This window comes from Vidua macroura, chromosome Z (assembly GCF_024509145.1).
Source record: "Vidua macroura isolate BioBank_ID:100142 chromosome Z, ASM2450914v1, whole genome shotgun sequence".
Classification (NCBI taxonomy): domain Eukaryota; kingdom Metazoa; phylum Chordata; class Aves; order Passeriformes; family Viduidae; genus Vidua; species Vidua macroura.
Genome location: NC_071611.1, coordinates 26,496,001 through 26,775,653, shown reverse-complemented (window position 1 = coordinate 26,775,653; position 279,653 = coordinate 26,496,001). Strand labels below are relative to the sequence as shown.

The 279,653-nt window shown below is 40.5% G+C and overlaps 6 protein-coding genes across 10 annotated transcripts; 1 reads left to right on the top strand and 5 right to left on the bottom strand.

The window, feature by feature from the left end:
- Positions 1-40,037: 40,037 nt before the first annotated feature.
- Positions 40,038-52,778, bottom strand: CRHBP (corticotropin releasing hormone binding protein). Its single transcript, XM_054002569.1, has 9 exons — positions 52,616-52,778; positions 49,499-49,622; positions 48,974-49,159; positions 48,449-48,542; positions 47,681-47,838; positions 45,561-45,771; positions 43,643-43,791; positions 42,184-42,301; positions 40,038-40,768 (listed from the first exon to the last, which is right to left on the bottom strand). Exons 3-9 carry the CDS (start codon positions 49,052-49,054, stop codon positions 40,611-40,613), a joined length of 969 nt encoding a protein of 322 aa, XP_053858544.1. The 5' UTR covers positions 49,055-49,159; positions 49,499-49,622; positions 52,616-52,778; the 3' UTR covers positions 40,038-40,610.
- Positions 52,779-58,714: 5,936 nt separating this feature from the next.
- S100Z (S100 calcium binding protein Z) lies at positions 58,715-87,450 on the bottom strand. The gene is made up of 3 exons (XM_054002570.1): positions 87,381-87,450; positions 61,188-61,345; positions 58,715-60,042 (listed from the first exon to the last, which is right to left on the bottom strand). The coding sequence occupies exons 2-3, from the start codon at positions 61,326-61,328 to the stop codon at positions 59,869-59,871; spliced, it is 315 nt and encodes a 104-aa protein (XP_053858545.1). The 5' UTR covers positions 61,329-61,345; positions 87,381-87,450; the 3' UTR covers positions 58,715-59,868.
- Positions 81,084-87,165, bottom strand: F2RL1 (F2R like trypsin receptor 1). The gene is made up of 2 exons (XM_054002567.1): positions 86,988-87,165; positions 81,084-82,958 (listed from the first exon to the last, which is right to left on the bottom strand). Exons 1-2 carry the CDS (start codon positions 87,055-87,057, stop codon positions 81,856-81,858), a joined length of 1,173 nt encoding a protein of 390 aa, XP_053858542.1. The 5' UTR covers positions 87,058-87,165; the 3' UTR covers positions 81,084-81,855.
- Positions 87,451-117,655: 30,205 nt separating the features above from the next.
- F2R (coagulation factor II thrombin receptor) lies at positions 117,656-126,230 on the bottom strand. Its single transcript, XM_054003172.1, has 2 exons — positions 125,939-126,230; positions 117,656-119,126 (listed from the first exon to the last, which is right to left on the bottom strand). The coding sequence occupies exons 1-2, from the start codon at positions 125,997-125,999 to the stop codon at positions 117,925-117,927; spliced, it is 1,263 nt and encodes a 420-aa protein (XP_053859147.1). The 5' UTR covers positions 126,000-126,230; the 3' UTR covers positions 117,656-117,924.
- A 4,247-nt stretch (positions 126,231-130,477) lies between these two features.
- Positions 130,478-253,568, bottom strand: IQGAP2 (IQ motif containing GTPase activating protein 2). 4 transcript variants are annotated; one of them, XM_054003012.1, is made up of 38 exons: positions 253,534-253,568; positions 231,555-231,654; positions 188,474-188,630; positions 187,257-187,334; positions 185,444-185,520; positions 180,815-180,882; positions 180,207-180,320; positions 175,743-175,921; positions 175,228-175,315; positions 174,503-174,666; positions 173,910-173,997; positions 171,344-171,507; positions 170,629-170,789; positions 168,195-168,319; positions 165,993-166,156; positions 157,610-157,700; positions 153,468-153,629; positions 152,149-152,291; positions 151,053-151,223; positions 149,504-149,587; positions 148,728-148,799; positions 148,496-148,565; positions 147,983-148,191; positions 147,080-147,229; positions 146,137-146,300; positions 145,454-145,678; positions 144,717-144,857; positions 144,290-144,374; positions 142,635-142,867; positions 140,461-140,593; positions 138,923-139,025; positions 137,894-138,035; positions 136,121-136,208; positions 134,988-135,200; positions 134,018-134,178; positions 133,056-133,199; positions 131,941-132,049; positions 130,478-131,471 (listed from the first exon to the last, which is right to left on the bottom strand). In XM_054003012.1, the coding sequence occupies exons 2-38, from the start codon at positions 231,617-231,619 to the stop codon at positions 131,358-131,360; spliced, it is 4,899 nt and encodes a 1,632-aa protein (XP_053858987.1). In that variant the 5' UTR covers positions 231,620-231,654; positions 253,534-253,568; the 3' UTR covers positions 130,478-131,357. The 4 variants fall into 4 exon arrangements, with proteins under 4 accessions (XP_053858987.1, XP_053858984.1, XP_053858985.1 ...); XM_054003009.1 differs by lacking the exons at positions 173,910-173,997; positions 174,503-174,666; XM_054003010.1 differs by lacking the exons at positions 168,195-168,319; positions 170,629-170,789; positions 171,344-171,507; positions 173,910-173,997; positions 174,503-174,666 and having other exon boundaries at positions 253,534-253,567.
- On the top strand, positions 159,696-169,534 carry F2RL2 (coagulation factor II thrombin receptor like 2). 2 transcript variants are annotated; one of them, XM_054003014.1, is made up of 3 exons: positions 159,696-159,910; positions 161,638-162,472; positions 169,398-169,534. In XM_054003014.1, coding segments are annotated over exons 1-3 (894 nt in total). In that variant the 5' UTR covers positions 159,696-159,852; the 3' UTR covers positions 169,399-169,534. The 2 variants fall into 2 exon arrangements, with proteins under 2 accessions (XP_053858989.1, XP_053858988.1); XM_054003013.1 differs by lacking the exon at positions 169,398-169,534 and having other exon boundaries at positions 161,638-163,699.
- Positions 253,569-279,653: the final 26,085 nt, after the last annotated feature.

The window sequence follows — 279,653 nt, the reverse complement described above, 5'->3', positions numbered from 1 at the left end:
ATAGTCCAAAGACACCTAAGTTTGAAAACCATGGTACCTGGCAGTGCTATTTTAACAAGAATGCTACTGTTCTCTGTGAAGACATGCAGTCATATGCTGTGCATTAAGTACTGTTCTGACTGGAAACCACCAGAATCAAATGACTGATCTCTATAAGATGGGCTACATGAGCAGGCAAGAAGCAAATCTACATCTGTCCTTATCCTAACTCAAAGAAAATAGGAAAAAAAACCCATGTATTTTGTCTTCTTTAATGCATTTTATGAATGCAACTGTAGACTGGAGTTCCTAAGAGATACAAAAATAACTAACAGAGTTTCAGACCTCAGTTTTTCTCCTCTGTAATTTCTCATTGGAAAGGTATGCCTCATCAGTTGAGAATTAGTGTATTGTCTCTATCAAAAAGTGTTTTATTTTAGGTAATGGCTTTTGTTTGCATCAGGATAGTTTCACTTAATGTGTATAAATAAACACACCTGAGCTGGAGGGAGATACTTCCTGAAAGAGCAGATTTCATTCACTGCTCTGTGTTAAATTGCATGAACTTTAGGGAATGGCACTATCTTCTTTTTAAAAGACTGGCCTTTGATTTCTAAGTTAAATATTCTATTGTAAAAGTAATGGATATTGCAGTTTAGGCAGTGAAAAGATGAAGAGTGATGCCAGCTCTCCAAACAGTGCCTATTCCTAAAGGTTTGCAGCAGACAAAAATTGAAAGGGTGGAGGTTACATGCATCCCTGCCACCAATCTGTCAGTGCTTCTCAATATGCCACTTTCCAAACCATGCTCTTAGTGGGCCCTTGACATGGACTGATGAACTGCTGTTGCCGCCACCCTGTCTGTACTCCTCCTTCGTCCTCTGGGACTGAGTAGTTACGCTTGGAAATATAGGTGGCATCTGAATCCAGCTAGACAGGAAACAGATGCTTAGCTCCTGCACCTTGTGTATTAACAGGAGGTGAGGACTTTGGTCACAGGGGCATTTGCCACCAAAGGACAGAGGACTGTGGAATAAAGATGAAGTGGCTTGTAGGAAGCAGGGACAGCAAGGCTGCTGGAACACAAACTGTCTGTCCAAGGGCATTATCTCCAAAAGAGCTTTTCTCACCAAAAAGCCCAGACCTACATGAAAGAAAATGCCACAGTGCATGCTGCCTGCACAAACAAAATTCAGGAGCCCAACTCTGTCAGGGCCTGGAGGTGAAGGAAAGGTGAAGACACAGACCTCTGTTGCTGCTTGTTCTTTCTATACTGATGCTATACTGATGCTATGCAGGAACAACCAAGAGTTGCAGGAACATTGGCCAGCCCAGCTTGCATGGCTGGCTACAGGATTGCTCTCTCTGTTTCCTCATTCCCCTACCCCAGTGGAGGATGTGTTCCTCATCTATTCCTTTTTGCAGGTTTCTTCTTCTAAGGGGAGTGCAAAGAGGCGGACGAGTGCTTGAAGCCATTGTTGCTGTCAAGGCATTGCCCCACCTATGAGATGGTAAAGGGTTCTATGAATATGATTACTTGTGTTTTCTCTTGCAAAAATGAGCTTAAACGTAGTGATTCCAAATTCCTTAACATTTGTAAGTTTGGTGCTCATAGTTCTGTATTCTTGTCTTGTCTTCTCTTTCTCCATGTGGGTATCAATCCCACTGCACTTCAGGGTTTTAGGTAAACCTCTGGCTGTTCTTTTCTGCTTTGAGGTTTCTTAGGGAGTGGTGATAATGGGCTTGGCAGACACGTGTTTTTAGCCTTGCAATGACATGGAGATTCTGAAAAAGTTCTTCAGGTGATGATAGCATACCTTGAGATATGGATTTTCACAGCAAAATTCTCAAAAATCTTCCTGGAACTTAATGGTTCTTTCATCAGCATATCACATTTGATGAGGGAATGACAAATGCAAAGTTCAGTGCCCTAACATCTTACTTAAAGTAATAGTAGCACTACTGCATCTTGTATTGTATTTTTATCTCTTTGTAACAGTCCTGTAATGGTTTGCCCCTTCACCCACCATTGTCTCCCAGTGGTTACACCCTGAGTTTCCCGCCCTTCCCTCAATGCCAATCTCCCTGACAATGCTCAGTCACTCCCCTGTCCCCTCCCTGGTACCCTGTCCATCACTTGGCTCCTCATCCCGCTCTCCCAGAATCTTCCACCTTGGGCATCGAGTGAGTGGACGAGGGCCAGGGGTCCCTCCCTTGAACTTCCCCCATTGGTTTGTGTGTCTGTCTGTCCCTCTGCCTTCCACTCCCCCAAATTCCCCCATAAGGTGGTGGGCATCCCTTCCCTCTTGTCACCGCCCCGGTATTTAAGATGATTGTGAGAGCCTCGAGGCCACTTTTGGCCACCGGGACAATGGCATTTGGAGCTCCTCGGAGCTTGCATTAAACCGGAGACTTTTTCCCTGGCCTTGAGTCGACTCCCTCGTTCCCTCCTCGGATGCCGCCTCTCCTCCATACAAGGCAGACAGCGAAGCGCTCTGTCTTAGCCGCTCCCCGAATCTCCTCGAGAAACGGGGGAGTGTCCCCCGCTGCTGACCGTGCCTCAGCCGGGCAGGTGAAGCCAGGGGGCTTCAGGGTAGCCACGGCGGCAACTGCACACATCACAACCTAAACTTACATCATTAAGAAAAATCAGCTACAGGGAAATGAAAGGGAAAACCAGCTGAATCAAGAAAACCTGTATATCAAGCTGCAGATCCTTTCAGCAGGGAATCCAGAGATTTTCTTCCCTGTCAGCATTCTCCTTTTCTTATGGATATACATTATTTGAAAAATAGATGCTTCTAAACTTGATCTAAGCTCTCTGGAGTGGTCCTAAGCTTTTTTAAGGTGAGAACATTGTCTAGAGTGGCACTTCCCAGAGAACAAATTCTTTAGTGCATCCACTGGAGTCACATGGTCTACCTCTTGCCATGGTGCTGCTTTAAAGAAGGCAGATTGCCTATGAGTGGATTAAGGGCTCCTTTTCTGTGATGTGGAGTCAAAACTACAGGAGAGTACAATGTGTCAAGCCAGAGAACTTCATGCAGTTCCTCAGAATTTGGGAAGATCACTGGCTTGGCTTTGCTCTTATCTTTGGTACCAGCTGATTACTGATCAGGGGTCCCAGCAGCATCTTCTCAGAGACATGAGGAGTATTTCTGCAGAAAAGCAGGCCCAGAACATTATGTATCCAAACAGAAGACAACTGGTCAGCGACCTCTGTTCTGATAGGTACTGAGGATATGGCACAGGGGTTTTGTCAAGGACCAGGATGTGTTTGTGAAAGGCTGCAGGTACCAGCAAAAAGTCAGTAATTTGAGCTGGAATTCATGCTATATAGGCTGTTTCAGCCAGTGTTGACAGCTTGTTTTGCGATGCACAGAGATTTTAAATAGAATCAGAGAACTACTTGCTACAATCTTGCTGTAACAACTTTGAACCAGTTTTAAGACACCAGTATTAATAAGGATTTAAAATTTCTGTATGTGAGATTCCTTTTGTGCCTGCACCATGGGTGGCTGTCTCCCTTCACAGCATCTTAAGGCTTCTAGGTTTCCACAGACACCAACTGCATGTAGTAGACCTACCCATTGTCCTACAGCAAGGACAGGCTCCCCAGTTTGCAGCTGGGGATATTGCTCCCATATTGAGGCATTTGAAAGTGAGACTTCACAGCACACAGCGCTGCAGAGCTTGAGGTCTATGAACATATTTCCAATATTCCTAGAACTTCTGACCTTGAGACATTCAAGGGTAAGAATGTGAAGTGAACTCAGAAAATCCAAACAGGTCTAACCATGACTTCATGCAGTGGTCCTTTTCTACTTGTGTTTCCCTGTAAAGCAGAGATGTTAAAAGAAATAGCTTTTACCACTAGGTGGCATTTAGAGATTGGGTTTGGTTTTTTTTGTGTTTTTGTTGGTGTGGTTTTTCTTCTTTTTTCCCCCTCTTTTAATTTTTTTTTTTTTATTTAATACTCTGAAATACAGTATTGGAAATTGCCTAACTAGGCCAAAGGGATTGCTAACCTAATTTTCTCCCTCCCTCCAGCTGCTGGAGACAGTCACTGAAATTGGCTTGTGGCTGTTCCTTGAGATGATCTAAGGGCTGCCAGCAGAGTAAAGGAGCAAGACTTGCCTATTGTGTCTATAGGAATTGGTACCCTAGAGAGAGTGAATAATCTGCTTCTAAGGGACAGCTTCTTTCTACCCTTCTCCTTAGGAATGCCGCTGCTGGGAGATACCTGTATCCTTAGTGCTGTAGGGTGAACAGATACCTTAGCACAGACATCTGAGCTGCTCCAAAACGGGAATGTTCTTTTCTGGACTTATTGTTAATGCAGAAGAGTAAATATGGATACACCTTTCTTGCTGTACAAGAGATAACACTGCATGAATTTTATCATTACCCCCTGAGGAGCTTGTCTCAAACAGTACATGCACATTCCAAGCATGTGTGGCTCACCATTCACCTACCAGCAGGGACAGGTCACAAGGACAGTATCAACCTAAACTCTTTGGCTTTGATGCTAACTTTGCTTACATGTTTTATAAAGGCTATTAAATACATTTTTTTCAGTGGCATAAAGCTTCCAAATATCTGAAATCTTTGCTTAGCAATTGTGAATAAACTCCAACAACTTTGCCGAGTTGCAAAGGCAAAAATAGATTAATGCTGGAAAGATTCAAAGTGATAAATAAAGGCTGGTCTCTGAAGACAACAGAGTTCAATATCTGGGGCTCAGGCTGAAGAACCCAGAAAAAAACCAACATGCGATGCTAATGATACCAAAATAGTTGTAGGTAACCCTCTTTGCAATGCTACATCCCCATCACAGAAGGATCCCACTGGCCTGACAATGATGCCAATCATGGTGGATTTATTAGCTTGTGTCATGCATGCCCCTTTGTCAGCAGCAGGTGAGATCTTACTTTTCTTTGGGGTGTAGTGCTGTGGTGTCCAGTGCCTGTCATGTGCTTGCATCCAAGGAGCATGCCTTCCCACTGTGCTCTTTCCAAGTACTCGTGTGCAAACCTACTTTATCCACTCCATCTACACTTCTGCACCAGCCCTGCTGACATTTCTCTTGCTCTTCACCCTGGCCTCTGCCAAATCATAGGCTAACAATGGCCAGGCAACGGCAAAGAAGTGTGTGGTTTGCCTGCACACTGCCTACAGGGCCTTTCTCTGCCTGTAGCATGCCCCAGAATCAAAGATGACAGTGCTTGTTACAGGAAGAGAAACAGTCACACAGGTCAATTAAAAGCAGATGGCTAAGACCAAGAAAACTGCCTGTGTGAGTTTTTTTATCATGTAATAGCAGGGCAGAAAGTGTGCCCATCTCTCCATGGCCCATCACGCAGTAAGAGCATGCGAATTTTACACCTGTTTGATCAGCAATTGTTAAACATTACTAATTGCTACTAATAATATTATAATACTTATAGTATTAATTATTACACATATTTTTGGGAGTTGCAGTATTCCCACTTCCTCTCATTGTGCTACAGGTTGCATAATTTTCAAGTTCTAGTTTTAGTAAAGAATCAAAAGGAACACAGACTGCATGATGTACAGGTATGAATTTGAAGCACTTTTAAAAAATGGCTGACAATTAAAAAACTCTCTTTACAGGATTTTTTCTTGCAAATGCAGAACTTTTCCACCTGGGTAGCTGTGGGGAAAATGAAAAAAAAAAAAAAAAGAGATAGTTTTGTGAGGGGAAACAGGAAGCAAAGGACGCAAACTCATCACTGGGTTAATTAAACTGTCAGGTTTCTTCAGCTGACTCATATTTAATGAGAAACTCTATAGGTGTATTATCTGTTAAAAAGTAGCTGGAGTAGTGATCCCAAAACTGCTGCAGACATTTATAGCCTTGGACAGATGCATTTAACTATTCATATTGCAATGCTATTATGTAGAGGCTCTAATTAAGAACAAATCAGGTATGACATGTTTTAATACATATGCCATATGAATTACCTGACATTCTGCTGGAAGCCTGATGAGTTAAAATGATCTTAATAGGTTTATTGTCTGAATTGGAGTCAAATGGAATTTAATCTCATTAAAACAACAAAAAAGTCAAATTTTAATATTAATTATTAGATAATTAAATGAGAACCAAATGCAGCTCAATGTCCAGACTATCCACAGTTTTGATATGAAGACAAATTTTTAATTTTTACATGTTTTTGGATTGACATAGGCAATACATCTGATTTTTATCTAGTATATAGGGAGTTTTTCCTGCAAAAATTACCATATTTTCTAGTCTACGATAAAGTAACATTTAAGATTGTGGAATTTTTCACAAAGCTTTTTTCATTCTCGGCAGCCTCTTGAGTCTGATTCATTCCTCACATCCAGAACAACTTCCATCCCTATGGAATGGAACAAAAGTTGTGTCAGATAAGCAATGTTCAACATTATATCCTGTTCCCAATTATACCCCTATGATTTTCCTGTGGTTTCTCCTTCTGGGGGCCCATTTGTCCTGAAACAGAACACTCAGGCTGTAGTAGTTTCAGTTTGCCATGTGAAACAGGTCTTTCAATATAAAATTTAAAAAGGTATTTGTGAATCTACTGTCAGAATTTGTATCTGCATTTAACTTGTACTTTCATGTCACACACACACACATACAGACACACAAAGAACCAAAGAGGGTTTAGAGCTTTTATCATGAAAAATACAGGGTTTTTTGAGTCACTCAAATAGAGTGGTTTAAAGGGGCATACCTTATTCCCCCCACATAATCCTTTTCAGAAATTTTTTTATCATTTTCCCAATATATTCCATCAAGTCCTGAACCAGATCAGGAATAGTATTTACTGCAAGGAAAACACAGTGCAAAACTAGGAAGGTTGTGCTCTCAAAGGGACATGCTGTACTTTGGGTCAATAGCTGAGGTTCAGCTCAACTCCAAAAACACTGCTGACAAGCCAAAGTAGGGAGATGTAGATATGCTTTAGAGGGTTCTCTCTGCATGATGGTGAAACTTGTGGTGTCTTTCTTTTCTCACCACTCTGCTTAGCTGGCTTCCCAAACATCAGTAAATCACAAAATCTGGTGTTTTTTTAGTATGAGCTCTGAAAAAGTTATTTTCCTGCTGTGTGTTAGAAAAGTGCAGCAAGTAAGCAGGAATGCATCTGTGTTTTGAAAACAGGAAGGTGAGCCATGAAAATTCCACCAAGACCATGGTCTCAAAGCAGTCCTCAGTTTGTATGGCTTTTTGTTTTCCCCAGAAGCTATTACAATGGTTTCTTTCCACATGGAGATTCTTCTTAGAAATCATCTGCTTTGAAACCTTTAGATTTACCAGGCACTTCTTTTTAACTGGCACCTCAGGGCGAGTGTGTAAAGAGCCATGTATGAGAATGTTGTTCCTCAGGTGGCAATGGCTACTTTTCTCTCTTTGCCAGCACAAATACACTAAATTCCTTTGTTAGAATTTCTTTGATTCTGACTATCCTTTACTGTTTGTTTGCCACTGTATAATTCCCTTAAATTTCTGTTGAGATTTACATGTGCAAATACACAAATCACCACAAAATTTCTGTCTAGATCTCCATCAGCTGCAGAGCATAACAGCTGCCTCTTGTTATTAATCACACAAAACCTGACTATTTGGACTTCTCACTCCAGAGTGCCAGTTTGCCTGTTCAGTTTTTGAAGAGTATGAGACTGGCTACAAGTGAGACTAACAGGAAGCCAAACTTCTCACTGTTACTACAGTTTTTGATATCTGATCCAGCTACTGAGTTAGTGATGACAAACAAACTGTGAAATAGTAGAAAACTGAGTGAAAGCCTAAACTATATATGAGGCTGCTAGCTTTTTCCCCTTCTCTTTCTCTCCTCTTCCTTGCTGCTAGTGTTGCCTGTGCCAAGTCATTTAGCAGTCCTCTTTTTCACTGCAGATGGAGCACAAACACTTCTAGAGTCTCTATTCATGCCCACAATGATATTCAGAACTCAGCTACTCATGTCAGATGGAGCACAAACACTTCTAGAGTCTCTATTCATGCCCACAATGATATTCAGAACTCAGCTACTCATGTCAGGAATAACGTAGTATTGAAGTCTAATGCTACTCACCATTGTGCCTCTGTTCAAATGACTTCTTGACCAGTAATCAGTCCCAGCATCATAATTCTGCTGCAAACATCTATATTTTTCCTCTTCATAATGAGAGGGTTAAGGAGAGAATTTTATTACTACATTGCCACTTTAAACTAATCACTTCTACTCTGAGAAACATACTAATAGCTTTTCAGATGAGAGGGGTAAAAATCTGCTCTGTGCCAGCTATATTTATCAGTATACTTTAATAGCAATTAATTTATCTTTTGCCAAAGTAGCCACGAGGGACAGAGAGATAAAAATAATGGTCAATTTTGATGTGAAACTGGACAAGAATTAAGAATTTATTTCAACAGCTACGATGTACTGAGAAATAAATATATTGTCAAGCCATTAAAAGTCTCAGAGGGGCCTGATGGCTGCTGGTGACAAAGGTCTGTGAGTTTGATACGTGCACCCTTGTCCAACAGCTCTTCAGAGAAAACTGGGAAATTTCACAATGCAAACATTCTTCCTTATAATCAAGCATCTCAGATCACTTTGTTCCATGGGATAGTGAAGTTTCCCCCTGACCACTTTGATCCTTTCTCTCTTTCCAGTCTTTCTGATACCCTACAAGGTTATGTGAAGGAGCTGGTGAGCTAGACTGCCAGGCCTGACGACAGGTGGTTACAGCTAATGGAAAAGCTCTTTTCTGCAAGGCTGAGGTCTCATACCTGGGGCCAGGGGCTAGCTTGTTCAAAAGCCATCAGCAGCTGCTGGGAATCTGGGCCCTCAAGCCTGGATTTGCTGAACAAAAACTGCAAGGAAAGTCAGTCCCTCTCACAGGAGTAGAGAACTGACAGAGAATGCAATGGCCACAGCTGCAGCAGTGGCTGCATCCTACATGGCCCCAGCCCTCAGCTGCTGCACAGTTCTGTGAGTGCCTCTGACATATGCAGAAATTGAATGGGGAAGGGCAAAGCATGTCCTTGGTGGTTCTGCGCTCCTCATGCTCTCATCTTGGCCATAGCCAGAGCCAAGAGGCACTGGCTCCTCTGCCAGCTGCCCACCACCCCAGGACAAGGGTGGCTGGTAGGGTCCTTCCTTCCTGTGCAGGAGCAGTGGGGCCAGGTACAGCCAGTGTGACATACAAGTGTGCTGTCCTGGGGAATTGTGCTCAGGACTGTCCCGGTATGTGCTTGAATTTCTTAGTAGCAATGCAGCTGTGGTGTATCACTATTCAGCCCCACAAGGTTCTCCTCAGCTTCTGGAGTTACACAAGCAAGCCTAGTGCTTCCCTGCCCTCACATAGCTGTATGCAAATACTGAACATATGTGAGAGGACTCTTCAAGACTCTTGTGTCTCTCCCTTCCTGAGACTTGTTTTCTTGAGATGTTGTGGTCAAAATTTGAGATTAATGAGGTTTTTTTCAGGGATTTCTAGCAAAATTTGTAGGGAGGGAGTATTTGAGTATTCATGTGGGCTGCTGAGATGTTTTGTCTCAGAGAAAAGTGTATTGCTCCTTACAGCTGCAAAATCTTATCATTAGGGTGATGTGCAGGATCTGGTGGCCATGAAGAATTGCAGCTCAGACCTGAGCAAAGCATGGTTTTGTGTTTGGACTCAAAAAATATCTGTCACTCTGCTTCCTCCATCATCTGTGACTAGCCACAACTTTCACGTACAGAACAGGAGACCTCCCTAACTTTTTAACCTCAAAACATTGCAGACAAACCAGGGACTAACTTGCTTTAGACAATTAGCATATTCTTGTATGCATCCATTCCAGGTCTTCACTCAAGGAAAACCAACACATTACCTGTAGCTGGAATTCAAATCCTTTAGTGGCAGATTTAAGGTAGAACTAGCTCTTGTTGGTGCCTTTAATGTACTGGATCTGGTCTATGCCCAGAAATGTAATTTAACTTGGGCAGGTATCACAGTAGCACAGCTGAACCACTCCCAGAACTGGTAAGAGACACTACCAGGGCTAGCACTATGCTTTGTAAATAAACCTGCTTGCTAGCAACCACTCGCTAATGCAAGACACACTGTAAGGCACAGATAAAGCTTCAGAGGCAGATCTCATAAAGCATCCAGCACACACAAGGAACAGCTGTGATATCCCTTCAGTTGCTTCCCTAACCAGATTAGAAAGCCAGTACCAAAGAATTGAAGACATGTGACAGACTGTCTGTCTTCTGCCTTCACTTACTAGTTTAAGCACATTGTGAAAAGTTTTGCATACTTCTCTTCAAAACAGCAAATGAAGCATGAAGTTACATATATGTATCTTATTTCCTTAAGTTACCCCTACACAAAATTGATAAATAAATGTGGTGATATTCACAAAGGATTGGCATTCAGAGTTGTTCTGTAAATGAAATAGAAACTTATTTTGTATGTAAGTATATGGTGATTCTTAAGATACCTCAGAGATACCTGACTACAGTGGTTGAAAATATAGTTGTTCTACTCTATTCAGAAAAACCTTTTGATCCTGTTAGGTGCTGGTTGACTGCAGTGCAAGCACATGCTATTGACAGCATGGCTTTCCAAGGTGATATGAGCTTCATTTCACCCCTATGGGTGAGCCCCAGCCCCTGGCCTGTGAGCACAAATGGAATTGCAGCAGTTCTAATGGGCTTGTACTTTCTATCATAGCCTGAAAATCTGCCAGTCACTGACTGAAAGAGGAAGAGAGAAGGCTGGCCCGGGATTTGCAGGGAAAAGGAAGTTCCTATTTGTATGATAAGTGGCCTTTGGTCCACAAAAATCTTCCAAAGATCTTCCCAAAGATCTTCCAGGTTACAAGAAATGAGAAGGAACAGTTCCCCTGAAATGCCCCACAGATGCAGAAGATTGGCAGAAACCCATCACAATAAGATGTGGAAGGACACATCAGTACTGGGTGAAGGTGTCTCTAGCTAAGAGAAGGCATGCTCTACACATGTAGGGCATGAGCAATCATTGCACACTTTATACAAGCCCACACGAGCCAATGCACACAGTTCTGTATGTTCCAAGTTTACTGAAAACATTTGTCTCTATTATGTAAGATTTCAGCTCCAGACTGTTTGGGTTTTTTTCCAAATAAAATGGTTGGGCAGCTTTAAATCAATCTTAGCTATAATAAGTTGCAGAACTTTAATGTCCAGTACTCCATGCAGATGTTATCAGTGCCTGTAACTCATCTTTTCAGTCACCATGGTGATGGGTCATGGTAATGCCCCACAAGTTATATATGTTTCCCTATAGCCAAAAAGTAACTATGCTAATAAGATGCTTCTTCCTGGAAAATCTGATCAAGTAATTGTCTTTCCCTACAGTGATTGCTCTATGAAATCCTTTGAAATAAAAATTTTTCAAAATTAGAGGCTTGTAGAGTTCTTTAGGTGATGTTTCTCTCTGGAATCCACTAAGGCAGCATCTGCATTTTTCTGAGAAGATTTTTGGGTGAATTGAACCATAAGATTGCTCCGAAGCAAACATTCATCTCTAGCTAGAAATGGCCTCATTACTCAGCAGGTTGTACATTCATTACTGGTTCTCGTCTGGAAATCTTGCAGAGTCACCTGGAGCCTCGTCTAAGTGTTTTAGCATTGGTGAAAATGGGTATTAATGATTGGACCTAATAGGGCCACATTGTAAGATTTGATTTGAATGCCACTGAGTAACTGGGCCACCTGGAGCTGACCTGCCTGAAAATGTCAGCACAGCATGTGACTATTGAGAGGGTTAGGTACTGCTGTTTTGATTAGTCATTTTATGACTCTGTCCCTAAATCCATCCATTCAGCCTTTTTTGGGCCAAAGCCAACCCCAGCTGTTCAGGCTGGGAACTGCCTTCTCTTAGGAACACCAAAGGAAATTATTTGTGCTGTGTCTATTTGAATCAAAGATCAGCAGGGGAGACTTTCTTCCTGACACAAGTGAGTTCAAGGCTGTGGGTGACAGGTAGGCCACCACTGTAGCTTATAATGACTCCAGTTAAAACCCCAACCGCATAATTTAGCTGCAAGTTAAATTAGGATATTGTACAAAGAGGGTTCCAGATGTAGGTGTCTTGCTTTCTTAAAATAATCTTTAAAAAGCAGTCACATGCCTAAATCTCTATGATGTGGTAAAACTTTTCTGTCAAGCCATGACAGGTACCAATGGGCTATGCTGCATCTGAATGCAAATCTGACTCCAATTCTAACACTTAAGAGATGCTGTCTTTTGAGATAGCCATCTCTGGAGTCATCCTGCTTATAAAGTGGAGTTACACATTAAATATAGAGATTAAAATTATAAATGAAGTGAATTTTTTTTAATTGCATGAATTGTGGTGACTATTTTCAGGAAAATGTAGTGATCTCCACTTTTCAGCAATACTATCCATACAGTCTGTGTCTGATTATAGGATTGAAGGATAATTCAAGTCATAAGGGACCTTCAGAAGTCCTTAAAGCAAATTCCTGCCCAGAACAGTCAGGAATGAGGTCAAACCAGATTATACAGGATTTGTCATGTTACTTCAATGTCCATCAGTCTTTGCAAGAGTTTTGATCCTTGCCCTTACCTTCTTTCCTCCTGCACAATCTGAGGATCACATTCAGCAAGGTGGTTGGACTTGATTATCTTGGAGGTCTTTCCCAACCTTAATGATTCTATGATTATATGAGAGTCTCCCAAGTTTGCGCCAAATAATGTGACTATATTTTTAATATATATATGTTAGGAATGGAGTGAGAGCTTAGACAAGTCCTAGCTTAGGCTCAGATTTCTAGCAGTAGCTTTATTTGAGGCAACCTGCACACCAAACTGCTCTCACTCACAAGTTCTTAAGGATGGCCAATTAGGTCTATTATAAAATGAATTATGTATTGAATACACAAGATTAACCGATAAAAGATTTTAACAGACTATTAACTACACAGGATAAACAAAAGAACTACTAGTACATACATAAACAGTGCATGATAAAGGTACCTATAGTACAGCTAGCAAAGAAATAGCATAGATTTAGGAAATCAGTGTAACTTACCACTGAATTGATGATGGAGCACATGACTTTCCTTTCACTCAGTTCCCAGAAAAGTAACTCAAGACAGATGTCCTCATTTTGGGGACAGGTCCCCACACATTTCCAGGGAATGTGCAGAAGACTTCTGCTTTGTGAAAGTTTTGTGTATCTTTTATAATTTGTAAAGTGAAGTGTTGGTCAGAAATGCAAGGCTTACCTCCCTTCAATTTGCTCATGAGAGATAACTCATGACTGAAGAGCTGTCCAGCCTCGATTATCTTACCAGTTAGCAGATTCATGTGAGAGGGAAAACACCCTGAGTTATTGCACCAGCTGATAGACAAAACAGATAAGCTCTTCTGTGATAGAGGGGAAGTTCTGCTGCAATATATTAGAAAAATACCAGAAAATGGAACCCAAAGTGCCTCTTTACTTGTTCACACCTTATTAAATTGGTTCAGTTCATCCTTAGTTTTAATTCTTGTGTGGCCATCTTTCTTCAGCATTAAACAGGATCTCACAGAGTAATGTTCAATTTCTGCATTAAAAACATTTTTAAAATGTGCCAAATTTTTGCCACATAGCTGTCACTATAATAGGAATGTCTCAAAAAATCATTATTTTATACACAGCAGAATTGTATTTCTGAGTTGCACACTAGTCACAGGTTTGTTTCAATTGGCTTACCAGCTCCTTCACATATGTCTTTTTCATGTTCACAAATACACACTTCCTTTTTTTGGTGTGTGATAAAAGATATCTTTTGTTGATATTACAGTCCAGCTTGTCAGTTGATTACAAGGTTGTATGAATTTGCTACTGTATTCCAGTACACCATGAATTTTCCTTGGAAAGATCTTAAACAGATGATCTTACTCTTTTAGGCACTTTGGAGAGATATCTCCATTTATTAATCTGTGAATGATATACCTTTAATGAAATACCAGCAGAAACATTTCCAAATCATCATCACTCCTTCCTGTCTGTGCAGGAGTTGATCTTTGACCAAAATGGAGAATGAGCTCCAAACTGAAGCAGACTGGGTGCTCTCTCCTCCTACTTCAAAGATGCCTTCAAAGACTTGGCTTCCAGATGCTTGCAAATAAGTAGTGTTAATGCTGAAAGTTACCAGTGCTGGAAGTTAGGAGAAAGCAGTCACACAACTTCTTTTGCCAATGCTTCAGATTCTATTTACCAAGCAAACTCTCATCTTGGGCTGAAAGCATGACTCAGACCTATGTGAAAAAGTATTTCAAGAAGCTCATGAGTCTTAATCATTATCCTCCACCAGATGTCAGGGAGCTCTTAAAGATTTTCAGAGACAAAACTTCAGTTCTTATCCATCTGCTCAGGACTAATTAAAATATGGTCTGGACAAGACAAAAACGTATGTTGATAACTTAGTACAGAAAAAAAAAGAAGCAAGAACAACTTCTGTGAAACAATTAGCACTCTGCAGGCCACAAACACTCAGAGGTGTTGTTGCCCATCCTTTTGCACAGTAATGTTAACAGGCAATCTTTTTATCTCTGTGCTTATGAGGAATGACTATAAATTGTCCCATTACTTTTAATATCTATCTACAGGCCCCAAAAATCCATTTTGGACAACCAAGGCTGAGCTGATCTGTGTTGGTGACTTTTGCATAACTTTGCTGCATTGTGGTGCAGGTTGGTGTGGAGAAGTGTTGTAGGTTTGTCACAGTGCAAAAGAAGGTGGTGTTTGTCATCATTGCCTAAAGGCAGGAAATGTAGAAACAGCATTCAGAAAAAAAGGAACAATTGTGGAAACAATTAATCTAGAGGAATTCCATTCAAAAACAGAATAATGGAGGGTTAGTTTTTCTTTAATATGAGTTAAAGAAGAGGCTTTTGTCCTTAATTGTTAGCGATAAATAAAAAAAATATGTTTTTATGAATACCTGAGAGAGCAAGTAGTCATAATAGAAATCTTTGCATAAAATCCAGCTTCTAAGTGTAGAAATATAAAAAGTTGTTTAGCCTGGAGAAAAGGAGGCTCACAGGACACTTTATCAGTCTCTTCAGCTATCTGAAAGAAGATTGTAGCCAGGTGGGTGGTGGCTTTCTCCTAAGTAAGAAGTAATAGGATGAGAAAGAGTTGTAAAATATAGAAACAGGCTTTCCAGGGAAGTGGTGGAGTCAATACTTCTCTGGAAGTATTTAAAAGACATATAGATGTGGCACTTGGTGTGTGATTTAATGGTAGACTTGGCCATGCTGGGCTAATGATTGAATTTCATGATCTTAAAGGTCTTTTTCAACCTGAACAATTCTATGATTCCATGGTCCTAAATAACTATTCAAAGTTAAAACAATCTGTATTATTCCATACAGTCAGCTAAAAAAAGAAATATAAATCATAGGGGATTCATGCTGAAATTTCATTCCATGACTCAGATACTTGTTTCTAGAAGAAACCCCATACATAAAATGTATGATAAGAGAAATAAATGAATCATTTTTAAAACCTGTAAATTGTAGAGACTCATTTTCCTCTCCTCCCCTTATCTGCTTCACCAATGCCATCACAAAGCTATCACCCAGCAAGCAGAGAAGGTAGCACTGCAGAAAATATGTGCAAGGAATTGGGAAGCAGGTACTATGAAAAAATGTCTTAATGCTGTATAAAAATATATTTCTTTTGGGACATTCATATTAAAGTGACAGCTGCATCCTAAGAAATACAGGTTATTTTTCTAAAATGTGGAAGTTAAAAGTTTCTCTGCAAGATTCTATCTAAACCTGAAAAAAACAGGCTTGATTTCTAGACTAGCTAATGAACATAGTAGTAGTTTTTAAATTTGTTTTATGGAATAGTAAGACTTTGGCATAAAAGAGCAAAAATGGAAGATGAATTTGGTAGGTGTTGGGAAAATCTGGTGTGAGGGTGAAAAAAGCAAAATGAAGGAAAAGCTCTGCATTCCTGATGTGAGCTCTGGGCCTTTTTATTTGGACTCTGACTGATGAGGTTTCATACTTTCTACACGATCTTTCTCCTTAAGGTACAAATTGTTAAACCTAAAGGATTCAAAAGGCAAAAAATGATGTCTTCCACTGTATAACTGTTGTGACATATTTAATTATGTGAAGTTACAGCCTTAGCTAATTAGTTGACAAAAATACAATTTTTAGAGCTTTTCCTTTGGATTTTTTCATGGAACTAAGGATGTTTGTTTTTTTCTTTAGTTGCCTAATAAGAAAAGGCTTCAGGAGATGTTCATCAAGAGAACAATGACTATTTGGAATATGCATTTTTCTTTTGAATCATCTTTTCAAGGGAAACTTACATATATCTTGCCAAAACACTTCTCATGATTTCCCATGGGGAAAGGTTCACAGCTGCATGTGCTGCCTCTACAAAATTGCTTGTGTTCAGCTCTTTAGGGAACTAAAACTGAATAGATCAATTTCAAGGACACCTTGATGACTGGTAATATGTGAATATCAATAAATATTGTTCTGATTTAGGGGTTTTGTCTGCTGAGAAAAACAGCAGATATATAAAAATCCAAACACTATGAACTCATAAACATTTAGTCTCAGAAACATTTGAGTGAATTCAAGAGAAAACATTGGAGAAGTGGGCTTATATCATACTTGCAGGCTTTTATTTCATTTCAGTCCTCATCTGTTCTTGATTCTTCAGAGAATCCAAAGACATCAGCTTGGATCTGTGGGCTTTGTCATACCTACAGCTAAGTGATTAATTTGAAATTTGGAAGGACTTTCGGGTTGAGTCATAACCTCCAAAGGCACCTCTTCTGCAATGCCAACAAGCATTTCCACCTTCAGCATGCAGCCACATAATACCATAACACTGTGAACCTCCGGTTTGAGTCTGTCCAACATTTTCTGGCAACAGCTAGGGAAAAAAAAAAAAAAAAAAAAAAAAAAAAAGAGGCACTTTTATTCTGCCTCATTTTCCTGTTCTGCTGTACAATGTTGCCTCTGTGTCACTGGGTAGTGGGAAGTAGCCAGGTGAGATCTCCAGTATGTCATCCCAGGTGAAACACTCAGTCAAGCCCTTCCCTAGCAGAAAAGATGGATTTCAAAATGTTTTTCCCTAACAGCTGCTTCTGCTGTGATGCAGCCAGGCAGGACCTTAGATAGGTGTCTGGACCAGTTACCAGCGCCAAGTGTTGCAAGAAGTCCCAACATATGCCTATGCCCCCCAGGAGGGGACTTGTGTTTACAGCCATAGGCGCGTAGGAGGCAGGTGCAGGTGCAGTGGCTCTCAGCTTGGGGGACCATGCTGTTTGTGATGTGACTGGAGCCAAGAGCCTGCCTCGCTTGCCAAGGGTAACCAGAAAACTCCCATGGACCTGGAGAGGCTGGGAAGAAGCTGGGAAGTGAAGTTATTCTCAGCTCTCAGCAGCTGCCTCCACCATCCCTAATTTCTTCAGCCTTGACTGTCTGTTTATTAAGCCAATTTAATTTAGCCTTAAAGTGTAACTAATATTAAGATGCGTTTCCTGTGTGGAAGGTAGCAGGTCCCAGAAGTTATCTTACTTGGAGAAGCATGATTCTGGAGCCAAAACACCTCTCCATCACCATGGGCTTCTTGCAACATGCAAAGTCTGGTTTGCAACTCAGGAGGGTGAGGTGATGCCATCCTTGCTCCAAGAATGACACAAGAACAGACGAGAGACTGAATTGCAAGAGGAGAAAAAGAAGCTTTAATACAAAGGATTCTCTGGTTCATATAGACCAATATGATACATTCTATTTGATTGTTTAATTAATAAAAACATCTTTCTCACACACCTCCTTGAGAGGAACAGAAAAGCAAGGTGGAAAAACACCACCTGCAGATTGTTTAGACTAACAAGTTATCACATTCCTACAACTCCCTAAAAATTCTCACAAGCCACTGTGAGAAACTATTGCCGTTTCTCTCTCCCTGACCAGGTTGGCATCCACAAGGTGTTGGTTAGAAAGAGGATAAAATGGCTGTTTTCCCATCACTAATGTCAAGGTCATGGCTAACATTTCCTTCTCCAAGAATATGGCTTACTTGTCTTCAATTTCTTTCCTCGGTCTGCTCTAGAACTATTATAATGGTGATTTCTGTTACTTTATTAGTGACTCAGTGGCTTTAAAATGGGACTTTTACAATGATGTTATACTAATATCTAATGGAAATGTTTTAGTTGAAACCTGAATCGTGTTGACATTTTAACTTCACCTCTGACTCAAATAATTAATACATTAAATGGGCACTGAAATATCATGAACAGCCAGTTTTGAAGTAAAGTATCTTAAATTGAAAAAAAAATTCAAGCTAATTGAACATGACATATCTTTCAGAAATTTGGAGTAACAGCTCAGATGCACTGAATACCACCCCCCTTCCTCCTCCCGAGCACAAAAAGTATTTGTTTCTTTTAAACATCAAAATGTCATGAATGTGCCTTTCAACCACATTTGTTAAGAAATCCACTGAGCAGTGGTTAGAAGTAAACATGAGTTTTAAATGTTCTTAATTGTTTATCCTGCCCATTGTACAGTCTTGGAGCTTATTCACCCCAAATGAGAAAACAAGCAACAGCTATTTCCATGACTCACCAGCACTCAGAAAAAAAAAAAAATGGAGTGTTTAGATATTAATCTGAGATTTTCTTGCTCCTTGAAGTAAAAACATATTCATAGCCAGTAAAAAACACTTTAGTCAGCTCTGGTCATAAAGGACTAATAGTAATTGCATTCAAGAGTTCAGAATGTTGGTGCTGCTGTTGGCTCTCTCTGTTCTTGTACCCTAGTCTTGGTCTTTGCCATGTAATGGGTAAGACATAATCAAGTTTTTCAGTAAGAGAAATAGATTGCTCTCCTCCTTTGACAGTTAAATAAGATTTAGGGGATGGAATAGAGATCTTTACTGGCTTTGTAATTTGAAAACAATTGCTATTAATGAACAGCTTTCTTACAAAACACACAAGCTACTTTTCATTCCCATTCCTATACTACCAATGCAGTAAAAGGCATCTGAAATGTCAAGAATGTTTTTAATTTAATCAGCGTTAATATTTATTCATCAGTTGAGGGATTTATTAAGGAACTGTCTCTAAAGGAAAGATGAGGAGTGCAGCTGATGCATCCTTTTGACTGCGAAGCCTTAGAAAAGACAAACATGCAGAGACCATGAGAGGAACAACAGCAAAGACAGAAACCCCAGTTCCATTTCTGGCATCTCTTATTCTTAGCTTCATTGCAACCAAAATTCAGGTGTAAAACACTTAAACCTGTTTTTCTGACTTTCTCTGGTATCGCAGGGTCATCTGGAACTTTTCAGTTCACCCATCTTATGGATTTCTGGGTCAAAAGCTCAGCTCACTGGCAAAAGATACAGACTAGGGCATGCTCAGAAGAACAATAAAGTCAACTAATGCAATAAAGAAAAAGGATTTGTGATGAGAGAGGACACTCAGATCTCCCACCCCATTGAGGACAGCTGTCTCTACAGGAGCTGGCAGCATCTTGCTGAACACAGTGGCCAGTTCTGGATAGTTTCCCTATGGTCACTGAGGCCACCCCAGTCTGGGAACACCCAGGCCATCTGGGCCTCTAGGTCCTGGGGCTCAGTGACCTCTCCAGAGTATATGTGGTACCCCCCAGCACATTTGAATATATGCTCCAGCATGTGACATCAGCTTCTGCAGCATTCTCAGCAAGCCTGGTGTAAAGGGAGCAGCAGAGGTCGGGCAGCATGGAGGTAGCACCCTTTGTTGACCTCAGCTGGATGACATCTTCCAGCCATATGTTTGTTGTCTATTTTAATATTGGAAACGTTAATTTGACCCACAGTCATAACGTGGTTTTACAACTCTTGTCCCTTGTGTTCTACTGGTGTGTGATTTTTGGCAGAGTAAGTTAGTCACATGCAGGCCGATCCATGCTGCCTGGAAGAAACTGCTCTCTGAAACATGCCTTATCAATGTCCAGGTTTTGTACGGAAGAGATCTGGTACAGAACAGAAGCTGGCAGCAGGTCTACACTTGACCAGACTGATGGTTCATCAGCCCTTTTTGATTGGTGGCACCCTCTGGTAAAATGAAATAAATATTTTCAGTGAATCTCAAGAATTAACATCCAGGATAACAAATCTGTGCTATTCCATTTACATATCCTCCTGCTTTATGAACTGAACTGACAAAAAAAAAAAAAAAAAGAGGAAATTACTTCTCTGTGTTTTGATCTCCCCAAAACAGCTGTATTTCAGCATACAATTTTGACCCATAGATTTTCTCAAATTTCAATTACCTTATTTGATGCATGCAAGCTCAAGTTGTGGCTTAGAATAATTCTATATTATCTACTTGAAGCCTCTTCGCTATTAAAGTCCTGTACCACTTCCAGTTCCTATACAAAAAGTACTATCTCCTTCTATTTTATTCAAGTATCAGTAAAAATAAATGGACAGAAAGACGTAATGTCACTACAGCTAAAACATGATCTCAGTATGTATCCCTGCAATCATTCTCTCCACCAGCATGGAGGGAAGAAGGGTGAGGGATTTTGGATCCTTGCCAGGATCCCTATTAAAGGCTAATTTATTCTTCATTATTTAATAGACAATGTTGAAAACACAAATATCAGTGGGATAAAAAATGGTTTATGTAAGTAGCAGTGGGAAAACTCTGTGGTAAACCAAAGGTGAGACTAATCCCCTAACAGAGAGGAGTGAGCACAGCTGAGTCAGACAGAGCAAGGTTTCACTGGGTGCTGAGTGCATCCATGAAGAGCTGAGCATTTCTGTTCCTGTGACAGTGGTCACTACAGGAGAGGTACAACCTATGTGAGCACCACAACAATTTGGAGAAGACAAGTGAAAGGGCTGCTTGAATTTCTAGTGAAACTGGACCAAGTGGCTTTTTACTATCTGTGTAATGAGAATTACCACTGAGCAATTTGTTACTGGAGGTAAAAATGCTCCATGTCAGTCCTGCAAAAAAAAAATTGAAAAAGAATCATTACTATGCATTTCTTTAAAAAGGCCAGATAACCTTTTCAAGAGTGCTATTAAGCCAGGAACAGCACGATCTAGAACAAGGGATGTATTTCCAATGCTCAGCTAAGATTGTGCCACTTTATAGCTCTTGTTAAAGGTGTGCAACATCAGGAGAGAATTTAGTATGCCATTTCTCGGGGGAGCCATTTGCCTTATGGTATTTGCAGCTTGCATAAATAGAGGATGAGAGGGATGTTGATTCTGATTTTTCCTAAGTATTAATACTGAAGAAAACAAAACAGGTGGGTGGCTAGGCCCCGGAGGGTGCTCGGAAGATTGCAAAGGGAAATTGTCTCTTTTAACATATCCATTTGCAAACTTCTGTCTAATGGGTTGTCCCTGGAAAGCAAAGGTGTGTTCCAAAGCAATATCAGATCCTTAGCTAGCTGTTGTCTCAACAAACTGGGAAGTCTCAGGCTGTTCCAGCAACCTGTCACTGCCAAAAAGGGGAGATTGTGTTTCCACCCTCTCCCAGCCTCAGTTACTCATGCCTGGCCCCGAATCACAGTGGCTCACTGAGTCCTTTGCTAAGCTGCACTGTCTCACTGGTTTTGCAGGGAATAATGTGACAGGTTCTTCAGGTGAGTGGCACAGGGGAAGGTCAGACACACTGGAGAAGCCAGAAGGAAGAGGAGGACATAAGCGGTGTGACTCCAGCCTCACACACTAGCATCCTCTGACATCTCAGCAGAGCAGACAAAATCTACTCTTTTCTGGCTTCTTTTATTTTTAAAGAAGTAAACAGCTTTAGACCTTCCCTTCTCCCTGTCTCCACCATCATGAGGGATGATGATGATATGAACACAACTTACCTGCTGGCTTCATTTGCTGGTGTGTCTGTGTAGGCTTCTAGCACCTCCCCTTGGATAGTTTGAGGTCTGTGTGCTCCCTGGCAGAGTTGTGGTGCTCGTTTACCTTCATGGCTCTTGAGGCTTATCTAGTCTTGAAAAAGCAAAAGGGTGAAAATAAATCATGCTACAGATTTCAGTCAGATGTTCACTTCTAAACACAAGCTTAACAAATAATGCTCTATCAGTATCAATGCACATCAGTGACCATATTGTTCAGTCTTGCATTTGGGAATGCTTTACAATTAAAAGCAAATCACTGAAAGAGACTTTCAAATTTGTTTCATTGAAGAAGAAGAAATGAAGGGAAGCTACTTGAGATCTGACAATAGCTGGAGTGATTTGTAAGCATGAAGCATGCAAGATAACATTTAATTAACAGTGGCAAAAATAGAACATCACTTTGAATTTACGTAAGTTCTCTTGTTCTACATATGAGCAATGCTCTTTCTTTAAGTTCCTCTTTTCAGAAAAATGTATTAACCCTCCATTCCTGTAGATGATACACCACTCACAGGTTGAGCAGCATTTCCCCTCCCTTTTTTAAAGATTTCAATACTCACATGTAGGTTATCCAGACAGTATGTTTCAAAAAAATCTCAATCAAATAATTTTCCCTAAAGCAGTGCAAATGACTGTTTATAAAGTAGAAGTTACAAATAAATCCTTGTATCGAACTGTGCAGAGACTTGTTTATTAGCTGCTGCATGAATTTGAAGCATCTCTGTGGCTTAATCAAGTATTATGTCCAGAGCATAAGGAGAAGCTGGGATGCCTGCAACTCAGGTGACAATCCTGACCCTCTGATCAGCAGACCCAAACAAACAGGGGTTTGGTGCCAGTTGCCTGATCCATTTTGGATGCCTGCTCTTCCCAGGCACTGGGTTTGTCACTGCTGACCAGTGAGAGGTCCTGACACAGTGGATGACTCCAATTACTCAGAGAGACAGATCTTGAAAGAGTCTTGGCTCAGAGCATACCTGCCAGCCCCATTATTACTCCCTTGATTCTTTTGAATGGGATCCCACAGCCTCTACTCAGCATACAGTGTGACAGTGTTGCTGTCTGCATCCAATTTCCATCCTGCATCAGTATGTCAGTGTTGAGACACTGAAATGGTCATTAGGTTTGCTCCAAAACCCTCTCCAACCCCTCTGGCCTGCTGCATCTCCCTTTTCAGTGAAGCTGGGCAAGTTGCCTCTAAGGACACTGTTCTTGTCCACCAGCTTTGAGAGTCTGTGATGGTAGGCTGGTGACAGAACAGCAGCTATTTAGTAGGACCCATGGTGCTGGACAGTGTGTCTACCTAATTCACTGCTTCTCACAATTCCCTTGTGATGGGGAGTGTGTTTTAGACCTAGAATACAATTAGAGGGACCATATAATGCTCAGTAGCCAGGTTATGGCCTCCATGTCCATTGAGAACTGCTGAGTCCTCTTCCAGAAAGAACATCTCTGAGGGGCTGGGCACTGCAGTGAGCACATGGCTCACTGGCATTTGAACACACTAGGTTTTACTCCACTTTTGAGTTTTGCAAGTTTACTGCATACTATACTACACCTCTGTAAATTAGAAAAAATCAAAGAAACCATATCTCAATATGAAAACCATCAGGAGTTAGTAGTAATAGTAAGCTGTACAGGAATTAGTAGTTAACCCACTAATAATAAATAACTAATAATTATGCATGGCAATTAATAAAATCTACAAGAAGTATGAGTGTAAGTATGAAAGATCTACAAGAAAAATCGACAAGAAATATAAGCATGAGTTCTATTTCTGTGATCTTATTATTCAGAATTAAGCTGTACTCCATTTTTTGTGACAGTTGTTTTGAAGCTGCTGGCATAACTGATGGCTTTTCAATGATGGTGTCTCCTAATTGTACCCCTGGGTTATGATGAACAAGCTTGGTCTTTTCCAAATGATTTTCCTTTTTGCATTTGATGCAATGCAGGCTCCAAAATCTACTTGACTTTGATGTGTCCTCTATAAAGTATGCAAATACATGTGTTGTATTGTGTTTTTATATTTCTGTAACAGTTCTGTAATGTTTTGCCCCTTCACCCCCCATTTTCTCCTGGTGGTTCCACCCCGAGCTTTCCCACCTTTCCCTCAATGCCAATCTCCCTGAAAATGCTCAGTCATTCCCCTGTCCCCTCCCTGGTACCCTGTCCATCACTTGGCTCCTCATCCCACTCTCCCAGAATCTTCCACCTTGGGCATCGAGTGAGTGGACGAGGGCCAGAGGTCCCTCCCTTGAACTTCCCCCATTGGTTTGTGTGTCTGTCTGTCCCTCTGCCTTCCACTCCCCCAAATCCCCAGTGGTGAATGGGCGTCCCCTCCCCCTTGTTACCACCCCGGTATTTGAGCTTTTCCAAAAGCCTTGGGGGTACTTTCGGCTGTCGGATACTATGGCGCTTGGAGCTCCTCGGAGCTTGCATTAAACCTGAGACTGTTTTCCCAGCCTTGACTCGGCTCCCTTATTGCCTCCTCAGACGCCGCCTCTCCTCCATACAAGGCAGACAGCGAAGCGCTCTGTCTTAGCCGCTCTCCGAATCTCTTCGAGACACAGAGGAGTGTCCCCTGCAGCTGACTGTACCTCTGCCCGGCAGGCAAAGCCAGGGAGCTTCAGGGTGGGCACAGCAGCATACATGCTTGTCAGAACTTTCCCCTCCTGCTCCACTTTTCATTAATAAAATGGTAAGAACAAATGTCCAAATCGGACAAGAGATGGGAACACACTCTGATAGATCATTGTTCTGGTTTGAAAGCAAAACTAGTGAGAGACTCTAAGTCAGAAATACAATTTATTGGGAAAAGGAAAAAATAAAAAAAGACAAAAATACATGCAATGATACAAAAGGAAGACCACTGACAAAGTCAGAATACAACCTGACACCCGCTTTGGCCAGCATGCTGGTAGCAGTCCAAATTGGAGTGGCTGCAGTCCTCCTGCAGTGGTTGCTGTGTCTTCTTGGAAACCTATGGAAAGGCTGCCTTTCTGTCTAGAAATTCCTGGATTTATCCAGGTGGGAATGCCTAGCTTCTCCCCCTGGGCAGAGCATCTCACAATGGGCTGATGTTATCTTGAGTCACGAGGTGTGTCTTTAATCACCTGTTAAACAGAACTGGCTCTTGGAGAGTGTTATCTCTGAGTCATGGGGCAAGACATTGATGGGCCCATTAACAGGAGATAAGGAAAACTGCCCAGATGCAACTGCTACTCGGATGGTAATAGGAAACATCTTGGTGCTCAGTCTTGGACATTATCCACCCCTTTTCCTATTTTCATCTGCATCATGATGAAACCTTACACATAGTTCTCACTTAAGACTAAGTTTCCTTGTGGTACACAATGGGTTTCCCCATCCTTCTGCATTACCCACCAAGTATAACCGGGTCCTTGAGCAAAAACAACCCCACGGAGGGGTTTGTCTTTGCCTGAGGTGGGATTAATCTAAACAGTCTTTCCTAAAATACTTTTCATATGTACCACAGGGACTTTATCTCCATCCACTGTGTGCAAGGGTTCAGATTGGGCAGGACCAGCTCGATTGATGGACCCTCGAGTGTTGACCATCCAGGTAGTTTTTGCCAAGTTCAATTCCCAGTTCTTGAAGTTTCCCTTACCGAGTGCTTTCAGGGTGGTCTTAAGCAGTCTATTGCATTGTTCAACTTTCCCAGCAGCTGGTGCATGATAGGGGATATGATATATCCACTCAATGCCATGTTCTCTGGCCCAGGTGTTGATAAGGCTGTTCTTGAAATGGGTCCCATTGTCCGACTCAATTCTTTCCGGGGTGCCATGTCTCTACAAGACCTGCTTTTCTAGGACTAAGATGGTGTTCCGGGCAGTGGCATGAGGCACAGGGTAGGTTTCTAACCATCTTGTGGTTGCTTCTACCATGGTCAATACATAGCGCTTGCCTTGGCAGGTTTGGGGAAGCATGATATAGTCAATTTGCCAGGCTTCCCCATACCTGTATTTCAGCCATCGCCAACCGTATCACAGAGGCTTCATCCGCTTGGCCTGTAGCTTGTGCCACTTGTGTGGGGCTCCACACTGCAGCTTTCCATTTCCGACTAGTGCCTATGATTCGGCAGGAACCATCCGTAAAAAGGGCATATTGTCTTTCAGTTTCCTGTAGCTCATTATATGGTGGGGCATCCTCGGTGCGTGCTACTTGCTCCTCTTCTTCAGAAGACAATCCAAAAGTCTCTCCCTCAGGCCAGTTTGTTATAATTTCCAGAATCCCAGGGCGATTCGGATTTCCAATATGGGCACGCTGAGTGATGAGGGCAATCCATTTACTCCATGTGGTGTCTGTGGCATGATGTGTGGAAGGAACCTTTCCTTTAAACATCCACCCCAGCACTGGTAGCCAGGGTGCCAGAAGCAGCTGCATTTCAGTGCCAATTACTCCTGAGGCAGCTTAAATTCTTTCATAGGCAGCCAAGATTTCCTTCTCTGTGGGAGTGTAGTTTGCTTCAGAGCCTTTGTAGCTCCGGCTCCAGAATCCCAGTGGTCGACCCCGAGTCTCCCCAGGCACTTTCTGCCAAAGGCTCTTGGACAAACTATTGTTCCCGGCTGCAGAGTAGAGCACGTTCTTTACCTTTGGTCCTGTCCTGACTGGGCCAAGGGCTACCACATGAGCGATTTCCTCCTTGAGCTGGGTGAAAGCTTGTTGCTGCTCAGGGCCCCAGTGGAAATCATTCTTCTTGCGGGTGACCAGGTAGAGAGGGCTCACAATCTGGCTATACTTGGGAATGTGCATCCTCCAAAAGCCTATGGCACCTAGGAAAGCTTGTGTCTCCTTCTTGTTGGTAGGTGGAGACATAGCGGTGATCTTGTCGATTACTTCTGTCGAGATCTGACGACGTCTATCTTGCCACTTGACTCTTAGAAACTGAATTTCTTGAGTTGGTCCCTTAACTTTGCTTCGCTTAATGGTAAAACCAGCTTTTAGCAGAATCTGGATAATTTTTTCTCCTTTTTCGAAAACTTCCTTTGTTGTGCTCCCCCACACAATGATGTCATCAATATACTGTAGATGTTCGGGAGCCTCATTCTTTTCCAGTGCAGCCTGGATCAGTCCATGGAAGATGGTGGGACTGTGCTTCCGCCCCTGGGGCAGTTGGTTCCAGGTGTACTGCACTCCCTTCCAGATGAAGGCAAACTGAGGTCTGAATTCTGCTGCCAAAGGAATGGAGAAGAAGGCATTCGCAATATCGATGGTCGCATACCACTTTGCGGCCTTGGACTCCAGCTCGTACTGAAGCTCCAACATGTCTGCCACGGCAGCGCTCAGTGGTGGTGTGACCTCATTCAGGCCACGGTAATCCACCATCAGTCTCCATTCCCCACTGGACTTGCGCACTGGCCATATAGGGATGTTGAAAGGTGAATGGGCCTTGCTGACCACCCCTTGGCTCTCGAGTTTACAAATCATCTCGTGGATGGGGATCACAGAGTCTCTGCTGGTACGATATTGCCGACGGTGTACTGTTGCTGTGGCAATTGGTACATGTTGTTCTTCAACTTTCAGCAGTCCCACAGCAGAGGGGTCGTCTGAGAGACAGGGTAAAGTATTCAGCTTCCTGATGTCTTCTGCCTCTACAGCAGCTATTCTGAAAGCCCAGCGATGTCCTTTTGGGTCTTTGAAATATCTATTTCTGAGATAGTCTATGCCAAGGATGCATGGGGCCTCTGGGCCAGTCACAATGGGGTGTTTCTGCCACCCATTCCCAGTTAAACTCACTTCAGCCTCCAATACAGTAAGCTGCTGGGATCCTCCTGTTACCTCAGAAATAGAAATGGATTCTGCTCCTACATATCTTGATGGCATCAGGGTACATTGGGCACCGGTGTCAACCAAAGCTGTATATTTTTGTGGTTCAGACATGCCAGGCCATCGAATCCACACAGTCCAATAGATCCGATTGTCCCTGTCCTCTACCTGGCTAGAGGCAGGGCCCCTCTATTCCTGGTCATGGTACACATTGCTCTCTTCCTGTAAATAAGTTCTTGAGGTTCTTTCAAGAGGATCAGTTATATCATCATTCCTGTATTGTCTGGAATTCTGTGTGTGAGAGACTGGAGCAGCATTGACTCTAGATGAGCTTTTTGTGTTAGGTGTTCTTTTTAGTTCACATACTCGGGCTGCTAAGGAAGAGGTGGGTTTTCCATCCCACTTCCTCATGTCTTCTCCATGCTCCTGAAGAAAAAACTAGAGGTTTCCTTGTGGAGTGTATCCTTTCTCCTTGGCTTGGGAACGCTGGCTCCTAATGGCAGAGACTCTTGTTGGTTCTGGTGAAATATGGTAGACTTCTTCCTTAAGTTCCTTTTTTAGTTTCTGATGACTCTCTTCAATCAAGTCCCAGACTTGCTCAGCCAACCTTGTTTCCACAGACGAGACATGGGTACGAAATGGGGCGGTGACATTATCCTCGTAAATTCTTAATTTATTGGCTAAGACGTCCACCCTGTCCTCACCTTCCTTCCACTGCAGTGTTGCCAGGTAACGGGAGTACATCTCTGGTCCAAGCTGTGCAAATCTCAACCACATTTGCGATGTGCACTGGACACAGTCTGGACTCTTAGGAAATCTCTCGTCTTCTGAGAAAATTATCTCCAACACAGCCAATTCCCTCAAGCATCAGATACCTTATTCCATGGTGTTCCATTTTCTTTGGTGCACCTGGAGGTCTTCTTTACAAAGGTATCTGTCCTTCACACTTGCGAGCAGTCGCCACCAGAGGCTGAGAGTTTCTTGGGTTCTCCCGATCCCCTGGCCGATGACCCCATACTGGGACAGTGATCCCAGTTGCCTGGCCTCACTTCCACCCAGAATGGTGTCATTGGCTGCAGCATCCCAGATGCGGAGCAGCCAGGTCAGGATGGACTCGTTTGTCTGGCGGGTGAATTCCCTCCGCAGGTCACGCAGCTCACCCAGGGATAGAGAGTGAGTGATGATCTCTGGTTCTGTTTCTTCTGCTGGGTGCGAAGGTCCTGCAGCGTCCTCATCAGTCACTATGCGGACTGATTTGCTTCTTGATTTCTTCTTCTGAACGGGGGCAACTACTATTGGTTCAGGCTGCTCTGGTTTGGTGATGGTTTGTGTGGAGATGCTGATGGCGCTTTCAGTTCCTTACTCCTCTGTGTCGGTCTGTGTAGACATAGACACCCTTGCTTTGCTTTTGGTTTCCTCCTCCGTGACAGTCTGTGTAGACACGGACACTGTTGTTTTGTTTTTGCTTCCTTCCTCCTCTGTGACAGTCTGCGTCAACATGGATGCTGTTGTGGCATTTTGTACGGACACAGACACTGCTGCTTTGCTCCTTGTTTCTTCTTCCTCAAGAAGACGCTGCATCACACTATGTATGTTTTGCTGCATCACACTATGTAGTGTTTTGTTTCTAAGCATGTTGCAGACTGTCCAGAGAAGACAAAGCAGAACTAACAACAACATTATGCTGTCCTTGGCATCTAGAGGGAACTTAACATTTTCAAAAACTGCTGTGTCAAGCCTGAAAGGTTGGAAAAAATCAATCTTTACCCCTCCCCCCAGGGGCTGGGTGTGGTTGTTGAGGCCCCAGACGTAGCAGCCTAGATTAGGACAAGCAAACAGAATTGAGTACATATTCCAAATCATGTTCATTGCCTCAGAGGTTATAATGCAATAGACATAATAGATCAATAAAGCAATTCTCATACCATACTCTGGTTTACACATGAGCATTACAACTGCCAGATAATTCCCCGTGTTCGGGAAAATACAGAGAGCTAGGTATAAGACCCAAAAAAGCATGTTAAGCATCATAATGAATAGGTACCCTCTACAATACAAAATTGTAATTCTGGCTTCTCTCAGTACCTCCTTGCCGCACGCTGGGCGCCAAAAATATGTTCTGGTTTGAAAGCAAAACTAGTGAGAGACTCTAAGTCAGAAATACAATTTATTGGGAAAAGGAAAAAAAAAATAGACAAAAATACATGCAATGATACAAAAGGAAGACCACTGACAAAGTCAGAATACAACCTGACACCCCTTTGGCCAGCGTGCTGGTAGCAGTCCAAATTGGAGTGGCAGATGTGGTTGCTGTGTCTTCTTGGAAACCTATGGAAAGGCTGCCTTTCTGTCTAGAAATTCCTGGATTTATCCAGGTGGGAATGCCTAGCTTCTCCCCCTGGGCAGAGCATCTCACAATGGGCTGATGTTATCTTGAGTCACGAGGTGTGTCTTTAATCACCTGTTAAACAGAACTGGCTCTTGGAGAGTGTTATCTCTGAGTCATGGGGCAAGACATTGATGGGCCCATTAACAGGAGATAAGGAAAACTGTCCAGATGCAACTGCTACTCGGATGGTAATAGGAAACATCTTGGTGCTCAGTCTTGGACAATCATGCTCCTCAATTAGGCTGGGTTTGTATAAGAGCAAGCCACAACCACTGGGACAAATCTCCCAGGATTCCGACTAGTTCATTCTTCATTTTTGATTAGATCTTCTGAACACCATTGCCACAGTATCCTCACCTCCCCACAAAATGGTACCATTCACTGCCTGCAGAGATTGACAGCTCAGATGGGCTGGAAATGAGCAGGTTTCTTATTTTTGTAATCCCTGTTATCTGTGTTCAATCTAACCAGATTATGATAGCACACATAGAGCAATTTCCAAGTTTTGTGAAGAATCTCTTTCTAACATGAAAAATAGTGTATTTGGACAGGTAGGGCTGATATAGCTGTAGTGACAAATAGATCAGTCAAAAGCAATCTCCTTCCAAAAATAGCTACATATTTAGATGTAATGAGATGATAAATGTGGGTGTCAACTGCATTAAGAATGGACTTTATTATGCAGGGATGGCTCTGTGAACCTTTCCAGATTTACTTCTTTTCTGCCTCTTATTTTGAGGATCCGATTCTTCCTGCTTTTAAGCAGGTCTTTTTTATTTTTTGTCATCTCATCTACTTAAAGGAATGTACTTGAACAGGAGTCTTTTTTCACCAGTTACACTAGTAATATTGCTTCTTCCCAAAGCTTCAGCTCAGCCCTGGAGCTTGCAGCAGCATGAAGACAAAGGATTTTTAGTACAATAACAAACTGCCTACACAGTCCCAAAGATAAGGTTGGAGCTTTACTGATTAAATAGGCAGACACACTGGTTGGTTACCACTTCATTTGGGATACTTCATTTTTGGCTTCCAATTGATTGTTGTATTTGGCAGGACTGAAGGAGGATTTACTATAACTCAAATTCAATGATGGCAGTGTAAGAAACATGCCTTATCAATCTCATTCACCTTGCAAACTGGCCAAATTTCCAAACTGAAATATTTTTAAGAGAAAGCAAAAACTTGGGTCTCCTTTGAAAGGTGTTTGGACCTCCTTTGAAAGGTACCCAGTTTAATGCTCAGTTTACCACAATACCTGAATTTGAGCAGGAATGAGACCAACAGCCACTTAGAGATATTCTTGATTTTGTCATGTCTTGTATCCTCACAGAAGAGACAATGAAGTGCTTTGAACCTGCTTGTTGTCCTGTCCAAAGAACTCATCAGAAGAGAATTTTTCCCTTGTAAATATAAACTTCTTAATTCAAAAGGTAGTGAAATCTTTCCAGAGAGGTTAGGTTTTGACTGGACTCCTATACACCTAGCTCCATATTGAAAGGCTTTCTGGGACCTGCAAAATCCACATGCACATAGTTCTGATATCAAGAGGTGCCTGGTTTGGGTTGCAGTAGGTGACAGGTGTAGGTCATGAAGCTGCATGTGTCCAGCTCCTGCTGATCCACTCACCTTGAGTGACTTCTCACCACCAAAGGGGTTTTGGTCTGGGAAAAAGCAAGGTAGGATCAGTTGAGACTCTCAGCAAGTATCCCCATCACTGTAATCGAGCTTCTGACATCTGAACAGAAGAAGTCATCACCATCCAGGTTCTTTGAGATCTACTGTGCTGTACATATCTGCTGGTATCTGTCAGTTAATTAAAGCGGAGTTTTCCAAAGACAGTGATTGTTCTTCAGACAAATTATTATGATTTTTTATCATCTGCCATTATGACAATGCTGTAATTTTTTTTAATGTGACAAGTACTCAGTCATCCCCTCTACTATTGCCTCGTATTGTTTTAATAACTGAGCTTTATATAATGTTTTATTTAAAATTTATTTAAAATTTATTGCATGTCAGTGCCTGCCTTTATCTGCACATGTCCAAGGTATGTGCAGTGGTCAGTGGGCCCTGATGATGGTCAGACTGAATGATAGTGTAGCTTCTGCTGCTCTCCTCCACAAAAAAGATCCCTCCCTAAGCACCTCCTCACCACCAGCAGTGGGAAGCATCCCAGAGTAGGAGAAATCCTCTGGGAGAGGATCCTTAGGGAGAAGAGCCAAGATTATCCTCAATTGACAAGTGAGAGCCAGGCATGGCACTGGGGCAAAGAAGGAGAGCTGGGGTGCTGTGCCTGTGACCTTAAAGATCAGAAGATGTTTCTCCTCCAGCTTTGGGGCATGTGGGTTCCTGGCAGAAGCAATAAGGCATTCCTCATATGCCTTCTCCTCTAGGCCCTTTCCCTTCTTCATAGCCCTCCTCTGGATGCTCTCTAATAGTGTTATATTTTTCTTACACTGCGGAACCCAGAACTACCCCCAGCACTCGAGGTGAGGCTGCCCCAGCTCAGAGCAGAGCAGGACAATCCCCTCCCTTGCCCAGCTGGCCATGCTGTCCCTGATGCCCCACAGGACACGGCTGGCCGTCTTGACTACCAGGGCACAGTGGATGCCAAGTGGTGGGACACCCATGAGAAATGTGCCCTTCTGTGAAACAAGCATCATGTGCTTGACTTGAAGGACATGCTAGGGGCTCTTCAAAATGCTGTGTGAGTCCTGATGAGGGATACTAAGCACCAGTATATAGATGGAAGGCAAATTTTGGTTTTAAATCTGCTTGCTTTCCTGTTGAGGGGCAAAGTTATAAAAAAACTATTAGTCAACACTGTAATTGATGGTTTGATGGCAATTTGCAGCAACACGGTACCATGAATATCAATTTTATTCAAAAGAACAGATAATGAAAACTTTTCATTTTGTACTGACTCACGTGTAATATACTGCATTTCCTTTAATAGGAAATGATGTGTGTACAAAATCCATAGTTGCTATGATTAGTTGTTGCTGATCTTTAAAGATAAGAAGCAAAGTGGGGGGAAAAAATTGAAAACTGTGTCAATTTATCTACAAGAAAGTTACTCAGATACCATAAGTAATGAGTCTGAATAAAAATGACTATAATGAATCACTTCCTTGAAGTATAATTTAGCTGTGTTTAGAACTGAATAAGTACAGCTTTGAGGTCCTAAGAAGAGAGCATTTAATGAAGGCAAGTGAAATTTCTTAGAGCCATTAAAAATTAGCTTGATCTCTGTAACATATTTGGTGCTACATATATTCCAGTGAAGGATAATGGAATCTAGAGCTTTTTGAACCCTATGTGAAAGAAATAATGTAGTCCCTGCAGATACATAAAATCTAATTGGCATGTGAGGCCAGTGCAGTGTGATGGCACAGGAGATGCATTTAAAATTTGCAGAAGCAGACATTGGGTGGGAAGGAGATTATATAGTCAAGTAGTTAATATGTTCTGCAAATCTACTTTCCTTACTTTTCAGCTTTTGTGAAACTCCTCCTTGACTGTTGGTTGAAACTTCACCACAGAGAAAGCAGGGCATGATTTCAGAGACTCAATGTCAGAGAGATATTTAGGAGATGTTTTAGAAGTTGCTTAGACTGCCATTCAGAAAGACCAGACATGTCTTGCTCTGAGTGCTTATTTTCATTGTCAGTTGAGAAAGATAAAAATCAACATAATTTTAGCAGCAAAACTTCAACTTTAAAAAAATATTGTTCATTGTTACACATTACTGCCAGTAGCACATTACTGCCAATAAATTTACGATTTTTTTATTGCTGCTTTATGAAGAAAAAATCTAATTCTAGGAACATATGGCCACTTCCCAAAGCAAAAAGTCATTGTAATATCTCACTGTTGCTGGTCTTTCTAAGTTACAATTATTCTTCTGAGTTTTCACCACCGAAGACAGAAATCAATGGAATTGAAGAATCATAAAATATCCTGAGTTGGAAAGAAGGCACAAGAATCAAAGTACATGTCCTGGCCCTGCACAGAACATCCCTGTGAATCCCAGCATGTGCCTGAGAGCATTGTCCAAATAATTCTTGATCTCTGTTTGGCTCGGCGCTGGAGAGCCTGTTCCAGTGCCCAGCCACCCTCTGGGTAACAAAACTTTTTCCGACATCCAACCTAAACCTTCCCTGTTAAACATTCAGGCCATCCTCTTGGGTCGTGTCACTGGTCACCACAGAGAAGAGATCAGTGCCTGTCCATCCTCTTCCCCTCACAAGAAGAAGATGTAGATTGCAATGAGGTTGTAGGCCACCCTGGACCTTGGTCCTGCAGGGGGGCCTACTGCTGGCTGGTCAACAGGAGCCCAGATAGCGTACTTGTACAATCCACCAAGAGACGGGAGGACACTCAGAGGGCTGCAGTTCACGTAGGTTTATTGAAGATTCAACAAGGACTGAAGGAAGCAGGATGAGGTAGGAAAAGAGCGGGGAGACAACCTCACGCAAGGGAAGCTGACTCTGAGAGCCCCCTCCAGAGGAGGGGTTAGGGATTATAACAGGAGAAAGAAAGGTGGGGTCAGGGTACAGAGGGACCAATGGGGAAGAAGCTCCTGGGAGGAGCAGGGATGAGGTAACATTAAACAGAACCAATGCAGGCGAGAGGAAGGAGTCATTTAGTGAGGAAACCAATGGGTGAACACAGAACAGTGAACTTTCCAGAACAAAGGGTGTTACAACTGGTGATAGGCATTACCTGGGGAGGGTGTGACACTTGATGGACATATCCTTATTTACATGGGGAAGGCAGGAATCCTAGGACACTACTTTTCCTTACACTACTGTAGTGTCCCAGGGCATTCCTGAATGATCCTCCCCAGGGCCACCTCCCACATGAGGTCTCTCCTCTGTCCTCCAGGCTGAACAGACCAGGTGACCTCAGCTGCTCCTCATACAGCTTCCCCTCACGGCCTTTCACCATCCTCATGGCCCTCCTTTGGACACTCTCTAGCCTTACATTAGGCTATTGTGGTACCCAGAACTGCCCCAGCACTCGAGGTGAGGCTGCCCCAGAGCAGAGCACAGCAGGACAATCCCCTCCCTTGCCTGGCTGATGCCCCCAGGACATGACTGGCCCTTCTGGCAGCCAGAGCACTGCTGACTCATGTTCAACTTGCCATCAACCAGGACCCCCAGGTCCTTTTCTGTGTTGCTGCTCTCCAGCCTCTCATTCGCCAGTCTGTCTGTCCATACATCCAGGCTTGCCCTATCCCAGTGCAGAATCTGTTTCTTGCCCTTGTTAAACTTCACATGGTTGGTGATTGTCCATCTCTCTAATTTGTTGAGGTCTCTCTGTGGGGCCTCTCTGCCTTTAAGGGAGTCAATAGCTCCTCCCAGTTTAGTGTGATCAGGACAACTTTGGAATTTCTAATACACCTTACTTATTGAAAATAACTCTTAATTTCTAAGTGTTAATTTCTAAGTGGTTTTTTTTTGTTTTAAAAATCCCAAACAGTTTGAACAAATTTGTATCTGTTCCTGTATCAAATCCTATTTTATAAGGCTCTTGCTGAGATTCTCTCTGTTAGAACACAGAGCAAATAACACCAGGATTGTGGCTTTGATCCCAGTATGGAGACCATTCACTAAAGAGCTGGACTTCATGATCCTTGTGAGTCCCTTTCAACTCAGAATATTCTATGATCTGTGATTGCTCCGTGTTGGTGGGTCCCACAACACTGTTCCCCTTTCCACTGCCAAAAAATTCATGACAAACCTTTTTCAGTTGGCTGATTCTTTCAAACACCTGGAGTCATTTCTCTAGGGAGAGATCTCTTCTGAATAATTTTGACAACAAAGATTCTGCACTCTCCATTAAATCTCTGCATTATAATTCACATATTTCATTTATACCTGGTATAGATGGAAAGAAAACCCCCAACAATTCAGCTGAAGAGTTATTGCATGGTTTTAAGTAAAAGAGTTTTCACTGTCAAATCTCAGTGGATTTGAGATTTTTAAGGTGGGAAATTCAACTTCCCTCTGGGCACTGTATTATTTTTTCTGAACAGCCACCCTGAATTTAACATTGTTTCATGTCCTGTATCCTTCTGTCTTTGAACAGTTTTTTTGCAGTTAGAATTGTTGAGTACTTCCTTTCCCCCTTTCCCTGCAGACAACAATTCTTGACAGTAGGCTCTTCAGTAGCTTTTGTGTTGCTGAAGAATTTTTCAGTCACTGCTTAAGTGTTGGCTCACTTACCAGTTCAAGGCTTGTTTTTTTCTTTCCAAGCTTAGCACAGTGCTCTTGTGCCATGTGCTGTTGTGGTATCATGACCGCTTTTATATCACTTCCCTAAAAAAAAAGTCAGTGGTGATGCCAAGTGAAAAAGATGAAGAAAACTGGCTTATTCTTAGATATCAGAGTCTGCACTAATGCTACCACTCACACCTTTCCCCAAGGATTTTCTAGGTTTTAGCATTAATTGTGAGATTTGATGATTTTGCCTGCAGTGATGGATGACAGGGTGTCTAAATACTGGACATACAGTTTGTTATCAAAGCCAACATTTCAAAACAATTCCTCTTAGAAGACTTTTATTACATTTTTATTGTTAGGGGCTTGATTTCTTTCTTTATTCTTAGGAGGCTTTCCATTTCTTGTCATCGTCCAGGCTACAATCTTGTTAATTGATAAGTGCTTTCATTGTTTCTTTCGAGAGATGTTCAAGTTATTAAAATTATTCAACTATTTCTAATCCTGCTTTGTTTTCACTCATTTGCAAAATTTCCAGTTGTCTTTTATTTTTCTTTTTGCAGTGCTTTTATTGTCTTTTTAATTTTTTTTTCACTTATGAGGATACTTATTTCCTTATTTCTCCAGTACTAAACCCTTGAGGCTTCATGCCATTTGACATCTAAGAGCTGACTTCTTGTGACTGAAGTTCTGCAGCTCCTGAAATGATGAGGGCCTCCAAAAATACACATACACAGATTGAAGTGATTTGATTTTCTGCATGAGGTAGGTGTTAAAGCATAGACCAGAGAATGCCTGGTTGTCTGGGACCCAGGTTTGTCTAAGACAGGCATCAGAGAGGAGTGATACCATTGACGGTGCTGCCTAAATTTATGTTGATTAAAAGACAGCCAGTTCTAAGAAAACCACTATGTACTGGAGTACTTCACATGAAACACTGTCTTTTTCATTTTCCTTTATCTATAAGTTTTCTTACTAATAAAGTCCACTTCTGTACAATATGGAAGGTGAAATCTCAAATCTCTTAGCATTAAGAATCTTTTCTACAAGGCCTTGGTATTTTGGAGGTATTTAAGCCATGTTAGCATTGGAAAAAAAGTACCACGGGAAGCTGAAAGGTGGAAAATCCCACTATGAAACTACATGAAGCAAAAGACTCTGAGTTTACCTTCACCAGTGATGACTTAGTCCTCAGCTATTGGATCTGAAATATGTTGTTGAAGTTTCAACTCCTCTGTTTCCTAGTGACAAAGGTGTAGTGTTTTAAAGACCTCTACCTCTCCCCAGTTTGAAGGGAGGCATATGAATGGGAACAGTCTGACATAAGAGTTTATTCCCAAATGGCGCAATGCAGAAACTGCCCTGGTTCACTGAAGGGTGCTTGGAAACCTTCTAGTGGGACTACTCGCTGTTAGGGCTACCCTGATAGTTACAGACACCCAGAAAGGATGAACTGAGCAAGATGTCTGGGGACAGAGATGCTCTGTCACTTCAGGTTTTCTCAGGAAAAAAGCTTTTTCATTGAGCCCTGGTTTTTCTTTCCCTGACTGACCAAATCAGTGGCCTTCTATGATGGAGCGACTATATCAGTGGACAAGGGAAGGGTTACTGATGCTATTTATCTGGTCTTCTGTAAAGCCTTTGACACAATCTCCCACAACGTCCTTCTCTCTAAATTGGAGAGAAGGATTTTATGGGTGGATTGTTAGGTAGATCAGGATTGGCTTGATAGTCGCATCCAGAGTGTAGAGTCAATGGCTCAGAGTCCCAGTATACAACAGTGACAGGTGGTGTCCCTCAGGGGCCTGTACTGGGAACAGCATGATTTAATATTTTCATTAATGTCACAGATGAGGGGATCAAGTGCACCCTCAGCAAATTTGCAGATGACACAAAGCAGAATGCACCTGATACCATCCAAAAGGACCTGGACAAGCTCTAGGAGAGGATCCATGGGAATCTCATGAGGTTTAACAAGGTCATGTGCAAGGTGCTACACCTGGGTCAGAGCAACCCTGGTACCAGCACAGGCTGAGGATGGGCAGATCACAGCAGCCCTGCCCAGAAGGACTTGGGGGTGCTGGGGGATGAGAGGCTGGACCTGACCCAGCCATGGGCATTCACAGCCCAGAAAGCCACACGTGTCCTGGGCTGCATCCAGAGCAGTGTGGGCAGCAGGGCCAGGGAGGGGATTCTGCCCCTCTGCTCTGCTCTGCTCTGCTGAGACCCCACCTGCAGTGCTGCATCAGCTCTGGGGTCCCAGCACAGGAAGGACATGGACCTGCTGGAGGGAGTCCAGAGGAGGCCACAGAGATGATCAGAGGGATGGAACACCTCTCCTATCAGGAAGGGCTGAGACAACTGGACTTTTTCAGCATGGAAAGGAGAAGTTTTAGGAGTGATCTAATTTTGGCCTCCAGTACCTGAAGGGAACCTACAAGAAAGATGGAGAGAGACTTTTCACAACAGCATGTAGTGACAGGAATAGGGACATGGATTCAAACTGAAAGAAGATAGGTTTAGATTAGGTATTAGGAAGGAGTTCTGTTCTGTGAGGGTGGTAAGACACTGGAACAGGTTGCTCAAGGAAGTTGTGGATGCCCCATCCCTGGAAGCATTCAAGGCCAGGCTGGATGGAGCTCTAGGCAACCTGGTCTAGTGAAAGGTGCTCCTGCCCACAGCAGGAGGGTTAGAACTACATGATGTTTAAGGTCCCTTCAAACTCAGGCCATTCTGTGATTTTATGATTATAGGATGTGATGTTTCTGATGTTGGATGGTGACACCATCACTGCCAGCACTTCAGCACGGCTTGGAAAGCCCACAGTGGTTTGCATGAGGCTGGAGCAGGGATGTAGTGGCCAAGAACCCCCCAGTCAGAGACCCAAGTTAGGGTTGCTAGATGTTGTGGAGTAGCCATCAATACTTCTGTTTTTCTTAGAATGAAATTAAACATTTCCACAATCCCCACTTTTTCCATAAACTCAGCCCTGCAGGGGTGGATACACTCACCTGAGTCTGACCAGTCTGCCAAAGACATTCATCTGTTCATGAGTCAATCACAAAAACAGGGCTTCCAAAACCAAAAGAGGGAGTCTGAGGCATCCTGTGGTTTTCATCCCCTTCAGTCATGGAGCTTAACTGCAGAGCTGCTGAAAAGTCAAGACACTTGATTTTGGATGAATGACTGTGAGATTAAGAGCCATAATTTAGAGTGAAAGATTTCAGGAATGCAGCTGGATTCATTAGGTTTCATCATTAATTGAGCCCTGGAGGAGGAACAGTTTACTCTTGTTGCTGGCAGGTACCACTCTCAGAAAACATACCAATCAGACCTTGCTCTCAAAGCTAGGACACAGCTCTGGTCCTGTACTGTATATGTCCTTCCCAGAGTTCTTCAAGGCTGACACTCCTTTCCTGGGAAGACCTGGAAAAAAGAAATCTATATTTTTGTATCCTTGCCTTCACAGGCCAGCAGGACACCTAACCAAAAAATCTGAAAGAGGGAAGGTACCAGTAAGTGTACTTCTGAAACTTATTCTGTGTGGAGGGAAAACCAACATAGAGAAACTAAATTTTTGCTCATAATAGTTCACAGTTTTTCAGCAACATGCATTCAAAATTTTCATTTCCAGAAAACTGCACAGGAAGTTTAATCAGTATGTTAAAAGATGTCTTCAGGAAAAATACAAGATAAGAACTCTTTGCCAACTCTTTGAATGTATTTATTTATGTTTGGATTTGTGTAAGGAAGTCTCATGCTATAAATTTTTATTAAAAACATGTCATTAGAAATAAATAGTACATTTATAGTCATAAGTAAAACAGTAGTTTTTATGCACATGAATGTTTGGCTTCCTCTTACAAAACAGGAATTGTATTTCACCTTTTTTTTTTTTTTGTTTATTTGTTTATACTTGATATAAAAGGATAAAGCTGTTGCATTAAGTTTATATTTATTGTGGGCTTGATATATCCCCAGACTAGGGTTTTTGTCTATTTTCCTAATAATATTTATACAGGAAAAGTACCCTTCTATTCTTGCTATTGATTTTTGATATGGTAAATGCGCTTAAACATTGGAGAAAGAATATAATGATAATAACAAAGAGTAATACATTTGTTGCTTTTTCCTGCTTGCTGATGGGAATGAGTAATTTGTATGAGAAAAGAATTATGTTTATAGAAAGGCTCAACATCACCACCTAACTAAAGGAAAAAATACATTATAGAACTTTATTTTCATTTGCTATGTGAAGATGCATGTCCTGGTTTCTCAGATACTAGGAAAGCAGAATTCCTCAATGCTGTTCTCCTTTCTTGTTTCTGTTTCCTGCAGATCCAGTTGATGATACTCAAATGTCACACGGTTGATGTGTTTGCCACTGGAGACCATTCGCAGCACAGTGTTGTCACAGCCAATCTTCATTTGGGCTATTTAGGGAAAAGAGATATAAAGACACATTTGTATGAGAGAAAGTGAGGGAAAAGAGATATATAATGATGGGAATTATGAAGCACCAATACATGCAATTTTGGAAATAAAGCAAATCCATGTGTCATGATGACTTGCTGATGTTGATATTGCTGATTAACTTTTGTGTTTGTTAGTTTTGCTTTACAATGCTTGGGTATTTAATCAAGTATCCTTCCCTCATCCAAATGCTACTCCATGTCTATGTGCTACTGTTAAATAGCATGAGTGATGGGTAAGGGTAATAGCACTCTATCCTGGAGATAGCCAAAATTAGCAACATCAAAATGTTTCCCATTAGAGGGATGAGTGGATTTGTGTGTAAGGACAATCTTCATAAGAACAAAGGCATGTGAGAGTCCCATCAAGACAAAGTCAAAGGGTAGTGCCCAGCATATGGTCCTACTCTGAGGGAAATAGAGTGTCACTAACTGCTGCTTTAGGCAAGCCATTTGAGTGGAGGCTTGGCAAAGCCTTTTTGTCTGGGGAACCTGGGGGAACTTCCTCACTTGAGGAGAAATCTGGTGTGTCACCAGGAGAGCAGGAGCTGCTGAGATGGATTTTCACTTCCTTCACACCACCAGGAAAACACATTTTAATCTCATTCCATTGCTCTGTATTATCATTCAACAGCAGCACTTACCAGTTAAATCTTTGAAAAGTGCCTGGACTGTTAAGTTGTGGTGTGATGAAAGCAAGAGAGACCCATGGGCCAGGCACGTTCCTGCCCTGCAACTCTGTGGAAATGCCACTTCTCCAGTGCCCTGTTTGTACTCCTGAGATATGACAAGTGTGCCACAGGGGTTAGTCTGTCATATCACTGCCACACTTTGGAGTCTGCTATTGAATATTAGGGAAACTGGAAGTTCTTATTTTTATGGGGAGAAAGAAGGCACTGGATCAGCATGACAATGAAACAGATTCAGACCCCCAACAGGTTCAAAGTATAGAATGGGAACTTTGAGGCTTTTGGGGCATGTGTTACACCTGCAGCAGGAAAGGTCTTGGGAACACTGAGTAAATGAGAGAAAAGCTCTTCAACTGAAAATGTAACAATCTGCCTTTGTTTTTTGTGAATTTCCAGACCTTTTTATGTGCTGACATTCTAATATTTATTTTTGTCATAGGACAAGAATTTTTAAAATATGTCTAATTCAGCCTTGTCATAATGATTACTAAAGGGGCAAATGAAGGTGGTCATGGGTGTGCTGTGACACATAGCCAAACCACAGGCTTGAATAGCTTTAGTGCTCATGTTCTGCTAAATGTGAAGTTCACCTATCTAGCAGGAAGTCCAGATGTGTGTGGGGGTCTCTGCATGTCTTATTATGGTTAATTATCTTATTATGTGGAGGTAATTGGAAGAAGTTCTTACCAGACCCATGAAAGGAGTGACAGAGGTCAGCTAGTGGAAACATCTTGGATGGGTCTAAGCCAGCTCCTCCAAGAAGCTCTACAAAATCTCCCACTCCTGCACAGCTTGCGGATGGTTTCTTAAAAAGGCAGAGGCCAAAAGTTATTTACCATTCATCTTCAAAATGTAGTCGTTCTGCAGACATTATTGGAGGTAACAATAGGTTTTAGAAATCCCCTGTGCTTAAAGCTCTGTAAAATCCGTTTCTCATCCTGAGCAGTACTACCTTGATTTGACATTAGTAAGTTAATCTTCTTAAGGCATTCCAAAGAAAGACCTAAGTAGAATCTGAAAATTACTGACAAGTAGAAAAGGTGTTGATTCAACTGCTTTTAATACAGATAAGTAATCTGGTTCTGGATGCTTAAACATGTAATCAAATGAATGCAGGCATGGGTTGTATGTATGCCAATATTCAGTTGGCAGGCAGGAACTTCAGTTCCACTATATCATACTCATTCCTAAAAAAATGCTAAAATGCATAATTGTGGCAAAGTTCAACTAAGGTAGAAATTAACAAAAAGAGTAGTTTTTTTTCTGAAAGCAATGGCTTACTGTATATTAAACACACAATTTTCCTGAAATTATTGCTGTTTGCCAAAAATATCTTGCATGGACACCTTGAGCAACTGTCATCCTGACATAGGCTGTCATCCCTATGCTGCTGTTTAAGTGCCTGGTTTCTTTACCTTCCTTTGCTGTTGTCCTTTTCTGCTCACCACTGAATAAGTCAACTTGAATAAGTCAACACTTGCCCATCTCTCAAAACCTGGCTTGTTCAGACACTGGCAATCTCCTTGAAGAACTCAGGCTGTCAGACTGACTGGCAGGAGTAAACAAATTCCCTTGCTCTATTTTTCTGAATATTTTGGAATTGGCACCTTCTTACACCTCCCAGGCACAGGTATCACCAATAGCTCCTGTCCTTTTCTCGTGGTTTGTCACTAAGCACCAAATACCCTAGATCAGAGTAGAGAATGCTCAGAATATGGAGCAAGCAATGAGTTGTGAGCATGTTTGTATTTTGTCTGTGATAATACCTCGCTATCTAGTGGCTCCTTTCTCTCTTCAGAGCATTTGCTGCTTTCATTAATTTAAATGCAGACAGACAGCTCTCAGAGAGAGTGCTCCTTTCTTTATAATGAAATCCTACCCTTTGTTATGGCAAGCAATTGTTATATTCATTAATGGTATTTTGCATAATTTAGCTGCCATTGCAATATTACAGAGACAATGGTGACGAGGCAGCCTTAGCTCTCCTCTCTGGGAGAAACCAGAGCTCTCAGCGTGCACACAAGAGGTCCGGAACACCCATGCCTGAGCAGCCAGCACCACAGCCTATCCATTCTTCACCCCTTCCCTTTTCTGTGCCCACAGAAATTGCACATGCTAATATCTTCTTAGGAAATAAAGATCCCACCTTTAAAAATAGACCATTTAAATGTCCCAGGATAAGATCAGATATTTTTATCACCACTGGGTAGATTATGGAGAAGCTGCAGTTTCTGTGCTGGTGAGGAATGACCATGGTAAACCTTCCTGAGGGGGTCTGAGAGATGACATTGCAAGCTGGGACACAGGAAAAGGTACAAGAGTTAGTTGTCTAGTCATCACTGCATGTAGCAAAACTACATAATTAAAGCACCAAAAAAAGCAGAGATAATTTAATTACTGGGAGTTACAACCAAATGCTGAAAAAAAAAAATGTGGCATTTTCTGAGCTTCTTGCAAAGCATTTGTTCTTTAAAAATTCCCTCCCTGTTTTTTACTATATAGCATGAAGTCTGGCAGAACCTGAGGGTGAAGCAGTCAATAGAAGAGCTAACACCTAAAATCTGTACATCAGGGTCTCATGCTATGAAGGGCTCATACAGTTTGTCAGTTTGAAGGAGGCTAAACATGGGTGGAGGGAGAGATTGTGTTTAGTCTTGACAGCTTATTGCCTGACATTGCCAGCAGCCCCCTAAATCCTATTCTGCTCCTCTGAACTGGAGTTCTTTACACTGCAAAATATCTCACTGAAATGAGGGCGTGATTTTATCTTCAAGTTCAAACTTAAGAATTCAGGTAAAGGAGTAACTTATCTTCTATGTGAATAACCCAAGGGATTCTTGACATAGATCTGGAGTCCTGCAGTTGCTTTAGCAGGACAGTGAAAGACACCAGCCACCTCCAGCAGTTGAATGTGATAATAACATCCATGGGCAGGAAGCCATACCAGAGTGGGGACCTAACTTGTGGGCCCAAGTCTGAATAACTCAGAGTAAAGACGTAGCAGACATACTGTCACTGTTTTCTGGTTTTGGGGGCTTTTTTTTTGGTTGGTGGTGGGTGATTTTTTTTTTTGTTTGTTTTTTTGTTTTTTTGTTTTTTTTTTTTTTTTTTTTTTTTTTTTTTGTTTTTGTTTTTGTTTTTGTTTTTGTTTTTGTTTTTTCTTTTTTAATTATTATTTTTTATTTTGTTTTTTGGGAGGGGGTTTGTTTGTTGTTTGGGTGGAGGTTTTTGTTTGTTTGATTTTTGTTTTGTTTGTTCTGTTTTTGTTTTGTTTGGTCACTGAGCAGTTAGGAGATAAATCAGACTGGCCTGAACAATAATTGTTAAATGTCCTGTCCTCTCTGGAAAACACAATTCAAGTGAAGTACTGGACAGGTTGCCCAGTCAAGTTGTGAGTGCCCAACTGCTGGAAGAGTTCACTACCAAGTTGGATAAGACCCTGGATAACCTGGTCTAGTATGTGGCATTCCTGGCCATGGTGGAGGGCGGTGTGGGGGGTGGGTTGAAACGAGATGACCTTTATGATCTCTTTCAACCCAAGGCATTCCATGATTCTATGATAATTTGTGCCTTGCCAGCTCAGAGGCTTAGGCAAAGAACTTGCAGATCGATCTCTGTGATCATAACTACATCTCTCATAACTACCACATATCCATTCAATACACTGATTTTACTGTTTAACTTTTTCAAATATTTTTTTCCTCATTGTTCACTCAGATCTATAAAATGCTGAGATTGAAGTTGCTCAATTAACACTATTTGTTCTAGCTAAATGTGTTGAAACATGCCAACGTTAGATTGGGAAGGATCTTATTTGAAAGAAAGAGCCTTATGGTCTTGCATATTGAAGCCTGTGTGATCTCTTAAGCTCCTTTTTTTCCTTAGGGCACACACTGAGCCTGAATCAAGCCTGCAGGCATGCACATGCACATGGCTCCACCAACCTTACCACAGCCATGTCAGTGCATATAATCACAGTGAGAAAACTCAGTGCAAAGCAGCACATTCTCTTTGCTTCCTGCCCCAAATTCAAGCCCCTTTGGTGGTATGAAATGCAGACTTACGGAAGAGATTGCTGTTTTTCTTGACTGTGACACTAAATCCATTGCCTGGTAGCTGAATCCTGAAGAAGATCATTGCCACATTCTGTGATGATCTGATGCTCCTCTGAATATTCCCACTTTCACAGAAGTCTACATATCTTTGAGAAGTGGTGAGTGGATGGTCCAAGGAACTGGGAAATTTCTCTCCCTTGAGTATCCATCCATCAAACACCTACAGAGGTTCAATAATATAAAACCAGATTTTGCTTAATACTCTGTTAGCAGAGAACAGAAACATGAAGTATAACAGACACTCTTGACACCATATAACCTGTTCAAAGCCACAAACTGAAAACAAAAATTTGTTGTATTTATTGATTTCCTAACATTTAACTAATTATTCATGCTTTAATGGATGTTTAGGAAAGGGATACTTATAACTTTTAATGTTGTTTTTATCTCCTTCAGGTGACAATTTTGTAATCTAATTTTTGTTTTGAGGGAAGTATCCCTTTTTTCTTCATCATCATCACATTCTTTTTGGTTTTTTTTTTTTTTTTTTTTGAAATTGCATTGTCACTATGAGAAGTTTTTGACCAGCTGGATTTGGATGCTTTGCAGCTTGTCATTAATGGTCCCAGTGGTCTTGCAGAGATATTGGAATACAAAAAACTTTGGGGAGGAATTATTGGCAGAGGTATTGCTCTCACTTGTGTCAGCTATTTTACTTCATTCTAACCACCAGAAAATAAAACAAGTCCTGTTTTTAATCTGGATCTTAAGCATCAGCTTCTACAAATCTTTCCTTCATAACAAAAAAGCAACAATCTTCCCCCACCATCTTCAGATCAGAAGTAGAAATACGTATTAGCTCTAGCATAGATACTCAGCTGCCTGGCTTGCTGTTTCAATTCCCTCCTAGCTGCTCTCACATGGTAATTCCTTGAACACTTCAGTCAATACCCCCAAAATTCAAGGACCAGGTTCAGCCATCACCTCAGTCAGTAAGTCTGATGTGAGACTTCCTGATGAAAAAAACATCAGGATCTGTCTCTGGATTTGCCAGAACTGTAAGTTTCTGAAGTAATGGGATGCAGGTGCTCAAATTACATGAGGGAAAAGCTGCTTATATATATACATAGCGATATAATAGAAAAGTTTGGGACACCATTACCAAAGAAAGGAAAGCTCAATAAAACAAAAAGGTATCAAGCATTTTTCTAGCCTCCATGAGTGACCATAAGTGCAGGTACAAAAGCCTTAGCCCCACAAGAGACTGAAATTAGTCTCCCTGTAGCCACGTGGGGAGACATCTCAGTCAAGATATGGAATGAAAGGACAGAATTCTGAGCAGGAGACAAGGAAAGGGCTGAAGGGCAGCTTTTCTCCTTCTCCCTGTTCCTGGACCTCAGCTTGCCACTAAATGGGATGTGGTCTGTTCTGTGCCTTGCCAGTTCAGCACAAAGGGCAAAGTGCAAAGCCAAGGGAGCCAGAGACCATCGAGCCTCCCCTTCTCTCCTTGACCAAGTTCAGATCTTGGTGAATGCTCCTGCCTGCCAGAGAAATGTGCTGGTAAAGTCTTTTAACACTGGAATATAAATGGCTCTGAGACATGAGCCTCTTTCTGTTCAGAGCCAATGTCCTGAAAAATTCTAGCAGGGAAATGTTAAAGAAAGCCTGCAATGGTCCAGTCACTATTAATATGATGCTAAGTGACCTGAGAGCAGAGGTCCCAGAGCAGTAACAGTGATCCAGAGATCTATATCATCATCTGCAGGGCTCATGTGATTCACAGTGCAATAAGTAAATCCTACTGACCAAATTTTCAGCCGTCCACCCAGGTATGGACACTCCATAGAGGCGCTTCTGGAAAAGTTCAGAAGAGCCAGTACTGTAGGCTGGAGAGGGATCCTCATCCTGCGTCTGACTTTGCTTTAGAGGAGTGGTGATGGGGGAGGACACATACTCAGAGTGCCTCAGGAAGGAGAAGGAGCCATCCCGGAGGGGCTTGCTTTGTGAAAGCCTGTTTTTTACGCACAAACACACACAACACACAGATGTGCACATGCACTCGCCTGCTCCTTGCACACACAGCAAACACCTCACAAGTCAGAGGAGAGCAGAGACTTGCAGCTTTTTACCTTCAGGAAGTCCCCCCCTTGGCAGTCGATGTTTACAAAGTCGTAGTGTATTGTGATGAGCTCCTCGGGCTCCCCGATGAAGAAGGTTGCGCAGTGCAGTTGTGGTTGGTCTGCGGTGAAGGTGAACTGCCCCTCTATACTCAGCATGTCAATGCACCCTGGAGAAGCAGGGACAAAGGGCTGCTGCCTCTGCCTGTTCTGAAGGAAGACCCCGTGCCAGCTCCCACTGTGCAAGGAAGGAGGGGGATAGGAGAGACCCCCCCGCACTGGGATCCGGCTGGCAGCGAAGACAGGGAGAGCCAGCTGAAGCAATTAGGAGCCTGCTGAGCATCAGAGGATAAATAGTAACTGGCAGGTGTGAGCACAAACATGCGACGGGGGGGGGGGGGGGATGGTGTGTCAATGCATCTCTGAGCAGAAAACTCGGTGTGTACACGTGCACAAGTGCGCAAACACTCTATTCTTTCAGATTTCGCTCCAGTCACAGCTGCTACACCTGCCCCACCCCTTAGCAATGTGACCCTGCCTAGGGACATGGGTGGGGAATCCCCATCCTACTCCAGTTATTTGGGACCATTAACTATGAACCCCACCCTCTGCCTTAAACCACAGGTTTCTGCGGGTTTAATGCTTTGTCTTTCTTCTCCCTAGTCTTACAAAAAGCTCCTGCAGCTCTGTTACTCCCAATTAGCCCCTTCCCCTCCCTGAAGTATGCCCAGGATTCTCCCACCTGCCAGTACTCCCTACCAGAGCACCAAAGAAACTCACGGAGCGACCGCCGGTAGATCTGTCCTGCAGACAGCTCTCGCTTCAGATCTTCACTGAGTAGTAGGAAGGGGTCATCTTCACCAGCATCCCTCACCTGGTTAAAGATGTAGGGCAAGAAGAGTCTGGGGCAAAGTGAAATGCAGCTCTGTCCCTGCACCTCTCAAGAACAGGCACAGCATATTATGTCCCCCCTCCAGAAACAGTGCAGCTGTGGAAGAGCTCAGGCAGAAAGCTGCCAACCTGCAAGAGAGGGGAAATAAACCTGGGATCTAAGAGGTGAGCCCGGCAGCTAAGTGCACTGAGAGTTTCTTAAATCCTCAGAATTGCTGAGCATAAATAAATAGAGGGGTAGTACAGAATACATGGGATTGTTGCATTAATGTTACCCAGGTGTAAGTTTAATGCAGAAGAGGGAATAGGAAAGGGAGAGAGAATAAAGCACAATGCTCGAAAGGTGAGAGCACAAGTTAGAAGACAGCAGCTAAAAGCACAGTGAGATGTTTAATCATCAGCCCTATTGCTCACCTCTAAGTATCTGGTTTCTCCTTTGGAGGCTGCCAGGAAGATGAGAACGAGGTGGCATTGAAACTGGAAAGCAGACGGCATGCTGACACCTCCTTTGGCAGCCGTCCCCCCGTGGCCAAGTTTCTCAGGGATTGTGCTGGTATGCAGAAGCCGCCAGGGTGTCTTGGAGCGACTCTTTTTATAGAGCTGTTGGGAGGGGAGGCACTTGGTCCCCGTACTGATAGGGTAACCCATGGTAACTGAATTCCTCTCACAGTGACACAGTACGTGGGCATGACAAGGGTCCAAATTGCAGCCACAAATTTTCAAGACAGTTGAATTCCCCTCTGTGGCAGATGTCTTTCCTCCTAATCTGTCTGGTGAAATAGCTGAAAACCTCTGGGAGAGAGAGCCCATCCCTGTGCACATGGGGCACTTATGCACTGTGTTTATTTCCAGTTATTCCAAAGCAAGCAATGAGGAGCATCCCTCCCTCCTCCTGGGGCAGTCATGGGGTATTTCAGACCTGCAGGACTTTCTGCTTACCTTCTGCCTACCTCTGCTGCACTGCAGCTCTCTGTAGTGCCTGTGCTTCCTGCTGGCCAGGCCTGGGTGGTGACCCTTGTGTCCCAGGCAGGTTTGCAGCCTGTGCCAGCATCCCTCCAGGGCTCTGCAGCAAACACACAGGCAAAACCAGACAGCTCTTCCCACCAAAACCAGCTTTCATACAGAAATTATGAAAACTTGGTCTTCCCAAGGGCATATTCATCAAAGAACTCCTGATACTGCTTCAGCCTTGATCCTCAAGTGAAACCTGAGAAGACCTTTAAAAGTTTGTGAGTGAAAATTTGTAACTCTGCGGAGTACTACAAATCAGGAACTCAGCAGAGGTATTAGATGTAGAACCTGAAATCCATTGAGGTTCCTTGGGAATTACAAGTTTTGTTGGAAAACTGCAGGGTTTAGTCCCAGTTTGGATTAGAGGATGGCTGGAACATTAATCAGGAAGGTGAGATGTGCCTTGGAGACCATGAGGATCAGAAGGGGCAGAGGAGCCCAGCCTTACTTGCTATTTTTTTCCTCACTCTCTAAAGAGACTGATAAGGTTAAAATTAGAGCTTGACCCCTCCAATCCCAAATTCTGGCTGCAGTGTCCCGGTTTGCCCTGACAGTCCCCAGCCTATACGTCAGACACTGAGTGTTGAGGAATGCAACAGTGCAGGGAGCTGGGTGTGCAGCTGCAGTGAGAGCTGCAGATGGAGGTCTGGGGGGCAGGAGTCCGAGCCCAAAGTAAGAGGCTGTGAACTGCTGACCTTTTGAATTCCAGAAAGCCCAGGGATCCAGACACTAGGAGATACAGCAAGAGTCAAGGACTCAGCTGGAAGATCACAGACCTTCATATACATAGACTGTGGGGGTGTAAAAGCCCAGGCATTCCTTTGTTCAGGGTCCCTCTCTGGAGGTAGTAGCTCAAGGTTTCTATTCTGTTGCTGCACCATTATAAAATTACCTAAAGGAGACAGAGGTCTGAGGCTCTGCTGTGGGAAATCTGGGCTTGAACTGGTGAGGAAAGCTGATCTGCCTGAGTGAGTGTGGGATGTGTAGGGAGTTTAGTGGGGACCCGTCAGCTCACTGGAGCTGCCCGCTATAAAGGGGCTTGGATCCAGCAGTTACAGGCTCTCGTGATGGGAGTGTGACTGCCTGAGTGCCTCCTGAATGGTCAGACAGGGACATTATCTTGCTGTGAGTCCTTCAAGATCTTTAGTGGAGGACAATATGTTTGATTGTGTGTGAATTTGTTACTGAAGATTTCAAATTTCAGAATTCAACTCCAAAAATTAGTGAAGGACACATGGCACTGCAGCTAAAATATTATGACTCTGTTAAACCAGATGTGAGGTGATCTACTCAGAATGAAATATACAGCAGTGATGTCACCATAGTTTAAACTCTTGTCTATGAATAGCTGAAATCTGGGCTTAGCACAACATTCACCAGTGGAAGAAAAGCGGGAAGTGCCTCAGTCTGAAGGACATCCTGGCAGATGAAGTGAGGGTACTGTCCTTCTCCAATAAACAAGGTGGTGGGAGGGACAATATATGCCACCTCCATATCTGCTGTAATTTATTGCTCACACAGGGCCTATAGTGACTTTGAAATTCCTATGCAACACCTTGGAATTTGTTACGAATATACAGATATTCTGTGTAACATTGGTGCAAAAGCTGAACTCAGATACCCTTTGCTGTTGATGTGGAAATTAATTTTAACAGAGGTGCCAAGTTGGTTTTCTCCCCCCCCCCACTTTTCAGCTCTGGGCTCAACAGGAGCTGATGAAGCCTGATGACATCCTGAACAGCCTCATCACAAAGCCCCCCAGTGCCTGGGGTAACTCTCTATGTCTTCAAACACAGGGCTGTCCTCAGCCCCCAGTCTCATATGCCTTTTTTTATGCAGCTCTAATGCTTGGGGAAGGCAAGTGTTTGGGATGGAAAATGGAATCACACGCAAAGAGATGCAGCTGCTGCTGCTGGCTGGGGCTCTGCTGCCTCAGGTGGAGCTCCAGCAGATAGATCCCCAAAAGGGACCACTCAAAGGGAAAAGAGGAGGTTCATCTCCTAGCCATGCATCCCAACTGCCAGAGGGTGAGAGAGGATGTGAGGTCATTTTCTCACTCAGCTCTGCTTCCTCCTTAGTGTATCACAAGTCCCCTTCCCCTCTACCCTCCCTTTACCTGCTGCAGCACTGCTTTTGTTAAAAGTCACTTGCAGAAACAGAGATTTTCAGGAGATGAGAATGTGACTAGCAAAGTAAAGAAAAATCATTTTGAATTGAGTTCAAAACACCCTGCAGCATTTCAGAAGGGAAAAGCACCTTCAGTGTGATACAAACCCTTGGTGAATTGAGGAGAGTGTCATTTTTCTTTCATGGAATTGAGTCATAATAAGACTCTGAAGGACAACATTTTTTGTTAATATCAAATTGTTTAGCACAGTAAAATGCCTTCCCAGTGACATCCTGTCACAAGTTAAATAATCCAGTTGATTGGCATCTTGATCTGCTAACAATTGTAAATTACTCTGGGAGCAGCCCCTTTCCCTGGCAGAAATGATGAAAAGCCATGGTGCTGGTTAGAGTCTGGGCTGAGTGCAGGGCTTCACTCACTCTGCTCTGGTGCAGCTCAGGATGCTATTGTTTAGGCACCCCAGCCTTTGCAGAGCCTTGGGCTGTTGAAGCAGTGCTCATGGATGAGCTTTTCAGGAATGTGCTTTGGAGGACCTGCCTTCCCCACTCGTGCTCAAAGCTTGTAGGTGTCTTGTCAAATATTATAGCAAAGAAGAAATCCCAGCTATAGTAAGAAGTGGAGAAAATAAAGCTGAATAAAGACAGTAGTGAAACAAACTCCATTTACCCTCCCCCAAGGTGATCAAATCATGCTCTGTCCTATCATACAGATGGTAAATGCAGCTTCTTCTCATAAAAAGTAAAAGTAGTTGTCACAGGAAGGATATACATGAAGTGTTCAGCAGTGAGATTTCTTAGTGAGAAGTGCTTGAGGTACAGGCAATCCTTAGAGATCCCCCCATATAGCAAAGAGGGGCCAGGTGTTATGAACCCTTTCTGCTTTCAAAAAGTATCCCATGGATGCCCATCTCTTCTTACCTCAGCTGCAGCCTGACTTCTTGCACAAGCGGCTCAAGCAGACCAAACCCCTCACTAGCATCAGGATCTTAAATATGCATTCATATTTTCTGCATAGACACAGTTCCAAGCAGCTTCACACCACAGGGATCAGCCTGGCTTCTGCATGTCCCATGGGGGCTCCTCTGCTTATGGTTTCTTGAACTGAGAGGAGCAGCAGTGAGACTGCAGTACAACTGCTCCAGGGAAGAGGAGCAGTCCGGCACGCTGTCCTCAGCTGTTCATGCTGATTTCTCACTGCTGCTCAGTGCTGGCTGAAGAGATGCCATGTGGGGTCATGCACAGTGTGAGACATCTGACTGGATTTTAAACTTCAGATTGTGTCAGCTGCTAAACATTGTGCTGATCTACATTTATTTCCCTTATGCTTTTTCCCACTGTAACTGAGAATTCATTCAGGGGGTAGCTTTTCATTTCCTTCATGGTGTCTGTGAGACGTAGTGCTAGTCATTCCTGTCTTGTTATCATGTGGCTGCAGGTCTCATACCAATATCAGTGGCTTTGAAGAGGAGGAGATTGCTGCACATCACTTCTAGTTTATTATACATGTTCAACTCCTTGTGAATCCTTCAGTATAATGTTTCTGAACAATGGGATCAGTTAGCCCAGATTAAAGTGAGAAGAAAATCTAGTGCCTCTATAGTGTCACAACTGCTACAGTGAAGGCTAAATTTTTTGTCCCATCTTTGCTAAATCACAATCAGTCACTGCTTTGAAATAACACCACAGAAAAGAAAGCAAGGGGAAGACTGTACAGCAAGTCACAGTCCTGAAAGCCATAAGGAAACCACATATTTGATACAGACATATACAAGATTTTGCTTCAAACTCTGTCTGAGCTAAAGACAAATGTGTAAGAAGCTTCTGTTCCTGGCTCAGTTTAAGCACTGGGACTATGGACATAAAATAGGAAAGACAGAATTCACCATGGCTAAAGTAAATTGGCCCTGTCAATGGTTTGAAGATATGTTCTTTCTGTAAAAATAACAATCAGAGTTACAATGACAGCTGAAGGAGAGCATTTCCAGCTGCAGAAACACAAAGTCTGAGATCACATTTTGTGCTTCAATCCTTTACTCTTGTGTTTGTTTCAGTATCAGGCAGGTGTCCCAACAGTCCATGGTCCAACCTGAGCCCAGGACTCCTCCCTCTGTAATCACTCTGCATCTCCATCACTGATTTCTGTTGCTGCCTGTCTGCCTCAGCTTTGTGCTGGGTATGACACGCCTATTCCAAACCTCACCACACATCTCTCTGTAACACTACTTCTATTACTTCTCTGTTTGTGTCTACATTTGCTTTAAATAGAGCTGAACTTTCCATAAGGTGAAGTAAGAGTGACTTGTTAACTCTGGGCAGTTTGACACGAGACATGGTGTGATTTGTCACATTAAGTGGCTTAGAGGGATGACAAACACATGTGATTTATGCACTGAAAGCCTATCAGCATCATGCAGGCTTGTCGATAAGTGTTGTATTAACTCTGTTTATGGCATTGGCTAAAAGCAAAGATTGTGAAACTCGCAGTTTACCGGGTTACAAATAATCAAGCAAACATTACATTCAGACACTGAGATTACCCTGATGGCGGTTATCTCTACCAGCTCTGCCTGTGAGTCAACCAGCATCTACACAAAGCAGTCAGGGCGAAGAAGTGGGAGAAAAGTTTTTTCTCAGGAAGGAGAAAAGAGATATGAGAATGGGTGACTGGAAAAACCACATGCCATTGCTCTGGTGTTAGGAGAGGTGCCGGATGTTTGTTGAGCTGTTTAATTTTAGCATGGACTTTCCTCCTCTGTGGATCTTTTAAACAGAATCTCTCCCCTCAAGGGTTGCTGTGAGAAGCCTCAACACCAGAGCTGCACACAGGTGTCAGCATGGCCCCCCGGCAGCCTCTTCGAGCCCATCATATTTGCCTTTGCCAGCTGCAGCAGCTACTCTGATCAGTACCAGTGCCCTTGCAGAAGAACAGTCTCCTTTCCAAAACATGGCACAGTTACTGCATCTAGACTTTGCTTGGAAGTGTAACCCTCATGGCCCAGGTCACATCCTGTTCTAGATCTTTCCCATGGCTGCAGTGACCCTCCCCAAAGCAACAGCCCCTGTTCCTTCTCTCCAAATTTCCTGTTCAGCTTGGGGCTACTAGACCATCTATCACTGTTTCAACACTGAACCAGTTTATTACACAGAATACAATCTCAGATGTGTTGAGAAATCCCTGTATTTCCACATATCATGTTTTAAAATTTGTTTAATCTCTGAAGTATAAACTTTACCTTTGACAAAGCACCACTTTCATAAGTGATATTTTAAGATATTTTGGGTTTTTTTATCCAAGAAGGACAAGTATTTCTTAGCTGAAGTGACTCTCCCTGAGGAGAATCATTCTTATTCAGAAAAAATCTGTAATTCAACACAATTCTGGTAGTCTTAGACATTGCAGTAATGGACCCAACTTCAGAAACACTGTGAACTGTTATACGATTCAGGCAGTCAGTATGAGTCAGATGAGAGATGTCAGCATACCCAACAATGGCATATTTATCCTTTCAACTCCTCCCTCTGTGTAGTCCTTTGTTTTTCATGTGTGTGATTCTTTACCAGTCATCCCCAGTACTGTGCAGTCTGTGGTGCCAATTTGATCAGTTAGGCTCCAAATGCTTTCAGGGGAAAGTACAGGAATATCTTGTGTTAGTGTAAAAATCACATATGTTGAAGGACCTTGGCTCACCTGGTCAGCATTTTTCCACCTCCTGAAGTCTAAAGGCAGTTTCACCTTTGCTAGCAATGTCACAGAGCATCTAGCTCAAGTGCAGAAATGGGCTTTTTAATTTCAAACATAAACTATTCTCCTTCTTGTAATACTACTCCTAGGGCACAAAAAATGACCCAAAAAAAACCCCTCCCCGAGCAATAGGTTTTTTCTAAAATTGCAGAATTAGGTCATTAGTGCAAGGGCAAAACCAGTTTCGTTTTCATCTACCAAAGGCATCAATAGCTCAATGGGTTGGAACTCTCCAGCCCTGTGTCTCATCTAGACACATCACTCAGCCACAGGGATCTGTTTGCTACTGTCACTTGATGTCCCCAGCCAGAGCTGAGGAATTTACATCTTTCTGCAACATTCTCAACTTCTTGCCATTTTTCTACTCTGAAAAAACAATCTTAAGTAGTGCTCCAGGTGGTTCAGTTGCTTTTCTGCCCTTTATAACTTGTTTTACACACAGATCTTTTTCCTGCCATTTTTATTCTGTAGTGCTTTCCTCAGTTCATGCAACTACTGGGAATGTAAAATCAAAGCAATACTAGGAGTTTTAAGGCAGAGTCCACTGACAGATATTTGAAAGCTATACTCTGATGATTGCTCTGCACCCCATGCAGTCAAACAGGATTTGAGAGGGCAGCTTAGAATTTAAAGCAAATGTGTAATAGGAACATTTTCCACTGATTTTCCCCCAAAGACCTGGACTCTGAGAAACTACTTCTTCTGTCTTCCTCTTTGCTGTCTTGTTGCAATATTTGCAGTTTTATAGACATGTCCTTATTTAGCCAACCAGCTTACAGAAACACAACTTTCTTGAAGGCTAATTTAGAGTCTCAAGCACATGTTCTCAGCTGCTGCAAAATTATGCCACTGAGTGCTATAGGCTCTGTCATTTTACATCAGCTGAGAATCTGCTTGCAAGGGCAAAATAAGTGGATGCAGCTGCAGTTCTCTTCCTTGGGAGTTGCCCCTTATACACAACTGATAGCAGGTGGCTGAGAGCTGGTATTTAAAAATTACAAGTTTTTTGGTGTTTCTTTTTTTTTAAATATTTTTGCTGAAGTTCATTCATGTGTTCTCTTTGATGGCTGCCCAGTACCTATAGCCACCATCCTCCAACTCAGAGGGAAGAATGTGGACAGAATTCATTTTGAAAACAGATTTCCAGATCATAAATTAAACATTCTCTCTCATGCCATATCATGTGGCAGAAGAAAGATAAAATTGAAAATGTTACCCCTTTTTTCTTCAAATAATACAGCACTATTCAACGGACGTAATTATCCCTAAAGACACATGCAATAATTGATGGCCTGTCAATCAAAGCCCTTATTAGACATGCACATGATGTCACATCACAGTCTAAATCTTAATCTAAATCTAAATCTTCCTGCCAGTCAAAAACCTTTATATAGATTAATCTGAGTTCAGAAACAAGTTTTGTGTGCGACCTTTTACCCAACCTTTTCAAGGCTGTGATCAGAGAGGAGCTGGATCTTTTATCTGTGCTGTTGAGCTTGTATGATGGACTCTGGGCTGTCCCTGAGAGTTTTTTGCCTGGCCCCACCCTGCTTTGTGCTCCAGCATGGAGCATGGAAAAAGGACCTGCCTTGGGTGGCTGAGGGACCTGGGGTGGACCTGCTCCGCTACAATTGGTGGATGGCAGTAACTAACATTACTGGCTACTGGAAACATCATCTTGAAGTCAGCAGGAAAATAACAGTAAACAATGAGAAAAAATATCATGCCTTCAGGTTTGAAAGAGAGACTGAAAACCCAAAAGGTTCACATCTGCCAGGTATCGTGTTCATAGTGAGGCTGGCCTTGAATGTACCCTCTTGCATAGCCAATGTCAGTGGTTTCAATGCCATTTTGAACAGAGGATTGCTCACAGTTTTGTTCTGGCTCAGAGGCAATTCAAAACTTTCAGATGATCCTCATATATCTTTCTTAGAAGCAATGTCTACTGGAACAACTAATGTTCTAATGGAACATTAGTTGGTTCCTGTGGGAGAGGGGTGAGAGAGGGCCACTGGTACAGTGGGTCAGCCCATAGGTAGCCCAAGAATAGGACGGCTAGTCTTACCCCAGGGCCTCATATTGTGTGAAGACTTTGTGGGTTTGAGCTTTTGAATGTGTTTTGTGCATTTTCTTACTTTTCTGCTTGGTTTTTAGTCTTTGTACAAAGTGGTTTCTTCTGACAGAACAGAGTTTAACATTTGTCCTTGCAGTTAAAACAGCAACAAAGAAACACCTAACAGGACAAGCCAATACCAGTGATTTAAGAGGTTTTATGAAACTTTGTTGGAAAAAAGATAATTTGAGTCATTCTTCTTTGATTCATCTCATCCACGACTCATCCACAAGTAAGCCCCTTCCACAGAGCAGTTAGGATGCACACAATCCCTAGTAAATTAAGCTGATAAAATGGCTCCACTGGCCCTCTCCACCGCAGCAACGACTCTTGCTGCCTGACTCCAGGGCAAATTGTTGCTGCCAGCTGTGACCCAGCATAATTCTGCTATGCACATGGGCTGCTACATGTACAAGAGTTCATCAGGGATGGGCAGAGGGTTTATGAAATTTCTGGAGCTTCTTTCCAGAAAGATTCTTGTTCAAATTTTTTAAAGAAGGAGCTGTTTTTTACTGGGATAATCTTACTCCTTTTAGCTTGGAGTTGAAGCTTTAAACAGCTCTTCTTTCACTTCTCCTTGGAGGACAGGGAAAGGCTTAGAGGCTAGCAATGGTCTGGGACCCATAAGAAACCATAGAAACGGTCTTATGTTTTCTGGCTGATGCTTTTGCCATCCTGGTCCAACGCTTGCAATGATATTGAGCTACATGACATTAAAGGGGACAAAAACTTGTCCAGTTGTTGCCAGTTTTACTTTTGTACTTTTTGTTGTGTTGGTCTAGAGGATATTTTGTGAATCCTGTATAACTTCGTCACTGCAGGGTTAAAGCATGCTGTGGCACTGTCACCATTGCAAAGTTTGCTTTTCTTCTGGGATAACACTATTTGGTGATGACCCTGTTCTTAGGATGATGTCTGCCCCTTGTTACATTTATTACACCCTGCAAAATCCCCCACTTATAATAATTTACATATTCTTAATCATATACATATTCATACAAATGTACACTTTACTAAATGATGTTTGGATGCCTGGGAAGGAGAGACAAGTGAACTACATTCCTCAAATGTTGCCCAGCAGGGCACACCTTCATTGAAGAGTGTTTTTTTAATAACGTCTTACACAAACAGCAAATCTTAATTTAATTCAGATGCCCTTTATTAGAGTTTGAAGTTACCAGAAAATAACAAGGAAATAAGAGAGCTCTCCATGCAGGAAAAAAAGCCACAATATTCTGCCACTGAGAATTTGCAGGGCTTCAGAAGTATGCTTAATTCAAACAGGAGTGTTTAAATACTCTTAATTCAAACCAAGAGCAAGATAACACTGGAAGGGGTTGGCCTACTCTCTCTTTGCCTGGCCATGGAACCCCTGCTTCCATACAGGGTGGGGATCAGTGTAAGATGAAATAATAGTTTTTCCATAAAACTTACATTTCCATAAAATTCACATTTCCATAAAAACTCACATTACGAAGTTGTACCCTGGAATTTCATCATTAAATCTTCCACAAGTGGTCCTAAAAGGCCTCCTTTTAACCATGCCGAAGTAGTGAAAGCAGAAGTCATTTACACATTTCCCCCAAAGACCCAGTCCTTCCATCAGCCCTCCCTCCAAGCAATTTGCTGACTAAATCTTCTATGTACTTGAATAATTTATGATATGAATAAATTCATTTATGCCAAGTGAAGAGGTTGACTACTGGGATGCAGCAATGTCAACAGAACAAAACTGAAGCTGGAGACATGTGGGAAATGAACCCGTAACAATGGCAAGCGGTATTGTATGCTCCAGCAGCAAGAGACAGTTGTGACCACATCTGAAATATGAGTGTGGGGAGCAGCAGCTAACAAAGGTTTTAGAATAAGCAGAACTGAGCTAAAAAGAACCTGCTGATTTTGAGCTGCAAAATAAGATTATTATAAAATGATTGGAAACTAACTTGCAAATGTTATGTCTCATTCAAAATTTTTTCCATTCAGAAAGTATATAAGTAACATTCCTGTGCCTTTTACTTTCCACTGACATTGAAGAAATGGAAGTCTCAATTCATGCCAAATGATCTGTCACCCCAAGCCCTTGACCTGGGCAACTGATGAAGGCATGTTACAGATGCATGGACTGCAAAGACTGGAAATATTACACATCTCAAGTAGTGTAAGCTGGCTGTGGTCCAGCTTACACCAGCTGCTGATTAGCTCCATAAATGTCTTAGAGCAGTAACAGTTGGAGGAATTATGGTTTGCATTCACTAAACACCAAGGAGGGCTACCTAACTAGGCATGCTTTGCTTGCATTTGTGGCCAGGAGATTGATTACACCAAGGATTTTAAAAATTCTTCTTTCTTTAGCTGTTCTTCAAAGAAATCATTATATGCCACAGTCAAAGCAGCAACCAGAATTACAAATTCATTAAAATCCACTTCATCGTCCTTATTGGAGTCCAGGTCATTCATAATTTTATCAACCAGGAGAGGGTCCTTTTGGCCCTAGAGAGAAAGAAAAGTGACTTAGCTGTGCAAATCTTGAATGTGCAGTTCTGACACACCTGGCACCACTATGTTATGAGGCTGGTATTGTTAAAGGGCTGCATTAAATATGAACCTGAACAGTAATACATGTCTAGTCACTATAACATCAGAAACTAAAGACAGTGCAGCCCTTATAAGGACTAAATAAGGACTGAAATGAATCAAACAGATTTTAGGAGATACTGAACATTGATCCCTTTTGTCAAAATGGATCTCTAAAGTGCATTTCTCTGTATCTTCCCATGACAAATAGTACTTAGGTTTCCAACAGAATACTCATAAATGGTCATATTATATATCCATTCATCAAATTCAGAAGACCTCTGGTTGGCAAACAACCATCCTATTCAGTGGGAGCAAGACCACTGAATCTCATAATAATAAATCAATAGCCAAGATTAAAAGAAAATCCAATTCAAGGAAATGGATGCAACATAAAGAAAATCCTGGTGGTGGTCAAGAGTCCACAATAATTTTTACAATTAAGAGGATACATAAAATTGTTATTTTTAAAGCTTATGATTCCATACAAGCATCTATGCTGTGTAATGTAGAAGATAACAAGCACAGAAAGAGATATTCAAATTAGCAGCTTATCATTGAAAGGATTTTTTAGCACCTCTTTGCAGGGCACACAAGCAGCAGTACTGTGTGGCCAGTGTGCACAAGCTACTTTCCTGTCTCATGACAACTGGTTGCTGCATGTAATCCTTCAATGGACTTATCTATTCCCTATTATTAAAAACAAACAAACAAAGAAACAAACAAACTAATTGATAATTTTTTAGCATTGATCTTACTACTGCTTCTACGCTGGCCTAGCCCTCCTGCTCAAAAGCACTGTGGAGTTTGCAGAGCACCAGTACCCATCTCTGCTGTCAGTGGTACATGGGACGGTACTGGGGCTTGACCACCCTCAGAAAACATACTTCTCAAATGGGAAATGTGATGTCATATTCTTCTGTACAGCTCCACAAGGAACTGTTATCTGAGAGACTGTGACAGGGTGGGCCTTGCACAAGGAGGTGCTATTCCTATCCAAGCACTTGCATAGCTGCTTAACCCACTCATAATACTCAGGAGGTTCAACAGCTGCATCTTACTGAAAGGAAGTCAGTGAGCTCTCTGGTGAGGAGCTCCTTGAGTTCTCCTTTACTGAGCTTGTATCTGTCTCCTTCTTTGCCCGAGTAGTGATGGAAAATCCTGATCAAGGTGTCCATTGCATCTTCCAGTGGAGTGGTCATAGCAGTGAGCAGGAGAGCTGTGGGATAAAGATATGGTGACTGACATTGCACAAACCAAAGGCCAGTGTCTGGGAAGGCAAGGAGGGCCAGATGAAGACAGATATTGTTAGGCTACAAGTTAGGCTTTCAGTTGATCCATCCTATTAGCTGAGTGTGAGCAAGGATGGACTGTAATAAAAAAAACCCCATTGTTCTGAACTCATAAGCAATTGCTTCAAAAAGGCAAACAGAAATAAAGGATTTTTATTTAAGAAAATTATCTACTGGTATCCATTTTATAAAGCTGCTGTAAAAGGAAATCTTTTGTGCCCATACCTGAAAATACAGGAAAAATGAAGGCATACCTTCCTACCTGCTAATTTTAAAATTTTCTCAAGAAAATGTCTTCAAAAAGTTCCATCTGTGAAAGTGAAAGTCCATTTAGATAGAAAGCTCCACATCAGTTTAAAGGTGGCCAGAGGAAGATCACCTGTAATAAGTATCATCTGTCACTTTATTTGGTTATGTTTGCTTGGGCTGAGCCTTTTTCCTATAAATTGCCTGCAGTAAACAGGTGTGAGCTGGTCATCCCCAAGGTTTGCTTCATTGAGCATACAATAAGAAGGTACACAGGGAAGCAACAACAACAACAACAACAACAAAAATCCAGATCGAAGTGTAATTACTTGCAAAATAGTGGACTCCAAAAGTAACTGAAAGTAGAAATCAAGTGTAAGTGAAACATGTTGAATAAGCCCTGGAGAAAGATTAAAAAGCCGGAATGCACTTCAGGGTAGGACTGGAGTACTGAACAACATTGTCATGCAGAGGTTAAGACTTACCTTCTTTACAGGCTAGTGGAGGTGTACGCAGCAAAATACCCAGATCGCAGAAGGTGATGGTCACCTTCCTTTCAAAACCCATGCACAGGCTCTTGTTTATCAGGCTGAGGGGGTGGATTACACAAATAGAGACAGACGTATAATTGTCACAGGGATGATGGGTCTTCTGTTTCTCTCTGCATTTGCCTACTCTGTTCAATAAAAGCCTCTTGCTGTAACTGGGTCACTAAAATATTCACCAGGCAGAGTAAAGGCTGCATTTGGAACACATGGGATACTTTTTATTATTTGACCTTTTACAAATACTCCCATTCAGGGCCTTGAAGGTCAAAATTAGAAAATGCTAACAATCACCAAGTCGATATAAAACAACTTTCCACCATTTCTAAAAGAACACTTTCTATTCTGTCTTTCAGCATTTCTACAGTCTAAGTGCCTCTGTGCTGCCAGCCAGCATTCAAAGGTACCTGGGTACCTGGGGGTAGGCTTCTATGTGAGTTTGCCACATATCCCTTGAGATGTCTGTTTTAATTGTCAGATATCTCCATACACCTAAAACATTATCTCTTGATGAATTAAATTCTTGTGTAGTAAATGAGTCCTCAGGAGGAAATCAGGGAACTAGTTTCAGTGGAAGGCATGCCTGGAATTACAGTGTACACTGAACAAGTGTACAACAAGTGTCTTGGCTTCATTTTTACAGTCATGCACAAAAACTGTAGTCCATCATCTTTCTCTGAATAAATGACCTGGCCTCAGAAGGGCAATAAGCGTCTTCTGTCCCAACTCCAGGAACTTGTTGATGCTGGGAATGATGGCTGAGGGATGCAGGAAACAGCAGCTTCACCATGGTAGGGCTTACCAACCCAAATAACAAATAGCCAGGGTTTTCATGACAGAGACTCGAAACAGAAAACTGCTTGTGAGTTTGCTTGAGGGTTTAGTTTCCCTTAATAAAGCCTTGTACCAGCTGCACACATTTGTCCAGCAAGCACAACTGTGCAGGTGAACAGGGCACGGAGCTGCAGCTCCTTCTTTGTTTCATTCCAGCCAGAGGGAAAGAGGATTAGATGGCCATTGTTTTTAGTTCTGAAATCCTCCAAGCACTCCTAATTTTGACTACTACCATATATCTCAGCCCACACCCTTGCCTGCCTCCTGTGCCTTCAGACATGTTTCTTCTGCCTGTGCTGTTGTGACAAGTCTCCACAACCTGGGGGGTCTTGTGTGGGCCTTTGGGGAAAAAGGGAGGGAAGAAGAGGGGGTGGAACTCATAAAAATACTGAATCCCAGTGATAAGGGAAGTGACTGTGTAAAGTGCCATTTCCAAAATAGGCAGGCCCTTCTGGCTAGAGGTCCCTGTGGGCAGGCATGGTACTGTGTGCAGGGCATGCACCTGCAACTGCCATCCCTGTGGCCAGAAGTACTCCCCAGGGAAGAGCAAGCCAGCACTCAGGGAATTATTATAAAAGGTTACGGTAGAAACCAGAGGAACAAGAGGAACATATCTCTTCTGGAGTCAGAGGAAGGTGAAGAGGAGAGCTGCTCTCTATACCTCTTCTGCATTTGGGGAAAGCTCTTGGGTGCCTGATTTTGTGCAGGAGTTATCCCTTTGCTTCTGTCCTCCTATCAACACTGGGATCTAGCTGGATCATATAGAGCATATGAGAGAAGAACATGAGTGGTATCAGGCACAGCAAATCTCTCCCACTCAGTTCTGGGAATCCTCTGTGTCTGCAGATGAGAAGGAAAAGCATGGAGCTCCTAATGTAGCTACAGTCACAGTGTTCTGTCTTGCCTGTGATTCACTAATGATTATAACTATTGCACAGAAATATTATACAGATAAACATGAAAATACTTGGTTGTTTTTTGTTGTTAGGTTTATGTGGGTTTTTGCCATTTATTCAGCAGCAGCTTCACCCACAACCAGAAAAAAAAACCACAGGTGACTCAATATATAAGCATGAAATCCTTCTGTTTGTCTATATATTATTACACTGATCCTCTGGCTAATGAATATTGCAAATTAATTATCTAAGCAGAGTCTACAGGAGGTACAACTTCCAGGAAGCAGGTGTAAACTTTCAGAGTTGCCATCCTTAGGACAGAAGAAAGAAAGGGTTTACTCTATTATCTCCAGAACATCAGGTCAATAATTTATACAGTGATATAATATGTGCAGATTCTTTCTACAGATACTTTCACTCCAGCTAATTGTGCAAGGAACCTTCTTTTCTATCTACTAGTGGGTGACATACACAGGGAACAGATGATACATTGAGCTTGTTTGTCAAGGGATCCATGCAATTTGCTGTGTCCAGTCCTTTCCTCCCTGGCTAGTGAAATCCTGCCAGTGGCTCCAGTGACAGCAGATGTCTCACAACTTCTATGAAGGCAAGTCCTAGTACTGTCTACTCAAAATTCAAGATTATCCATCAACTGTTATATGTTTCCTCATCAAACACTCCAGCACAATCTGTTTTAGTATAATATCTAGTTGGCACTGAAGATAATTAAAGTCAGCACAGACTGCAAAGCAGTTCAGTATCAGGTCAAGACCTGACTGTAACAACAAACACCATTCTCCCATCAGTCCTCACCCTGCACTCTGGTTTCCAGCAGGTTAAGCACAGGAGCAGCACCAGATGTGGTTGACAGAGAATGTAGGACTGCCTGTAGACACAATGAAGGATGGTGTCTTCCTCATTCATACCTTTGTCAATCAGAGCCTGCCAAATAACAGCAGTGTTGGTGGGAAAGAACTTCTGGAGATGCTTAGTCCACTGCCTGCTCAAAGCTGGATAATCTTCAGCATTAGACTAGACAGACACAGTTTTGTTAGGTAAACACTAAACACCTCCAAAGATGGAGATTTCACAAGTTCTTGGGTATCCTGCTCAGGTGTTGCACTATCTCCCTGGGGAAGATGGCTGCCCTAACATCCAGTCTGAGCATCCCAAAGTACAGTTGTGAGCACTGGCCCTTTTTGCATCACCTACCACTACCACAAATACTTTGACTTTATAAATTACCTTCAAATAGTGTTGACTCTTCACTTAAACTCGAAAAGAAATTTGGAAGCAGTCTATCTGTCTAGCAGTCTACCTTGACTTACCCAATCTATTTCCATGTTTTACTGTCCTTTTCATGTTATGTCCTTGACCCTTATATACTTTCCCAATGAGTATTTCAACATTAAAGTTCCATATTGCACTGTGGAAGCGATGGCTGTCAGAAGGGGAAGGGGTAAGAGTCTCCACCTGGCCCAGCACAAGTAGTCTACAAGTTGAATTCTGCCATCTTTTCTCAAGCAAGTGATAGACTTAGGCTAGCTAGGCTTACATAATGAGTCAGTCACCATGACTTCCAGAAGATGATCAGAGGGATGGAGTACCTCTTGTGTGAGGACTTGAGGTTGTTCAGCCTGGAGAAGAGAAAGCTCTGGGATGATCCCAAAGTTGAAAAAGGTGAGATAGGAGGCAAAACTGCAAGGCTCATAAGGACATTTATACTACACAATAAAAATCCTGTATTGGATTAGAGCTTAGATTAGACTAGAGCGTACTAAATAGATTAAGGAGTTTATGAGACTTACATTTCAGTTAGAAGTTCTTGTTAAATTATAATGAACATTTTCTCATTTTAGGGTTGTCAGCATTTTCATTGGTGGTTTGTTTCCATATCTGGTGGCTGATTGATCTATTCATTTACATAAGGAATGTCTCCCCCCCCCCCCCCGCCAGGTTCCAGCTCACATCTTCAAAGCTGTTTTAACTGCTGTAATCCCATAGGCAGCAAAATAGCAAAGAACAGTTAAATGTCTTGCTAGTAGCTTTTACCACCTAGATTTGGTGGTTTACTCTCTAGGTATCTTTTTTAATGGGTTACACTTCAAGGGCTGCCCAACTGAAGTGGGTCCTTATATTCTCTGTTGAGAATATGTTTTGAACAAGTTACACACCTCTTTTCCAAAATACGTGACTTTTTCACTGAACTGTCCGGATCATTGAACCCTGCTTGTTCCCACAGTGGTCATTCCTCTTGTGATACCCACTTAGCACAGAAATTGTAGCATTGTCAGTATTTGAGGTACTGACTTCAGTTACCACTTACTGCTTTCTTCTCCTCCTCATAGAAAATTGCTCACCTCTGTGAGCAACGATCCATTACTAGCCTGTGAAGGCAACATCTATTGTATATGAATGTACTGTTATCTGTAAAATATGTAGAAAACTTCCATTAACCTTAACCTGGAGTTTAGAAATATTTCTGGCTACAGTTCTTTCTTCCTCTTATGCCTCTGAAGCAGATGGATCTGTCCAGCTGTGTATCAGCCAATAAATTTATGAATTTAATGTTGTCTATCTACGCCCAGGAAGGGTGCCAAAATAGCATAAAATATCTTGGTGTAGATGGAGAATCTGAGCCATTTGTGCCCCAGGTAGTGGCAGAGGGTCCTGTTACAGAGCAGCCTGGTAATCAGAGACCACACACACAGTGCCAGCTGGCTGTGGCAGCTCACATTACAGCTAGAACTTGGCAATACATCACCATCTGAACAAAGCCAGGATACTCATTTGCCTTATATTAGATCTGCTTACCAGTAGGGCAAACCCATCCCTTGGAGATATGGTGGCTCTGACTGGCTCATGCAAAAAAGCATGATTCAAACTTATACTAACATGCAGCAGTCTTCATTCTGATTCACTCCAATGTCTGGTTCCTTCCACAAAGGTTTTGCAGCTAGGTTCAGGTTATGTTTCATAACTATTGGGATCTCTCCTTGCAGTTAGTGGTTCTGTGTCCCAGGATGGTGAGCAGGGCACCTACTAAGTTGTAGTGGTAACAAAATCTTACACAGATTTTCCATGGTCTTAGGTAGGTTGTTGATTTATTCGTGCCTCAGTTCCTCCTTCCTGGTTTCAAAGAATTCATACAGCAGCTGCTATTTTGGGAATGGGACTCCAGGGCCTTGTGTGACTAGCTTTCTGTTGCCAAGGAGCATCTCTGAGCAGTGAGGGCTTCTGACCCATGCAACTACCCAATGGTACATGTGCTTGGCCATGCTGTGGTGTGTGAGGTGGCCACCATAGCTCCAGATGCAGAGCTCACCACGTTTTTTCATCTTCTCTATCCTCCGTTTGAGCTCAAGTGGTCCCTTTTGCAGATGACTGGCAAATAAACTCACACCTTCTTCATCACCAGTGCCAAACAAAATAGTAAAAATACAACAGGGAAAAAAAAAACATTCCAGATGAACTTGATTCAGTATTTCTGGGCACTACTGATGTTAAATCAGTATATAGATTTTTCTAAATATAGAAAAATGAGGAAAATATACTGTTCTCTTAATTCGTGTGTATAAAAAAAAGTAGGAATATTCCTTTGGTCTGGAGCTGCCCCTTAGTGTCCTGCTGAAGAACTGCTTCTTCCAGATCTCAAGCTAGCAACAACTGCCAAAGCTGCGGGAACCAAGGGAGAGAAACTCCCTCCTCTCTGCTCCAAGGTACACACAGGTGTTTTACTACTGCTTTACTACAGTAAGCCCTGTACAGGGGGCAGCATTGTCAACAGCACACCAATCAAGAAGCATTATCATTAAAAATTACAGAGGAAAAAAATGACCATTGCACAGCCCTGTTAGCTAGAGGTATAAACTCTGCAGAGAATTTAAGTACTTAATATAGGTCAGTGTTAGAATAATGGAATTTAGGCACATGATTTACTGAAGTCAGGCTTTGTATTCCACTATTGGCCCTTAACAACTCATCCCAAACTTACCAAATGCAGAGGGAAAAAGAAAGTTCAGAAGCACTTAAGGTCAATGCTCCTATTTGGAGGGTAAATGTAGGAAAAGCCTAGAGTAGTGTAATGCTCTCCAGAAATGTTACAGGAGCATTCTGCAAACAGCCACGAATTCTTGTCCAAGTGCAATGGGATCAAGAAACCTCAAGAGGCATCGAGAGCCAGTAGATGGTGAAGGTATAGAAGGAAGGCTTTAAAAAAAAAGATAAGGACATGGCTGAAAGCCTAAGTAAGTATTTTGCATGTGTTTTTACTGTACTGGAGCTTGGAGATGTTCCCAGAGGATAGAGAAAGAGATATGTTGAAGGATCTGTCTTAGTCTGAAGTGAAGGTAGAACATGTTATAGGACAGATCCTCAAAACAAGAGGTAATGAGCCGGGACAGGATGGAATCCAGCCTGGACCTCTAGAAGAACTTGAGGTAGATGAACAATGGAAGCCTTTGGCTCAGGACCCCAGCAAGGAAAACTGACTGGTACAATGCCAAGTACTATCCAGAGAGTTGGTGAACATTAGGTCTGCTGTCATGTTGGATAAAGAGGTAGAGACCCACCTGAAAACCAGAAGGGTGGGAACATGACTAAACACAGTACACTGGGGGAAAGTAAGGAAGAGTCACAATGTAAATCTGCAGGCACTCCCTGAAGAAGTTTGTGATGACTGACCTCCCTGATTACTGCCCTCCTTGTTCCCAGAAAGCATTCCTCACTCTTAAGGAAATTAGGTTGCCATGGGATACAATGAAAAGAATCACACAGGAAATGTCTAACTGGAAGATAGGTAATTAAGAATAAATTATTGGGTTTTACAAGGGAACTGAACAAGCAATAGGGTCTCACAGGCACATGTTCTGGAGGCAGTGCTAATCAATATGGTCATTGGTGATTTCAGAAAGGGAAGGAGAATGAACAGATACTTTTTTGTTGTTGATACAAGTTACACAGAGACAGAAATTAAAGTTTAAAACATCCTTGCGCTGTGAAGGATGCAAGAGGACCTCATGAAATTAAGTGATACATAAATATAATAAATATATAGTCAGATAAATTCAACACAGATTAAACACAAAGTGTCATGGGGACATTATAAGCTCTGACTTGATTATGATAATTCATGAGAGAGATCTTGGGTTTACTGCAAGTGAACATGTTGGTTCAGCAAGAACCTGACAACAAACAAGGCTAGGAAAGAAATAGAACACAAAAAATGGAAGTGTTTTTATGCCAATGAGTTCAAGGGAAGCCTATTTATTCAACATCATGGCAGTCTTCCCACCTTCATTTTACACTCAGTACAGCAGAATTATAAGAGCAGCAAAGAAACAGCTTCTATGTTAGAAAGAGCTAAATACACAACATATCTCAGCCTGCAGAAGTATGTAACTGGGAATGTCAAAAAATTATATGTATTCAACAGTGGCACAGAGAAGGTAAGAAGTAATTATACATTATGCTTACAGTATGCTCTGGATGTTCTTACAGCTATTACAGCTGCAGTTGCTCTGAGGGATCTGCTCCAGAAAAGTGAATTTCTGATAATACTAGGAAAGAAGCTGATCCAACCCTACAGGAGCAATGCATGTCTCAGCAGGAGCCAGTCTGAGCATTAGAGGCTGATGTGAATTAGGAGGCAGAGGCAGAGGTAGCTAACGTACAATTTATTTAATTGTCTTTAAAAAACAAGGAAATTAGTTTTTCTTGGTTTAATGAGCACCATAAATGGCCCAGAGATATTTTGCATGCATGTGAAAATCAAGACTAGCTGAGATGGCGGAAGTAACAGAGAAAGTCAACAGGCATAATTTCCTCTTCACACCTTAGAATGTGGGGCTGCATGTTTTCTCTGCATTTGGAGGAGAAATTGATAATACACTGTGGTATGTACACCATCTGTTGTGCCTCTATCCCTCCCTTTGCAGGGCAGTAGCAGGAGCTCCTGGCTCCTAAAGCCCTGGCAGGTACCACGTGCAAGCTGTACCTCATGCAAACCATACCTGGCCAGTCAGGGAGCTCCTTCCTGTCAAACAATGTGATGGTCTCTGGGGTTCCTGTTGGTCTCCTGGCTCACACCCTGGCCACACACTGTCAATCTCATACCACAGCCCTGTGCCACCTGACACATCTGGTGCCAAGAGGCTAGATATAAGCCCAGCATGCACTTGCACTTGTGTATCCCTGGAAACAGCACAAACACATTCTCAAGCCTTTGCCAGCACTTGCTGGGTACTGCTGTTCTGATTCCTCTGTTTCACTTCTTGCTGTTTTTATCCTTGCTTCTGCACCTCCCATGAATAACACTTGAAGCTTTTCAGCCCCTGCATTTGCAAAGGGCTCCCCTGGCTCTAGTAGCCTTCATTCCATCTCAGTCTGCAGCATGAGTTTCTTACAAAAAGAAACTTATCATTTCCCATCATCCTGCTACAGGAAGCCTGTTTTCTGTAGCTGATCAGTTAGCTCACTTTCAAGTCTGCTACATTAGAGGCACAAAATTAGCATGAACGGAAAAAAAATTAGTGTTTCAGCAAAAACCTTCAGTGCATAAAACCAAAGACACAGATGTTAGAAGAGACAAAGCTAACACAGGTGATTGCAGAACTATTGCTCAACCAATACACATCATGTTTAAAATACATAATCAAAATTTGGAAAAAAAGGGAAATAAAATCACCAAAGTGAGTTAAAATGGGTGAGTAAGAGTTTTGAAGGATAGAAAGCCTACAAAGCAATTACACTGAAATGTGCACTATGTCTTACTAAAATAAGTCATCATGTCTGCTGTAGAAAACAGAGCAGTCATCCACAAATCCTTTGCTCTATTGCCTTCTAAAAGGACATTTTGTTTTATTGCTCTTGCTCCATTTCCCAAGTACTTCTATAACAAAGCCTTGAAAAAGCATGAGTTATGTTCACAGCCTCCTCCTCATCTCCTCCCTGCCATGCTGAACAGTATTACACCTTCTATCAGAGTGTCTTCTCTTTACTTCGAAGACTGACATAATACTGTTTAAACTCTTTCTTAACCACAGGACATTGTACAGGTTGCATTCAAACTCTCTGCAGTGAGTTCTCCAAACTGTTATACCTGAGAGTTTAATAACATTAAAATATTGTACCTTCTAAGAAGCATATATCACTCTGAACAGAAATTCCTTCATAATCAGATTCACATGAATTTCTGTTATTTACTTTTCAGATATTTGAAAATATCAGAGTCCCTGAGCTATGAAAAGGAGAACATCAGTGACTAATATAATGTGCAACATTTTAAAATTTATGCTTTTACTTCCCCTGCAAGTTTTTTTGTTTTTTTTTTTTTTATTTCGTTTTTTTGGTTTTTTTTTTTTTGTTTTTTTTGTTTGTTTTTTTTTGTGATTTTTTTTTTCTTTTTTTTTTTTTTCTTTTTTTTTTTTTTTCTTTTTTTTCTTTTTTTGATTTTAGAGTGACATTAGATTTTACCTGTATGGAAAGTCTTTTCCAAACTAACTTTTTTGTCATCATTTAAAGGTTGTTTTAAATTCATTGTCACTCCATTATTTCCAGTGAAAGCAGGACAACTGACACATATGCAAAGACTGGTGCTAAATGAGGTTTTAGGTGTACTTTTGGTGACACAAAGTACTACCATCCCTGAATTAAAAAGCTTAATGTATCACCATCCCTACTTGTTCTCTTTTTCTAGAATATTCTGGTTTCTTGGGGTAGTTGTCAGATATAAGAGGCTGGTGGGTTTGCAGGAGCAAGTTTATGCTACTATTGTCTTTCTATTGTGTTGAGTTGGATATTTAAATATGTTCCTTTTGGTACAAAAGTGAAATTATCCTTATTTTCAGATAAAAAGAAGCAATCTCAAATAACTGAGGCTGTTAAGACTCTTTAGAGGCATCCTCTGGCAGACATATGTCAGAAACTAGTATTATATCATTAGTGACTGCTGCCTTAATTGTACAGCCCTCTAGTTATGGTACATTTATTAATTACACATGTTGCATCTTCCAGTGGTCATTGAAAAATAACAGGCATTGTTGTCTTTTATTGTAGGGATCATCTATGTAAAATTATGCCACTCACGGAACTTTCCAACTTACTGATGTTGCTGATCTGTGGAAAGTTACTAAATTATATAACAAAGTATGTATTTCTTTTGTCAGGCAGCTGAGTGCAGGCATTCCCCATCCTTCATTCTTCAGGTTACTGTCAAGAAAAGTCTGCAGTACAAGGAAAAGCAGATGCTCTCATTTCTTCTAATGCAATCCCACTAATGGGACAGGTCCAGCACTCTCAGTTGTTCCTGACTCACCTACACAATAGGTTGCAGCTCAAGAAAGGCATCCCAGCCCACGTTCTGCCTGTGATATCAAAGAAATGAGGACTTGCAGCATCTTGCAAGAGTATTACAATTCCTCATTGAGGAATCACAGAATCACACAGAATCATAGCATCACTAGGTTGGAAGAGACCTTCAAGATCATCGAGTCCAACCCATGCCCTAACACCTCAACTAAACCAGGGCAGCAAGTGCCACATCCAGTCTTTTTTTAAAATACATCCAGGGATGGCGACTCCACCACCTCCCTGGGCAGGCCATTCCAGTACTTTATCACCCTTTCAGTAAAAAACTTTTTCCTAATATCCAACAATATTGGATAGATGAAGGTCTGGAAAAAAACCAGGATATATCAAGCTCTGCTTTTGCTCAAAGATTGATTTCTTACTTAAGAAGTAATATTTTTTCTTGAGTCCACTCTTGTGAAGCAGCCTCAGCCACCACCTTCAGCAACACAAAGTTACTTGTAACTTCAATGGCCATGGTAAATATGCATTAAGTTACAGGGAGAAGTTGAAGCAACATTTCCACAATAGAAAGCTTCGCATGGGCTCAGATGCTCTGGAAATAAAGACAGAAATTAACTATCACTGACAATAAACTTTTTGCATGTCATACTATTCCAGAAATCTGGATTACAAGACTTAGACAGCAATACTTCTTCTTGCTCAGATAAGCTTATGCTTTGAAGATTTGTTTTTGTCAGTGTTTCAAATCCAAGAAAAAATAAAGGAGATTGAAAGATATTGTGAGAATATTCTGCTTTGAAAGTTACACTCCAGGAGCCCATATCTCCCCAGCAATCTGCTTCCCCGATCCCAAACCCAGCAGGGATATTTAATATCACCTGTTAAGTCCTTCTTCTTCTCTTACATCAGATATGAATGTGTATTTTGAAATGGGGAATTACAAAACAAAGCACAGCACACGGAAACCAGATTGTCTTTCACGCTTGTGATTGTTAAAGTGTGCAATAACAGTTAGAAACAGAAGAGGGAGCCTTTAATCACTGTATCAGCTCTGTTCTTAGATACTCAGAAAATTAAACAAAGCATGATCCTGTATGCAACGTTCTTTCCCCAGATGATCGACAGAGTCTTCAGCTAGTTCCTGAATACCACCGACCTCCTTAGGCTTAGACTGATAGCTTAGTTGGCATGTGACACATACCTCTCCCCATTCGCTGAGAAGCCGTGGTGCTGCACCATGCCGTGTCCCTTTTGTCTGCTCAGACGGCACCATTTCCCAGCACTGCAAGCCTCCTTAAGCTAGGAGGCTGATACTCAACAGTATAGGTGTGATCTCAAGGGAGGCTGTGTACTCCACGGAAACATCAAGAACCAAAGATCTTGCATCTCTGACTTTAGTACACTGGCTTTGGCTCCTCATGGGGAAGCGGGTGCTCTGGGGGGGAGGAAAGAGGCTGCCAGGCAAGATGAACTACCTTCTGCAGGTGTCTGTCTATTCATTTAAGATGCTTAGATACCAAAGCAGAGATGTGTGCCTTGAGCTGACTTCTGATTACAAACAGTGAGGAACTCTCACTTTGAAAAAGGAATTAATTGCTCAGCAAAGAGGTACCATGAGTTTATGCTAAGGGAAACTCTGCATCAGCTGGCATAAGATGTGTGCCATGTGCACAGAGTGACACCACTACCTGAACAAAAACACAAATGGTCCTCAAGCCACAGTGCCCTGTGGAGCCCTTGTTCTTCCCAATCACATCTGACAGGTCTGGTTCAGTGTCTTTGGGTGCTGCAACCAGCAGTGATTGTAGGGTCGGTGTTCATGCCAAACATTGTTTAAACTTAAACCACACATAGAAGATAAAAGACTGTTGAAACAAGAGGGCTGCTTTCTAAAGCCTGCTATCTTGATTTGAGGTCCAAGTAGTGGAAGCCATGACTTTAGCAGCAAAGTCAGGCACCGCCATTTCCCCATGTCTGGCAGAGGTGTCTCCACTCTGTGCTATCCCATGTCCTAGAGATACCTTCTGTATCCAGCTGTCCGTACAATTACCAGAGTGGAGATAGCTGGCAGTGGACTCTCTCTCTCACCTCTCTCTTGCCATCTCCTTCTTGGCTCAAACTGCTGAATTTGATTACACAGAGCTCACTGTGGGCTGACTTTTGCTGATGCCTGAGCCAGCTCCACATCCTTCAATAACAAACCTGAACAAAGGCACCTGCATTCTTCAGAGACATCAGACCAAACAGACCCTTGACAAACAGTGCACCAGCCATCACCTTTAGAGATTTCCTTTGTTGTCTCCATTGCTGACCCTGCTAACCAAAATGCCATGCTTGCTGGGAGTGCTGCAAGGCTCCTCAGCCTTGTGCTCACCCAGGGTCTGGCAGTCACTCAGACATTTACTGAGGATCATCTTACTGGCTATTGTTGTAGTATTCATGTCTCCGCCTATTTAGTCATAGTGACACAGGGAGCTTCCAGGCAACCAGCCTAATACACACAACAGAGTGTGTGTATTAGGTCATAAATGATGACAGAGCAGTTCCATAAGTTCCTTTCAGCATTTCATTTCACCATCAAATCACTCTTAATAGCAATAGCACACTTCACTCCAGCTCACAAATAATATCACTACAATACAGCCACCCCAAGCATTTCCAGCTGTGCTCCTGAAATTAATAGAGACACATTAGTGACTTCAAACCAAAGCAGGCATCTTTATTTGAATGGGATACAGCACCACTTGCCTCCAACATGTCCTGAATTAGTGCTAGAGGCTTGTCCTAGATACTTTTACATTTTGAACCATGTTGTTCAGCTCATCCACTCACAGAAAGCCAGACAGGTTTGCCAGACTGGGATTTGAAGATGAAATGTCAAGGGTCGTGTTGTGTCAATCTGAAAGTATGCTGCTAGTCCCGAGTCACCGCCAGCTAAATCCAGGAACACCAGAGTGTGGCGCTCCTTCCCGAGATAATGTCATTTTGGCTCATCCACTGCTTCTTGTATTGTCTTTATATCCTCCTGGGTTTTGTAAATGCATGACACAGGACACTCTTCAGTACATTAGGGAAACTCCTTCTATCCATCACATTTTATCTTTTAATTTATGTTCTTCAAGTTAATTATTTCATTTATTTCCTCTTATTTAGTGGGTTAGCCTCTCCAAAGCAGCAGCATATCCCCTTGTTTTACCCACCTAAATTACTTATTTTCCCAAAGTGCTTACTTATGCAGACACAGGCTCCATAGAAATGAGCTCTACCTCTCCACTTGCTGCAGTACACAGGATTATGTGATAGAGCAGTCCCCATTGCAGTCATTCAGCTGGGGAATCATGGACCCAGCTGCTAAACCACAACACTATGAGTACATACTGTCTTGAACTCAGACTCTGTGGAGAAAGCATGAATATTGATGGTGTTCTACACTGTTACACTGCCATAATATAATTGAAGGCAGCATAGCTCAAATGTTCAAGACGTCCCTGAACTAAGCCCTTACTAAGCAACAGGAACTATATATGTACCATGAACTGTGGAAGAGTATTAATCTCCTCTCCAAGACATCACATGGACATTAAAAGCCTGGTAAATGCTATTAATTGGACAAGGGAGGGGAAAAGGGATTATCAAATAAACAGCACTTCAGACTCAAACATACTGAACTCTGTCCCCAGCAGTTTGCTTCTTGAAGGTGAGGCACAAAGCTGGAGTGCAGTTGCGGAACCAAATGTAGTTGATAACTGCAACAGAGATATTCACTCATCCCATTCATGTTTGTTCTGATAGAGGACTCACCACTTGATGTATGCTTGACAATTAAAATCCTACCAGCCTTAAGAATTACTATACATTGATTTTTAGAAGTATTTTAAAATAGAGACACCCCTCCTGCCCATTGTTTCACCAGAGATCTCTGCACCAACTGACATCTGAGAGTTATTATCGGGGCATTTCTCAAGTTCCACATGTAGACTGGTCAAATTTAGGCTTTTCTTCTCCTCCCACATTTTGTTGCCTTGCTTCACTATACGAGTGCTCATTCATGCTCTTTACTGCATATTACTAACACTTTTGAAACAAAGGATTGAGGCTTAGTCCATGTGTGGTACCTGCAGACCATGTTGTCGACATGCAGAACTCCAAATACAGACCTAACTTTAGCAGCAGGACTCTGCTTTACAATACACATAATAATCCCATGGAGACCAAGTGTAGCAAGTTCCACCACAAAGGTGCAGTCTCTAGGTTACAGCTACATTAGGGCTTTAGCTATGGGTCAGGTGATCAGAGATTGCACTCGTTCTCTTCTGTGGACACTCCTATGCTCTGGCAAAAAGCAATATCCAGGTGAGCACCACATAGACACAAGTTGCACATAGCATTCAACAGCTATGTGGCAGGGAAGCAGAGTACCCAGAGACATGGGAGTGGACACACTAGCTATCTCTGCACTTGGAATGCTGCATCTATATTGAGGCACAGACACTGGAGATTGACTCTGACAGGATTTAGTCACAAATACCAGGCAGTCCTTGGTACTACTGACCTGACTCTGTACCACAGGTGCAATCACAGGTTCTTTATGAACTCCAGAGTAGCTGTGAACCTACCCATCTCCATGTTCACACAAATACGCCTTTTTTCCCTTTTCCTGGCCTCCAAAGAGCTGGCCAGACCATCAGGGAAGCTGGTTGTAGACACACTTCAATGACAGAAAAGTCCAAGTCACAAAAGTTAGCATTGGATCAGTGAGTCCTCATGGATTGAGAGAAGTTGTCACAGTGTTTCTGCACAGCATTCCATGCATCCTTCACAATCTCTAGTCTTTTTTCCATTATCTGAAGCATCTCCACCACCCTTGGCCTGGATGACAGAGAGCTGACTATGTAGCCAGCCTGTTGTACTGGTCCTGCTAGCAAACAGTGCCTGGAGAATGTTTACCTGCAAATCTAAAGAAGGTTATCACTCCTGAGACAAAACATGTAGGTAATACATACCCTCCTGCCTATTGTTGAATCAAAATTATGATGACTCCTGTGCTTATGCTGTATTTAAGAGTGATGCTGTTTATTAATCATGTTCAAAGAGCCTATGACAGATCAAATACATCGCTAATGAAACTTAGGTCCCAAATGACTGTTATTGTAAGTAGGCATTATGCTGCTTGATTCCCAGGGCAGTTACAAAATAATATTCTAAATATCTTCAGTCATCATACCACAGTCAGACAAACTGAATGCTAAACTTGGTGGGCACAGGTGGTATTCATTGAGGAGTTATGAAAAAACTTAGACAAAATAGCTGAATTACTAACTGAAGTGTGTTATCTCTTGCCAGAATTATACCTGACTACTGGGAGTCAATGCTGTAATCAATAAAAGGTTCTGACATGTCAAGGAAAATATAGCTCCATGAGCTCAATATATGTACTGAGCAGACAGTGAAGAGTCTAAGAAGGGACATCACTATGGAACTTCTTGACCTTTCTGGTAAAAGTCGCCACTGTTTTTGTTAAAAGAATTCTGAACCTAAAAGCTTTATGGAGTTCTTGGAAGAGGCCAAGCACAAGTGGAGATAAGGGTGATCCAGCATATCCAGTCTACCTGGATTTCCAAAAGACTTTTTGGCAAAATTTCTGATCAAAGACTTTCAAATAACGTAGTCAGCCATGGAATAAGAGGGAAGGTTGTTTTAGAATAAGTGATTGTAAAGAAAGAAATGGCAGCAGAAAAAGAGTCAGTCTTCACTATGCCAGTACCTCACCAGTGTGGTGCCAGACCTGTACTGTTCTGAACGTTTATAAATGGTCTGAAGAGGGTAAAGCACTGAGGAACAAAAGTTTGCTGCTAACATTCTAACTTGGCATACAGAACTATGGCTTGTGAAATGACTGTAACCAGTCAGGAGAGAGATGTAATTACAGGCAGCTGTATGTACATGCCAGCTCATTGCTAAGGAGCAGGAGAAAAAATAAAATAAAACCAACATTGAATAGCAGGGGCTATTGGAAAAGCAACAGTGCAAAACAGAAGTCATCACTGTACCATCCATAGCTCGAATACTATGTGTCATTTAGAGACTCTGTATGGAAATGTGAAGGTCTCAGAGAAAGGAAACAAGACTGATGTTGAGAGTGGATGACTGGGAAGGAACTGGCTATGACACCTCAATGTGCAAAGTACCTAACAAGGAATATGATAGTGGCTTACAAAATTTCAAGTGGATGGACAAGACAGTTAGGGACTTATTCACATTATCTTCTCCTTTAGGAATGAGGGAACATCCAATGAAGACTATGGGTCCTGATTCAAAGTGAATGAGGTTGACAACATAACACTCAAATGAGGCCAGCCAAATTAGACTTAAGGAAATTCTAATGCTGAAGGTAGCAGGATGTTGAGACAGTGTGATGCAGGATGTGATTCTCGGCTGTGCTGGTTTCACTCCTACCTGAGTATCTGCCTCTAACTTCTTTCAGTTGCTGTTATACATGTTCTCTAGTCAGATAGTCCTGCTTGGCAGCAGCTTTCCTCACAGCTGGCAAGGACCTTAGCTGCCCCAGCCTTTCTCTCTTTTTTTTTTTTTCTGAACTTCAGAGCACATTTCAACTATACTCCAAAGTGCAGTACACAAGTGGTGCTGGCCACATCTTCTGTGCATCTAGTATGTTGGCCAGGTGCCTTGTGCAGCAGTCCTGCTGTTTTCTTGACATGTCCCTTGATGCCTTGCTGTCTTGTTGACCTCCAGAGGAACACATGGGAAGATTACTCTGGCAGAGCTGGACGTACCCTGAGCCAGAATGAGCAGAGCCATTCCTATGGTCATGGGTAGAGGCTTGCTCCCTGCTGCCTGGGAGGCTAGGCAGCTACTGTGCTTTGACTTGCCTTGCAGTTGCACAGTGGAAGCATGCTGGTGGTGAGACAGTCTGAGCCTCTCTCTTGTTCTGAACAAAGAGCTCATATAGCAAAACAACCAAATACTGTTCCAAGCCAAAAGTAAACTTTTCACCATCCTCCTGGTTTAACTTTAACCCAGAACTGATCCAGTCCATCCCAAGGTCACACTCGCTTGTGACAGAATGAGGAAACACTGTGATCACACAGCTGGGTTAAGGGAAACGCTAATCTACTTCTCAGGTGTGGCATAAGCTTGAGCTTGTGAAAGCTTGACACGGTGCACATAAAATACACTGATTTTCAACTTCCTGATGCTTTCATGAATGTTGCACTGATTATTTTTTTAGCATCTAAACCTTTAATCAGTAATAGTAGGGAGAGTTTTTGGTTCTCTTACTTAGTGTTTGAATTGCAAAGCTGGCACTGTTTAGGAATGCATTTATTTTAAGCTGAAGACAATCTCCTTTATACCAACCAACCCTACCCAAGAATACAGCCTCCCCTTGTCCACTACCCCCCAAAAAAAGATTTAAGCAACCACCTCCACCCTCCTAGGCTATATGTTCTTACCCTGCCACTACCTGGCTGCACAGGCACAAAACTGCCAATTCAAGGAACTGAATCAAATTGAATGAACAACCAGCCTAGTCTAACTGCTTTGTTAATTGAAGCAAACTAATTCATGCTAAATTAAGGATTTGTAATATGACTACACAGAGGGAAAGCTTCACTTAAATGACTATGAGCTCTATGAATAGTATTCTCCAAAATCTGGCACACATCATAGAGCCCCATTTTAAAAAGAAACCATTCTATTTATTAGAACTTCTTTCTCAAGAAGCTTTCAACACACTGCAGTACCATCTAATTCTTAGTCATGCCATTGGCAGACCTCCACTATTGCCACAGGTAAGAAAGATCCTTCATTGCAGCCTGCTTTGCCAACCTGCAGGTGAAGGCTAGAAGGGAGAAATGGTCAAGAGGATCAGCACTTTCCTTCACGTGACCTGGAATAGAGTTGTCTAATTATTTGACAGGAATGACAGGAAAGAAACAATGAAGAGAGTATAGATATACAAACAGTGCTTAGTGCACTTCTGATTAAATAATGATAAGAAATAAATCTTGTTCCCCAAAAGATAGGCTATATTAAGCATGTCGTATTTTAGACATTTAACAGTCATCTGTGAATCATGAGCAGTCTCTTTGTGGTATTATACAGACACACACTGACAATTTATCATCTTTACAACATATAAGCTATAACCTTTGTACTTCTGACAGAGCACAGGTAGGTCTGTAAGTACATGAACTGGATACCCTTTCTTCATATGACTCACTACTGCATATAGAGCAGGAACCATACTGCTTAGCAAGATAAAGGGAACAGGCTACAGAAAGAGTTCAGACAGCCTTTGTGAAGACAGTGTAACTCTCTTAATTTCAAATTCTTCAGTGAACTGTGTGGCCTCTTATGTACATTTATTTTCCAGTAAGGGTGCTAACACCTTCAGTTCAGTAATAAATATGCAATTATTTCCCTGCATTTGTCAAGAAACAGAAAGAGAAAACTGTTTATGTCCGAGAAACATTTGTGTCCCATCTCATCTAGAGCTGGAGTAAACTCTCCACTCCTTAATGAGACATATGTTAATATACATTGCTATTTTAGCTTGGTCCTCTGAAATACTATCACAAAACATCCTACTTTCATTGCTCTCCAAACAAATGTGTCATTAGGTAAATTTTACTCTACCCATTGAGACATTACAGCTACAGTTGTCATGCTTATAATTAATTCTTAGGAATATCATCTTTATTATGTGAAGCCAGGCAAGTTGAACTATCAAGATGAACTACTTTTGTAAGTGCATGTAATTTTTAAAACTACTTTTAAAAGTGCATGCAAAAAAAAAGCACTCAACTCAAATGTGTTATAAAAAAAAATCTTATTTAGATGTCTTAAAAAATACAAGGCACATTTTATAAAATCAAATAGCTATCCATCAAAACTTTGTTGTATATCCCCATACAAGATCGTGTACTGGCAAATGTTAAGTAACAGTGGATAATCGCAACTACATTTTATCCCAACACTAACTGATAAGATCAGCTTGTCAACTCAAACAGGATAACATTATAGGTTTTTGCTATGTTAGTATTTACAGCACAGTAACTTGGAAAACAATACATAAATTATATTATACCAAAGATAATAAGCAGTCTAATCCAAGAGGGTGAAATGGATTCTCCTCTACTTCTCTCTACAGCTTCAAATGATGTTCAGTGTAAGCAGGTACACAGAGCAAGGTCCTATACACAAAACCTGTTCAGATGCTTAATACATTACAGTTGCTGTTAAACAAAAAAGATTTTTCTGGTAATTAAAAATACTAAAAAAACTGCACAACATTTCAGAGAAATTTTGCTTTTTAGCAACTTTTATATTCAACAAGAATGTCTTCAGCCTCACTTCTAGGTCAGCAGCATTTTTGCACAACATCTGAAATGTCTTCTTTTTTTTCCCCAGGAAGATTTATCTGCTTATGATTTCTACACAGAACAACTGTCAGTTCCAAATTCCAGACTTCGATATAATTAAAATGCAAAAGTGTTTCTTCAGACTCTCTTGTACAAAATAAGTCTATTGTCACTCATATCCTTTCACCAGTAATAACAAAAGTTCATTTTCCTAAGATTAAACTCAGTAGGTTGATTTATTGGTCCTACTTGAGTTTGAAGAATAAGAATTTGATTTCTTCGGGTACCTGCTTGATGAGAGAGACACTTGCATCCTCTGTGTAGTTCGCACACTTCGGCAAAGAAGAGCGTATTTAAGGTTGTCTCTGAAGTCTTTTGAAATATAATAATAGATGAATGGATCAATACAACTATTCAAAATGGAAAGACACAGTGCAGTTATGTACCACACATACAGATGGCTCTGGCTGTAGGCTTTGAGGAGTGAATAGTGCACAATAATCAGCACATTGCTAGGTGTAAAACAGATGAGATACATGGACAGGACAACAATAATGAGTTTGACTGCTCTTTTTCGTTTCTTCCCAGTGCTTACATCTATGATGGAAGCACTCAGGGTCTTAATCATTAGAATGTATGCAACAGCAGTGATGATAGCTGGGATTAAGAAGAGTCCAGTTGCAAGTGAGAGGAAGTAACTGAACATGTCATGAGCCGAAACATTTTCAGGCAACACATCATGGCAGGTTGTGATGTTAAGATTTGAAATATATGCTGTCTGATTAACAAGATACAATGGTATGGTGCCCAACAAAATCAGTATCCAGATAGCAATGGAGATGCCCAAAGCAATTTCTGATTTCTTTTTTGAATGCACTATGGGGTTCACTACAACCCAATACCGTTGTACACTGAGACATGTCATGAAGAGGATGGAACAGTACATATTTCCATAGAAAAAGCCAACAAATACTTTACAGAGACCTTCACCAAATAGCCAGTTATTGCCATTTAGATGGTATGAAATCTTCAGTGGGAACCAGACAACAAAAAGAAGGTCTGCCAATGCCAAGTTAACCATATAAATCACAGCCGGATGTTTCTTCTTTGTTCGGAAAAAAAAGACCCAGAGGGCCAAGGCATTGCTTGGCAAACCAATTATAAAGACAAATATATAAACAATGGGAATAAAAACTGTAGTCAGCTTTCCTGTGAGGACTTCTGCTACAAATTCATCCACCTCGTACAACTCTTCAGAATTATTTGCATTTTGAACCTTATGGCCAATGAAACTTCTTCCTTTTGGTTTGCTGGAGCGATCATTCTCTAAAATTAAAAAAAAAAATGTTGTTACTGTTGTTGAAGTACAGACTTTTTGCTCTTTATAAATAAACTAGATACAGCGATTTGCTCTGAACATTTACAGACAGCCTTATCAACAGAAAAATTAAGACTGATGTTCAAACACTTATTTAGCTTCCCTTTCTTTTAAATTTATTATCCAAAAGACAACCTTTATCCCTTCAAGAATTCAAGGATTCTACCACAAACAAAAACACTTCTCCATGTCACCAGTGATATTAAAAATGCCTTGTTAGAAGTGCCTTTTTAAAACGAGCTGTTGGGTGCTCCTACCACCTGAACAGTTACAGTAGAAACTGCTTCAACTACCCCAGGGCACCATTTTCACACACCAGTGCCAGATCACCTGAGTGCTGGGACTTAGAGAACTTCACAGCAGGCTAATTTAATTGCAGTAGAAGCTTTGCCAGTTTAGATGGCCCAAAAATCAGGTGTGCAGTAAAAAAAGAACATACTACCTTCAGTCATGGTAAAACTGAGAGTCAGAATGCCATGTCCAAAGCCATGCACAAATAATCTCCAGGGCACGCCACACATTACAGCATATCTGAACAGAAATTTGAACACACTAACTCTGTGCATGAAATTGCAATACAGTCCTCACCTGGGACCTCCTTCAGAAGAGTTGCTCCCTGTGGTTTCTACTCGAAGTATCAGGTGGTAGAGCTGACATCTAAGGCTGCTTCATACACAAACTGCTGTCACTACAAGCCTTGCTCTGCCTCTTCAAATGCTGTGGGAGCTTACAAACCATATGGGTGAGGCAGGTGCTCCTAAATTGAGTCCTGGAGGATGGACTTTGAACAGCCCAGTTCATGACCCCTGCACTCACAGCACAGTCCTCCTCTGCTAACAGGCTAAACTTTACAAACTATGTCCTGGAATGCACACCATTCTGAAAAGTCAGACATTCATCTACAGACATCCAGCTAAACTGTATGGACATGGTAGCTGACTGGTTTAGGGAGGATTATTTCTAAACTTTCTATCAATATTTGTGGATTTATTTAGCCAAAGCCTCCCAACTGTAATATAAAAAGAGTCTTTTTGAGTACCTGAACAGTGAGCAGCCATGAACAATGTTGAAGCATGGCCCGCCCCTTTGTTAAAAAATAATTAATACAGTTCCAAATGAAAAACTGCTTCCACCTTCCACATTTTAAAGAGTTCTTACACAATAAATATGTAAATACAAAAGTGTGCATTTCTCAGTACAGACTCCACAAAGCAGCCCACTTTAGATAGCTGCTCCTTTCAAATTCTAACTGCAAAAGTCTGATGTACAGCATTAGATTCCTGTCTAGATTCTGCAACCTTCTGAAATTGTATACAGAAATACTGACAGTCATCAGTTTTGAATTAAGTTAACTTAGATTCACTTGAGCACTTAAAAATCTCCAGGTCGAGGGAGCCTTCACTGGAAAACTGAGGTGCAAGAAAACTTTTTGCCTGTACAATAACATGGACAAATCTTTGCAGCAGATTGCATGAAGACAGAGGCTTAAATTATACTAACAAAACCAGCACCCTAAAGAAAATTAATTCAAATGCCAAATAGTCATTTTTGTCTACATGTGGTGTATTTATTACAATCAAAGCAGAATTATAAAAAATAATCCGTTCAGACATTCAAGCCCCATGATCACATCAGGAATACTGTTCAAGACTGCAAAATTTAATTATAATGCAGCAATCCTAGTTCCCTAAGATGAGCTGCGAATAGGAGAACCCATAAAAAGGGTTCTCCCTAAGGACACAGCTTACAGATACCAGATACTCAAGTGATAATGAGCTAAGCAATGTTGATTTTTTTTCTTAGGCTCACAGCTTAGCTGAGAAAGATCCTGGAGATGCTTGGAAGCAGACCCTACAGACTAAGTTGATAGCAGTGATCAGGATACAGTAATAAAATGCATCATATAGTGCAATGTTAAGCACCTGTCCATCAGAAAGTGGTCGATACTATCAAATTGAAGTCATGCTATTTTCATTCCACTCCTAAGACTCAAATTATTGTACAGAACTAGAAGAGTAAATACTACCACTTTGTTATTACTGAAGTTTTGTGATCAGATATAAAACAATTATTTGCAATTGAAGTTCAGAGGTTAGGTAGAAAAAAAAAAAAAGCCTCATCCAAAAGTCCTAGAGCGCTAGTATGAGACACTACAGTAAGAGGTACACTAAAGTGGATGCACAGATACCTGAATCACAGACAGGACTTTGTACTGCTAGAGTGTCAGAATAGAGACAAAGGTTTGCTCTATTCTACTTTGTAAGACAAGTCTTGTTTTTATGCAGACTTTAATTCGAGCCTCAAAATATACTGAGCAGCTTTTTTTCAGTGCAACTAGCAACCTACACATATAAGGAGACAGTGTCCTGTTTCCCTGCAGTTAACACTCCCTCACTGAGCAACGATCCTTTGCTAGGTATGTGCATTTCTACATCCCTTCCTTACTCATTCACCACTTGCCGTTTTCCATAACAATCGGGCTCTTTTCCAAGCCGAGTTTCACCCTGCTTGACTCACATACAGAGAATGCAGTTGACTTGCTAATCTGCCCACGGGAAAAGCGTACTCTCTCCTCCCACAAAAGACTGTTTCAACACCTTTGCCATTTGTCCAGAAGATATAACCCACTACATACCAAACACAGGATTATGCCTACCCTGCAGACACAAAAGTGACAGCAGCACGGAGTATCCAGAAGTTAACCAGTTTACTCATGGCAGTAATACTACCAACAGGACTAAATTGTTTTTTTGATCTGTAACCTCCCTCGTCCCCGAGAATTCCAAATTCCTCACTCCGTCCAGGCCAGAAAATTAGGCTATTAAATGGTAGCTTAATTTCAGGAACTCTGGTCTGAAGAACACAATTTGCAGCTACCTAGCATCTATCCCTTGAGAAAATATGACATATGTTTGGCTTCAATACGTATACAACATATATCCTATGCTTAGCTTCAATATTTACACAGTCTTTACGTGTATTATTTTATTAGGTAAATAAGCCCGGTAAATGAAATATGTAAGGACACAGTGAAAAGGTATGCACAGATATGGCAATGAGGTTTATTATAAAATGTGGCGAAAAATTAACTTCATGCAGTGAAGTTTTAATATGAATGACTGTTTAGGTTTTTTTTCCTCAAACTTCACTTACATTCAACAAGCAATAGCACAGACTAAAAATTTAAAAAGAATCCTAGCTTTTTAGATCAGGGGAAAAAAAAACCAAGAACATGGTCTTTAAAGTTTTTTTCATGTTTATCACAAGGGGAGGTGGGAAGGAGACTACAAGAAGGTTGGAGAGGGGCGTTTTACAAGGCCACTAAGTGACAGGACCAGACGGAATGGTTTTTAATGGAAAGAGAGTAGATTTAGACTAGACAGTAGGAATAAACTCTTTATGTAAGGGTGGTGAGGCGCTGCAACAGGTTGCCTAGAAAAGTTGTAGATGCCCCGTCCGCGGCAGTGTTCAAGGCCAGGCTAGACCGGACTCTTAAGCAACCTGGTCTAGTGGAAGCTGTCCCTCCCTGCCCGTGGCGGGGGGGGGGGGGGGCGGGGGAGGGAGGGGGGGGTGGAATTAGAGAGGAGTTTTACGGTCCCTTCCAAGCCAGACCATTCCACGGTTCTCTACAAGGCGGGTGAAGCCAAGCCTCACGCGTCCCACAAGCCCTGAGAGGGCTGCTCGCCACGCCCGCCTGCTCGTCGTGAAGCGCTTTCCCTCCCGGCCGGGGAGCCCTGCCCGCGGGTCCCGGCAGCCACACTGCCATCCGCACGAGCTTTCCGACCCCCTCGGCTCCGCGGAACCCCGCCCCGTCCACTCCGGGCTCCCCAAATCCCAGCCAGGCCAGACACCTGCCCCACCGAGCGCCCCGCCGTGCCCCCGCCCGCGGCTGAGGGGCGGCCGAGCCCGCCGGGCGTGCCGCGCTGGCCGCCCCGCTGATCCCAGCCAAGCTGGCAGGCCCACGCCGCTCCGCTCACCTTCAGCAGCGGCGGCAGCTCCCAGCAGCGCATAGAACAGCAGCAGGCACAACCCACGGCGTGCAACCATCTCACCACGCTCCAGCCGCCGCCACTCCGTCCACACTCACGACCCGTTCCACCTGATTACCTGAGAGGGGCGGGGCGAGGGGCGCGGCCGGGCCCAGGACCAGCCCCAGCCCCAGCCCCGCGGCGGACGGGGCCAGGCCGAGGCCTTCCCTCACGGCGGAGGGTGGCGGCGCTGTCCCCGAAATGGTGGGAGTCGCTCGCTGCTGGCTCCGTTCCGCCCGGCGCAAAATGGCGGGTCCGCTGCAGCCCCCGCAGGCTGTTAGTCACCGACAGGCCGCTCGGCCGCTGAGGGGCGGAGGGGCTCCCGGGGGTCCCGGCTCTTACCGTGCTCACGCTGCGCCCGCGGTCGCCCATCCCCGAGTCCGCCGGTGGGCCCTGCCGCAGCGGCTGCGCTGTTAACGGCCCCTGACTGCCCAGTACAGCTGAGCAGCGCGGCTGCAGCGGCCACCACTGCAGCGGCCACGGTCCGTGCCAGGCTGCTGGTGCGGCGGAGCAGGATTGGTCTGGGTCACACCGGCAGGACCCAGGAGCGTTTAGTGGGAGCATGTTACTTCAGCTGCCTCGTAACACACCGTGTTGTGCGTTCCAGGTTTCTTATCCTTCCGTGTTATAGCATTACGGAATCACAGAATCGTGGAATCTTAGAACAGGTCAGGTTGGAAGAAGCCAGAGAAAGTCATCTGATCCAGTCTCCCTACCCAGGCAGGGTCCTCTGGAGTGCATTACTCGGGATTTTGTCCTGTCCAGTCAGCTTTTGCATACTTCTGGAGAAGAAGACTCCACACCTTTGCTGGTCAATCTGTTCAGTGCTCTGTCACCCTCACAGTGGAGAAGTTCTTGTTCATGTTCAGGTGGAATGTCCTGTGCATCAGTTTCTCCCTGTTATCCTATTGCTTGGCACAACTGTGAAAAACCTGGTCCATCTTGGCAGCCTCCCTTCAGATCATTAAAGACATTGATGAAGTCCAGACCGTCATGGGCACTCCGGGTATCGGACACTTCTCCAGCTTTGTGTTGTCAGCAGACTCTCTGAGGAGGCATCTGGCCCATCATTGAAGTCATGGATGAGCACGTTAAACAGCACTGGGCCCAGATATGTCATATATGGGTTACATGTGTGATACGACAGATGGGCAGAAAACTGTAATTGCTGCTTAACCCACGTGCATTTGTGGTACTGTGCTGACATCACCCACTAAGAGAGGTTAAGTAAGAAGTTTTCACTTGGCAGCCCAACTTCCCTTTGGTTTTGCAAATAGGGATTTCAGGAACAAAATTAAACACAACGTAATGTCATCAGTATTTTCTGTTTATCTGCACAGATACGAATTTTGAACATTTTCATGGTCATCAGATCAAGCACACTGCTTACCAAATTCCAGAATTAAAACCAGAATGTGTTAAATTAATTCCGGAATATGTTCAACCCTGGTTCACACCTGCAGACAGAAATGCTCTCTCTGCCTTATTCTGCAAAATGCTCTGTGTTCAAGCACTGATAAAATTGCCTTCTTTTCTCCTTTTTTGAATGAGCATTCTATTTATATGAATATACTCGGTTTTACATGGTTCTGAAAGAGAATAAATTTCTTTTGGTTTTGTCTTTCTGTGATGCTCATGAGATACAGTTGGGAATAGATGTCTGGGAGTACAGAGAGATGAAAGTAAATGGCATTGGGAAGTTTTGGGTGTCAGAATTGACATTAAGGGCCTGTTGGTTTTGAGTCTTTGTTATAAATTACTGCATGCTTAAAGCACAGTTCCTGTTTGTCATCCACACAGTTAACAGATTTCTCATCTAAGTCCCAGCCTTCTAGCTAAATACTGGGAAAGTCATAGCCCATCCCTCCAGCCTCCCTCCCTGTCTCACTTTCAGTGGCATTTTGTTTACTTTACCATTATAAACCACTTCACAGGCATTTAATCCTGCTTTTAATCACCTTGTACAGTGAGCTGTAGTCTTCTCATTTGGCTTTTTATTTAGCCTCCCTTTACTAGTCTCCAGAGTTTTTCCTCTCAGATTTCTATTACTAAGGAGTAGTCAGTCTTTCATCCAGTTCTGCTGTAGCCAGTGCTTTCCTGCCAGTCCCCTGTTACAGTTTTCATTCTTAGTTCTCTCTTGATTTATTCCATCCAGTCCATCTTTTTGTCCCCTTTACATTCAAAGCAGACAGCTCCTTCTTACTTTTGCTTGGATCCAGCAATAGTGGAAGGGACTAAGCACACATAGGAAAAGTATTTATTGCTGTTGTTAAGTAAAATCTGCTCCTGGCTGTCCCGTGACAGACCAGAGCTACAATTGGAGAAGCTCTGTGGCTATGTGTAGAAACACGTGTCACTGCAAGTTCATCTTCTGGAAATGCAGCTCTGGACTTTGCTCCAGGTAAGTGTAAGGAAATGATACCAGCATAGGTTTGTAATTTGTCTAGTTTCTTGTAGAGGTGTCAGAAACATGTAATTGATGGGAAGATAATTTCCTTCAAAATTTTATATATTAATATAAAATCATTAGATTCTCAAACAATTAAAAATGGAGCTTATTAGAGGGAATGTCAGGTGACTTTAATATCAGAGAACTCTATCAGCCTGTCTTATAAGAGAGACCTTATTGCTGCCTTATGTAGAGGGGGCTTTTGGGAAAGGTGGGGAGAAACATTTTACCTGTAGTGATAGGACAAGGGCTAACATAGCTAAAAAGAAGGTAGATTTAGATAAGAGATAAGGAGAGAGTTTCCTTACTGCAAGAGTGGTGGGACAGTGGAATAGGCTGCCAAGAGAAATTTTGGACAGGGCATTTCTGGAAGAGTTCAAGGCCACGTTGAATGGGGCTTTGAGCAACCTGGTCTTATAAAAGGTGTCCCTGCCCATGGAATGGCATTGTACTAGATGATCATTAAAGATTTCTTCCAACACCAATTACTCTATAAGTCTATAGCAAACTAATGGTCTTTGGCACTTGTAAGCAGTTCCTGGTGCTTTGTCTGTGCAGAGGCAGCCAGGCTTTTGTTCTGATTTTGTTCTACTCAATTTATTGAGAAATTAGAATTCCTAGTTTACACTTTCAGAAGGCATAGTATTTGTTACAAAGATTCTCTACATATAGTCTATAAATTAGTTCTTCCTCATGACTTAAAAAATATTTAATAGAAACTAGAAATTGTCTTACCCCTGCTCAAATCACTCAAACTTCTCAACAGAGCAATGTCAAAACTTGCTTATTTTGGATGTCTTTATTGAAGACAGCTGATTTGTTAAACCTCTTTGCAGTCCTAGCATGTCTAGTTTTCTTTCCAAACTATCAAATAGTTTGGAAAGAAAATTAACAATTTGTAATAAATACAAAACAACTATCTTATTGTTCACACTTGTTTATCATTGGATAATGGAGATAAATACAACTGCCACAGGAAAAGTAAGTATGTGATTGTAGAGGCTTAAGAAACCTTCATTCTTTATTATAAATTGGTTCCTCAATTTTCTTGGGTTTTCTGTGTACTTTTTCTGTTACATATCTATATATATCTGTGTGTGTCTGTGTACATATATATAATACATATATATGTATATATAAATATAAAAAATACACATACTCCTATGTTATATTATAATCAGTTGGGGAAAATCATCTTTAATACAGTGGCTTGAAGGGAGCTTTGACCTTGTACATCATTGCTTATCAAAGCATACCCAAAGCTGACAAAAGATAAGTGAACAGCAGCTCACAATTCCCTGCTCTGTCAATGTTTGTTTGGAGCATGTTGTCATGAGAGTCTTGTGCACCCTGGGACAAAGGCCATTACTGGAAATGTACCCTTACCCTCCCTTGCACTTTGAGTAGCTGGTGAGTGTGGTTTTAACACAGTCTAGCACAGGGTACCTTCTGTGATATACTCCTTGGGCCTTGAGTCTTTTAACAGCATGGTAATGTCATGTAATCATGAAGATATGTTACTGTCAAAGGTAATTATTACCCCTTTAGTAATTGAGAAATGAACGTGGTTTCATTGCAAGGCACTTGTCAGTACTCGTGAAGTGTGTGCTAGAATTGTGGCATGTATCTGACACAAGTATATGTTTTGGTTTTTTTTTTTTTAAGGAGAAAAAAGAACTTAGGTTTGGAAGGGAAAAGAAATAAAAATGCCCTAATTTTAAAAATCAATATGTCTTGTAGGGCTGGCACAACACTTAAAATATCCTTCAAAGATTGCAGCCAGTGCAAGTATTCTTGGAGGGAGGGTAAAGTTTGGGTCAAATGAAACAATGTGAAGAATTTAATTTTAAAAAGTAATGTAATTTTTGATTCAGAAGAGCTGATGTAAGACCTCTCAGTGCTTTAGCCTGCCCTCAGGCTAGCCACCTGTCTTCTTGGAAACTTAGGGGAGTACCTGGGTACTAAGTTACAGCAAGGCTCTGCTTTAGTAGTGCAAGACCAGGACTGTGGATATAATAAGCATTTTTGATGACTCATTTCAATATGAAGAAGTTCTTTATAGTTCCTCCTTCTGTGTCTCATTCTTACAATCCTCTGTGCCATCTTGAGTGCTCTCTCTTGCTTATTTTCCTGAGCCTTTGAACAGGTTTCTCTTTCCTGCTCAGTTGGTTCGCCTTGCTGGCAGACTTGTTAGGTACTACATAAGGCTTGTCACTAATGCCCTTGCTCTATGTGTGTCCAGCAAGGAGCCTAGGGAATGAGAAATTATGGGAAGCAGCTGTATATTTTACATTTCTTTGTGAGCAAGAGTCCATTTTATTTCATTCTGTATTTAGGAAGTCTGTTCCATTCCCTCACTTACCCCATCTACCCCAAGATTCTTGCAGATTTTTTAAATTCTGGCCATGGAAAAATATGTTCTTTATACGCCTATTGTGCTGATGTGTTATTATGTTGTTACTATGTGAGGTGCCAGTGTGGTTGGCTTAGTAATTTATGGCATTTTGGGGTCACTGTGTTGTCAGAACATTTAGGTAGTATTGGTTGTTTTAGGTGATCTCTTAATGGTTACTGGGTACCATCCTGATTTTGCTTTCCTGACCTTCTGCCAGCAGCATCCTGTGTTTGTTTCCGTCTTTGGCTCAACTCTGTGTGTATTTTCACTTTTCTCAAAAGCAAGATCCAGGGATGGGGCTGGAGGCATAACAAAGAAATGTGGTTAAAGGTCTAGATTAAAATGTTAGGTATTCTCAGTGCCTGAGGGATAGAAACATAGATGGCCCAAACCAGGCTTCATGCTGACATAGAAATACAGAGGTGACTCCAGTTCACCATGGCCTTGCAGTGAGAGGACTTGCGAATTTAATGAAACAGTTTGGTTTCAGCAGAATGTAAAGCAGGGCTTCTGTACTGGTGTTGACAGTTGTTTAGCATGAGGTACATCTATCTTCAAGTGTCCTTGCAGCTACATGAAAAAAGCATGTTAAGGTATTAAAATCAAGCTATTGAAAGTTAGGAGATGCTCTCATTTGGGCTTCTGTTCAATCTTAATTTGGCATTCTTGTGCATATGCATTTTGAAAGGGATTTTTAGTTATGACATCATACTCAGTCTTTCTATGGTGCACTTCATGGAATGTGCTTATGAAAACACAGATAATCTTGTACTTGCATCTCTACTTATATGTATATATACACTTGAAATACCACTATTTAGCTAGTTCTGATCCTGCTGCTATTGAAAACTGGGTAAGAACTCTCTCTGTATGGATAGAATACAGAGAAAGGGATGTGCAGATTGCTCACAACTCATCAGCACAGCCACTAGTTTGGGCTGAGTTTGTAAAATTGTCTTGAAGGGAATTGAAATTTATTTTCAGTATGGGTTTGTTACAATTCTTGTCTTGTTTGTACCTCTATGCTGGAAGGAATATAGGGTGGAGTGTATAAAATAATAAATCCTCTTCAGGTAATCTGAATCATTACATAGTGAATCACAAACATACTGTGTTCTGATAATGTTGCTGTGCATTAAAGAAGTTGTTGTCTGTAACATATTTCTATGTAGTTTGTTTGCTGTTCCATTGAGCACCAATGTATTATTTGTTGGATATTCTTTACTCCATCCAAATCTTCCCTGAAGAGAACTAGACAAAGTCCAGAGATTATGTAAACAACTGGAAAACCTGAAGAACGTTTGTATTCTAAAGACTTTGTTTAGTCTAAAGAAAATTTGGAGAGACTTGATGACATACCTAAAATATGTCCAGGGCTGCAGCATATTTTCAATGTTCACTGAGTTGACTGAAGTGTTGGCAAAGCTAGATACTAGGAAAAATGTTTTAACAATTAGCACCGGTTTTACTGAGTGCTCATTTTCTAGACAATCTGTAGGACATCCATCACTGGCACTTTTAAAGTTTAGACAAACAAGAATGATGTAGCTATGTGTAGTTCATCTTGGCAGGAGAATTAGGTGATGCCTTGAGCGCAAAAGTAATGCCTCCAGCACAGCCATTAGTGACTCTACAGCAATGTTTCTAGCTGAATCAAATCCCAGTCCTTTATTGCACTGACTTCAGTGGTCTTACTTTTTTTTAGAATCTGAATACAATAAGATTTGGTGTCATGTTCTACCTTGTGATTCAGACTCGGTGGTTTCACAGAGATGCACTTCTGTTCAAAAAAAAAAAAAAAAAAGACCCTGTCTACTCTGATTCTGGCTAGGAACATTTCAGATCTTTAGGTCATGCTCAACATTACTGAGCAATTCTGAGTCAGGCGGCAAGGAGGAATCTTTACCTTTTGGGAGAGAAACTTGTTCAGCCCCCCTGCATTCTTGCTTCCCCACCACAGAGATGACATCAGTTTTCCCAGTCAAATTAAAGACTAAGAGCCCAGAGGGAGAAGCATCAGGTGGAGCACCAAGGAAAACCACCACCAACTAGGTTTCAGAGTAGCAGTAAACCTCTGAGGAGCCCCAAGGGATTTGTACCTATTTTGAAGAGCTCGAGCCCAGGTGTAGAAAAATGCCAATCACAAACCACAATGTTTGGTGAATGCTGGGAATAACTGCCTTTTGAGTTTGAGATAATGAGCATGAAGAGACTGACGTTGAACCACACAACTGGTCACCTTCAAAGAGCAGTACTTCATGCATCTACTTCCACCAGCCATTTCATATTTCTCAGTTTACTATAAGTATATTTTTGAGTGTTGTTCTGCTACCCCACTGTTACTACTCCTCACATCACAGTTCTCAGTATTTTTGACTCCTTCTAACTCATCTGTAGGGGATGCCTGTGGAAAAGAAATTCACAAATCAAGGGAAAAAGCAGTGATTTATGAGTAATGACACGGTGATACTTTTTTTCTTTCCCTCTCAAGACCCCTTTATTTGCTTGCCAGAACTACAACATACTGTGCAGCATTTAAGTAAATCTCCAGCAAATCCACAGAGGAGAAAAATGTATGTGGAGAAGCAGGGATGGGCTGAAGAGAAGTTGTGTGAAAGGAAGAACAGTCTTCCTCAGAAGAGTCTCATGAAACCTACACCAAGTTAAAACTGTAAACTTGTTTTAACCTAAGCCATAGGCAATAAAAGTCAAGTGGTGCTTTACTGCTGAAGTGAGCAGCTGATACAATGTGAGTTGTGACTTGGTCAGTGCATTCTGCACGTGTCAGTTTCAGATGATGGTGGTTTTGATTACCTCAGTTTTGTTGACAATATGTAATAATCACAGTGTAGATAAGTCCTGAGACAGCTGTAGGGATTGATAAACTCTGAGAATTGTTGATGATTTCTTAAACTTAGAGTTTGCCCAAGCGGTAATGCCGTTCTCTGTTGTGAATGAATGCCAGGAGTCATCATCCATTTAATGGCAACAATGAAATCCTGTGCACACCGATTAAGCACTTGCTAATGTCTGGTCTTTTTAGATTCCAAATTATACTTTCAAAGAACAAAACAGAAATTAATTCTGAGAGCTTCATGGAAGATCTCTGTGCCAAGATTCTAGTTCAGTTGGACAGATAAACATGTGGCATTCATTCATGACAGGGCTGACTGATGTAAAAATTATATGAACAATATGAACATTGTAAATTAAAGGAGGGCTTAAGGACAAAATTCCTAAATCTGAAAACTCCTACTCTAACCAGTTTTTCTCTATGTAGTTGCTAGGTCAACTTTCTATTTTTAGGACCTGTCTCTTACTCATCCTTGAAAATTGACACTTGTAATAAATTAAAAGTCATAACTTTTAGGAAAATACGATTTATTGAATCACAGTATCATGTTCTAAAATGGAATGAGTCTAAATCTGTATCTGATTATTTCCCCATTTTTATTCTGCAGCCTTTAGAAGTTTAAGATAGCTGCTAGTTTGAATTGCCCTTTAAGTTGCATGTATGAAATACAACATTTTGGCCATATCTCCTAACCAACTGTGAAAATTTTAACGGAATCATGCATTTATTAACTTCTGACCATGAAGATGACCTGCTTATTTAGTTGGTATGTCAGCATATCCATGTTATGTACATACATTCCTAATTTATCAGTAATCTAATAATATATGAACAATTGTAATATTTTTAGTCATCACGATAGTGAAATATTGCAACTGGCATCTGGCAGAAGGATGGGAGAAAAGAAAAATACTTGAAAGGTCATAGATTTTTTTTGCACAATGTACATTGACTTGTACTGTCCCATACCATCCTTGTGGGTTGGCCCATAGGCCAGAGTAATTACATAAGAATCATGGCATACTTATCCAAAGAGAAGCAGAATTTTAACAGCATCCATTCTCCAGTCTGGTTGATGCCTGTGTTGATGTAAAAGAGAGAGTGTTTCAGATATGTGCTTTAAAAGTCCAAGGGCAATGAGTGAGTCAGGCAGTTCACATGGCAACAGTCCCAGTTTATGATATTTAAAGGATGCATTATGTTAGAGTTCAAAAAAGGCAAGTAGAAGAAATTATTGTTTTGGCATTCATTGTGTGTTTTAGCAGGGACTAATATCTTGACTATTGTAGTTTTGTGCCAATAGATTAATATCAAGGAAGTTAAGCAATAGACATACCAATGACTCTTGCAAGCTACATTGAACAGGATTAAAGTTAACTTCTACAGCTCGGCATAACATACAAAATGGTCACATTAACAATTTAGGCATTGACAAGAGTCCAACAGTATTTATGGCACATGATAGAAAGTACTGAATCTTATACATTTGTATAAGACCTGACTAGGCACCTGGCAACACTTCAGTCTATTCACAACCTGTTCTACATAACTAAGGGCTGGGGTTAGCCACTCAAACACTCTGAACCAGGTTCAGTTATAAAAATCATGGCACAAAGGACATCCAGCAGGTAGGAGACTTGTGAAGTTTCTTGACAAACAATGCTGGGCATGCAAGAGGTTTCCATAAATTCTCATGAAGATGATGCAACTCTTGTGGATTACTAAAGAGACAAACCATAACTAACTGTTGAATTTCCCTGAGCAGAATGTAGTATTTGAGTGAGAGAGTAACTGGGGAAATACCATTAGTATTTGTCCTCTTTTTATTTTCTGTGCATCTGCTTATGGTGACTGTTGTGGCTGGTATCCAGGACAGTGGGTATTCCTTTGAATAGTGTGGTCATTTGCTATAGTTCTCAGGCTCTTCTGAGGTGTAGGTTGAACTGTAACATGGCCATGGGTCATTATGGATGTCATTCAGATTACACTTGGATGTCCTCTATCACTTCTCTGTGTTTCCTTCTGTGTGCCAGCAAAGCCACAATTTGCTGATGGAGAGGACTCCTGGAGCCATTCTGTGCTCTCCAGGGAGACCAACTGTGTCATGCATTGGCAGGATCTGCAGGTTTGGCTGGGCAAGCACCCACAACAGTGGACTGCAGTAAAGATCACCATTTGAGAGAAATGCTGGCACTTCATAACTTTGCAGAATTCCTTGCATCAAAGGTTATCTGTGGAAGGATAGGGCAGGTCTCTGTACATGCTGCCTTGTGATATACCTTCCTTACAAACAGATATTGTTAGTTGTGGCTTTGGGATGGGAAAATTAGAAAGGCTGAAGGAGAAATCTCTGTTTGAACCCATGTATCTCCCAGTTCTCTAACATGGAAGACATGTGTCTGTTTGGTTTGAGCATATATGATCTTTTCATAGTTTTGATGTCATCCCTCTCTAACTCCAGTTAATGCTGTTTCACCATAATTCAAGTGGTTTGAAGATAACTTTTTTGGGAATTCTTGCTATCATTGTCATTAAGGTGAAAGGGGCTGCTTTTGTCCTACTTAGGGGTCGTTTAATAAAAAATGCAGAGATTTGAACTATTTCTAATTAAATGTAGAGATTTGAACTATTTCTAATTATTTTATCAGTGGAATTGTAGTCTATCTAGAAGCAGAGCCCAATGTCCTCAAAGAAATTAGTTTAATGGAAAAAGCATGTCAGTTGACCAGGATGCCTGAAAATTATTTGGAAATTCCCAGTACTAAGAAGCATGTGAGGAGGACATCCACGCAGCTGTGCTGAGTCATAGGCTTTCCACACAGGCATCCTGTCTGTTCTCACAGTATTTATTCAGTGTGGCAGGATACACCCTTGTCCCCTCCCAGTGTCTCAACCCACCTCCCACTGTCTGCACAATCAGGAAAAAACACAAACACTTTATCATATTCAATACCATTGACTGGCCCAAAATTGAAGCCTGCCACAATATTAAAAAAAGCTAGTGTTATGACCAAAAGTAATTTTATTATGAATGGTATAACTTCTTTTTAAGATTAATGAACAACATAATAATTGTTATCATTAATACTTAGAAATTGTTTTTTCTTCTACTCAGCTGAAATTTTTCTAACTTTTAAACTGCAGATACATAACATGTATATGTCCTAGATGTAATATGTTCTAGATGCTGATAATGAACATGCTTAGTCAATGAATATTTAGAAGCAAAGTACTTCTAAAGAAGCAAAGGGCTGTTAGGATTTGCAGGTTATTTGCTGCATGTGCAGAGCAGTCACTTTCCCCACTGAAGAGAAAGAGAATGGGAAGGACAGAAAACTTCCATCTGCCTTGCTGTAGGAGGGCCATGTTGGAATGCCATACCTCTGGATGTCATATTGTCCCTGGTTCTGCCCTGATGTCCTTTGGGGTGGCAGGGAGAAGTGAACGCACGCAATACTGTACAACGACAACCCTGCCCTGATCACCTGAGCACAGCACAGCAGTACTGGAGCCCGCCACAAATGTGCAGCTATTGCTGCAAGGCACAGAATCAGGAAACATTTTCATTTTCTCCTCTTTCTGTCTAAAACTGTTAAATGTTTTTGGGGGATGCACAGGGAGGAAGCAGGACTTGGATTGCTAATCAGCCCCCAGTGCAAGGAGCAAGCAGTTAATTCCTTTAGGAGGGGTGAAATAGTTTCTTCTGGCAGTTGTATTTATTCCAGTTGAACTGGATTGTACCAGTCCCAGGCAATTTTCACTACTTTGGTTGCTAGGTGACTATGTGAAGTGAGATGCTTCACCCCAAGATGCAGGCATAAAGAACATTCAGCAAGAGCCTGTCTTCACCAGCTTCTTGTGAGAGATAATCTTGGTTCTTGATGGCCTGATCCAGTTCTTAGGTAGTGGTGTACTTGGCACAAGCCAGGGTCTGTTACAGAGGCTTCACATCCCTGCTTCTGCTAAGGTTCTAGTTCAGTATCCATTGCAAATCTGGGCTTGGTTTCTGCAGGCACAGTTGCTTCTGAGACCCTCTTTCACACAGAATCACAGAATGGGTCAGGTTGGAAGGGACCCCAGTGGGTCATGTTGTCCAGCCTCCCTGCTCCAGCAAGGTCATCCCAGAGCACATGGCACAGGATTGTGTCCAGATGGTTCTTGAATATCTCCAGTGAAATTCTCCACAACCTTTCTGGGAAATCTGTTCCAGTGTCTGGTCATCTGCACAATAACAGGTTCTTCTTCATGTTCAGGTAGAACTTCCTATGCATAAGTTTCTGCCCATGGCTTCTTGTCCCATTGCCTGGCACTATTTCTGCTGTGCTTAAGGCAACTAAACTCACAATTCTGGCTCTTGATGAGTGAGGAGTTGTTTTCCCCTTTTTCTTCCTCTTTCCCAGCCAAGTATTGCTGCAGCAGGGTGAGGTCAGAGATCTCCTGCCAGTTTTCCTCACTGCTGGGGAAAGGTGCCTGAGGAACTCACACCCACCAGCTTCCTTTGCTAAATCCAAGTTGTGGTAATCACATAGCCTCTGAATAGAAAGAGAGATAGCTTTCCCAGGATTTTCCTGGGAAGCTGTGAGGAGCTGTAAGAAAGCTCAGAGAAAAGAATGAGAAGCAATTCTTATCTTCACTTGTTGCACCTGTTGTTGTGCACACGTGGAATGTGTTATGGAGATTTGTTTACCAAAGGGTGATTTCTTAATTGGCCAAGGGTGATGGTGCTTGGATTTCAATTAACCAATCTGGTGTCTGTTTGGACTGTCTGGAAGGGTGAAGTGTGCTTCTTAATAGTATAGCATAGTATCATATAGTACAGTACAGTACAGTGCAATAAAGCAATTGATCAGCCATCTGCAATCATGGAGTCAATGCCAATTATTACCTGATGGGGACCCCTGCTACGCTACCAAGTAAATCTTTTTATATTATGTTTAATAATTTTACCTTGAAACAATAGGATCTTACTTCTGTATATTCTTCTAACAGTCAAGAAATATAATTTTATAAAACAGTATAAAAAGATAAAGTGCAGGAGCAGCAGTACTTGGATTTTAGCTCCCTACAAGTTCTGCATGGTTGTTACAGCTACTCAGTATATTAGCTAACATCACTGGGTTTGATGGCAAATTAATTAGGACTATGGGTGTGGGAATTAAGAAAGTCTAAGTGTTTCACAAATATTTGCTCAGTGAAAGGTATATTCCTAGGGTTGCAAAGGTTAATTCTGAATATATAATTCAACATATCAATTCATGCTGGCAACTTCAACACTAGCCTCATTGCTGAGCATTTTCTGCAAAATGAAGACCAATACTTTTTTACCTACCTACCCATCTGTGGTTCCAGCGATTTGAAATAAGGAAAATGCAGGACTTTATTTTGCCCACTGTATTTAGGCTTGTTGAGACTTTAGCAGAAAAGCTGGTTGATCTGGTTTTTCTAGGATGGAGTCATAACTGTATTACCTTTCCTGACCTGATGAAAGATAGGGGTTTCTATAGCATTCATATTGGGGCATATGCATGAAAATAATTGAAATAAGATTAATTTGCCTCTACTTATATAGAAAAAATATATTTAAATATATAATTAATATGTAATTAAATATTCAGTACTGGTCATAGGAGAATACAATGAAGTATTGTATGAAGATCTGAAGGATTTATGAAAAGTAATTAGGTGGCTCAAGTAAAAACCTGATCCAAAGAGATAAAAGTTCTGGTATTTGGCTTCCAACTCCCTGCAAAGAAAGTAGCCTTGTTCCTGCTAGCCTCCCATGCTAGGCAGAGCAGCAGGAGGCTGCCCCAGTGAGCTTGGACCTCTGGATGAACTACAGGCAAAGCTGTCCCTGCTGGAATAAACTTAACTTCCTTTGGCCTTAACGGGAGTTACAGATACCCTCTTGTGGAAGATTTGTCTGAGCGGAGCTGCGGGAGAACAAGTCTGACTGTTTCTGTTCTGTAAAAGCCTGACAGTAAAAGCAGACACCCTGACTGCAAAGACAACCCCCCCCCACCCCGCCCCCCACCAAAAGAGCAGTATGTCCTTACTGCAGACACTGAGTTAGTGCCCTCTGTGCCTAAGGGCTTAGGGGGAAACTGCTGAAAGCCAAGGTGCAGTCTGCTCCAGGCCTGAGAGACATCAGGTCTCCAATCCAGAAGATCCTAATTCTGCTTTACCATTGGATGTGGCCAAAAAAAGTTTTTCCTTGCTTTCAACCTTCTTCTCCCCAGAAGAAAATCTACAGAGAAACAGAAGGAAGAGGAAGACTGCCCGTTTTTACCCATTACCTTGAGGACTGAGATGTGTAAAGGGGATTTCAGCTCAGGTAATTCTTCATCCTAAGCAGTGCTCCTATTACCAAGTTAAAAAGTACTGCAGTGTTTGGACTTTTTGCATTCTATTTATTAAGAGTGACCTGACAGGATGTGACCTAATAACACAAAATCTTCAAAAAATGTGGAATAAAAATATGAAGGGTCATTCCCTGTCGGAATCTCCCCCAGATTGGGGTGACTCCAGGTGGTGGTAAAGTCTCTCCTCCAACCCGTCCCTTCAAAGAAAGACTCAGTAGTCTTCAGTCGTCTGGTCTCAAGGCAGTTTATTGCATGTTATCGCAAGGCACACAGACTTCCTGACATTCTCCCTGACTCCTTCTCCCTCTGCGTCTCTCTCCGTCTCCCTTCGTCTTCATCTCCCTTCGTCTTCGTCTCTCTTCATCTTCGTCTCTCTTCGTCTTTGTCTCTCTTCGTCTTCGTCTCCCCCGCCCAAGGGGCTGGTGCCATCTTTTATATCACACATTACGTATTAAATGTTTATAGTTTTTCCCCAATGCCTATCACCTATATTGAACAGTGGCTTTCTACTCTAAACCAATCTGTGACTGCCAACATCACCAAGAACATGAAGGATAGGAAGGAGAAAGAAGGAGGACAGGGCACACCCAAATCCCTCCATCTTAGAACTTCTGACCCCCATGTACAAAACTCAGACCCCTCTGTACAAGGCCTAAAACCCCCCTGTACAGCACTCAAAAATCCTTCCTTTCACTTTGTGATTACTTCTATTATAATATCTAAACTTTTGTTTGTCTAAACTTGTTCTTCCTGCAAAGTTGGTAAATTGTTCCATGGGTCAAACTCAAAACCACAGGGGTTTCTGGCTGCCTGCCAGGGTCTCAGAGACTTCTGCCCTGGACCCGGAACATCCAAGAGTGTCTGAGGGACACCTTGGGTTCTGACAATTCCCTACACTGCTTCCCACATTCTCAATATCTACAGCAATGAAGTGAACAGTTTAAACATTCAGCAGAACTTTACAAAATTATCAGGATCATTCCTGACAGCAATGAATTCCCCTATTTTATTACTGACTATGTGACATAATGGCAAACATGATATCCCCAGACAGTACCAGTCTTTTTTAGAGTGCTTGTTCATGGATCTGTAAAATAATGCTTGCCATTCATTTTAACTAGTATATATTTTCCCATTTTTTAGACCTCTCTCTTTAATTCCCAAAACACTACCACTTACCAGCAATAGGAAAAAGATAGATATGTTGAAAACTAGACAGTGGTAACAGCATGTCTGTGGTTGAGTTAAAAAGAAGCTGTTGACAGTCCCCACCCAGGCTGATACTATTTTGCAAATAATAAACATAGTTTTTCATTCATTTATTTTAGCCATTAGAATATGTGCAAGTTGCATTTTTAAAGGATTTTTAGTTCTTCTGGGAAACTCAGAACTTTAAAAAAAATTTTACATGAAAGCTGGATTCTTACTGTAATAAGTTCAGCGTTAAAACTTTAAGAAAATACAGTAATTATAATCCTTATAATAAAGCCTCTTGGATAGTAATTATCAGCTCTTCAGGGCAAGGATTGCATAGTGGCTTACTCAGTAGGTGCACTGTTTGCGCTTGCTTTTTCTAGGTGCTATCAAAATATACATTTTAAGGAAAAACCCATCCTGAATTGATGAAATGAAGAGGTAGCCTGGAGTGATGCCAGTGTGTGCTGATGTCAACACTGAGCTGTTGGCACAGAAGCTCACTGTGCATGGAGAGAACAAGGATATACATTGCTGCCTATGCCTTTTTCTTTTGTGTTTTCTGTTCCCCACCCATGTGTAAGTCTTACAGTGAAATGAGTCAGATAATACTATGCCATATCTGGCCTTCCACAGGATATAGGATATCCCTTCCCCACTGGACAGTGCCAAAAGAAAGCACTTGATGTCTCAGTTCATCTGGTGACCCTGTGCCCAAGGATACCATCTGCATCCTCCTATGATTTTTAGCAGTCAAATAAAACATGATATGAGTAGAAAGATGGGCTTCTGGGAAAGAAGACCAGCTGTGGTGAAGTCAGAAAAAAAAAAAAAAAAAGAATTTAAAAACAGAGCAGGAAACTCAAGAGGACCATAAAGATTCCATGAGGATATGCAAAGAGAAAACTGTAACAGCCAAAGTACTGCCATAAAATACAATACGAAATGTTTTTATAAATACATTGACTCCAACAGGTATTCTAAGGAGAATCTCCATCCTTTTAGCAGATGTAGAGCCAAACAGTGACAAAGGAAGAGAAAAAAGCTGAGGTATTTAAGTGCCTTCTGTTCTTCAGAATGAAGCAAAATGAAAGCAGAATTAAGCTCCCATAATCCAAGGGCAGATAGTAACTTGCTATACCGCTTATGCACAAGTCTATGAGGCCAGATGGGATCTATGCAAGGGTACTGAGGGAGCTGCTGGAAGTGCTCACCAAGCTTCTTTGCATCATGTATCAGCAGTCCTGGCTAACTGGGGAAGTCCCAGTTGGCTGGGGGCTGGCACAAGAACTGGCTATGGTCAGTCAGACCTTGGTGCCAGGGAAGGTCATAGAGCAGGTCATCCTGAGTGTCATCACCTATCCAGCATGGATTTGTGAAAGGCGGGTCCTGCTTTACCAACCTGATCTCCTTCTATGACAAGGTGACACACTTAGTGGACAAAGGAAAGGCTCTGTATTTTTTCTGTGTATATTTTTAAAAAGCCTTTGGCCATTTCCCACAGCATTCTTCCAGAGAAATCAGCTGCTCAGGGCTTGGACAGGTGCACTGTTTTCTGGGTAAAAAATTGGCTGGATAATAAAGACCAGAGAGTGGCAGTGAATGGAATGACATCCTGCTGGTGGCTGGTCACCAGTGCTGTTCCCCAGGGCTCAGCACTGGGGCAAGTCCTGTTTAGTACCTTCATTGATGATCTGGATGAGGGCACTGAGTGCACCCTCATGCAGTTCACAGGTGACACCAAGCTGGGTGGGAGTGCTGATGTGCTGGAGGGCAGGAAGGCTCTGGAGAAGGATCTGGACAGCCTGAATCATGGGCTGAGGCCAGTGGTGTGAGGTTCAACAAGGCCCAGTGCTGGGTCCTGCCCTTGGGTCACAACAACCCCAGGCAGCTCCACAGGCTGGGGCAGAGTGGCTGGAAAGGACCTGGGGATGCTGGTGATAGCAGCTGAACATGAGCCAGGGTGTGCCCAGGTGGCCAAGAAGGCCAATGGCATCCTGGCCTGGATCAGCAATGGTGTGGCCAGCAGGACCAGGACAGGGGTTGGCCCCCTATGTTCAACACTGGTGAAGCCACACCTCAAATCTTGTGTTTTCATTTTTGGGACCCTCACAAAAGGAAGTACACTGAGGTCCTGGAGCAAGTCCAGAGAAGGGCAGTGGAGCTGGTGAAGGGTCTGGAGCACAAGTCCTGTGAAGAGCAGCTGAGGGAGTAGGGGCTGTGTAGTCTGGAAGAGAGACATTATTGCTCTCTACAAATACCTGAGAGTGTAGCACAGTGACAGTCAGTCTGTTCTTCCAAGTAGCAAGTGACAGGGCCAGAAGCAATGGCCTCAAGTTGCATCAGGAGAGATTAGATATTTGAAATGGTTATTCACGAAAAGGATTGCCAGACATTGGGGCAGGCTGCCCAGGAAAGCTGTGGAATCATCATCCCTGGAAGTGTTCACATGTGGACGTGGCACTTTGGGACATGGTTTAGTGGTGAACTTGGCAATGTTAGGTTAACAGTTGGACACAATGATCTTAAGGGTCATTTCTCATTTAAATGATTCTGTGATAGGCACTTATTTTAGTTCTATAGGTAAATACTCAGATTTAAAAGAACAATATTTTATAATTAGTGTTCCTCTTCAGAATGGTTTATTATCTCACTGTTTTTGTCATAATGAGTGTAAGGTTCCAGTAGATGATAATGGGTAATTTCCATCATACATATTTGATATACTAAGATGAGCTCTGACTTTGGGAGAGGCAGTGCAAGATGTGTGCATTTAAATAGAAGCGTCTGTTAGTGATGCTGAGAAACCTGAAAAAGCTGCACTTTTGCATATGGTTAAAAGCAGACCTTCAGTAGATGAAAAGCTCTTCAGTCCTGCCCTAGACTGAAAAGAAGGGGAAAATAATGGAAAGTCCCTTGAATGCATAGTGAAAGCAAATGAAAGGGTGAAAATCTCATGGTTATTAATGATTGCCATATCCTCAATTTAGATCAAAAGCTAATTTTTTAAATGAACTGGTAGAGAGTGTTTCTATACTGTCAGCTTTTCCCACCCCTGCTTATTAATGGAGTCATAACACAGTGACAAAATGCACAGCAAGAATAACATGTGGAAGGAAGTAATCTGCAAAATCGCTTAGTGTTTGGATGGTTGTGAAATCATGCTTCCTACCTGGCACTGAATTTTACAGTAGCTATTACAAAGTGAGTGTTACTGACAGCTTTGGCAGTTCACTGTGCTGAATTTCGCTGAAATTGCATAGTGCAACAACTTGCCTTTAATTAAAGAAACAGTTATACTTGACAGAACTGGCTGCTACGCTCTACATATCATGATACCAAAACCAAGACATGTGCAAAATATGTTGGCAATGACTCCAGCAGAAACCACAGCAACAAAACCTAAAAAACCTTTCTGGATAGAACTCTAACTACAAAAGAAGCTATTAGCAGAGAGAGAGCCCTGCTACTCTCCATCCAATATCTTCATTCTTTGTGCAATTAAAATTTGTAGTGCAATGAACAGAACTGCTACAGTAAACATCCAACTGCATAATTTGTACCTATGAAAGAGTTGTTGAGAGAAAGCTCTTAGCTACATATGAGAAGGCGAGCACAGCAATGACATTGATGATTATGACTAGATTTATCGCTGATACAATACTATTGCCAGGGAAGTGTAAATAAATAACCATTCTGTCATCTACTGCAATAGATTATAGTATAATCAGGTCATGTCCCTCCTGTTGAGTTGCAAACTTCAGTGAGAACCCAATTGCTTTCTAAGTTTCTCAGGGAAGTCTAGGTGCAGCTAGGTTGACTTAGTCTAAGACTGGTCAACAGTTGATCTCCAAAGTGCTATAATATAAGCAGGTTTGGCTAGAAATGTTTAGGTTTAGAGTTTATGACCTTATAGAACTCAAAACTACAAAGCAACAAAGCACCTGTGTTGCTACTTTAGGATTTTATGTCTGTGTGGTAGTGCTTTTTACTCACCCTCCAAAAGTGAGTGTTCCTTGCAGGCATCTCTGCCAGGGAAGGGGTTCACCCTGAAGCTGCCTGCAACATCAGGAGAAAAGTTCGCCCAGTTGATGTAGCCTCCATCAATGCTTTATCCTTATGCAGGCTGATGTGCACCAAAGTCAATCATAAACATCTTAGCTCCCCCATCTCTGGAATACATTAATTATGTATAATTATATATCATCACCCAGACAGTTCTTCCTGCAATACAGGTGTTTTATATTAGGACAAACCATATTGACTACTAGAGGGAAAGTGATGTGGTGGAGAAGGACACACGTGAAGATCTCATTGTCTTTCTTCATCACAGTGAACTGCTTGCAACACTCAATAGGATTTTAGAATAAGGAGTAAATGTACTATATGCTGAAAGTGCATTATAAAACCAGGGCTGTATAGCAAGCTATACTGGCCATGACACAAATGAAACTGCCCTTACTATACTTCAGTCAAAATATGTTACAGTAGGTAACAGGTTCTACAGTAGGTTATAGTAGGTTCTTGTCCAATACAACAAAAAAGAGTCAAAAACTCTCCAAGCAACCTCTTACAGAAAGGACAGCAAGGTTATCTATTTATCCCTACCTTTGTCCCAAAACATTTGTTCAGTGAGTTTAAGGACCTACCACACCTGGAAGGACTCACTCATGGTATTTCAGCTTTGTTTATAAAATGAGCTTCAGATGTTTTTCTATGTATAATTTATTCCCGTTGAACTATACTGAAAGATTGTCTTTGAAAATGTCATGCTTTTGTTGCATGTAGTCTCATTGCTGCAGACTGGTTTACTGCAGAAGCCCTGGGTTTAGGCTGTGGGGCTGGATGTTGTTATCAGTGTCATTACAAGCAGTGACTAACTCTGGTTTTATGGCTCAGAAAACGTCTGCTTCTCTATGTGAGAAAGAAAAACAGGAAATGCCTGCTTGAGAATGCTGTTGTTGCAGTGAGAGCAATAAATTAAAATGAAACTCTGATAAATTACTAATACATACATATATCATGCGGCTGTCAAGTTGGGTTCCCATCGTGCATACACTCCAGAGTGGCTGTACCATGTGCATTAGCAGTGTTTGATATGGTTGCTCTATAACCTCACATGCCTGCAGGTCCCCAGTTGGTGGAGAGACTATTCCAGTTCTTTAACCGAAGGATAATGCCACCTCTATCTCCATGGTCCCACTGTCCTCATATAGGGCCTTCTTCCTACTCCTCCCCTGTTAGGAGCAGAGTAAGTCTGGGCTGTTTGTATATTGCTCATGCAGGAGGAAGAAATGAAAGAAAGCTGGAGGCAGCTAGTTGCTTTTTTTAGTACCAAAGAAAAGGGAGGCCAAGAAGGGTTATTCCTCAGTCAGCAGAAACTCCTGAATTAGCCTATTCAAGGTCACTCAATAACCAAACCCACAAAATTTTACATGGGAGAAGCCTGTTTGCTGATTCATTAAGCTAAATCTTGTTTCTTTCACCAGAGGCAGCTAAATCTTAGAAGCTGTGCCTGGTTTGTGGCACAAGCAAGAGTAGTACATGCCTATTAATGAGGGCAGCAAAAATTCCTGCCCTGCATATGCTAGAGGAATCCCATACTTTGCCTCGAACTAGCACTTTCAGGCACAAATGTTCCTGTTCTTGGGGCCAGAGCTTAGGCAAGCCCCTGAACTCCAGAGAAACAGGAGGCAGAGCCTTACTTGCTGCACATCCTAGAGCTTGCATGCTGCCTCATGTGAGCCCAGACTGCAGCAGAGCACATCAGATGGAAGTAGGTAATGTTGATTCATCCTTCCTGCCTCTCCTCCTCCTCCTCAGTTTGAGTGTGCAGCTGTGCTCACAAGAGTTGGCAGGTCAGGGATTGAAGGGCCATGAGGGCCAGGACAGCCAAGCCACACCTGCTGCCACCCCAGATGTCCCCATGGATCTGCAGGCTGTTTCTCCTCAGTCTCAGCTTGAGGACGTGATGCTGGGCTGGGTACATGAAGCACTCAATGTAGCTGCAAATTGTTTGTTTGGTCTGCTGAGTAGATTAGCCTTTCTTTGATGGTTTTGAAAATCATGACAATTCAAGAAAATCTAACTTCCCACTTAGATTTTAGTATTGCTATCCAGCCACTACAGGTACCTCTCTCCTTTGAGCACCTCACAAAGCATGCAAAAGTTGAAAAGAAGATTCTATCAATGTATTTGTAGAGTTTCCCTTATATTCATAAGAGAACTCTAACCCTCATCATGTGGGCAATGCTTTTACAGTCCTTAGTTTACCCTCAGTGTAAAAAAATAGCCCTGAATGGAGAAGTGGCTTTTTCTTGAGTGGCTATTCTTTGCTCAGTTTGGTTTTTATTTTCTGGTCTGGAAAGGGTGGTGAGGAAGTTAAAAACTAAATCATCTTGTTTCTTTAGAGTACAAACAGGACATACTGTGATGAAGCAAAGATAAAATACTTTGCTCAAAATAGCAGTTGCTCTTAATGACTGATTTTCAAGTTAGAAAATATTTTCACTGCTTTCACAGATCGTGTCAGTGCACTACTAATACCAGTTCATAAAATAAGATAATAAAATACAGACCTGAAAGGCATCCAGAATGGTTTAAAGAACAAAAAACAGTCTTTTTTTTCCTACCACAAAGTAAAAGTGGGTGAACAAAAGATAACATACTTTCAGACAAGCCTGTCTCTTAAGCAGTTTTAAGATTTGAAATGTAATTTTGAAAGAATTTTCAGTAATAATATTCAGTATCTCTGCTGTAGTAAAAAGGATTAAAGATACAAAAGGGTTAGAAACCATTTAATGAAAAAAGTCGATACAGTTTAGCAAAGTAAAGTATATGTTTCATCTAGTGAGGTAAATGCAGTAAATCTCTCCTTACAAAAACTTTACTAAAGACAACATGCAAGTAACAGTAAGAAAAAAAATTGAAAGCAAAGTAGCATATCTATGATGTATTTCAGAGCTTCTGTAAATATAGTTTTCAGTGATAGGAGAATTATATTATATTCTTACACCTCCTAGCTAGTTTTTGAATGACAAAAGGAGAAATCTTCAGCATATTTTTCATTTCCTTGGTCATTAAAGCTGTGGTAAGTAACTAGATGTATTATATTATTTGCTGGGTAGGATTGCATATGTTTCTTGGAGTCAGGAAAAGGAGACCAAAAAAATGTGTGAAAATAAATGGAAAGAAATGCTACAAGTGGCACTAATATACAGTTTATTAGTTTATTAGTTTTATAAGGTTTACGCCTTATGTGACTGTGTTGATTTGGCACAGCCTGGTTTTTGGTAGTGGGGGAAGGCCACAGATGTGGCTTCTGTGAAAAGCTGCTAGAAGCTTCCACCATGTCTCACAGAGCCAGTTGCTGATGGCTCTGGAGATGAGCATGCTGCTGGCCCAATCAGAGAGGTTGGTAATGCCTCTGTGATGATATATTTAAGAAGAAAATCAAAACAGCGTAAGCGCAGTTTTTTTCCAGGGATGGCAAGGCACTGCTGCCAGGGCCATTCTGGCACAGTATGTGGCGATGTGCCACGGCTGCTGCCGTCTTCGGTGCAGCCTGCAGCGAGCCTTACCTGACTGGCTGCCCCTACCCAGCCGTGCTGTGGGCAGAAAAGCAGAGGTGGCGGTGGTGGCTTCTCTTTCCCAGTGCCCAACATGAAGAGAAGCATTAAATAGCACCAGCGCCGCGGTGACCACCTGCTGTGGTGGTGGGGCCACCTGGCCAGCAGCAGAAGCACGGTGAGTGATTCCCCAATGTGGAACCTAGATGAGATCAACTTCTTGGCACTGTGGGATCCTGCAGGAATCTTTGAATTGGTAGAACTTGTTGGCAGTAGTACCTACGGGCAGCAGTTTTTCTTCTAGTCAGAGAAGAGAAGGAAAGGAGGATGAGAGGGAGAACAACATGAAGGCACCAAGGTCAGTGGAGAAGGAGGGGGAGGAGGTGCTCCAAGCACCAGACCCAAGAATCCTCTGCAGGCCATAGTGAGGACTATGGTGAAGCAGCTGTGCCTCTGCAGCCCATGGGGACCCATGGGGGATGCAGAGATCCACTTGCAGCTCATGAGCAAGGCTGGAGGCAGCAGGCTGGAGAAAGTTGTGATCCACTGGGAGAGAGAGGGCCCCTGCTTTCAAACTAGAGCAGCCTATCCTTAGAGGACTGCACCTTGTGGAGGAGTGACCCATGCCACGCTTCCCCAACACTTTTGGGAAGATGTTTGCCTGTGGGAGGGACCCAGGGCATAGTAGAGAAAAGGTTCCTCTCCCTGAGTGAACAGTAGAAGATCTTGGGTGATGAACTAACCAAAAGCCCCCATGCCCTGTTTCCCTGAGCTGTTGGTGGGAAAGAGGGAGAGGCTGCAGGTAAAAAGGTGTTTTAAAGTCTTATTTTACTTGTCATTATCCTCCTCTGACTCTGTTGCCAATAAATTTACCTTATACCTTTAAATTTGTGTTTTGCCCTTAGAGTGTTTTTTCCTAGTTCTTATCTCAACTCATACACCCTTGGTTAATTTTTATTTTTCCCCTGTCCTCTGCCCAACTGTAGGAAGAAAGAGTGAGCAAATGGCTTTTGTGTATGCCAGGTGTTTGGCCAATGTCAAACCATGACAGTGACCTATAGGAAAAGCATTCAAGAAAAATATCCTTGGAGTTATTCAGAAAGAGGGAGAAATATTAACACTTGAACAGGCAGATAAAACAATGTAGAAGTTTGACTAGCAACATTTTCTCCCTCCTCCTCTTTGTTCTTCCCCATCTGGGACTGAGTTCTCAGTACACATGCTTTAGGCAAGCTGTAAAGGTTTATCCATATTCAGGTTATACAACTACTTCAGTTATGCTAGCTGACCCAATTTTGGAGCTTAAATTTCTTGCATTATATAGTTCCTACAAAACATGTCAGATGTGAATGGTATCACTTTACAAATCCACAGGTTTGCTGCAGGAAGGAAAGAAATCATCTTGGTTAGAGGATGGTGTTAGTAACACAAGGGTCATGGGTGGGATCTCTTTTTTGACCACTCACTTAAGGGTTGGACTTAATGATCTTTGCAGATCCTTCCCAACTCAGAATATTCTGTGATTCTTCTATTTGCAACAATATTGCTGAGCAATAGAAGATTGAATAGGCAGTAAGTGTTACGAACAAGTTCACAAGTTAATGTGGTTAGAGCTGTTAAGGCACTTAAAGTTGTAATAAGCTAACTATGTTGATAAATATTAAACCCTTGTTGTACCCCCACTGTTAACTCCCTTACATACACCCTGGTTGTACACCCCCTTACCTGTACCCTTATTGAATCCCTGGGGTATTGCCTCTGCTGCTCCCCAAAATGGTGGCCGGAAACATTCCTGGGAATATGCAAATTAAGAGAAACTCAAGAAAATCCAACAAAAGACCCTAGAAACAACAAGCCAACCTAAAATTTGAAGAACTAAGTGACTGGACCTACTGGCGGGAAGTCCCTCTACTCCACCAAACAAGGTTTTAAAAGTCACCATCACCTAAGTAAACTGGACTAGAATGAGGACCCTAGCTGACAAGCCAGAAGACATCTTCCTAGGCACGCCCATGAGGATGGAAGCCCCAGTTCTGCTGTGAAGCAAAACTGATCACCTCCTCCTCTGCGTCACCAAAGGGAGCAGTGGCGGTGTGCACAACCCCTCAGGCTCCCACCCAGAGCTGATCACTTAATAACGGCATTAAAAAGGAGCTGGTCTCCTAGCCCATTTATTACAGTAAGGGTTATTTATTTTAAAAAGAGAAAAGATGTGAGGAAAATCAAAGGAGTCACCATATCAGAAAATAAATACTTGAATCTCTGAGTTAAGTTGTTGAGTAATGACTAACTAGGTGACAGTAAACCCTGTGTGCTTTAAAAGTAGATCTCCAAGACATCTTGCTATGTAAGTGATGATGGGAACTGTGTGGGATATTGTCTTGGACAAGAAGACTGCTACTCAGCGTGTAGGGAGGTTTCGGTAAACAGGACATAGTAGGAGGTGGCAGTAACAAAATGCACACTTCCAGAGCTGGATGCCTGCTTTCAATTAAGCACCACTCTACGAGAAAGGAAGTGTTCAGCAGCATAATTTCCCATCACTGTTACCACTGGCTTGTGTCCACCATATCCTCTTCTAGCAGATAGACAGGGTCTAAGGGCTCTCCACCCTCTGGAGTATAAATTGAGTAGTTGGACCTGGGTGCCTGGCTGAAATAGAGATTTGAAAGGTTTGGTTTTAGGAACATAGCCTGCTTTCTGTACTGCTGATGATAAATGCTCTTTCCAGTTTGTAAGCAAAAAAAATTCATTATTAAAACACGTATCTAAAGGGGGAAAAAAAAAGAGCATTATGAGGAGTCAAAAGTGATAAAATTTTTAGAGATAATCTGGCTCTAAAAGTATATTCAATTACTTTCCATTTCTGTGTTCCCTTCTGAGGAAAACATCTATAAAAGAAGTCTGCCATCTGTACAGGAGTCAAAGGGAGAGACAAGCCAGTCAATGGCAAGCCAGTGACAGCAGGCTGCAAGCCCCAAGGGAGAATGAACTGGGAGCCCTGTGCCCAGGTGCTGTGGCACCATCTTCACTGCTGCCCTGGGCCCATACTGCCCCATCCATGAGTGTTGTGGCTTGCTCTTGAGCTTTAATTGTTTAATGTTATATTTTTCTAGGTTCTGTAATGGTTTGTTCTATGTACTCCTCTTCAGTTTCCCTAATGGTACTTCCCTGAAGTTGTTTACCCCGATTTTCCCGCCTTTCCCCATGTCAATCCCTATGTCCATCACCTTGCACCTCCCATATTTCCAGACCCTTCCCTGTCAATCCTTCAAATCCTGCCCCTGCAGCTTGTCACTCATGATTTGCTACATCCCTCTTACCAGAATGTTCTGTGTCAGTTATTAATCCTTTCATATTGATTTGCAGATTATGCATTCACTCCTCCATTCTCCTTCCCTATTGGTTTTATGTTAATGTGAACCCCCCCATGCTCCTCCTTGTTAGTTAGTCACTGGTTTGTAGGCAGTATCCTTCCCGGAGATTGCCCCCCTTTATAAACTGCTGTAATCCCTTTGTCTTGGTGTTTCTGTGCTCTCTCCAAGTTTGTTTCTTTGAAACACCTTTGGGCTTCTCCCGCAGGGGAAGAATAAACATCTTGGAACTTTGCCACTAGAAAGTCCCTCTCTTTTTTGCCACTCAGCCACCACAAGGAACCTCTCTGGGTGCCCACCTTCGGCCAGGCCAAGTGGAAGGAGAGGTTCCAAGCCCGAGGCCAAACCGCTAGCCTTGGCTCCAGTTTAGGAGCTTGAGGCAGGGAGTGGCCACACTTGATGTTGCTTGGAGGAAAGGGGCAGCTAGCCAGTTATGTGGCTCACCCCTTTCCCCCGGGATCCAGGCACGGCGTCACATGAGGATGAGAATCCATACATAAGAACTTCCCAAGAATTGCTGGCTCAGGTACATAATAGTGTGGCACAAAAAGCCAGTGAAGACACCAAGTTCCTAACACAAAACTGAAATGATCCTGAGGCAAGGACAGTGACTCTCCCAGGTCTGCTAAGGAATGAAGAAGAATTTGACTCGATGTCATTCATTTTTATTCTAGTGAGGGAACAGCAGGACAGATTTTTATTGTAGGTTGACGTTATCAACTCTGACCTTGATGGAATTATGTTTTGTGCAATGCATTTAGTGACATGTTTTAAATGTCAGACCCTGCTTTTGAGGAGAGAAGCTTGTTTAGAGGCTACAGGCACCACTACTGTAAGGCTGGTAGCACAAAGATAAGAAAAACTATTTCTCAAAATTTTGCTGAATCTTTTTATAGGTTCTATTTAAAATAAAGGCACTTACATTTCCAACAACATTCTAGTATGTTTTCACTTTTTCAAGTACACATAGTGGTTGTTTCAGTGGCTAATCAGTATTACAGTTCAGCATGATACTCAGATATGGCTTCTAGTGGTCTCCTCCCCAACAAGTCAAATTACAACAGCCATATCTAGTTATTTTAATGCTCTCTAGTGTTGACTTGGATTATAGCACGTTATTTGGTCATCCTCTCCAGCTGTATTAGCAATGACAAAAACATTTTTACAGCACTTGCAAAATATAATGAAAAGGCATTTATTTGGATCATTAATGTTAGAGATTACATTAATTTCTTTTTTAAAAATTTGATCAGCATTTTGTGAGATTTAACTGTGGTCAGATCAAAAAAGATGAAAATGATTGAATAAAAAGGCCTTATTTAGCAATTTATTTAAATATTGCACCCAGCATGTTAGATCCTTCTCATTCTTTCCCCAGCTCTTGGAGAGCTCCAGTGCAAAGCCATAACTGATGATCTACTAGCTGGTTTGTACTTTCTTTCAGTTTCTGGATCCTGTCTAAATTGGGGAGAGATCCAATGACCTGATGCAGTTTGCTTGGTGCAAAACATTAACAAACTTAGCGGCCATGCTCACACTTCTGGCTAGGGTTCATCTAAATAGGGATGTAGAACTTACAGCCAGCAGACCATATTTTGTCTGCAGTCAGGCTGCCTGCTGGTGGCAGACTGTAAGGCAGGTGTATGCCCAGCATTACCTGATACAACGCTTCTAGTGAGAACATACCAATCCCTGCAAAATCCTTGCCTTGCTAAATAAAGCAAATTCTCCCATGTGAAATTAGTTATACCAGTGACAGCTGGTATATGAGGTGTTCTACCAACAGAAACTATGTTGATTACAAATCTTCCTCCACCAATATTGCTGCAACATGCAGCTGGCATAACTGGAAGCTTAGCAAACTTCCTTATGTATGTTTACTGCCTGACACATCCTTGTTTCCAAATGTTATATAGCACAAACTGGTTCTATAGCTTGCTTCATATAGAAAATTATGCACCTTATGTCCAACATTATGGAAGAAAAATGAAGGAAAGACTGAAGAGCAGAAGGTACGGGTAAAACAGTGTATGCTGTCAATGGTTTCACTTCTCTTGGTCAGATGTTTACTCCTTCCTCTTCCCCCTGAAACAAGCTGTTAATTTTCTTTCCCATCTAGCAGTGCAAGGTGCAGTAAGCATGAAGGTATGGTTAGGTTTTCCTGTTAATTTAAGCATGTCAGTCTAAATTGCAGTACTTTCCTGGTTCAGTTTCTTCAAAATCTACCACATTCTGCTTTGCTATGAAACAGAGTAGAAATTTAACAGGGTAGGAATCTATTTCAGATTTAAGTGAAATCTGCTGGTTTAAAGTCTGGTAACTCTGCTGTGCCCAAGGCTCCCTGTTCTTGCAAAAAGCTAGTGCTCAGCCAAGGAAAAGAATGCGAACTTCCAAGATAAGGAGAGCCCCCTGGACTTTAAAAGACAAGAGTCTAAAGCTGAGGCTGTAAGAAACAGACAAGATGACCAGAGAGTTCTCTCTATACAAGAACTGATAAGGACTAATTGCAAGTTGTAACACAAAACCAGTAAAATGAATATGCATGAACCTATTGTGAAACTCTATGCATATGTACCAGTAAGGGGAATAAAAAAAAGTTCAGGAATTCTCAGGGGTGAGCATGTCTTTGAGGGGAACCATCCCCACATGAGTCCAGCACTAAAATAAACATACCAGCTTTACAACTTGTTACGTTGTAGATTAAGTTTTTTTTCCACAAATCACCTGCAAGGCTATGCTCAGCAATTCACAGAACCATCAATTGGAAAGGACCTTAGAGACCATCCAGTTCCAACCCCCTGCTGTGGGCAGATATTCCTTCCACTAGACCAGGTTGTTCAGAGCCCCATCCAACCTTGGCTTGAACATCCAAGAATGGAACATCCAGAACTTCTCTGGGCAACTCATTTCGGTTCCTCACAAACCTCTCAGTAAATTTCTTTCTAAATCTAATTTAAATCTACTCTCCTTCAGTTTAAAGCCATTACCCCATATCCTATCCCTGAAGGTCCTGATATGTCTCCCTTTCTTTCTTATTCAACTTCATTCAGGTATTGAAAGGCTGAAGTGTGGTCACCCTGGAATCCTCTCCAGGCTGAACAACCCCAGCTCTCTTAGCCTATCCTCAAAGGAGAGGTGCTCCATTCCTCTAATCGTCTTCATAGTCTTCCTCTGAACATGAGCTAAAAAGCAGACCCCCAGTCTGTAACTCCAGGAGGCACAGAGGTAATTCTTTTCAGCCAGCAAAGAGCAGATGTCCATGGCTTCAAGATGGATTTTTGCTGAAAAACAAGACCATCCCTAATGTGACATTAAACAAAATGAGAATGTAACTTAAGTATGTCCATTTGTGGGGTCTTAGGCTTGCAAACTACATATATGTATCATTCTCATTCATGTACTTAAAAATGGTAAAACCTTGAGAACAAAAATCTGTGCTTAAATCTGTTAAGGAACAGACACAAACCAACAAGAGATCATGCCTAGAAAGTCTCTCACTGTCACACCATATGCAGAAAGATTAGGTCTCCTATCACTTGTGCTGGACTGAAGACAGCTTTTTTCATTGCTGTACTTCTTGGCAGATTTATGTGGCAAATCCTATAAACAAATTCCCACTTAACTGGATTTCCATTTCCATGTACAGTCCTATTACCTACATGCTTGTTTCTAAAACTGAATTGCTATTATTTTTGCTTTACTGTTCTTTGTAGCAAAAGACTGCTCCAAAGAATGAAGTTAGCTATTGGTTAGCTAAACACAACAGCCATTTCAGTAGATATGGACATGGTGTAAAATGTGAAAAATGTCCATGCTAACAGGGATAAAGGATATTTTCAAGTCCTAAATATATGCATGATGACTAACCATGTACAAGAAAGCACTGCATTTGGAAACTGTGTAACAAGATGATGAATGGAGCTTTTCCAATGTATTTTTTGGAGAGCCATTGACTTATTGTGAAAGAAAATCTCACAAATTTTTGTGAAACTAATTCTCAAAAAATCCTAACCAAAATGCCTAGTATACACTAATGGTAGGAAAACCAGAAACATTTCCAGCTCCAGCTGCTGGAAATGATCTCCCATGTTACACATTGCACTAAGCAATAGCTGGGTTTTGGTTCCTCACATTCTGAAAACCATACGGACTGTTTTGAAGTGGAATATATAAAAACACAAAATTAACAATTTCAGTGTCCAGAGACACTGAAATAATGCTGAGAAAGTAAGTGAATAGATAATTCTAGAAATAATGGCATATAGAAGGAAAAAAAAAAAAAAAGCCTGGAAAGGTATTTTCACTTTTTTCAGGAACAACTGGATGGATGGAGAGATTCGATATATAATAATTTATTCAACCTGATAGATACAGTTCAAAATACTAAACTGGGATTTCTACAATAAACTGAACAATGCAAAGGATTTGTCTGAAAAAAAGTTTATTCAGAAAACACTCAACAGCTATTATTAAGAAATTATTTTTCCCCTCTACATTAACATATTTACATAACTATACATCTTTATATATATCTATGCACACACACATACAGAGTTTTAACTTGAACTGTGTATTGCTATATTGGATCCATAAAGCTATATATCATACAACAACTTGGTTTCAGGTTTTGTATTTCTTGGATAGAACAGTCTTCTGTCTGTGTAGAAATTAAACAATTATAAGACACATTATCTCAATGCATTGCTAGCAATTTTCTGTAGACACTGTTATTCACATTAGTTGTCAACGTAGCCCTTCTAGTACTAGTGGTAGACATCAACTGGCCACTGCTGTTACTACTACTGGGATCAAAAGTCTTTTTACAATTGAAGAGACTGAAAAATTGTCTCTGATACTGAGAAGAAGCATAGTAGTAAATAAAGGGGTCAATGCAGCAGCTAATGCTGCTGATAGAAACACAGAGTAGATAGGCAAAGTAGAGATACTCTAAGCTGTTGTCATATGAAAAATGGATATAATGAATTAAGAGAAGAACATTTGTAGGTCCAAAGCAAACAACGAAAACAGAAAAAACAGCCACACACAAGAGCAAGGCACGTGTCTTCTTGTTTTGCTTTGCAACAATGGTGGAAGAACTAAGACAGCGAATGATACACACATAACAGACAGTAGAAATTATAAATGGTACTATGAAAAACACAGAAGAGAAGACAGAGAAGAAGTGGAGGTAATAGCTGTGAAGTTCAGATTCTCTCAGCACATCATGGCACGTAGTTATATTTAACCTGGGTATTTCCATTGTTTGCTCTCGTAGGAGAAAAGGTATAACGCCAGTTATTGCTACAAACCATATGATGAAACAAACCAGAGAGGCACGAGTTAGTGTACGCCACCCCAGGGACTGCATGGGGTACACCACTGCTAAGAAGCGATCAAAGCTGATGCTCGTCATAAGCATTATCGAGCAGTACATGTTGCAGAAGAAGGCAGCAGTGATGAAACGGCACATCAGAGACCCAAAAACCCAGTCATTTCCAGAAAAGTGATAAACAATCTTAAATGGAAGCACACTTACAAAGAGAACATCTGCAAGGGCCAAATTCAGCATGTATATTACAGCTGGCTTTTCAATTTTCATCTTTTTCAGAAACACGAGTATTGCTGTAATGTTCAGAGGCAGACTCAGCACAAGCACTAGGGTGTAAACTGAAGGAACAAAACGAGTCAGCCACGGACTAGTGAGGTATCTTGCCGTTTGAACTGACATCATTCGCTGTTCATGTAGGAATGATGCAGTCTGATTGGTGGCTCCTGATCCAACTTCCAAGTCATTTTCAGTATCACCATCAACAGGAATAAGATCAGCCTCCGTACTGGAAGAAAAACGCATGGAAAAACTTCTGATGTGTGGTATGCTGCTGTTATTTGGAAAGCCTGAAAAGTAAGGAAGTATTAAGATTAATAAACCAATATTTAGATGGTATGGGGAAGTGAAAACATCTTTCAAGAATGAAAGTTAAGATTACATTAGATAAACAAAATAATAAGGTTAATTTCTGATTTAAAGCACAGGTTGCCCACAGGTCAGCCATTTTATTTTAGCTCTTCCTGCTACAAATTTTGTTATGTCGTTAGCTTGAAAGTGTGGGAGGATGGATTGTAGGAGAATAGAGATAGTGCTGAAGGCAATCTTGTCCCTGAGGAGTTGCAGCTGTAATTATCAAAGAGTAGGAACAGGCCTGGCCTTAATAGGTCACAGCTGTGTCCAATAAGGATGGTCCAATAAGGATGGGTGTTATAAAAGAGTGGATTAGCTCGTTGAGAGGAGAGTTGGAGTCAGTTTGCTGTGCTGCTGTGAGGAGCAAGGGTCAGGTGGTCATGCTAGGGACAGTAAAGGTCAGGCAGTCATGACAGGCATGGGTAGAAGTCAGCCGGACGTGAGGAAGAGCGAGAAAAGGAATCAGTGTTGCGAGGAGCTGCCCATGAGAACTCAGAGAGAAGGTATGAAAGTCTTACAGAAGGATGATAAACTGATGGTGACAGTTCCCGTCCACTGTCAATTGGTGCCAAGCACTGATGCCAACATGGTGGCATCGATGGTGGCCCGCATGGGGATGAGTTCTGACATGAAAGCTTTTATTAGTAGTGATTCTAGCTATGCTTAAGGATCCAATCTAATCTGTGCTCTCCTTGGGCAACTTTAACACAAACACAACAGGGAATTTGCCAGCCTTGAACTGTTTTGGCCAGACCCTTCATGCTTTTTGTAAGAAATGAGATCCTGGCATAAGTACTCATATGCAGAATTCCCAGTAGATGTACTCATCACCAAAAACACAAAAAGTAAAAGTGCAATTAAAACATCATGATTTTGAAATATTTTTGTGTGCTCTGGACACATCTTACTCAACTCGAAGGCTCCCATCAAGAGAGATGGCAGAGCAGTTTACAAGGTAGATGTGGATTGACTTTTTGCTTGTAACAAATGGGTTACAAATGGGTAGCCACAGACTGCGCTGAATCACTTTCAGAGTTCTACTTATCCTAACCCACAGCGTGCAGGACAGCATGTGTCTGGTGTACCCCCAGAGCACTTCTGACACCTACATACAGTTCCCTCTACAGCAAGGTCTTCTGCAGCATGCTTTTGTAGCTAAGTCAGGACAGGCTATCTGTGCTTTTTGAATGTAATAAGCCAGGAAATCAGCGCAATAAAGCAATAAATGTGTGGTTATTGTGTGTAGGGGGTTATTTATGTGAAAAAGGAAAAAACAACCAATCAATCAAAAGAGCTATTTAGGCATTATTTCAGCAAAGTTGTCTGTATGGAGAAATATTTTGTAAGACTGTAATTTTCAGTTTTGGCTTAATCTGCTTTGGCATAGAATAATTCAAGTGTAATGTGGGTAGACAGAAGTGAGAAAGTTACAACTACTCAAGTAACCAGTCACCTGTTTGGCTGTGCAATTGATCCTTCGTTGGATCCTAGATCATTAAAACAAAAATGAGGGTATCTTAGCTCAGATCTATAAGCTGAAAGTACATGGAATGGTTCAACTGTGTAAGATGCTGCTTGCAAGAAGCAATTATTTGTTTTATAGTAATTGAAACCAATTTTTTAAATGAAAACATCTGAAGGAAGCAGATGGCAAAGAGAAAAGTGGCTGCAGCTTTAAGCAGCCAGTTACCTCCCTTTGTGCACAGGGAGTGAGAGAAAGGCCCTACCCAGCATGGATTTTTGTGAAATTCAGACTTGAATGTGGGGGAAGATCACAGGACTGGTAAGGCAATTTGGTGATTTTATTTAGAGTGGCTGTGCTTTATGCACCATGCTGTGTCATAGCAGCATTCTAGGGGCAGAGAGACAAAGGGGAAGTCTTGGTGAGAATAGTTTTCCTATGCAAAGTGACTAGATTGCATCTTCTGCCAGTCAGAAAAAAAAGATGCTTGTTACAGAGACTGTAGTAGGAATGATGTAGTTTGAAGCAGAAATGTCAGAAGTGTATGAGATTTGGTGTTTGCACACAGTGTCACTAAACGCATTTATACAAGGGTCTGTTCTGTCTTTTTAAAGAGAACACGAACAACAGGCAGAACTATAGTGGCTTAATCTCTAACACTTTATAAATTTAGTGTAAGCAGTTGGATGGCTCAAAGAGTCAGCTCTTTGAGCTGACTTAACTTAGCAGCTAACTCAAACTTAACTTTGCAGCTAAGTTGCAGCACAAGTCCTTCTGTACAACACCTCTAACTTGTGGCAGACATCAAAGAGTTAGGAGATTTTCTATATTTAATGATCATTGCAATAGAAATATGTCACAAATAACACCAGTGGTCTTCATCTCTTTTGGGTGGATTATAACTATACTTGAATGAATGTCCCTCCCTGCACCTGATTTCTTACACCTGGAAGCTTGTCTCCATGGTAAAGACATCAGTAAAAGTGAGGAAAAATCTGTCATCTGTACCTATTGTATCTCTAGTACACACAAGTTTTATGAATTTCAGACTTCTAATTGTATAAGTATTTATTTTCAAACTAGAACACTATTGAAAGTTTGAAATATTGAAAACTATTTTAGAGCCCCAAAGGTTGACATGTCCATCTTGCTTTCTGTAGAATAGTGTGGAGAACCAAACAAAGAAGTGGCATGGTTCCATGTGAGGAATGCATGTTTTTAGGAACACAAGATATAAATACACTTGAAGAGAGAGGGAGAGTAAAGCCTGGAGTTAGGAACTGTGTTGCCAAGACTACCACTGCATGACATGGTAACTGAGGCACCAGCACCTCTCTTGTCCCAGTATCCCTCAAATTTGAAGGACCTGAGCTGTGCTGCAGTTTCACACTTTTGAGAACTAGCAAACCAACCCAATCAGAGTCACTGACCCTTAATGACTGAGGTTAAGTCTCTTAGTGTGGATGCCCTGGGTGATAACCCAACCCACTTCTCATTACCAGCTCCTACCTGAGAATGGTATAAAAATATGCTACACGAAAAAGATGCTATGACTGGGACAGGTACCTTTCACTGACTACCACCCGTTGTCTTGGCTATTGCTTATAGTTAACTGAACATTGCTAATAATTTTAATTATATCCAGAATTCTTGGAGACATCTTATTTACAAGTTTATTAGATGAAAGTATTTAGAGTCACTTTTACTCCATTACAGAAATTTTCTAAAAGTAGAATCCTATTACAATAAACCAGAACAAAAAATTTATAAATAATTTAAGTTTAGTTAAAATTCTCTGGAATAATTTGATGAGAACTATGTGTTCTTTGCATAAGCAGAGGCTTTCTAAGTTCAGAGTTGAACTCAACCTTCATTCTGTCAACATCACCTCTACACTGACTCCTGTTCTCAATCCATATCCCCATTTTGAACTTAGACGACATGAGGTACTACTTGCAACTCAACTTTGTGGAAAAATTTAATGAGGCATCACACTTGCTATTTCACTGCAACTTGATAATATAAAGAATGGTGACTTAAACTTGCTTGATGAAACTAAATTTAATTTGAAAGCTTGACAGCCACGTGTGAGTTCTTATCCTTTACCAAGCTGCTTGTATGACACAGTATCTGTGTAATTCTAGAAAAAACAATATGCACTCCATACTTCTGAAACAGGCAGACAGATACTGTCCTGAGGTTTTGTATTTCTTTTGTGTTAGTGTTTATATGAAAAAGGTGAAGATATTTATTCACAGAAGGAAACAGGATGAAATAATGTCATATTATTTCAAAAGATTGTAATGAACCTTCAGAGCAAACAAAAAGGTCAGTAGGGGAAATAGGCATTACATTTAAACTGGGTTAGTACAAGACTGCCAATATACAGTAGCTCTACAGAAAAGGTTTTGAAACTACTGATAGCTACAACTACACCAGAATCTGTAAAACAATTCTTTCTAGCTGTTTTCAAGCTATAGGTATCATTTGTCTGAAACATATTTCACTACAGCTTAATTATTTTTTAATAATTCAAATAATCTATTAGGAAAACAGAAGTAAAGTTTGTATAATGATTACAAATGTTCTAAAGGCCATCTTATTTTTCTAGGCTGTCATCCAGTCCGTTTGGAAGACGTCAAGCTTGGTTGATTTCTATTTTTATAACAAATAGTAACACTCTCATATCAGCAATGAGAATAACCGCTCTATCAAAACACCTATAAAATTTAAACAGGTATGAAAGAACAAGATTAGTAAACTATGAACAAATAAACAGCAGGATGAAGTACTGAGGTTTTATCCTTGTAGTGTGTGTATTCAGGACACTGAATGATAAGCAGAGTCTTTTCTTTGCCTCCAACAGGTACTTCAAAAGGCAAAAATTACATAGAATCATGACACTCAAGTTGCCCAAAGTCTTCTTTTAGTCCCTGTGGTTTTTTCATCAGTTCTCCAACATGGACATAGAGGAATTATGTAGAAAGCTCAGCAAGTTTGTGATTGTTTATACAATCCACAATGTGCTGTTTTCTATCAATTATTACATATTGTTCATCTCACAATCAGTATACACATATGCTGCTTACCCTGACTTTTTTTTTTTTAATACAGAGATACGCTGTAATTTCTTTTCATGTCTATTTTCGTATGCAAGGGACTACTCTGCATCCCACTCTGTGAAAGAAAATACAACAGCTTTGAGCAATCTTAAGCTCCAGAAGAAACTTGAAAAATATTTCTGTAGGGCCATGAGCATGGACAGGATGTTACAAACCAGCAGACTTCACATCCCAAGGCATATCTTTGTGATGTGAGAGACTAGAGAATGGGCTCCTACACAAGCCAATTTAATATGTTCCCTATGTGCTGCTGGACAACAAGTAATACTGATTTATGGGCATTATTGGCGACAGCTGCATACTAGCTTATAAAAAATAGGTTTCTTTTATCTCCCCTTTGTACAACACCAAGTGATAAGCACCTAGAATCTAAATTACTCAGTAGCCCATAAATTAGGCATGTGAAGGGAGACTGTGAAGTGCATGCCAGACACATTAATGAACAAAATAAGACACAATCTTGTAGAAGTGATGACAGTTATTTGCTTTTATAAAAATAAAACTGAATTGTTTATGAGTTTACATCTCCATTTATACAGAATTCAGTATTAGATTACACAACAGATGTAGTAGCAATTTGAACACATCTTCTTGAACTATTCTTTTCTTGCAACTGGGTGCCTGCTCAGTTTTGCTCTCCTTTCTCATCTCTTTAACCACATATGCTGGCTTCAAACAATATAATCTTTCTGTCTTGCCAGCAGTGTCCCAAGGCACGGAAGTCCAGGCAAGTTCAGACCTTAGGCACCTCAACAGCATTGGTAATTTGTAGGCACTTAACACCAACCTACTGCCAAACTAGTGTTTTTTCATCTGCCCAAAAGAACAGCACAGGTCAGTAATGTGGTAACTGTGCACAGTGAAGGATGGGGGAAAAGCAGGAGAGAAGCTGCAGGTCAAGGCCAGAGCAGACCTCAGGATACAACAGTGCATGGGCAATAGGAATGAAGTACATTGTATTAAAAACAAGTTATCTAGGACAGTGGGGAAATTATATTATTACAATGGGAGTGAGCACAAGAAGAGCAGAAGACATATTCAGATCATCGGGTTTTGTTAGTTCTGTTGTACATGAAGTAACTGGAAGAATAGCACCAACAGTGGATGTTTTTTCCTAACATTAACATGTCCAGTTTGTCTTTTACAGCACCTCCCCCTTTTCTTAAAAAGATATTTTCCTTAGACTTCTCATCTGAACATGATTTCGCCAGCTTCCTTCCCACTTGTCCTTGTGCCAAAAAGTTGTCCAGCAAAAATTATTAGCCCTCTCGATGCTTCCCTCCCAGCATAGTTACAAACACTAGGTCTATCCCCTTTCAGTTTAGCTCAGTAGTAAAATTATGCTATGCTCTGAAATGTCCTCTTAGCTACTCATCTAATCAGCCCTTTTACATATGTAGGACCTGAGGCTCTACTGCAGGCCATCTCGTGGGACTAAGTTATTTCTACAGCAGCATTATCTCTATCACCACTACCTGATCGAAATAAATCTTAAACTGAATCAAGCAAAACAGTAATAGCAAAAAAAACCCCTGTGCTAATCTCTAAATGCACAATCCTTTGTACTGCTGTACCTCTGCCGTAAGGTGTGAGGTTACAGGCATGCATCAGCATCTCCATCGTTTAACAAGCTCTGAGCGGGACGGACCCATGGGCTCACCAGTTAGGGTATTGATGTTGCTATGAATGAATAACCATGAAATAACAATGAAAGTGATCTATCTATTTGGGATGCATATTCTGAACTGTGTTGTGCTGGCAGATCTTACGAAGTTTGCACCGCCTAGAAATTCAGCTGTCACTCCCTCGTCTTACGTTGTTAATGTCTTCTTACGTTGTTAAGAGAATCCAGCAGCCAAGTCTAGCCGATCTGGTCCGTTCCACCGCCACCTGCTACTGCCTGCCCCCCTCCTTAACTACGGCGTCACCCCCAGCCATCCTTCACCACCAAGAACACCCTCTCCTCGCCGCTGCCAGCAGCGCAAAGGGCCGAAGAAAACTCGGCCCGAACTCGCACTAAAACTCCCAAGCGGGAGCCCCACGGCCTGGCTACGTGCGGACACACGATGCTGTGCGCTAGGACGCCTTCCGATCATTCCCTCCGTAGTCGGAACACGCCGGCCGCCAGGCCCCGTGGCCGGCCCCCTGCTCCCCGCGGACCCACCTGGCCGGGGCGGCGGGCAGCAGAGCAGCGCCAGGGCGCACAGCAGCGCCCAGGGCCGCATGGCCGCGCGTTCCTTCCCGCAGTCCGTCCGTCCGTCCGTGCGGGCGCCGCGGGGCTGGCGAACGCAGCCCACAGAAGGCTGGGGCTGGCGAAGAACCGCACGGGGACTCCCTGCTGCGCGCCGGGGCTCGGCGGCCGAGGAGGGGAGGGGAGAGAGGGGAAGGAAGGGGAGGAGAAGGCGCAGGGGCAGCACCCGCGGCCCCCGAGACTCGGAGCCCAGCCAGCAGCCCCCGCGCCCAGCTGGGACACGGGAAGCGGTGGCGGGCTAGGGCGGGGTGAGAGGTCGGGAGCGCCGGAACAAAGAGCTGTGTTCAAGGAATTATTCTAAGCTAAGTTTGCCAGATTTGCAGTCCGAATGCCTCACGGGAGCAGTTCCACGGCCAGATGAAATGCCTACATTACTCACAGCTGAAAGATCACGCTGTTTCAGAAAAGCCCCTTACAGTTGATCTACTTCGTATAAAGGAGATGACGTCCAAGCTTGCTTGTATTGCATGTGTTCAGTAAACTGCTCTACAAACACAGGGCAACCCAAAAGTGATTCATTGCCCGGCTCTGTAACCCTCTCTGCTGTTCCAAAATCCCCGAGAAAGTGGCGCCACTCCCCAGTCCAGTGGCATGTGCCATGAACAAACTTTGGAATCTGCACTCCTTTAGAGATGCTTATGAATCAAGAGGTGGTTGAAGCAAAAGCTATATGAAGGTTGTATAGGAAAATATTTTGGTAATTTTGCAGCTATTATTTTGAAGCTTTGCTTTCAAAACATCACAGTGATGTTTAAGTGCTTTGTGTTTATTAAGCCTGTAAGACAGTCAGAAGCTTTAAAGTGGACACTGGCTTGCTAGTGTGTGCTATCCATGCCTCAACTGTATATCCTTCTGGTTACAGCAGTACAGACAAAAATGAGAATGAGGGGAAGGCTGATTTGAACTTGCTTATATGTATGAAGTGCCTTTATTACTGCAGAAGCATCGACCTTTGTTTTTAGTGGAGAATAAAAACCATGGAAAACAAATTTCCCTAACCATAAGTACTGGTTCCCAGTAAGCTCTGTATCTCTATGGTATTCCTCTCACAGTGGAATATAATATAACTAGTAGCTCACTAGTTATAGCATGGTTGAAGCTGATTCCATTTGTATAGAGCAAGAAATAAATACAAGTTTTACAGCTGGCCAGCCTTCCCACAGCTCTATCATCCCACATGTGTTGTAGATGTCGACAATTCCAATGGGAAGAATGATGATGTCTAACTCCAGTTCAGAAGGCTGAATGATTTCTTTATTATAATTATGCTATAATACATTAATATACTATATAAAAGAGGATACTAAAAACTACATGCTACTTTCTCTAACAATCATATCTAACTACCTCACAACTCATGATCTTCTCTCTAGAGCCCAGACACAGGTGGATCTGATTGGCCATCAGGCCCAAACAATCCACCATGATCCAACCAAGCGCTCACTCTGGGTAAACAATTTTCCAAACACATTCCACAAGAGAAAAACAAGGAGCAGAAATAGAAATTGTTTTCTCTTTCATTTCTCTCTGTGCAATTCAATGAAAAGTCCTGAGAGAGAGAGAGAAATGTGCTTGCCACACACATGCTCTAGGAAATGTAGAAAAAAAATGCCTTGTATGTAATTGAACTATTCATCTGTTTAGAAAATACCTTAATCAGAGGTAATTATTTCATCTGGGAAGAGAAAGTGAAGCTATTCTTGGTCATTTCTGTGGTCTCATAGTTCTAGAACACACACAAAGGTTGCTCCTCTAACTTTCTAAACCCAAAATAGAACTGAACTAAACCAGGTAATTGTAAAAATGACCCAGGTTCTCAAAAAAGCATATATTGCCAGGATTCTTCTTACATTTGAAGAAGTGTTAAACCAGTGGGCCAATGCTTGAGGAATAAATTAGATTACAGAGTTTGTGAAACATATGAAGAGAAACTGAGATTGAACCTCCAGGAAGTATTTTAGTCACAGACATTAGAAACTGTCATAGGGCTATGCCCTTTCATCTTTGTAACCTGGTTATTATATACACAGCAAGTGAATAAAACCCATGCTTGTTAAATTTTATTTCTGCATATGAAAACAAAATTTAGAGTTTTGTATCCTTTATTTTTGTGAATTAATTTGCTCCTTCCTCTCAAGATAACTTATTGTAACAGATGTGAAGAGTTCATGACTTACAAAGCTTTAGTTTTTAATTCTGCTTCTTGCACCTTTTTCAGAATTTTGGGGTTTTTTTAGTAGAAGTATGTTACAGAACAAAATTTCATTCCTTTTAAACACACCAAGTTTACCAAAAAAGACTGCACCTATCTAGTGAGACTGCTACATCATTACTGTTTGTGGTAGGAGATCTTTCTTGCTACCAATATATGGAGTACCCTGGTGCTTGTCAGAGGTGGGTAGTTATTGCTGAAAGAGGAGCATAGAAACAAACCTCAAGCATGGAAATCAGTCATCTAGGTAGAGGGTTGTGTATCTTGTTACAAACTTTTTGAAATCACATGTGGCTGTCAGTGTTTGGATTTTCTGGGAATGAAGGTTGTTGTTTTCTCCTGTATTCTTTAAAAGAAAGTTGTACAGTTAAAGGAGGTCCATGGATCAGTGCAAAGTGAAACAGAACAAATCTAGTGCTTGTGTTGGTGTTCCTGTCTGCCCGGCCTAAGCAGAAGGATGTTGTTCTGCAATTTTATGGATAGTTTTGTATTTTCAGAGGCCCTTGAGAATGGAGAAGTTCCAAAATAAACTAAGTTAGCTGCCAGGCACTCTTAGTCAACTCTAAAGACATGTGATAGAAAAATGCAAGCCTTGGGGTTAACAGGCTAAGACTATTGCCTATTATAATGTCTTTTCACTGCCACCAGTTAAGGAGGATGAAGTTGAGAGATAGGCTTTCCAAAGAAAGATGCATTCTCTCCTGTAGTGACAACTGATGCATAGGCCCAATTCAGTTGTACTGGCATTTTTTTCTCAGATTTTGAACCAGCAATGCAAGTCTTTCCACACCACCATTCCATGACTGAAGCCGATTTCAGCAAGTCCTTTCTAATGTTGAAATTCCCCCCCACATTACATCTTACAGTAGCCTCTAAAACACCTTTCTTTATTGGTGTAGTTAGTAGCTATCAGCAGCAGTGGGTGATAACAAAATCATTTCGCTCATTTGTATGGTACTTCACACTACCATCAATCTTACATGGAGGCAGAAAACATTGTGGTCAGTCCTGTTCAGCAGGGTTCAAATTAGTGTTCAGTGACAAGGTCCTAAATGGAACTACCTAATTAAGGAAAAAAAGCTTATAAAGGAGTTCAAAGACATTAAATGGAAATTACTCTTTGATGTGCACTAGGAAGAACAGGAAGCCCAGGAAATGGCTGGAAAAGGGGTGTGCTGGTACACAGGCTGTACTTTTCATACTTGTCATTACGTGGGAACCAAGAAGCTTTTCTAAGCTTGCCTGCTCCAGGAAATTGTATTTGAACCAGGCAGGTACTAGATGTGTCAAGTATATCACACAAAATTGCATATCCAGGAACAAATTACTCCCATAAAGGCTGTGGGTCTCTGGCATGTCTCACCAGCCAACTCCAGGCTTTTGACACATTGCCTCAAGAATCCATCCTTAGGAGCAACATCACACCTGTGGCAGATTTAGTGCTCAGCTAGAGATTGTTAAAAATATAGCCATTAGTCAAGTCTGTTACAAATAAAAAGGGGAACAAAAGATTGGGAATTTAATTAATATTCAAGTAAAATTCAGTTCTCTTCTTCGGAAGGAAAAGTGAAGCGCTGTTTCACTTTTCTATCCAGCTATTTTAAGTGAAGCAGGGTATCAATACTACAGTATTTATGTAATATCAAAATGGTTTATACATAACCAGCTAGAAGAAAAATGGAATCACAGAGTAGTTTTTTAATCCTTTAATTAGGGATATTAACTGTTTTAAAGTAGTCATGTGTTCAAACTTAATGTCAGACATAATTAATATCTCCAGTAAATGTAATAATTTTTTCAGCTTGCGTAACACCACACATCAGTTAGTATATCAGCTGAGTTTGTAATCCATATATCTGCCAGTGACTTAACTGTTCTATTCTCTTACCAGAGTTAATACTTATTTAATATTTGCTTTTATAATTAATTGCAGAATGTCTCACTCTCTGTCTTTTGAAGTGTTTGTCACAAGAAAAGTGAGAGAAAGAAGTATTTTCTATTGGTCACATTACCTATGGCACAAACTTGTGCTCTGTAGGTATAAGTGATAGTTCCTAACCAAAATCATCATCACATTCAATGGCATAAAGGCCATGAAGTCTTCACTGCTGAGCAGCTTTCCTCAAGTGTACTGGAGGCTTAATTACATGCAGTTTTATAAAAGCACTGAAAGAAGTTCTTTCAATTACCATCTAGGCTGCAGCTTTAATAATTCCTTGAAATGAAATTTAGGGACCAAGCCAGTTTAATTAGGTAATGTTTATTTTACATAGAACAATCTCCAAAGCATATTTAAAAAACCCAATCTAAATACTGATTTTATTGCATTTATTTTCTTACAAAAAAAAAAAAACAAAAAAAAAAAAACAAAAAAAAAAAAAAAAAAAAAACCAAACAAACAAAAAACCAAAAAAAACCCAGGCACAATTTAGGTATTCAAATACTTCAAACTGAACAACTGTTCGCTATTCAGATTTCCCCAATACCACTCCAAAGGCTGTGAAAGTAGAAAATGACATTTTGCACAAGGCAGTAGTGCATTTAGTAGGAATGAATCGCAAAATATATTTTTGTGAAGCAAGTCGTTATTGTCACTTTATAATTATCTATAATTTTTTTAAAATTGCACAATACGTTTGCTTTGCAATTGACAACTGCCACAAAATAGGCCTAGTATGTAGCTAAGTATTTGCTCAAACTATCCCTTAGAAACAAATTTAGGTTTTCTTTTGGTACAAACTTAAAGTCTAGTATCAGCTATATTATATATCTGAGGTAATTTAAAAATGTTTCAATAGGAAGAGGTTTATATATTTAACTAAATTCAATTTCTGTCTACCTTAAAATCTACACAATAGCTGTGTGTCCTAAAGAATATTTTGATTTGAAAGTACCAACACCAATGAAATCTTGAGCTGTTTAAATGAATTGATTTCTTGGTTTTCTGTTTTGTTATCAATGCTGAAAAGGCACTGTGTACATTCCTCTGAACATTTGGTGTTTTAGGGTGCGTTTTTAAAATTTGACAAGCATCCAATGACAAACTTCAAAGATTTATAAGCAAAAAAATACTGAATAGACTTCCCACTGATTGATGAAGTCCATGATATCTGAAAGTACTCATTTTCCATAGAACTTCTTATTCAACAAGAATATGAGCAAATTCACATTCACTTTAGCTTTATCAAACATTTTCATTACAGCCACACCTTCATACTGCATCTGAAGCAAGTCCTGAAATGAGAAAAAAATCATTAGTGTCCATCTAAATCCATACCATACAGTAACAAGATGTGATAAACATCACCAACTCCAGGTTCTTCATAACTTAAACAATTGCAAGCAAGTATTGGGATACATGTAGAAAACATTACGTGTCCTCTAGATCCTAAGCTACACATGGTCAGTAACAGCAAGCCAGAAGAAATACTGTTTTCTGTGTATTTCCTTTTTTTTTTTTTTTTTTTGTATTTCCTGCTTGCCACCTGAACTAATGTGGTGGTAGATTTAATGTAGTTGCCCAAAGATAAACATTAATTCAATGCCCATGCCCAGCATCCTACAGAAGTTATAAATTTATTCTTCACATTAGCTGCTGCTTTATACTGATTGACTGGTTCATGGATACAGGTGAAAAAAATATTGAAAAAGTAGTTACGGGAAATGCAACAGCAGCTATATAGCAAAGGAACAAAATTCAAACCTGGAAATGGAGCTGCACTTTTTCCATCTCAACTCCTAAAAATTTTGCTTTGATTTCAAAGTCACCCACTTCTTCTCCAGGTGTGATATCAAACATCACATTCTTAAACCTTGAAACAAGAAAGGTAATTGAATACATAGGCTGTGCAGTTTCATATAATCCAGAGACAGTTTTGGGGAAAAAGCCTGCAGAACATAGAACTTTAACCACAAGCAGTGTTGTTGGGTGTCAAAAGAATCACTCCATCCCTCCCTGCACTGCACTCCATATAGTGTTTTCTTAGAGACTTTCTGGTAGTACTGGTAGTACGAAATACAGAATTCTGAAGTCTTTTGTACTGGAGAAACAGCTCCCCAGAAAAACCTAACCAACCAAAAAAAAAAAATCTACCAACCAAAACCAAACCAACAAACAAAAAACTCAACAAAACACCAAAAAAAGAAAAGTCTTTGGGAAGTTCAGTGAACAAATTGGATTCAACACCCAGTGGATAGAAACAGGACAACCAGATTTTCCTTCTGCCATGGCCAAGCGTCTCCTTGCAGGTACATATTTGCCTCATGTGGCTTCCTCTACCTGATGAATCCACTTGGGGAAAAAAAAAAAAAAAAGAAATAAAAACTTTCCCATGCAGAAGGTGGAAGGAAAGGTGCAGAGAATTGAAGACTTTCACTACCACAGCCTCAAAATGGAAGAATACAAAAGGGATGTTAAACCACCACATCCATTCACCCTGCCAAAGTGAGGAAGAGCACAAAACCTGAGGTTTACCAAGTTATTTGAAAGTGACTGGTCAATATATGAAAAAGGATTGCTACAACTGCATAAAAACGTGATCATTAATAGTGAGTCTGCTGCCAAACTTGCACTTGTTCATGTAAGATGGTGCTAGGGCTGGCTTGTTAAAATATTTTCCCAAGGTAATCATAGAGCAAGTACAAAGTAAGAAAAAAAAAAATCATTGTAACAATTACACTGTAGCATCCTTCTGAATGCAGAAGTCTGAGGTAATTTTAGCTGTGGCATAGGAAATTAAGATTTCTTTTATCAAAAGCCAGGCCTCTTCGGAAATTGTTGATTAGAAAATGCTCAGAATTTATTTGTACTGCACTTACTGATTGGTTTGAAGATCTTCAATTTCTAGGATGACACCTTTTTCATGAAGTCTTGCAGCTGTGTACTTCAGTGAGGCCTGTTTCAGCTTTTTGCTTCCCTTCACCTCCTCTTTTCCATCTAATTTAATTGACCTCCGTGAATTTCTGGAAAGAGAACAAGAAAACTGGTTTTTGGTGTGTTTGTCAGATCCTTAATACTTCAATTACTCTTCTAGCCATATTTAACTTTCTTTCATTCTTTCTTGAACTTCTCTAAAAAAACAAAATTAACATCCCCAAAAATCTAAGGGTTAGAGGAATTCTTAGCATGCAGTGAATCATCTAAATATCTTGCCAATGATTTTGAATCATCTTTTTAGCACTTCTTTCAATTCTATTGTGAAATGCAACTCTGATCCTAAAGAATCCACAATCTCCATTTCAAAATAGCAATTTGTAAACTTAGTGACATAAATGGTAAATACTCTGTAATTAGAGTTAATTTTTGGACCAATGAAGTGTGCACTAGGAAAATTCCTGTTCATGTCAGTAAAATGTTTTCATTTTAACATTTTGGTGGCATTGGTGGGGGGGATTGCTTTCAAGTAACTCTGTCATATCTGAAAGGTAAAATTATTTAGGCATTTATTTCCTCCTTTTCCATTCTAAAGACAAACTCCAAACCTTTTAAAAACCAATAATTACTTCCCAAATCTTCATGACCTCTGACCTTGCAAATGGATCTGCAAAGTAGCACCAATTAAATATATTGAAAACATCTATACATTGCTTTACATAGACATTTCTTTCTCCAAGGCAGTCTTAAATAAATGCAAGACTTTAATAATCAGATGCTGACACAGTTAACAGCTCTCATGGACCTTTTGTAGATTGTCAGACTTTAAACTACAGATTAACACCTGCTCTCCCTCTTGATAAAACACACTAAAAGACACAATAAAAGAAAGAAAGACTCAACTCACTTTCTTGTTAAGTTGTCTAAGCAAGTTTTTATATAGGTGTTGTAATAATTAATTTGTTCCTCATAAAATGCTGTCTTGGAGTTAAGGGCATTCAAAGTCTGCTGGAGTTTCACCAATTCAGCTTTTCGATGATGTCTGTATCTTCTTTGATTCCGGATATCCTAAATAAATTTATTAATGTAATTGTTTTATTAATTTGAAATTTAGAAAGCCTCAGTTCATTACCATTCCAATTTGTAATTACAAAATCTGACTTAATTACTGAGAGAAAGCACAAAACTGTCATGTTAGTTCTTACAAGAACAGTACCTGTAGGGAGTACTACAGTTTGTTCACATGGCAATCGCATTGCTACTCGTATATGGAAATGGTGTTGAACTTTGCTGTGCTCTTTGCTTGTGCTAAAGATAGTTCAATATACTAAAGTTCTTATGGCCAGTATGGGTTGTGGATGTGGAATAGGATTTGTTGAGAACAGTCCCTGTGCTTTATCAGCATCAGGATGGGCACCACATTGGCCCACTATTCTTCTTGTGTCCTGCCCAACCACAGCAGATCACTGTTAATACCAATCGGATAATATTTCATGGGGATCTAAGACTTTTGAAACCTTACCAAGACCACAGCCATTCTTAATTGAAACACTAATGATCAATTCCAATTGCTGTTAATACAAAGTTATATTGAAACATTATATAGGATGAGTTAAATCATCATCAGCAGCAAATTCAATATCAGATTCAGATAACAAAGGTCGCGGGTTTTTTTTATATTCATTTCAGACAATTATTCAGGAGTGTACTGTCTTTCACTTATTTTGTCAGGGAAGGAAAACAATTTGCTTCATATGTGGATACTTGAGTAGCTTAAGGTAGCATTCCCTGAAAAATATGTGTTTTACTTCTCTAATTGGAATGGATTTAGGCTAGATGCTAAAAAACATTGATATACAGGGAAAAAATCAGTTTACCTTAGCAATCTCATTTATAATTTCTTGGTACTTAGTTGCTGAAGACACTAGTCCTGCTTGTTCCAATGTCCGGAGATTTCTCTGAATTTTCCTTTTCTTTTGTTCTATTGGTAGCTGCCCATCTTCAAAAATAGACTGACTGTGCTTCATTTTCTCTGGAGTTTTGGAATCTAAGATGGCACGTTTTTCTACAAGTTTCAAATTCTCAGATTCCTGGGGACGGGGGGGGGGCGGAGGAGGGGGGAAATCCAGAACAGTTATTTTCCAGATTTTGGTAACTGTTAAGTGTTTAAGTACATTGAATTCTCAAGTACATTGAATAGGAGATTATCAAGAATCAGAGTGCAATCTTTCTGTCCTATTACTACTTGATCTCAAAGTACCCCATTTACTATGCCTTTGGACATACTTTAGGTATGTAGTGACAACACTGAGACATATATTTGAATTATTCAAAATGTCTAATTCAGCCAAGCTCAATGACTTCACCAAATTGTGGGAAGACTGTCCAGATCTCACAGGTGTTTCCTACATATACACACACTGAGGTGAACTAAAATCTGCACGTTATTAAAATGCAGTTTTGTGTGTCAGTGTCGGCAGGAAAGACTTCAACTGTGAGCTCTTCCCACTCGATTCCCGTACCAAGGATAGCAGTTGTTTCCTGAGATTTGCTTGTATAGATTAAGCAAATAAACTAAAGGGTCAGGCAACTTGAGTTACAATACTGAACTTAATGAGGGGGGGAAAAGAAGAGTAGAAAGATTCACCTCAGGCAATTTGTTGTATTATAATATAGGAGAGAAAAGACCATGTTTACAAAAAAATGTAAAGAAAAAAATATTCTAGTCACATTCTAGTGACTCCAATACAGCAAGAAGAAATATTCTAGTCTAGTCTAGCTCAGAGCTCATATTTTGTTTCCCTCTGAAGCAGTTTCCAATTATACAGTAAAAAAACCCAACTATACAAGTCTCATATTTCGCAGGCTCTAGATCTGAATAGTCTAAAACCATCAACAAACAATTTCATTATTAGAACATGATGGAGAAAGCTGTCAGAGATCTGTTAAGGCTTTCAAATAGCTATAATAAAATACTTCCTTCCCGATTCAGGCACAGTATAACACTTACCTGTTGTGCAGTGGCTGGTGTTTCTAATATTTCTAAGAGTGTATCCCCTGGTTGTGTTCGTATCACATCCACAACAAGTCTTTTGGTCCTTTTAAAAGGATATATGGATATTACAAAACAGTTATCACTTGTACATGTCATTTCTTCAACCATAAAAGTAGCAAACTCCCCCTTTATTATGGATTATTGGCAAAATTTGCTTTCTTGCTTTTTATGTTTCACAGCTTCCTTTAACAGCTTTAACATAGAGTATCTGGTTTCTATATAGTCTGAATGGAGAAATACATATAAGCTTGCCTCCATTTATTTTAGAAAACAGATAACCAACAAGTACAGTAAAACAGTTACTGTTAATAAAATACAAGCAACAATTCTCAGGTGGATTTTAATTTTGATCATGACAAAACAGCAGACAAATATAATATTTGAAAAGCCTGAACTATTCATCATTCCATTAAGGGTCATATTTACTGAATAAAGTGGAAATGCACTCAGAACTGCTAAACTTCGAAGAAATTTTTCACTTGACGCAGTGCATTTACGCAAACCACTTAAGGACATATATTTCTCTAGCGACAACAGACAAGAAGCATTTCCTTGCTAAAAAAGGGAAGCTGCTACACCCTGATATGTTAACCAGTTCTTTTCTTGGTAAGAATTTATCTTATTCCTGCTGCCTATTCGTTCATAATACTTCCAAGAACATCCTGATACAGAATTCCATTAATTTAGAGGACAGGATTACTGAAATAGCTCATTATTCTTAACAGAAAATTGAAGATGCAGTTTAAGTTTCCAAGGAAAATGTAGAAATGTTGACAATATTTAGATGATATAACCTAATAGTTTAAAGTGATAGTCTACAAAGGTACAGTTGCTTCTTCAGAAGTAAAACTTCACACTATCGAACAAATCCAGAATACTTATTCCTGGTTAAAGAAAACCCAAACATCTTAATAGATCAGATTTGAATTACAGCCCATGTCTCTCCTCCTAGTTATTGGTGCTGTCTTTCCCTTTTAAAGTGAACTTTTGCCTTCACAACTGTGAGGTACATATAAGCACAGTAATAGAACATTCTGTTCTCCTCCTTACTCTGATTGTACTAGGATTTTAAGTAGGCCAATCCCTTTTCAGGATAGCTTGAACTAACATCAAAAGATGGGTGCCAATAATGTGAAACAAAGTGCTGTTATATAATTAATTTGCACTATAAGGTAGTCTATACTATAAAGTATTCCAGAGTATCCCTGTAGCCATTTTTTAATTTGTCCTCAAGACAGAATAAACATAATTTTCTTTCCTGGATAAAAGCATGCAGCATGCCTTATTCCTGCTGAAGTAACAGTTACATTCTTTTCATATGGTTGATGTCAGTATATCAGAAAAGTGTTTATTTTTGAGGGAGAGGAAAAGACCTGGGAATACTGTCTGACCCTTATAAGTGTAGACTGCTTTTCATCTCTTTTTCCCAAGGCTGTGGCATTTTAAAGCAGAGTGCTTTTACAGCTTCACAAAAAACATTTCCTAGATAATGATGCAGTCATGCTCCAAAACACAAATGGCAATATCTTTCTTTTTCTGGAAAAACTGACTGTTCTTCTGACTTTTCCAAAAGTTTAAGTAGCACTGAACACAAACTGGCTTTTGACAACTGAATGCACTCAGCACCCACAGAAATGCACTTAAGCAGGGTAAATGTTTAAAAAGCAATATTTAAAAACAAACAAACAATAAGCATTGCCAGAATATAAAGGTTTGAGCAAAACGTACTTTATCATCAAACTTTTGAGATCTTGATCTTCACCTTCTCGCAATTCATATTTGCTTGTTAGAGACAGTGAAATCTCTGTTTTTGCAAGTTGATTCAGTGTGCTTTCCCTGTTGGGATCATTGGGATCAACAGCTCCTTCCCCTGAAAGGAAACATATTTTACTCCAAGTGTTCAAATTTTCTCATGATTCAGTACATGAAGCAAACAAGTACCTAGATGAATCACTGTAAACCATCAGAAATATTAAGCTTATTATATAGTGCCTCCATGTCGATCCTCTTAGAAGCAGTGTTTTTTTGGACATTGAACAATCAAAACAATAACTTAGCTATTTATAAGCCCAGTTACAATATTTTGGAAATTACACCAATCCTTGCTTTTCCAGCTCCTGATGTGCAAAAGACTTTCATGTTGTCTTCTCAAAGAATAATACAAACAATGTAACATCCTTTATCCTAACGTGCAGTGATAATGAAGACATGGAAGAGTATCAGCTATGTTAACAGGCTATTCACTTGAATGTTGATGTTATCCATGACTCCTAGCTACTTTCTATACACTTTTCTACAATAAATGCAAATTAAGTATCAGTCAAATGCATTATTTTCTAAGAAATTTGTATAATTTTTAAAAAGTAATTTTTATTTGGATAATTAAGTATCAAAAGAAAAAATGTCTAGTTTTAAAATTCTCTATATACTTTTTCTAAGTTTCTACCCAACACTAGCAGATCTTAAGACCCGATTGTTAAAAAAAAAAAAATCACTTAGTTTCCTATCTGCACAAGTGGATCATTCAAAATATTAGTAATGTTTGGATTTTGAATCATAGATTAAATTTTAGAGTCAGAACTGCAGTGAAGAAAAAGGTTCAAATATAAGGTGCAATGTTACAGTAAGTGTATGGAAAATAATTCATTTTCACAGAGAAGCAGAAGTTATTGCTCTGAGAGACACAAGAGTAAGTCAAGCCTCTGTTTAATTCTGTCCCTAAAATGAAGTTACCCATAAAGACAAAAAATAACATACCAAGGAATGATTCTATATCAGGAACAGGTCCCAGACCTTCCAGCAATTCATTCAGCAGGTCATTAGTCTCAGTGGCAATGGCATCTTGGTGTTCCAAAAGCAGCTATAAACAAATGTAAGTGAAATCATCATCCACAAAACCTTTCCTGGTATCTTTATACTTGAAACTAAGTCTGGAAACTAAATGTTGAAAAACACAGACACAGATCACAGTCATGATCAGGATTATGGAGGACCTTCCCAAGGCCAGGAAGCACCCTGGATTCTGGGCTAGAGTTTAGAGATCCCCTTGCTGTAAAAACAATCCCCTTGCTTTTTCCTCCAGCTGTTGTCTCTGGAGTGCTAAATATCATGGCTGAGCAGAAGATTTGCAGTGAGGATAAAAGAAGTCCTAATCATCACAGAATAAAGGATGATAATCTCAAGCAGAGCATTTTGGTGCTGCATCCTTAACACACAAAGGAACAAAGACAGTGCTGGTGACGCATAGAAGGACACCCATTTTCTATATATCCATTCCAGTAGCTTACAACAGTGTCAGTGATACCTTTCAGAAAGGACTGTATTTTCTATGTGAGGGTGCTCTGCAGCACCCACTGCACCTAATAGACATGTTATGCCAGTCACTAGGTTCACTAAAAGGACTAATGTTCACATATAACTTCTGGTCATTACCTGCAGGCATAGGTCTGTTGCGTCAAAAATTAAAAGAACAGGCACAAAGACAAACCAGAAAATTTTTTAGCAGATGAAGTTATTAATTTTCAGATTCGTTATTACTTGAATAAAACTAACTTATAGAGTGGCCTACTGTGAGTTGGGTGTTCTACCTTTTCCATAGTGTATCTGGCAGTATTTGAGAGAGATTCCTTTGTGCTGTTTGTAGGCTTTTTTTTTTTTTTGACGGGGGAATTGTTGTGGTTTTTTTTTTTGACTTGGGTGGGGGGACACACAGGGGACATATTGCAAGCCAGGAAACAGATGGTAGTATCCCAGTTTTAGTAGGAACATGTGGTAAATATTTAACTTATACCCTATTAAGTCATACTGTAGACTGCAGTTATTTTGCTCTTTATCCACAGTAAGAACAGGAATGATACCACAGCGTCAATTTTTCTAAATCAGATGTTTTCTTCTGCTTCCAACAAGTCACATGACAGAACGCCAGAGCCACAACATACAATTTCTATTCCTAAAGGCTTTCCTTCAAACTGCTTTCACTTTCTTATCCAAGACAGACAATTGTTTTAAAGTTAGAAAAGGCACATAAGACTGGAACACAATTGTTCTTTCCCCTCGTCAGAAAGTGTTACATACTAATTTTTATTGAAGACGATGCTTGTGCATGAAAGCAGCATTTGCAGTTTTCCTAGGGGGAAAAAATCTAATATTCAGCTTCAGAACATCTCAGAGATGAAGTGAAGAAATTACTTCATAAATAAGAATGAAAACTAAGCTTTGCCCCAAGAGTGTTAGCTGCAAATATTTGATAATCTGTATGCTATAGTCCATTGACTAGTCTGTTTTGATTAACTTACTGAATGGGTATTGATAATTTCTTCAATGGAGATATATATGACAGGCTTGCTAAGGGTCACCATATCAGAGTATTCATCAATATTGAATTTCTCCTCTGGTTCAGGAACATCACATGCTGCTTGAAAAAAATTCCTAAGAGAAAATGATAAAGACTTCAATAATTGTCCCTTATAAATTCACTTTATTTAGCCTGTATAAAAAAGTCACAGTCATGTCTTTGGCATGCATTATGTTTCTCTTATAACCTGCAATCTACCCTCAATGTTTCAAGGAGACAACACGTCAATACAAGTGATAAAATCTTCTCTTTCCTGGGTAGCTGCTGGAAGAATGTTTCAAAGGAGTTGGATTTTCCCCCTACTTATTAAACAATGTAAATTTTAAGGACTTAGAGAAATATCTATTAATGGCCTAGAAATTATAAAAGGATTTCTCTCTTATTTTATGAAGGCACTTTGCAGTATGTGGTGTGCTGAGAAGGAATTGATTGAAATAGATGCACAAAATTCCCATTTGTGCGACAAATGTTTACATTGCTGTTAGGCAGAAAAGGAGCTGTTCAAAATGAGAGAAAATGTAGTATTGTTTATAAATATAAGAATCCTGAGAGGAAAAAATGCAGTATGGTTGAAGTGTTACTTCAGTGTGACTAGCATGCACATGGAGTACTGAGACTTGCTTCCCAAAACGACAACTGGTGTTTCTCCAAGCTACTGACTTATTCAGGGATGTGCACAGACAACCAAGTACCAGCAGGGTCCTCTTGTAGAGAACCACTTTGCTTTCTGAAGTGACCTGAAATGGGGCAGCTGGGAAAAACAGGGTTTTAGATTATGCTTATGGGTTTGCTCCAGGAGCCATTTTATGCTAGCCCTATGGTGTTGAAGAGGATACATGTTTCAGGTTCACAGCACCTTTGAAGTATTAGAAAAGAATAATTAAAAATAAAAAAGAAGAAAGAAAATGGGCTGAGATTCTTCATTTTGGAGAGGAAAAGCTGGGGACTACACATCAAGTTGTACAAAATGACAGTGGTATTGCATGAGATGTGTGCAGAATTCATTAATCAGTCCAAAAAATAATGGCCAATAGGGTATGCAATGAAACTGCAGGACAATTTTAATTTTAACTGACAGGTAGCAAACTTCTAAATATTGCTACAGGAATTGTGAAGGCAGATGATCTCAAAGGCTTAGGAAGGGTGTGGACAAATTCCTGCACAAGTTCATAAATGCAGAGTAAAAGATCTAGGCAGGCTTAATGGCTTTGAGCATAGCTAACATTGCTAATATTGATCTAAAGGGGAACAGGTAGCTAAGAGCAGACACTGTTGCTGTCTAAGAAGGGCTTAGTTAAAGTACAGAGCACAGGCATACAGATATTTAAGTTAGCTTAATTAGGAGACTGATTCTTCCTTTTGTAGCAGTCAAGGGCTGACTAGAGCAGGGCTCTTTTGTTAGCTTTTGTTATTCTAGCTGTAACACTTTCTACCTTATAGCTTCTTTATGTTTATGAAATACCCTTAAACACTTCATTAAAATTACTAAGTTGAATTGTCTCTGTGTCCATGGTTGACATCTCTCAAGGAAACCCATTATATGAACAGTGCATTTGCTTTCACAAAGGGCAGACACTAAAAACAGAAATTCTGAGTGCAAGTTTATTGCAAAACCCAACAACACGACGTAATAGCAATGAATGCGCAATAACCCCAAAGAACTTGTGTCCCAGAATGTAGGAAAACATGCAGTTTCCTATGACTGCAAGATAAAAGTATAGAATCTGTCAGCAAAGATGAGAGAATAAAAACAAACCCTACAACTTTTCCCTGACAAATATTTTTTTTCTTCCTCAGACAAATGTTCAGATGTCCTCCCAAATCAAAGCAGACATTGACTCTTCTGGATGAGTTACCTCAATCTGTTCTCAGTCTCTACTTTCAGTAAGGAACTGCAAGCAAGAGAGCAGAGATGATCTCAAATTAATGCACAAGATGAAATACAAACTGTTACTCCTGCTCCAGTTTCCTTGTCAGTGAGCATTTCTCTTTGCCATACCACTCAACATTTTTAATATTTTGAACAGGAAATTCCTATCAACAAGGGGTCCACCTCCTTTACACATCCTAGAGGAAAGCTCTTACTCTGTAGGTATTTGTGAGGGCTGTGCATACCTGAACTTCTGGTACGTCTGTGAGAGGTAAGTGTTCATAGAAGACAGATGTTCACTTTCTCCTTCAAAGAGTTTGTTAGAAGCAGCGTGCTGGAGGACTTTTGCCACACAGCCTAGGTTCCTTCTCTGGTCAGGGTGTATCTGGCCCCCAGCTGTTATATCAATTATATCAAAGCCATCAGGAGCAACTATGGCAGGGTTCATGAAGCGATAGTACAGAAGGTTGCCAACAATCTAAAGAAACAGAGAAAAAAGTTAAGAGAACTTCCCTTTGCATACATACTTCCCTTACAAAACATGACCAATCATTTCTACTTCTAAATTAGACCATAGAGACTGGTGCTAGAAGAATCCTTAAGACACACATTACCTATGGGGCTAACTGGAAGGACCTCTTATATGATACTCCTCCTACAACACACCTCTGTGAACAGCAGTTATGGACTTCTACCACCACATTTCAATTAGATACTGGCTTTAGTTCAGCTAATGCAAGACATGGAGTTGCACACAAACACAGCTCTTCTAAATTTTGCAAGATTCCACTCCCAAGGCTCATTCTCTGAAGTCCTGCAGATACTGGCAGCATTTAACGCACTTGTTGATAAGGGGACCCTTATCAAAGGGACTGGACTGCAATGCAGCTCTAGAACTCTAGAGAACAGATTTCCCAAACTGCAGTTTCTGTAACAATGCTACAGCATCTTCTGAAGATGGCAATTCAAAGAATTCCTGGTCTCAGAAACAGACAGGACTTTGTTTTCTGCAATTTGTTTTTGCTTATATGTATGCACCTGCAGAACTTCCAGCTTACACATTTAAAGGCTTTCAACTGGGTATTCCATTTACTATCTAAGTTTTTTAATGTGCTGAGCAGTCTTTTAAATCTGTATTGCTGGAGTGATGGACAGTGAAGTTCTGCTAAAATGAAAACCTTTTACTTTTAGAACCATGTAATTAAACCAATAAAAGGGTCTTTATTGAAGTGCAAAATAGTCCTAATTTGACAGGGTTGTCAGTCTCTCAGCTGTTTGGAAGGCTTATGGAGCAATTCCCCTAAGTCCTCTGAAGAGCCTCTATGGCTGTGGTAGGGTAACCATAGCCATTGTGCCAGTACCATACTTATCACTCACACCTCATTTTTCAGTCTGTACAAATGCCATTTCTACAACTTTTACAAGTATCTTAAGTGCAATGTAATCCAAGTGTAGTATAATCTACTCAAACTTTTCTTTTAGAAACCTTCCTCATTGGATTTAAATTACAATTTCTTAACATGTTAACAACTTTAGATAGGGGAGAAGAAATGGACTACAGTGCTCTCCAATGAAAGGGCTGGTGATGACAAGGAACTCACTACCAATCCAAGCCCCAGTATGATTCAGATAAACTCCAGTCTTGTCAGTACAGTTACTATCCAAAACAGGTTGAGCACCCTCTTCCATAAGAATTGCTGAGCACCCAGATTAACATACCTACAATTGTGGCAACAGAATTCCCTTCTCCACTTCCTCAACCCCTTTGCAACTCAATAAGAAGCGCAAAATTCCTTCAAGAAATGCTGCTTTCCCAGTTTCTCAGAATATTTAGTGTTAATAAAAATCCACTTTGCCATTAAAACAACAAGCTGCTGGTAGTGTGCCCTAGGAAGTTTACCTTTAATAGTTCATCTTCAGTTGCATCCGGGAATTTCTCATGGAGTGAGCTCTTCAGAACTTTGGCTATGTATCTCATTCCATAACTACAGATAGAACAGATGAAAAGGCAAAATATTGGAAAATACTTAGATGAAACAGAAAGCAATCATTCTAGTCAGCTTAAGTTAAGAGTGGCTTTTTGCCCACTCCCTTGACACACAGGAATGAGTTGATAATGGAAAACACAAAACGTTTCAAGTACAGGGAGAGATTTGCCAGGCTGCTAAAGCAGGCAGAGAAACCACTCCCTCTACTGGGCATCTCATCCGAGAGGAAGTATCACAAGCCTTTGAAAGCATGGAAAGGATTTGAAAGGATCTCCATCACAGAGGTTCAAGTGAACTGCATGTGAACTGCCGCTTGGAGAGTCCTAACACAGCACTTACGGCATCATACTGAGAGAAGAGAATATGGATGTGAGAACTTTGTCAGTTACTGCTCGCAAACTCTGAATAGATGATTCCAGTTTATTGACCACTTCTGCATGTGCCAGCGCTTGTTCTGTGGTCACATCGTATGGCAATTTGCTGCAAAGCAAAAAAATAAACATGAAACCAGGTTAAATACATTTGAGAATAAAATACTTTTTTATTTCCATAAGGGCCATCAAAGAACAAAAATCTGACAAATACAACTGAAGCTGGATTTTGTTACTAAAAGTCTTACATGCTTTGGCTTCCTTTTTTTGAAAGTAAGTAATTTGCTTAGTTGGGGGTGCACATGTTATCATGTACCTTCCCTTAATATCAAAAGTAGAATACAAATATAAAGCATGCATCTCCACATCCCTATCCCAGCATAGCTCATCAAAAGCCTGGGATACTACTAATATGCTGTTAGTAAAAAAACACTTAAGTTGTTCCACGGCATAATCTATTACATTTACAAAGATTAAGTAATTTACTTTGGAAGGTCATGACAATGAAAGTGATCCTTTCATTTTTCAGAACAAGTTAAAGCACCTGTTTGTCAAGCATCTCTCCCCAAAATCTCTCTGCTGGAGGAAGATTGAGAAGGAGTGCATGGGCACAAGTACAGGACAATTTGTCAGAGAAAGAATAGGAAAGCAGACCTGAGGGATTCCTCATGTGTATGTTACAATATGTCCAGCTTCCTAACTCACCTGGCCTCACCAGTCTGCATTTCTAGCTGGTTTACCCATGCCTTGTAGACATCCACAGGACTAGTGTTGATTATGAGAGATTTGTCCTCCATGATTTCTTTCACCACCGGGGCCAGGAGCTGGCGCAGAGTATTCTGTCCACGAGCGCCTCGATTGAAGCTGACAACCATCTTAATGACAGTGGGGTTTCCAGTAACGATATCCTGGATCTGGTCTACCTTAGAACTGTATCAGAAACAGAAGAGTTCTGACTTATATGTGCAGTTATCCATATTTTCAAATCCCACACTTTAAAAACTACTCTATTTCTATGTTGAAAACTCTTTCTTAAGGCATTTTTATAAAATAAGGTGGTATATAGAGACTGCCATCTGAATTCTACATGTGTTATAGTAATGTCCCGGAACATAGCATAGTCCATGGCAGCTAATTTATGCCTGATTCAGACCCAAATACCTGTTCAGCCAGTATACGATCTGCCATAGGAAGGTTTTTTTTCCTTGAATCAGCAATCACTTGAGTTTTAAGAGTAACACCCAGAGAACGAAGTTCTCTTATAATAAAATTATATATGTAATTTTATGGTAGTTTAAAGATTAACCACCAATTTCCTTTAAGCATGAAGCATTCATTGAACTGTCTAAAACACAAACTAGCTGAATACTTTCTGTGATTGCACATACGTTATCTCCTCTTTTAGAGCAGTTTTGAAGAGTTTGAGAAGCAGGTATTCTTCCCGTTGATTGGAGGCATAGTTGTATAGAGTGAAGATGACTGTATCCATAAACTTTGTTGATTTGTTTTGTGGCATCTGGAAAATCAGCTTTGCCAGATATGTGGGATTAGTCTACAAAGCAAAAAAAAAAGACTTGCATATGGCTGTCCAGGACAAACTCCCCCCAACGGGAGGGCAGCTCTCTACATTTGTTCACGCCTACAGCACTTATGTTGACTCAAATACATGTCACTTTTCCTTATATGTTTTACTTTTCTGCAAATCCTAGTATGTAAGAAACCCCAAATACCCCACAATCTGTGAAAAGCTCCATTAAGGATTTTATTTGCAGCTTCTGCATAGTACCTTTCTGCATCTAGTCTATGTATTTGATGACAACTAGAATTTACCATATGACAATAGCTATCTACCAAGAAAACTTTGCATAATACATGTCTACTTTGGAGGGCATCTGCCCTGGGAGGATATAGAATTTTCTAAAAAAATGTCAGTGAGGTCAGATAAAAAAAAGTACAAGAACGGATACATCGTATTCTGTCAACTGCATTGCAGACCACTTCCCTTCCACCCTGTACAATGTACACCACTAGTGACAATAATTTACGGGGACTACATGGAGGTAAACATTTGTCTTCAGACAATGTTCTGTACAGACTGAAGTATGCTTAAGCGAAAACCAGCCATATTTGCTGCACATTTTAAAAACAACAAAGATCTTCTCAGTTATAGGAAGTATTAGAAATTGGTCATAGTGTCTGCTGCAGTCTGCATGTTATTTGGAAATATTTTCATAATCACTACTACAATCATTTAAAAAATAGTAGTACAATATATTTCTAGTTTTTCTGCAAAAAATTGCTGCCATGTTAATTTTTGCATTAAAATTTTACCTGTAGAAGGTAGAATAAGTGTTGATATGCCTCCAATTTTTTTCTTCTCTCCTTACTCAAACCTTTGATGCCCTGTTTGTCAACCGTAACCATCTCTTCTAGTTGACTTTTGCTCTTTTTGTTAAGTTTCTTACTGTGCAGTACCACATCCTGCAGAAAGATGATCAAAACTCAGGAATATATATTCACAAAACAGGCAGATTGCAAAAATGAACATTTTCCCAACTATGTTAAATGCAGTATTACTCCAAATGCCTTAATTAGCAACTTTGTAAATTTTGCTGCGCTATTCACTACCCAGTTTTTTAACATCTTTATCTTTCACCCATATGGCTTACTAACAATGATTGTATGAGGTCTGATCTCCTATACAGGAGATCCTGTAATTCATGATTAATTAGAATTGAACAAGCTGTTCAATATGATTCAATATTGAAGATAATCAATATGATTCAATTAGCATTGAACAAGCTGTTCAATATAATCAGAAGTCTACTCTATTCTAACACAGAAAAGATGTAAAAGATTTTAAATCTGCCAAGTAATTACTATTGTCCACAACTGGTATAACACAGTGACATTCAATGCAGGACAACAGAACAACATCTAGCACAAGGCAGAAACATGCAAAGATAGTGCTTAATTTACTAGGAGTGTTTTGTCTAATTGAGGGTGACTGAGAACTAGTACAGGTTGCTCAGATTGTTGGAGATAATCAGCCATCTGGACATGGTCCTGGGACAACCTGCTCTGGATGTCCCTGCTTGTGTAGTGGGTTTGGACCAGATGACCTCCAGAGATCCCTTCCAGCCTCAGCTATGATTGTGTAACCCTGAATTCCTTCAACATGGGGATGTGCTTCAACATGGGGCTACCAAGGGAGCCTGAACAGACCGCACTGACCTGAAGAGTGATTCTGTTTTTCACCAGCAGTCCAATCTTTATATCCATTAAGTTCAAATCCTTCTCCAGCTGTTGATTGGATCGAATTTTTGTAACCACTTCTTCCCTTAACCTTGTTACTTCCAGTTCTTCTTGAAAGTCTAAGTCACTTTGGTCCAAGAGGTAGGCAAATTTGCGCAGAACAGTCAAGGGTGGATTTTCAGCACCAACTACAGTTAAGAAAATAAGCTTGTTAGTTGATATAATATTGAACATCCCTAAAGCCCTCAGGAAACTCATCACTATGCAGAAAATTTGAAGTTTATGCCAGTTAGCAATATTTTTGTCACACTTTAAAAGTACAGCTATGCAAAATAGTTTCAGCTGTAGAGCAATTGTGTTACAAACGCTTGCACCCACTTTTGAAGTTAAATAAGAGACTGAGAAATCTCATGTGAAACTTCTAAAAAAACCTGACTGAGCACAGTAACATACTTGTCCCCAAACATACAACATCCAAATGTCACTACTTACTTAGTGTTCTGTAGTCCTCCCTGGCCTTGTTTGCTCTAAGAAATGCTTGTATCTTCACAATTTGGTCATTCTGAAAGGAATCAAGATTAGGCAAAATAATTAGTTGTGACACACTTCTGCTCAGAAACATACTGCAAAACTTGCACCCTCTTTCCCGTTTCCCAAAATTGCTCCTGCAGTCATATAATCTTGCTTCAATGCTTCATGTTCAAAATGGAGAAAAATTACTTACATGATCCTTGAAGTATTGTAAGCGGTTCCTGTAAGCTCTCCTTGCTAGCCACATTTTGACCCATGACTGAATCTGAAAATTAAATAAATTTTTAAAAAAAGTTAAGGGACACTGCACAAACTTTTGTGTGTGTGTGTTTATATTTACTTTTGAATGTCTGCTTCTGCAGACATGCTGTTCTCGTGTGCTCAGGGCCATAGATGACTGTACCACCAGGCTCCTTCTGGCCAGTGACCAGATAAAGGTGTTCCCACTAAGCCACTTAATCAAGCTGAGTTCAAGTTTCTACCACCTGTGTGTAACATTATCTTTGGAAATAATTTATACCTTCAGGTTTCAGGTCTAAATTCTAAACCAATCTCCCTCAAAAACAGGAGATCCTGTCACAATATTCCATCTGTGATCTACAATCCAGTTGTCACATCATGGTCCCATTAGCATCTCAGAAAAGTGAGCGCTTTTCAGAGAGAGAGATTTGACAGCTTTTAAGAAAATAATACACTGTCATCCCAAATGTTTTCTAGTTTAGTGTTGGAAAGAGACATGTAAGGAAATCTCTTTCAAGAGCCCCCTCAAGTTCTGCAAAGCCTGTTGGAAATCAAACACAGAGCTTTCAAGAAGCAATTTGCTTAACCTATCAGTTAAACAACTTTGAATGCTACGCATATTTCTGGAAAACCTCCAGCCTGTGCTTCTAGTCTCTGATTCCCAGGTGGTGATGGACTATGTCAAGAGTAAAAACATACTTGGCCCAAAAACACGTTGGGTGTTCTTACCTTAACAATAGCAGCAACATTGCCTTGAAGCACCTTTAATCTGTCAACATAGCTTTTCCTTTGTTTGAATCCTTTCCAGAAAGCCTATTTTAGAGAAGGCAGGAGACCATTATCCCTAGTAAGAAACTAATATTTATTAAATCTATGTAACACACTAAAATCATTAACAGTGTTTATCTTTTAGGAAAATGTGCCATTGTGATAAAGAGATAACTAAGGTATAAGTAAGCTTGCCTCAATTTTTCACGGTGCACTCATACACATCATGTTAATTTTGACCAATCTCAGCACACGTTATTGTCCAGTGCTATATCCTTCACCCTCCTGAATTCATCCTTACTCTTATCACCAGTACACTCACATCCTTAGCATCCCAGTCACTGGCTTCAAACTGGTGAGTTTGGACCAGATGACCTGCTGTGGTCTCTACCAGCCCTACCCATTCTGTCACTCTGTTGCCTCCAGAAATTGTCCCTTACATATCTGGGCCCCCATTGTTCATGCCCTTGCCTCTTTTCCAAGTTAATTCCTTCAGTTGACTGTGTTTGCTAGCTCAGAAACAGACACTTGTCAAGGAACCCAGTGAAAGGGATAACAGATACTTTTACTGCTGCTTTTGCCCATCATCTCTATCAGCCAGTGATACTAGCTTTGTCCTCTATTTGTTGTCTTTCCACAAGTCATTTCTACTTTAATGACAATAGAAAGAAAACAGAGAACTTTATTTACCTACATTTTGAACCTATTCACACAGACTTTGAATTTCTCAAAGTATAATTCTTTACTGGGCTCAGACACCATGCTGGAAAATGAAAAGTCAATCCCAGTAACAACTACCAGTGGTAAAAATATTTGTCATAATGAAGTGTTAAACATAGTTACTGTAGATTAGAAAAATTCTCTTGTGTATTTTTCCTTTTTTTTTTTTTTCTTTTGTGAGTGGGTGGTGGAATGAATTGCTCCTAATAGGAGCTGGATATTTCACCATTTAAAACCAGTGCGCATGCCTCTGTCAGTGTTTGCACCCTCAGCAGAACGTTTCCTTTTGGAGTTCAGCAAACTGGAAACATCCAAGAAATACTGCCTAAAAACACCAGGGCAGCTGCCACACCCTGTCCAGCTATGACTTCATGGAGCAGAAACAAACCACTTCCAACTAGGAATAGTCTAGTAAGGAATGCATTGCTTAAGTCATGCTTTGCCAATGAATTTTTGCTTCGATACTTAACAAATACCTTCTGGTCTTGCAGTTAGGCACACCACAAAAAAATCTGAGCATGTCAGAACAAAGCCAGGGCTGTGCATTAATGAGCTTTTCCCAAGTAGCTTTCACTTGGTGAACGGAGGTGGATGCGATTGATTCTTTTAAAATTGGATAATTGTTATGTGAAAGCACATATATTTGCAGATGTAGAATTTTAAACTTCTGCTGCTGAAAACAGGGAGACAGATCTGTTTGAGAATTTTATCAGGGTAGTAATCAGTTACATCACCTGTTACATGCAAAAAGCAGCCCAAGCCACATTACCTTCTTGTTCTAGAACAGTACCTGTATTTTGATGGCAGACGGTTCCTGGTTTTGAAGATAGGCTTTTCTCTCCTGATAGTTTTTTCTGACTAAGAATCCCCTTGCTCGGGCTTGCAGCCCAACAATCAGATTTTCATTAGCAAGCCACAGCTGCTCTCGATTGTAATCTGCTGTAACTTGCCCGGCAATATTCTGTTAAGAAATGATGGGAAAAGGTCATTTAAAAGACAAAACCATCCTGGGATTTGTACTACGTTCTCTCCATCTCTGCAGTTTATGTTCACCCTATCCAAGTCCCTCTGATTTACCCCTACATTTTAATCAGGAAGAAGTTAGAGCTATGTTGTTACTGCTAAACCCTAAATGAGGGGTAGCCGAACTGCCTTCAAGCTTCGGTTATTCAAGTGGGTATAGTATTCTTTCGTACATTAGCAGGGTTATGCCTTCCTAACACAAGTGTCTTGTACAACTCAGACATTTAGAAATACTAACTGAAGCAGCAAGTTCTCTGTTGAGGACACTCAAGTACTGGTACATTTAGAATTTCAGAAGGACTCACGCTGACTCGAGTTCTTTGTGTAGAGGAGTAAGCGTGTAACTTAGGTTAACTGCATCAGAATATAGAAGAACAAATTATTCAGAGGCTTGTGTGATCTGCTTTGTTCTATTTCACACTAGTGCCAAACCTCTACAGTAAGGGAGCTAAAAATAGCACCCTTATGCTCTTGAATCTGGAGATACAAGGATACTGTCAGAGGATTAGATTTAAACAGAAAATGGTGGTTCCACCTGCTCACAAATACATCATAAAATTATTTGTTATAGGCCAATGCAAAGTCGTATAAAAAGATATGGAAGCATTCAGTCTTTACTCCATTGGTGTCTGCTGATGGTCATTAAAAGAAATGCTGTAACTTCCAGTAAGGAAATCCCTAAATCATTACCTGACACTAGACAGGAGACTGTGTTGCCTATCACTGTCAGCTTAGACTTAAGTTGCTGCTCTTGTCAGAAGCAAATACTGACAAAAAGACAACCTCTTGATAATTTCATGTCTCACACTCTCTCAAATGTTTATGTTGCTTTTGCAATAAAAACCAAAGTTTTAGCCACCTACCTGGATTTCTTCACCAGTTAACCATGAAGCTTTTGGTACAAATCCTTTGGGGGCAACACAGGTACCTTCCTCAGTTTCCACATTGTAATAGTAATCATACATGGCTTTCATTACAAGTTTAATCCATGGACTTTCACTAGAACCTAAAAGCAGTTCATACCATTAGTACACATTTGTGTCCTGTTTCACTGGTAAATTACAGCTCTCCCTACTCATTTCCCCTCCCTGTACTTGCTGTGAAGCCCTTTGACACACAGAATCTCTATATATCTTGGGCCTTTTTGTGGTAAGGATTTTCAGAATACCTGCTAGGTGGATGAGGGTCATTCCTCTAAGAACAAAATGGTGATAAGGCTAAGTGAAAAACTACAAGGTTGGTACAGATCCACTGCCAGCTTCTCCAAACCCTCATTTGTCAAGTTAGTGCTCCTGAAACAGTGTGTCCTCCATCTTACATCATCACTCATAAGACTGCGTTTATAAAAAATATTTTTCTTGTCTTCTGTCCAAATTCTGGACTTACTGACTCTTACCTCACACATGATATTTCCTATATCCACATCATTTTCTTGCTTTTTGCTTTGGTAAATCAGTCTGCATTCTGACAGGCAGGAGAAAACTCATTTCCTCATGGACAAAAGGCCCCAAGATAAAACTAGTAAGGCCTTCAAAATACTCGTGTTGCAAGGTGAAGCATACCCATCTACTGTAAGAACAGGTACTACACTGACAGTAACTTTTTTGCAACCATTAGCTAACCTTGGCTGCTGTTAGTTATGACCAGCTTTTGCAGCTCTAACATGACAACATCCCGCCATCTGCTAAGAATAGATTCTAGCCCCAGCTTTTGCTGGTAACTGCTGCTCTGGCAATGCACAGGGACCATAACTGGGCTGTGAACACTGTCAGATACTGGCTTGATCTTTGACAGCAATCTGTAAGACTGATGTGTGCATCTCTGCATCTGCTAATATGAAAAAATTTGTCAGCAAGTAATATAGTTCATTCTTTCAGAAAACTCATCTATTGACAGTCACAGAGAACTGCCCTAAATTCACTCAGCGGCAGGTCTGAGATTCTAGAAAATCTCAGCTAGACTCTGGAAATCACTAGACTTACTTCTCAGCATGTACTGTGGTCTGCATTATGTGCGCAACAGTACAATGTCACATAAAATGCACTTGGAAAAGTGTAACATTTGTCAAAAGATTTTAAAGCAGCAACTGTCTCCCTCAATTTACAGATACTTCCTGTTCTAGCTGTCTGGTTGCCTCAGTGATATGGACATGTGGAACTGTCCTGTTTCAGAAGTTTTTTACCTTCCATAGTTTTTATGTTCTTGGCTTCAGAGAGGTTCCTGAAGTAAGCTTCAGCACATTCAGCAATGACTCGTAATCCAAACCTTGACTGTAGTATCATCAGGATTGGCTGTGAATCACCTTTCTCCAAGCTCTTGTTAATCATTGATATTCCAACAGCCACTAGGGTCAAATAATAACATAGAAAATGTAAGTCTTGTACTCTATATGCCCATGACTCTAGCCTCCAGAAACTTTGAAAATGGACTTCTAAGACTGGCACACACAGACAACATGGCATACACGGCAATTCAGTGCTTTACCCATTTTCAGCCTCCTTCATAGTTGTAAGGACAAGTATTTTGGAGACCAGCAAGCATGTTAGGTAGAAAGTGTGTGCTCCACCGGGGCTTGGATGCAGCCACAGCACAACTGAGAGCTGTCTGAGGGCAGAGCTGCTCCCCATCAAGTGACATACCAGGTGACAGTAGGGCAAGGGTTGAGGATGGCAAGTACCCACACACTCAGCCTGCCCTAACAGACAGGCCGTCATCTGCTGATCACTTGAGAGCCTTCTAGAAGTACATGAAGTAATTTAGTTACAAGCTGTAAACATTAATATTTACTTCTACCATACAAAATGGGAATTAAAACTAATTGCCTTGAGTAAATTCTTGCAGCAACCTACTCAGCATCCTGAAGCAGCCCTTTCTTGAACTTCCCTCCTCGGGAACTTGTTTAAAGCTAATTAATGGCCTTGAATTTGCCAGAGATGCAGTTTTTGCTTTCAGAACATATAAAAGCACCTTGAGAGGTGATGCTGTGAAGCATGTGCAGACTTCGATGTTACATGGCATTACTCATACTCTAATTCAGGACTTCCTCATGCAGATCCCACCATCACTGAGAGAACAGATTCCACAACACCTGGCAGCATACATGTGGAAGCACGTGCCACTTCAAAAGTACCTTACCCACTAGATGTTTAGGCTGCTTTAGAAATTGCTGCTCTGGTCTTTAAAGGTGTTCCTTCACATCTAAATTCAAGATCCATGCACAGAGGAATAAGTGAATAGAGCTAGAACACCCATTCTGTGCCTTGAAACAGACCTCTAACCAGCACACACATCTGGGAATGTCTTTCTACCATTGCTGTGGCACTGTGATATCCAGGCGTCTGGCCTCAGCAGCATGGAAGCAGAAAAAACTGTGAAGCCACACATTACAGCTGGCTGCTGCTGGCCCCAGACTCATACACAGTCCCATGTGCCTCATCAACTCTGTTCAGCAGTATTTGAATGCTTTCCTTCCTCCTTTTCATCATGTAGTTAAGGGTGCTGGAAGATATTTTTATAAAGACAAAAGAAAACACAACTTAAGCCAAGATTCATTAATGTAGGTCTACTGTCATCTGGCTTTTCCTCATCTTTTAATTAATTATGCCTGTATTTTTGAGGGGAAGTATAAGGAAAGTGTTTATCAGGGAAAAAACTCAACTCAGCAGAAATTATTCCTTTCATTTTAAATGCTAGCAATTAATACTGTGGCTGTTGCTCTAGAGAAAGGCCTGAAAAATCGTAAGATAACTGGGGGTTAGCCATCCCCAACTGCCAGAAAACTGTCAGCTCCATTCTTTTTTTCTAGCAGTTAGGATGCCAGTACCAGATCAACACTGCAAAGGGCTTTTCTCCACACCCATCCTCCCTTTTAAACAGCTGTGATATACAAAGCCACAGTTGTCTGGTGTGATAAGCCTGAACTCTCAACAAGGCCAAAGATCAGCTTTTTCCTATAACTTGGACTGTCTCAGGACACAGACTTCCTGCTTTGACAGACTCTTCCTGTGCAAGACTGAAGTCAGTGTTCAAATCTACTCCTGAAGGCTATACAGCTGATATTTGGCTGATCTCTTTTTGTCCTTCACTTAGATAAGGAGTACAATGGTTGAACTCATTAAAGAAGTGAAGCAAGGTGATGCAAACCACAGAGCAAGCACCACAATAAGTTAGGAAATGCAGCAGCACTTACTAAACACTTCTTCCTAAATAAAGGTAGAAGATACAGAGTCCTTTACTGACAACTTTAGGGACGACTGTAAAAACCTTTCAAAATTTTAATAGTGTATTATTTAATATTTATATAAGGCATAAAAGTTAGTTTGGAAGTGATCAAGACTGTTTCTGTACCTTCTCCTTTTACTGCTTATTTTATTGCCTTTACTGCAGCAATCTCAAAACCACATTTTAAACTGATGAAAAATACATCTCTGACTACCTTGTGAAAGTTTTGGAGTTGTTTGCCTTTCAAAAATAGTGCCTGTGTGATAGATCAAATAAAAGTTCCTTTCAAGTTGTGATCAAGCTGAACTTTAAATTTAGACTACGTGAACACACATGCAAGCTTCCTGAGACAGAATGTGTTGGTTATAGGAAATATCAGGTTCTGTGCTGTGGGGAAATGTTAAATCTCAGGTTTTAGCTGCAAAATCTTACAGCTCTTTAAGAATGTGCTGTGCTGACAGTGCTTCCTTTCAACCCGCAGGGCAGAGTACATGAAATTAGTAATTTTTTCCTAAAAGTGAAATGTTAAAACAGTTCCACTGAGCATCCTTGATTGTGAAAAGCTGTGCATTTACTACCAACAAAAATGATAAGAAAAGATTTTAGTACAAGTGGATGGACCAGTGGTTTACCAATAGAAACATTGTATGGTATTGCTGTATGAATTATGCTGTCCTAATTTCTGCACGCTGCTTATGATACATATTTCTTGATGCTTTTACACCAGTGAAAACAAATGAGGGCATTTTTAAGTTGCTTTAAGGTTTAACTCAAATCTGTTTATAAGCTACACGTTTCCTTCCCTTCTCTGTGCTCCTATGTTTCCTCATGGCTCTGGGTGGCATTCATGGGAAGCAGGTTTTTCCACAAAAGAAGGTATCAGCACTCCTCAGTAGAAGAGCTTGGTTGAGACAATGTGCATGTATCTGACCCTCTCTCAGAAAATGCAAGCCCAGTGCTTTCTATGGATATGTGACCTACAAAAATACTTCAGATATCTTCAGTGTAGCTGGCTTGTTACATGAAGATGATTTTAGTTGTTTAGATCAATTCTAAAGTAACAGTAACACAAAATGCAATGTTCCTGTAGCAGGGATAGCTATTTGTAATGTCCGTCTGTGTTCTCTTCCACCCACGACTTCCCAAGCAGTAACTCCTGACATGCCTGTAGACTCCCAGCAGCCGCACTGCACCAGGGATGGCTGAACACAGCACTGCAGGAATGCACCAACTTCAGCACTTGCATTCACAAGCTCCGAAGGTGCAACAGAAAGAAACACTGACTCACCCAAAGCCAAGTGAAGCAGAAGGCTGACCAACACCCAGTGCCTTGTCTGTGCTGGGCCTGGCCTGGAACAGGCAGGAATGTCACCATGCTCTCCAACATGCCCCATAAACCCAGTGATCCTTGCTTCTACATTGCTTGCCAAAGTTTATTATGTATTATAAATATTTTTTCTAAAATAATCATATTTAACCAAAGCTTTGACAAAAGGTGTTAGAGTCCATTCAGTACACAGCACTCTGACAGATTAAGCCTCAGCATTTTTCTTACAGATTTCCTCTTCCTTACAGATTGGAAGAGCATATACTTTTCAAAAAGAACTAGCATTCCTTGTACACTGCTTTAAAAGTTAATATGTTCCTGATTTTTGTTTGTCAGCAATCCATAAAAGACAATATAAAGAAACATGAATAAGCAAAGTTGTAAACATAAAAATTTGCCCTTAAAATATGCATAAAGATTTTAGTCTTAAATATAGCAAAACAAGCTCCTGAACAGCATATCCGTTCTCACTCATATATTTCAGGAGCTACATGAAGATACAGTGACATTAGAAAGATTGGTCATGATGTAAACCTGTATAACCAAATCCATTTAATTATTAGCCACGCCTTAAAGATTACCACTTTAGATAGAACTAACACCACTCCTGCAGTTTTAAGTCATCTCAGTTTTAGTATGACAAAGAACATGCTTTCATTTCTTTTCATCTATTTAAAGGGCTCGCACCTTCCCTGAAGTGGAAAATATAAATTAACAATTTCATTTTCCTAAGACCAAGAAAAACAAGAGCCATGGAGATGCCGGTTAATGCTTACAGGTTGCTGCTTCTTTTATGTTGTTATTGCTGTCATTGATTCCTCTTTGTATTTCATCCAGCCACAGAAGCGCTGATTCATCTTGAGATTCCTGGAAAAAGGACAGTAAAAAGCCTTGAAAAAACTGAACAATAAGAGTTATCTCGATATAGTGATACAGTTCCAATATGCAATCTCTGCTTTGCAAAGTTCTAGAACTCAAAAAAGGATTTGACTATTTAAAATCATCAATGAAATACATTCATATTCTATTTACTGACTTGAAAAAGGTCCTGTTCAGATACAAATCTCTGAAAGTTTTGATGTCTAGAAGAATAGAATTTGCTGATACTGCTGGCATAGAATTAATTCTATTAAAGATCAATAAAAATGGAAACATTTTTATTTCCATGATATGTAGGCAAAGTAGTCTGAGTCACATAAAATCACACATTACCAGGCAGCACTGTGATAGTATGAGACAATAGCAGAAGACTGCAGGAAGTTGGCTTTCTTTCAAAATCCCGTATTTGGAAAGGATCCTTGTGTATATCTAAATACACGTTACATTAGAAAATGACAGTGAATACTCTCATAGAAAGACAACCCAGCTTTAGTAATGATGACTTAGCTCATGCAAACATTTCTGTAATTAAGCAGCAGAATAGGTACTGCTCTTCTTTCAGGCCTAAAGTGCATGACATTAAACCCAAGTTAAAATAGAAGGTGTATCAGAGTGGGATCAGGATTCCCACTAACCAACCCTACTGCCCAGGTTCACTGGTGATACCCACACTTCAGCAGATAAAACAGGGTTAAAGTAGTATTTAAAATCTAATCCAGTAGGTGGGTGGGAAATACATGCTAAAGAGGAAATAGGAGTGCCACACCTATAATAAACTAGAGATGAGAGAAGTTGGAGAGAAGCTATTGATTAAGAGAGATCTAGGAAAATATACACACAAATATTTCAGGGGAAAGAAACAACTAGGAACACATTCAAACTAAAACAGTGTGGACAAAAGCAGCTTTGCAATGAGTATCCCTGGTTAAGCACTGAACCTCAGGTCAAAGATCTAATAAATCTGATATCCACAGAAACTACAAAGGGAAAACAGGGTAAAAAAACCCAAAAGACATGCTCTTCCGTTTGCATCATGTATGTAAACAAGGTAGCAGAATACATAAATAACAAGAATTAGTGTCAGACAATCACAGGACAGTGGACACATACTGCTTATTTTTCTACCAAGTGAGAATTAGTACTTGAGAGAATGTTCAATAAATTCCCAAACTGCCACTGGATTTTGAGAAAAGCATTGAGAGTTCTTCATCTGGTATCCAGCTTTTACACATTAAATACAAGAACAGGCACAAATACTGCTCCGGAGCCAAGTACAACTTATGCTGAGCCTTGTGACTAGCCTGGAAGCCAGACCAAGGCTTGGGCTAATTTTGCTTGCTGAAACAAGCTGTTGCTATTTGGCATTGAAGGGAAAAAAAGACGAAAAAAGCAAAAAAAGAAAAAGGAAAAAAACAAAAAAAGCAGGCAGAGAAAAAGGGAGGAATCAACAAAGCAGCAAATGAAAACAGGGGCAAGGTTTTAGAGGCTGCAGTCTGTGGACGAATGGACACTGTCTGAGGAGAGGCGGTAGGTGGATTGAAGGAGCCAGACAGCTAACAGTGGGTAGGGAGGCAAAAGGCAAAGCAGAATGCAGTTTTCCTAAGGCATGTTTGTATGTATGGCTTCTTTCTGTCTTTGCCTTTTGCTAAACTGAGATCATCACACTCTTCTACAAGCCTGGCTTTTCCCTGGAGAAAGGTACAGAGTTTAGCCACGTAACATTTTGGTCCCTGAATGAGACCCTTGAGGATCTACTAAACACACCCCTTGATTTTTCCAGAAAACACCTTTTTACTCTAAATATCCATATGTACAAATGTCAGTAGAATCCTGCATATCAGCTTCAGGCTTGTGGTGAATTAGGAGTTAAAATGCTGCTGTAAAGCAATTTTATCTCTGTGTTGGGCTGAGGCTGAAACTGAGTCATGTGTGCATATTTGGATACGTCACACCCTCTTGCTGTAGTAGACAAAGAACAAATTAGCTCCTTACCATAAACCTTATGCTTACAGGATGCTTCTGGAGGACAGATCAATCATTCTTTAGTCCCTTACAGAGGGGAAACCCCCCCCTACAAAACGCCTCTTGAGATGAACTAGCACAGCACCATTGTTCAGCTGGCTGGATTTCACACACTACAATGAAGATACTGTTTTTCACTGGACTGCTCTCTCTTACTTCCAGTCTTTGCACTACAGGTGAGTCCTCCTTTCTGTATCTATTCCATATTTTAGTCAATAACATGGACTTTTTGATAATGTTGCTCTACCAGCTGTGAACTTGAAATGAGTTGTACCAATGTACCAATTACAGAAAACTGCTCCAGAATGTCTCCTTTAAAGCAGATTTTTATTCTTTCATTTCAGTGACACATTACCCCTGCCAGTCACTTTCTAGAAAGAATTTTATTCAAGGGGACTTTCTGCATTTACTGAAGACACATCTTTTATCTAGTATTTTTGTAACGATATGAAATTTTAAACCTGTACTGTCTTGTTTTACAACTTCACAGATGGTGTTATTAGAAGGAAATGCCCAGATGACTATTGTGATAAAAATAACTAAAGGAAATGATCAAATAATAAACCTTTCTAGAATTAAAAGTGTTTTCAAGCCAATCTCATTTTGAAAAGCTGGTATAGATAAATATATATATACACACATACATATACTATATACATATATATGTATTTATACCTATATCTATTTATCTATACACATATCAGCTGATGCAGGCACATGTATGACTTCTAATGAGTGGTTAAAACTAGATTTCTGGAATAACCATCAGAAAATTACTAAAAATTATGTAGTCTGCTAATTATTATTTTAAAACATTCTACTGTAAATCTGACAGTGAACATGAATAAAATTATTCTCTTTATTTTATTCAAAAATGGAAAGGTAAAAAAAGGTCCAAAGATTTTCATCCATATTTCAGCTTGCTTCTGAATTCCAGTTTCATGGTGCACGCTGAAGGCTTTACAATAAGTAATTTTGCATTAAATGCAGCTAAGAAAATTTAAGTGACACAAATACTTACACAGTTGTTTACTGTGCAAAATCTATTTTACAACATATGGCTTTAAAAAGCATGTTGAACACATTTGTGCTTCATGTGGAAATGTTGATATCTCTACAAATTTCTCTATTAAAGATTGAAAAACAGGTGTTAATATTAACATCTAATAGGGTGGTAACAGCATGATTGTTTTTGCCCACATGTTGACAATATTTACTCTCACATAATTTTCCTGCTGCTTGAAAAGTTTTATTCACTTCTCATTAAATTACACCTAATATCTGCCCAACCATTTGTTTTCAATTATTAAGACATTGCCCTTGCTCAGCTATGAGAACCTGAAAATATCAGGTTTGCTTTAGTCAGAAGCTGAAGAATAACAATTTCACATGTGAGACCAAAAAACCAAGGGTAATTTCAGTTTTCTAATTTGAAAGTTTCAGTCTGTGTTAGACTAGATAGTGTTTTTTGCATCTTTTGCAGTCATTCATTTCATATGTGAAATGACAGGGTAGTAATGGTGGTTGACCAAGCCTAAACAAAGACTGCTTACATGATGAATGACCAGCATTCCTACTACTGGGAAAAACCCTCCACTGGACATAAGCATTACAGAAGTGTGTGATGTTTTTCACCAAAGATTACTGAAAACACTCAAAATGCAGAAAGATCAGCTAACACTACATTAATGATGAATTTTCAAGTTTTGGTGTGAAATGATAAATGAAGGCTGTTGTCTGTACATGTGAACACCCAAAGCAGAGGAGAATCTCCCCAAATATTTTAAACTTATATTGCTTTTCACATAGAGATGGTTATCTTTCTCTGTTCCTGAAGGTGAGTTATATTGTTAATGCAGTACCTTGTCCTTTTTAACAATTTTCACTTTGTTTTATTTATAAGCTTCAGAATTTTCACTGAATGGCTCTGCAATTAAAACAGTGTCTCTTATCAAAACTTTTCGTGGAATTTCAGCAAGAGACTATGATTACATCCCCCCTTATGCTATAGAAGGGGAAACAACAACCATCCATATCAGAGAAAACAAATGCACTTCAAAAAAGTCAAATGACTCCACGTTAACAGAAGTGAGCAACACCACGCTGGAGTACCTCACCAGCTCTCTGAGCACCAAGCTAATACCTGCCGTCTACCTCAGTGCTCTTTTATTGGGTGTACCATCTAATGCCATCATTCTGTGGATGCTACTCTTCAGGATCCGCTCCGTGTGCACTGCCGTCCTCTACACAAACTTGGCTGTTTCAGACCTGCTCTTCTGCATCATACTGCCATTCAAAATAGCCTACCACATAAATGGGAACAACTGGATATTTGGGGAGACCATGTGTCGAACGACCACAGCGGTGTTTTACGGCAACATGTACTGCTCCATTCTGCTGCTCATGTGCATCAGCGTCAGCCGCTACCTGGCCATCGTTCACCCCTTCACCTACAAGAGCCTCCCGAAGCGTGCCTATGCCATCGCAGCCTGCGCTGCTGTTTGGGCCATCGTCTTCCTGTACATGCTCCCACTTGCCATCATGCAGCAAAGCTATTATGTGAAGCAACTGGACATTTATACCTGCCACGATGTGCACAGCGCCTGTGAAACTGTGTCTTCCTTCCAGTTCTACTACTACGTGTCCTTAGCTGTATTTGGGTTTTTAATACCGCTTGCAACTATCGTATTCTGCTATGTCTCGATTATACGAACATTGAAGACTCACGAATGGTTCTGGTATGTTAAAGTCAGTCTTTTGATTCTTACCATCTTTGCTATTTGCTTTGTGCCAAGCAATATTATCCTTATTATCCATCACATCAACTATTACTATTACAAGACAGATAGCTTGTATTCTTTTTATCTAATTGCTTTATGCCTTAGCAGCCTAAACAGTTGTCTTGATCCTTTCCTTTATTTTCTGATGTCAAAAATTAGAAGTCAATCCAATATTTATCTGACAATGGTTAAAATATCCAGGGAAAAATGAATTTATTTCTATTACTGGAATTATGATTTTGTATAGTACTAACACAGACACAAGTCTCAGGAGCAACATTTATACATCAAGTAAAATGGGTTAGAAAACACAGTCTCAGTTAAATTTATTTTCTCCCACACAAGGAATATCTCCAAAAATACACTTCTCCAGCTCTATTACTTTATTACATGTATTGCAACACCTGTGTACTTAGATTCAGGGAAGTAGCTTGGCACCTCCATTTCTTTCTGAGATCACTTTCTGGCCATGGAGAAGCTGTCAGAGTATCACTTACCACAGCCTCTAAATACCAGAAGAGGAGTCAGCATCCAAATTCATGGCACTTCAAATTAGCTCTCAGCCAACAATCACTGCAGAAGCAGTGTTACAAAAACAAGTTTTTGGCCTGGTGAAAATGGGAACAAGCACTTTCTACATGCCTGGGAGCAGTTAAGAGCAAATACTGCCCTGGATGTTGGAAATACAGAGTCCCCATAGGTTCACAAAACAGTAAGTATACAGCCATGGACACAGAACCTGACTCTTCCAAGGCTACCTCTCCCATGAGGCTGCTTAACCAGCTCTGCACTGAAGACTTGTTCTTCCACTTCGTCAGCACCTGCACTCCCCTACCCACAGGGATTGCTGGGAGCTAACCCTTATCAGTGTGAATCCAGGCATATATTACTCTTGCTTGGTAAGCAAAACAGGGAAGCTATTTTGTAGTATTCTCTATTTCCACATCCTCACAGGAAATACCTACAGTGTTACAAATACTGCAGCTAGTTACTATTGACTATTATTAAAACAATGGGTCAATTTTTACCTTTACAGAAACTCAAAACCTACTTATATAGTAATTTCCTAGAAAATTACCTCAGTGGTTGTCATTTGAATTTGTAACTGCAGAATGTAAGTGAGGATAAAAAAATGTTTTGTTTTGATAATAATATTGTAAAAAAACTTCACTTAAATAAAATGAGTTGCACTGGAAAATGCGTCAAGGGAATTTGCAGCCTGGTGAGGGTCCCCTTTTTCTATTTCTTCTGGCTCTTAATTTAAGTTAGTTTTAATCCTGCCATTTCTTCAACATGCATAAGAATAAATTTTAAAGATAACTGTAAAATAATTCAAATATTCCACAACTGCTGAAAATATAAACGAGGTGAACCTAACTAAAACTTCTATACCTATCACACAAAAAACCCTACAACCAAACATAGTAATTTGATCCATCTGTTTAACTTTCCAGTTATCCACAATATGCTCCCTTAAGATAGGGTTTCTCTTCAGTGGGACCTGAATGCATTTGGTTTGAAAAGGCTTTCAGAACTGTTAAAAGCTGTGGTTTAGGATTTACAGGACAAAATAAGTTCCAGGTTTGCATTTTCAGTTTCAAGTAAGGAACAAATAGGTCAGATCTGAGATAAGGACCTCAGATTATAAGGATAATGCATTCTGGCAGATTTGGGTGCAGGCTCCCCCAGATCACCACAGCTATGGGGAAGTGACAGCAAGCTGCTTAGAATAAGTGAGTAGGTTTGACGCATATGTTTTTCCAGATGTTGGGGCAGGAAGTTTATAGGGAGACCTATCTGATTCTTGTAAATCAAATACTTCCTTTTACCACAGCTCACTCTTAAAACATGCTAAACACAAATTCTGACAGATCTGCTTTATAAACAGGGATCAGAAAAAGTGGAAAATACACTTCAGAAATTTATAATTGTGTTTGGATTTTTTTAAAGGAAATGTCAGTGTAAATCGTATTTTTACCTAAAGAATGGTCATATCTATGATTGATCACTGTAAAGAATAAGTATGCATCTGAGTGTTTCTTCTGGGAGCACTGTGTCTTGTTCTGAAACAGGAGCAACACTCCTATTCACAGAGAAGGTGCTCTAAGTAGTTGCCAAAAGACTGCAAAACCAAAACAGCTCAGAAGAGAAAGGCAAGCAGAAGTCTCTAGGAACATCAAAAATCTTATAATGAGAAGACTTCAAAGAGATTGTACAATTTTTGTACCAAAATTTGGAAACACTCATTTGTTTCCTATGAGCACATTCACACCAGGACAGGAGTAGGCAGCACGTTTGCATCTGGGGAGCACTGGGGCAGTTGGCAGGAGTGAGCCAGGTAGGACTGCTGTGTGCAGGAACTTGTGGGCTGTAGGTGTGTACCTTGGGGACATCCTGGCTCACTGTGCATACACGTGGCATGTCCTGGGTCAGCACTGTGCAGCCAGCACCCTCACTGTGCACAAACACTGATTCCAGCCCATCCAGGACAGGTGAAGTCAGCATGAAACCCTTCCCAACACACACGGTGAGAGAGAAGTGGCTCAGTGAAACCAGCCCTTACCTGGGAACCCTGGTGAGAAATTGATTTGTGCAAACACCTTTCAAAAGTTCTGACAGCAGATTACAGAAACACATGGTTTCACAGCAGGTACCCCAGGTGAGGTGACACAAATGCCGGAAGACACTTTACAAGCCAAAGTTTGCACACTTTCCCCAGCTCACCACATTCACAATGTGAATTTTAATTGTGTTTTCCAGACACTGGACATTTTAAGTGCTGTGCTAGTAGCTTTGGCTAACCTTGTGTTCAGTCACATCCTGCAAGCTGCCAGGCTAATCTTTGTTTATGCTTCCCTGAGCTGTAATGCTAACCAGGCCACTGCTTCTGGGGAAGCAGATAGCAACATCCTGCTGAGATAGGTTTAAACTGAAGGCACGTGCAAGACCGTCAGCTTGTTATTGCATGATAAAGCTTTAAAAGAAATATGTACAAAACTCTACTATAATAAAACAACATAAGCAAAGGAGACTCCTCAAAATACTTCCCAAAGATTTGTAATTAACACTGTAATTGTGACTTCTTTCTGGCAAAAACCTTATTTTCCATCTATATTCTATCTGTCTGACACAGTCCTGTAACTGTATCCTTACACAAATTCCTAATTGAGTATTGCTGCTGCCCGTATTTTGTAATAGCTGCAGCAACCTAGTAGAATTAAAATAAGTGAGATTACAGCAGTAGCAAGGCATATGCAGAAAATGTCTTAATTGTAATACATTGAGAATTAATCCATTTTGCCAGTCAAAATAAGTTATAGTGCAAAATTACTTAGTGCCAGTTTATTGTCACTGGCTTATTTACAACTTCACTGGGCAAAGATAATGCAAACACTGGGGGACCAGGACAGGGACGCAGAAGCAAGTGAAAAGAATTGTCCTTTCACTTCTTACAGAGAACAACAGAAAAAAGTCTAACCTTGCATTTTTGTGCTTTGGCATAGTGCAGAACATCCTGATAATGCCTTGCATTTGCTGGTCTCACATCTTGCAGCTTGGCTGTGGGCAATAGCAAGGCTTCTAGAGTTTTCTCGGGATTTCCTTGGTCAACTGCTTCATTAATGTGTCCAATTGCAATGATTCCTGTGAAACAGAAAAATTATTAAAGATGCACTTATCAAAGTTGCAACTTTTCTGATATCACACACAAATAAAGCAGTAACATGAAAAGCAGAAAAAAATCATGAAACAAGAAGCAGAGGCAGCAACAGCAGCTGATTTTCAATTATTTTTGTTCTTATATTAATTTGAAGCTATTATGCTATACAACTCTCCTTCCTATCACAGTTATTGATATATTGATATATCTGGATAAAACTCTTCCTAAAAATAAAAATTAAAAAAAAAAGAAAACAGATTTTTCTATTTTCTGGGAAGAAGCACCTACATGAAGCTTAAGAAAAAGTTGGGTGTCACATATTAATATGTTTAACATATTGGCTCACAGTGCTGAAAGTTTTATTTTCAAGTGATTTCAGACCACATTACTTGAAACCCTGAATTGGACAAATGCATATACTGCACTTCCAGCCACAGAATTACATAGCAATTTAACCTCATTTCTTGGAATTTCACTGTAAATAACCAAGCTGACAATGCTGACCAGTGGAACTCAGTACTTCAGTCAGGAAGTAAGGCACAAAAACCTTAACTCATTTTCTTCAGACTGGGCCCAACAGTTTCAAACCAATTTCCTCCTGCCCCTAAACAGTAATGAAATGTACTGCTTGTGGTCCCTAAAGCCACCACAAAAACACATCAGTCAAGGGTCTCACTATCGCCTGTGAGGGATGACATCCCTGATCCCTCAACAAGTGGACCGTCCCTCAACAAGTGTCTGTAGACCCATCACAACCCACCCCTGGTGAGGTCACAGATCCAGGTCATCATAAGGTTTGGGGAATGAGCAATTTTTCCAAGGTGGTCCAAAAGAGGGACTATGCAGGTATGGGACTTGCTTAAGGAAAGAGAGGCCTCCCTTCTTCCTCTTCTCTCTGCCCATCTGCTTTCTCTAAACATTCCCAGGCAGAGGACAGTGTCACTGAGAGCAAGAGCAGCTATTTTGGTACTGAAGGCTTTCACTCTACTGCAAGGTCTGTTCCAACTCCTAACAGGTGCAGAGGTTCAGACAAAAAAGTGACTCTGCCAGTCAAATAAACTGCTCAGCACCCTGCCTTGTCAGAGGGCACACATGGCAAGCAAGCTGTGAGGATCCATGGCAACCACTGGACTAGATTTAGGAAGCAATAATCCAGCCAGTTTTAGAAATTCTGCAATATAAAATTTAATTTTGCAATATAAAATTTCTCAGTATGAAACAGCAGCATGCAGGACACTAATAGCAGTCCAGGAAGGGCAGGAGCAGCCTGTGTCTTACAGAGGCCCTCAAAGTTTACTGAGACTACTTCCAAAATGGCAGACAGCCTGAAAGCTGCCTCTCATTTCCTTGCTCCAGCAAATTTGGCATAACTTGATAACCTCAAAATTCTACATACAGCAGAAGAATTTGGTGCTTTAGCTTTTTTGAAGCCCAAATGACCAGCTATCACATTTAATATAACACCACCCTCTTATGGCAATACAGTTACATATTCAGCTTCAAAAATAAAGTAAAAATCCATTCACATGAGAACACATGGGTATAAGAAGCTACTTCTCAGTCAGGAAATCAAGTTACCCAAAAGGAGAGCAAGACAGATATTTTGCATTGTCTAACTCCTTATTGACTCCTTTGTGGAAAACAGTCACTTGGAATCATTTACACATGAAAACACTTTTCAACGGAATCCTGCTTATAATTTCTTCTTCTATCTCTCAGTATGCTCTGTGCTTACAACTGCAAAATCCCCATAGTGCAACTACCCAGGGCTGGAAGATACTGCCAAGCAGGCAGAACCATAGCATTTTTAACACTGCAGAAGGCAGGCACCCTATGATATCCTTCAGCCATCTGAAACAAACAGGAATATTTCAAGGACATTCAAAGGTCATCAGGCTTTCAAAAATTTTAAATGCTCTTCTCTTTTCAAGAGCATCTGTACGAGGCCACTCAGTTCACAGATTTACATACCAAAGACCCAACTGTGACCTCTGTGGGCAATGTGGAAGAAGAATTACTTACTTTCATTTTCTTCTTGAATTTGCATATTAACCATGTCAATGCAGTTCTGGATATCATTCCAGCTTAAATAATCTTGGCCTTGAGATGAAGCCTCTGACTTAATAGACAATAGTGTATCAGCATAACTATAAGAAGATATAAAATACATAAATGTATTTCATATATAAGATAAAGTGCCATAAAGAATTAGTCAGATGTATCATCTATCATTTAGTGACTAGTATTTTTTTTTCAATTACTTAATTTCAGACAAACTCAGCTCTTGCCAGAAATTATACAGACATGCAAGCTGCCTGTTCTACACATGCATTTCAGGATCTGAAGAAATGGCCCAAAATTCAGAGAACTTTTCTTGGTTATATGACATGATGGCAATAATACACATAACTTCTATATGGTGCAAGAGATAAATGTGGGGAAAATTACAGTCAACTTCTTGCTTTAGGAAACTATTGTCTTCTTGACACTAATTCAAAGACAAGAATTTCAGTCAGTTGTATCAGGTGGTTGCAGGAGATATCCTGCTACCTCCATGAGGAAGATGATGAACCATGGGCAAGGGACTAAAAAAAAAATTAAGCCCCTCTTCCCACAACCCAAGATCTTCCAAGCACAGGCTCTGTAGCCTGAGTCTAGTCTTCCTAGAAAGCTCACAGATCAGATGAACTGGAAACCTTCACAGTAGTGCAAATTCATATAAGCTGTATATAAGTTAAATAATTTTCATATTCCCAAATCAAGCATAGAACTGCTACAGTATGTCAGATAAAATCTTCTATTTCCGTCAGAAGCCTGAAGAATGAATGCCTGGCAGAAAAAAAAAAAATAGGAGAGACTCATAGTTTCCTAATCTGATTTGTCATTCCAGCATCTAGTAGCCTGTGTTTAAGGGTTTCTGGAGCTGAAGACTGTGTATCACTTTAATTGTTGCAAACAAGGCTACACTCCGTTAATTTACCTGTTCTATTTTAAAGTCTTATGTATTATTGAGGAATTAGCCCCACTACGGGTTTTGTGAGATGACAGCTTTTTTAAAAACAAACTTTATATTTGATAGGGTCCAATATGTACTTTAATAAATTCTCAAAAATCCCCAAACAACTAGAGCTACTAGAAACCAGTAACCGATTTTATTAGCCTTCTCCACAACATGCACAGTTTTGGAGACCTATGATATATTTTCTCCTAAATTGTCTCTTCCAGAAAACACATTCCAAACAAGTCCATCTCTTCTGATAGAAAGCCATTGGACGGCATCTCCCTCAATGAAGTTTTTCTAGCTCTACTGTATCTCTTCTGGTATTGTACAAGTCAAAGCTTCCTGCAGTATTCAACATATGGTTGGCAGCACAGGTTAACAGGCATAATAAAATGTTATTTAGTTGTCAAGTCCATCTAATTCCTACTGTTTCATCTGTGTTCACTAATGGTGTAATCTAACAAATGGGTCAGTAACATCACCAGAAATGCTGCACTTGGGACACTTTGGGGCCATTTCTGCATATTTATAACATTGCTTCTCTCGCTCACAAGCACCACCTCACATCAGCAGAGGCAAAGTAGCAGATTAGTTTTGCTCCATTTTATGCCGTTCTTCTCTCTCTGACCAAAACACTGTCCTCTTATTCATAATCTGACTGCCTACCTTCTTGCTTTGAGACACCCAGCAAGGGCCACTCTCAGGTTCATGTCCCCTGACAACGTAATGAAGATCTTCAGCTTCTGTGGTCCCTTTTGCCTGCTAATGCCTTCCAGAAGCATGTGGAGGCTTTCACTGCTTGTGCCAAGAGACAGGAACTGGTCCACATTCCCATGCTCTGCCTTGCATGCTGGGGGCACAGGTCTCTCATGTTGCCTGATTTTTTATTGATAGACAAGAGAGCAACTGCAGTAACAGCACGTCTGTGTAAGTCAGGCAAGGGACAGGGCAAGCAGCTGGCAGCCAAGTGAAGGCTACAATGTAATGTTGAATGTACGTGTATGCCACAGCATTGTATTCACTTTTCTAGCAAGCAAAAAAGGGCTTGGCCATGGCTCAAGAGATCACCTGGACCTTGAGGCATTAAACACTATCTCATTCCAAAGAACATCTTTCAGAACTGCAGAACGGTTAGTGATTAACAGTTTCCAGCTACAGTTGTTTCATGTTTTAGTGTCTGCAAAAATTCTTATAAGATCTTCATGTTTGCTTTCTGAGGATATTTTCCCTGCGACTCACACATCTACAGCCTTCAAGGCTGTGTTATTACTTATATTTAGATTCAACTAGGACAGCAATTGTCACACTCTCCCTTTTAAATTTAAACCACAGATGTTTATCTTGCAGCTCTTTCAACTTCACAGCCACAACACGGGACAGTCCACCCAAAAAAAGCCTACTTTTTTTTTCAGAAGTTGCCAAGTCTCATCCAGACAAGACAAAATTAACCTTTACCGTTGCAAGTTCTCCTCTTCCAGATTATTGAAGCCAAGGCATGGGTCTCTGAGATGATTTTTTATCATCAGGATGTCCTTATTTTCCAAGGTCTGGTTTAGCAACACAACAGCTGACAACATTTCTACTGCAATAGACAGTTCATCATGTGCCAGGTAGTTCTGTAGGACAATAATGTACTGCAGTCAGGAAGCTAAATAAGCAGTGTAGCAGATTTGAGTTACACACTCGAGATATCATCAAGGATATGGGCTTCATTTAAGAAGCCCGGAAAGTTTCCTAGTCACAGGCATGCCAGACTGGCACAACAGTGGTGGTGGAGCTCAGTGGGTTTCTATGTTCCATCCAGTCTGCCTTTCCTTCTTTTGCCCCACAATCTCATCTCTTCTGATCCTACTCATACTTTTTTTATTAAAAAAAGGGGATTATTTTTCTACACAATATATAAACCAGAGTTAGTCCTCATTAGGAGCATGCAACAATTAAAAAAAGTCCGTTGATTTGTTGCAACACAAGAGCTCAGCCAAATTGAAGTGTGGCAAGAAACAAACTCTGCAATTAAATACTGCCTTTTCAACCAAAATGATTCATGCAATACATAACACCATGGCAAGAGAATTATGTCTGATTTTACACAACAACATACTATGTTTGTGCTCTTTCATGGTCTGACTACATGACTTCAACAAGCAGGTTGTAAGCTTTTCACTCTTACCACAGCATTCTGTTGTTGGAGGTTGAACAGCTCAGTCTGATAGACAGCAGCAGCAAATGAGTGAACAACAGGCAGCTGTGCCTCAGGTTTCATCAGTGCAACCAGTGTTTTATTAGGATCACAGTTACGAATTGCTGTATTGATATTGTCAACCGCTATAAGTTCTAAAGAACAGCAGGGGAAAAAAGCTTATTAATTTTCATATGCTGTTTGCTCTTCATGCCATGTAGATGACAACTAGGTTATCACAAAGAACATAATTTTCTGTCATAAGAGAAAAAACATTTTTGTGAAATGATATGACTGCTGAATGTTGCAAAAACCATCTCTGTTCAAAGGTATTGAGCAAATAATTGACTGGAGGACTTTAAAATTTCTGGACTTTTAGAAATGAGAGACTGCTTATTGCACTTCTAACACAAAACAAGGAGCTGAGCACACCCTAGCACAGAGAAAGATCTAAATCCTCCTAGATGTGCCTGCAGCAGGTATTGCTGTGTATGTCAGCTCCAGCACCTTGGTCTTGCTTCACCCCAACTGCTCCTTTCCTTCTGCACCACATTTCCTCTCTCACCTCTTCCTTTGGCAGAATCTAATTGAGCTAGCTAAAACAGGCCAGTACCTGAAGTACCAATAGCATTATTAGTGATTATTAGTGTCTATTTTAGGAGGCCTGGTGGAAATCAGCCAAATCTATTAGAGGGGTTGGATTTTCTGCCAGAAAATTAGTAGCTGAACTGATGAAAAACTGCATGCTATGGTTTCTAGAACTTCCTCTGCATGCCAACACCTGTTTGCTTTTCTGCCAGTGCGGCAGATCAGCCCTTATAGGCACTGCCATCTAGAAATGAATCCCTTTGCTACAGCTCAGATTTTAATTTAAACAGGCCACAAAGAGAGGAATATGAAGGTAGGAGTGTAAACCTTTTCAGTACCTCAACAACTTGCCTGTTTTGCTTTTTGCTGGACTGACATTGTCAGGGGTTTGAAGCCCAGCAGAAAAATGCTGAAAAACACTTCCCACTTGGACAGCTGCAGAAGCATTACAACATCCCTCAGCTTAGTCACTGCCACCATAACCAGGACACACCCAGGAACACACTGTACAAGGCACCACTCTGGTCAGGCAGAAAGGGAAGCAACCTTGAAGGTTAGAGCACATGTGGCCAATTGAAGAAGAGCAATTATGCAAATGCCTTTTCCATCAGTAAGCCCCACTCCTCTACCTTATCATATGGCTTTTCTGTGTCTTGTCACCCAGGGAACATTTTTAGTTACCACTGATTGCCCAAATCTGAGACAAGACTTCTTGTGCAGAAGATACCATCCACAGTTTGTGTATACAGCAACACTCAGAGCTTATTATACAAAACAAAGTCTTTGAAAACCTTTTAGCCAGGCCCACCTAAAAAAAAAAAAAAAAACCCTCTCCTCTCATTTAATTTTCTCTGAAGCATAATCACATGGGACCACATTGTCCCTGAAGACAGTCTCTATTGGCTATTCCTAAAGTTAGAAATCAGGAAAGGCTTTCATAGCTACAGCATGCATGCATGCTTTTTTAAAGAAAAAAGTAAAGAGGAAAGGAGTCAAGGTCCACAAATGGACTAGACTAGTTCTGCAGCCAATAACCAAGCTACTGACTTCTAATTTTGAGACCCAGCATGCAAATCGCAAAACATATTTTACATTGCTCACAGTCCTATAACAAAAGCCACTATTTTTTTTCTTCTGAAGCCAAACAGAAGAACTAAGTTACTCTACAGATTGCTGTTAATGTTTTTTACACATCACATTTCCTTCTTCCTTTCCTCTATCAAGAGGTAACTCTTTCAGAGAAAGTACTTCTCACCATGGCTAAATAATGATAAACAGGCTAACATTTAAGGTATAAAGTCAAATTTATCTTCTGACTTAAGCTGACCTCACAATATAGCCTTTAAGGCACATCACAAAAGCAATCAGCCTGGATCTCAAAGCATTAAATACAGTACCAGAGACAAAATAGCCATGCCCAGATGCAGTATGAAATGACAGCAGATCAACCAAAGGTTAACTTCCTAGCAAAGAAGTTTCCAGTCAAAAGCAGCAACATATGCACTGCAAATTTAGATCCCCTTTAACTATATTTTTTTACAAAGTATAACTTGTGACATGTGGCATTCTTAACAGACTAAGAATAGGTTAGATTTAGTCTAAAAGTGAGAATAATTTTTCTCTGCAATGTGAAAAATATTCCTCCATCTTAATTCTGCAAGTATGGTCATTGCTCCCAAGTGAGAATTAATACAACACTGATAAATATTTGTTCAAGCCATCAAGCTTTCATTTTTTTTGCTGCTGTGCTTGCCAGTAGCTCAAATTGGTTATCTCAATAAGAGTACATCCAATGCAGCACAGATTGCTGACTTGGCAATTGTGACACTGAGAAGAAAAATTATGAGAGTAAAATGCAATACATATGGTTTCAGTTTGAGAAACCTTGTTTATGTGCAAGAAATGGTGGACTCAATTATCTTAACATAATTAAATGGTGATGGTAAAGAGTATTAAAACAGTTACTCACTAAGCTTGTGAGCCTCAGCTTCCGCATTGGCAACTCTAACTTCTTTCTGTATTTCACTTTTGTCGAGCATATTTGGAATGCCTGCTATCTAACAGATCAGAAAAATAAGGTTTAATTATGCTATTGTTTGATGGGAGACAAGGGATAAATCTGGTGATGGTACACTGGAATTTGATTGTACTATCACCTGTGCATCAAATACAAAGCTCAGTAAACACAGCATTAATCTTTTCCTGTGATTTTTGTCTTACTTAAATTAGTAGATTTTTCTCCTTAAAATCCAACTGGCACTTTATTTTAATGTTAATGATTCAATATTACTTTTATTTGTACTCAAGTTATAACTCATTTTGTAAACAAAATATTAGGGGCTGCATGTTATACCTTAAATTGTTTTCTTATATCTTAGTAAATACAAGGATACCATGCTCTTTAGAGCAAATGCAGCTCTTTGGTATTGGTTAGTACATCAGTTATTCTCAAATCTTTATAAAACTTTATAAATGATGCAGAAAGGCAGAGTAAAGACAATTTCTCTCTGGAATAAAACCAGCTAAAAAGTGCAAACTGACATGTAGTACCTGTTCAATTACCTGCATTTTCTGTTCTTTAGAATCACACAATTGCAATAGGTACCATGAGGAATTTTGCGGCAGAACTTCAAGTAGGCTCAGAGCAGGGCGATTCAAACCTGCCATCAGTGCCCCTTCATCTTGCCGGTCAATAGCCTCATTCACTTGGACTAAAACTATGTGAACTGAAATGAAAACAATGCCTATAAACAGCAAATACAGCTTTCCTGGGGAAAAGAAGTCCATTGCTGTCAGCATGTCACTTTTTGTAAAAGCCAGCTAGGGTGGCAATCTTTATCTAGCAGAGAATTACCTCTTTCATGTCCAATCCTATAAAGGGAGTCTCTGGCTCTGTGTGAGCCTGGGTGGAAGCAGTTCAACCACAGCTAAGCAAAAGCTTATGAGTTAATTTTGGGTCTATATAGAAGAGGGGGTCAAAATTTACAGTATTCTGCACACAAAAAGAACATAAAGAAACAGAGCAGGCAATAAATTATTTGATTCTGAACTGAGGAATCCTTACAGCAAAAACGACAAACAGAAATTAGCCCCTCCCCCTGCAAAGATTAGTAGAGAAAGAGTAGCATGACAAAACCAGTTGTAGACAGGTATTAGCCACTTGTGCATATTTTACAAGTTTCCACAGAAATATTTTGTTTGTTCAGGCAGACTCAAGTTGTGTTCAGCTGGAATCTGGGAGATCACGTATTTTGTGCATACTTCCACGAGGATCCAGAATAGCTTACTGTTTATTTTATTGATATTGCCTTGAATCTCAGCTTGTGTCAGCAACTCCTCATAGACATCTCTTTCTTCATCAGAAATTGTGCCATTCTAAGAAAACAAAATTGTTGCTAGTTCACACAAAACAGTTTGCAAAGAGAAAAGCTATTAGCCAAAGTCATTAAAACTGAATCAGCTGAAGCATTTACTGAATGTATTTGTAAAGCAATTTGTTGACTAAGTGAACTGAGAAAATTAGCACTTGAAAATTAGTTACTTGACTATTTAGTCTTCTGGTATATTTAGCCTTTGGGCAAAGTTAAGCTGCATCATACTCATAGTAATCATATTCTTATAAAAATGGCTTTTAGCTTATTTCATTACCATTATTTCTCTTAGTTATCTCAAAAGTGATGGTTTCTTCCTAATTGTACTAATTTTAAAAATTAAGTTAATTTTTAGAGAAATAATAATGCTATAGCATGACAAGAAACACGAAGAAACATGCGTAGGAGGAGTACAAATAAAACACCACTACCTTGAGTCTTGCGTTTGATTCTTTCTTTCTTTTAGCATCAAAGAGTTCATTCTGATAATCCTGCGCCAGTTCCTCATCCACATTGAGCAACATTGCATTTGGGTTCCTCAGAGTCACAATGGTTTGCTCAGCTATTCCCTTCTCGACAGCTTCGTTGATTGCTATTACAGCTGCATGCACTAAAATTGAAAGCACAGTCCTAAACTTCAGGAAGCAAAAAAAGTCAAAGCTGTCACTGTTTCTTCTGATTTATTTGAAAGGAGTGTTTAATTTATGTTCAATAATTTACAGATTTGAACATTCCACTCCATGTTTCCTCTAAATTGCAGAACTTCGTGTTTACTCAAAGGTGGCACATTGCTGTCTGTTCCATGTTCACCCTTCCCCCAAACAGGGGTGTGCTGGTTTCAGCTGGGATAGAGTTAATTTTCTTCTCACTGGCTGTCATGGGGCTGTGTTTTGGATTTGTGCTGAACACAGAGTTGATAACAGAGATGTTTTTGTTATTGCTGAGCGGGGCTTGCACAGAGCCAAGGCCTTTTCTGCTTTTGGTACTGCCACACTAGGGAGGGGATTGGAGGTGCTTGGCAGGTTGGGAGGAGCCAAAGCCAGGACAGGTGACCCCAGCTGATGAAAGGGATATCCCATGTGGCACCATGCTCAGTATATAAAGTGGGGAGAAGAAGGAAGAGGGGGACATTTGGGGTAATGGAGTGTGTCTTCCCAAGTCACCATCATATGTGATGGGGCTCAACTCTCCTGGAGATGGCTGAACATCTGTCTGCTCATGGGAAGCACTGAATTAATTCCTTGTTTTGCTTTGCTTGTGTGCACAGCCTTTGCTTTCCCTATTAAACTGTCTTTTTTTCAGCCCATGAGTTCTCCAGCTTTTTTTTTTACCTTTCTGATCTTGCTGGCTGGGGAGTGAGTGAAGGGCTATATGGGACTTGGCTGCTGGCTGGGGTTAAACCACAGAAAATAAAACATGAGTTATATTTTATCATTCAAGTCCTAATTTATTTAGAAAGTAATTATCTGTAGGAATTGAAAGTATTTTTGGTTTAAGGTTTTTACCTTAAAGCTGTGTGTTTGTGTCCATATAAAAGTACTGTCTAAACTGAGTATATCTGAGAGATGCTGCACATGAATAAGGAAATTGAAACTCCATTATACTTGTCCTCTGGAAAAACACATTTAAGACCCTTCACCCCCTAGGCAGGATGCAGCCCTGCATATTACATTTGAGCCTCCCTGAGATGGTTCTTTGCACATCAAGATCTCCATGAACCCCTAGGCGCATGAGACATCCTGATGTAATGGTCCCTCCTCCTGTCACCTGCAAAGCCACAAGACAGCAGACTTCAAACAGAGGCAAAAAAAAAAAAAATCCAGCAGGCTTTGCAGGGTCCTCAAAACACTGGAAAAAGGGAAAAGAGTGCCATAGGACTCACTGTAGCCACTGATCAGCTTAAGTGTTAAGAAAGAGAAAAAAACCACTTCCTTTGAGAAAAAAAAAAAACCACTTCATCTACTAAACAAATAGTTGAGGCCAAGAAATTAAAAGTCACAAAAGCTCATGCTTTTTCACACAGTAAATTTACATGAGTGTAGAAATTCAAAACCACTTACAGTGGTAGAGTAGTAGCTAATACACCACTCACAGTTACTCCCTGAACACATTTGGCCCTAAGATCAGTCTAGATGGAGTTGCACTAGAGCTGCACTTTATCTGGACCTTCATGCCACAGAGACTCCAGTGCCTGTCTGGTGGCGCATTAATCTCAAATATTTTACAGACTTTACTACACAAAATGTAAAATTCCTGAAAAATGTGTATCTAGATCATATCCCAAAGGAGGAACATTGCTGCTCCCCATTTATCAGCACAACAACCTGCCTAGGATTTACTTTCATGCCACCAAGGAGACATGTGAAGGGAAAACACAATGACCATCTTTCCTTATTTTGTCAATACTTACTTTCTACTTGGCCCTGCATGGTGCTGCTAAAGTGGAGAAAAGCATGACAGTAAAAAGAGGTTATCTGGATTAAGTTTAACTGACGGTTTAAATATCTGAGTCTAAAAGACTCTAGTTTCTCTCACTTTATGAAAGAAAGCAGAAATGCTTCAGATTTGAGATTTTAGGAAAAAAAGGATTGTGCAAATTTAGGGAAGTCAGACAAAAGATCGTATCACTGAACACTCAACAGGGGCAAATGAAGGATGAAGTGAAGCTATACACCCTCAGAGATGGCAGCTACTGGAACTTGCATAGCTGTTGGTGGATAATCAATTGCTTAGCACTGAGCTCATGCCAGAAGGTTGTTCTAAAATTGTTTCACTCTAGCTCAGCAGAATACAGCTGGGCAGTAGAAGCAGCTAGCATGGTGGAAGAGATACAAGCAGAAAAGCACACTGCTCAATTTCTCATTGAACTTTGTGAAAAGACAAAGGTCACATTGAACAGGAGGAAAAGGTTTTTCATTGAGAGGGTGGTAAGTCATTGGAACAGGCTCCCCAGGGAAACGGTCACAGCATCAAACCTGACAGAGTTCAAGAAGCATCTGTACAATGCTCTTAGCTGTATGGTTTAGTTTCAGGTAATCCTGTGCAGATCAGAAACTTGGATTCAATTGTCCACATGGGTCCCCTCCTGCTAGAGGCATTCTGTGGTTCTGTGTACATCCATATCCACTCCAAGGGACTAAGAAAATTGCCCTTAGACACATATATGATCCAAACATCCTCATATAACAAAACACATAGGAAGAGTGGAGCTCCTAAATGGAGCTAGCAAAAAGCAGCCAAAAGACAGGGTCAAGCTTACGACAGAATCAAACAGATATTGGTAGATATGAACCCACCTACCAAGAAAAACAGTCAGAAACCTCATTGACTTGAAAGAGCAGGCTGGAAGCTTGGAATAAGAGAGAGGTTTCCTTGCAGAATAAGCTCTCTGTGAAAGCACCTCAACTTATTTTTCCCATGCTGATTTATACTATTGCTGACAGCAGAGTAGGAATCATCATCAGTTGTTCCACTTTTGTATCTCCTTTTGCATACTCCACTTAGGAAGAAGGATGGCAGACCCCCTCCTTTGGCAGGATCTCCATTATCCAACCTCACTAGTGTGTGAGGGTTCCCATAGCAGATGTTTCCTGTCATGGGGCAGAGCATGTTATCTACAGCACAATCCTTGCTCAGAGGGACAGAACCAGCATCAGGAAACCCTGCTTTTCTAAGACTGAAACACTTCACAAGTTAAGGAAGCCCTACACACTATAATAAGGCTTTCAGTGAAGCATGTTTCATCTTCAGAGGAGGAAGCCCTTTAATCTTCAGTGGAGGAAGCTCCCTTGAAAAAGTGCTTGGTAGTCACTAAATATCTAAAAATCTGCTAAAAAACTCCTGCTACTTCAAAAGGCAGCATTTTAAGATCTACCTTTGGTGAAGCATGCACATAATAAGCAGGCTTCAAAATATACAACACAGACAATGTGAATCAATATCAAGTGTGTTTTAAGTTAGGCTCTGAAATTTCAGCACACTAAGTAATATCATGAATCAGCTTGCCACTTTGCAGGGTTGAATAAAGTAGCGCAGACAGCCCTTCTGTTCTTCAGTTTACCCTTCTGAAAAGACTGGAAAATAACTACAGCTCAAACACAGATTTAAGTGAGCACACTTAATTTCAAATCATTTAAATTCAAGTAATTTTTTTTGGTAATGTATCACTTCATTTCACAGAAAAAAAAAAAAAAAGGGTGGTATACAAAAAAACCACCTAGACTTACACATGAATAGGAATGAGCAGCAGAAAAAAAACCATTTAATTTGGTTTTGAATGGAAGCTGCTCAAGATAGACTCAAACAAACCCTAACTGTCCAGCAGGGCCTACCCTCCAGCAGGGTTCTGCCATGCAATGGGTCACACACCAGTGATCCAACAGATTGAAAGCTACTCATGGAGGTAAGTTCCAAATATACAACACCATATGCGAGAGAGTTGTCTGTCTGGAACAGTGACTTGTCCTCACAGCAACCTGTCTGGGTGTTTTAGGAAAACTGCAAAAGGCAAAAAATAAAAAGAGGAGGCAAAGAGAAGGCACCAAGTTCCCATAAAAGTCTTCGTTGTACTCATATGGTGCAGAGGCATGCACAGAGGTCAATTCATTATTCTAGAGGAGCACTACCTACCAAATAACATTAAACCCATTCAAAATATTGCAAGAAATCTTTGCTTTTGGTAGCATTTCCTATGGGTCAATGGAGATACCAAAAAAACTCATACTGCAAATTTTGAAGAGGCCTTGTAACAATGAAGCAATGTGGTAGTGAAAACTTGTTGGCTTTCCTTTCTAGCTCTTAAGAGGCAGCGAGCTATGTGAATGAGAACACAGAAAATACATTGTTAGCATTCTGTCAAAGCATTTGGTAGAGAACAGAACAAGAGTCACACTTACAGGCAGCTTCGTCCACTGATAATTCACTGGCCAGAATCCCACCAATTTTACTGAAAGATGGCATCTGTATACCATATTTCTCTAGCTCCTTTCTCATGTTGCTGATTTCTTCCTCTGTTCAGACAAAAAAAAAAAAAAAAAAAAAAAAAAAAAAAAAAAAAAAAAAAACCACACAAAAAAAACCAAAAAAAAAACAAACAAAAAACCAAAACAAACAAAAAAAAAAAAACAAAACAAAACAAAACAAAAAAAAACAAAAAAAAAAAAACAAAAAAAAAAAAACCCAGAAATATTGTCAGAACAGAAGCATGACAATTTCACTATGAATAACCTTACCTACAAAAATGTTTCTGAAAGTGCTTCTGACCAGGGCTTCTGAGCAGTTTTCCTCCAAGGACTCTAACATACGACAAGTAGTCAATGAAAACTCCCTCCCTCCTGTCCTTCTGAGACGGATAAGCATTAAAAATAGCAGCCTCCCACCTGTTTAATTTGTAGCAGTGTTTGTAACAATGTTGTCAGAGGAGAGAGGCCATAATAGAAAATATGTACAATGTTAGCAGATTTGCAGTGTGAAAAAACCATCTAACATATGATTATCTTTTTACCTGTGAAGTCTACTTTTCCCAGAAGGTCCTGGATCTGTGGAGCTAGTCCTAGCTTGAAGAGATATAAACTGCAAAGAAGAAAATTAGGCTTTAAAGTTCTGCATGTGGTTGAGAAGTTTGCTTTCTATACAAAAGAAAAGCACTTTTATGAAGCTTGTCCTTTAACCCTTGACTTAGTTGTGGCAATACAGAATAAATTGACACTACAATTTTCTTTATGCTGTATTTTTAAGTCTTAGAGAACGAGAAATCTTTCCAAGAAGCATCTCTAAGAGAGAGGCACTGTCAGCATATCTCAGGTCACAGGGGATGTATAAACAAGAAGAAAACCTCAGTGAAAGATAGGTAAAGAAATGCAAAAGCTAGTACTGGGGGAAAAAATCAAGATCTGAAAGCATTTTTAGCACAGCTTATATCTTTGGATCTATGTTCTGGTTTTACTTAATTACTATAATTAAGTATAATTATTTTTAATTATTAATTTATTTTTAATCCTATAATTACTAACAGAAAAACACATAAATCACTGACACCCTTCTTACTAAGGGTAGAGGAACAAGGACCTGTAAGTCCACCCAACACCATCTCAAAATACTTGTGTCATTACCTATTTTACTCTTGGAAAATGAAGAAAGTTGATTTAATGTACTAACCAAGAACTAATACTTTCATTTCAATATAGCACGTAAAACACCTTCACTCATTCCTAGAGCTCTGGGGTGCTATCTGAATAAAACAGCTGAATACATAAAAATTTTCACAGTAGCTTCCAAACACAAGGCTTGTATTTATCTACATAGGACTGATGTTTCTATAATTTATCAGTGAAATTCAATAAACAAGTGAGTTAAGTAAGAAAGAATAAAAAAAGATAGGTTCTTAAAACCATACTTAAATAACACATTCTTCCAAAAGGATTATTTTTCAGCCCTTTTCAAACTTACTTCACCCCAACATCATTCATTGCAAATGTGCTTTTTGTTTTAGGGATTTTGTTTCTAAAGAGGCATATATCCCTTCTGTGTTTTCTTGTAGAGGGGATTTTTTTGCTAATAGCAAATTATAGGATGAGATTTCAAAGCACATATTTTGTAGCTGTTCTATGTATTTAGGAGCACGTGGAATCAACATTTATCTTCCATGCTGCCACACCTACTCCTCTGTCCTGCCCCCATCTGGATGAACACAAAGGATCTCAGGTAGGTCAACCTGCCTTTACAGGCTCTCAAAACCATTGCTGATACCAGTCTTATATTTCAAATCTGTCTAAAATGTAAATTAGCTTTTTCAGGGGGGAAAGAAAGTATATAGACTTTAGAAGACTATAGTAATGAATCGGGTTCTTCTGTTACCCTGGTCTGCCTTCCAGACTTTCTGAGTGAAGAAAGATTTTGCTCCAAGTTTGAGACAGGGACACAATCCTGTCTGAAATGCTGGGTGTCATACAAACAGTTATGGAAATCAGCAGCTGACAGTGCTGACTCTTTTTTTGGGTCACCAGTAGAAAAAGATACAAGAAGAAAGAGTGCTATGAACATTAAAGAATTTTTTTTTTTTTTTTTTTGCTGTGCAGCACTTCCAGAAGGATGTTGAACCATGTGTGGTATTTCCTATGCTCCTTTCTTTGGATAAACTTATTAACCACCAGATGGTGCTGAGAATGTTCTTCGAGTCTCGCAGAGAACACAAAGACTGAGTTAACATATAATTTCGCTTGAAACAGCTTGCTTAATGTTTTTGTTGTGTAACTTGAACCTCAGAAAACACACAAAGTCAAAAGCGGGGGTCCTCGTGATTAAGAAAACTGAATTCAAGGCATCAGGAGCAAGGGGAAAACAAAGGAGAAAGAGCAGTTCCTAGGTGAAACTCCTTTCAATAGAAATCATCACCCACACAGATCTGCATCAGGCAGATGTTCCCAGGACTTGTTTTATGATTAGCTCATTTATAACATGCTGTGAAAAATAATTCTGAAAATAGCATGTTTTTTCTTTTATGGCATGCTTGTTATTCTGCTGCTTCCTAGGAAAACAATGTTTTGAAGCAGTCCAGCTTCTAGAGGGATAGTTTGTCTAAGATATAGCAGTGATCTTCTCGTAAAGACAATTTGAGAACTAAATTGTTCAGGGAAAAAATATCTCTAAGCACTGCTATTTATGAAGAAGAATCACTGCTAGTATCTTAATTTAAATGAACCTGTTCTTAACCTCATTTAGTGCAGGAACAAACCCAAATCTGCTTACAAAGAAAAAAAAAAAAAAAAAAAAAAAAAAAAGTGCAAATAATGGAATCTATGCTTTTGTATTTTTCAGGTCAGAACCAGAAGTTCCAGTTCTAGTTCTACCACTAATTTCTTCCTGGCCTTTTATCCCGATCAATACTTCAAGTATTGATGTTTCAGTGAGAGAAATGCAAGAGCTAATTACATTGAACAGGAATATAATAAGAAATTGTTTGCTAAGTAGCTCCTTCCTGGCCAGAGCAGTGTTGTATTTGACAGCACAAGTCATCCCACGTGCTTTAAGTGCAATGGTGTTAATTTCAGACTTGAATCAGGACATACCCTAAAGCTATATTTAAACCATCATGTTTAGAGTACCCATCTATCTTCAGGCCTTTTAACAGCAAAAGATCAGCAAAACAATAAACAGTCGGTGACTTTCTCTGCAAAATATTATTATTTCAGGTGTCAAATATAAGTTTCAGATACAGCTCAGCATTCCTCTGGTGCCAATCCACCTGGGAGCACTGCTGGCCAATCAAAGCACTCTGTGCTTAATTCTATTCTTTCCCAAACAGCTTTCAATGTAGCTTGCGTGACATTCAAGACTGAGATTGAAGTTTGATTTGAAAGACTAAAGTGAAGGACTTCTGGTATGCATTTTAGGAAAAGGTATGGAAATAAAGCTCAATCATTGTTTCTTCTATTCTTACATCCTGCACAGGATGCAGGCACGGGGCCTACAATATCATGGGAAAGCATCATAAATGAAAGCATTCCAGGCCTTCAGTATGGCATGACACATTTGATAAAAAGTCAATTTCTAAAATAATAGCACTAAAAAAAACCCCCAAAAACATAAGTACAGATGTAGAGAGTTGGAGCTTTGTGTTGATGTGCATCAAGAAAAAGTAATTTAAACAGGACAAGCTTGGAAGTGAAAGCTGAGACAACACAGACTAATTCTGGTACCGCATAAATCCTGGGGCATGCCAAGATGGAGAAAGGAAAATTTTTACCATAGGTCAATCCACTGTAAACCTCTGTTCGGGATAAGAGGTATAGCCATTGCAATGCTAAGGCAGATAAGAAGATCTTTGATGAAGCTGTTGCTTATGTAGCATTCAAATCCAGAGTTAATAATGTCCTATATACATGAGAGAGCAAGTATTAAAATTAAATGTGTTCTTGCACCTCCTGCAAAACATTTGAGCTGGCCGATAACACAGCTGGGGTGTGGAGGGCACAGAGCCCACTGAGTCAGCCTGACCTGGTTTAGGTTGTAGTCCCACATATTCTGTTTAGGAAATCACTTCAAGCTTACACAAGACACTTGCTTTCAGAACAGACTGCACTACCAAGTTACAGGCAAGAACTACCCTCAAATAGTCCTGGTGTCAATTCCCAGTTAATAGTACACCAAGTACAATAATTTCAAGGGCTAACTCTTGTCAAAGATGGCAAAAATATACTGGAATGTCAAGTATGAACACCTGGCATGTTAAGCAAATATGGTGAACTTTAGTGGTAAGTACTGTTTACTGTGAGTAAGTGCACATCCCAGAATGCAAGAGTGGGCACATCATTTCAAGGATTAACCCTAAAAAAGTTTCAGTAAAGCATGTATTGAATAGTTTCTGTCTGATAGCTCTGGAGCAGCTGATGTGCCTTTGAACACCACTAGAAACAGAGAAAAAAGTCTGGAGTGCAAGTTAATTCTGTTCTCTGAAAGATTAGTGCCAAAAATATTTAAAGAGAAAGGTCTCTATGTGCAAGAAATGAACTAGAAAAGCCACAGGAGGGTGGAGCTGTCTGCTAACAATACTGTTCCTCACACCAGGGACAGCACAGGGCAGATGTATCTGTGCTAAACATAAAGAAAATCCTTAAGGCAGAACACAAAAAAAAATTAATCACTACTTTCAATGGTGTAGTCAAAGCCTCTCTGACTTTTCATTAAAAATCAAGTTGCTTAGAATTTTTAAATCTTTGAGAATGTATCATTTTTACATGAATTACCACAGAATACAGTAATTAACTGCTTCAGTTTTGGGACAGAAATATATCAGTTCATCATTATTTTCACTCTGATCAGCATGTCTGCTCCATGGTTGTACTAATGTTTTGCTAAGTTTCTGTTAATTTGTTTGATTTCTGTTGAAGTATGTATTTTGAAATTGTATGTTCATTTTGCAAGGGGGTGTACTACTGAGAGCGGGATATGTGTGCTAAATTCATTTCTATTTTGAAAGTTATTTGTCCAATAGACCTGACAAAGTTCAACTTTTGTCTCCAACTTAAAACTAATGAACTTGAAAATTCTGACAGATTTTGATATACTGGTTGTCCTAAAGCTTACGCTCCAAACTCTGTCAGTTACTATAACTTCTATTCCTGTCAGCAGTTACCTTAGAGCATGAATGCAGTATATCATCCTAGGGATGTTTTTCCGATCATAGACATCTGTAGTCTCTGGATAAAAGATCTTAAAGGCAAAGAGCACACAGTTAAAAGAGAGGACTTATTACTGAGCAGAAACATTTACTCTGCAGAACCATACATTAAATTTACAGAATTTCAGCTGTTATTTTTATACAGCTATGAGTCACTTCTCTTCTGATGTTATTTTAACTTAATCAGTAGTTTTCATAAAGAAGAGCTAAATAAAGCATAAAAGCTACTTAATAAGAGGGGGAAAAAGGAAGATGAGCAGGCAGCATTTCAGCAAGATTTTTAGAAAATGTCCTTTGGCATAAGCTCAGCCAGTAGCGCTTGTCCTCTACAGATGCCCAAAACCTGGAATGCAGTTACAATTTGCAAAGCCTCATTACAAACCAAACCTATCAGGTATGGTTTAAAAATGCATAATTCTAATTGCCAGCACCCTTAACTTTGTGAATACATAATTTACAAAGGAAGATATTTAGAGAGAGGAATATTAAGCAATTTAGCCAAGAAGTCACATCATAAGTTCCAGTTCTGGTTCTACCACTAATTTGTTCCTGGCCTTGGTCCCAGTCACTAAACACTGTTTCTCCACAAAAATATGATAAAAAGACTTAGTTAACCATGAGAGTTGGCAGCATGCTTCCAGCCCTGGCTGGTCACTCAGGGCTGCACTGTCCCATGGTTAATAGGACTAGACTGAGTAAGTCAGGAGCACAGTGCCCTCTTCATCATTTGCTCAAAACAGTTTTGTCAGGGAGAATTGGGAAAGCTTTTGGCCATGACCATCCTTTACGACAGAAACGCAATCTTTCAGAGAAGAGATGGCAGGGTGGAAATCAGCCAGCTGAACAGAGGGCTGAAGGACTCAACTGGAAAAAAAAGCCTGACCTGGAAAGGGCAGGACCCCTTCCCATCTCTCTGGCATTTCTGACAGCAGTCATGAGTGCCCTTTTTTGGTTATGGGCACCTGCAGTGACTTTGCCTACAGTAGCTGACCCTTGGTCCATTCAGCCCTTCAAGGAGCTGCCTGAATGTCCCCACTGTGCCTCAGGTAGCACTCAGGCTGTGGGCACCCAGGCACCCTGGAGTGGGGAACTGCTTACCCTGGCCTACGTGTGGCTGCCAGAATGTACAAACAAGCAGCATAGGTGCTTGCACACAGCTCTTTCTTAAAGGATTTTCATCCAAAATAGACTCACTGGTGCCCAGAAACAGCAGCAGAGGGGGGAGATAACAAGTGAAGACCCGCAAGGAGGAAGGTAAATATAAGTGACCCAAGAAAGCAGCTGGTGGAAGAAGAGCAGAGCACAGTCACGCAGGTGCGCTGAAGGGTGCAAGAAGTCTGGAAATAGAGTAGAAGCAGAGAAACTGGCACGTACAGTAAGAGGAGGAGGCAGCAAGAGGAACAATGCGAAGAGGTAACCTAAAGGAAGCAAATATTTAAGTTTTCTGTTTCAAACCATATTCCTTCTAGGTCCCCCCAGAGACTGCATTAGCAGTAAGATATCAAGTGTTTGAGTTAGTTCAAACACTGCTAGTGTCCCTGCCTCAGCCCACACACAGTGCCAGCACCAACAACAGGACTGACATTCCCACTGCTTTCCACATTACCTTCTCCTCAGATTTGTTTTTTTGAATTACCCCTTCCCTCTAGATTTACTATAAGGAACTTGAGCATTGTTTATGCTCAAGCAGATGAAAGTGGCCTCAGTGAGCCAATGATTTGAGCCAATGATTTGATTTAAATTTCTTTGCTGAAATTTAAAGGCTTACCTTAGGCAGGCCAATGGACTCCATTGCTCTTAACCACTGCACAGTGTTGTCAGTGTGCCGAAAATGAAGGCCAGATCTCTATTGGAAACATAGAATATTATGAAAGTCACATTAAGAAAATTCTCTATTTATTGATCCTCCTGTTGTTTCCTAGTTTTATATCGTGAAGTCAAGTTCACAGAATTTTCCCTTATTTGAACCCAGAAACCAAAGTGTAACAGCTTCAATTTTGCTAATGAAGCATCCTAACACATAACAACTCCACACTGAGTTCAGCTCATTCTTTCATGGGTACAAATCTGGCTTATGTAACATCAGGGTGGACTGTGATTGAAGTAGAAATTTGTACAGTCCTTCAGTATTCTTTGAGAGTAGAGACTGGATGTCAAAGGCAAGGAACCAAAACACAGAAGTAGTAACACTGCTCAGCACCACCATGAAGAACAGGTAAGTCTTGGAACTCTTCGGTTCTACCTGAATACCTGACCCTCCCTAAAACCTATGCAATCAGCATGAGAATACAGTGGGAAAGTATTTTTTATTTTATTTTCAATGTTATCATATAGGGTAAAGGGAAAAAGGAATCTCTCAAGTTTTGGAGATTTTCAAGAGAAACCTTTAAATGTAACTGGAATTCTTAACCATAATTTTTTTTTTCTGCCCCCTCTACATGTTGAGATAATGCATTCCATAGTGGGACTACTGTGCATGAGTGTACATATCTCTGTATTACTGAGGTTCTTGGAGCTAGCAAAAGCCTACACAGGGAACAAGCTAAGCTCAATTACTGGTAGCTTGGTTTTTGGCTTCTTGTTGTTAAAGTTGATAAAACAAACATTAAGATCTAATGAAATGAATTTCAAATATGCTCCCATACAAAATGAAGAAAGTTCAAAATAGTTGCCAAATTGCTTTTGACTTCTATTCCTAGTCAGAAATAACTTTATAATTTGAAAAGCTCATTATTTCCTTGGAGCCAGAAGTGTAATTTGTGCAGCTTTAAAAACTTGAAGCAACACCAAAACATTTTTTCTAAGGGTAGAATATTTCTAACTTATCATACAGGCTTCCTACAGCTGTGCATCTTCTATCTAGTCCCTACAGCCTTAAAGAAAGATACAGAAAACTAACCAGCCATGCTTGGGACTCTTTAAGAGCTGGAAGACAAACATTGCTGGGTTTTGTCATCCTGGTGAGAAAACTGAGAAAGTTATTACCTTGTAGCGTGCCTGCTCCACATCATAGATCTTTTTGTCTGACACCACATTAGGTGCAAAGAATTTTGCAAGCTTGGCAAGGTAAACACCATTTCTTAAGCCTTCTTCCAATTCCATAGTTGGGGGCAGCTCTTCGTCCAAGCAGACCTCCATCCATCTACAGAGACATTTGAGAAACATTATTATTTGGGTTTTAATATGAATTACAGCTTTTGCCCACAGCTATCATACTTTAAATATCACCACCACAATGTTATTATAATGGAAAAGGACAAGGGCTAAGGAGAAAAATCTCAGTTATTCACACGGCATATCAAAATGATTAGAGGGTCATATCTGTGATTGCAAGCCATCAGTAAGCAAACAGCATGCTTTGAAGTAGTCACACCCCAGGGGGTCTAACTCAAATATTTTGAACAGTACTAGTCTTTTGAATAAACAGTAATTAAAACTGAAAACTAGAAGACAACATGGAGTGTTGTGTATTATTGATGTTTGCATTTTAAAAAAACCTCTGTGATTTCTATGCCAGTGTTGAACCTCATGAGCATCAAGGACAGCAGTGCTCTGGGTGAGGCAGGTTCCTGTAGCCAATGTGCTGTGCAACACAAACTCAAGCAATGCCCAGCTCAGTACAGAGCACTCCTGCAGATTATCCTCCTCCTGCATGTGAGCTCTCCACTCTCACCCATGAAATGCAGTACTGGTGCTGGAGGGATGAGAGACAGTTTTGTGGAAAAGCCCAAGGTAATTTACACATTTGAGGTCTGCCTGGCAGTAAGCAGGTTGAAACATGGCTTCTTGTTAGTGACACTGACTAAATCTTCTGAGGTCGGAGGATTAACTGAACTCTGAGTTTAACTAAACTAGTTATGTGTTTGAGACCTTAGATGTGATAGACATGGTGCTAGACAGAAATCAGTATTAATTGAATACATAACCAGTTCAGAAGGCAAATAACAGACATGAAACCATATTATCCAGTATGTTTATATTGAGTAGCCAAGAGAAATTGCTTCCAAAGCACTTCCAAGAAAGATTAGTCTCTTAATCACTGGACCAGAAGTTCCTTATATTGGTGGTCTAAGTGTTTTGGCCCTTTGATATTATTCTTATTTCCAGCAGCTAAATCACATTACAAGAGCTTTAAATCTGCTTAGTTCTTCACAGTGTTGTTTTTTATTTGCTTCATCAAACTCTCATGCTTTTAGGATATTAATATCAATACAAACAAGAAAGATGAAGGGCAAGAATAAAGTTGAAGACATTAGTTCACTTTGCTTACTGTCACTATGGCAGCATCACTGTAAGCAAGACAGCATTACAAATCTAACATCACCTCCATAGGGGTGACTTCAGAAACCAGAAATCTTGGATCCAGGTTGAAAATGAGCCATGTAGAAGAAAGTTCACTACACATTTTGTTTCACATTAAAACTCTAGACTATTGTTCTACTCCATTCCACTTTTGCAGGACATATAAAAGTTGTTTCACTGAAGCACAGACTACCCAAATAGCTCCTTAGGAAAATAACATCCATAAATCCAACACAATATCACATAGAACTGCACGAAGCAAGTGTCATTAGGAGAACTGTATTCTGCAATATAAAAGCTGCTTTAATGAGGAGAATCATATTCCTGATGAGTTTCCCAGTTTTATCCTGCACTACACGTTTGTGTGTTATGGATCCATGCCAAGGGTCCCAAAGCGGCATTCTAGAAACTAAATAGATTTATACACTAAGGCATCACACTTGGCATCTCAAAAAAAGACAAGGAAGAAAATACATAGGTGTACTTCTAGGCAAATATGATTTTTACCTGAGCCAGTTAACTCTTCCTATAGATTTTTTTTCCTAGAATGTGACTTCTAGAAAAATAATTGTAGAGATAAGCATCAGGAGCTTGCTGAACCACAGCAGATATTCACTATGAGCCACAGCTGACTCTGCTGTTCAATGGACCATCTCCAGAGATATGAACTGTGTGCTCCAAGCAGCATTTTGTACCATACACTGGATTCTTTGCACTTCTAATTCTCAGTTTTCTTGTGAAAGGGTTTTTCTAACATCTTAAGTCCAGGGCACCAACAGGTACTGCACTGGATTTTTTTTTGAAGAAGATACACACATGTGTCCACATGGAATTTCTTTTCTTCCTTACAGTACAAAAATTTACTACTTTTATATAAAACTGAGTCATTCCCTGAGCTCTAAATGAGATGCTAATACAAAGTGAAAGCTACTCCTTGGCTTGTCAAACCTCTTGTAATTCAACAACAGTAAAATTCTTGTGGGTTTGTTTTCCAGCACAGTGATAAGCGTTTAAAATTAATCTGGAACCCTCCTGTTCTAGTTAGGGAGGCTACTGTGTCTAACAGTAAATGCAGTAGCCTGAGGAACAAATAGGAAACAGTATGAGGATGCAAAGAAAGCAGAAAAAAGAAAAAAAGGTAACATAGAAAGAAGTGTCAGATCAACAGATCCAGATAAATATGCAAGGGAATAAGTATCTTTTGAGAAGGAGAATGTTAGTAACTCAGTGGAAAAAAGAGGGGAAAAACTAGAGAGAACTTAGTGGAGTAGGCCTAAGATGCAAACTTTCTTTCCATTTATAACCAAAAATCTATAAGTTATATCTCTAGAAAAAAAATATAGGGCAACTAAGAGCATGTGGTAATCAGTGTCCAAGACTGAGAACACAGCTACAGCTATATTACATGTAAGATATGTTTTACCAATGTCTGGAAGTTGCAGAACTCAGCTACAACAAGATCTATTGTGAAAGGATTTACTCTGTTTTGCACCTGTTTAATCAGAAGAAGAAAAAACCTCAGGATTTTAACTAAAACCTGCTAGTATACAAACAACTTTGTAACTTAGTTATGCAAACAGCTGGAAGGTGCTATAAGTATTCTGCAAAGCCTTCTCTTCTCCAGGCTGAACAACCCCAGCTCTCTCAGCCTGTCCCCACAGAAGACCTTGTCCAGCCCCCTGATCAACTTTGCAACCCTGCCCTGGGACCTGCTAGACTAGGTCACATCTTTCCTGTGCTGGGACCCCAGAGCTGATGCAGCACTGCAGGTGGGGTCTCAGCAGAGCAGAGCAGAGGGGCAGAATCCCCTCCCTGGCCCTGCTGCCCACACTGCTCTGGATGCAGCCCAGGACACGTGTGGCTTTCTGGGCTGTGAGTGCCCATGGCTGGGTCATGGTGAGCTTCCTGTCAACCAGCATATCTACAGCACTTTTCTCCCCAATGCTTCTTGCAATTACAGAAGTTTTGTTCCATTTAAACTGATTCAGTTAAAAGGCAACTGCTGTTTTAAACAGAAAGAACCTTGTACGGTTCTGCTTTTTAAGACAATGTTTGGTCAGTTTATGAAGGTTATTATATGACATGGTACAGTCAGGAGGAGCACACTGGACTGAGAAAACTAGAAATGCTTCTACTTTGGTTTTGTTAAGTGAAACCGAGAATATCCACATAACAGCAAGGATTTATAGATACCTTTGAAGCAATTTATTTTGCTTCAAGGCTAAAGAAGCAGCATTGCTTTTGGCTCACCCACTGTTTTCCTGCACATACAGAACTGCAGCATCAGCATCACCTTTAAAACCGTTGCAGAAACTGTTGCTCAAAAATAGTAGTTAATATTGTTGATATACATGATGAGGGGTCTATAACTCAATCTTAGACAGTATGTTTTCCTTCAGTATGAAGCTTGTAGAGTAAGGCTGTTATAGCTATCGAATGTGCACATGCATTTCTACCATCCTTTCTTAACAATATAATCCCATAACTGTACTTTTAACAACTTTAACTTACTGACTGAGGTAGGCCATGAAAAATTTACAGAATGGTGAGCATGATGGTTTATTTGGTCTCTCATTTAAGCTAAACCCAAACCCAGCTCCATGGTGGATAGACAAAAGTAAGCCTCAGGAAGCAGAGTAAAGTGTACAGCACCACTGAAGTTCTGGGTAGTACTGTCTAAAATTAAAAATCATTTGAACAGTCCTACAGAGTTACCCATGCCAGTTATAGTCTTACTGTTTAGATAAAATATGCATAAGCAGGTATTTTCCTAAAGATAGATTCTAGGGAACACATAAGTAGAGCCCAGTTTGATTTTCTTAATACTGCAGTACTTGTCAACACACAAAGAAAGGATTTGCCTTAGACAAAAAAGCAAACCTAGATCTGATCAATGAAAATATATCTCCAAAACTTCAGTTCCAATATGCAGTACTAAAGAGTCAGCCAGGAATGAGTATTAAGTATTTGCTATGCTCAGTTCTGTTTTAACTCTTGACAATCCATGGCAGAGCTGTTCAGCAGTGAATTTCTGGCAGGATAACAATGATGACTTTTATGCCAGACTCAAGAGCAACAAACAGCATACCACTGACCAGGAGATGCAGTTTCCACATTTGACTATGTACGGGAACAGATTTCCCAGAGAGGTTGTGGAGTCTCCCTCACTGAAAATATTCAAGAACCAGCTGGACTCGATACTGTGCAACATGTTCTGGGATGACCCTACATGAGCAGAGAAGTGGGCCCAGATGACTGACTGTGGTCCCTCCCAACTTTAACCATTCTGTCATTCTGTGAAAGTAGCAGCAGTAAAATTAGCTCAGACTGCATTAAAAAAAAAAAACCAAAACAAAAAAACCTGCTGAATCTCATTCAAGGCAAGGTCAAGGGAACTGGAAGCAACAGTGCTGCACTATGAACTTAACCTGTTATGAAGTGTCATTGACAGTCTGTGTGGTCAGCAAAGCAGACCCACAGGTCAAGAGACTGGAAATGCTGGAGTCAATGTTCAGCAGAGAAGAGAGGACACATTGCACAACCCACCCAAAGCCCATCACATTCAGCACACAATTGTACAGTAAAATTTATACTTTTGCTGCCCTGCCCTTTCAGATTTATGCAACAAGATGTGGATCTAAAGGCACCAGGTTTGTACCTTGTGGGAAGCAGACCTTCAAAGAAGAAAAGATGGGACTCCAGAGCCAAAGCTCAGAACACTGCATGTTGCTGTTGAAAAGGTATAGTGAAGACAAGCTAAACGTAAGTTATGACTCATTTATTATCCCCCTTGTTCTCAACCACAGCCTTTCAACCTAGTTCAGCCCAAGTGGAACAGACTGCTGACCTAGAGAGAACAATGTGGCCAACTTGTTCCAAAGAAAAATATCTTTTTGCTAGAAAATAATAGTAACCACAATCAGACCCAAAGCAAAATGTTAGATTCTAGCTTTAAATGTCTGTGAAGTGGTAGAAGTGGTTTAAGTAAAAATTTTACTTGGAGATATGCAGAAATATGCAACTATCTGAAGCACATGAATTCATCATTTAAAATTCCACGCTTATGTCTCTAGTTTCTGAATCTACAGATTTGTTGTTAAGAAATCTCAGCTCCTGAAGTTCCATTTGCTTAAAAAAACATGATTTTCTTTTAACTGCCAACATTCCCTTAAATATTATTTGTTTTATAAAGGATGGTGACAGCAGCCAAAGCAACATAGGTGTGTTCTTTGGCTGAGTGTCGGGGGGTGGTGGTACTGTTGATTTGTTTGTAAGGAAAACCTGTATGTTAACTTTGGAATTTGTTCTCATAATACTGCAAGCTTTAGTATGATACATCTCCTAAACCAGAAAACTTAGGAAAAGGTTATTTCACGAACAGCCACAGGCTACTTCCAGGGGAAAAGCAGGCACAGCTTCCAGCCATTCCAGGAAAACAGTTACATAAAATTTGAATACTATCACAGCAAAACCTATTAGTAGTATTAAAAACTGCGCAGCCTTGGAGGCTTGACTTTGAGGCTGCGGAGGGTAGAATGGGTCGCTGAAAAAACTACTTTCTTCACACCCTTTTTCCCCCCATCATGTTCTGGTACATTCAGCAGCAAACCTTTCTTACAGATGAGAGCCTTAGCTCAAGTCAGAGCTACAGTTCTCTGATGCCAACTTACTCCTAGAGCCAGACACCCTGGAAACATCAGCTTCTAAATTTGAGGCTCTACATTCATACTCCAGAGACAGTCTCTACTGCATCTAAAGTTCTACCTATCCTAAGAACTTACCTTGTCTGAAAGGAATCAGACTTTGTGACTGTGGGTCACCACAGCAGTAGGGTGAAGGAAGGTGTGACCTAGGTCACCCCAGTCACAAGTTCTCTCATGTTACATACAAGAAGTAATGTGAAGGCAACAACATGGACAACACCATGAAACACTTGGCTACACAAGGTCTCAGAACTTCAGTACATAAAGAAAACGTCAAATTCTTTAGTAAGAGATTTTGGATAAACTTGCAGTTGTCAATTTTTTTACACTTCCATGAATTGGTTCAAATTCAAAGCTGCCTATCTTTGAATCTCCAGCTAGTGTTAGATTTAACAGTATCTCAACTTTCTACAATCATGATTTCAGCAGGGACGAAACTGACTTTCGGCAAGAGCTACACTGAAAACTATGAAACATTCATGTGTGGTTTCTTAGTGTATAAATGTTAAAACAATACAGATCTCACTGCACATTTTTGCATTTAGTTGAGCTGCGCATGCCAGCCTGAAGTTTGTTGTGACTTTCATTTCCCTGATCAAAGCCCTTCTGATGTATTTCATATTCAATTCAATTAAGCAGAAGCTAGGAGCAGTGACACCTTGCCTGACCTGCACAGCACACTAAACCAGCAATAAATCATATCAGCCACATTCTTCTGCACCAGATTTCTGCTGCCATGACAACACTGCCATATTTACAAAATAATCTTAAAGGTGTTATAAAATTCTAGTGCACAAGATGGCAGCACAGATACTATGTGCTGGCTTAATCTGTTTTATTCCAGCCACCCTTTATGTGGGTTAATCAGTGATTAAAGTCCACAAGGGAAGGTGCTGCTCAGGAAGCTGGCTCTGGAGCCATGACCTGGCCCCACTGCCATTGCAGACTGCATGCACCCAGCAGCAGCCAAGTCCTGTTTACTCAGTAGTCTTTTGGTGGAGAAAAGATGTAGAGACTCCCAACCAACACCATAGCTGACAACAATACACTGTGCAACACACTGTGCATGTATTCCAGGACAGTCCTCAACCTTAGCAAACAGCAAGGCTTTGTTTTGCTGTCTTGTCTGTTTGCAGAGACATTAAGATTTAGCATCAGGTATCAACCACAAATTCCAGGACTGCTATTTGAGATAATGGTGCTTGAGTGGGGGGGTCAACAAAGTCCAGGCTGATGGCCACAGGGATGCCTCATCTTTTCCCCCTGCTCTTGGCCTGGCTCCAAGCTGCCAAGGTCTGGAGAAGAAAACTGAAGAGGCAGTAGAAAGAGCAGTGCCAGGAAGGGAGCTCACCATGTGGAGACTGATCAACCACAGCAAGTATGTGTCCTTAAGAAACCTCACCTAATTCTTCTAAGCAGAAACAACAGCACTCAACAGGTTACCTGAGCAAATGAGGTGGAATTATTAAGCCTGTGTTCAAAGGTCTCAGGAGAGGACAAGTATCTGCTGATTGTATGGTCTGAAACAGCCCTTTTTTCATGTGAAGAACTGGATTTTCATTTGAATGAAAAGGGGAAAAAAGGATGCAACAGAATAGTACTAAAAATCTTGCAAAACCTGTGCAACTAAGGTAATACAACTCATACTGACATGCATCACCCAGCTGCAGTGTCTAGACCAGTTTTAATAGCCTTCTCTTCCAACAGGCAGCAAAGACAACAGCAGAAACACAAGTATTTCCTGTGTTAGTCTGGCAGTGGTGGCTCAGTGCCCCCTGGAAAGCATAATTTCAGATAGATGACAGACTCAAATCACTAATGAAATTTTAGGTAGTGCAGACACAAGCTCTGTGACAAGTCCCACGTACAAACATAAAGTGTCTTCCTACAAATAAAACAGCACTTTTCTCTGAAAATAAGATGAATTTGGCATATGAATTAATCTAAACTTACAAATCTTACAAATTTTCACAGATCTGTATAGACACTGATTTGATAAACAGAAGCAGACACAGCAACAAAAGCATTTATACGGTACAGCATTTGTACGTGTGGAAATGTTGCAAAACAAGTTATTCCCCCCAAACACACCATGTTTGCTTTAGGAAAGCACTGTAGACTGTAGTTTAGACTTTCACATTATACTCTTGCTACATGCTACAGCAGTTTGCTTTGCTCTATTTTGTCTTCTATAGCTCCAATATGGTAATACAGTTTAGAGCACCCTCTTAAAATAGCATATAGTATTTTAGACTTAACAATTTAAAAGGTTCTGGCCTGGAATAACCTCATAGTCTTCCAAACAATGCACTTCAGCAGAACATGCATGCCCCTGGCAAGCCTCAGAAATGTGGCAGTAAAATAACCAATGAGTCCTGGAGATACTTCACACAATAGTCCCACTAATCTTAAATCACAGTCTTTACTCAAAGCCCACACCTTGCCATGGCAGTAATTCCTATCCAAATCCATAGAAAACAGAGCTACAGTCTCTATGAAGTGATCTATCTAGCAGTCATTTTGATGAAGCTTCTACTGAAACTAAATCACAGGTGTCCATTAGGAAACATGTTAAGCCTCACCCAAAATTCACTGCATCTACAGATATGCTGTTTCTAGCAGCTGTCAAACTAGCCACACATGGAAGAATATGTAAAAACATACATAAAAGTAATACAGTAATTCTTACATCAAGATTTAGTATTATATGCGTTTCCCCCTTACCACTGCAAAGTGCCTTCCATGCAAGTACTAGTCCTCAGGTGTCCAGAGGGATGTGCTATTACCTTTCTTTGCAGGTGAGAGAACAGGCACAAACATTACCACCATGCCTGCAATCATCACACCTTTCTAAGGAAGACAAGTGACCCAGGGAAATACCTCCCGTGTAGGTTCAACATAGAAGTTTTTATAGTGTGCAAGTGTTAGAGCCAAGGCTATGATTCAAGATCAGCAACAGAAGGAGACAGTTCTGCCTGCAGACCTGCTTATTGGCAACTAAAGCAGCTGGATCAGCAGAAACCCCCAAAGGAGGTGCAGACTGAAGACTGCATCGAGGCCACACATATGACCTATGGCAGAGGAGGAAACCAAGCCTGAGCCTGGCAGGATGCAGAGTGCTGTTCTGACTCCTTGAACAGTTCAAGTCCACTGGATCAGATGCGGACATTTATATTTTCCTGTCTAATATCTGACAAAGGTTAGTTTTGTGAAAGCAGCTAGCAGCAAGTCTCCAGGTACAGGAGCCATAAAATAACCCAAGATGTACATCTACTAGACAGGCAGCTGAAACTTTTAAAGAAAGGTGCAGGACAGCAGCCAAATCACAATTAAAAGCCATGCATGAGAGAACAAGATGTTAAAAGAGTGAAAAGACTGAAAGAGCCAGCTTGTGAAAGGCTGAACTGTTGTTCTAAGCATTTACTGTTACGTAAACTCTACAAAACTGCAACAAGGAGTTTCAACTTGGAGCCATGTCAAAAAGAAACACAAGATTGAGGAACAAAGCTAAAACCAAGGCATTTAGGTGAGATACAACATTCACAGCACCTACAGTTACTTGTTCCTGTTTACTTCTTCCCATGATTATGCAAGAAATGCTCTCCCCTCCACTTTCCATGGCTGGAGAGACAGTAGTCCCCTACCCACTTGGGAACAATGTATAAAATTCTGGGAAGCACATGCGCACAAATTAAGTCTGCTGTAGAGGAGAAAAATGCAGGCAGCAGTATAACAGCATTTGATAATCCATAAAGAAATGAAAACCGAAGAAATGAATGGTGTGACTTTACACTGGTGAAGAAAAGAAGCCATTCTATAAGAGAAAACAGGAAAAAAATTTAATGACTGCCCTGCAGCCTCACCTTTATCATCAGAACATAGGCTAATAACTGCTGAACAAAACTTTGGATCCTCCAGGACCATATATTTTTGCCAGTTTCAAAACTGCATAGTGTTTTGTTCACAGACCTGACGTAGACAGTTAGCACTGCTTTACACTAAGAGTGATAACCAGAATTTCTATATGATATGTACACATTGGCTTTTGGTAAAGAACTGGCAGTAATTTTCCCAGTGTAAGTAGAAGTTTTTCTTGAGAACATATAACCAAATGCTACATAAAATAGTAACTGGCATCTCAAACACATCTTTCTAGATAGCACTTAAGATACACCATTCTTTAAGAAAATGGACTGGAGAAACTAAGTGGTAAAACAAGGTTTTCGCTGCAGAACTCTAAAATAGTCACTTGGAATGAGGGATGTACTAAGGAATTATATGAATGTGTTAATGTATAAGCAACAGGACAGTGTGAAAGCTAGACTGTAGTCCAAAGACTAGGTTAGGCTAGGAAGAAAAAAAAAGTTGATTGTAATCAGCATGGTAAAAATTAAACAGTGCAATTAATCACATCATGCAACAAATACCCAGTATCTAGTGACAGAACTTCAGTTTAAGGGTGTTGAGATCACCATATTCAACATCCGTGTACACAAGACAGTTTCTTCTCCAAGAGCAAACAGTGATACACCTCTATCAGAGTACTCACCAAGTGAAAAGAATCTACCATCTATGCCCTAGTATTCAAGTTACTCGAGACTGCATAAGAGAGGTACAAGAAATAATTAATCAGCTAAGAGCCTTCCAGTTACCAGACAAGGTATTAGGGACTGGCAAAAGCAGGCTACTGGGACACCATTTGGTTCAAAGGCCACAGACAGGTCAATGGTGTATCAAGTCTGTCTTATGGAATCTAGAACCAGTTGAGGACAGCCTCCCCTGCCACCACCTTGACTCCAAGTACCAGAATATAATATATTTTCTTCTATCCTATCAAAAAGAAAAAAAAAAAAAAAAAAAAGAAAAAAAAAAAAAAAGTATTTCAGTGTTTTGAATGGGTAAACCATCTATCAGCATCTACACTGTTGGCTGGCTCGCCTCCCCAGGCAGCCCCCATTGTCTGGCTAGCTGACCCAGTAACACAAGACCCACATGTCCGTGGCTGACCCAGGCTCTGTAACACCATTCCCACTGCAGCTGCCACTCAGGCAAGCCATGAATGCCTCTAGATATTCAGTGCCACCGTGTCAATCAGCAGCAGAAAAGCATAGAGGCAGGCAATTCCTTGCCAGTGGCAGCCCAAGCCAAGTGGAGCACATAGCAGCCACACAACCCCAGCCAGAATGCTATCACCATTACTGGTCACATTGTTTAATCACAAGATGCCATATGCAAGAAAAGTCTTCTTAAACCCTATTTTGGATGTTTGAAACTACTTATGAGAAACCACAGTATTTTATGCAGAGTGGTAAATGTAAAACAAAGTTCTTCTTTGTTTTCTTGTTCATGCACAAAGAAAAAATAAAAATGCAAGAATTTTAAAATCTGAAGGAAAAACTGACAAGTCTTAGAGACTATTTCAAACCATTCATGGAGTTTATGTACTATATCTTTGTTTCCAGTGAGGTTTCAGCATGCTCTAACCCTCTAGCAAGTTGTTAGCTGCACAAAGGCTTGCTCATTGATTCCTGTAGAAGTAATTTCTGAAAAATAAAAACTGTAAAAACTGTTCCGGAGAAGCTCAATAGAGACTTTTTCAATCAACACAGTGCCCTATTAGGAAATACTCCTGTACCACCTCCAAGAGCTTTCAGGTACAGAAATTAACTTAAACATTTCTGTATTAGAAAATGGAAGTAGTTACAGTCATTTTTATTTTTAAATCAAAGTGAACCACAGGGCAGACACCCAGGCATCCTTATCAGCACTCTTTCATTAGGAAACTAATTTTTAGGCTGGTATAGCTCACTATATTATTGTCACAAAAAGATAACAAGAAAGAAGAAACACCAAAATGGTTTACAGGAGCACTTTCCTACTTTTCTTCATAAACAGCACTTATCTCAGGGCCTCTAACTTGCAGTTAGCTAACAATTTAACACAGGAAAAAAAATCCCCTGTACCTGTGAACTTGAACCAAAAAGTATTTTTAGTCAATTTACCTTGCTGCCAAGCCTATTAATGACTTAGTTACTTTGATCAAGTTAATCAGTAAACCATCACAACCTGTTAACTCTCAGCCCTCCACTGACACCTAAGTGACTTAGGTTGCTATTTTGACCTGTGAATTTGCTCCCTTTCTTCCTCTGCCCATTCCTCTACACTTCATCCCAATCAAGTACAGCAGCTGCACAGCACTCTATGCACTCTAGGAAGATACTGCTGCAGTTACACCCAGAAGCCACCACAAAGGATCCTCACTTTCCCCTATAATTCATAGAGCATGTTTTTATATGTTTTTAGTAGGACTCATGTATACTGAGCTACTGGCAGCTGCAGCCTGCAGAGCCTGACTATCACAGGCAGTATGAAGCCTCATGTAAGAGGGCAGTCATGCTACTGGCTCTCATGGCAATCTCTCTTGCAGCATCCATCAGCCAACCTGCACTGTGGCAAGCAAGGCAGCAGTGCAGGGTGTGAGGACACCAGTCATACACCAGTGCTGAGAAAACAACTGCCACAGGGGAGAGGAAGAGAAATGCAACCGTCACCATGCCAAACAGTTCCTGTCAACAAGAGAAATGGACAGGAAAAGCCAACCACAGTAGAAACTAGATAAAGAAGAGCCACAGGATGAACACCAGGACAGAAAGATCTACAGTAGGAAAGAAAGTCTGATAGACATTGATGACTGAGGTTTTAAAGGGGTGTGGAAGTTTCTGTACCTTAGCTCAGGTCAAGAACAAGATGCAGCTGTGCCCCAGCAAAAATAAGACTTGCCAGACTCTAAGGAATACATGAAGATCCCTACCCTCCCATCAACTCAATTGTCAGACATCTGAACATAAGCACTGGAAAAGATGCTTAATCAGGGGCAGGAAATTGCCTGGTGATCACAGCAGATTTGGCAGCAACAGTGAATCTAAAATTGTTCTTGAGAAACTTACAAAAAAGAGAACGACCTCAAAAGAGAGTGTTAGTATAACTGTGCCCATATTCCAACAGATGCAAGTTGAAACTGAAGGAATACAAAGTTCTGACACAGAGCACCTTCGTACCTAGATCTTCCCCTTCAAAAAAGATTTTAAAACTATGTCTTGCAGAACTTCTGCACATTTACTTTGAAATCCAGCCAAATACTTAAACAGCATATTTACTTCACTTTTCATATGAAATTCAATGTAGTCAAAATGTCTCTATACTCTTCTTCCTCAGGAGAACTAATATATGTATTCAAAGAAACTTAACAGCCCAGTTGCTCTTAATTTAGAGCACAAGAGTTACACTCTCTGATTTCAGGAGTGCAAGTGTTCTTGCAATGAAGTGAAAAGCCCAGCAGAAGTTCCATGTTCACCAAAGCAGATACTTCCTATGCAGAGGGGCAAGTTGTTTTTCTCTCAGTGGGCTGCAAAAATACCCAAAGACCCTCTCAACAACTTTCATCTACTTCAGATGGGAAAAAAGGGAACAAGCACAGCCCTTTTTGTTCCCTCATAATATTGTCAGCCACTAGAACTTCATCTGCTTCTAGTACCAGCTTCTAGTACAAGCAGGAGGCATTTGTGCAGACAGCCATTTTGAAGTTCACCAGACTGGTAGTATGTTTTCATCACCACACTTCAATATAAGGGAGTTTCTCCAAAGTGGAAAAGCAGAATTCCACCTAGTTGTCAAGTAATACCTTGTCCCATTTTCCACAGCATCAAGTTCTCAAATAGGCCAAATCTTTGCAACTTAAGCATTCAGCTACATTCAACATACTTGTTTATCAAGAGGCTGGAGGTTTATCCAAATGTTAAATGTCCGCTCCCTTAAAATTCAAAAACTGTGTTCAGGAGATACCTGCATATCCTTCCTTGCAATGCTGCCACCACAACACTGCACTTAGGGTAAGCCCTATTGGGACTGTGCAATAGCATGCTAAATGCTTTGTTTAAAAAAGAAAATAATCAAAACCACATTTCAGCTATTATGTGTCTGGCAGAAGTAGGCTTCTCATGGAGGGGATGGACAATCCTTTATACTGAAGAAAATAAACACAGTACTACTGAATTCTATAATATAACCTGTAAATCCAGTATCTAAGTGGGAAGAATGTTTATAGATATGCACATAAAGATATTTAAAGAATTTTGATGCCAGCATAAAAGTACCTGTGGGACGGCAGTCTGGAAAAAGAAGTGCAGAAGGGCATTCAAGAGCTGAGCAAACGCCAGTGCTGCCCACCACCCCCACCCAGAGACTCAACATCTGACCAACCACTCTCCCTATTGCTAGGGCACTGTATGCAAGCACATTAAGGTGACACTAAGATGTGGGCCAGAGAAGAACATGAAAGAAAAAAACCAACCAACCAACCAAAAAAAAACCCAAACAAACAAACAAACAAAAAAAAAACCCAGCATACATCCAGCCTAATGAGCTAAATGGGATGCACAGCCCCTACCTGAGCAGCAAGTTTGATCAGCCCATTTGGTAGCTACTGGAAATAAAAATGTTTAACAGCAACTGCTTTTCCACTAATCATCTTACATTTTATGTTGCCATTTAAGAAAAACATATTTTATTCATGCACAGTGACAGTGAATATGTCTTTGAAAGAAACACTAGACTAATTCTTCTACCCATCAATTGATCATGGCAAGTATATAATCTTTACTTTTCTTAGTCCTATGAAAAATAGTGGAATATTCCCAGCATGCAGATTGCATAAAATCCTAATCCAAAGATATCACCTTCTCTCAGACAAAGAGCTGGAAATTATTCTCTTCTATATATCAGCACATAAGGACTTCACTATGGCTGGCCAGGGAAAGAGTGTAAGCATTTATTCTTCAGAAATAAGGGGTTTTTTTTCCCTTGCCAATTGATTTACAAACATGGTAAGTGAAAGATAAGCTGTCTTTTCAATATCACTCTGGCAGATGTAGTTCTAAAATACAATACAGCTTGTTAACAAAATCCTGAGCAACTTAATTCTACATTTATAAATGTATATGTTATTCCTGAATTATAGCACATTCCTTTCACACAGCTTACTTTACATAAACACTGCCTCTCTGCTCCATTCTGGTTTGCTTTGGAAAAAACCCCCTACTGCCACTGTAGCATACCACATTTCAGGGTAAAGCATTTGCAACAACTGAATAGAGAAACACCAGCTGTGTGAAGCAAGAGAGTCAAGAAAACTCTAGATTAAGAGGGAGAGTAAACTCAGATTTTTTTCAGAAAGTTTTCAGGTTTTTTTCATGCATTGCATTTTAGAACTAATGTCAGTATATTTGTATTCTATTACTGATTGTGCTTACATGCAAATAGTAAACTCCCAATCTCTCTCATGTTGAGTGTTAAGGTTATTAGATTTTCCTATATGCAAATTTTTAGATCATTTGGGGCTCTAAGTCAAACACAAACTTTACATTTTTATTTTTTAATTTAAATTAAGATATTTGCTTACTTGAGAGAGAGCACCATACATTAGAGTATTTGCTGTATAGCAATAACCACACATCTGCCTTTACTTTTAGGAGTCTAACTAGAAAATCATGGTGAGCAAAAATTAAAGCATTGTCTTTATGTTGCCAATTACCATCATTCAATGGTGGCAAGAACTCAAAAGCTGCCTTTGTGTTATATCAATTTCTGTTATATAGATGAAATAGCAGTATTCTATGCAAGAACAAAAACTAACCAAAACACAGCTGTAGCTCTTCATTTCAAGGAAGAACTTTCAGTCTCTCCTTGGTCCTCTGTCAAAGGGAACTAATTTTCTATGACAAAGTACCGGCACAAGAAAACTTAATTCTAGTTTTCAGTAATTGTCAGTGCCTTCATCTTGTATCTTCTCAAAAAGCTAGAAGTGGGGATTGTTGTTTTGGTTTGTTTCTTGTACAAAAATTTTGTCTCAGTGTATTCTACTTTAACATGACTAAAAGTAAATTTATATTGTTGTAGCAACTTTTATTATTAGTATGTAGGCTTACAGGAACATGCATCAGGCTGCCCAGCAGTCCATCAGTTACTCAGTTTTGAACTCACAAATCTTGTCAACATGATACTCATGTCTAAGCACTGGGATTGTTTCAGTTCTGTTCAATGCATATGAGTTTGCATGGACAGAGTTTTCCAAGAGCAGAATGTCCATGTCAAGGGAAAGCAGAATGCTCAAAGGCATCTAGAAATATTGAAGCAATGTGGATCCAAGTCTGGGTGGGGGCTTGAAATATTTAAACAACAAGAGGAATGCACTGCAACCCCTTTTAGTTTTGCACACATGTTATCAGGTCTGTACTTAGCTCTCCTAATGCCTAATATTGGATTTCTGCTTTGTTTGGGATTTTTACATCTACGTAAACCAGACACCATGGTTATCTCTTTGGCAATACATTTATGACATATGAAGAACAATTGTTTGAACCAGGATGAACAATATCTGATGTTCAATGCTCTTTAGTTATAAACTGGTGGGAGCATAATCTCTTTTGATAATACCTGTCACCTCAATGCCTGAACAGGAAATCCCACTCCATAAGCGGAGGGCAGCCAAATCATGAGCCCTTCTAACTCATTTTAAGCTACAGGTCCAAAATATGATAGGTTAGGGACAATTGAAGGGCAAAGATCTTTCTGAATGAGATTTAAATTATGAAAAATTTGACTTAAATGCTGTATTTAATGGTCTTACCAGGAACATCTGTTGGTATTCTGGTTGCAATAATCAGGAGCAGAAGAAGCAGTAAAGCACACTGCTCTAAGGGGCAGAACCAGTACTATATCACATAGGGAAATGAAGTGCATAGGCTGAATGTCTAGACTTATCTTGTTTAGTGCTGTGCTTTAATACAGGTGGATCAGTTTACATGCCAGGTTTTATTCACTGTTTGGTTTTAACACAGAACACAGAGACAGAAATGCAGTAATAAGAAACATGCTGCTCAGTTCATTTATCTTGAGAATACACTGTGTACAATATTCCAGGCCAGGGTCAGACATCTGAAAACATGATGGTTAGTAGCAAGTTAAATTCCACATACATTCACAAACCAGCAGAACTCAAATTGATACATCTGCCAGAAACAGGAGAGGAACAGAACAAAAAACTAGTGTTAGAAGACTGTTAATTTTCCCACAAAATCATATCTGTTGGCCTCTTTTGCCTTTAACATTTCACAAAAGAAAAGTCTTTGACCCTGGTCTTACTTAATGCATGTTTCATCTGCCTGTGCAGGCCACTGACCAGGAGCTCCATCACTGTGTGCCAGCATTAGAATGCCCCAAGTTGCTGTGACAATGGACTCCTGAGGATGGCAAGTGCTCCCCAGGACAACTGTTCTCCAGGTCCCAGTATAGCACAATGACCACAAACAGCAAATGTTGGTTTCTTGGACCATGTGGTGTGGGGGTGAAAGGGACACAAAGAAGTGTCTCATGTCAATACATAAGATGTTTACATCTGAAATCTGTCAAACTACTTAAGTGAGGCTAAGGGTATAATTTCAAGTTTGCTTTATGGTACAGATAGATAGCCTCTGGACAAGTTAATGTGCTTTTCCTGCTTCTCATTCTCTACTGCACTCTTGTCTGCATTTTCAATTTTGGCCACATCAGTGCCCCAGGGATAGTGGGGAGAGTAGAACCAGGGAACTGATCCTGCTGAGAACTAATGCAACAACACAAGATACATATGTTTGACCAAATCAATTCCCTGATCTGATACAGCTTGGCTGTGTGAACTATTGCTGGCACAAGGCAAACAGCAGGAGAACAGGATTACCCACTCTCTGGTCATCAGAAAACACAGTTCAACACTGTAGCTTTTCTTTATGCCTTTTACACTACTCCTATATTTAATAAGCACACACACACAATTATACAGATTTCAAAATTGAGATATGCATCTGAAATACAGCTATTTCCTTTTTGTAGTTGTCAGCCTAATTTCTAAATAGTCTTTGGTTTGTACGTGGGATACTACAGTATCCAGATGACATCATTTTCTGGCAACTCTGGCAGGCTTAGCCTGTGAGTCACTTTGCAAAATGTGGGGAGAGCCTAGCTAGGGAAGTACACATGATTCAAAGGTTTCTATTGTTCTAGTTGACCATGGGGTCCACATAAGTTCAGCCAATGCTCAGAAAAAGAGCAGCTATACAGAAAAAGCAGCTATAAATGAAAAGCAGTACCCTAGAGGAAGGATCGGGCGAACACAATTCTACAGTCCCAAACACCAGTGTTACACTATCACATGCTTGCATGGATTGGTTTATTAATGGGCAGGTATGCAAACACACATTGAGATATAACTTACTTTATCTGCTTTTTCCAGCTGAGCATTTCCACAGCTGTAAGCAGCAGTTTCATTAACCCTGTTCACAAGCCAAGGCTACAGGACTACAAGGCTTCTCTACTCAACCCTGTCCAACCCTCCAGTTAATCTGAGAAATAGATGGAAAGAGACATAGAAGACTATGGAAACAATTTCTCATTACAGACTGTCTTGAGGAATAATGCTAATTATCATGGAAGTATTTCCAGTTCTTCACTGAATCCAGACACTTATCCACCCTGAGAAAAATGTTTCCTCTTTAGTCACTAATTGGATCTTGCTTGTAAAGCCAATCTTTGTTTCTAAGTCTGTCACAGTTTGGGAACAAGATTGCTTTAGGGGCAGAAGATTTAAATGACTATCCACAGCTGACAGACAGTAGAAATATTGTCCACAGATAAAAGCATGGCACACATTAACATACACTACTTTCCATTTAGCTTTTATTTTGTAGCTTGGGTAAGATCTAACACTAGTATCTCTTTTCAAGGTGTATTGGAAACGTTTCATCTACCACAACTGGAGAGTCTCATTTCAAGTGTTTGTTAACCAAAAGGGCTGTCTGCACATCAAATGACAGATTAATTGCTTAAAGAGATATGTACTCCAAGAAAGATCAAGCACTGCTTATTGAAGGCAGTGGTGCATACAGGAGCAAGATACAGGTTTGCTGTACCAATATTTCCTTGGTTCAGGAACCATTTCTCTCCTCCCAAATAATGGTGTTAGCTAAAAATATCCAAAATGCTGTGGCTGAGTTTGTGATGTGCATATATCTCCTTCATGTGATACTGAAAACAGATTTCTTCCAGATTTTTCTAACCCTGGTCCCTAAAGTAATTATAACAGTTTTAAAGTAACCATAATTTGATGATTTATATCCAACTTAAGTACTTTTGATGTGTTTCTGCATTTCATGACATTAAAAAACGAACACAATTACCATTAAAAAACTATCCTCATGTTAGAGTATTGTCTAGTGCTCTCTACTTTTTTTTTTTTAAGCCATCTTTGACTTCAGTTTTCTGACCTCTAGTCAAGGAAAGGCCAGTGATACACCATGTTCTCTGAACTCTAGCAGAGACCACGGCATCCTGAAGTATTTTGCGCTCCAGCTGTGGAGGACGCTAACTTCTCCCAGCAGAGAGCCCTGAATGAATTTTCAGACACAGGTACCAGATGGCCTCCACAGGCCAAGAAATCCTCAGCAGTAAAAAGATACAGAGCAAAGCTGTTGTTAAGCCAGCTCTGCCCTGTTGCATCTTCACCCTTCCCTGAGTCTTCATTCAAACAGTCCCAACCTCTCCCCTCAACTGCAGCTGTATTTCTGATAAGAGCAGCACAGGGGCTTTCACTATCTCTACTTTTAGAGCTGTGTACAAGAGAAAAATCATGCAACACCAGTCTGCAGAATTGCAAAGCAGACAGGTGACAAAAGGACCGGCAGCCCAACCCCCCCCCCACTGGCTACTGCCATTACATTTATTCACTGAAAGCACAGATTTTCATGGTGCTTTGTGGTTTGTTTCAAGTCTAACTACCAAAACAATCCCTCAGCTTTACCCCTTTTTTTGCTACACTTATGGTAAGCTACATTAGCAGTATATTTCTTCTGAAAAGCAGTCACAAGCTCTACCAAGCTAAGCTATTATTATGCGCTTGGGTAATTTTAAAGATCTGTTTTTAAATGTTAGAAAAATTATTCCATCCAACCATGATGGTCAGCTTTCATGGAGAAATGAAATGGACTTATCAATATAGAGTTTGTCTTTTAGCAGAAAAGTACATGAGGATTACTAAATATTGATCATTTTAATGCCAGGAAATCCTGAATTCTATACCAAATTATTAAAAGCAAAATGCTTCAAGACAGAAAATTAGTATTTGTTTTCGATCTGATTTTCTAAAATAAAAGACCATACTTTCAGCTATATCAAATACAATAAAATTGCATGGAGAGCTGAAAGCAGTTTGACCTTATCTCAAAAAAGATGGAAGAATGTGTCTTTCTCTGTGCCTGTGAAAACAAGGTGAGAGTATGGCTTTCAAAGTAGTGGAAGAATGGCTCTAATTCCTGTGCTCAGTGAATTTGGATGCAGCAATCACTCCTGCTCTTATTATGCAGAACAGCTCTTTGATTAACGAACAATTTCCCCAGGATCTGGCTGTCTGGGGAAGGAGCAGTAACCAATGTTCACCTAGGTGAGTCAAGTCAAGTCAGTCAAATCTATCATACGCACAAGCAAATTGAAACCACTAAGGAAAAAGCACAGTATTTCTGATGGAAAAACTGTATTTCTAAAAAAAATCTAGTCAAGAACACTATTTTGGGTTTTATCAATCAGAATAAAATATTGCAGGTTTGTATGCACTATCTATGCTTACTCTCTGTTGTTAAGTCCTTTAAGTCGAACTACTGGCCAGATCTCTTGCCTGCTTTGTAAAATTACAAAAGCACTTTTTATCAACTACATCTGAATTCGTTATTTTTAGGACCAGTTTCTCAGCCATTTATTTAAGCAAGTATCTTAATTTCATACTGGTTTTAAACCACTCTCTGAGAAGCATTTGTCATCATAAGTATGTTGGGCTTTACAGAGCAAGTGTAAGTTTCCTCTTGCCATCAGAAGACTTCAAGCAAATAGTTTATGACAATTTCAGTCCTGCATCTAAAAGTTTACCTGAATATGAGAAACATAGCAGAGAAAATAAACTGAAGTGACAGTTACATAGGCTAGACAACAGATCCATAGCTCCATACTTTACTTCCCAGCATATCCAACAAAGAGGTACAAATATGTTTATTAATTAATCTCTTAATACTCTGAGGTTTCATTGAGTCTCGGTTTCTCAGAAGTTAAAAATTATTTTAAGCATGTAATTTCTCTGTACTACCTACTTCAGAGGGCATAATCAGAGCTGGAAGAAATTGACTTTGTAACGAGCTTCTGTTCTGAGTACTATTAGACCTAAAATTTAGGTACAAGACATCATGCTTCTTTGCACACAAACAGCACTGGACACTATTCAAGTGGCTGTTTACAGAGCACAGTCATTTATTCCAGCAGTTGCACTATGGGAAAGCACAGATGTGTGCAGATGGTGCACAAGAAAAGCAGCATTCCTGAGGACTGAAGGCTCAAAAAGATTTGGTTCCTTCAAAAGGAATCAAAATGCAGCACGTAGAATCATGTCAGGCTGAAATCCAATTAATACCTGTTTTATTAATGCATCTAGACATTTTTCTGTGCATTTACATGGAATGTATGAAGGACTAAGAGGGAATAGTCTAATTATCTTTAGCAGAGCTAAGCTGCTGCTCAATTTTTTTTTTTAACTGCTTTTTTTTTTTAATTGCTGCTCAATTTTTTTTAATCTACAAATGAGAGCTTTGTGGAAATCAAAGGCTGTCACTAAATTATGGGTCATTACCCAGCATCTTAAAGATGTACATGCCTGCTCTTTGTCAGAGAGATCAGTGTGTTTCATAAAGAGGTGCAGGTCTGTTTCACCTGATTTGAGTACTTGTTATGTGTATGGTCCTCTATGCATCTCCTCTACAAACTGAGGCAATGTCATGAGTCTGAGGACAGTGCTACTCATTACCTTCTAAAAACTCTTTACTCTACTTCCAAGGCACAGATTACCAGAGCTGCCATGTTATTCTGCAGTTGAAGCTAGGTTTACATTCTTGCCTGAATTCTTAGTCTAGCCTTAATAGGCCGTATCTGAATCACTAACAAAAAAAAAATGGCATCATGTACACTGTGTCTGAAGTTGACCACCTGACACAGCAGGTTAGATGCTACAGATGTATGTATGACCCCTCCACCTTTAGCATTGAGAGCAAGGACAGAAAGGCTGCTGTGTGTCTATCATTACCTTTTCAAGTGACAACCACCCCGACGCGGAAAGATTGCTTTCCAATAGAATGGTTCAACACTCTCATTAAACATGTATATTGTTTTTTCATGCTTCATCTCTATTTAAACCTTTTTTTTTTTTTTTAATCCAAATGGTATTTAATTACATTCTGGATGGAGATAAGTAAAAAAAAACAAGAGTTATTTTTTTTAGAAATCAAAGTTGATGCTTTTGAATCAACTTTTATGATTTAAAAGGAGAATATGGGTGTCTTTTTGGCTGACTTTAAGAGCTCTGACACCACATCTTCATGATAAATTTTCATCTGGTCAGTAGTGCTTACACAGAGGTCTTCTTTGATATATCCATTTCAAAGGAAATAAATCTTGCACAGAGAGGAACTTGGCAACTGCCTCTAACCGAGAGTAAAGCAAAGTAAAGCAACAAAACCTAATTCATTCTGACCCAGGTCAGGCTACTATTGTAACTGCTGGAATTTCTCCAGATCTCCACAAGTACCTTGACAGAAGCTGCAATAACCTCAAACAAGTGGTTAGTACCTAGACAGCAACCTTGGCATACAGCAGAAAGTTGTTTTCATGAAGTTCCATTATAGTTCTTCCATATGTTATAATCAGCCTTTACCTCACTACTGTCTAGTAATCCTCACTGATGTCCACTGTAACAGGGTTCCCCAGTAAAGGGAAAGCCAAATATCTCCTTTAATTTTTTGAGATAATTGTTTGGCCTGACCCAGGAGTCAGTTGCTCACCCATCACATGATGCATTTATCCAGCTGTGTGCCAAATATTTTCTCCAGAAGGATGCTGTGACAGACAGTATCAAAAGCTTTCCTGAAATCCAAAAATATCACATCAAATGGCTTCCCCTGATCAACTAGGTGGGTTACCTTGTCATGACAGGAGATCAGGTTTGATAAGCCAGACTTTCCTCTCATGAAGCCATGCTGGCTGTGACACGTGACTGCGTTGTCTTTCAGGTGTTTGTCAAAACATCCCAGAATAATTTTATCCATAAATTCACCAGGCATTGAACTGAGACTGACAGACTTACAGTTACCACAGTTGTCCTCCTTGCCTTTTCTGAAAACTGGGACAATTTCATCAGCTTCCAGTCAGATGGGACCTCTCTGGACTTCTGAGGCCATTCAATCATCAATTGAGGTTTTGCAATGAACTCATCCAGCTCTTTGAGGATTCTCAGATGGATCCCATCAGGCCCCATAGATTTTTAGAAATCCAGCTGTAGCAGCAGATCCCCAACTCCACATATTCTATAATTCTGAGAAATAACACTTGCAAATAAGACTGATTAGGCCATGAGTACTGGATGTTCACATTTCCTACTTAATTGTATTATGTCTAATCAGCAAGTCTATGATGGGTATGTTGACTTAAGCAAGTGTGCTCCTATGGGGAGAACCAGATGAGACCACAACCTAGAAGAACTGAATGCTAATTTGATTTCTAGGTGCAATGAAAGCCACAGCCAGCACTATTTGTCTACACTGCCCAACACACTGGCTGTATTACTACTTGCCTTTCTTACATCAAATGCTAAAATGAAATACCAAGTAAATTGCAAGAGCTTCCAAATTCAGTGATAACAGGCAATCATTGTTCTAATGCCTGGAAATTGTGGAATGAAGATTAACAATGATAAACATCTGGCTACCATCAAATCATTCTTTGAGCATCAGAGAAGAGCATTAGCTGAACCGAAAGTATCTAGTGTTTCTACCTTCATGCACACCAAATGGAAAATTCCTTGCCAGAAAAAGTATCTGCACTGCACATAATAACAAACAGCTGTTCTGAAGCCTAACCAAGTCTTTTTTTTTCCAGGAAAAAAAAGTGTCAGCCAGCAAGGAGCACAGCAAAGGATCTGCAGCTGGGACACTGCAGCCACTTTCTCTACCAGTGCCCAGTTGCTGAAGCCAAGAGGAGAAAATCTCTTCCAGGTTACATCACATCTGCCACAGTTTGCTCTGAAAGAGGATGAAAGCTATGCAGGTCAGGGAGGCTTAGTTTGTAGCAATCATGATTTGCATGAAAAAGAAACCTTCCAGAAACAGACTACACCAAGGTGTAGATGCATGCTTATAAATAAACTAACCAAATGGTTAGGTGACTTTGACAAATTTTGCATCTCTTAAGTCCAAGTCTGAACATTAAATAAGAATCAACAGATGCATATCTGTTTTCTATGTCATTATGCTTGTTCTTATGTAAAAAGCAGCATTCTTGAGCTGATAGCATTCTGTTATGGGGTAGGATAGCTTATAAGGACAAATATTACACAATGATTCCTTTCAAGCACAGCATACTGGCAAACTTTCATCACTTGCAAACAAGAAGTTTGACCTGGGGGGGATGAACTTCTATAGAATTTAAGATCTCATTAAAATACATAGTTAGGGTTTCACATTACAGCAGAAAACTTACAATGTGAATGTAATGTAAAAGTATCACCTATCTGATGAACATGCAGACAAATTGGTACAGTATTTTAATCATAATTTACTGTCTTTGCAAAACCAGGGAGATGATTCTAAATAATTTCTGCTTCTGATGTTCAAGATAAAGAAAGACACACACCCTGTTTGGGGCAAAGTAGGGGATGACAGTAAAGGGTGGGAGCCTATTTGGCAGTCATAAGCAGGAAGCAAGTCTCTCAAGTGTCCCAAAAGCAAAGACTGAGGAAGATGGAGTAGTGGGAAGAAATCAGATTGACTGTAAGAGAATTGAAAAAAGGGAGCCAAAAGAAAACTCCACTTTTTTTAAACCAAAGTGAGGAGGCAGAACAGGAGTTGGAACATATAAAAACGTTTGGACTTTTGTAGTTTTTGGTTTCCCCCTCCTTCCCTTCAAAAAAATAGAAAGACACTAATTAGACTTCATCTAGGGTTGGCAACAAGATCTGCTGAAAAATACAAGATCTTATCCTCACAGCCACTTTCCTTCTTTTTAAAAAGATCCTTCCCTGACCACACTTTAATTTTCATGCTTGCCATTAGCTAACAAGCAGCTTTTAAAATATTGGTCAGACTACACAAATAGTCAAGGATTTTCAGCTTGCTTTAGATCAGGCACACACCCATTTGAAGCAGATGTGAAAGACAGTAGCAAGAGAAAGCATTTGATGCAGGGATACATCAGATAGCACTGTACATATGAGTAAAAGTTCATCAGTTAGTAAATAGCAAGCAAGAAACAAGTCATTGGAATTTTAATATTTCTTAAATGAAAGCATAGAAAAATAGAAATTTCATAAAGAAATACTCAGTATTCCTGCACAGATTATATTTCTCCTTCTGTTAAGAATAACTGGTATAAATCAAATTACAGGTCCTGTGTTTTGCTCAGGAAACACTACTCAAGTTTGCACAGGATACACATCCGGTAAGCCAAATGTTTGAAGTTTTCTTCCCATGCAAAGTCAAAAGAAGAAGGGACAGAAACCGAGGATAATAATTAGAACTTAAGTTTCACATTCACTTCTCACAGATGACAAACAGCAAACCAAGAGCTGATTCAAAGTTAAGCAAGAAGCAAACGAGTGATCATGTAAAACTGACCTAGAGAGTACATCACATGAGCCTTTGTCTGGATGAATTTTCTTTTTAGAGAGTTCACAGATTTTACCAGGTCAGTACAAAATACTCGCCAAGAAGACACCATTCATCCCAAGAATTATCCTCATGCCTAGTTTGGATGGCTCCTTAAGTTTCGTCATCTCTCCCCATTCCCAAACAATTTCATTGGTTTGATGTTTTCTATTTGTGCTTCTATATACAGTACAGGTCTCTGTTTTTCAAACACTATTTGATTAGTCTTGTCCTGTTCACTTAAGAGTGAACTAATAGCCACTCTATTCAGTCCTTGACTATAATGCCCACCTTCAAAACAAAAATTCCACCATAACACAATGTGTTTAACACCATGTTTTTAACTGTCAAAATTACTGTAGCAAATTACCACTTAATTGTCAAATATCTTGGTTATACAAACTGTTTAATCTGAAATGATCAGAAGTTGTTTAATCTAGGGATCAGTGACTATCACGTCTTCGGCACTCCAAGAAATGCACCACCAAGGATAGGCAGACCCTGTCCCCCTCTCTGTAGGTGAGTCCCCACCAAGCACAGAGCTGTGATCTAACAATCCCCACATAGCTAGCATAAACGTGTTGATAGTTATAGTGCATCTAAGCTACTTTAAAAGAACAAAGAACACAGTGTGCTTTTGCACTTCATTAGTAGATGAGTATACAGAGCTTACAGTTCAACATTTGGATGGAGCAGAACAAAGATCATCTTATCCTTATAGAAGTGAGCACTCAGCACTTGTTCTGAGGGAAGAGCAATGTTTAAACTGTACTGATTCAAAATTTCAAAAATTGTAAAGAATTATTTTAAAAAAAGAAGAATAATGACTTATTTAGCTGTTCATAGCACTACAGGAAGTATTAGGAACTGTACCTGCTAAACTAAGAGAGGTTAAAACAAAACTATGTCCTGGCAACTATCAGAAGCCCACCATGGGGCAAGCCGGCATTACCTGATGGTCCTGCAGGCTGTCAACTTCCTGCACAGCATGTCATCCCCTGAATTTTCATCCATCCCTTTCACCACAGCTCCAATCAGATTAGACTCTCACTCCTTCTGCCCACTCCGCAATCTATCCACTTCTTTCCTGCACACCTGAGGCAAAGAATAGTTTTTCATCTTCAAAGAAACAATCTTCGCCCCTCATCCAAAAAGCTACTCTCAGTTACTCATCCCCTCCCTCACTGCTTTTCCAGTTTCTTAGACTGCTTGACTGTGGCCTGTTGGGGCAGGTTCCTGGGAGAAGTTTGCAGAGTTTGTTGTGGCTGTTCCTCTTCTCCCTGCATAGGTCACCCCTGCTCCCCCACACCATCAACACATGTTTGCTTCTGCTCTTCATCTGGTTCCTTTCCTTCAAGCTCACACTTGAACTCTTTTGATGTCATCCTAGTCTAATTTCTGACATAAAGACTATTCATGACTTTGCCAGCTGCTTTTCCCAGGACATACTCTGAGGCTAAAGCAGATGAGCAGCAAGACGAAGTCTCTTCAAATTCAAGAACAGATTTTATCATCAGTGTCTAGGGAACTGCACCCCCAAAATCTGTCCCAAACACTCAGCCCAGCTGATGGAACAGAAGTAACCATTCAAATCTCACACGGAGACTAGCTTTTCATCTTTCCTTTTCCTCTTTCTCTTTTGATGAAACCACTTGGTTATGGTATCATCAGAGAGAGCATCTGAACATCATCTTACCTGTTTTTTTTTACCAGTGCATGTCTATAAATATTGCTATTTCCTCATCCAAACCTCATGCTTTGGCACACTCAGTGACAGTAATAAACCATCTGCAGTGCACCATGTTCAAAAGTTTTCATTCTATGCCTGCCTAGCAGAAAGCCATATGTGCTACAGCAGTGCCATACTTGCTGTGCAGTGTCTTTTATATATACCGGGACAGGATATTCACTGTATTCAACCCTAATCTATTCAAGTAGGTCACTCAGAGTTCAGTGTAGCACACACCACTGACACAGAGTATCTGGAAAACAGTATTTCCCCAAATACTCTGAAAAAGCATGTCAAACACAGACCTCAATCAATGCAACTACCTATAAAAAAACCCCAGATTCAATCAGAGCAATAATTTGTCAAAGTCAGAACCTTGACATCCCCCTATCTGTAGATGCAGATCTTCAGTTGCTAGTAAAGCACTTCCACAATGAGACCTAGTGGGAGTGAAAGGAGAGAAGTGACAGAAAAAAGAGATTGGACCCCTGTGCTCTGGTGAGATCCCAGAGTCTGGAGTGCTGCATTCAGCTCTGGGCAGTCCCCAAGACAGGAAGGACATTGACCTGTTGGAGCAAGCCCAGAGGAGGAACACCAAGCTGATTAGAGGAATTGAGCACCCCTCCTACAAAGAAAGGCTGAGAGACTTCGGTTTGTTCAGCCTGAAAAAGAGAAGGTTTAGAGGTAACCTAAATGTAGCCTTCCAATACCTGTAAGGAGCCTACAAGAAAGATGGAGAAAGACTTTTGATGGAAAGATGGATATGACAAGGGAGGAAAAACTGAAAGAACAGGTTTAGAGTTGATACTGGGAAAAAATTCTTTACTGTGAAGGTGGTGAGGCACCAGAACAGGTTGTCCAAAGAAGCTGTGGATATCCCATCCCTGGAACTGTTCAAGACCAGATGGGGAGAGGCTTTGAAAACCTGGTCTAGTGAAAGGTGTCCCTGCCCAAGTTAGGGGGTTGGAAATTGGTGGTCTCTAATGTCCCTTTTAACCCAAACCATTCTATGATTTCAGCAGCAACATTAGAGTTGTATTAAAAGTATTTTAGTTCCTCCAACACACTCAATCAGTGGTGAAGACTTGCAAGCTGTAATTCTTACACATGAGAAGAACAGAGCTACTGCTGACTTCAATGAGACAGGCCCAGAAATTAACATGAAGAAGTTAAATCTTAGAGATTGCATTTTTTAAGTTTTAGGGAAAAGGTATTATTAATGGGCTCCTTAGAAACCTGGGTGCATGGTTCTTTAGTATTCACATAATGGAAAATTGTCAAACCTGCTGAATATAAGCAAGTCAAATGAAACAAAGCTATCAGTCTCCTCTCTGTATCATGGCACTTTCCCAGTAAAAGAGGAAGAAAAGGTTTGGATCACTATAAAGCACCTACTGACTGTTTCTTACAGACTTTTTCTCAGGAAAGTGGCAGGAGTCCATCTTCAACTCACATTATAATTCAAAACACTTCTTCCAGTCTCCAACCTTGAAAATCTACCATGGGCCAATAAGCTATTTCAAAAGCTGTTAGGAAACTTCTGCAGATCAAGTGATAGGTCTCTGATGTGTCTGGACAGGTTCACATCAATTAATAAATTGTAGTTAGAGGTTGTATCTCTAGGAAAATCCTGTACAGTTCACTGATAGCACCATAAGCCAGCATAGCTAACAGAAATGAATTATGAAAAAGGCTCATTTTTATCACCAGCACAAGCACTTTTGACCTTTAAAACATGACCTCTATTTAAGGCAGAATTGTACTTTAAACTCATTAAGGACATATTATGTCAGGGTACTTCATCACGATTTCTGAATGTGTGCCTTGAGAGAAACTTTCCAACAGATGATGCAGCAAGAGAAAAGATGCCTGAGGTTATTCAGTTTTTGGCTCCTTGATCAGACTCCTTGGAGTAATATGGTCATCATGAAAACATTCTGCAAACACTAACTCCATAGTATTTCAATGTTTAAATGTCAAAATTCGATGAAAGCAGTATTGTGCAAAATCACTAACAACTGTTATTTTAGAAAGTGCTTTATCAGGCATTACCAAAGCTGTATTTCTAAACAAAGCAGTTTTCTTGTTTTACTTCCACGCCCTAATGCTTGCCAGACAGAATTTTTACTAGTAGGCAGCCATGTGAAAGGATTCACTGCCTTGAGCTGATATATTCTATTTTACACTAAACACATTCTTATTTTAACAGCAACACTCAAAAAGCTGAATGCTTCACATCAAATATTTTTAGACCTAGTTCAGGTAACAAATCTGCACACACTTTTCCCAAATCCTTGCTCCACCAGTCATGAGAAATTTAGAGTTTTCTCTCCTGTAGCAGAAAGAAAACCCCAGCTGCAGATTTTTCTTCTGTACCTGTTTCTGCCACTACAGATGCTTAAGCAAACCCAGGCTGCCCCTCCTTACTCTGTCCCAGCACTACATGTACCAGCACAATTATCTGACTTGAAGCAAATGGCTAAGAGAAAGTGACCACAGAGAAAGGTCAGGGGCTTTGTTCACTTGCTTCTTTAAATGAATCTGAGAAGTGGAACACCTGAAAAACAAGAGCAAGTAATTCCTTCAGTGCCTTTTTAGCACAGACATCAGCCAAGAGCACTTTTTTTTTTTTCCCCAAAAAAGACAATGGACTGTTTTCCATGCATGGGAAAAGCACAAACTATCATGGCATTTCATTATTTCATTTACAAAAACTGTGTCTTTCACCTTATTCTGTCAGACTCTTCTCTTTCTAAAAAAAAAAAAAAAAAAAAAAAAAAAAAAAAAAAAGCTATTTTGGTGAACTATCTTTCTGAAAGGCCAGAAGAAAGACATTTTACTTTTACGAACTGGGGGGCATGGGGGGAGTGGTGGGAGGCAGGAAGAAGGGAAAAGTGTTAAAAGGAATTTGCTTATTCTTGAAAACTCCCAAATGAACCTCACACTCCCTCTCAGTCACAATCCCTGCCATTCCTATAAACAAGAGAAAAAGACACAGATAAAATCAAAACATTAAACAAATTTCTTATTATGTCCTTTTTGTTGGTGATGAACCATAAGCCTTTTGTAGATTGGAGGAAATTTTTCATTATGGTCACCTGCTTACTCACATCTTGCATCACATGAAAGGCCACACAGCACACTCAGCATTAATTATTAATCTAATCATGTAATCAAAGTACCAGCTAAGCAGGATCTTCAGAGAAGATATAATTCCTCTGGTGACACCCAGTTCATACAGTACAGAAACATAATAACTATAGAGCCTTGTGAACTCTGCCCTGAGACAGTCACTTTTGAAACACAGAATATTGACACTAATGTAAATCAGAAGCACTGCATGCATGTTTTCTCTTTGAACTTGCTGGAAATTAATGGATTGTTGAAAATTTTGCACTGCAGAGCAGGTATCAAGGCTTTTAGGGGGCCTGTAAAGCAATGGCAGAGTTTGGTTCTTGGTTTTGAAATCTAAAGACAAGCCACAAGAAGGTGAAAGTGCTCAGAGATGAACAGATCAAATTCTTTCTGCACTAAGGATAAATCCAAACAAAAAATGCATGACGTATAATCTTTTGCCAATTACAGATCAGCAGAATACAGATATAGATTTTTTACTTCATCTGCTGAAAGCAGAACAAATACAAATAATAGTTTTGCTGACCCCAGTGAATATTCAGTACATAAGGAGCCCTTTACAGATTTCAGAGGAGGTCTCAATGAATGCAGAGCAGCTGCATTCTGTTGCCTCTTCCTTGCCATTTCAGGTTATTAAAGGTCAATCTTGTTAAATCCTCCAGTTACCCCTGCTTTCCTAGTATTTTTTTGCACTGTAATGCAAAAGTAAAACTTTCATTAGACATGTTTACAAAGGTCTGAAAATGCTGTTTAATGAGGGTTTTCTAAATTTGTTATGGTCATTATTGCTATCATCATCACTACTGTTATCATCATCGTTATTATAATAATTAAAAGGTTCTTCACCCATAGGGTAGTTGGGCACTTGAAGAGGCTCCCCAGGATACTGGCCACAACACCAAGCCTGACAGATCTCAGGAAGTATTCAAATGACATTCTTAGGTACATGGTGTGATTTTTGGGGTCATCCTGTGCTGGGGCAGGAGTTGGACTTTGATATTCCTTGTGGGTCCCTTCCAACTCAGAGTACTCTATGATTCTATGATTTGCCAAGGAGCAAAAAAATTGCTGTTGACATTGAAAATACCACTGCAATCTCAGCCAGTAACCACAGCAAATGAGCTACTCCCTGCAAGTTTCAGGCACTGAAAACTAAAGCAGACATGATTTTTCTTACTTATATTGTTTGTCAACAATAAAGAAACAGAAGATGCTACAAAAATAATGAGAAGTCTCCCTCTACTACTACCTTTTCCTCAACAGAGTATGAGTGCATAAGCTCAGAAATAAATAACATTTCTGGGATAAATTCTGTTTTCTCCTATTACTTCTCAATTAGAAAAACAGTGTGTGCTACTAACCATCATGTGATATCACTTTGACCCTGAGGAAGTGGAGAAAATGTTGAAATTGGAATCACAACAGAACTATATTTACTTAGGAAAGACAGATCAAGGTCTCTCTCTGTCGAGACAGAAAGCAGTAGGAGTGTTAAAAATTATCTCCAGCTTTATACACACACAAAAAAAGAATAAATGTCAATACCATTCAATACTTTACTTCACCAAGACTTCAAGTAAAGTGTAAGCTCTCCCCAAAATAGACAGTAGACATCCCAGTATTAAGTATTATACTAATCACAAGGTTAGATCAGGGGTCTCATGGGAAGGAAAAAAAAAAATGGAAAAGAGACATGAACAAAGGATTTGAAAACACCATAAAAGCATGCTATTAAAAATTCAAAAACCGGCAAACACATATCTCCTTCAATGCCATCAGTACTTCAGAGAGAAAAAAAAAACAAAAAGCAAACCACAGTTTTTTCCCCTCTCCCAATAGCTTATGTTCAATCTTAAGTGGAATTTTGATTTTTGTTTTTTAAAACAGTTGAAGATAGCGTGCCTCAAAAGTTACTGGGTGGATCAAGTCAACACTTCCCTATTCTGTAGATGTTAAACAGAAAAATGGGAAGCCCTAAAACCCAACTTCAGTCATGAATCCCATTGAACTCTGTTCCAGCAAAGAAATTGCCAGACCAAGTTCTGGCAGTCTCCCAAACATGCTGCAAAGTAAATCCCAGACCGGGTCTGTACATCAGGCAAATGCAGATGTACTTGAATAAAGCACACTGTGCTTTCCTTGGATCACGGCAAGGGATGGGATGCAATCTGCAACTTGGAAACTGTCAGGAAATAAATACATTCCCGCTTTTAACATCTACTGATGTGACATCATTTCACTGCTTTGTTTCTTTAACAGAGAAAAATAGTTTGGAACAATGTGTAAACAGATATTTGATTTTTACCCATTTTAGAGCAGCCTGTTTGACAGCCAAGCTTTAAATATAGTCCTTCCACAGAGTGTAACTTATGATGCAATTGATGCCTTGAACCTTTCTCCAAGGCCAATGACAGGCTGCCCTATGTGCAAACGTGACTGGCATGCAGCAGCATCCTCCATAACCCCACCCAGCCTCACATCCCAGGAACAGCAGCCAGGGTCCATAACCTGCATGCAATGGTCCACCACAAATTCTTCCCATGCTAAGCCTCCTATCTGGGATTTTTGCACATTTCCAGTGAGCCATTTCCCTGTCTTTCTCTGCTCCCACAGCTTCTTCTATTCTATCCACTGTCAAACAAAACACATGAGTGACCTGAGCATAGCTATAACACTGCAGGGCAATTTCTGTGCAGTTAGATATGCATGCCTGCAGGAATCACTGTGTTTTTTTAATTGTCTCAGTGGACAAATTCTGCCTTTGGACCTACACTGAGCAGACTTAGAGAACAGAGTGACAGGTGTAATGAAAAGAATTGAGTTTAAGTCAATTTCATCCATTAAAGGAGTTCCTCTAACACTCTTACGGCATCAAATTTTAAAATGCATCCACCTGCTTTGATGGCAAACAAGTTTTAAGAATATTTAACATGCTATAGTTGATAGAGGGCTTGAGTTGTCAGACTAGCTTTATCACTTCTCTTGTGAGGTGAATACATCACCAATAGCCCATGCAATAGCAATAAAAGCCAGGATGAGAATACAATCTCTCATGTTTGCTGTCTTGCAAAGTGAGCAGTGTACTCCTGCCTTGTAAGAATTACACATCTTCACAATTGCCAATCCATGGACTCTCATCCCAGGACAGTCAAGCTGTTTGTCCTCTGGATAGTTGGAAAATTATACATGCCATTAGCCATCATCCTACCAGAATAAATCTGCACTCAATGCCACACTACGACTCCCTTGTCAAAATTTACCAATTCAATTAAAATTATAAAAAAAAGCCCTGTAAGATGCTCTCCCCTTTAAGCTAGTAGAGCTGTTACACTTGCAGCTCATGGAGGTGTCTTCTTCCAAGCCAGAACCTGCCTAGCATTTATAGACACTAGAAGCTGTATGAAGTGTACTTCCCAGCACCTCAAGCTCAAGAGCAGCCCCTTCCATTCACTAAGAGGATTCATTAATGACCTTCCTCCAGACTCAAATTTGTCAGGCTGAAAACCCATTCACAGCTCAGTCTCTGCTTCTGAAACCAGCTTCAGGCCTTAGTTGTCAGGAATGGTGCTAATGTACAGAAGAAACAGTGGAGTACATTAAATGTTTGAGGCCATGTCCTGCTGCCACTGCTGAAACAGACAACCAGTATCTCACCTCTTTTTTTGTGCCTAACACAAAGCTAATTCTTAACACAAGCGCCAGATCACAGCAATATTTGGGCTACCATTTCTCTTTTCACAGAAGAAGTAACTCCACAGTTGGTCTTTTGTCTTTCATCTGTTTGTGAATTGATATCTAATAGCACCAACCACTTCATATGAGACACCAACGAGCTTATATGATTTGAAACTGCAAAATAAAAATCTTGACAATATTTTTTCCCTTGTGTTTTAAAGAAAACATTCAACTGAATTACTTTAAGTTGTACTAATTCAAGGATGCATGTCAGTTCCACAACTCAGTTGAAAAACAAATACATCACTTAAATTTTCTAGGGGATTGTTTGGCTTAAAGAATCTTTCTCCCTTTTGGTGTTAAATCTGGGATTGAAGAGATTACCCTGTCTTCCTGTGGATTGCAGAAAGTGCATAAGTAATTCAAAGAAACATGGAGAGCTGGAAAACAGAAACAATGAACAGAGCCATTTTCACAGCTCTCTCTAATTTGAGTGAGGTGGAAAGAATCTGAGGGGTTTACATAGCCACACATGGAGGTCTGCACATGCCTATCTAAATCTAGCAACAAAAATAGCAAAAGCAATTATGGGAGGCTGTCACATTATCAGCCTCAAACGACAGTGCTTCCAGAACATCAAGAAGTGCTCTGACAAATGTCCAAGTGCCTACAAAGTCCATATAGACTCTTTTCTCCTCTGGGACACTACTATACTCTACCTCTTAAGAGACCCTTGAATTTAAATACAGGTGAATACAAAGTCGTCTTTATTAAAGCATATGAATCATTGAGACCAACAGCAATCAAAAGCACCATATAGTGCACACGGCTGAGCCACACAACCTCACAGCCGAATCAGCCCAGTTGTAAATCTGACCACATATTGCTTTAACAAGCAACCACACCCCTTGCAGAGGAACACCACTCATCTCGTGATGGGGAACACTGGTTGTGCAACAGTTCTATCTACTAACACAGGATTCACATGGTCTGTGGCCAGCAATGTCCAAAGCCAAAGCAGTTTCCAGCATTACTCCATTCTTAAATATGAGATATGAACTGCCAGAGTGCTCCTTCTCTGGACAGTGAACGGTTGAAACATTTGCAACAGAAGTGATTTTCAAAGGAACCCAGACTACATCCCTCAGAAACTGCTTTATTCTATTAAGTATTAGTTTGCAGTACCTAGAAGGCAAAAGCTGGGTGCAATGCCATGCCTGCACATTCACTGAGCACTGATCCCTCCAGTCCTTGAGCTGCTTTTCCCATCCAGAGCTGGGGGTACAGCAGCACATTGGTTTTTTTTTTTTGCAATTCTAAACATTCATTGGACCAATTTTAGGACTTTCAGTCTCAAAACAGTAGCTAAGTCATAGAGATGTGGATTTATAGCATTCATGAAGTAATAGCAAAAGCCTCCTGCTCTAGCAGCATGTTTCTTGTGAACAGTCATTTCTTGTATCCAATATACAGTAAGATCCCATACACACCTGTGGGCAACTGACTAGCATCAGTGGTCAGTACAAAGTAGTGCTATAAAGGCTACCACATACAGCTACTGATCCATCTCTTCTGATCTATGAAGAGCTATTCATATCTCTCCACAACCTCTCCAACTCCTTTCTGCTGGAGCCTAAATAAACACTTCTTCCAAAGATCAACAGCTCTCCAGGACATGCTAAGCTGAGAAAGAAGGATCTCAACATGTGAAAAGTACACTCCTGCAAAGGGGCTGTTAAGAAGCAAATTCCTTTAGTCCAGGTAATCTCCTCTGGTCCAAGGCAAATAGGCAAATGATGACATAAAGCATTTTGAGTGCTACACTAGGGATACAGTCCAACAGGATATGTGCCAGGGAGAATGCACCACTTGGTCAGCTGCTCCAGCAGCATGGCATACAGCCATCACAGCCCGCAGTCCAGTGTGGGTGACATAAGCAAGGCACACAAGCACTGCCACACATGCTGTCACTTATTCTGTCATTAACACACAGAGAAACAAAGGCCTTGGCTGCTCTCAGGTAAATATGAAACAGTGCAGAAGGACTTACTCAAAGGTCAAGAGCAACACTTAAGCCCTTCAACACTAAGCAAAAGATGTCCTTCTTTCCCATGGGTACTGTCACAGATCCTTTCCAACAGCAGCTTCACGACTCTCTTAAGCAAGGTGCAAACCCCAATACCTCTGCTGTCTCTAATCCCACAGCTCTGTTCCTCTCTACACATCTCAGCCCAAGCTTTTCTTTAGCAGCCTTCCAGATATGTAGTTTTGGGTTGGTGATGTACAAGCACCTCTGCAGTATCCCTCCCTACTCCTTCATGTGCTCCCCATGGTAATGTAACTCAGCCACTACTGATACCTTGGTGAGGCCACCTCAGGTCATGTTTAATATTAACTAGGAGCTACCCAGGCAGAATGAAGCCACCACTTTGACCTGACAATCAGGTAGACTTCTGAGTGGAGTATAAAGTCAAAGAGGCTTTCTGGTTGCACCACAGATAATCCAAGATGTAGAGGAGAAAGTGAAGAAGAAATGAAAATGCTGTGTGCTCTCTTGGTGAAACTTAGCCTACAAACATCAATACATGGGCAGCAGAGCATGAACTAGCTTCAAATTTGTCAGTCTTCCATTAAAAAAAAAATACAAAAAACCAACAAACTACAATTTGTTTTACAAGACAGCAACGCCTAAAAGAAAGGTGGAAAACTTTGAGAAAGAGAACTAACTGGCTCTGAAGTGACTATACTGTTATCTCCAGTTCATGCTATGGGACAAGTGCCATACGGTTTAGTCTACAAAAACAAAGGTCACCATCCATCATTACTCAGCATCATTATTCCACAAGTATACACACTGAGCAATGACCCATTACAAGTTACCTCAACATGCCAGTAAGCAGGTTCAATGCGTCCTGTACAGAAACTAGCACAAAAGGTTTCTCTTGCCCTTAGAACTCACCATCAAGACTTTTCATATGCAAATATCACCATCCAAGCAATTACTGGATTGATTGATACCACTGACATCACACTTGCATACAAAAATTCTGGCTTATCTGCATAACTGTATAACTCTCCAAAACAAAATGCTGTTCTACCTGGCAGTCTAGGTAAGCATGCTGAGGACCAAGACATGAAACAGCAAGTATACTTGTTGATCAGTATTTCTGTGTGGACCAAGATACTTCAGCAATAGATATAACACAGCTAAGTAGGTTTCTTCGAGGAATTTCATCTCATGACACACCCTAACTTCAAACATTTGACCTTTACAGAGGTGCTGCCAGCCACGTTCACTAGTACTTTATTTGGCAGACAGAGGTGCGGAGACAAAGTTCAGAATTTACAACACGGTAGTAGCTGTAAATTATCTACCAATCCAAAAGAATTTTCTGACAAACCCATATGAAACATGTTACTAAGAAATATTTTAATATTTTCTGCCTAAAATTAGGTACTTTTACAGCTAGATTACAATATTTTATATTTATGAAGGGCACAGGTCTTTAAATATTTCCTGTAGTCTGAAAGTATTTGAATAATATTAATTCACTGATGACCTGCCAGGGCTGAATGGTTACCATAATTTTATTCCTGAAGAAACAGACTGGCAGACTTCACTTGTAGTACACCAAGTCTTTGTAGTACTCTGGTGCCTTCCCCAGAAACAGTGACCCCCTTAACCACCCTCCATGGTCCCACATTCCTGGCAACTTGAGCTTTCTGTTCTGCTATGGTACTGCAAAACTTTTGGCTTTAACAAAAGCCAAGGAAGCACTTTTAGGGCTTGACCTTTTAAGTACATTAAACTGTAGGTACATTTTTGTTCAGCAGTTCACAACTATCATATCATCAAGCAATACTACAATTAGCCATTGCAAACCAATGAACAAAAACCAACATTATGAAAGAGGCAGGTTTCGGAAACAAAACAGGACAAATTGTTTTTCTATTGAAAAGAAGTTGCAGAAGAATGAGAATTTACTTATTCAACATAAAAAAAAGACTTCTCAAAAAGAAATTTCCTGGATAGTTTTCTTTTACTGTATCTTTATTGTCCTAATACTGAAGCTAAAACTTCAGTGTTTTATACAAGTTAATGCCTTACTGAACAGCTGAGCAAGAAAAAAAAATGTTCTGGCAGCTCTGTTTATGAAATTGCAGAATATTCTTTATGAAACAAAGTATATTCCATTTCATGCAGGGAGAGTCAAGGCTAGTAAAATGAGAAGTTCCATGGTTTAAATTCAATCTTATCATAAGAAGGTATAATTTCTAAAAAGCCAAGAGAAACAGTATCTACTTTACTATGGATGATTATAAGCCTAGCCAGCCACAACACATTTACTGAAAATTTGATTTGCTTTATATGCCAAAGCTTCAATCACAATTTAAATCCTTCAAATCTGTATTATCTTTACAGTGCAGTAATTACACATCAGCAGAGACAAGCAACAGCAAAAACCAAACCCAAGCTAGAATTTGGTGTGCTGCATCTTTCCTTTGGAAAGGAGGATGCTGTGGTCAATATTACTTTTGCCAGATTAGGGCTGGGAAAAATGTGGGCATGCACCTGTTAAAATTCACATAATTCAAGACCTGAGAGCTTGTGATACAGCTGTTTATGCCCACTTCAGACCTTTGCTATTTACTAGTATAATTTTTCAAATTATACTGGATGTCAGGATAACATCTGGAGGGCTTCTATTAGTGGCATCCTTGGTTACATTTCTTTAAGTGCGAAAATCCCTACTCCTAATTGTATATTCTTGATTTTTTTTCTTCTCAGAAGTTCAAGGAAATGGAATGCTATCAATTTTTTGCTCCTTTTGGTTTTTTGTTTAGTATGCAAGAGACTTTGCTTAAAGGTAAAAGTAATAAAACAAACAATATATACCAGCAACCAAAACCTCATTTTATCAGATGTGCTATCTCAGGAAGAAAGGGACCAAGCAATCTAACAAAAAAAAAAAAAAAAGATTCTTTCCTCAATATCAAATATAACACCCTATCAAACTTTACTGACCTCTGCAGATATTACAACCCTGCTCATTGTATTTAAAAACCAATTTCCTATGTTGTATAGGTGTAACAGATACTGTGGCTAGCTCAGAAGGCATTTGCAGAAGCATCAGCTACCAATGACAGGATTCTTTTTTCATGTTGACCCTTTACCCAAGTTTTTATTAAAGCTGGGCTACTGTAATTAAATACGCAAACAGTGATCTGAAAAACAGCTGAAAGCACACACTCTTCACCTGTTTAATTAATTCTGGAATTTTAAAATGTAGACCTGCTACAAAATACTGTTTTCATTACAAACATGGTGAGAAACAAAATATGCCTCCTGACATAGACCCAGTCATGTTCTGCCTGATCTTTTGCTATTTACTGTTTATTTCACTATTTATTACTCTCCAATATGGACCAAAGCACATTGTATTTGCACACAGTTGACTATCTAAAATAGTATTTGCTGTAATTTCAGCAGCTGCCAATTGCAAAAACTCACCTTGACTTACTCATTCAGTCTATTTATTGTCATTGATATCCACAGCACAGTGTTATTGAATATTAAAAAGTCCTCTCCAAGCACTCAGGACAAAGATTAAATATGACAAAGGCAGTTCCCACTCCCCAGATTCACCCAAGAGGGTACTGCTGTGAGCAAGCAGGCAGCAGGCAGAGCTCTGGGTGGTTTCACAACCAGCCACTGTACCTGGGGCTGAAGGCACCATCCTGCCTGCTCTGACTCAGACCCACTGCCACAAGTATGCAGCAGGGGAAGAGGGCCTGCACATCCTATGGGTGCTGCTGCAGAGCTGGGGAGCACCCAGCTGGGACCCCTCCATCCAGTTGCAAAAAAAGTTGCAGATGCCCATCACTTGGGAATGTTTCCTGTAAAAGCACTCTCCCAGTGCAGCTGAAGGGCAGGACCCACCATGTGTTGTGGAAGAAGCCGACACTCAAGCCTCTCTAGCTGGTCTGATTTGAATTGTCACCCTGTTGCTCTCTATCTTGCTTTCCAGAGTCCCCAGTTTTGTTCAGGCTCTGTAGTGACAGTGAAAATGCAATAATCATGCAGGTACAGACAAGGACTGCATATCAACAACTTTCATCCCTAATCAATCACACAGAGTGAATAACCACACAGTGAGAAACAATACAGAACTTTCTCATGTTTCCCATTTCTCCAGACTGGTGCTGGGAAAAGCATGGTCATGCACCTTTGACATCCAAGCCTGGGCCTGGCACTAGCTCAGCTTCCCTGGGCAACATTAGTCACCTTCTGGAAAAGTAGGGCTAGAGGCTACACAGCCATGAGACACAGGCATCTCTACTTGTTTCTGCAAGCTTTTTTGTAGCTGTTTGTTGCTGGGTTGTTTTCACAGTAGCAAGAGTGTCTTGGGGCAAAGTCTCATGGTACAACAAAATTACCTCAATGGTTCTCTGTGAAGGGAGAAGATGCCCCTCACACTCTCTTTCTCACAGCAGCTCTGTCTACCCAAAAGCACTCCCAGAGCCTCCACCACACCCTGCGTGGTCACCCCTTCCTTCCTAATGAGCACTGGGACCAGTGAACTGAGGCAGAGGAGGACATCCAGCAGTATTGTGCTGCCACATCAGCTCCATCCATGACAGCCCAATCCCTTAGTAAGGGAAGTACAACACTCCTTACACTGCATCACCACCTTATGAAGTAATAACCATTGAACAGTACTAGTAGATACTGATTTTCCAGAGATCCAGAAAAGCTTCCAGGTACCTAACAACCCTGAAAACAATTGTCCTGGATATGAAGTCCCATCATGGTCTGTAGAGCTAAAAGAATGTTTCATTTAGAGAGCTGCTAGTGGCAAGAATCTCTATGAAAAATAAATACCAGGAAGGGGAGGAGGTTACTCATACCAGATGCTATTTTAAGTCATTAATTGTAAAAATAATTTCACATCTCCTTGTGAAATACCAAGGGAGCTGCTTCAAATTAGCTAGAGGACTCAATTTCAAAGTGACAAGTAGCCCTGGGAAAGGGGAAGGTTGAAGACAGCCAGGAAGAAAAAGTAGTCATAATAGCAGCAGAAGAGAAAAGGTTGAATTTGGAGAGTAGATGCCATAAGATGGCAGATAGCTGAGCTGCAACATACCAAGGAGAAACCTTGAGTGAAATCAAACCTTGACTCACTGAGGTTAGCTGATATGGTGGACCTGATCTAACACCCCCACAGTGAAACCAGGTCCCTTCCCTCTCTCCAGTGTGCATCTGCACCCCATCCTCTTCCTCTTGCCTGCTCAGATTCTCCTCTGACCCCTTAATCAGACCAGTCAGCTCACTAAACCACAGAAAACTAACTCAGCAAAAGAGCTAAGAATTCCCTTCACATAGCCAGCATAGCAAGCTGACTCATCTGACTGAGGACAATCTCTTGCAACTGCACAATGGGGGCAGCAGGAGCATGTGGAGCAGGTCAGCTCCTCCTGGCAGTAGGATGACACTTGCCATCTTAAATATCTGAACAAAGAACCACTGCAGGAGAAAGAGGAAGAGAGAGCAAAGGAGGCAATATTTGCTACACCAAATGGAACAATGTAGTGAAGAGGAAGTAAGAATGGCTGATTTTTTTAACAATGCCCCTAGGACAAAACCATTGGCAGCTATTGAGAGGGAAAATGTGGATCTAAGGCACAATTTCATAGTAGATTACTGACTAAAATACACTGGTTTAAACCATAGCAAAGATGCTATGCTTCATCTTCACACTAAGGTTTCACAGCTTCCACTACTAATCACAGTTCAAGTTTTCTTTTCTCAATAGAAATTCACAGGAAAGTCATCCAAATACAGTTTATAAGTAAAAACATCATCATCAAAAAACACAGAGCAGAAGCAAGACACTACCAGTGGTGCCAATAACAATAATATGAGTATAAGAGGCATCTTTGAAAAAGTCTGATCAGATGGAATATAAAATAGGCTTTTACATATATAATATTTGCAGCACTTGAAGCTACTTCAAAAACACAAGGATATTGTACTCTGTTTCCCTGCTCTCTAATTATGAAAATGTTGTTGAATATTTGTTTTGAGAATGAAGTGAACATAGCACAGTACATTTGCACAAAGGGGATCAAAACTCTGTGCACTTTCAAATCAGTGTTTCATCACTTTTGCTGTTGCTTCAAGAGATGAGTACTGCTGACCAGTAGGAACTGGTCCAGAGTCCATCTTATCTTATTGCCCTGCCTGCACTTACCACTGTAACACTGAGATTATATCAATCATTAAACCTGTAAGAGCCCAGGTGATTTTCTGCCATCTTAGCAACCTGAGTCAATCCACAAGAACTAGCACCAAGAAGGGAACGCAGCCACAGACCAGGAGCAAAATACTTTCCCCAGTTAGTAACATAAGCCTGACCCAGCTTCTCACAAAAATACAGCCTTGTGTTTTAGTATCTAGCTCCTACTTTTGATAAAAATGGACACCACAGCCAGTTTCAGGATGTTGTCTTGATTATTTCTAAATCTTTCTTTGAATCAGAGTTTTCATATTGGGCATTAGTTTCTCATGCTGAGTGCTATGATACTCCAACATTCAGTCAATCCAAGTAATTCAAGATAAATCAAAAATTATGATGCTCAAGAACACGACAGGCCTGAATGTCCACATTTAAAGGCCAGAAATAAGTGTGTTTTCATTTACTCACCTTTTTGCTTCTTCTAAGTGACACAGATACTCATAAGCAATATTCTGACGCCTCCTCTCATCCATTTCCTCTGCAGAAAGCCTTTCATCATCCACAATAGCTGCAAACAGAAACCCATATCAAGTTATGCATGAGCCCAGCTGATTTTTAGAGCAATTTTACTTAGAACCTGGGTGAATTGCTGAAGAAGGGAAATAAAAATAGTTATCACTTCTCTTTAAAAGAGGCCTTTTATAGTGTCTAGATGTCTAGGTCTCCAAGGGAATTCTGTCCTTTCTACAGAGAATTCCTCAAGTTTCACTTCTTCAAAACCAAGCGTGTATTGCTCTGAGGTCATTGCTTGGCTTGGGGGCAGGATGGAGCACTCATGGTGGAGCTGATGGAGCACTCAAACATGGGGTGCTGAGGCTGGGAGCCAGCAGAGCTTCAGCTTACATATCCTCAGCAGAGTTTAAAGACTCTCATGAGGAAGCTTAAGGCAAGAAGCAGGTGGAGCAGCCCCATGCTAAGCAGATCCTCAACAACAGAGACAAAGACAACACACTGCAAAGGTATCTCAAGGACAAACATGGGAATTGGCTGCCACTTCAGGAACCTGTGAGACTGCAACATGCTGAGCTGCCTCCCAGTGAAGGAGGTGACAACAGCTGTAATCAAATGAACTATCTGTGGTTTCTCCTACTTACTGTTGCAACCTCATCACCTCCCATAAAAACACTCTCCCAGCTTATTAAGGATGTCTGTGCGCATCTCCAGCTGGAAATAACCTCAATTATTTACAGCTACTACCCAGTGACTGGTCTTTCTCTACTTGTAGAGTACAGAGGGGGTCTCTGTGAGCAGGTCTCCAATTCTTCCAAATGCTTCTACCATTGAGTCTGAAGGAGCATACTGTTGCTCTGACTTCTAGAAGAATTTCAGCCACAGCAGTGAGACTTTGTAAACAGCCTTCAGTATAGATCAGTTACCAAAATGATACCCTATTTGTACTAAGCTGAGTGTTGGACTAGGTCATCTTGAAGTTATCTTCCAACCTTGATCATTCTGTGAAAAATGTGGTCCTACATTCTTTCATGTTTTCAGTCACATGCTCACATCATCTCTCATGCCATAGCTGGCAATGCAGCAGCTGCATCAGTGAACCAGAACAAGGGGCAGCTCTTGCTAAAGAGCTAAAGAGACCTGTTTCTGGGAGGACTGGCTCCCTGATCTGAGCCACTGCATACTTGCAGGCACCATGGTGCAGGCACAAGGACGTGATGGAAATGCAGGGCAGGACTAGCTGCTTTCTGTGGCGTCCCACGAGCCAGTTAGCTGAGAACATCATGACACATCCTCCGTGAAGAAACAAAGCCCCTGCTCCTCCTGAAATGCCATGTGCTTTGTTAGTTCCATTCCCACACAGACTCGTGCATGCCAGGAGCAAGTTCTCAGTTTTTCCCTGACAATAGCTTCAAGTAGGGGATAAACACTTTCAGGTAATGGATACAGGCAACTCAAATAAAAGGCACTTAAAAACAGCAGGACTCTGGGTTTTGCAAGTACTTGCATACCTTGAAATCGGTACCTCAAAAAAAAAAACCAAAAAAAAACACCAAAAAAAACCAAAAAAAAAAAAAAAAAACACAAAAAAAAAAAACCAAAAAAAAAAACCCACACACACAAAAAAAAAAAAAAAAAAAAAAAAAAAAAAAAAGAGCCAGAGAAATGATGTCACATGCATTTACTGAGGACACAAAAGAAATTACACTATGCACCCACATTTTGGACTGATGCTACCATACATTTGTTAAGGTCTTGTATAGCTGCTTCAAGCTTTGTAGTTTAAATTTTAATGATCACATGGGAGTTGATATCTCTCATCTTCCTTTGCTTTTAAGATTGCTCTTCCTAATTACCCAGATGTTTCATACACCAATCAAACAAATATATGTCTTACTCAGAGTTTCTTTTAAGTCTGGTAGCTCCAATAAGCATGACTCACTCTAAAATGAGCTCTCAGATACTGTAATCAGGATTTCACTTGCCATGAACCAAAACATTAGTTTGGAGGCAAACATGGGACACAGATGGCAAAACACTATGCCTGGCCATGGAGGCTGCTCTAATACTGTTCTTGCCCTCACCACCATCAGCACAACCATACAGGCTACTCTGACTCCATGACATAGCTCCTCTGCTGCAGAGGGCTCCTGACTTCCCAGAGCAAGGGAAAAATACTGACGACCACCACACTGAAACATAATGTATCGTTTTATTACTTGCAACACTATGATCAAGGGCCCCTTTTCAAAAGCTCTCCCACCTATGAGTGCTCATAAGTGGAGACAAGTGCTGTCAGAAGAGCCCAGCTGATTGTCCTACTTGACTATGGTCCTATCAGCTAGGGTGGGACAGCCAATACCAGGCTAAGCCTTCATCCCCCATAACAATTCCCATGCCCTGTTCCTTGTAACTGGTTAAACAGTTTTTTTACTGTTTTACTGTTTTTTTTACTCCTGCCCTCCAAAGACAACTCAACACAGCCATAAGCAAATCAGAAAAAAGGCAGCTTGTCTGAATATAGGTGAAGGAAAACCACATGACCCATTTAATAAGTATCATTCTAGGAATTAACCTGAATAACACTAATGCTTTGCAATTTAGTCCTGGATCTGCACAACCATGGGTGCCTCCCATCCCCAACAAAGGTATCCTAGATCAAGCAGCCCTGGCCAGACTCAAATCCCTCATTAAAATTATTTGCAAAGATTGATTCAGAGAATGGATGAAGGCACCAACAGATATTGTAGAATTGTAATAGTTGTTCTGCTTAGCAAACACTGCAACAATGAGAAGTAAGGGCAAGATTCAAAAACAAGTAACTTGTACACACTGGGAAGTGGAAAACCCAGCTCCTTTCTGGAGGGGGTATCAGCAGCTCACAAGTTGGAAATCAGACTGCTTTTCTGTTAGGGCCAAAGCAGCTAAAGTTTCTGGGCTGGATATCTGAGCACTGAAAATACAGAGCACAGGGAATGCCAACACCTACAGTGCTAATCCTGGGAGGAGTCTCTTACAACACCAGCTTCCAATAAGTCTGATTACACACTTACCCTCCAGCATATACTGGCTTCAAAGCAAGTGTGCTATCACATCAAGAGTGGTTGCAGACACAACTTTAGAAACAGAAATGACAACCTGCAGGTGGCCTCAAGACTGAGCTGCAGGGGCAATTACTTTGAAGACTTGGGTTCTTAAAGTCTAGTCTATAATAATATATTCTGGCAAGGGCTTCAGTCTTTGACTAGAGCCCTGTGTACATCTTTCTTCAAACATCCTGAGAGCATCCATCAAGCCATCCACACCAAGTTCAACACACAAACAAGTTTTGAGAGGTTTGGAGACAGAAAGCCCAGTCTTTCTGCTTAACAGAGCAAGTATTAGTCAGAAGACTAGGAAGATTGATGAAAGAATAAACATATTTCTGTATCAGTAACTGTTTGATAATGCTTAGCTCACAACAGAAGATAGTGCTGCAATAAAGAGTGTTATGTGGCAGAGTAATCAGGGCTGGGCTTCACCTGAGGATTTCTACCAAGCAGGATCCTGACACAAAGTCTTCCAGCAGAGAAGATCCAAATGCCATAGAACAAGGCACGCTCTACATGAAAGCCATAGAGGGGAAAAAAATGTCATCTAAACAACATTTTATGATTAAATTCATTAATTAAGTGACTTAACTTCAAATTCAGATGAATTCCCTTAAAGAGGGAATGTTAGGAGTGCATCTGGACAACCAACAAGAACTAATAAAAATGCTAGCCTTAAAGCTATTTCAATTCATTTTAGATGTTGACACCCTCTTAGCCAAGAGTCAGTAGACATAAAACATGTGCAAAGTTCACTCATAGATACTTCTTTATGAAAAAAAACACTAAACAAAGAGTGTGTAGGAAAAACATGGAACAGTGAGCAGTACCAAAGCTTAAATTGCCACACATGGGAGATTTATTCTGGTACTCAATACAGCACACCAACTTTCCAATTCTTTCCACAACTGATTCAACAGAAATAAAGGAATATTCTACTGGTAGCTTCCTACTTATGTATATTCTACATATTTAGCACAAAAGTAAGTGCTTACCAAGAAGTTTTCCTAAACTGAACACTTGGTCATCTTCCATCAGCTGACACATTGTACTTACATGGACCCTCCTCTCCTAAAATTGCCCTGTGTAGGCAGTATCTAGGACTAATTGATGTTTTGGGTCTGGTTGTGAATTGCAAATCTTTCTGATGTGCTCTGATCCAAGATAGCCACTCCAGTTGTTGGCAAATTCTTGGAGCTATGCCAGTTGCTGACCACAGAGCTGAGAACTCAACCCAAGGCACTCCATGACCTACAGTCAACATGGTGCCTGCAGGATTTACTAAGTCCAACTCAGAAATAGTAGACAACATGAAAACATTTCAAACTTCTGGATTTGAGCAAGTTTTCAGAAATAGAGCCACCACGTCTGAAGATGCAATATTATTACTGAAACTAGCAATCAGCCCATGTGCACAAAGGCCACTGGAGCCATGACCTCACTAACAGAATCCAGAAAGAGAATCAAAACTTCAGGTTCACAGAGATGTGGTCACTTTACACAGGAATTTTAAAAATAAGTACTGTCTCTCTAAATGTCATCCAGTTCAGAGTTCATTCTCATATTACAACATGACAAGGATTTTGGAGGTCCCAAGCTCACAGAGATAATTTACATTGATACTGAGTTTACTGGAAATCTAATCACTGTTTTAGTACTTCACCACCCTTAGAGAATTTTCTTAATGGCTAATCTAAATCTATCCTCTTTCAGTCTGAAGCCATTCCCACTGGTCCTATCACTACATACCCTTATAAAAAGTGCCTCTCCATCTTTCTTGTAGGCCACAAGAAGATCTCCCAGAACCTTCTCTTCTCCAGTCAGAACAACCCCAATTTTCTCAATCTTTCCTCACATGACAGATGCTTCAGCCTTCTGATAATTTTTGTGGCCTCCTCTTCTGGACCTGTTTTAAAAGATCAGCATCCTTCTTATGTTGGGGCCCCAGAGCTGGATGCCATACTCCAGATGGGCTGTTAGGTGGCTGGAGTGGAGCCGCTACAATCACCTCCCTTGACCTGCTGATCACAATAGTTTGTTTGAACTTACAATTATTAAGAGATGTTTCACAGGTTTAACTTGCAACAGTTTGCAAATTAGTCCACAGATCCATGGACTGTACTTTTAAAGGGTGCTAAACTTAAAATAATACGTAACAAAAGAGCATGCAAGGAAAAGTAATATTTGTTACAATTTCTAAATACAAATTTATGGAACACTTTATGAGGCATAATCCTTAAGTAATTCAGGTAAAGCCATTTACCAAAGAGTTGTTCTTACCTTGGAAAAACTGAAGCTGGGAAAAAAACCCTGCAAAACTTACAACAGCACTTAAGGCTTCCTGGTCATTCATTTTCTCTCACACATATGACTATCTGCAACAGTTCAAGAACAGCACGTGGCTGCTCCTAGCAGGCAGACCCTTTAATAAGGCATTTGCCACAGACATATCAAAGGACTTCTTACACTGAAGGCAATGACAGGAACAGAGGCTTTTATTTCCCAGGGCCAATCCCCCTCAATTTCCTGCTACCAGAGACTTTTTCCCATGGAAAGCAAGACATGAGCAATAAGGAGGAGAGCTCTTTTGGCACCACAACAGGGAAGCTCAATGAACAAGACATAACAGACCATGGAGAGAACAAAATCCTCTTACAGTGATAGAATAGAATTTCTAAAGTCAGGGTTGGGGTGGGAAAAAAAAAAAAAATACAGGCATAAATATAAAATGCTGGGATAAAAGTTTTTCACAAGAGTGTTTGAATTAAACATTAGTTAAAGCACATTTCACAGTCTCAGCTGTCTGCTTTCTGAGCCACACAGTAAAGCAAGGCCAGGCAGTGTTTCAGTCCACTGGCAAGAAGTTCTGCAAATTCTGTATATGCCCCCCTTACATCTTACTGCCTTCTTCTCCCAATCTCATACCCCCTATTCAGTATTCCTACAGTCAAAAGTACTCAACAGAGCCATTCTATAATGAAAACAAAAGCCAGGGAGCCTTTCTTGCACAAAAACATCTGACTGACAGTTTGCTGCTGGCCATAACCAGTCCCAGTGACAGCTGAGCCCAGTACAACAGGCTCAAGGCAGCATCCCATTACTTCTCTCTGTAGCGTGAGGACCTTAGGCATTTGTCATCCCAATTCAGTGCAGTAGCTTCAAGAAGAAGCTAGTTGCATTTTAGATGGTCACAGTGACTTAAAACCTTATTTAATGAGAGAGCATATAACTATCTTGTCCTAGTTTGAAAGAGGCCAATAAATTCATCTTTTGTGCCTGCTTTTTATTCCTAGTAAAACTTACAGAACTACTACTCTCAGATACCTAGCACCCCATGAGTACCTGCCTTGGCCAATTCAACTCCATGGTTCCTCCTAGTTTGGCAGTTCATGTGCTGCAACAGCCAAACCCCGTACATGGAGCAGGTTGAGCTGGCAATACTCTAAGGCAGGCTCCCCAATGCTCACTGCTCCCCAGGCTGTCCTTATTGCAAGAGGACAGGAGCTCAGAGCACTGCCAGGAAGCTGCAAAATACAGGGGAAAGATACATGTACAGATATAAAAAAAACAATTCTTAAAGCTACAAGCAGATAGAGTTCCCCCCGAGCCTCCACTCCCATATCAACTTGCAGGTATCCAATGTAATGATTTATTAAATATGCAGATGAAAGTGTGTCAGCTAGAACAATGTGAACAGAGAATTCAACAGGCTACTAAGAAAAAATGGCTTTACAGCACCAAACACCTATTACAGGTGTTCCATTTTTAAAGTATTTTGTACCTACAGGTCTGTTGTTATGCTGAAAGTTGTTTATCTTTGCATGAAAAATTTAAGGCTGTGATGAAAACAGCTTTCTATAGACTTCTTCTGTCAAAAAGTACAATTGCGAGCAACTAGCATGTGTCTCACAGCAATAGGAACAGATGGCCTGAACATTTTTCTGTGTCTCCAGTTAGGGGCATTCAATCCATTCCCTGAAATTTGCTCAAAGGAAGGTCTCTAGACAAAGGCAGACACTGCAAGCACTAAAAAACCTACAACAGCTGTGAACTTGGAGGGCAGATTCACATGAGAGAGTAGACTAATATGAAAGAGTGGGGGTCTTCAATATTTAACTTTTCAAATGTTTCCAACATTGAACTAGTCTCTCCCTTAAAAACAGCTATATCTCTCCTAATCTAGTTTTTTCATTGTTAAAGCATGCAGGCTTGTATTTTCAAACAAAAATATAAATGCATCTTCTGGCCAGCAGATAGATATTATCCACTCTTACAAATTGTGTGTCACACAGGATCTCCAGGGACACTGTTCTGGACTACATCTAACTGCCAGACACTGCACAAACAGGGAAAGCAAACACACACCATTAGCATGGGAGTGTTGAATACAGACATCCAGTAAAAGACATCCTGATATAAAATTAAAAATGTTTGCTAAACCAGTCTTTTCCCTGAGCTTTCCCAGAGATCCTCATTCCTGTGCACTTACTTTCCTGAGTTCTCCTCTTCCTCCCATTTCCTTGATAAAGGTCTTATTTCAGTCATATGTATCTGCTACCACAAGGCCAGCCACATACATTTTCAACACATACTGAGTGCTATTGCAATACATGGACCTTGGGACTATCATACAGGGAGACAGTGATGCAACAGCAACCACATTCCACGCTCCTGAACCCAAGTGTCAAAACCACTTAATTTCAGCCAGACACTGGCAAAAGTCTGCAGGGCTCCTCAGACATGTCTCAAGATACTTCAATCCCCACAAAGTTTAGAAAAAGTCTCATTTAACCACAGACACAAGTTGGCTTTGGCATTGAGCAAGTGACCACATGCGCCGCCAGAAAGTTTAACATTCAATTTTCTGCTTACAGGTATACACATCCTGTATTGTGCTTTTAAACCTTCAGCTTTCCACAGTATCATCACATGCGACTTCAGTAGAGGTAAATATTAAAAGACACTAAGTAGTTCTGACATTACCTTACTGTTTGATACTAGAGCATGGACAACTCATTCCTAGTACGGTAATTTAACCCTGTGCAGAAAAAGAAGTTGCATTTTATCTTGACTTCATTATAATTGTTCAGTCTGTTTGGAAGAACAAGGAGATAAAGTAATGGAATTGAAGGAAGCAGATGAAAACTCAACCATTTTAATTTAGCTGCAAGTGTTGCCATTTATGATAACAAACACGGAATACAATGTATCAGCTTGTTGCTCAACCACTTCCACCAACGTTTAACTGCTGGTCTCACTGTCTACAGCATACTTGGTATAATTGCTTTATAAAATTGTAACTGTTTATCTTTGCATGCTTCGCTAGCTGGTCAGTTCAAGACACAACAGGTTTTCCCAGGATTGAGGTGCTCACAAAACACCATTAAAACTCTAGCTCTTTTCTATGACCTTAAACTTTTAGATCAACTTAGACAACTGACCTTAGCGCTCTTCACTCGCTTTCTTTTTAAACACTCTTTACTCATACTCACTATTTACTAATAAACTCCCAGTCTAGGTTTCCAAAAAAGTCACAAGTCTGAGGAAGCACTCACACTGATGGACCCTGAGGAGGCAGTGAACACCAATTACAAGCTATTTCTTTCACTCACAGGCCATACTATCTCCACATGCTTAGTCCAAATGCATTAGCACGGCCAAACTTCAAGGCAGCTTTCAGAAGCTTTCCTTCTCCAGATATTAGTTAATAAGAAAACAAATAAAGAGTCAATGGTTCCTTTACCACCTTTATCCATTTGCTGTTTTCTTAAATAAAGAACTTTTAATTTAAATTCTATGTATTTTGACACACTTACCTTTTGCTTTGCTCATTTCACTGGAATTACTTTAACCTGTTTGCTTTTTATTAGTAATATACATAAAAATCCTAAGTAAAAGAGCCAAAATTTTACCATATGGATTCCATTTCCTTACATTTCACCTACTGTGACCTCAATTCAACTTAACACATGGAGACTGTAAACAAAATAATGAGAAAGGCAGTTTAATCTTGCCAGGCAAGATTATGCACTATGCAACTATGAAAAACAGAAAAATGCTACTGTCTATAATGTTCCTCAGTATGAACCCTGTAATTAGATTTAGTCAGAAGACAGATGCAAGTCTTGTGCCTAAAAATGCCATCAAATTTATTTCTAGTATTTGGCAGTTTAATTTTTCTCTGAAGAGAACTGCACATATATCAATAAGTCAAATGTATACACACACCTACATAAAAGGACAAGTAACTTGTGATCACTAAAATACTGTGATGATGATGCCAAAAAAAACCAAAAACAACTAATCCAAAAGGCATTCATCCCTATGCAAGCAGTTGGAATTAAGAGTCCCAGCAAGTTATCAGTAAAGGTGACTGTGCACGCAGCCTTCTGCAGAGCCCCAAAGGCAACTTTCATTGTGTGTAATCACATCACTCCACTGCCTGAGGCCACAAGCACACCCATCAACACTGGTGGCAGGGCAGAAAGACACTGTAGAAGTGGAGTGGAAGAACAGGAAAGTGGGGCTGGAGAGCATCAGTAGGAAGGGCAGGGCACAGACAGAACTCACTACAGCGGTAGAGGGAAATCCAAATTCAGGCTTGTCTGTCCATTGTGTGTTCACACACATTGCTACCCACACCTCTGTGGCACACCTCTTAGCTATTTGCACAGCAAAACCTCTGACCTAGCAACAGTAAGATCACCCTAATTGTGTTGTTTAAGACACCTCAGCCAACACACAGGGCCAGAATAAAACACCAGGCTTACTGTGGCAAAGAGGGACCCTACCTGAGGAAGGTAGGCATGCTTCACAAAAGCTACTGATGTTTCACCAAAGGCGAACTACTTGAAATGAAGAGCATAACAAAAAGGTTTTCTGCATCTGTTGTTACTACTTGGTAGAAATTCAAAAGATAGTCATTTAAACAGCAGCTAATTAAGATAATGCCCTGCAAATACTGCACAGGTTTTCTGGCTAAGTCAATACCTTGTTCAATTTCTGTTTCAGTCTTGAAATGTAAAAAAAAAACCCATCTGCATTACAACTTGAGGCCAGAACAGTGATTCACTAATACACTTGTAGCAATCCTCTACTAGCCAGGGGCTGGTTAGGGAAGGCTACACTTGAATGCAAGAAAAGAGGAAGACAAGAACAGGGACAGGGGAAGTGAAAGAGAGGGGAAGGGTTGAACAACTCAGACCTCCTGAAAGAAGTTTGGGAGGAAAGAGTTACCAAATGGATTCAATATTCAGATCACTGGACAGTTGAAACCAAAAAGCTTCCTATCACCAAACTCTCAGTACAGTAACCAACTGAAAGAAATGTGGTAATGTATAGCTTAAGGAACAGAAAATAAGGATGACAGGCAAGAATTCTGGAACAAAAGAGACTCTGCGGAGAAAGCTGTGTCTGGATCACTAAGTAACTCATACTGCAGACTTTTAGGAGTCTTGATCTGAACCATGAGACTCCAGAGGACTGAAACACCTGTCTAGGAAAAACCATAGAGAAGGAGCACCACTTAATCACTGAGTAAATTGGAAATGACCATGAGAAAGACTGCAGTGTAGAAACCCTCAGCCTTGACATCTGGTCTTTATTCTTCTTTTGACAATTCATCATCTTCTGGTTCTTTCACAGCCAGTCTTTTGCAGGGTCCTTCTACCAAGGTCTGAATAAACCATATGTTCACTTTTTCCACATTCTGAAAGGAGCTCCAGAGAACACCTGAAATGTTGCAGCACATTTTTCCTTCAAGATACAAATATAAGCATGTGAATATACCATGAGATTAAAGTGCAAGAGCACTTCTTCCTCTGCCTGCCTGGGTTTTAATTCCTATATAATTATTACAGACGCAATGTCTTCAAAGTTTGTAATTCAAAATTCTTTGGCTTAAGGGCACAATGGATTTTTTTTTTGGTTTGGTTTTTTTGGGGGGTTTTTGTGGGTGTTGGTTTTGGTTTTTTTTTTTTGCAGGGGGGTTGGGGTTTTTATTGTTTTTTTTTGTTTGTTTGTTTTTTGTTTGGTTGTTTTTTTTTTGTTTGGGTGTTTTTTTGTTGGTTTTTTGGTTTTTTTTTTTTTGTTTTTTTTTTTGTTTTTTTTTGTTTAACCTTAGCCTGGAGAAAAAAACTTACACATTCAGGTTAATAGAACTGAAAATTCAGTTTGCAGCTACAAACCCAGACAATGAGATTGAACGGTTACAAAAATGGCTTCAAATTCACAAGAACATAAAGAAATGCTGTATGTTGCATAATACTTATATATAGATATGGTAAGTTTAGGTGATGAGCAGGACCCTTGGGCACCCAGAGGCAGAGAACAGAGCCATGGCAATTCCTGTCCTCTCTCCAGCACTCCTGACTCCCCAGGGAAGACAGCTGAACTGCTTGTTGAACAAGTCCCAAAACTGCTGTGCATTCAGTAGCTGTTTCTACAACTGATATGGCCCAGCACAAGTAGGAGCCATAAATAAAGGGTGGAGGCAGAACATCAGGCTCACAAGTTAGAATCTCACTCCAAAACCTCTTGGCTTTGTTGACTGTGCTGGTCCACAAAGGCAGAAAGGCACAGAGGATGGAAATGTACCTTTGTTCCTGCTTCACAGTGAGATGATAAATTCTTTCAGGAAGAAGGCAAATGCAGTGTGCCTGTGCAGGTGCTCAGTTCAGGGGCAGTGCCATGCCAGCAATGACCTCAGTTATCACTTGAGGCCTGCTTGGCTGCCTTCACTATGCAATAAGCAAGTGTTTGCTAAAGTACTGGAGCTGATACTGCTGGCTCCAGGGTAACCTCCTCCCAGTACTCCCTGGTAGATCACTTCAGGAGCACACTGCACAGGCAGGCAGGCATTGCTTGTAGGGCACTTGCCCACAGGGCTTCTGGACAACTGACCCTTATTTCTCATTCACATACATACCCAGTAATATGAATTATTTTTTCCTTCATCATCAGGAGTTAGAACCATAGGTGAGAACAAAATCACAAAGTGTTTGAGCCTCGAATATCAAACCTTTGAGCAAGGTTTGAAAAGAACAGACAAATCTTGACCTTTTTAGTCAGTACATCCAGTACATATTTACTGAAATTCAAAGCTATTTTGAGTGACAATGACACATCCACCATTGCATATATCATTGCAAAATCAGATACACAGTGAGCTAGATGTTGCTCCTAACTTATCAATAAACCAAGTACTTTCATTTCCAGGACAAGTCTTTGACAGCTGCACCCAAAAGATAAATTTTTACCTAAACCATACACTCAAGTTTTTAAGTATTAGTATTTGTTCTACTAAATTTCCTGTAACCTGAGAGAAACTTTGTCCATAGCATCTTGAATAACTTAATTTTTCATTTTATTTGCTTATGTCTACCTTATAACCCAAAGTTATATTTGGGTTAATGGAGCAAGTACTGACCTCAAGACAGCCTCCTCGTTACATTGAGTACATTTCCTCTAATGAGAATATCACAGTGACAATGCTAAATTTCAACTGCATAAAAAATATCAGGAGCATAACAGAAGCATTATGTAAATACCCAAAACCAGGTATTTTGCTTGAAACAGCAATATTAAGACCACCAAATTAAAGGAAGCATAACCAGCATTCAATCACTCTTATGGCAACAGCAGTACAAGCAACACACATAAACTTAAGACCAAACGAAGTAATGCGTTTGCTATTTTTGAAGTCTCTATCCAAAAAAGAAATTTGGGCCCTTGTGCCATGCACAACGGCTGGGCACAGAATGTTATAATCTTTTGTGTAGCTGCAGTTTGTTTCCTTTCTTGAAGCACTTCTTCACAAATTTCAAGATTTTAGCTCAGCTTGTAACAATTCTTCCAAGTTTTTTCCTGGTTTCCAACTCACATTCTATGGACAGCTTCCTTAAAATGAGGCATTTACTGCTGCTAGAGGGAGTGGAACAGTGCAAAAATATATTTCCTCAGCAGTACCTTACCCAGGTGAGTTTCTACCATTCCTATTCTATATGGTAACTATTTCTGTATAGACCCACTGTCACAACAAGCCTCGTTCATCACAAGTATTCCACCTCTTCCTGTCTTCCACATTAAAGGCTGTTAAGTGTGAGCACATGCGAAATACCTTCTACCTAATTTGTAACAGTTTTCACACAAATAGTCAATTTTCAAGAAAGTCTATAGTTTATAACTTGAGGAAATTATATTAGAAAACTTGATCACATGTAAATTTGCATCTGAAATGTGCCTGAGAAGCTGCTGGAGACAACTTCTACTACTGCTATGGGAACCCAAAATTCTTAACTGCTCATTTCTTTGTCCTTTTGGGGAATCCAGGCCTGTCAATGGCCAGCATTTGCAGCCTGAACAGAAGTAGCCTACCAGTCAGCACCTTCCTGACACAGTTTCAGGAAAAAGAATACAGATGAACACTACAGAAATTCACCTCTATTTTTATCAGAAACTTCTGCAAATATTTATGAAGCTACTTAATTTTGTTTAAGTATGGTGACAACATAACAAAACAAACCCCTACCCCTCTTCCCTCACCCCCACTCCCCCTCAAAAAAGAGGAAATACTAAGTGTTATTGCTATGGTTCAGTGTTATAGGAAACACCAGCCCTTGTTTTGCCTGTTACTAACCACAGTACTAAGAAAGTTGATTCATTTTGTTCTAGGACAGCTCATATCTGTGTAATCTTCAGCAAAACCATGCGGTCTTACTTTTCATTTTCTGTGTGTAGATGTAAGTTGGAGCATAAGGGACTGGTTTTACAAGTGATAAAAAGCTGTGCATTTTCTGGATTGTTCTAACCCATTTGTTAAACATCACTACCATAGTCAGAGGTGATATAAATTAGCAGGCAGTCACATCCAGTCCTTGAAGGTCAGCTGTCTATCCACCTTCAATAATCAGCTGCCATGCAGCTTTGAATGCCAGGCCAAGGCTGGTTCTTCTCCCAATGTCCACTAAATCACAGTGAAGAAATCTGTGCTCTGCTGTGGCCTGAAAAGCAGTATTCAAAACAACTTCTTAGCTCAGATGTAGTGAAATCATGTTTATTGTGTGCTCATTTTAAAACAGCTGACATTTTTCCTAGGTTAAAGCTTTGCCCCAGATTTCCCTAAACATAATCCCTGCTCTACCCTCCATGTTCCTTTTCAGTTACACCACAACCTACTCATGCTGATATTTATTCTGCTACACTTACTGAAAAGATATGAAATTTTAAAACTGTTTACCACTGAAAAGAGACCATCCAGTCAATTGTAGCTTGAGTAAATCTGTTGGTCTTGAAAAAAACTAAAAATCACAAAAATAAGCAACACATACCACAAGTTACATCTCATCCCCACAGTTTTGAGGCCCTTCAAGTCAAGAGTAATTTTATCTACAAAAGCTACAAAAAAGAGGTTGAAAAAGCACCTTGAATCTCACTTTGTGTAAAAAAAAGCATTTATTTTTCTTTCTTGATTGGGTAGTCTAGAACTCAGTTTCTTAAAATTTTCTTAGCACTGTAGCATTGCCTGGGAAACACTGCTATGCCTTTACTGACATGGATTTGTGAAATTACAGCACTAAAGACAAGATTACCTCAAAAATATTTCTGCAATTCAAAACTCCCTGGGTAACGGGAGCTGAAAGCAGCCCCAGCCGTTTCAGGAGGGCAGGGCACAAGCCTGTCAGCAGCACCAGAGCAGAAGCAGCTAGGGACATGAGGGTGATGCACGTGACACTCCTTCCTGTGTGCCCCAGTCCACCTTTGAGTTCCGCTTGCATGTTTTCCTGCCCCACCGCATGCACACTTTCCAGATCTCTGTGTGCAACAGTAGCACAACTTTAACTTCATCTGTCATTCTTCCAGCTGCTGGTGGCTCATCTCTACTGAAGCTACTCCATCATGCTGGAAGACCTGCCTGCAGGCTCATGCGGCAAAGCAGACTGGGGACCTAATCCAGCCAAAAATAATTCCACAGGAGGAGTCAAGGTCACTTCTTCCACCAGTAGAGTTGACTGAAAGCACACTCAAAACCACACTCAAAACCACAGTTTCAGGGTGCAGTTCCAGAGCAATTTTAACACCTCTAAACTCTGTCTGCCACAGTCCCACCTGGCCAGAAAGTCCCCCTGCCTTGGCCAGCAGTGAAGCTGTGAGACCTACAGTCACCCCCTGCACAGACCAGAGGTGACTGCAAATCCAGCAGTACAAATCAGCTCTGCTAGGAGAGATTAACTTCCTGACAGATTGGATATGCATACTGGCAAGAGGTGAAGTTGTCTTCATCAGCATGACAGAGCAGCTTTAGACAAGTTCACGCTGCTGAAACCTCACCAGCTGCAGCAGTCTGCAGCAAAGCAGGTGAGGGGATTCCAGTGCTAATAACACCAGTTAAAAACAACATCTTATCAATGATGTCGACCCTAGACACAGGGTCTATCCTCAAAAATATTGTGTCCTTGATTAGTTCAAGGGTTTTTTTTGCCTTGTTTCTAATACTTCAGCCAGAGTATTAGGAAAAGGTAGCCCCAGTACTCAGCTATGATTCCTCAAAACATCTTTGAAACAACACCCTTTAACCACAAGTGAAACATTTACTGGCCTATAGTAGAACCCTACAACCCTGTGGAAAAGCTGTTGCCTTAATGAAGCACACTTCTGTACAGAGTTTGGGCATTTCCCATTCCTGCTGCCTCTGGATTAATTTGTGCTCTCCTCCCAGAAGAGGAGGATCCAATCACACAAATATAATCAGTTTATGGAGCAGTTTTATAAATCAAGCACAAATGCAGGAAGTTATTATTCATTTCAGGAGGAACAGACAGTAGAGGATTGATAGCATGCATGACTACAAATTCCTCTACACACTTTGAAGCCTGAAAAGAGTTGCTTCAAATACCTTGCTAGATGCCACAAAAGCTTTTACTGCACTTTCAAAGAATCAGGTCAGACTCCAAAAGAGAGGACTGCAGAGACCACATCCTTCATCACTCATTTTATCAGAAGCCATGGACTGCTTAGCAGTATACACGAAGGCCAAGGTAAGTATCTGAGATGAGGACAGCAGTTTCTAACAGCTTTGGAGCCTGGCTGGCAGACAGGACAGGACCACACCTGGAGGCAGAAAGTCTTTATGGGCTGGCAGCAGTTTGCCAGCTGCTGTGAGTCAGAGCTCTGAAGTGCTCCTTGAATCTGATTCCTGAAGAATTTCTCTCTAGACAACCTCAGCTTGGGCAATAAGTGATAACAAAGAATTGACATAATCCCTCTGGATAAGTATTTCTTGCTAGTGCATATTCATTTGAGCAAAACAGTAATTTCAGCACGGAAATCAGCTACCAGCACAGGTTCTTAATGGCTGTTTATTTGCTTACACATTTCAAAAGGTATTTAGAAGCTAAGTGTTTCACTGTGCAGAGTTTATAGGACAACCATCTGGTTTAGTAATCCATCCCCTCCCTCTCCTGCCACCTTACCATGGCTGTTGGGCACCAGAGAACACACTGCAGCCACTGCCTGGCCCACCAGTCCCTCACCACCACAAGCTAGGGCACTCCTGTTCTGTATCACAGCAACTGGCAAAACTCAACTGGAGTAGTGCCAGGGCAACATGCTCGTCTCCAGCACAACCCCATCCTTGTGTCAGTTACTCAGCAGCCCACTTCTCCTCCCAGCAGTGAAAATAAGGCAGTATATGTCCAGCAAAGCTCTTCAAAGCCCAACTGGCACCACTCTGGAGGGAACATTGCTGTTTTCTGAAGGTGAAGCCAAGTGCCAAGGTGCAGGAAGTGCTGACCCATGAATGAGCTGTGTAGGACACAGCTCTCCTACCAGCCTGTCTTATCAAGGATCAGCAAATAAGGCATGTACAGCAGGCATCGTTCCCCAGGATGGGGGCACTTGGCCCCTGCCTCCCAACTCATGGTCCCCAGGCCAGGGTGGACACAACTCCTCCCCTGTCCAGCACCTGCACTTTCATTCCGCAACATGCAGTAGTTCAAGGATACTTGTTTCAGAAAAACAACAAAACAGCCTGAACAAGTGAAGCAAACACAGCAGGTTAATAATTTCCTGCAAGGAGCAAGCACAGGAGAGCACACTTGCTTATCATCACACTGAAATATGACCCACCAGTCCTGCCTGTCACTGACAGGCTTTTTTTTTTTTTTCTGCCTTGCATGTAGGGTTATTCCTAGTAAAACATAGTTTGAACCAGCAACAATGTCAAGCAAACTTTGAGCTAGAAAAATTATGTAGCAAACCCCACTTGACAGAAGAGGTGAGCTAAAAATCGGCCTGCTTCCTATTCCCTGCCTCAAGTATCAGACTTGATGTAGCACGCTCACATGTGCTATAAATCCTGTTTCCAGTGCAATATTAATATTTCCTGTTTCAACAGCATTCAAGTTGCTTTAAGCATGCTCTAACATAGCTCTGTCCTTTCTTTACCAGCAGACTTCAGGGGAGATGAACCTGCTTTGTACAAAAAGCACAGAGAGAACCACTCCTACCAAGTGAATTATGTGCACTTGGTTAAACAAAGCAGTTAAACTTTTTGAGTTCTCAATCAGCAGTTTAATTATTAGCAACCTACAAAAAGAGTAGAAGAGATAAACTGTGTATTTGGTTGCCAAATAACACCCACCAATAAAAAAGGAGAAAAGTGTTCTCATAAGTCACAGGCACTACAAGAAAGCATACACCCAAAAGAATATATATGCACAGGACATAGCAAAACTTTTTTTTTTTTTAATTTCAAAAAACTATTTTAAAAACAAAATCCCATCTGTTTTCACTTAGGAAAGTCCTATGGAACTTTTACCAAAAGATATTTCCCCTTTTTTAGACTGAAAAAGAGTCATTTGTTTCACTGCACTTACTAGACATGCAGACAAATTTATAGTGTTTTATGTTAAAAGCTTTTCGAAAAGCCACTGGTCTGTAAACTTTCACATCCTCCTGAGCAAAGAAGCTAGGTATAGTTTCATAGAGAGGCGTAGGCTGTGTTTCACTTCAGGTTTGCCCTGCCTGTCTCCACAGGCAGAGCAGCACTCCCTCATGAAGCTTCATGCTGCTTATGTCTCATCTCCAAACTCCTAGTGCCAAACAGTAGTAATTCTGGGAGCCAGCACCAGAAGCACAAGCAACGCCCTTATCGCTGTATACCAAGGTCTGTTTTCCCCAGTTTTAACCCATCATCCATGCCCCATGAAACTAGCTTTCTGGCCTCAGCAGCAGAGGTGAAGACTTATTTGTGTCTCCAACAGAAGCATCTGCTGATGTTGGAGCACATAGCTCAGTAGACAGGAACTCAGGGCATATATTAATTCAGCTACTCTGAGCATGTTAATGCCCAAAATCCTTTTCAAATTCAGACACTACTCTCTGTAGCTTCATTACATTCCTGGAAGTGCAGTGAAGCCATTCAGACAGTTCACAAAAACGTAAACATTTGTTTCTGCACACAGATTTCAGGGAAAACTAGCTATAAAGGAGCTGAGAGTGTCAGGAAACGAGCCTTCTCAAAGATACACCATTGTCTGATTTGGTATCTTCCCATGTTCAGTCTGTGATGCACATCAGAGATTTATACTCTCTTTGTCTTCATAATCTTCCATAGCACCAAGCATTTTTGTTATAAAAATGGCTCATACCTCTAATCATAATATAAGTCCTAATTCCCTGCAGTTTTGTGAACCTTTGCTTCTGATTGTGCTAGGACTGAGAAATAAACCAGGCAACCGCTGTAGCTAGACTGGAAACCACTATGCAAATTCAGTTGCAGTGTGCCTGTTAACGCAGTTTCAGCTGGATAAACTGGCTTGTAATTTGACGTTTTCACTTGAATTGGTACTGGAGATAAATATCTGTCTGAAGGGCTCAGTGGAGCACCAACAGAAATCTCTTCTGCATCTCTCTTAAGCTATTGACAGCAAGCAGAGTTGGAGGCACCTTTCCACAAGTGGTCCAGGAAGCCACAAAACTTTCACCCTAATAGACCAAGGGAAGGCTCTAGGAGTTTGCTCTGAGCTCTGATTCTCCCATGAACCATGCTCATCCTGAACTAGCACCAACCCAGAAACGGACTGTCTTGTTTGATTTCATTCATCAATTTCCTGACTTTAAATATGGAAATGATCAGCTCTAAGATTTTTTTTTTCTAGATGTTTTTTGTGTTACTATATCAGCAAAGCTTGTAATGTACAACTTCTTTTAAATTCAGGATATGTCTTCCAATTGAAATGCTACTCATAATCATGCACCAGTTTATAAAGTACCTGGCAGAAAGTTACGATAGTAAAATGCTAGCATTCTTCAGAGCAATACACAAACTCTGCTAGGAGCTTGAAGTCAAAGTCAAAAGTCCAGGTCAAGTTAAATGTTTAAAACAGTTCTAGGTCACTAAAGCAAGGGGTCTTAGAAATTTGATAGCCTAACTTGGACAACTTATTAACTCCTTAGGAAATCCAGCATAGATGTGGTGCTCTCAACAAAGGCAACTGTTTGTCAGTAATCCAAAGTGAAGTTCTAGTTATGTAGGGGGCTTTCATAAGAAAATGCTAGTGTTGGTTTTCTAGTCAGGGAGCCTTTTTTTTTTTTTTTTTTTTGAGGTGGTGGGTCTCTTTGCTTCTCAAAATGGCAGCCAAATGCTATGCAGATAAAATGTATATATTTCTCTAGATACCTGCTAAAAAACCCAAACATGTACCGCCTACTGTCACTACAGACAAGGCTATGGCTTGTTTGTTAATGGAGGTCTCCATGGAGTTTTTTGGTGTATTTTTTTAAAATATTGATATCAGCCTGGCATATTTCAAGAGCCTTTGCCTAGTCTCCTGAAAGGAATGTAATTTCAAAGGTTCCTGCAGCAAAAATTGCACTCCAAAAAGAAGTGGATGCAGTGTGGCACAGCAGCCAGAGCTTCTCACTCAGGGAAGGACAGAATAACTACCAGATCCCAAGCAGGCAGACATTATTGGTCAGAGGAGAGGCACCCTTAGAAAAACAAGTGTACTCTCATCCTCTCTTGTACTTGGGGCAGAGAGACCTGACACCAAGTGTGGCTACACCTCAGAACATGAATGTCCCCATGGTAACAAGAACAAAATGCTCTCAACTACCATAGCAAAGCATAAGCACGGAGAGGATAGAACATCTCTTCAAAACTATATTTAGTATTCTTAACATGGCCATTCTTTCCCATAATAATTGAGGCCTAAAATCTAAAATATTCTGAGCAGCTCTGGCAATAAGGTAATTCATCCTCAGTGCCCAGGCAGGAACAAGACTCAAAGGATGAGCCCTTTGCTTTGAGTCAAAGCCTAATCTTTGCCTTTATCAGAAGTCATGACATCCACCTATCCAGACCCACATATTCTGAGATCAGCCACACCAGATCTACAAAGGAAAGCCCCTGCTGCTGGAGTCCTGACGGGTATACAACAAACATTTCTGCATCTCAGACAAGTGGATACTGTCCAAACCGAGGCTGGAGCACAATGCTGCACACCTGGACACTGCCTAACTACAACGTGCAATGGCACAAACAGTTAGGAGGACTGGTTTCACAAGCAAAATAACACAACAGCATAGGCACTCAGACAATGCCTGCAGTAACCAGTGAACACACACCTTCACAAGGATGTAATCCACCTACTGAGTAAAACGAAAAATTAAACCTACAGGCAGGTTCCACAAACTGCCCCCACAGAGGGCATCAATAGGTGAATCAGTCATCAATGAGGAGAAATGTTTAGAGGAGCACGGCATTCTGCAAGCTGAAGGTCTTACTGCCAAGCTTTTTCTACTTTTGTCTTAGGTGGAATCAAGGTGGCCCTTAACACTGTTAAGGAGTTTTGTGTTTCTTTCTAAAAGGAGTTTTCAAAACCGGTTTTGAACAAAGCCACTAGATAAGAACTGGGTACCTACTCACTAGACACAGGATGCCAGGGTTGTTGAGAACTTTGCAAATCATTTGTGTGTTCCCATTTTGCGATGCCTCAAGTATCAGAGGCTTTTCGTGTAGGAATGGCACAGCCACGGGCTTGCACTGCTCTGCCCCGCAAGAGCCAGGAAAAGCACAGGCGGGTGCAAGACCCCAGCACAGCACAGCACGGCCGGGAGAGACCAACAGCAAGAGGAGGTAAGATGCTTCAAGGGTTTTTCTTAAACGCATGTTTGGGAAGTAAATACACCCCCTCTGAAAAGAAATGCCTGGTACCCGCACGGTCTCTCCCCTCATCCCAAGTACTTAAGAGTTGCAAAGGTCTAAGATAAAGTTATAAAACTAGAAAGCAAAGGTTTAATTTTATAATCCGAAATTCCGAAGTGATAATCCAAAGGTTACCAAGTTTCAACCTGAAACTACAGTCATAACTCAAGTTACGAAGTTAAAACCCAAACCCATACCTGTAACACCAAATTACAACACTAAAACCCGAAGCTCGACCTCTTATCTAAAACTCCCGAGCTGCAATGCGGAATTACAGCTATAATCCATTCACAAAGTTACAGAACAAAACGCAGCCCCGTGAAAACCTGTTCAAAACCCAGCCGGAGCCGACTGCAAAGGAGCCGGAGCGCTGCGCGCTGCCGCAAGACTGCTGGGCGGGTTTTAGTTTGCCTTCAACTCGCTCTTTTAGTATTAAACCGAGAAAGCAGCAAAGGGGTGGTAAATTAAAAAACAACAACAACAAAAAAAAAAAAACCAACAAAAACAAAACAAAACAAAAAAACAAAAAAAAACAAACAAACAAAAAAAAAAAAAACCAAAAAAAAACCAAACAAACAAAAAAAACCAAAAAACAAAAAAACCGAAGAAAATGTCCCGAAACGCCCCCCAGGACCCCACTCACAGCCGTAGCGGGGCCGCTGCAGGGACGCCAGCTCCTCATGGTGCATCCTGCCGCCGCCGGGAGGGACGGCGCTGGCCCCTGCCCGCCCTTCTTATGCGCGGCCCGGGCCCCGCTGATTTGCTGCGCCCGCGGCCACGACCGCCCCGCGCGGGGCCGGGGCCACCCGGGGCGGCTCCAGCGGGGCCGGGGCCGCGCGTGTGCGCGGGAGAGCGGGGCGGGCGGGGAAGGTGCGAAAAAACAAGGAAAAGGGGAGAAAGAAAGTGAGAGAGGAGGGAAAAAAACCAAAAAACCCAAACCAAACCAAGACAAAAAAAAAAAAACTAAAAAAAAAAAAAAAGGTAGAAAAAGCGCCAGGTCAGAAAGTAGAAAAAGAAAGGAAAACAAATCAAAATGTAACAAAACAACCCCCCCCCCCCAAAAAAAAACCCACAAACAAAACCCCAAGCCCCAAAGCAAAGGAAAAAAAATCAACCAAAAACCCCCCAAAAACACAAGAAACCAAAAAGGTCCCCAAACAACAACACAACAAACTAACCCCCCCCCAAAAAAACAAAAACCAACCAAAAAAAAAAAAAAAAAAAAAAAAAAAACCACCAAAAGGCAAGGCCCAAAGCAAAACAAAACAAAAATGAAAAAAAAAACCATAACAAAACAAATACTACCCAACTAGAAAACCATAAAATAAAGTGGAAATAAACTAAATCCATTCCCCCACCAAGAGCTGGCAAAACAAGGGGGGGGAAAAAGCAAACAAAACAAACAGCAAAAACAGAACAATCCCCCCTCCCAAAAAATGTAATAGAGCAAAACAAAATGAATACAAAAAGAATCCTAAAACCAAAAATCAAAAAGAGGAAACCCTTCCCTCCCAAATGCAGGAAAGAACTTCAAACCAGCAATCCATGCAAACCCTCTGAATAAAAGGGAAACAAACCAAAAATCACCACCCCAAAACACCAAACAATTTAAATAAACTGAATTCCACAGTGTAGAAGGCCAAGGACTCTCCCCTATGGTGTTTTGGCAGGGCAGACTCTGAAGAGATGTGAAGAACCAAGCCTAAGACTCCCTCCTGCTGCTTCAAAAAATTCTCATTCCCAACAAGCAGTGTTTCTGCCAAACCACAAAGCCATCACCATGACCTACAGGGCACCTTCGCAGTTGGGTGTACTTGTGTGGACTTGTCCCATGTTGCTGTTCCTTTCTAAGGAGTTTTGTGAGGGAGCTAGGCACGTTCCTCCATTGGAGACTCCTTTCCAGGGTGTCTGTGTCAGAGAGGGCTTAATTTTGGACAGCTGAGCAACAAATCCATGAATCAATGATTCACATTTTGGGGCCACAGGCTCCCAGGTCACTATGAAATGCACCTGAAGATGCTCAGAGACAGAGGTTTCTCAAATTGCGGTGTATTATAGGGCACAACTATATCCTTTCCACAGTCGCTATGCCCATACCATGAAGCTTTATGGAAGACAGGATGAGGTAGTGTTTCTGCACAGCCACAACCTGCCCATGGGACAAAATGCACCTGAGTATGCTTGTATTTTAATGACAGGTACCAGGTGACTCTTAGTGTGTGTTTGCAGGTTGTCTGGAAGATTTTTGTAATTTGTGTTTCAAAATAAAATACTACTGCATCTGTAGAGTCTCCTCTGTGGTTGGGCACAGCTCACTGAGGTAAGGAAAGACACTCCTCATAGTACTTAAGGCATGGATTACTGAGGAAGAAAAGATTGACAGGGTACAGGAGAAAAACAACACCTAAGAGGAAACAGTGTTATTTTTCTTGAGGTGCTTTTGGTTTTCTCTGCTCCCTTTTCCTCCATCCCCAGAGATCAGGGAGGATGACTTACAGAAGAGGTGTGTAATGCAAGCACCAGTAGAGCTGCAGTTTGCACTTGGCTTTCTGAATGCTTTATTGAATTTTAAACACTAATTTACTTGCTTCTTCTCTTATATAAGTGCAGTTTGCACTTGGCTTTCTGAATGCTTTATTGAATTTTAAACACTCATTTACTTGCTTCTTCTCTTATATAAGAAAGTGAACAAACTTGTTCTAAGTTGGGTAAACAAACCCAACATAGAAAAGAATAAATTTGTTTCCACAGATTAAAGAGTTTATTAAAGAGAAAATCTTGCATTTGCTTCAAATGACCATTTCTACAGCCTTTTACACTGTTACGCATCCTAAATCAAGAATGTACTGTCGAACACTTTCTCCATCTCTTTTATCCTTTAGTCAAACAAAGATAATTTAAAGTTTTCTTTAAAATATATTTTCTGACTAAAATCAAGGGGCCTTTTCCCTCTGAAAAGTTTCATTTGGCACCACTACATCATGTTTCAAATGACAACACTTCTCTCTGAGAAATGCTTGGCCTGGTCTGCAGGTTGTGAAGATGTGGTGTGACACACTAACGGAGAGGTCTCTGTCCTGAAGGAACAATCTGCCAAAAAGCCCCAGAGGGTGTCTGTGTAATATTGCCAGTCTCTGGTGAGTTTTCTTATTCCCTTATCTGCTGGAAAGACAAGGGTGTGTGCAGGCATGGTGTCACACATATGTACATTGACACCTTTGCTGAGAAAACATTCGTCCCTGTCTCTCAGCCTCTGTGCCTGAAATGTGTCCCCACCCTCCTCCTCCTCCATGGATGTCCTTGGTCTAGTTTGGCACCAACAGTTTTGTCACCACGTGGGGACTCAGATAGTTGTCTTACATTAAAAAATAACTTTTTTCTCTTAGTAGAGTAATTTCTTAGGCCAGTAGTTGGTTTGTTGCTTTCACACAGCTGCCTCTTGAATGCAAGTGCCAGCTTAGAGCAGGGGGCAGACCAGGGTAAGAAATGAAAGGCCAGGGTAGGGAGAAGTGAGAATGTTTTTTTGGCAGCAGTGACCTCTGTAATGCTTGCATAACATCAGGCATTACAGAAACCAACTGCTCTCAGTGGAAACTTAGACAGGTAAAAGAACATTGGAGTAACAAGCAGCAGCCATACAGGCCTGCTCATGACATTCTGCATTAGGTTTGTTAATCCCTGCTTTTCCATGTTTAAAGGCAAATTCCATCAGCTGTTTGTGGTATGAAGATTTAAACACCTCTGGCAAGGACCAGGCAGAGAAATTGCAGCCTGTCCCTGTGAACTGCTGGGTGCTCTGCATGGGGTGGGAGCAGCCCCTCTGCACCTCCCTCCTCTCCTTCCTCCTTCTTGGCCTTCCAAAGTCCTACTGCAGCTGTGACTGGCTGGAAAGGTTCCCTGCAAGAAAGGCTGTGCATTGCCCACTTCCTTATGGGAACCTGAGTGCAGTAGAACATTCAGAGTCAACCACAGATTTTAGGCAGCCTACACCAGAGTTAACACTATGGACAATACATTCTTTTTTATGAGCATACACAAGCACTCAACTTCTTTATGTTACAAAGAAGCATGCACTGAAGAAATCAGTGTAGCTGGCTATCTAGAGTAAATGTTTGAATGTGAACATTTCCTGTTCATACTCTGGGTCCTTTAATGGAGCTTAAGATCAATGTCCTCACCATATTATCAAGGACACTGTGCTGTAGATAACATGCTTCCCACTGCATTTATACTAACAATCCAACTTCCACACCTGCCTGTGAGGGACACTGTGCCCCAGTAGGGACAGAATGTGAGAGCCAGCTAGGAATGAATAGTCTGTATTTAAATAGAACAACTATGTGTTCAGAGGCAGCTCTGGACTGCTCCAGGTGTAGGGGAGAATAAGCTGAAAGAAGGGAGGGATGAAAATGTACTCTTCCTACATATCATTGCCTGTACTTGGAGAAAAAACTGCAGAGGCCTCTGCTACTTGATGTTTTCTGACAGTCCTGTTGTGTACAGAGAGATTTATATGGTGAAGGATATTGATATTTGAAATTCTTGGGTGGCTTATGTAGCAGTGACGCAAGTACACGCAGGTAATTAGAGACACTAGGCTTTTTGTTGGAAACAGAGGCTTTAATGTAATTTTTTCTGTGACGATACCTGAATTTACTGTTAAATTATATGCCTTGGCTGGCTGCATTTGTCCTACAGAAAGGAAAACTGTGTTTGTTAATTTAAAAGAGGTTTTGTTTTGTGGCTTTGGTTTTGGTTTGTTTGAGTTTGTTGGTTTTTTGTTTGTTTGTTTGTTTAGTGGTTTTTTTTTGTTGGTTTTTTTTTTTTTTTTTTTTTTTTGTTTGTTTTTGTGTTTGGTTTTTTTTTTTTTTTGGTGGGTTTTTTTTTTTTTTTTGTTATTTCCTATTAGCTGTTATAGAGAAAGTCCATATTCTTTTTATTTTTGCAGGAGGGAAAGCCTGGGCTGGAGAGATTGCCCTGGTAAGTGGGAGTGGGGAGCTGCTCCTTGGGCAGGTCAGCCTGAATCTCCACATGCAGCACAATATGGAAGAAGATTAGCTCCAGGCAGGCTCCCAGTTACTGCAAGGACCTTTTCAATTGTTTCCTTCTTACAGCCAATTAAAGGCTGACAGGCTTAAGCTGGATGTGCCACATGGTGCATGTGCAGACCCAACACCACTGTGTCATAACCAAAAATGTCATGCTGCTCTTTATGGTCCCTGTGCTTCCAGAAGGTCTTACCCTGACTACTGGAATGGACTCTCAGTGTCTCAGGATGGTGGGAGGGGTCCCTCAACCCTGCTGGATATTGGAGGTGGTAATAATGATGGTGATTCATACGAGCATGGTGGCAGAGCTGGTGTCCCCGTGTGCCTGCAAGGATACTAGTGGGCCTAGTAAGAACACCAGGTGAACCTAGACTAATAATTTTGCATACATTGCAGAGAAAAGGCCACAACTGCTGTGTTTATGAATTCAACTCAAAGGTCAAGGGGTGCTCAAGGCTATGTTAGGGAACACAAAATCAGGAAGTGTCCCCAGCATAGCTGCCTCTATGGTCTGCTGAGGGTCTTGCAAGCAGCTGTCGCTGCAGGGAAAAGGATCAGATCTTGGAACTGTACTGGGTTACTGACTCCCCCCCAGCACAGTATTCTTCTTATGCATGATTTATTATCATGAGGTAAGTAAACAATTAAGGCATCATATAATTGGCCACAGCGATCCTGGAGAAAATACAGACCATGTCAGTGGGGAGACTGTAAAGTCCCCTGCTCAGAAAAAAACAAGTGCGAGATATCACTTGCCTCTGCTCCTTTCCTTGTGTGCCTAGAGGGGAAAGGTAATGGTGCAATTCAGCCCTTATATCCCTCATTCCCTTTTCAGCTCTTCCTTTCCAATAACTTGTTGTCACAGCAGAAACCTTAATTAAAAAGGTATATTAAGCACAAACTAGATTACAGCTGTGTCAGTCAAAGGATCCTAAAGAAATGTGAGATTTTATAAATTCTAAATATCATGGCAAACTGAATGGCAGGTTAAATGGAGACCTGTAACAAAAGAGCTGAAATGCCTTTCTCTCTCAGCAGGAATGATTCCTTCCCATTGAGGAAGTGATTTTAACTTCTGAACTGTCCTGGCATATGGTTGGAGGCAACACTAAATACCAAACCTCTATACTTAGAGGAACACATTCCTCAGATTTTGTAATGGTTTCTAGGGTAAAACAAGGAAATATGCCTAACTGAACTCTACTGGGCATCAATATAATTAGAAGAAAACAAATTATATTCTTATTTGATAAAACTGAAAACTCCTTTTTTAAAAGCAAAAGAAACAGTTTGTGGGATGGAGTAGGAACAAATATGTAAGTAACTTTGACCAAACTTGTAGAAAAAGAAACCAGGAGATGTGTATTAGAAGGTATTTTAGAGGGTAACATGTTACATTAAATGTGTGTAAAACAGTGTATTTGTATAGCACTGACATCTATAAAAGAAAATGGTTAGAGAAATTACTTCAGTGTCAGAAATCTGCCTTCTTTCTGCACTTGCAAACCTCATGTTGCTTGCCTTAAAGCTCCAGCTGCCAAAGTAAGAAGGCGCTTAAGCATCCACACTTCAGTTGTTCTGAGGAAAATAGCCTTTTTAGACCTCACGTTTTGAGGGAAAACTAACAAATACAGTCCTGGAAATGTGAATAGCAGTATATCCTCCAGCACTTTTGTCAAAAACACCTGGTGACTTCCAATTTAATAGTAAATTCAAGGATTATTTTTTTCTAACACTGACATTCTGGAGAAAGCAATATTATGATTCCTCAATGATTCTTACCAGGCCCTAGATTGCACGTAACAAACTGAAGAAACACCACTCATGCTGACACAGTTGTGCTCACAGGGCTGTCTGTAGGGTCACACCATTATCTCAGTCATAGGACTAAGCTAACTTAATGTTTCCCATTTCTGCCCAAAGGCTGTGGTTTTCTTTTTCAGAAGCCAGCTGAGCTCTCAAAAAGCTGCTTAAATGTAACAGAGGCTGGAGTGACGTGTCGTGTGCTGAAAGTGAGAGTGGGAATACCATATTTCACCATAGCTTGTTGTGTCTACTTCTAATTGCCTAAATGTCATGCATCTAACATTACTTAAGGTGCATTTTGAAGGTGTACTTTTATATGCCCTTTCCTATCAGGTGAGGGCTCCCTCTGCTTTCCCCATCTGGGCAAGACTGTTAAATCTTGTCTGTCAAGGTACCTAAGAAACCAGTTTCTCTGCTTGAACAGGTTTTTTAAAAAAAGGAGTATTTGTTCAAAATGTCTTGGACAAATGCCCTGGTTCCTGCAAAAGTGGCATGAGTTTAGCAAGACAGAGGTGGAAATCTTTCTGCCAGCACCCTGACAGAAAAGAGCTGTCTCCATTTGCCTGTTGGAATAAGTATTTATTCATTTAACAGAGTACCTCGGAGTGGAGTGACTCTCCTTGTCTAGACGTAATGAATAACCATAAAAATGAATTCAGAGCTGTTTGAAAGCAGGGAACATCTGTGGCCGGCTACAGCTCAGGGATTCAGGGAAAAAGCATTCTTTGTTGAGGTGTATGTAGCAAAACTAAGATATTGATTGTTTCCTCACATGTTATCCACAAGCTATAAGTGGTTTGCTTATGGCAGTGTTTCCTCTTTTTTTGGGAGGGGGGGATTTTATGGGTTTTGGAGTGGCATTTTTTTGATGTTGTAACACAGCATCTGTGTGCTTCTTTGTGATTGCATATGCTTAGCAATGTTTCCACTCCACTAAAAGTCTATGCATTATTCACTCATTAATGTTTTATTTATTTATTACTCTTGAGGCATGGCATTAGGAGCTTTGCATTTACAGCATACTGAGTGACAGCTAAGGCAACCCTATAACTATTTCCTGCCTGCCAACAGTTGCCCCACAGATAAAGCACAGGCTGAACTCCCATGGATTTCCACTAGATTAATTCTGGTCTTCTTATTTCCCTCACTTTTCCACTGGCACAGCTCCAGCCTTTTGAAAAGCTCCTCATTATTCACATTAGTGTAAAAAAATGAAGAACACGTCTAAAAGACTGACAAATTCAGGCTCCAGGAGGCTCAGCCAGGAGACCTAATCCCAGCATCCAGGACCCTTCACAGAGAACATAGTGTCAGCAGCCTCCTCTTATTTAAATCAAAATGGCTTCCATTTGAATTAGACTCCTAGAAGAGTCTTTTTTGTTTTCCGAAAGGAAAACAGGTATTCCTCAGATAATCAGATTCCAAATCAGTTGCATCTGTAGCATTAAAATGAGCATGTGAAAAATGAGCAGTGAAAAGTTAATCAGCATCTTGTGTAGGTTGGGGAGCATCCATATCCTGGCACTGGCTCCTTGGGTTATGGCAGCCCTGCTTGCATAGAGGTCCAAAGCTGCCTCCACTCAATACTGTTCAACCAAAACACGTCAGAGATGAGCTAATCCCTGGGTAAGGACACTGCTCACCCGTCTCACAAGGTGTGTGTGCCTAGGTGAGGGAAGGATCTCAGTCTGCTGCTGAGCAATGACAGCTGGAACTCTGGGAGCTTTGTTAATAAGGACTTTTCTGTTCCTTTCGTTAGTTGCTTTTCCTGCTCCACCTGTAGGTCAGTTTGGCGACTGCACTATTTCAGTGTGGACTAGTTTGTTTTCCATAACCAAATTGTTGATGGTGAAATATGGTCCCTGAACATAGTCAGTGTTAATGGCATCACTGAGGGAAGATCCTATGTCACAGTGAACAGGTTTTCCTTGGTTTTAACATTTGTGTAACAATAACAAAATAACCTAGTTAATTACATAGCTAATGACTTAAACAGATGTGGGTTCTCACCCATCTGTTTTTTTTCTTTTGTTTTATGATCAGTCAGTAGTTCTGATATGCTTTTGGCATGCAAAGTCCAGTTTTACCCTGGGAACTGGGCTCCATTTGACCTTGTATCCCTGTCTTCAATAATTATGTATTCTGTATGTCACAAAACACAGTATGGCAGCCCCACGAAAGACACAGTTAGACTTCACATTAACAGTGCAATACCAATATTGCTGTAACTCAAAAGCATCTTAGTGTTCCTTTGTTCTACATCAGCATATTTACTAACATCTGTGACAATTCTTTTTTATTTCTTTTTTATATATTTAAATTTTAAACCCTCTGATTTTAGCTACAGACTGAAGGCACAAAGTCAAACTCCTCCTGCGTACTGAGACTTGAGCTGCTGGGCAATTACTCTCAAGCAGCCTGAGCTTACATTTTATATAATTATACTAAACACTATCAAAACAGTTATTTCTGTAACTCCTTATGACTAAATAGGAGGGATGGGGAAACATATTCATAGACAACAATTCCCAGACCTGTTGGATGGGAAAGAAACCTGGTAAAAATAACTCTAACTGGTATGTAATCCTACGTACCAGGTGGAATGCCTTTCAGATAGTCTAGTTCTAATGCCAATGCTGTAATGCTCTTTGTAGGCAGAATCTGGAGTTTGCAAGGAAGTCCATGGGGTGTGGGTGCAGGCACAGACAGCCAAAGATAAATGATGCAGAAAATAAGAGAGTGCACTAGTGGCTTCGCTTTCAGAACTCTTGCAAAGGTGGAGTACTCTTAGTTTTATCTGATTTCTCATTCCTACTCTCTGTAAAGTCCAGTCTAACTGCAAAGCAAAGTGTTATGTGTAATAGGCATAATTCACGCCTATAAAGTAATATATGAGTAGAAGTTTTTATATGATTAAAATATAGACTCGAAGCAAGTGGACCAGGGCAAAGGGGGCGGGCTGCCTCATGTATGTCGAAACCATTGTAGACAAGGCTTCATTTACGAGTTAATACATGTGGCTCGCTCAGAGATGGGCCGTTTCTTGAGATAGTCTAGGAATTCCCAAGCGATGATCGTCCCGACCTCTACCTGAGAATAGGATCGCTGGAACCTCAGGAGGATGCATCTCAATGCCGGGTTCCTGTAACTCCATCATCGATGTACATCGCTTCCTGGACCTCGGATTGTTCAACCCGGCACAGAGAAAAGAGACTTTCTGAATATGTGGGACTTTGAATGGAAAGAAAAGGCTGATCGCCGAAATCCTGGCCTCAAGCAAAATAAACTATATAAAAACTGCTCGCACAGAACGGGTGGTGTGAAGCATAGGAGACCTCTGCTAGAGCGGTCAGACCTGTGTCACACCCAGCGCTGATCTGGGCTCAGCACTGTCCTTTTCTTTGTGGCTGCCTCAGATAGAATTTGATCTTTATAATAAAAATTATTTTTTCCTTTTTAATTTGGCTGGGTCAATTTTTACCTATAACAATCTTGGTGACCCTGACATGATCTGATTTGGGCCATCCAAGGGCTCCCTGTTCTCAGTCTGGGTGGAGCCCTGCTGATTTCAGCGGCCGGACAGGATCAGGGATACCTGCGGAACCAATCAGATCCCGAACTAAAAGCCAAAAGGAAAGCCACAATCAGAAAGGGATAAACGGGCCCAGAGTTCTTGGATATTCGGAGTCAGAACGTCCGAAGCTGCAGCAGCAGCTTTTTCACTCATAAAAATCTACGTGCAGGAAGAATCCACACAGGAAAAAGGACTGTAAGTATCGTGTGGTTGAGTGGGGTGTGATCAGACGTGTGTGTGAGACGTGACATTGTCACAAAGCGAGAGCAGACCCAAAATCGCAGTTCCACTATCCCGCAAGGGAAGTGGTCGGTTGAGGGGAAGCAAGTGACACTGGGTGAACTCACATCACACAATAAAGCCTGCAACTCAAAGAGGGGTTCAGGGGTTCGGTCACGGGAAGATCAGAGGAGGAAGGAGAGTTCTCGGATACTTGAGGATTGAAAAACCCCTTTGACCTGGGACTTGGGAGTCCAGAAAAAAAAAAGGTAAGAGAGCTCATTTTTATCAGCCAAAAACCCACAGATCAATTCGCTGTGCAGCTAGTAGGCTGATAAGACGCGGTCAGGAGAAGACCAAGTCACACACGCAGCGATGGCCGGTTGGTTTTGGAGTTATTTTTGGGGTTTGACACAGAGGTACGGTAAGGAAATTTTAAAAATGGGTCAAAGGAAAAGTAAGATCCAGGGAAAAACCCAAGAGAGATCAGGGAAGTCGAACAAGGGAAAAAGGGTCAGGGTGCCCAAAATCCCGAGGGAAAGCCCCTTTGGATGGATGTTAGAACATTGGGAGGAATGTCCTGCAAGGCAGGGGAAGTTAAAGGAGAAAATTATCTATCATTGTGTAGAAGTATGGGGGGGTCTGGAAACTGGGAAGTGCATGTTTTGGCCCATGCATGGCACATTTGATATAAGAATGTGCCAAGCTCTATTTGACTATCTATATGGGGAAAGTGGGCCAGACAGTGAGGAATTGGAATACACCAGGTTATGGGAATACACCAGTAGAAAGCTATTCCCGGTTAAGACCTCTGGCAACAAGGTTAAGTCCTAGCAATGCATGGGAACCCCTAGAGAATCTCCCATCACCATATCAGGTCCCTCCTCCTCAAGCACAGACCCTCATACCCGCCTCAGCAGCCCCCCATCGCAGCCCACACAGGCATCGGCACCTCCACTTAATACACAGCCCTCAGCACCGGCGGTTTCAGATGCACCGGGACCTTCCCAATCCCCCCTCCCCACACAACACACAGGTGACTTTAGCCACACACTTCACACTGGGGGATCTGCATCTCCTTCCACCAGTAGAACCCGGCAGAAAATGAGGAGGGATAATACCGATGACAGTGAAGACAATAGACCCAACCTCTACCCCCTAAGGGAAGTACCCACCGCTCCAAGGGTTATCGAATATGTAAACGTACCAATTAACACGGGGGATGTGAGAGCTTTTAAGAGGGAAATGGGAAAATTAATGGATGACCCCCTGGGAGTGGCAGAGAGGTTGGATGAGTTCTTGGGAAACAGCATTATCATATGATGATATCACCGCTATACTAAGGTCCTTGTTCAATGCTGAAGAACGGGATATAATAAGACAGGCTGCTATAAAGGACTGGGAATTCAGGAGCCCCCAGGGTGGGAGTGGGGCCATGAAATGGCCTGAACAGAGGCCACAGTGGAACGCCCAGGTGGAGGACGACTGGCTCAAAATGATAGGACTGAGGAACATGGTAATACAAGGTATCCAGGGGGCTGTGCCAAAGGGACAGAACATCAGTAAAGCATTGGGGGAGTGTCAAGGGAGGGATGAGATGCCCACCGAATGGCTGGAGAGGCGTAGGAAAAGCCTCCAAATGTATTCGGGGATGGACCCTGATTCTCCTGTTGGGGGAATTTTGTTAAAAACCCAATTCGTGGCCAAATCATGGGAGGATATTTGGAAGAAATTGGAGAAAATAGAAAACTGGCAAGAGAAAAGCCTGCAGGAGCTACTAAGGGAAGCCCAGAAGGTTTATATGAGATGAGAGGATGAGAGGGAAAAGGCACAGGCAAGGGATAGTGGAGGTCAAGGAAGCTCAAAAGCAGGAGCAAGTCAAACCCCTGGGGAAACCAGCACAAGCTCATCGGCCCCAAGGAAAGCCAAAGGAGGACACAAGCAAACAGGTAAGTGGTCCTGAGTGCTTTTACTGCAAACAGAGGGGGCACTTTAAGAGAGAGTGCAAGAAAAGAATGAAGGATGAAACCATTTTCATGAGGATTAGAGGTGTCAGGGGCTCTATAATTTGGGGTCCAGAACACCTGGAGAGCCCTTGATAAAGTTGAAAGTAGGATCCCAGAAAGGGAGCTGGTTTCCTGGGTTGATTCGGGGGCAGAAAGGACTATGGTCCAAAAACTGCTGCCCGGGTGTACAAAAAGTAAAGATTCTATGGTGGTTACTGGGGCAAAAGGGAACTCTTCAAGGTACCAGTACTAAAAGATGTGGAAATAGAATCTGAAAATAAAATCTGCCTCAGGAATATCTTATTAGTAGAAGAAGCGGACTATAATTTATTGGGGGGTGGGACTTGATGGTAGTCCTAGGAATCAGTCTAATTGTACAGGAATCACAGCTCACAGTGAGTCTGTATAAGTTAACTATTGAGGATGAAAAAGAAATAAACCCCAAGGTCTGGCACACTCAAGGGGAGGCAGGGAGGTTGGATATGGAACCCATACACATTGAAATTGAGAGGCCTGAGGATCTGATACAGATCAAACAATATCCCATCCCCCTGGAAGGCAGATGGGGATTAAAACCTATAATAGAGGACTTAATAAAAAGGGGTACGCTGGAGCCTTGTATGTTGAGGCGTAACACCCCTATACTGGCAGTGCGAAAATCAGATGGGAATTACCGGCTGGTGCAGGACCTGAGGGCTGTAAATCAGAGAACAAAAACCTTGTTCCCTATGGTCTCAAACCCCTACACCTTGTTAAATAACATATCTCTGGAGGACACTTGGTATAGTGCCATAGATTTAAAGGATGCCTTCTGGACTTGTCCTTTAGCCAAGAAAAGTCGGGACTATTTTGCCTTCCAGTGGGAGGATCCGGAGAAAAAAAGGAAGCAGCAACTAAGGTAGACCACCCTGCCCACAAGGGTTTGTGGATTCACCAAATCTCTTTGGTCAGGTCCTTGAAAAACTATTAAGTGAATTTGTGCCAGTACAATGCCACCTGCCAGGTTTTTGCCTGATTAACTTTTTGACAAATCAGACACCCCTGTACCTCTTGCTTTGCCAATTCATAGATTCCTTTACACCCGAAGAATCTTAAGAATTGTTCTGCGAGTGCCTGGGCCCCCTAATGTGTGTGTTGGTGCAACCTCCCCAGAATTTTTCTGGTATAATCTTTGGACAGTAATTCCCTCCCATCTGGTAATAGCCACTAAACTTCTCTCAGCTGACCCCCGATCTTCTGGTATCCTTCAAACTCTTTTTGAGAAGGATGGGGAAAAATGGAATCTGTGTTTGTAGCTTATTTTCAGGCAAAATCCCCTGTTTTATGACAACAACCAGTTGGGAATGTGTGTAATGGGGGATAAGACATACTGGGTGGGGAAGAATTTGAACTATGAGAACAAGAAGTCCCTCAGAAATGAACCTGTTATCCTTGATTTTAGAAGATCGTGATGACAGAGCTTGCTTCCAGTATGACAGAATATTTTGTTTTTCAAAGAATAGGGAAGGGGTGGACCCGGAAAGCAAAATAAAAAAGGTCACACAAGAGTTAAAAAGACAGGAGGCAGAGGTAAGAAAGAGAAAAATGGAACAGGAAAGGTTAAAAACCTTAAGTGAACAGTACGATCAGCAAGAGAAACAATACACTAATGGGGGCTTACCCTCATCAGATCAAAATTTATTTGTAAATCTGATGCAAGAAATTGCCACAGAATTAGGTCTGACTAATTGTTGGATGTGCAGAGGGCTCAAGTCCGCAGAGAAGTGGCCATGGAAAGTTGAGGGTTTAGCACCAGAGCAATTGTTAAAATGGGAGGATACCAAAACCCCTAGAATACTTCAGAGGCCTGAGGGATGGATCTTAGACAAAAGAGTAATTGGAATATTCTGCCTTAGCCGGGAAGGGAAAGAATACACTGAAGTGGTGGGGTACATTGCGTATATATCCACTTTAACTGCAAATTCTTTTAACAAAAGCCGTATCTGGCAGCCAGAAAGTCCAACAGGGTACTGGAGTCGAGAAAAAGGGGGTCAGTGTGAATGGAGTGATAAGATCAGACTCTGTTGGAACAAAAGCCCCAGAGCTAACCCTTACCAGTCCTTAAATAACTTAAGTAAATACTGGAAAGAGCCTGAAAGCACAAAGGTTAAGTGGAAAGCCCTGAATGGTTTGTATTGGATTTGTGGAAAGAAGGTGTACAGTCAGCTACCTCAGCAATGGAAGGGGTCATGTATGGTAGGTTTAATAAGACCTGTTTTCTTTACCCTAACTCACTCTGAGCGCAGTTCATTAGGGGCTCCCTTATACGAGACCCTAAGCAGGAGAAAGAGGAGTCTGAAAAAGAAGTTCCCTATCTTTGCTGGGGGTCAGACCTGGGGTGAGGAAGAGTGGTCCACAGAAAGGATAATAGAATACTATGGTCCTGCTACATGGGCCCAGGATGGGACCTGGGGGTACAGGACCCCGATGTACTTATTAAACTGCCTAATAAGACTACATGTTGTGTAGAAATTGTATCCAACCACACCTCGGATGCCCTTGAACTACTATCTAAGCAGCACTCCCAAATGAGAGCTTTTGTATATCAAAATAGAATAGCTCTCGACTATTTACTGATTGAAGAAGGAGGAGTTTGTGGGAAATTTAATGAGTCAGAATGTTGCATAGAAATTGATGATTATGGGGAAACTATTAGAGACCTAGCAACTAAGATCAAATATGTAGCACATGTTCCTGTACAAAAATGAAATTCAATACTCCAAGCATCCTGGTGGGACCACTTGTTTGATGGGGCCTGGTGGAAAAAGATATTTTTTATTGCATGTTCTGTGAGTGGAATCACATTCTTGCCCTGCCTAACACCCGTTTTATCAGACTAATCCACTCGGTGGTACAAGGGATGCAGGTGGCTGCCCTGCCCAAGGATCCAGAATGTGCTACAGGAAAATTCAATCAGGTATCAAGAATCATGAAATTAGGAGAAGAAAACCCACACAGCAGAGCAGCCGAGGCCTTAGCCAGGTTTGAAGGACAAATAAAGGGAGGGGGAGACACTTACAAACTTTACCAAGAAATTCCCAGGGAAGAATTGGGCGATGGGACCACAAAGAACTAGGGAGGTTTGAATATTAAAAAGGGATCAACAAGGGAATCACCAAATGTAGAGTTTTAGAAAGGCACGAATTAAGGTGTTAATATAGAAGGGGAGGGATTGTTATGTGTAATAGGCATAATTCGCCCCTATAAAGTAATATATGAGTAGAAGTTTTTATATGATTAAAATATAGACTCGAAGCAAGTGGACCAGGGCAAAGGGGGCGGGCTGCCTCATGTATGTCGAAACCATTGTAGACAAGGCTTCATTTACGAGTTAATACATGTGGCTCGCTCAGAGATGGGCCGTTTCTTGAGATAGTCTAGGAATTCCCAAGCGATGATCGTCCCGACCTCTACCTGAGAATAGGATCGCTGGAACCTCAGGAGGATGCATCTCAATGCCGGGTTCCTGTAACTCCATCATCGATGTACATCGCTTCCTGGACCTCGGATTGTTCAACCCGGCACAGAGAAAAGAGACTTTCTGAATATGTGGGACTTTGAATGGAAAGAAAAGGCTGATCGCCGAAATCCTGGCCTCAAGCAAAATAAACTATATAAAAACTGCTCGCACAGAACGGGTGGTGTGAAGCATAGGAGACCCTCTGCTAGAGCGGTCAGACCTGTGTCACACCCAGCACTGATCTGGGCTCAGCACTGTCCTTTTCTTTGTGGCTGCCTCAGATAGAATTTGATCTTTATAATAAAAATTATTTTTTCCTTTTTAATTTGGCTGGGTCAATTTTTACCTATAACAAAAGGATGTTTTTATTTATAGTCATGTACACCCCAAAAGTCCTGGGGTTAAGTGGTCTGCAGTCTGTGTAGGCACAGAGCAAAGTTAAATGCATTATAAACCAGATGTTGTAAAATTCACATTTCAGGTCTATTGTAATTATTGGTAAAAACCTGTTGTTCTGCAATAATTGAACTCTGTATTATCATGAAACCTTTAAATTAAAGTGGTATTTGACTGGGGAAGAATAAAAATCAGACCTGTAGCTGAGATTTGTATTTACTGTATTTACAGTATCTATTGTATTTACTCAGAATTCAGCCAAATTATTGGGACATCAAAGCAACATTTTAAGGCTTTGCAGCAGGCATTTCACACTTCATTTTTGCAGCTAAGAATTCTTAAATACCTATTTTTTCAGCCCATAACAGTGTGTTTGAGGAATACTTTGACAATTTGTCATTCTGTGACTAGAAGTGCAACAGTCTGGCTGTTCTGAAGGATAGTGGAATTTGCTCAAGAACTGATAAGGTTGGAACTACTTTGTCTTCCTATTTTTACAGCTGGAAACATTGCCTGGATTGAATAGTGTGGGCGTTTCCAAATGTAGTTCAGTCAGGCATTTTTTTCTTCCCAGGCTATTTAGTGCTTACAGCTTCAGTCTGCTATAGTTGTGTGTACTAAAATCACCACTGAAGCCCTAATCAGATCAGTTAGGTTCACTGTGAGAGCCACAAGCAACATGGTGCGAAATGCATCTGCAGAAAGAGTGCATGAACTTGTATACTGTGGAAGTTTACATATGGTGACACCAGAAAATATACAAAACAGTATAAATTTCTGTTCTGTTTAATATTTATAGGAAAGTCTCTGAAGAACTTTCAGCCAATATTTCTTATCTCTGTTGCCAGGGTAAAGTGCTTTTAAAAAGCACTTCCAGAGATGAGTAAATTGGTTGCGGAGCAGTTTGGGTTAGATACTGATCTCATGTAATATATAACCTGTGTAACATTACAATTGCTATGGGTTAAATACAAATCACAGCCTAGCTGGCATCCTAGTGGAAAGCAAGGCATATGGAGGATTCATGTGACCTGTTTTAACATTTGTTCTCAGGGATATACTGTGCTGTATACCACAAAATACTTCCCCCACTTACCATCTGCATCCTTGGTCTCTGCACTCATCTCAAAAAATATGTAAATGGACACACACAAACAGAGTGTTCTGAAGGAAGTATCACCATTTTGATAGCATAGCTTTGTCAGCCAGGACTATACGCACACACACGTATATATATATAAACACGGATATGCTTCCAAAATTCATTTAGAGGAATGCTGTCCTACAAGTAAGGTATCTTTCTTTGCAGAGTGATGTCCTGATGTCCTCCAACACAAGATTCCCTGCTACTGAAGGTTTTCTAGAGAGCATGTGATGTTTGAGAGGTAGCTGTGAAGAATATCTGCAGAAAATTGCAGAAAATAAGAACAGTGTTTCTTCCCAGAATGAGACTAGAAGGCAAATCTCCACTAGAGAATGAAGTGTACCCCTCAAATGCAGGTAGATGAGGATGTACATGTAAGGAGACTTAAAGTATAAAATAATACTTCTGTTGTTTGTACTTAATAAATACAGACTGTTATTTTTCATACTCTGCCACAAAACAGCCTAGTTGCTAAAGGACAGTCACAAAATCATTAATTCCCTTTGTAATTGGGTTTTGCAGACAGTACTTAGCTAGCATGAGCTGAAAAATGTTTTGATTCACATGTAGCTTAAGTTTTCCTGGTTGGTGATACAGCTGAAGAGACTCATGAGTTTTGTTTAGTCCGTCATCTGTTTAAAATAACCTATATTTGGAAATGTGTTTCCGATTTAGCCATGGAAATGTTAGAATATAAATAACTCAGCATTTTTTGTTATTTTAAAGTTACCACATTTGATCTGTTGATACTTTTTGAATGTCCAAAAAGCACAAATGCAATGAATTTAATATTGTTACAGTTCTGCTATAGTTTTGGTGGCTTCTGGGTTGGTTTTTTTGTGTGTATGGTGGTTCGGGGGTGTTTTTTGTTAGTATGTGTTTGTTTGGCCTTATTGGTGGTGGCGGGTTTTTTCCTGTGAATACCAAGTTCTTATGGAACCATAGTTTACTTATAAATTTCCACTGGCCTTTCAGATTCATGGATCATTATACTTTGCAGCAGTATGTTTTTCACATCGAGTTAGACTAGACCCTGTGTTGATAATGTACTCCTGCAATGCAGTTATATACTGAAAGGCCAAGTGTCTATTTTGTGTAGTTACATACCATAAAAATATGAATCCCAGATGGTTAACTAAAGAACTTTGCCTCTTACAATCATAGTAACTTTTACTCTGTCTTCTTTTCATAGTCACTTAAATTAATTTAACTTTATTAACTTGCTCCATGTTTGCTTTTACTATATGTTCAACTTCTACTACAGGCACTAAAGATGAGATACATAGAGACTGCCTTTTTCTATAGTGGGTAGTGTTGTATCTTGTGGATAAAGAATAACAATATTCTGGCTATCATCACACCTGGTATGTATTCATTGCAGATAACATATCTTTATTTTAATATAGCAGAGCAAAAAATCATCCCCATTTATTAATTTGATATACACTAAATAACTTTGCATTTGTTACACAGATGATAAATATTTTGCAGATAAATTTATAAACACTTCCACATTTTATAGATTTATATTGTACACAGTCATCCTACACAGAGCATGCCCTTTCACAAATATACAGACAGCTTTCCTCAGAGGACTTAATCAAAACACTTGGTCAAACATTTTGGAAGCTGTCAATCTGACACAGATGAAGATACTGGAAAGATGAGTTCACAATTGTACCAGCTGGACTTGAAATGAAAAATTCAGAACTCCAAAAGAGAGAATTTATCAAGGTACACACATGCAAACATATACGTACAGTAGTGATGACTATAACCTGCTTTCCAGGTGCACACAGCAGTAAAGGAAAAAAAGAAAGAAAGAAACAGAGAGGTCAGGACCATTGCCAAGATCTTGATGCAGATTAGCAGATCTGAAGTCAAATTCCCATGTTCAGTAGCTTGTTACCCGTATATACAATATGTACATGTTACCTTGCATTGAGAAATGGATTGTCAGAAATGGTCATGATTTTCTTGATGACATATGGCCACTGACATACCTGTGTGTTTGTACACTGAAGACTGTTTGAAAAATGGTATGGTCAGTTGGCTCAGAGCAGTTGGTGTTGGAAATTTGAGTGGAAGTTTAGAAGCAGAAACTGGGAACAGAAAATAACTGCAAAAAACTAGGAAAGAATACGTTTTCCTTCTGTTCCTTAGCATTAGAAAATTCTGTCAGGATTTTAAGAAGATCAGTAACCTGACAATGCCAATAAATTGCAGTGAAAGCAAAAAATGAACAAGTTTTTAAGAAAATCAGTGGCCTTACAATACCAATAAGTTGCACTGAAGACCAAGAGCTCTGCTTTCTATACCTCATCCTTGATACCTGACTTCTGCACATATGTCATTACACTGCAATGGAAACTGCCCACTTAAAAAAAATATCTAATTTGATACAGTATATTCCTACATATATTTGAGGCCAAAATGAGAGACAATTTAGTTGTCACAATGTTGTGCAGCTGAAGATAATACAGCATTTTTTTAGAAAGTTTAATTGGAGTTTTAAATACAATATTTTGTAGAGGATGATTAAAATAAGTAGCCAGTTGATTCACTTAGCTTGTAGCATTGGTACTGAAATCCTTTTAATATTTGTGAAGTAGTACATTCATAGGAAAAACCAGGCTAAAATTATTCATCCTAAAAAAAGGGCTGAAAAAACACATTTTTCTCACCATAGCAATTCCAGCATGGCAGTATACACAGTGACATACTTCATATTTTTGAAAGACAAAGCTCCTGACCCTAAAAAAATTCTTCAATGATTTAAACAGGGATCAGATTACACATACAAAGCTTCTGACATGTAACACTTTGTAGGATCCTAAACCACTTGGAGGACAATAAATGCAGGCAGACACTAGTAGCTTGGGGCATTTTAAAAATTCTTATAAATGAGCTAGCTTTCCTACAGTTTCATGCCTGCTCTCAATTTTTGTTGCAAATGTCAATTTAGCCTTTCATTTCATTTGTGAGTTATTAAAGAAATCATATTAAAGGAATATTAGGACAACTGGTAGCAGGAAGGAACAGGAAAGTGCTAAAAGGTTTGTCCAAAAGAGGTAATGGGAGGTTGTGTTTTTAAGTAGCTCTTCAAATATTCTCCTTTTTCTTCCAAGCCATTGATTTTAATCTATATTTACAGATTTCCATATAAAAGGTACTACTATCTACTGCTGCTGTAGATTTGAATGACAATTTTCTACTTAAAACTGCCTGTTTGTGATCACAATTAGAAACTATATGCTATGGTTTCATTCATTGCATATGTTTACCACCTTGGAAAGGTCTCTCCTCCTTTCCAAAAGAACTATTGTATAAGCCTTGCTACCCTTTCTTAGCCTCCTCACAAAGGTTTCGTAAGCACTGGTATTTAGTTTATCAATTCAAAGGAGACATGGGGATAAAAAAGAATAGCCAGCTGCTTGGGTTGGTTGGTTTGTTTGTTTTAATCTTATTATAGAGCTGGCTTTCCTATAGCAAACATATGTTCTTTCCTGTGAAAGGAATATGCCCTTTCTTCTGCTTTCTTACTTCTGTAGCATGAGTGCATGTCCCCTACCAGAGAAAGAATACTGCAGAGAGTGAACATCCTGAAAAGAGCAAAGAAGAAATGTAGAAGATGCCAGAGCTTTTGGAAGAGCTCTTTCCACTGTCACTGATCTATGGGTATGTACTGGTATTTTCACCCCAGACTGGCTTAATTTATAGTATCCATGACTTTATATGGCACTAATTACTGTAGAAGATCTTCATGGGTGTTAATCATTAATTGAAAAACACCCTGGCAATGGCTCTGTTTCAGGCTGGTCAAAAATTGCTGATAAGAACAGTAGCAGATAATTTTTTAACCACATCACTAGAACAACAGCAGCCATATATGCAGGAACAATGAAAAACATACAATACAGAAAATCACAGACATTTTCTCATACATGACACAGAAATTAGCATGTTGATATCCCCATGGACCATTTTGAAGGCCTTTTGGTTGAATAAGACAAAATTCATAGCTTTTAGGAGTTTATGTATCTGAGAGTGCTATTGTCTCCTAGTCACTGGAACACCAGTGCCTTTGCATGATGTGCTGTTTTGCTGTTTGGTACAGTGTGATGGGGCAGGAGGGTGGGTTGGGCAGATAGGGGAAGGCAACAGCTAAGCCAAAGCTCATTTTTCAGACCATTTTAGGAATCCCCTTCCAATGACTGGAAGCTAATGGCCAGCTGAGATGACTCTTGGCATCCCAACAATTTTACACATGAATAAGTAAAGGTTTCTGCACAAGGAATGGAGCAGGATGTCATTTGTGTTCAAAGTATAATGCACAATGAAGAAAGTAACACTGTCACGGGAAAAGAGATGAGAACATAGTTTGTAAGTTTAAGATTTGTCTGTGTTGTAAAGGTGAGTGTGTCCATGTGTGTATATACTCACCCACATATGTCTGTGTATGTGTTCACTTCTAACTGTGTACTAATTCTTTACAATACACAATATTATATAGCTTCAGGCTAGGATTTGAAGGAAACATCTGAAAAAATGAAAATAATTGAAGCCTATTTCTTGAACTATTACTCTTCATTGTTTACACTTAATTTGATTCTGTTTCATTATTTTTCCCAACCTTCTTTTTTAACTGGGTCAGACAGACCCATGTAAGATTCACAAAATATTTCTATCACATAGCCAGTGGGGGATGGGTATACAAGGCAGACATTAAGAGGACAGAAGACATGTCTTATACATAAGAATACATGTAGAATTGTACAGGAGAAGTGTTAGCCAACAACTCTAGCGCTTGACAACAAATGAAGCTAGAACACATGACACTGGACTCTTGCAGAGTACTCTACTTGCAATGAGCTGTGAGTGCTGTCCTTTAGCATTAAAGCAGATTCAGCTTGCTTGGTGGTGACTGCTTTTGAAAACTAAATGGCAAGTGGTAGATGTCCAAAATTAGAAAGTAGAAAGCTAAGCAAAAAACCAGATCCTTAGGATCCAAGAGAAATGAACTTAGGTGGCTAACTGTGGAGAGAGTGCTGAAAGTGCCTGCCAGCTCTTTTTCTCTCTCACCTTCTCTCTCACTTGTGGGCTGGTATGTCTGGCTACAACTCAAATGTATTGATGGCCAAAGTAGGGACAAGGTCTCTACAAATGATCTTGGTTATGTGTCATTAAAATGTATATTCATGAGAACCCAGGTGGAAAGAACAATACTTTAATGTCAGGTCATCCTCACCCAAATGATCCTGTTGTTAAGTAATCTTCAATCTTTGGTTATCAGACTTTGTACTGAAGTGAGCAATATGTTCTAGACCTTTGTCAAAGAGAATAGATTGTTTTCCCTAGAAAGCATTGTACTTTTCCCTAAGTGTTTTGGTCCTATTAAATGTAACTGTGTGTATGTTGCGGGAGGAGACTACTGAAAATTACCGCTTTGTTTGAGTTCCACAGGATGTATTCAAAGGCCCAGAACTCCATAATATAGGCCAGCCAGCATCTTTGTACATAATTCAACAAAATGTTTAATAAGAAAAGTGAATAAGTCAGGCCCAATTTATCTTTTTTCTGTTTTTCTATATAACAATCTTATAAAGGTAGAGTAGGACTAAATGTTGAAGGGTTCTTCCTTTGCAGGAAGAAATAGGAAATTTACCTCACCAAAAAGAAAAAAAAAAAAAAAGAGCAGCTAATGATAGTGAATCTAAATATATTTTGCAGCACTTGTTGAAATTATTAGAAGAAAGCAAATTAAGCTGATAGCAGCACATAGACTGGTTGTAGAGTATGTGAGGTTAAATGAAGGTAAGTGAGATCTGCAAGTAGCATTATAAGTTAATGCTTCCCATTTAATTCATGTTTTGAACTGAGTTCCAGATTTTCTGGCTAATGTGTCTCCTCTAATTCTACATCATTGCCTGAACCACGTCTTACCTTGAAAGTACAAGCAAAAGTCTCTATTTTCATGCTGTGCTTTCTCAACTAGCAGCATTTGAAAGTAGTAATACAGGCAAATACCTAATATTTTACAGTAAGTTTAATGAACAAGAAGGCAGGAAATATAGAAAAGCAGCGTCTCAGATGTGTTTTTTTCTGGCATATGATTACTGAACGTGTGTTTTCTTTCAAAACACCAGAGGAAGTGGAGCATTTCTGGTTTTACTTCTTGTGTCATTGACCTCCAGAGTGCAAAGATTCATTTTTTAACTTTGTGATTGAAATTTCAATTGCATTTCCAGGTTATTAAACAGCTTATAGGTTGTATTAGCATGATATCATCTTGTTTAGGTAAGGAGGTGCAACTGGATGTAAACATCTTTCTCTGAATATTGAAGATTAATTTAAAACTCAGAATGGGGAAGAGAGCTAAAGCCTAGCACACAGAGGCTGTCCATATGAGGGACTGAGGACTATATTATTTTGCTGAGAATTGGTATCTGCTGTTGTGCCTCAAGAGCAGTTACACAAAGATAAGGCTCCACAGTGGTAGAAAAAAGAAAAAAAGAATACAGATTATAATTTCCTTCAAATGGAGCTGAGCTAAGTGCACAGGCAAGAAGATTCCCTCAAATCAGGAGGTCAACAGGGGCTATTCTGAGAGGACACCTCTCCTTGTATTAGGTCAGCCTTCTCAATAGGCAGGGAAATGTGGAGTCTGGCTGTCTCAAAAGGTGAGATTCACATGCAGAAGGACTTCTAAGGCTGCTTTACATATTGTTTTAAAAAGTTATAACCAAAATGCAAAAGATATGTAACAAAATTTCTTACTGAATGTTACTGGGAAGTCAGATGCAGGTGAGAAAGTTTTAATTTTCTTTAAGGCTGGTCCCCTAGCAAGAAAAGTAATTTGGGATGGAATGAATGAATGGAATGGCAGAAAGAGAAAGCAAGCAGAGCTTGAGTTAGGAATCTTAACTTTGACCCATATTCCTAAAATGATAAAGGAGGAGTAGACTACTAGAGCCATCAGAAAGGAGGGGTAACTCTATTTCATCAGTGCCTAGCTTTTATAGTACACAACTCTGTAAGGGAACTGGTTAAAATCAAGCTGAGAGGAAGGTTTCTCAGTAGGTCATTCACTACCAATCCTGTTAAGCGCTCCACTGTGAACACCTGTTCCTAGTTCCCTTTCTAGGAGCCTGTACTCAACAACCAATGCAGTGGTTGCCAAATGTTGTAGTGCATGCTTCCAAGCAGCAGTGTGCTAGCATGAACATAACCAAGCTGGTTAAAGTGTACTAAAATGATAAATAAGGTGCTTTCAGGAAATTAGAGTCTGCTAAGTCAAGTTCTACTATCAGACAACCTGTAAGGAGTAAAACTAATTAAAAAAAAATTTCCTTGCCAAAAATGAAAACATGTGGTCTCTTTTGTGGACAGTTTCCAAATTTCAAAATATTTGACTGTTATGGTTAACAACATTCTAAATGCTGTAAGTCTTTTGTATTTTCAGGGGCCATTGTGCTTTTTGTTATTGCTGCTGTTGGGATAAGCTTTTCAGCTGCACAGAAAATTCCTGGATGTTATATCCTACTTCAGTTTAGACTGACAGGGATTTCTAGTTAGCAGTCAGTAAGTTCTGTGAACAAAACAAACAAATAAGCAGATTTGATTGCATACGGTTTACAACTGTAATACACAAATGCTATCAAGTTTGCTTCTGTCTGTATTAGGAATCTAGCCATGCCACTAAGTGATTCTTTGTGTGACATGTAAGCGAATAGACATAGAAAGAAAGTGCAGATCCTTCTGTTCAATATTTATTATCTGTGATTGCCTTGGAGGCTGAAAGAAAAGATGGAATTGCTGAAGACTAGTCAAATTACTTTTGCTTATAATGTGAGTAACATTTGGATCCAGATTGCCATAGATTTCTGTTCCAGTCTGTGGATTTCACGTATCTCACAAAGTTACTTATAGCGTGAAATTGCATTCACTTTTTTGTCTTTATGAGATAAATCTTTACTGTGCTCAAGCAAAAGCTATTGAATATTCAAACAACTTTGATGTTGGCTTGTACACTAGCTCAAGTCTGCTGAGCCAGCTAGCTTACCATCTGGGAAAATTCTACCTTTAGGTTTTGTTTCATATGTTGGAATTATTCTTGGTTTTTTTCTTTGTTCATCTCTTTCATTTACTTACTCTCCCAATTCCTACCCATTATTATTTTTTCTTTTTTCTACCTTAGAACTTTATAATTCTGGACCATGCAGTGTCCATTTAAAAAAAATCTCTGCTAATTCCTGTTGCTACATTTCATTTCATCCAGACTTAATCCCAGACCTATGATATAGTCAGGATTTTTGATAAGACCAACACACAGAAATCAACATAATTTTACATGTCAGGAGATTTTAGAGTGTTCAACTTGAATCACAGCCCTCAAAAGCTGAATATTATTTTTCTGTGACCCATTTCCTTCAAGCTGGTCAGAAGGTATAAAGTGTTGTATCTGAGTGTTATGGGAATTACATGCAGAGATGGACAGAATATACTACTGCAAGAGGACAGTGTATAGCAACACAAAGCAATATTTTACCATTGTTTTTGGTGTTTACTATAAATATGTACAGAGGCTTCAGATTTCAAAATAACTTGTGCAGTATGTGCAAGGAGTTAAACATGTGCTACTTATGAATTGCACAGAGAAAAAGGGCTCAAATATAATATTAATTGTAGAAAAAAGCCTTAAAATAATATTAAGGCTATGAATAGTGGAAAAAAGGCCACAGATACAAAACTAACGCCAGAATTTTTTCTAGGCCTTAGTGAAAAATAATTCTTCCTCATTTACTGGCATAATTTAGAAATTTAAGAGACATATCTAAGTCAGACTTAAACATAAAATATTTCATCTCAAATATCTTCATCTAAAATAAACACTTGCTAATTTTTTTTAAAGTACCAACATCAAAATAATGCCCCCAGTTTTCCATACTCATGCTTTTTAAATTCTGCCAATTTTCTCATTTCATAGGAGAAAACAGCATCTTGGGCTAACATTTTTTGTGCTACAATGTGTAGCAGAGGTATTTGTTAGTAGCTGAAAATGTCACTTCTAG

What these genes read in the sequence shown, in the direction of transcription:
- F2RL1 (XM_054002567.1), bottom strand. Translation starts at nt 87,057, where the DNA reads ATGGTTGCACGCCGTGGGTTGTGCCTGCTGCTGTTCTATGCGCTGCTG. An exon ending in AGCTGCCGCCGCTGCTGAAG is followed by an intron (nt 82,959 to 86,987) that starts GTGAGCGGAGCG and finishes TTTTAATTTTAG; the next exon opens with AGAATGATCGCTCCAGCAAA.
- F2RL2 (XM_054003013.1), top strand. Translation starts at nt 159,853, where the DNA reads ATGAAGATACTGTTTTTCACTGGACTGCTCTCTCTTACTTCCAGTCTT. An exon ending in TTCCAGTCTTTGCACTACAG is followed by an intron (nt 159,911 to 161,637) that starts GTGAGTCCTCCT and finishes TTTATTTATAAG; the next exon opens with CTTCAGAATTTTCACTGAAT.
- S100Z (XM_054002570.1), bottom strand. Translation starts at nt 61,328, where the DNA reads ATGACCACTCCACTGGAAGATGCAATGGACACCTTGATCAGGATTTTC. An exon ending in AGCTCACTGACTTCCTTTCA is followed by an intron (nt 60,043 to 61,187) that starts GTAAGATGCAGC and finishes CTTTCTCTCTAG; the next exon opens with GGCCAAAAGGACCCTCTCCT.
- F2R (XM_054003172.1), bottom strand. Translation starts at nt 125,999, where the DNA reads ATGCGGCCCTGGGCGCTGCTGTGCGCCCTGGCGCTGCTCTGCTGCCCG. An exon ending in CTGCCCGCCGCCCCGGCCAG is followed by an intron (nt 119,127 to 125,938) that starts GTGGGTCCGCGG and finishes CTTACTTTTCAG; the next exon opens with GCTTTCCAAATAACAGCAGC.
- CRHBP (XM_054002569.1), bottom strand. Translation starts at nt 49,054, where the DNA reads ATGCCGTCTGCTTTCCAGTTTCAATGCCACCTCGTTCTCATCTTCCTG. An exon ending in GATCTACCGGCGGTCGCTCC is followed by an intron (nt 47,839 to 48,448) that starts GTGAGTTTCTTT and finishes CTGCTTCTCCAG; the next exon opens with GGTGCATTGACATGCTGAGT. An exon ending in GAAAAACAGCAATCTCTTCC is followed by an intron (nt 43,792 to 45,560) that starts GTAAGTCTGCAT and finishes CCTGTGTCCCAG; the next exon opens with CTTGCAATGTCATCTCTCAG.
- IQGAP2 (XM_054003012.1), bottom strand. Translation starts at nt 231,619, where the DNA reads ATGGATGAGAGGAGGCGTCAGAATATTGCTTATGAGTATCTGTGTCAC. An exon ending in TAACTGGTGAAGAAATCCAG is followed by an intron (nt 151,224 to 152,148) that starts GTAGGTGGCTAA and finishes ATTTCTTAACAG; the next exon opens with AATATTGCCGGGCAAGTTAC. An exon ending in TCTTCTCTCAGTATGATGCC is followed by an intron (nt 144,375 to 144,716) that starts GTAAGTGCTGTG and finishes TTCTATCTGTAG; the next exon opens with TTATGGAATGAGATACATAG.